The 241127-nt window shown below is 35.4% G+C and overlaps 34 protein-coding genes, 1 long non-coding RNA gene, 1 other non-coding gene and 8 pseudogenes across 56 annotated transcripts; 17 read left to right on the top strand and 27 right to left on the bottom strand.

The window, feature by feature from the left end:
• Positions 1–3623: 3623 nt before the first annotated feature.
• Positions 3624–11345, bottom strand: LOC18606425 (FAM63A-like protein (DUF544)). The gene is made up of 12 exons (XM_018118211.2): positions 10919–11345; positions 10325–10443; positions 10133–10239; positions 9955–10042; positions 7318–8392; positions 6982–7036; positions 6783–6864; positions 6522–6602; positions 5634–5738; positions 5500–5549; positions 5062–5179; positions 3624–4423 (listed from the first exon to the last, which is right to left on the bottom strand). Exons 1-12 carry the CDS (start codon positions 11154–11156, stop codon positions 4340–4342), a joined length of 2202 nt encoding a protein of 733 aa, XP_017973700.2. The 5' UTR covers positions 11157–11345; the 3' UTR covers positions 3624–4339.
• Positions 11346–16639: 5294 nt separating this feature from the next.
• LOC18606424 (agamous-like MADS-box protein AGL19) lies at positions 16640–24140 on the top strand. 2 transcript variants are annotated; one of them, XM_007040020.3, is made up of 8 exons: positions 16640–16774; positions 17267–17465; positions 22305–22389; positions 22951–23012; positions 23128–23227; positions 23325–23366; positions 23483–23524; positions 23650–24140. In XM_007040020.3, the coding sequence occupies exons 2-8, from the start codon at positions 17284–17286 to the stop codon at positions 23782–23784; spliced, it is 648 nt and encodes a 215-aa protein (XP_007040082.1). In that variant the 5' UTR covers positions 16640–16774; positions 17267–17283; the 3' UTR covers positions 23785–24140. The 2 variants fall into 2 exon arrangements, with proteins under 2 accessions (XP_007040082.1, XP_088661183.1); XM_088805057.1 differs by lacking the exon at positions 16640–16774 and having other exon boundaries at positions 16815–17465.
• Positions 24141–29419: 5279 nt separating this feature from the next.
• Positions 29420–31771, top strand: LOC18606423 (protein STAY-GREEN homolog, chloroplastic-like). The gene is made up of 4 exons (XM_007040018.3): positions 29420–30029; positions 30127–30300; positions 30717–30884; positions 30987–31771. Exons 1-4 carry the CDS (start codon positions 29904–29906, stop codon positions 31341–31343), a joined length of 825 nt encoding a protein of 274 aa, XP_007040080.3. The 5' UTR covers positions 29420–29903; the 3' UTR covers positions 31344–31771.
• Positions 31772–32174: 403 nt separating this feature from the next.
• On the bottom strand, positions 32175–36883 carry FZR2 (FIZZY-related 2). Its single transcript, XM_007040016.3, has 9 exons — positions 36245–36883; positions 35920–36147; positions 34329–34508; positions 33978–34040; positions 33683–33877; positions 33200–33301; positions 33049–33111; positions 32821–32889; positions 32175–32615 (listed from the first exon to the last, which is right to left on the bottom strand). Exons 1-9 carry the CDS (start codon positions 36743–36745, stop codon positions 32562–32564), a joined length of 1455 nt encoding a protein of 484 aa, XP_007040078.1. The 5' UTR covers positions 36746–36883; the 3' UTR covers positions 32175–32561.
• Positions 36884–38448: 1565 nt separating this feature from the next.
• Positions 38449–40954, bottom strand: LOC18606421 (transmembrane protein, putative (DUF1191)). Its single transcript, XM_018116959.2, has 2 exons — positions 39620–40954; positions 38449–39120 (listed from the first exon to the last, which is right to left on the bottom strand). The coding sequence occupies exon 1, from the start codon at positions 40544–40546 to the stop codon at positions 39623–39625; it is 924 nt and encodes a 307-aa protein (XP_017972448.2). The 5' UTR covers positions 40547–40954; the 3' UTR covers positions 38449–39120; positions 39620–39622.
• A 1014-nt stretch (positions 40955–41968) lies between these two features.
• EXPA7 (expansin A7) lies at positions 41969–44083 on the bottom strand. The gene is made up of 3 exons (XM_018118240.2): positions 43859–44083; positions 42834–43149; positions 41969–42576 (listed from the first exon to the last, which is right to left on the bottom strand). Exons 1-3 carry the CDS (start codon positions 44031–44033, stop codon positions 42264–42266), a joined length of 804 nt encoding a protein of 267 aa, XP_017973729.2. The 5' UTR covers positions 44034–44083; the 3' UTR covers positions 41969–42263.
• Positions 44084–45849: 1766 nt separating this feature from the next.
• LOC18606419 (PGR5-like protein 1A, chloroplastic) lies at positions 45850–49846 on the bottom strand. Of its 4 annotated transcripts, XR_001927240.2 has the most exons (12): positions 49427–49845; positions 48916–49031; positions 48626–48722; positions 48421–48521; positions 47785–47841; positions 47480–47556; positions 47239–47290; positions 46776–46886; positions 46584–46681; positions 46402–46477; positions 45999–46140; positions 45850–45927 (listed from the first exon to the last, which is right to left on the bottom strand). XR_001927240.2 is itself a non-coding variant. In XM_018118238.2 (11 exons), exons 1-10 carry the CDS (start codon positions 49602–49604, stop codon positions 46408–46410), a joined length of 957 nt encoding a protein of 318 aa, XP_017973727.1. In that variant the 5' UTR covers positions 49605–49846; the 3' UTR covers positions 45850–46178; positions 46402–46407. The 4 variants fall into 4 exon arrangements, 3 of the variants coding, with proteins under 3 accessions (XP_017973727.1, XP_017973728.1, XP_017973725.1); XM_018118238.2 differs by having other exon boundaries at positions 45850–46178; positions 49427–49846; XM_018118239.2 differs by having other exon boundaries at positions 45850–46152; positions 49427–49846.
• Positions 49847–52983: 3137 nt separating this feature from the next.
• On the top strand, positions 52984–54808 carry LDOX (leucoanthocyanidin dioxygenase). The gene is made up of 2 exons (XM_007040006.3): positions 52984–53689; positions 54043–54808. Exons 1-2 carry the CDS (start codon positions 53187–53189, stop codon positions 54602–54604), a joined length of 1065 nt encoding a protein of 354 aa, XP_007040068.3. The 5' UTR covers positions 52984–53186; the 3' UTR covers positions 54605–54808.
• A 1499-nt stretch (positions 54809–56307) lies between these two features.
• LOC18606415 (glyoxylate/hydroxypyruvate reductase HPR3-like) lies at positions 56308–58698 on the bottom strand (annotated as a pseudogene). The gene is made up of 2 exons (XR_016025154.1): positions 58175–58698; positions 56308–57313 (listed from the first exon to the last, which is right to left on the bottom strand). The product of XR_016025154.1 is annotated as a glyoxylate/hydroxypyruvate reductase HPR3-like (transcript).
• Positions 58699–59639: 941 nt separating this feature from the next.
• On the bottom strand, positions 59640–63199 carry LOC18606414 (glyoxylate/hydroxypyruvate reductase HPR3-like). Its single transcript, XM_007040002.3, has 2 exons — positions 62572–63199; positions 59640–60359 (listed from the first exon to the last, which is right to left on the bottom strand). Exons 1-2 carry the CDS (start codon positions 63058–63060, stop codon positions 59835–59837), a joined length of 1014 nt encoding a protein of 337 aa, XP_007040064.3. The 5' UTR covers positions 63061–63199; the 3' UTR covers positions 59640–59834.
• Positions 63200–65373: 2174 nt separating this feature from the next.
• Positions 65374–67003, bottom strand: LOC18606413 (glyoxylate/hydroxypyruvate reductase HPR3-like). Its single transcript, XM_018116896.2, has 2 exons — positions 66378–67003; positions 65374–65980 (listed from the first exon to the last, which is right to left on the bottom strand). Exons 1-2 carry the CDS (start codon positions 66867–66869, stop codon positions 65456–65458), a joined length of 1017 nt encoding a protein of 338 aa, XP_017972385.2. The 5' UTR covers positions 66870–67003; the 3' UTR covers positions 65374–65455.
• Positions 67004–71796: 4793 nt separating this feature from the next.
• LOC18606412 (transcription factor bHLH36-like) lies at positions 71797–73390 on the bottom strand. Its single transcript, XM_007040000.3, has 3 exons — positions 72677–73390; positions 72198–72536; positions 71797–72080 (listed from the first exon to the last, which is right to left on the bottom strand). The coding sequence occupies exons 1-3, from the start codon at positions 73037–73039 to the stop codon at positions 72003–72005; spliced, it is 780 nt and encodes a 259-aa protein (XP_007040062.1). The 5' UTR covers positions 73040–73390; the 3' UTR covers positions 71797–72002.
• Positions 73391–74960: 1570 nt separating this feature from the next.
• Positions 74961–76475, bottom strand: LOC18606411 (transcription factor bHLH118-like). The gene is made up of 3 exons (XM_007039999.3): positions 76007–76475; positions 75544–75882; positions 74961–75432 (listed from the first exon to the last, which is right to left on the bottom strand). Exons 1-3 carry the CDS (start codon positions 76328–76330, stop codon positions 75331–75333), a joined length of 765 nt encoding a protein of 254 aa, XP_007040061.3. The 5' UTR covers positions 76331–76475; the 3' UTR covers positions 74961–75330.
• A 2486-nt stretch (positions 76476–78961) lies between these two features.
• On the top strand, positions 78962–83906 carry LOC18606410 (YTH family protein). 9 transcript variants are annotated; one of them, XR_016025462.1, is made up of 12 exons: positions 78962–79273; positions 79792–79828; positions 80017–80212; positions 81160–81353; positions 81433–81684; positions 81788–81864; positions 81949–82172; positions 82266–82312; positions 82394–82451; positions 82781–82837; positions 83433–83491; positions 83569–83602. XR_016025462.1 is itself a non-coding variant. In XM_088804895.1 (11 exons), the coding sequence occupies exons 3-10, from the start codon at positions 80122–80124 to the stop codon at positions 83471–83473; spliced, it is 987 nt and encodes a 328-aa protein (XP_088661021.1). In that variant the 5' UTR covers positions 78963–79273; positions 79792–79828; positions 80017–80121; the 3' UTR covers positions 83474–83491; positions 83569–83906. The 9 variants fall into 9 exon arrangements, 4 of the variants coding, with proteins under 4 accessions (XP_088661022.1, XP_088661021.1, XP_017973795.2 ...); XR_016025459.1 differs by lacking the exon at positions 82394–82451 and having other exon boundaries at positions 78963–79273; positions 82781–82883; positions 83569–83906; XR_016025460.1 differs by lacking the exon at positions 82394–82451 and having other exon boundaries at positions 78963–79273; positions 83419–83491; positions 83569–83624.
• A 533-nt stretch (positions 83907–84439) lies between these two features.
• On the top strand, positions 84440–87051 carry LOC18606409 (uncharacterized). Its single transcript, XM_088804732.1, has 3 exons — positions 84440–84737; positions 85574–85689; positions 86036–87051. Exons 1-3 carry the CDS (start codon positions 84627–84629, stop codon positions 86541–86543), a joined length of 735 nt encoding a protein of 244 aa, XP_088660858.1. The 5' UTR covers positions 84440–84626; the 3' UTR covers positions 86544–87051.
• A 453-nt stretch (positions 87052–87504) lies between these two features.
• LOC18606408 (subtilisin-like protease 4) lies at positions 87505–89777 on the bottom strand (annotated as a pseudogene).
• Positions 89778–90770: 993 nt separating this feature from the next.
• Positions 90771–93184, bottom strand: LOC108661217 (subtilisin-like protease). The gene has a single exon (XM_018117236.2). It carries the CDS (start codon positions 93182–93184, stop codon positions 90920–90922), a length of 2265 nt encoding a protein of 754 aa, XP_017972725.1. The 3' UTR covers positions 90771–90919.
• A 1532-nt stretch (positions 93185–94716) lies between these two features.
• LOC18606407 (subtilisin-like protease 3 pseudogene) lies at positions 94717–96712 on the bottom strand (annotated as a pseudogene).
• Positions 96713–97577: 865 nt separating this feature from the next.
• LOC18606406 (uncharacterized) lies at positions 97578–99951 on the bottom strand (annotated as a pseudogene).
• Positions 99880–102928, top strand: CCS (copper chaperone for SOD1). The gene is made up of 6 exons (XM_007039991.3): positions 99880–100214; positions 100326–100349; positions 100506–100578; positions 100713–100847; positions 101463–101686; positions 102465–102928. Exons 1-6 carry the CDS (start codon positions 99981–99983, stop codon positions 102726–102728), a joined length of 954 nt encoding a protein of 317 aa, XP_007040053.3. The 5' UTR covers positions 99880–99980; the 3' UTR covers positions 102729–102928.
• Positions 102929–103637: 709 nt separating this feature from the next.
• On the bottom strand, positions 103638–106454 carry NUDX14 (nudix hydrolase homolog 14). 2 transcript variants are annotated; one of them, XM_007039990.3, is made up of 7 exons: positions 106086–106454; positions 105876–105981; positions 105495–105572; positions 105213–105305; positions 104975–105067; positions 104348–104446; positions 103638–104092 (listed from the first exon to the last, which is right to left on the bottom strand). In XM_007039990.3, exons 1-7 carry the CDS (start codon positions 106322–106324, stop codon positions 103859–103861), a joined length of 942 nt encoding a protein of 313 aa, XP_007040052.3. In that variant the 5' UTR covers positions 106325–106454; the 3' UTR covers positions 103638–103858. The 2 variants fall into 2 exon arrangements, with proteins under 2 accessions (XP_007040052.3, XP_088661159.1); XM_088805033.1 differs by having other exon boundaries at positions 103883–104092; positions 104282–104446.
• Positions 106455–106614: 160 nt separating this feature from the next.
• Positions 106615–108218, bottom strand: LOC108661214 (geraniol 8-hydroxylase-like; annotated as a pseudogene). The gene is made up of 2 exons (XR_016025555.1): positions 107326–108218; positions 106615–107239 (listed from the first exon to the last, which is right to left on the bottom strand). The product of XR_016025555.1 is annotated as a geraniol 8-hydroxylase-like (transcript).
• Positions 108219–109561: 1343 nt separating this feature from the next.
• LOC18606403 (geraniol 8-hydroxylase pseudogene) lies at positions 109562–110538 on the bottom strand (annotated as a pseudogene).
• Positions 110539–111846: 1308 nt separating this feature from the next.
• Positions 111847–113738, bottom strand: LOC18606401 (geraniol 8-hydroxylase-like). The gene is made up of 2 exons (XM_007039987.3): positions 112789–113738; positions 111847–112712 (listed from the first exon to the last, which is right to left on the bottom strand). The coding sequence occupies exons 1-2, from the start codon at positions 113683–113685 to the stop codon at positions 112107–112109; spliced, it is 1503 nt and encodes a 500-aa protein (XP_007040049.3). The 5' UTR covers positions 113686–113738; the 3' UTR covers positions 111847–112106.
• Positions 113739–115736: 1998 nt separating this feature from the next.
• LOC18606400 (uncharacterized) lies at positions 115737–118074 on the bottom strand. Its single transcript, XR_016025392.1, has 2 exons — positions 116335–118074; positions 115737–116058 (listed from the first exon to the last, which is right to left on the bottom strand). It is a non-coding gene; the product is annotated as an uncharacterized LOC18606400 (long non-coding RNA).
• On the top strand, positions 117797–117870 carry TRNAV-AAC (transfer RNA valine (anticodon AAC)). The gene has a single exon. It is a non-coding gene; the product is annotated as a tRNA-Val (tRNA).
• A 365-nt stretch (positions 118075–118439) lies between the features above and the next one.
• LOC18606399 (growth-regulating factor 4-like) lies at positions 118440–120266 on the top strand (annotated as a pseudogene). Its single transcript, XR_016025391.1, has 3 exons — positions 118440–118952; positions 119049–119357; positions 119481–120266. The product of XR_016025391.1 is annotated as a growth-regulating factor 4-like (transcript).
• Positions 120267–123091: 2825 nt separating this feature from the next.
• Positions 123092–124853, top strand: LOC18606398 (Nucleotide-sugar transporter family protein). The gene has a single exon (XM_018118476.2). The coding sequence runs from the start codon at positions 123414–123416 to the stop codon at positions 124482–124484; it is 1071 nt and encodes a 356-aa protein (XP_017973965.1). The 5' UTR covers positions 123092–123413; the 3' UTR covers positions 124485–124853.
• Positions 124854–128446: 3593 nt separating this feature from the next.
• On the bottom strand, positions 128447–129143 carry LOC18606396 (blue copper protein 1a-like). Its single transcript, XM_018117139.2, has 2 exons — positions 128952–129143; positions 128447–128845 (listed from the first exon to the last, which is right to left on the bottom strand). The coding sequence occupies exons 1-2, from the start codon at positions 129115–129117 to the stop codon at positions 128511–128513; spliced, it is 501 nt and encodes a 166-aa protein (XP_017972628.2). The 5' UTR covers positions 129118–129143; the 3' UTR covers positions 128447–128510.
• Positions 129144–131888: 2745 nt separating this feature from the next.
• OZS1 (C4-dicarboxylate transporter/malic acid transport protein) lies at positions 131889–134138 on the top strand. The gene is made up of 3 exons (XM_007039978.3): positions 131889–132539; positions 132657–133462; positions 133560–134138. Exons 1-3 carry the CDS (start codon positions 132024–132026, stop codon positions 133972–133974), a joined length of 1737 nt encoding a protein of 578 aa, XP_007040040.3. The 5' UTR covers positions 131889–132023; the 3' UTR covers positions 133975–134138.
• Positions 134139–134283: 145 nt separating this feature from the next.
• Positions 134284–139855, bottom strand: LOC18606394 (protein TPX2-like). 2 transcript variants are annotated; one of them, XR_016025433.1, is made up of 18 exons: positions 139279–139855; positions 138794–138952; positions 138375–138461; positions 137956–138106; positions 137327–137435; positions 136826–136876; positions 136631–136728; positions 136464–136539; positions 136311–136373; positions 136085–136168; positions 135911–135969; positions 135640–135718; positions 135486–135551; positions 135336–135398; positions 135092–135169; positions 134955–134989; positions 134689–134792; positions 134284–134591 (listed from the first exon to the last, which is right to left on the bottom strand). XR_016025433.1 is itself a non-coding variant. In XM_007039976.3 (18 exons), the coding sequence occupies exons 1-18, from the start codon at positions 139460–139462 to the stop codon at positions 134573–134575; spliced, it is 1575 nt and encodes a 524-aa protein (XP_007040038.2). In that variant the 5' UTR covers positions 139463–139847; the 3' UTR covers positions 134284–134572. The 2 variants fall into 2 exon arrangements, 1 of the variants encoding a protein (XP_007040038.2); XM_007039976.3 differs by having other exon boundaries at positions 134955–134999; positions 139279–139847.
• A 7805-nt stretch (positions 139856–147660) lies between these two features.
• ACS10 (ACC synthase 10) lies at positions 147661–151129 on the top strand. Its single transcript, XM_007039974.3, has 4 exons — positions 147661–148429; positions 148520–148651; positions 150011–150171; positions 150259–151129. The coding sequence occupies exons 1-4, from the start codon at positions 147944–147946 to the stop codon at positions 151112–151114; spliced, it is 1635 nt and encodes a 544-aa protein (XP_007040036.3). The 5' UTR covers positions 147661–147943; the 3' UTR covers positions 151115–151129.
• Positions 151130–152056: 927 nt separating this feature from the next.
• On the bottom strand, positions 152057–156009 carry LOC18606390 (Leucine-rich repeat protein kinase family protein). Of its 2 annotated transcripts, XM_018117901.2 has the most exons (3): positions 155089–156009; positions 153884–154990; positions 152057–153794 (listed from the first exon to the last, which is right to left on the bottom strand). In XM_018117901.2, exons 1-3 carry the CDS (start codon positions 155097–155099, stop codon positions 152315–152317), a joined length of 2598 nt encoding a protein of 865 aa, XP_017973390.2. In that variant the 5' UTR covers positions 155100–156009; the 3' UTR covers positions 152057–152314. The 2 variants fall into 2 exon arrangements, with proteins under 2 accessions (XP_017973390.2, XP_017973389.2); XM_018117900.2 differs by having other exon boundaries at positions 153884–156009.
• A 3897-nt stretch (positions 156010–159906) lies between these two features.
• LOC18606389 (SNARE associated Golgi protein family) lies at positions 159907–163195 on the bottom strand. The gene is made up of 4 exons (XM_018118425.2): positions 162669–163195; positions 161209–161445; positions 160859–161076; positions 159907–160459 (listed from the first exon to the last, which is right to left on the bottom strand). Exons 1-4 carry the CDS (start codon positions 162963–162965, stop codon positions 160279–160281), a joined length of 933 nt encoding a protein of 310 aa, XP_017973914.2. The 5' UTR covers positions 162966–163195; the 3' UTR covers positions 159907–160278.
• Positions 163196–168684: 5489 nt separating this feature from the next.
• On the top strand, positions 168685–171910 carry LOC18606387 (Sodium Bile acid symporter family). The gene is made up of 8 exons (XM_007039964.3): positions 168685–168937; positions 169072–169172; positions 169504–169634; positions 169958–170151; positions 170254–170506; positions 170585–170838; positions 170907–170989; positions 171482–171910. Exons 1-8 carry the CDS (start codon positions 168784–168786, stop codon positions 171542–171544), a joined length of 1233 nt encoding a protein of 410 aa, XP_007040026.3. The 5' UTR covers positions 168685–168783; the 3' UTR covers positions 171545–171910.
• LOC18606386 (YCF49-like protein) lies at positions 171562–175968 on the top strand. Of its 3 annotated transcripts, XM_007039963.3 has the most exons (7): positions 171562–171945; positions 172107–172281; positions 172713–173249; positions 173662–173740; positions 174366–174456; positions 174588–174656; positions 175515–175573. In XM_007039963.3, exons 3-6 carry the CDS (start codon positions 172936–172938, stop codon positions 174644–174646), a joined length of 543 nt encoding a protein of 180 aa, XP_007040025.3. In that variant the 5' UTR covers positions 171562–171945; positions 172107–172281; positions 172713–172935; the 3' UTR covers positions 174647–174656; positions 175515–175573. The 3 variants fall into 3 exon arrangements, with proteins under 3 accessions (XP_007040025.3, XP_017973408.2, XP_007040024.3); XM_018117919.2 differs by lacking the exons at positions 171562–171945; positions 172107–172281; positions 174366–174456 and having other exon boundaries at positions 172751–173249; positions 175477–175603; XM_007039962.3 differs by lacking the exons at positions 171562–171945; positions 172107–172281; positions 174366–174456 and having other exon boundaries at positions 172761–173249; positions 175515–175968.
• Positions 175969–177224: 1256 nt separating this feature from the next.
• LOC18606385 (protein LITTLE ZIPPER 1-like) lies at positions 177225–178121 on the bottom strand. The gene is made up of 2 exons (XM_007039961.3): positions 177802–178121; positions 177225–177699 (listed from the first exon to the last, which is right to left on the bottom strand). The coding sequence occupies exons 1-2, from the start codon at positions 178119–178121 to the stop codon at positions 177483–177485; spliced, it is 537 nt and encodes a 178-aa protein (XP_007040023.3). The 3' UTR covers positions 177225–177482.
• A 6115-nt stretch (positions 178122–184236) lies between these two features.
• On the top strand, positions 184237–185942 carry LOC18606384 (A20/AN1-like zinc finger family protein). Its single transcript, XM_007039960.3, has 2 exons — positions 184237–184494; positions 185145–185942. Exon 2 carries the CDS (start codon positions 185182–185184, stop codon positions 185701–185703), a length of 522 nt encoding a protein of 173 aa, XP_007040022.1. The 5' UTR covers positions 184237–184494; positions 185145–185181; the 3' UTR covers positions 185704–185942.
• A 6193-nt stretch (positions 185943–192135) lies between these two features.
• On the top strand, positions 192136–200687 carry ARK3 (armadillo repeat kinesin 3). The gene is made up of 19 exons (XM_007039958.3): positions 192136–192634; positions 193591–193691; positions 194146–194268; positions 194602–194787; positions 194980–195201; positions 195307–195463; positions 195612–195761; positions 195992–196080; positions 196306–196509; positions 197102–197200; positions 197392–197526; positions 197629–197760; positions 198149–198284; positions 198385–198477; positions 198806–198931; positions 199027–199152; positions 199533–199676; positions 199845–199973; positions 200065–200687. The coding sequence occupies exons 1-19, from the start codon at positions 192424–192426 to the stop codon at positions 200223–200225; spliced, it is 2724 nt and encodes a 907-aa protein (XP_007040020.2). The 5' UTR covers positions 192136–192423; the 3' UTR covers positions 200226–200687.
• A 1954-nt stretch (positions 200688–202641) lies between these two features.
• On the bottom strand, positions 202642–204643 carry LOC18606381 (Putative AT-hook DNA-binding family protein). Its single transcript, XM_007039957.3, has one exon. The coding sequence runs from the start codon at positions 204091–204093 to the stop codon at positions 203182–203184; it is 912 nt and encodes a 303-aa protein (XP_007040019.2). The 5' UTR covers positions 204094–204643; the 3' UTR covers positions 202642–203181.
• Positions 204644–211469: 6826 nt separating this feature from the next.
• Positions 211470–212468, bottom strand: LOC18606380 (uncharacterized; annotated as a pseudogene).
• Positions 212469–216102: 3634 nt separating this feature from the next.
• LOC18606379 (MATE efflux family protein) lies at positions 216103–217954 on the top strand. Its single transcript, XM_018118463.2, has one exon. It carries the CDS (start codon positions 216252–216254, stop codon positions 217764–217766), a length of 1515 nt encoding a protein of 504 aa, XP_017973952.1. The 5' UTR covers positions 216103–216251; the 3' UTR covers positions 217767–217954.
• Positions 217955–218188: 234 nt separating this feature from the next.
• LOC18606378 (ATP-dependent Clp protease ATP-binding subunit CLPT2, chloroplastic) lies at positions 218189–221034 on the bottom strand. The gene is made up of 5 exons (XM_007039954.3): positions 220764–221034; positions 220628–220666; positions 220430–220539; positions 218814–218993; positions 218189–218421 (listed from the first exon to the last, which is right to left on the bottom strand). Exons 1-5 carry the CDS (start codon positions 220985–220987, stop codon positions 218273–218275), a joined length of 702 nt encoding a protein of 233 aa, XP_007040016.2. The 5' UTR covers positions 220988–221034; the 3' UTR covers positions 218189–218272.
• A 6936-nt stretch (positions 221035–227970) lies between these two features.
• On the top strand, positions 227971–231278 carry ACR7 (ACT domain repeat 7). Its single transcript, XM_007039953.3, has 7 exons — positions 227971–228395; positions 229005–229050; positions 229206–229320; positions 229441–229508; positions 229611–230177; positions 230267–230371; positions 230476–231278. The coding sequence occupies exons 1-7, from the start codon at positions 228334–228336 to the stop codon at positions 230836–230838; spliced, it is 1326 nt and encodes a 441-aa protein (XP_007040015.2). The 5' UTR covers positions 227971–228333; the 3' UTR covers positions 230839–231278.
• The last annotated feature ends 9849 nt before the right edge of the window (positions 231279–241127 follow it).

Below are 241127 nucleotides of genomic sequence, written 5' to 3'. Positions count from 1 at the left end.
CTTTTATTTATATATACAAATATAACACAATTAAAATTAATTAACAGTTAATATATTACCCTATCTTAGGAGGGGTGAGGTCCAAGAGATTCAAATTTCTCATTCTCCCCTTGACTTTGTAATTTTTTTTTTTTTTTTGAACTTTGTGGATGTTTCTTTGGAAAGCTATGCAATTGGATAATTCTGAGCATGTTTTTATTTTATTTTAAAGTGGACTACCATGGTCGGTACTCGGCATATCTGAAGACAAATCTTGGATGTTTCCTACTGGTGGTGGGGCCACTTTTATGACAATTTCAGGCAGTGGGTCCTACTCCATTTGAGGAAATAAAAAATAAGAAAGAAAAAGATGTAGGAGAGTTGCCATGGAGTTGATTTCAAGCAATAAAAACTATACGACATGGAAATGCTGCGGCTTCCTTGGGTTCGCCCCCCTTGTGCTTTTGGTGGAAATGTTTGCGTTGAAAGCAAGGAAGTGATTTTCATTTTCCCCTTCTTATTATTGGTTTTTATATTCTTATGCAGGTTTCACACTTCACAAGTAATGTCTCGTTTATAGAAACTATGCAGATGTGTGCATACAATTGATTTAATTAGTTATTTTATTTCCATAATTCCCAACTTTCTTGAGAAAAGCTTAAAATCAAAGTACAATCAGTAATGATCAAAGAGTTAGGAGCAACTGTTCTTAAAAATTAGACCTAAATTAAAAAAATTAAAGTAAAATTAGATATGATGAGATGTGATTATATATCTTTCGTGCAGAATCTAACTTCTGGGACCTTTCACATGTGCTTCAAAAAGTGACGAGACAAAATGGTTGTGAATAACTCTAAATATAGAAAAAAAATATACATAGATTTTTGCAAAGGAAGAGAATTAAAAGTTATAAGAAATTTCCAATTTCCCTTTTTTTTTAAAAGCATAAGTTTTTTTTAAAAGAAATAAAAAAAATTAAACTTTATTCTTTTAACAAAAAGATCTTATACTGATTAGTTAATAAATTAAATGTTCAAGTATTTTTAAAAAGTAAAAGTTAATTAAGTTTAAATCAAATATTGTAAAAGTCAAAGTTCTATTGTTATCTTTATTTTGGGGTCAACGATGGACGGCGAGAACTTAAAAACGGAATCTCTAGTCACGTAATATGATTTTTTCACAAAACATGACTTGCGATTTAGTATATGAATTGGAGAATTGATATGATAAGGACTATGACAATATTATCGTGTCAAGCAAAAAAGAAAAAACTTGAGAAGTTCTAAAGCATCTAATGCTCGAAAAATTTGATTCATGAGTGAAACTTTGATATGATAAAAAGACGACAATAAAAATATTTTGAAAATGGTCAATTATTTAATTTAATATAAAATATTATTAAAAATAATATATTTTAAAAAATATTGACAGTTATAGTAAAATTTTATAAATTAATAACTTCTATTAAGTAATATTTTTGATCAGTTATAACTTGAGACCAATGTGATATATTAATCATTTATTAAAAATTTTATAAGATAATAATTAAAAAATATATAACGCTCACTTAACATATAAATTAATAATCTCATTATATATCAAAATTATATATAAAAAGTTTATGTAAAATATAACTCAAATATGATTTTTTTTAAAATGAATGTCTCATTGGATCTCATCTCTAACTTTTTTTAAAAAATTAAGAAATTCTAGTATAGTATTCTCATATTGTAAAAGAAAATCATGCATTGTGATTTTTGCTTTGAATGCATTTATCATATTGAACTTCATCTCATTTTACATTTTTCATGACATTCTCAATAATTTGCTCACCCCGAATAATAATAATAATTAATAATTCGATAATTAGGTAAGGTTTGTATAATCATAACACACCATGCATATATTAAGTTCAATATTAAAAAAAAAGAAAATATCTTAATAAATTATTTTTTTATTAATTAATGTATAAATTAATAAACTATTCATTCATCTATTAATTAATAAATTTTCCTGATCTCAAAAGTATTAATTGATAGAAGTTTTATGAAATCTTTACAATAAAATTTAAGTCTACAAATATCTAATTGGATCAAATTGAATTACTATAAACTTTGTTACCACGAACAAGAAATTAAGGGGAAAGAAAAGAAATAAAGAGAAAAGAAAGAGAAAGAGTTGGAAGGTTAATGACGTAATTCCCAAGAAAAAAGAAAAGAAAAGAAAAGTGCAGCATCGGCGTTGGAGGTGGTGGAAGTAGAAGTGGGGTCAGCGTCACAGCTGTAGCTTTGTCCTATTCCCAAACCTAAGATTGCGACACCCTCAGCCTCAAGGGACCACCCTAATTTTTTTTTTTTGTTTTCCATTAACTCATTTATACCTACTAATAAAACAACTCCCACAAAAACAGTGGTCCCTCCTTCCAACCCTCATCACTAAAATATCCTCAAAACCTTTTGTTTAAAAAAATAAAATAGAATAAACTTAATACATAAATGAATACTATCTAATTACTAATATTACATATACGTATGCAATTTGGATTTTGGATGGATGTGGGTGTTGTCAAAATCATCAACCCCACAATCCATCCTTTCCATCTGTTTTTCCTTTTCTTTTCCTATTTGTTCTTCTTTTCTCGCATTCTTCTCTAACCTCACAAAGTTCACACCTCCTCTCCAAAGTCAATAATCATGATTTTTAGGGTAACCCACAAATTATAAACTTTGATATTATAAAAATTGGTATTATCCAACTAACCAATTAAAAAAGTAATAATACAATTTGGTCTAATGATCTAGTTTTCTGGCATTGTTTAGTGTCTTGAATCGTCTAGGAATAACTAATGCCTATTGTTCTAGAACATTAGATTATTAATTACTATGTATTCATCATATAAAAAAGTTTGACGACCACACCCGATTAGATTACTAGGAACCTTTGCATGGTTTGTTTGTGTAGGTTTTTTTTTTTTGGTAATTTGGAAATAAAGGAAAAATATCAAATCATGGGCAGATGTTGAAGGAAGAAAAGGGGCAGGTTGTAGGTGCTTAGTCGGAATCTGTATGTTACGGTCTCAGCCTATTGCTGTCGGTAATTAGCTTTGTGGGTCCTGAAAGAAATTAGATTGGTTGGTTCTTTTTATTTTTATTTATCTAAAAAATAAATAAATTGGTTGGTTGCATTGTACAATTATATGTTACAAGGTCTATCATTTGGCTTTAATTATTTATTTATAATCGCAGCAATATTAAGCGACGAATCCCCGATTTTCCAACTTCCATGGTACAAATTTCAAAGGGTTTTGGTATTGCGAACCCATGAGAAGAAAGTGTTGTGATTGAAGATGCAACAACATCCCCATCGATAAAAACTTTTGTCGTAGTTTCGGTTGCATTTGGACAAAAGAAAATTGCTTGCTTTTCAGACTGAGAGCACTGCTTTTGCTCTCAAACTATAATGTTCCAAAGTTGAATGTCACGTTTATAATTTATTTGTTAAAGTAAATCTTTGATTTATCCAACTTCCAATATGCAAGTACCACTTGATTAAAGATTTTTATGAATTGATTGATATATTGTGACATGTTTCAACTTCCAAGTGCGAGAAGGTAAAACATTTTAAGGTTTAGTGATGAGAAAGGATTAGAAGAAAAAACGAAGTGAATAAGAAATTGAACACATACATTTTTTACCGGATACCAAGTGGTTATAGAGTCTAGTTACTCCAGTGACAAGTCAATTAAAGATGAGGCCCAGACCTTGGTCGACGCTGACACTACAAGAAGCAATTGATGTTGAAGGCATCGAGAATTGACCAGAGAGAACAAACCCTACGCCATATACAGACTCTTTCAAAAATTGAATCCCCAAATGCTGCTCTTGTCAATTTGTTGTGCTCCATCACCATCACGCCTCTGTCCCAAATGTGCTGCTGCTTTGATAACAATGTTCCCAGCATGACTTTTTCCACTCTGGGCTACTCCTTCATGAACGAGGTGAGGGGAGGCGGGGTGAGGTGAGGTGAGGTATGTTCAAGTTTCCCACGGGTCACGCTGAGCTTGCTTATGATTGGGACCACAAAATTTGCAATTTCCGAGAAACACGGATGCTTAAAATAACATAAAAACTGTTGAAGAGTACGCTGCCAGCATGGAAGAAAGATTGGTTCTAGGCTTTGGATAGAGTGAAGTGCTATTGCGGTATATACTTCCTTCTTTTTCTTTTTTACAGTCAAAACCTTGGATCTAAAATGCCATGCATGGTTAATCAGGGTTTTATTAGTGTCGAAATACAATGGGACCAAGACAGACAAACCATTTACAATAAGACCACCTCCCAAATGCATTGATGGCGAAAACTCACATCACGATACACTTGTCTTTTGATTTTGCATCTTGCTTTGATGATGAAGATGAAGAGTTCCTTCCGCTGTTTCTTGGCACCTGCAAAATGCCACTTCTGCCATTTAGAATTAATGTTCTGCAACACAAGGCATACAGTGTCCATCTATAAATTGAAGTCAAGATGTCTGACAGGAGGAGTGGCAAATAATTATAATTATAGATTACTAATAATTGTTGTTTGTGCTAGAGTGCTAGTCGGATCAGTAATAACAAGCTTATTAAAGTCACACCAACTAATTATCTTTCGGGCAGCCAGTAGATCATCAACACACAGTCTAATTCATGACTGCATTTAGGTACTAATGGAAAGACCAATTTAATCTCAAACATTTGCAGACGGTTTCAGATCTTATCACAAAAATTTCTAATAGAATAGTCTCTTCTTATCATTCCACACTGCTACTGAAGTAATGATAAAAAGTACCTACTTCATAGCCCCATCTTTGCAACGCATGACTCTTCCATCTAAACAGCTCCCTTACTAAACAAAGTATATTTCACAACAATAGTTTATCACTTCGCTTAAAAACCCATGTAAGACCAGCTGTGTTTGGGAAAAGAAAGCCCTTCACACCACAAATAAGTGCACACACCCCGATGTAGGATCCAAGAATCAGTGATCAGACGCTAAGATGACAGTTATTCAGAATGTTTAGATGGAAGAGGGAGTAAAATACCTGGGGACCTGTTACTAATCTTGAAGCACCTACAATGGGTGGCTGCTGGACATTCTGACGCTGTGGCTGTTGTTCAAACTCTTGTTGCTGTAGAGCTATTGCGAGCTGTAAGTCAGAGCTGCGATAATAACACCATACGGTTAATAAAAATTGTCATACCTGAGCATCATGAAGAACCATTAAAAAAAAATAGAAAATTTTAATTCATTCAAGAAAGATTTTAAAAAATATTTTAACATGATCACTTTTCCAAAATTAATTATAAAAAATACAGCAATATTTCAGAAATATTATCTAATGAATGTCTTAAAACCACAGAATAATGGCTTCCAAGAATTAAGCAGTTATTGAGATTCAGTTAAAAACTATTGACATCAAGAGAAATTATTGTATAACAAATTATTATTAATACACATAAACAAGAGCTTGGATAATTACGTTATGTCCAATCCTGCTTGAGCTGCACTATCAATGCTGGCAATGTAGTCCTGTGGCATGTAAATCTTATGTAAGTTTCATTAAAGTCATTCATACCATCAGTCAAAAGTTTCTTGCCAAAAGGAAACACATACAGCAGTACTAGCCATCGCATTTTGTTCATCCCAAGTGCCACTGGCATGACTATCCACCTTGAATTCCTTGAAGTTACCAGTCATAAACAGTGTGTCTCCATTGACCTGAAAGCATGGGGAGTTAAATTTTGGATACCAAACTTCAGAAAAGAATCAATAACAGAAACATCATAGGTTCTCAACAGTTAGAAGGTTCAAATTTAAAATTTTAAGATTTTAGCAACATTTTGCTCTCATTTTTCAATTTTTATTTTATTTTGTTAGGATGCTGGAAGGGACAAAAACAATGAACAAACAAAATAATAGGACAAAACCACATCACCAAATGAAGAACATTTAAAAGGTACTAGTATTATGGATCACATAAGGAAAATATGTCTCAGAAGCCATTTTTTATTTTTTTGCCATTTAAGCACGGTGGTTTAGCTTAAGAACCTCTTTCAAGGCAAAGCATGGAGAAAGATCTAGTTTTCCTTCAAAGCACAATATTTCAGGAGTGATATTCTGCCCCTCATTCATAATCATACTTGCTACATCAACAAACAGGAACACACAACTATAGCTAGAGCCTCCAATACTAAAACCATTGGCAGGCATAGATTTTTGTTTCCTCGGTAAGAGATATTTTCCATCATTTCATAATGCAAGTAAAAAACGCTTGTAACATCCCAGCTAAACATCACAACATACTTCATGATAGCCCCACGATGCAGAGGCCACAGCACTACTGGCTAAAGATCTTTCTTTGTGACTACAATATTCTTTGAGACTATAAATTAAGAACAATGTAAACAATCCACCTAACTAATTTTGACTACAATAATAAATGACACCCAAAACTCAAAAAAGTGATCCTTGGTTAAGAAGATTGGTAGGTAACAATTTTACCTCATTTAGCTTCTCCCAAACCAAATCAGGCTGATTTAGATAGCCTTGGTCAGTAGCTAGTAGATAGAGTTCACCGTCATACTGCAAATAAAATGAGATTCAATAAATCACATGATAACTAAAAGTTGACTAAGCAAAGAAACCTGGTTCACATATCAGCTTATTAATTTAGTCAAGTTCTTCAACTGTTACAAGCATAATTGGCAGTTCATAGACAGCCACAGCAATAATTCACAGAAAGAAGTGGTTCCAGCTCCTAACCTTAAACATGGTGCTGAAATGATTATTACGAAAGAAAACACAAAGCTCACGTTCTTTAAGACCATCTTGTAAGCAAAAAAGCCTGCAAAATATATAAATAGTCACTATACGACAAGCTTCATCATACCATATAAATAAAGATGTAATAGACTCGAGAAGGAATTAGATCTTTAAACATCTAAACAGCTACTCAACATACCCATAAAAGGTCAATTGACTAGCGTTGTTCTTCAAGAAGTTTGCAATCAGTTCCCCTGAAGTGCATTGAGAAGATGAATGGTAAGTTATCTTTGAATAAACACATGAAAATAGTACGACAATAAAATTGCATTTGGTTAAAAAAAGCAAATAACTTTTTTATGAATTAGAAATTAAAAATTAAACTTTAATGGATAAGAAAATAAATTATTTTTACTTTATAGCAATTCTTAAGAAAGCAACAACCAACAAAAAAAGGACCTCAAATTAATTGAAAAAACATTTACACACTCTACGAGGATATAGGTTTACATTTTCTATAAGGTGCACCACTAACCTTGTTGTGGAGTAATTTCATCTTTAGACCTCACATTGCAGCCCTCTACAGCTTTTTTGTCAGCTTGTTCTGCAAGAATCACCTCACCTTCATATATAGGCTCCCGGTCTTCATATGTTGTTGTTACTGAATCTAATATGCATTCTTCTCCTTCATATATAGGTTCACTTCCATCAAGACTAGAAGTAAAAGCTTCTGGCACATCTGCATGATGTATTCTTCCACTAGATGAATCAGAATCGGCATTTTGTATAGACACGGATGATACTTCTGTCATGTCACATCCGTTCACATTATCTGGAATTTTTTGAGCATCAGTTGCAGAAGTGGATTGAGTCTCAATCTTTTCACCCCCTGGTGAAATTTCAGTGTTGTTTCCATCTATACATGCAGTATCCTTTGCCAGTGAAACAGGAACCGCACCTTCAATCTGGCTTAATTCATCAGCACTACTCCACTTAACAACCGTAGTCTCAACACTGCTCTTCTCAACCACATCATTAGAAAGGGTAGGTTCTCCAGATATAACATACGATGATTGATTCTGATTAACCCCATCAGTCTTTGAGAACACTTCCCTTGTGATGGTCTCAAAAAATGTCTTACTACCACTATCATTGCTCAAGGCATTGCAATTATCTGAAAAGGATGGTTCATGCCAATGCAAGTTTTGATCTTCAACACCTTTGTCCCCCTCTGGTGTATCTACAGAGTCTACAGAAACAAGGTTCTTTAAACATGATCTTTCATCTAAAGTGCCAGGATCACCAACTGAGGTTGGCAATTCAGCCTCTGATAATTTCAAGGCTCTCAATAACTCTGCTTCCTCCTCAAGATCTCCTTTTCTTAATCTTTGCTGATCAGATGCAGAACAAGGAGAATCATCAAAAGATCTGGTTTTTGACAGGCTAGGAGACGGAACTCCTAGAGTGGCAGTTGTTGCAGCAGCAAAATCCACACAATCTTCAGAATTATTTTTACGTGAAACCTCCATATTTCGTGTTTCCAATGCAACAAGCTCTCCCATAATTGCATTATATGATTTTGACCCAATGGCACTAGCAGTTTCATAGTCCTGGTAAACGTTCACCGTGAGAATAAACCATCAAATCCTGGCCCAATTCATATGTTTAAGGGATATGTGATTAAACTAATATCATGATGTACAGGATCAAACCTTGTACACCTGAAACATAAAACCATGCAGGAATGGAAGTCTAAGAAAAATAACAGAACCCTCGTAATATAAACACTAACTAGAAATAAAATGTATAGTACAAATCAAATTTAATGTAATAATCTTGGAAAGTAAGCAATATGATCTGATTATAAATGAACATCAAAAAGATTAAAAACCTAGCAGGCATCATCAGATATTGCAGAGATTGACCAACAATCTCCAACAATAAACAAAAAAACAAAAAAAAAATAACCACATTGAGTTCAATTCAAAGTATAAACATAAAATTTGTTTCCTATGAACTTAACATGACTTTCCTGATTTATTGCCTTAAATATTCTACCCAAAAAGTAAGCTGATGTTCCCCATGCAATCATGTTCCAAATAAATTCGTCTCAAAATCTGATATTACTCAAATTCCAAAAATCCTCCCAACCACACTTTCAACCAAACAGCACTGGTTGTTGAAGCCATAATCATTGGGCAATAAACCATAGACATCCTATACAGGGACTAGTTCTATCTCAAACATTAGAGATTTGATACATGACAAAATCTAAAGTCCAATGCAACTTAAATTGTAAAATGAATGTCCAGCCAAACAAGCTACAGAATACAACTTGAATTAATCTGCGGTCATGAACCCTGCATACACCCTTGTTAACCATGAAGCACAAATCAGTCCATTAATGTCACAAGAGCCCAACTACCTTGGTGTGTCATCTCAAGGAGGTAAGCTGCCAAGACAATTGAAAACAAAGTTTTCTTGTCTAAGGGTTAGTTGTGTTTGTCTTGAATGCTGCATCTATGGTTTACTTTGTCAGCCCTTAATCATCTAAAAAGTTGGAAGTTACACACCATGCAACCAGAAAAATAGTCAAGATCATGCAAGAAACTATACACTTCAGCACATTGCTTCAACTATTGTAGCCCCAGTTTTTGAACAGTAGATAGAAATGAATATGCTTTACTGCAAACTAGCAAATGCTCCTTGCCCCAAGCTACATTTTTCTATTCGATCAAATTTAGAGCTGCTAAGTTTCATCAAAAATGCACTTCTAGGGCTGTTACTACAAAGCCTAAAAGATTTTTTTCTTTTTTTTTAATTTTCAGTTCATACTGTGATAAGATCAAAATGCGCAAAAGGCACATAATCTCTTGGTGAGAAAGAAATGATCTTAGTTCATTGCCAGTACTTCAAGGCAAGCAAGCATACTGAGAAACTTATTTAACTGAAATAAGGAAAAAGAGCAGTAGGCACGTAACAGGCTTTTGTGGGTTACTTAAGGAGCTAGACAGGACTAATGAGATGACATGATGTGTACCTCACTGTGCCACAGAAGATGCATATGACAATCATGCAATTGACTAAGGCAATAACAGCATGTAAAATACACAATTTGGATCAGTTCATAAATACTTGCATGTGAGCTATATGTGGCTGAAAAACAACATACCTGAGGATCAACAATCCAACCATGATAAAGGGGAATATCAAGCAGGTCAAATATGGCACACTCAGGAGTGAACTCAAAATCATCTATTCTGCAAGTCAAACACATAATTCAACAAGGATTGCAGAAAGAGGCGATTTGTAGGAGAAAATTAAAGAGAGAAAGAAAGGAAAAAGCCAACCTCCTGAATTTTATATTTACATCAATCCCGGTTGCAAGGCAAGGGAGTAAATCAATTGCATCCGCAATATTCTGCTGTTGATTCTCAACATATCCTGCATCTTTATTCTACATGCCAAAAGGATTCATCAGTATCATCCTACTATACCAGCAACAAGCAAACGACCCAAGCATATAAAAGGAAAGAAATTACATTGACATTACTGTTGGAATCAATGAGGCGCTCGGCCACCAGTGAAAGCAATTTCTCCTGCGAAACTTCGGATATTTCAGGACTCAGGTTCAAATTGTTCCTTAAAAGGAGAATATTACCTGTCACAGCCCCCAAAAAATGTTCAGTGTCAAAACTTAATTATCTGCAACCCTGGTCTCCATATAAACAATGATAAATTGACGAATTAGAAATATGATCATGTTTCTAATTCAATTTATTGACAGAAAATTTCATTTCCAATTTTTTTTCTTCTTTCGTACTCAGCCGAAGGTCTTTCACTAGCAACAGAAAGAACAATAAAGAAATAAAAAAAAAAACCCTAAGCATAATCAAACATTTGAATTGTCCAACGAAATCGATTCTACGTCGCTCCAGAAAACAATCAATCGAAAATTGAATCGAAATCCTCCAACTTCCTTTAACTAACATTAGTAACCTAAGACCTAAACCAGACATTAAATTCAATAAGCTAAAGAATTTTCAATCCGAAATTTTCTGATAAACCACACAAAGATAAATAATAATAAAAAGAAATGGAATTTAAAACCCTAGAAATGGAAAGAGAGGAGTTACAGATGGCGAGGAGAGGGCAAGGTCCATTGTCGTTTTGGAGAATGATAGGCGTGGTACGACCTAAGAACTGGATTGTCTTAGTCTTGTGCATGCACTCTTTAATATCTTCTTGCTTTTCTTGTTCTTGATTCTGTTCATCTTTCACCGCTTCTTCCTTCGATTCAGATACAGAAGAAGGAGAAGGCGAAGAAGAAGAAGCTGCAGGAGCATCAGGATGAGGAGCTGCAGCAGCGGACATTTTCAATCTGCTTTTGCTTCCGAGACGAACTCGATCACGGAAAATATTGTTTACTAAAAATGAAAAGAAGGAAAGGAAACTTTGTTTCTTTTTTGGCACTAAAACGACTAGCTTTGCTAGAGAGTTTTAAACTTACGAAGAGAGATCACAAGAGGCCGTGGAGGAAATGGAAAGTGAACGATTATTAAGGGCCGCCTTTATTTCGACGGCAACACCAATGTTTTTTCCTTTTTCCCCTTTTGTTTATTTTTACATAACGAAACCATAATTTCATTTTATCTTGTAATAAAAATCCATAACTAAAATTTCACAGGCATTATGCATTATTATAATTTTAAAATTAAATTGTTCAAAAATAAAAGACAATATTTATATCATACTTATTTATTATTGAATGTCAGCATTTCCAAAAACTATTAATTACAATGTATATGTAACGGCAAGGAAGAAATCGTCACGTGCTAAAAAAATTGTTTGACTTTGCACTGTAGAGAGGTGATAAATTAGCCTGATTTAACGGATTTGATTTCATTTCTCTTCTTTCTTTCTGTGTTTATATCAAGCTGAAACAGCAGTTACAGCTATTAGCTTAGCTAGATAGCAGATAGTCCAAAAGTTTTTCCGCTAGAGGACACCATCAAAGGATTAGTCTTGCATTCTTAGCAACCAAGAAAAGGAAATAACAGGTAAAGTTGTAGCAGTTAGGAGTATAATTGGGGCCATGATCAGATTAAGTCTTGACGTATGGGGGCTTGACTTTTATTCATTTACAATAATAATTCAGTTTTAAAGAAATGAAAAAAAAAGAAAAGAATGCTTCTAATTCTATCATCAATAGGTTTTATATGTATAGTGAATTTTAGCATGATGATTGATTCCTCTAGTAAACGAGTTTTAGTTTAATCTAATTTTGAATTGACTCTGTGTGTGGTATAATTTGGCTAATTTATTTGATTGAAGTAGGTACTATTGATTTCACTTGGTACTTGTACTGAGTTGGGGTGTGTGTATGGAAAGGTCATTTTTCACGAGTGAATCTGTCCGGGCAGGTGACGGAAAGATTGTCTGCAAGGACTGCAGCCAGCCTATTAGTACGTTTGTGTGGCAGGACTACCGAGTCTAGCAGAGAATGAGCTGGCAATTTACATTGTCGACGACTTTAAGTCTACCAATTCCTGGGAAGCGAATAAATATCAGTTGCCATTCCCGGCTTTCATTCGGTCGTGTTGTGTTGATTTATTTTATTTTATCAGTTGGTTCTCGTTTCAAAGACCCATTATGAGCCTGACCCCAAACAAGTAAGAAGACAAATTGCAATCAACTCTAGCTTGGGTTTTGGTCTTTGATTCAGGCTCCCACAGCTTTTAGAACCCATTTGCCGATTACTACCTGATCCAGGTTCAGCCTAGCCCAGAACTTAGAAGCAAAAACCAACCTAATGCATTATGGGTCAATCTCAACCATCATGGGCTAGCTAAACAGCGGGTGGTGAGGAAATGTGTGGGTGGACCACGAGTTGGTAAAAATTAAATCTGTAGGGCCGAGAGCAGCTGCTGGATGGTCATTTTCACTTTTATTACGTGATCCCCATTTTGTACAATGAAAATCATTCCACGATGGTGGTGGATAGGGGTGACCATTTACCACGTGGTGGGGGGGGGTGGGGGGAGTGTCCCAGAAAACAGTATGATTATTGTACGTGAGAGGTCAGGGACTTAGGTTAAAAAGTAGGGTTGCGCAAATTGTCCAGGCTCATGGACTTCTCAAAAGTAAAGAGGGGCAGAGGCAGGCATAGTCCTTGTTTTTAGGACTTGGCGTATCAGCAAATGCTGACATATCTCTAAGTCTCCAATAAAGAGGCTCTGCTACCACCAACATCCTCTCCACTCTCCTCGTTATCCCAAAAGAAGAAAAATGTTCCATAAAACGAGAAATTGACGATGAGAAATCATTTTATGCACCAAAAAGCAAAACAATTTCCTTAATTTGTTTTCTATAGTATAAGTAAGAAAAAGAGAGAAACACAGTGGGATTGACTATGATGGAAGCTACTTCTCTTATGTCCCCTTTATCTATTGTATTTGCATGGTTAATGTGTATATATATAATTAATGATTATAACATTAACTATATACATGTTATAAGTAAGATTGCCATGTATATTAAATTATTTTTAAATTAAGTTGTTATGTAGTATCTTTAAATGGTTACATTAATTATTAATGAACTTTTTTGAAACAAGTAAGCAAACAAGACGTGGACTAATAGATTTCAAGCATTAAAGTCAAAAACACAATTTTAATTGGTTTGTTAATGTTCCCCCTCTTTTTAATTACCCAATAAATCATCAGTTGTTAGGTTTGATTACACTAGCAATTATTTGATTTGATATTAAGCTTGAAATATCTATACTATATATAAAAGGAGGATCCGGTGGTACTGTTTCAATTCCCTTTAATTATATGCTCAATTGAATGACAATTGTCGTTCAATTTGATGCTTTGTTTTTTTTTTTTTTTTTGGCATCCAAACGGTGACATTTGAGAATGTCAGTTGATGTCTTCTACCTCTTTGTTTGATCAAAACGACGCCGTTTTGCTCATTTGGTGTGGCTAGATTGTTTTTTCCTGTCATTAGCTAAGGACGGTGAAGCATTTTAGGGTTTTTTTTTTCCTTCTATTTAGGTCCAAGGAAAAGGCAACAACAATAGCAAGATAGTCATTTTAAGGTTTTTTGTTTTTGTTCCATTTGTATCCAACGAAAGGAGAAGAAGAACAGGAAGATAGGGATAGTCAGAAGTTATTGACAGAAAAAATAGGGAAGACAAAAAATGTTGAAGAGGAAGGGATGAAGAGTGGCAGTGGTTGAAAGTTTTAAAGGAAGCAAATAAGAGAGGAATACGATTGTTTTTGGTTGGGTAATGGGGAAAGGCAAGACAATCAATTGTTTTGGTTGATTGGGATGAGAGTGGGCGAAGAAGGAACGAACAATTCTTCGATTTCTCGAGGGAAAATTGCTATGAGGCGGGGGTCAATTGCGATGGTCGGGACAACATAGTGAAAAGAGGAAAAAGAAAAAAAACAGCAAAGTGCTCAAAAAAAGGAAATGGAAGAGAAAGTAAAGAGGCGACAGATCGAACAGATTTTTAAACTGGATGATCAGGAGTTACAGAACCAAGAAGTGGAAGGTCTTTCGGAATCATTCGATGGTAATCATGACGAGACGTAACCACTCCAACCATATCATCTTTTTTTTTTGCATCATATGATTCACTGTTTGCCATTGCAATTGCAATTTATTGTCATTTTATCACAGTCTCCTTAATTTTGGTTGGACTGAGGGAGTGGTTTAGGAAATATTAAATTTATTAATATTGCAGACTGAACTTTTTTTGAAGCTGATTTTATTATTTTTTTCTATTTTATTTTTGAACATTTAGTCTTTTAGTGAAAAACAAATGCTACGTTTAATTATTGAACGGTATTTAGTTTGAATTAAAGCATTTTTAAGATTTTGTTGAGTTTGATTGCTACAGTTTGTTATTGATGTCAAACTTTGTTTTTTCATGCTATAGTGGTGTTCCTTGAAATAACAAGTTTACTTGCAATACCGATTTTACTTCCTTACATTCATATCTGAGTGGTAATCATTTTCTCTATTCTACCATTATAAAGATTTTCGTCAGTTTTATGCAAATAGTTTCAGATTGAGTTTTGTCAAATAGATATGGCAGAGGTTGATAATACACGGCACAATTTTGCCTTTTGGGAAGGGAGTGCCATCTTGAACTTGCCATTGTTTTATTTTCAAGGTTTTTACATATTCCATTTATTTTTGGTTCGCATCGCTTGATATAAGTTGTGATTATATGTGTTCATAAATTATGGTTCTAGCAGTATTGGTTCATCATATTCTTATATTGTTGATAGATAAAATCATAAATTTTTAGGAACATTAAATATTTAACTTATTTTGTAGATTTTGATTCATGTGCCATTGTGAGAGGTTGGGTTTGGCTGTTAGAATTTTGTTAGCTTTTGAAACTATGTCGTTTTGATAATTGGAAACAAGAAAAGGATAAAGTATTTGAAGATTTATATCATCTTGCTTGGTCATGTTAATTGTTAGTTTGCTTGATTTTTTGGTTTAACTTTTATGGTAATGCTGGGATTGCTATTGACCGATTATTTGAGTTTGTGTCACTATTTTTCAGTTCTTTGAATTTTTTTGTCTTTTTGTATTATAAATATTATGCTAATTTCTTTTTGTTTGTAAAAGACACGTTTAGCTTCTGGAATACTCTTTGTTTTTCTTGGTTTATCTACATTATGATATTTGATTTTTATCTATTTGTTAGTATATTTTGTATATACATATTACAACAATGTATATGAAAAAAAATGAACAAATAATATCACAATTACAAAATTTTGTATGTTACTATTTTGCCACTACTATCAATATCTTTACAGCATTTTTGTATGCATATTTCAAGAACTACATAAACACCTCTTACTCTACAAATATGTAATACACATTTTCTATTACTTCTATTCTTCGAACACTCTAATTCTCTACAAATATACAAATTTCTTTTCTCTTCTATATGCAATCAACTATTATGTATGAAAACTAATTTACTTCATAAATATCTTTCAATTATTAAAATTTTTTTTATTTAATTAACAACTCACGGCATCGCGCGAGCTGCCTTCCTAATATTAATTAAAGAAGCATTGTTATTTTTTGTGTGGCCATAAGAGAATAGTATATTGCCTATATATCTAAAATTTAGACCCTAATCTTTGTCCTTAACTCTATGAGGTTAAGAGCTAAACCACGAGGCACCATAAATCTGGAGCCATCAAAGGTGCCCACGTCACACCTTAAAGTTAAGGGCTCATATCCCTAGTGTGGTCCCGTAAGACCCACTGTCACAAATTAAAATAAAAAAATGATTAATAACATATAATTGTTTTGAAAAAAAAATCTAGAATCCAATAGTGCGCCACCACTTGACAGAACCCACAAGTTTTTTTTTTTTTTCAAAAGAAAACCTAGAATATGCGAAAAAATGAAAATGGAGAGTAGAGAAAGAAAACAAAGGGGAAGAAAGGAAAATAGGAAAGAAGAACAGATTGGCCAAAAAAGAAGAGGAAAAGGGGGCCCCAAAACCCACCCACCAAACAAGGAAGAGGCACGTGAACCCAGCCTGATTATGATCACTAAAGTGGTGACGTGGAAAACTCCCATAGGCTCTTCCACTATGCCATCGTACGGACGGACGAAGACATGTTTCCAAACGTTGTACGGACCACATTAGAAATCTTTTAATCGTGTCCGGTGAGTGTCCAATTTTTGCATGCAACCGACAGAAATGTTCCATGTCTTTCACCTCAGACGCTGGCTTTGCTTCATTCGGTGGATACCGGGCGTGGAGGTTGTCGGTAAAACCGGACAGGTGTCGTATACTCACACTGTGGGCATACATTTTCGGTGCATCTACGTCTCTCTTCGTTGTGGAATCATATGTTTTGGCATTTATTCTCTGTATTTCTTTTTTTGGGAGGTGGCTCTTTTTTTTGTTCCTGAATTTACCAAAAGAAGAAAGAGATTAGGTTCTTCACTTGCTTAGACTTTGTCTATTTTTATAAATTTTTTGTTTTCTCATTTGCTACTATTGAAGTACTTTCAGTCTAGGGTTTTTGCTTGAGGGAGTGATAGGGAACAAATTGGTCAAGTCATTTTTCCTCTGCAAAATCTAGGGTTTCTATAAGATTTTCCATTTTCAAGAGAAATTTCAAAAAAATTTCCCAATAAAATCTTGTTTTTTCTCTTCACATCAACTTGAGCTTTCACATAACAGGAAAGATCTTTTTCAGGATCCTTGTTGGCAGCAATAAATGTTTTTCCTAATTTGAGTAGATTATTTCAGTTGTTCCCTTTCTATTTTTGGAAACCTTTTCCTCATCTGGGTCTTTGTTGTTTGGTCTGTTGACGATAAAATCAAGTTTGAGTTCAGACAAATATATATATATTTCCTAGGATTCAAGCAGTACTTACTCTTTTCTGGGTTTCTCCTCTAGAATTCATTTTTCTTTTTGTTGTAGGACTACTACTGTGAGAAATGGTGAGAGGGAAAACTCAGATGAAGAGAATAGAAAATGCAACAAGCAGGCAAGTTACCTTTTCAAAGCGAAGAAATGGACTGCTTAAAAAGGCATTTGAGCTATCAGTTCTCTGCGATGCTGAAGTTGCACTCATCATCTTCTCTCCCAGAGGGAAGCTATATGAGTTTTCTAGTTCTAGGTGCGTTTTCTCATCTTCATTTTTCATCTTCATATACATGGAGGCTAGTAATTATACGAGTAAATAAATATGCCAAGCAATTTCTTTTACCAGTACCTCTTTTTTTCTGTGTTAATTGCTTTTGCAAGTCTGCAATTAATTCTGGGAGGATATGAATTAATTTTGGTGATTAGACGTGGATTATACTTAGTTATAGAGAGGCCCCGTTCTCCAACCATTTAGCTAGGCAGGTACTTGGGAGTACAAGATGATCTCAGGCTTTATCTGTCAGAAGGGACTGATCTCTGATCTCTTTCTCTCTTCTATATTTTTCTTTACAATCGAATCTAACATAGTGATTTTGTTCTGTTGGGTTTTCCTTGTTAGTTGATGTTCCAAGTGGTCTTGCAGATTTCTGCCTCTCTTTAACCAGCACGTCCTGAGAGAGAGATACCATAATCATGGTCTTAGGGTTCATTTATTGGGTAAAATATACCTTGATGGTCACTAAAGTCTAGGTGTTTAGCTATATTCAAAGCAGTTTACCCTAGCTAGCAAGCTTTAAAACACTTATTCAAGTTAATGACAATTAATAAGCATGAAGCAACGATATATATGCTTATTTTATGAAAATATTTTTGGTTTGATTCTGTTGGTTTATTATCAACATTTCCTATGGGTGATAAAAATTGTTTTGAGTTTTATTTTGAACCAAAAGTAAAGAAAAAAAAAATAAGTGGGAATCTGTTGACTGTTTAAGGGGGGCCTCTGAGCAAGAGTTGAGTTTGTACTTGGCAACTGGCATTTCTTGTATATATGGTTTTTTTTTTTCCCTTTTTTACATACATATGAATTATGAGAAATAAATTGCTTTTTTCAAGGTACCCCCACTATCTTGTTTTTAGTGTTAGTGTTAATCGTGTTTGTTTTAGGACCTCATGTTTAATTCAAACAAAGATTATAGATAATTACTCAGCCAAAACTCACTCATCTATAATTGAGGTTACACAACTACATGAATCCCTAGCTTGAGAACATCTGATAATCTCAAGGCGCATATGTCTTTTAGGACTGATCTTGCGCATGGCTTCCTAGAGATATAGATATTCTAACAATCACAATAGGATTATCATCTTTGTTGAAGCCTTAATGAGGATGATTCATAGATGGTTCCTGCATTCACCATTTTACATGAAATCATTGCTCTCACAACTTGAAACTTGTCCTTTATAGGCCATTCTTCATTGTTACTTAGTCTCAACTTCGAGTATTAGATGTAGGTCGATGTAAAAGAGGTATAAATTATGTGCTTTCTAAGTTGTTTTCATGTATTGGGAACGAGTTATGCCTTTATTCCATACCCATTTTTTAAGTGTTCAAGGTATACCTGATACAAATTCATTGAGAAAAAATGAAGAGTTTGATTAACATGGCAGCTTCAAAGTGAAACAATGGTCATTAATAGTAGGCTGCAGTTGCAAAAGAATTCAAGATGCTAAGACAATTGTTCATCTGGTAATTAAAGATTTTATATCCTCTCACTCATCCTAGAGAAATTTTACTCAAGTTTTGAACTATTGAATTGAGATTGATGTTTAACTAAATTAAATGAGTTATATACTCTTCCATATCCGAGTTAGTGTGAGACTAGCTAAGATTTAGTTGGCCTACAAGCTTTAGATAGCAGAGAAACTAGTTTCATGCTTCATTTTTCATGTTATTTTTGTGCCTAATATAAATTTATGAAAACGAAAATATATAAGAACTAAGTAGTTTCAATGCATAACACTTGTGATAGGATGCTCTCCATCCACAATCATGGCGACTTTAGCAATTTATAATTCCCATTTTATTTTGTAATTTAATGTATTATTACTCTATATATTGGTAATAGAGTTAAAAAATTTTTATAAATGAATTTATATTTTTACTATGTACTTATTTGATTGAATATGTTATTTTTATAATTGAGTGTTAATCTCATAAAAATTAACGGATACCTCATATGGATATCTATTTGTGATCGTGCAGTTTTTATATTCTATTGAGAGAGACTAGGATGATAATTTCTACTAAGTTATTCTATTGAGAGAGACTAGGATGATAATTCACTTGTCCTTACAATTAATTTTGTCCTTCATATGTTAGAAATGCTTTTCAGTTTCAAATTAACATGAATAGGAACCAGGTTCCATCATCCATTTCTATTCATCTATGTGGAGTACTTCATGAAATTCTTTTAGCATTTGGAAGCAAGATCTTTGGTTCCATTTAGAAAGCTTCAAAATTTCCACATCCTTTGCTAACATTCACTGATTTTTTTTTCTTTTTTTCTTTTTTAAAAAATTCTAGTATTGTTGTATAGGCATACATTCCAGTTTTGAAAATTTTAAGGGCCAGTTAGAGAAATGTCCAATTTCTTCACCTTTTAACATATTTCAAGTCATTTTATTAAACAGTGAGAAAGAGTGCCTTTATGGTTTGCAGTTATTAACATTGCAAAACAGGAAACATATATCTATATTCAGTAACTGATACAAGCTGCATGATTACTCAAACAAATGGCAGGTCTGTTTTGTGATCAAACATCATGATCACATATTGTACAGCATTTAAATTTATATCAGACTGATCTGATTAGTTTAGAAGAAAATTTTCTTTGATATTCTGAATGCTCCAAGTAAATATTTCTGAGTATTCTCTACTTATTTTTATTTTATTCTATTTTGATTATTCAAACTTAAGATTCTACTTTTCCTCATATGGAGAGGGCTAGTTGGAATTAGTTTTGTCTTTGCTTATGGTTTGAAGTTCACCCAATATTAAGTTCAGTTAAGCCTCCACACTCTAGATTTGTGAAAACTACTTTTGGTTCAATAGTTGATGAACACTTTGTCTTCTTGCCTTTCAATACTTTTGGAGTCAAATCCTGAACAATACTGGTCTGAAGAAACAGAAATATACACACATAGAGCAATCATCTGGTTGGAACTAATCTTTTGTTTCTTCTAAGTTCCTAAGTTCAGAGTGGTTCCACAAAACTGTTTTGTCATTCTCATGCTTGGATACTATAGTAACTGTTATAGCTGAAAACTTGGTTAAGACCAGTATTATTACCTCTATTGATGCCTCTGCTAGACCCTAATTCCCATTATCATGTTGTTAAACCTTATTATATCTATATATACTTCATCGTGATCATTTTCTTTTTGTATAAACAGAGAGACAAGATTCCAAAATTGAAGGAAAAGGCTAATTTGCTGATCCTTTCCATGAATGAGGTCTTGTACCCCTCATGGTAAAGAAATAAATTTGGCCAACATTTGCTTAGTTTTCCCCAACTTATGATCTTTGACTCCGCCTCAGGTAGTTTGAATGCAAAAAGCATGCAGGACTTACCTTTTGTGTTCTCTTTATGGCCTTTGGTTGATATAGATTCAAGCCGAAGCATAAATTAGCTCTTTTTAAAGCTTATTCACTACAGTAGATCATCTACCTTGGTCCAGGAGGGAGACAGTCAACTGTGTTAGCACCAAGTCCGAGGTAGATAGTCAGACATCCTTTTCTTTGTTTTTTCTAAACCAAAATATTATAGTAAAATATCGAGAAACGATACAAAAGCTAAAAAGTAAAATCTGATCATGCTATAAAAGATTGCAGGAAGAAAACATCTACAGAAACTAGAACATCACTGGTACAAAAGATCTAACTGCACCAACAAACCAACTAAACATGTATTCAGAATGCAGCCACCCCGAAGTCTTCCGTATCTCTTGTAATTTCAGGAAGTTGTGCTGATGAGCGAAAAGAAAAAATAATGGACCAGGAAGATGCGGTCCAAAAGGAATATTTGAAAAAAAAAAAAAGAGGATCTTAGCTGGAAAGGACAGTTTCGAAGAGAATGCAGTGTGCGTTACTCTAAGCGTGCACGATGCAATCTATATTTCTTTTCTAAATCCAAAGTATTCAGCCCTTTTTTTCATTGTTGTTTTCGATATGGTAGGATAGTAGCAAGATGCTTAATTTCTAGGTAATATATTGACACTAACCTCAATACTGTTTCTTGCTTTGAAAGCTTCTTCTGTTCAGCGACGTGATTCTAGGAAGAAAAATGTGGTTGTTCCACAATTCAACTAGCGTGTGATGGATGTACATCTTTGAAAATTGAGGATTCTTGAGCTTCTGAGAGATTCATGCCACGAATTCTGCCTCACATTTTATTGTAACTTCCAATCTTGAAAAAGGGAGAAGTGCTTTAATCAGCTACGTACTGAACATTCGATCTAATTTTTTGAGCTTGAAACCGAACCAAAGCATTGTTAGAAGTGACAGATCCATGGAATTTGTAATCTAGTTCAGCGAGACTTGTCCATGAAGAATATATAGAGTTAATGAAGTTGAAACAGCGAAGTTTAACAACTCGGGTATGATTTAGTGATTGTAATCTCTCTTTAAAACGGTTAAAATCCAAGGTTCCTATATTCAACTCATCTCCATAGACCTTTTTTCATGTGTAAAAACAAATTGAACGGTCAAGATTTCCATAAGGGAAAGCTAGGTTCGCTAGTCTCATGTCTGATCTTTGGAACTTCATTAATGGGTTAGCAAAAGCTAGGGTGAGATGGATATACAACGACCTGGTTGCTTCGCTGTGAGTGTGGGTGTAGTTGTGAACTGTTATGTGTCAGTGACTGTTTTGCATTCATGTGTTGGCGGCTTTGGAATAGCTTTTCTTGAAATAGCAAAAACTTATGCTTTTTTCAAAAGAAAATGTTATCGTTTCAGGGTGCTTTATCAGTACTAATGGAAATTGGATGTACACTCATTCTTGTTCATTTCTTGTGTTTTGAGATGCCTCAGTATGAACAAGACCATAGAACGGTATCAGAAGAGAGAGAAGGATTATGGAATATGCAGCAAAGCAGCATTAGAGGAAAATATGCCGGTAGTTCCAGCCACCCTTTCTTTTACTGCTTCAGCATTTTCTGGTGTTTTGAGAAATGTTCAGTTGATGTTATGTTGTTTAACTTGTTTATTCTATGTCTTCCAAAGTGAAAATCCTCCTTTCTCTTTGTGTCCAAGTGAAAATAGGATTTTCTTTGCAGGGCTGGAGTAGAACATTTGCAATCACATGTGTGGCTTATCTACATCTAGAACCACTTCCTTCCTGTCACCTAGAATGAACATATATAAAAAGTTTCCTTTTTGCTTCTTTTTTATTCTTATTACCTAGAGGCCATTAATCATCATTGAGATGATCGTATCTGCAATAACTTAGAATTACTTACATCTCTCTTCACTTCTTCTTTACATTTTGATTTCCTTTCTCTTGTCTTTGGAATTTAAGGAAGTGATGAAATATGAAAATGTATATAAGATGTTATACTAACCCTTGTCTTTCATAGCTTCTGTTAGCTAAGACCTATTGAAACAATTTTATTCTCATGATGCACCTATTCATCAATGCTTGTCATTCCATATCTAATGATTGAACTTGAGCATGCAGAATGTAAAGGAAGACGCTCACAGCATGGCAAAGAAGATCGAACTTCTCGAAGACTCTAAACGGTTAAATCCTTAGCTTGAAACTTGTATACAGTTGTGCCTATTGCTGAATTTCCACTTCATATTCGGAGTCTCTTTTCTTCATCTGCATTAAACTTGAATATTTTCAATGTAACAGAAAACTCTTGGGAAATGGATTGGAACCATGTTCTTTCAACGATCTACAACTGTTAGAAAGCCAGTTGGAACGAAGCTTGAGCCGAATCAGGGCGAGAAAGGTACATCTAAATTCGCATGCATGTTCAAAGATACTTCATGTCTGTGTACAAAGAATCTGCTACCGAAAAATTTAAGACTTGATTTTGCTGCGTTCAGAATCAGTTGTTTTGGGAGCAGATTGAGAAGCTAAAGGGCGAGGTGATTATATATCTTTGCATTTCCCAAATGCATGCCTAACATTCCATGGAACTTCCTTTGCAAGAATAATTTTCTGACTGCGGTTACTTATCTCCATTGCCTTGTTAAACATTCAGGAGAGACGCCTTGGGGAAGAAAACGCAAAGCTGCGAGAACAGGTATATTTGTTCAGCTTGTTCTCTAATCTGACGAATGAGTGTTGGTATTAACTAGTTTCCATATTAAGCAAGGATTATTGTTATCATGAAATGATGATTCAGTTCACCATGTTGTTTTACGTCAGTGTGGGATGCAGCCGCGACAATCACCAACAAGCCAAACGGATGAACTCCACCACGTACAGAGCATGGAGGTGGAGACGGAATTGTTTATAGGACCACCGGAGAGAAGAAGTGCCAAAAACCCTAGTGTTAATTAGTTGATGCTTTAATTAATAATAAAGTGATATGAAGCTTCGAAACTTTCGGAAGGTTCAAATCAGGTACCTTTTTCTCCCTTTTCCATCTTGAGTTATGGTGACAAAATAAATTGTTAATATTTATAGTTGTTGTAACAAAAAAAGAAAGAAAAGGGGACCAAATCAAGAAAATTGTGTGATTTATCCTAAAATATCATGTGTGGAAGAGTTGTATGTAACTTACTCAGAGATTATTTTTATTTGTACTATTTTACTCAAAAATTGAAAATTCTCAACAAACAGAAAAAAGTTGGGACTTTTTCAATTTTTTGAGATTAATATTTGTTTCATTTATGTCATATTCTTTCTTTTATTTTTGTTGATTTATATAATCATGACCTGTTTTTAAGTGGTACAAGAATTCATTGATAATAAATAAACCTAGAAACAAGTGAATGGTAAACCAAAACCTTTTTATAAACCCCATCTACTACCTTATAAAACGACCATATATATATATATATATATATTATATAGTTTATTATTCACGTTAGAGTATTATATATATATATATATATATGACTCACCAGATTCACTTTTCAGTGTTGTCAGTATTCACTAGACAAGGACTGTTCAGAGCAGTATAAGGACCACGAAATTTTAGCCTAAACCAAAATTAGTGGACCATGACTGCAAAACCGATCCAATAATCATGGCCAGCCCATTACTCTCAACCAATCTAAGGCCCTTTCGACAACTATCCATTCCCAGTTTCAGCGTTTCAGGTCTGCCTTAACTGGGCCTTAGCCTTTCGGGTTCCGAGATTACGGTGCCATCGTCAATTTATTTCTTCGTCTATAAATATTTGGTTTTTTTTTTTTTCAATTTTTATGAAAATAAATATAAAAATCTTAAATTTATATATTTTATATGAAAACAAAATAGGAATAATAATTTGAAAAATTAAGAAGCATTTAATCATAATTCAAGTGATGTCATGTTCTATATTCTCGTAAACAGTTTTCAAGCAGGACGCAATTATGCATGAAAAAATAGTGCAAGCTATTTACGTAATTCTAATTTTGAGAAAAGAAAATGAAAAATAAAGTCGAAGCCGATTTCAATAATTTAGAAAAATTGCTTGTACTGTTGGGCAACTATTGATACGTGATCAACTTGAAATGCGTAGGTGATAAGTCAAGAAAACTTAGCAGTAGCAGCCAAGCGATGGCCGCAGATATTTTCAAAATTCTAGCAATATATTTTCTCAATTCCTACCAATATTTACCAACCATTATTTTTCGAAGTCAACTCTATTTGCCCTTCTGCTCACTTAAGTCGGTCCAGCTATTCTAGCATCAGGTAATAGCCTTTTGTCTTTTTTAATAATGAAAAAGTTTACTTATTTGCAATGGAATCCCAAATACAAGGGTTTTTTTTTTAGTTTTTAACTTTTGATTTTTTTAAATAATGGAATGAGGGTTTAAATTGGGCTTTAGAAAAAATAAATAAAAAACCTTTTGACCATAAATTAACTTATTTTTATTTTTTTATATACAGTGCTGTATAAGAAAAAATAAATAAAATTATTAAAATTTGAGTATCTAATCTTTATCCGGACATGTCGAACTCATTTTACTTGATATGTGGGCGGTCTTATTGATCAGGCTGCCACGCTACAAAAACAAATTCTATAACATTATAACCTCATTGATCAAGCTGAACCCATACCAATATAATATATGGAGACCTCAACTAAAACTAATTAACGGTGATTTAAGTTGGATTCTGACTCTTGTCGTGACCATAATCATTCCACTTGCATCAGAGCTTAAAATCTAAAAAGATAAAATTAACAATGGTGTTGACGATGAATGTATAGAGCCACACATTGATGCTTAAAAGGCTAAACCCTGAAAAGAGGTTTGGGTACTAATAACAGGGGCCTAAGGTACCCTTCAATCATGCATGTTGCCAATTATGATGAATCTGGCCACAAATCTGTTTGTTTCTCCATACGCATGTGATTAATATGTAGAAAATCGATCTATCCCTCTCAGCTCTCAACAACAGAACAAAAGAAGTAGAATATCTTTGTATCATTCAATTCTCCCTTTCTCAGCTGCGGATCCTGTCCACAATTTAGAACGAGGGTTCTGCCAACAACAAGTAGGACCAATTACTTCTATTTCATTCAGTCTGTTTTGTCCGAAGTATGACTGTTTTTTCTCTTAGGGAAACTCCCTAATCCGTTTTAAGTAGCTCCCTGTCCCAGCTATTTATTCAGTGACTGAGAGATTGCATTCATGCCAGGCCACAAAAAACTACAACTCCGCCATGAACGGTATTTTTCTTAGCTGTTAGCAATCAAAATAAATGATCCTATGAGAAAATCTCTTTTAATAGTTTTAACCATTCGTATTACTACTATTAGTTTTTTAGGAAAAGTGTTAGGGTCTCAACAAGGAGTAATGTGAATTTCACATCAAAGCGATTGTATGTTTTTAGCGAGTTATAAATTTTACATATATTATGATTTTAAAAGAGAGTCATGAATTTCATATTGATTATGGTACTAGAGTAAGACTGAACATTTTAGCATTCACACCATGCTTAACTTGTAAGGTAATTTTTGTGGCAGCAGATGCATGAACAATTATAAGCGAAAAAAATTTCCAAGTATAATTACTAAATTTTACATCACCTTTTCTGGGTTATGATACTTAACACTTATAAATCGGATGAATGGCAAAACAGAAAGTTATTCAACCCGTAAACATGTACATAGAAATCTGTTGCCTGTTTTAATCATTTCTCTTATAGAATGAGGAATGCAGCATCACGATTCAGGAGTAAGAAAGCTGTTTGGCTTTTAATTCGTCTATTTTTACCTAATCGGTGGAAGAAGATGAGGGAGATTCTGAAATTGGGTAGAGTAGGTCTCGTTACTGAATTTGTGGTGTGAATTTTAACTGCTGCTTTATTATTATTATTATTGTTAATTTTACTATGAAACAAAAAAAGTTTGGATGCATATTCAAAAAGTCATTTTCATAATGTAGAATTCAAAATTTTGACTTTTATTGGTAGCAAATGGTATGACTTATGAGTTTATGTGCATTTAGTTTATTTTAACTTTTAAATTAATATTTGTGCATGTTTCCAATTAATATAAATTTATTCATTAATGAATTTGTTTCACCAATAAAAGTCGTATTCAGATAATACATTAAGTATAAATTTAAAAAATTATATAAATAAATCATTTTTATTTCAATTTTATGAAAATTAAAGAACCTTACGCAAATAAAAGAAAATTATTTAAAGCTGTAATTAAGGCGTGAACTACGTCTCTTATCTACCCAAATAAAGACATGTCCTTGGTTCAAAATTTCACTAGTTCAAACTTCATTCTCAAACGCGGTTGATGGAAAAAAAACCCCAAAACAAAAAGGTCGGTGCCGAGCTAGGATTTGAGGTTTGAAGGAAAAAAATAAAAAATTTAATATTTGGGGAGATAAAATTAAAAAAATTGTTAAAATATAAAAGTAAAATATAAATATTTAAAACAAAAACAAGAAAAATATTATAAATGTTTGGAACTTGGGGGCCCTACTAGTCCCCCCTCTCTCCGCGCCTGAAAAAATGTTCTTCCATCCTCCACGTGTTGGTGTTCAATTTGCACGTTTCGCTTAGCTACAGGAAGTCTTTATCGAATGCAAATCTTCTGCCCCGAATTGGTGCCCCATTTCCAGCCCCCTTCATAACATTATGCCATCTGTCCAATAGATGGAAGTTTATTAACGGCACGTTAACTCTCTTTTGTTTTTTCTTTTCCAATGTTTTCAATCGTTACTCTCCAGTTTTTGCTCGTTACTTCTTCTTCCGTCATGGTGGAGGCTTCAGACAGTAGCAAGTTTTAGTTTTTGCCTGGGTTCTTAACTAAGGATGACTTGTTCACGGACAAGAGTAAAGCTAAGAACAATCTTAAGAATCCTGAAGATTTTTTTGGATCAGACCACTTGTGCATGGACAGAAAGAAATCGAAGAACAATCCCAAGAATTCCAAAGTTTTGTTTCTTGAAAAATAATTATTGAGAGAAAGTACATACAGTGTCATTGTTTTGACAAGATGGATCACATTTTTTTTGGATGTTCTCTGTCCTAACAATGTTATTGTGTTCAAATTTGCCAAAATCAATGAAATGGTTGTTTTGCAGAAAAGATTAATGTAATGGTGGAATAGCACAGAGATTAAAGAAGGGGGAAAAAGAAAGGAAAAAGCCGCACTTGATCATCTTCTTCATATCTGGGTCTCGAGCAACTCCATTGGTCACAATATTTGACACAGAAAGAATCAGATTGATGCAAGTAAAAGCCACATAAGCCGTTAATAAACTTCCATTTATTGGACAGATGGCATAATGTTATAAGAGGGGCAGGGATCGGGACACCAATTCGGGGCAGAAGATTTGCATTCCTCTTTATCTTCACTTTTCATTTTCGTTTTTCTATTTTCTCTTTTCCCTTCTTTTTGGGTTTAGAACACGTGAACTGTTCTTATTTTTTATGACAATGAGGACAAAGGACGGCAGGCAAGGGCAACGATAAAAGCTGTTGATGGTAGTACTATTATCAAATGCAGGGATTCAAATACAGGGATGACCGATATTGTCCGAAAACATTTTATTGTAGTGAGACTCCGAAAAAAAACACGTGCAAAAAGTACTTGTAATTCTCATTAGATAGTCCTATTTTCACCTTTTTCATTTTGAAAATTTGAAATGTCAAAAATCATTAAAAAATAAAAAGTAAAATATCTTCATTCTTTTCATTTTTAGTTATAATTTCGGACTAGATAATTCACTCTAAATACATGAGCATTAACGGATAAGCGTAAAATATTAAAATTATTTTTCTCTCTTTTTACTTTTTTTTATTATTCTTTTTAAGCCAGTCGGTGGCCCACTCGACTGGCCACCCTTAAGCCACCCATCCCGTTTTCCTCGAAGGAGCCAAAGCGTGGATCTCGCGCTCTCTTGAGTAGCACAGGGCTGGAGGGGCACTAGGATGGGGGTGGGGGGTTGCAGAGCACGGAGTGCAAGAGGAGGGAGATCCAGTTAGAGTAGGATCTGGCACTCTCCAATCAGAGCTGGATCTGACGCTACAGCTGGAGAAGAGGTAAGGAATAGAGTTTTTTTTTTAATAAAAAAATTAAAAATTAAAAATTATAATTTATATAATATAATAATTTTTAAATTTAATAAAAAATAAAAGTTATTTTTTAATATGATCATATTATTAATTTAATAAAAAATTAATGATAAATTAACCGCTAAATTTATGTGTCAAATAAAAATTTTTTAAAAATGAATTATTTATTTAAAAATTAATAAATTTAAGTAAAATTATAATTAAAAGTAAAAAAAATAAAGATATTTTATCCAAAAATAAATTAAGTTCTAATCTTTACGATCGAACATGTAGATAAATATCCGAACGGGGAAGGGTTGATGGGGTGGTAATCACTAATCAATGATAAAAAGAAGGGTTGATTGCGTGAAGCTGATCCTGTCCTCCCGAGAGTAGAGTTGGTGAGTATCCAAAAGCAATGGGGAGTCAATAAAAGGGTGCCAGCTAAAGGAGTGTGCATGTAGAGACATTGAGTCCAACCTCAAACGTGTTAATAAGATGTTAAACCCAGGTGTCAATGTTAACAGGAAGTCTGGAGCTTCAAGCAACCTCTCTTCTCCCTTTTGCTGCTAACTAAAAAACTGCCGTATCGACACGCATTCCTTCAAACTCTGCCCCAAACGCCATTCCAATTATTCAATATCTTCGGAGCTTTTCCAACTTGTCTCAACATACAAGCAAAGGCAGAAGTTTAAGCTAAGCCACTCCTAAGCAAAAGCAAAAGCAAAAGCCAAAAAGGAAACAAAAGCTCCCAAAGCTTCAAAGTCTCAGTCTCCTCTTCCTCCAAGATTCTCTCTATTGCCTCCCCTCCAAAGTTTCCGCTCTTCATGCTCTTTTTGCTATAATTATCTTGTTGTTATTGTCATAGTCGGTATTTCTCTGTTGAGTAGTTTTTTCTCTTTATTATTTGGGTGCTTCTCTCCATCAAAGTTGGAGCTTGGATAGCTATGGGAACTTTGACTTTTGCTCCCGTTCTACCTACTACAAAGCCAAGACCTTCTGTGTTTGAACAGAACAGATCTTTTTTTGTGTCTAAAAGAAGATCCAAGAAGAAGAACCAAGCTATTGTTCCTGTAATCTTTCTTTCTTTTTTTTCTGTTCTTTTCTTTTATTTCATTACAACCTTTGGAAAGGAAGGTTATATTGATTTCATGGACCGGATTGGATCAGGTAGCAAGGTTGTTCGGGCCGGCTATTTTCGAGGCATCAAAGCTAAAGGTTTTGTTTTTAGGAGTTGATGATGGGAAGCATCCAGGGAAGCTACCTAGGACCTACACCCTTACACATAGTGACATAACCTCTAAACTTACTTTAGCAATCTCACAGACCATAAACAACTCTCAGGTAATCCTTTAATCTCATAACCCTGCTTATTGATTTTTTTATAAAAAAGTTATTTACATTTTTTATTGGAATTCGCATTGTTATTTTTCACTGAGAAGAAAACAGGGGAAAAGGGGGATTTGCATTGAGAAAGGAGGGTAAAATGGATCTTTTTGGTCACCAGAAGAATGATCTGATCGAAGAAAAAAATCAGAGAGTGAATAAAAGGAAAACATGGGAAGATAGAAAAGTTGATATGATGTGGAGTCTGTTGCTAAACAGATATATACATTCTTTTTGTTAAAAAGTTATGTTGTGTTATTTCTGTCGTGAAATGATTAACACTGACCCTAAGCTATTCACTGTTATGTCTCGATCACAATATTTTTCTCATGCAAAACTGAAGGAAAAAGAAAAATTGGGGTTTCTGCTTGCAGTTGCAGGGTTGGTCAAACAAATTATACAGAGACGAAGTGGTGGCAGAATGGAAGAAAGTGAAGGGAAAGATGTCTTTACATGTCCACTGTCACATAAGCGGAGGCCATTTCCTCTTGGACTTGTGTGCTAGACTTAGATACTTCATCTTCTGCAAAGAACTCCCTGTGGTAATTAATCATTTCTTTAATCTCTCTTAACAAATGATTATTTTTTAAATGGTGTTAATATTCCAGATATCAATCTCTTAATAATATTATTAAAATATATAGGTATTGAAGGCGTTTGTTCATGGAGATGGCAATTTGCTCAAAAACTACCCGGAATTACAGGAGGCTTTGGTTTGGGTTTACTTTCACTCAAACATTCCAGAATTCAACAGAGTAGAGTGCTGGGGTCCGCTCGTGGGAGCTGGAGGACCTTGGAGCGGGGATGATGGGACCGAACAAGTAAAAAAGCAAGAAATCTCGCTATGTAATTGGGTGTTGCCCGAGCCCTGCCAAGAGAACTGCAGCTGTTGTTTTCCACCTCTGAGTTCGATCCCATGGTCACAAAAGCTTCCCAGAGAAAATGAACAACATGGGACCCAGCAGGGGATGCCGCTAACAAATCTGAACACTATAGAATGAAATATGGATGATATTTAATTAATTAATGATTGTTAATCATTCATATTTATTCCTGCTCTTCTGTTTGTGATGAAAGATGTAAATACAAAAAGTCAATTTCTTATAACACTTCCCCTCCAAGAAAACTTGCAAGACATGGTTGGGGTTCAAACACCTCTCTGGGACCTTTTTTCCAGGACGTGAATGTGATTAGAGTCGGTGTCTGCATGTGTGTTCAAACATGACCCATTCATCTGATTTATGGACCCAGGAAGCAAGGTATACAGCATTCCTGTACTTCCGTCGTGCGTTCAACATGGAGCAATTGAAGTGGGGTATGGCAAGTGTGATTGTTGTCTGTCAGCTGTCAGTTCTCGTCTAAACGTATTTAACGAGTGTTCTTGTAGTAATTATTATATTATTTTTAGAATGACTTACTATTTCTTCTATTCTTTTAGTTAGAGTTTTTTTTTTTAATTTTATAATTAAAGAGAGATTTAAATTTTACTTTTTACATAAAAAATTATACATTAACCAATGAACTAAATATTTTAATTTTTTTTTAGTCAGAGTTTGAGTAGACTTAAGTATCTTTGTCAAGTTGATCAATTGCAAAGACTGTTAATTCCTATGTGCACGTGCACCATCAGGGAAGAAGAACAACTCGGAAGGAAACTCTCTCTCGAGAAATAGAGCCAATGGCTCGTTTTGGATCCCGTGGGTTTTGACCAGCTTATAATGTTTAGGGTCAGATTTCCTCGACTCGATGATTTTCCAAAAAAAGAAAGATTGCCTATACTCGACATTACAATCTTGTCACTTGGAAACAGCAGAGCTGGAAAACCGAAAATGTGTGTTGAAAAACAAACAAGAATTTATTTACAAACTCAGAAAAGTACCGTGCTACAATAAGTTTCGAGTTCTTCTTCAACAACCTCTCCGACTTGTTTAATTTACAATGCAAGGGAGGAGCTACGAACAATTGATAGCACCTCCCACTATACATCAATCAAATCTATTCAGAAGAAAAGAAAATTGATATTCAAAATCAATGATTTGCAAGAAACTAGAAATAAATTAGTTCTTGCACCTGCTGCAAATTTTTTGACTACTTCGTGGGGTGGTGCCCGCGACAAATTTGATAATTCCAAGCACGAGAAATGCTCACAGCATAATTTTCTTGATGAAGTCTGATACTTCAGGGCACGAAAATGCTTATAGCATATTTTCTTGATGAACTTACCGAATTGTGGTTCTTCCAAAAGATGATGCTCCTATTTCGCTATCAGTGTTCTGGATTAAAGATCATGTACCACAAATAAATGTGTTGTTTTATAGACCTTTGCTTGACAGACAGTTGTATACAAACCAGAAAAAAGAGAATCTTCAAAGAACTTGATGCAGTTAGAGGCAAATAATTAACTGTTAGAGGCAAACCACAGAATGATGCAGCAATCACTTTCCACTGAAAAGTGAGCACATTCAGCGGTGTCATTACCTGAGATTTAGGGGAAGGGAACACATTCCAAAACCTTAGTGTCTCATCTCCAGCCCCAGTAACTATCGTCTGCAAGAAAAAAAGTGTCATAATTTCAGCCACTGGAAGAGCATGCATGTACAAATCAAGAGAAAATAAATTGCATAACTTTTCATATATCTATTTATTTATATCGTAATACAGAAGTAGAAGGCAAGAATAACTATAAAGTGTCGAAAGGTGAGCTACCTGTCCATCAGGCGAGATTGCCAGATAGAGAACTCTATACGTGTGGCCCGTAAGAGTAGCCAGCTGCATTAGTAGAATAAACCTTTAGAGTGGAAAAAATAGATAATGAGAGATTATTATCATTCATACACTGTTCTTAAATTTTGTATACCTTTGACATGGTAGGGTATCTCCAGACAATTATCTGGTTTTGAGAGTATCCATGAGTGCTGACGAGTTCATTGACATTCTTTGACCACACAAGATTGCATACCTGCCATGCGTAAAGGACATTCGAACTTCTAAATTCGTAACTCTAAAATTAAGAAGCACCACTGATCTGTTCATTTCTATAATAAAACTTTACCCTGGAATATAGATATCATATTTCAAGAACTTATAGGAGAACTTGAAATTAAATATATGGAGTAAATTTTATGGTATCTCATTATTATTAACAAGGCTACTGCATTGAAGACTGAGAGGAGAATTACTTTGACCACCATAGAGATGATGGCATGTTCCATCATTTCAAACTAATTGGAGAAAGATCATTATATCAATGCAGTCAAGGAAACAATTTTATGCACCAAAAGTGTTTTTAAGGCCATATTAAAGAAGCATGATATGATAAAAACCAAAAAGGAAAAATCACCTGACTGCCAGTGTCCATGCAGCTCAAGTGTGTGTTAGTGGTTGTATTCCAGAATCGAATACATCGATCAGCCGTACCACCTCCAGATGCAAGAAGCCCGTGAAGATGGGGAGACCATGCAATTGCTTTCACAGCAGCAGTATGCTCACAGTATTTCAATACAGGTTGAGTGGAATGTTGATTCCAAACAAAAAGCTGCATATAGATAAGAGCTTTTCGATTCAATCAGTTAAGAAGTTACACATATACTAAGCATCAGAAAAAGTTACAGGCAAAAGAACCATTATTTACATACTTTGTTGTCATTTCCACCTGATGCTAGTTCACGATTATCATAAGACCACTTCAGTCCACAAACCTAAACAATGACCAATAAATATTCCAGCTCAGAGTTTGGCAACACGTGCATAGAAGTGAATGAACACAAGCATGATTGGTAGCACATGCCTTTTCAAAATAAATAATGACTGGCATTGGACAATGAATTCATGACAAAACAAAAGGGAAAAGTATCATTTATGAATCAAAGGAGATTCATGTTAGAAAATAAATAAATAAATATCCTATTGTGTAAGTCTGTGTGTATATATAGGGAATAAAAAGATCACTGATAAAGTTAATTCAAGCTGAAGATGAAGAGTCTAACCTCTGACTTGTGTCCAGAAAGTTTACTAACAAAATCATCCTGAGCACGTATATCCCTTTGAAGAATGCTCTTGTCACGACTACCAGAAGATAATAAGGAAGAGCTCCAAGCTAAGGCCCCGACACGTAATCGATGCCCCTCCATTGTTCTTACCGTCCGGCAGCGAGATGCATCCCAAATCTAAATACAAAGTAATCGCCATTAGCTAACTACATAATCGTACAAGCGTAATGCCAGAAGTCTAATATAGACAGAGGTTAGAAGACTCGATGCAAAAGGCAATAGTGGAGCAAAAATGTCTCTCAAGAAGAAAATGTCCAATGCTGGGCTGAAAGTTTTCAATTACCATGGTAGCAGTATTGAATTACTAACCTTAGTTACCTGAAATATGGATCGATGTGGTTCTGCTAACCGGAACGTGAATTGCTATTATCTAAATTATGGTTCAATGGGAGTGGTCTTCTTTTATTAATTAAATAGAGGTATATATCTATATATATCTTTTTATGTATGTATATTCAGTTTAGTTTTTCAAATCAGAGTTATTATTAACAACTTAACATTAATCAGGACTATTGAATGCAAAGTCAACACCGGATTGCAAACAATCCACAATAGGGATCATGCAATCCGATTTCTAAATCATAAGGGGACTCAAAATTTCTGGTAACTCTTTATGTCAAAGTTTAATAAAAACCCAAGGATTCAAGCATATAGATGAAGGGTCATACCTAACTTTTCAAAATTTCAAGTAACAAAATTCATGCAAGCGATTAAAGAAAGTATTTTCCTTACATCACGAAGATAAAATGAGGTTCAGAACAAAGTTTAAGTCTTAAATTATCAAAAGTTATCTCACACTACCAAGAATTTCAACCAGTTCATACATAACTGTATAAAAGGTGCCATGCTTGCATTTGATGATACCAGGAAACAATTTTCTTGTTTCTCTATGGCCTGAATCCAAAAATTATGGGTAGAAGCTTTGACTTTAGGGTCAGACCTTAACTGACCAATGAAGCAGATTCCCACCAAATTTAAGACTTTTTCTACCCTCCTATTTCTCCTAAAAATTATCTATAATTCTAAAGTTTTCTAAGCTACATCATAAAAAAAGACAAACTATTACTTTCAGTTGCAACTTGAAACATGATGCAATAGCTTGATAATCCCATAAAGCAAACATCATAAAGAAGCATCAGTAAACTCAAGAAAAATTCATGGAAAATAAATGACAAAAATTGCCAGCTAAATCAAATGAATGAAAATAAATTTTTACTCTTCTTATTATTAAATTTTAGGATTCAGCGATACTTCTCTTTGGGAGACAAAACATTCACACTTTGCAAAGATTCTGCCACCCTGGTTTATAAAACAACTTTGAAAACATTATTTCGTTTGTTAACTACTGCTATCTAGATTCTTTATTAACCTTCTTTGGGGCCACACATTATCGATCACGTAATTATACTATCTGATTGTAAGAGACTACAACTAACACAGCCAAATTCAGAAAGTAAGATAGACACACATACTAACATGATAAGTTGGCAACATGAAGATTTTCACAATCAATAATAATAAATCAAACCTGAACTTTCCCATTGCTAGTTCCAACTGCAAGATGAGTTCCACGTTGAGCCCAACCAACTGAACAAACACTATCATCGATCCCCAAATCACACAACTTCGTAACCTTACTACTACAAGCATTCCACAAATAAACACAATTCCCCAACCCCACGGCCAACACATTGTTTGAAGACCAATCCACCAAATTCAAATAAAAATCATCTTGCAATGCAGGTGCATCCAAAACCTACAATAGAAAAAGCAAACATAAACCAAAGAAGAAAACGAGCAAAAAAAATTCAAATTTCAACCAAATTTACCATAAAACCCCTACAAAACCTCACCTTGTAAGGTGATCTAGGAACCTTCCTGGGAGCTTTAACGGGGCTATGGCTGATCCCGGGGATCGACTCCTCAAGGCCAAAAGGCGAAAGCGAGTGTAATGACCGTTTAGTTTCAGTCTTGTACCGGAAAATGTTCCGGCAAGCTGGAAGGCCCGATGAATCCTTCTTATCGGGCGTTTCGGGTCCAAAAAGCGCGGCGCGTAAAAGACTGTTATAAGTACCGGAACCGTCTTCTTTTCCTTCGGCCGATGTAGGAGAATTTGAGATGTCGAATAGGGCGAAATTGGATCCGGATCTGCTGGGAATGAACCTATCGGAGTAAATTGTGCGCGACGGAGAGCGGTTGTAGTTGGAGTTGATCATACGGTTGATGTGCATTATCCGAGACGGAAGGTTTTCGAGATGGAGGGAAGAGTCGGACATTCTCAACGGAAGGTTGAGACGAGGAGTTGATGATGAAGCTGATTGGCTACGTTGATTGCTTATCGGAGGATCGTCCATAGACGATTATCTTTTGGGGTAGATAATCAGGGGAACCCTAAAAAATGAGAATGATTCAGAGGTTGAAGACGAGTTACTGGAGGAGGTTTTCACTTTTCTTGGTTTTTTAGTTTCCCCTATTGGTGACGGAAAACGTTGGCAGTGTTTTATTATTCTTTTTTTGCGCGAAAAGTTTGAATTCGGTGTGGACGACCCTATACTAATGAATGGATGAAGCTGAGTCGGTTGATCAAATCCTTCCTTACAGGGATCACAAGACCAAGAGAATCTTGATAATAAAGTTACTTGAAAACTTTTATTTGTTGATAAGTAATAAAAAGTTCACATGAGAAAATAATTGATGGGAATTATTTGTAAATAATGGTATTTGAATGTGTTATCTAATTTACCATTTCTCAGTCTAACTTTTTATAATTAAAAGGAAATATTACCATAAATAAAATGGAATTTTATTGAATTGACAAAAATTAATTAATTTCATAATTTAAAGTTGTCCAAACAATTGTATTTAAAAAAAGAAAAGATAAAAGATTTGGGGATTTTGACAGCATTGGTTAATGTGCGTTTCCTTCCCGGGAAATCTAGGTAACGGTAACTCGGTAACAGTCAGTGCTAGAGCGTTATTGCGCGAAAGAAAAAGGATAGGGTGCGGTAAATGTAAAGTTAGGAAAGATTCCAAAGCAAGAACACTGGCCGTTAGATTAGACACTTCGCTCCGTCGTTCAGAATAAGCCGTATATTGTAATTGGGCCAACCGATTGGAAAGAGGCCCAAGTCATTTTTTTCTCTATCTCCCTTTGAGAAGTGCAATGTGCAAACCATTATATTTCAGAATTAATATTTCCTTTGCTAAGATAGTATAAAATCTTCATTAAAAAATAAAATAAAGTATAAAAATTTTAAATTGGGTTTAATTAATGAAGTGAATATATTAAAAAAATTATGATTTTATAAAAATATAATAATTGAACTCTATGTGAATTAGATTCAGTTTACTTAAACTACGATCACTTTCATATGATTGTATTTGAATTTTTTTTATTAAAAGCATAAAATTTTCGATTTGTAGGTTTCTTCATATCATCGATCTATTAGTCGGTTTGAATGTTATTAAGCTCCTATTCCTTGAAAGTGATAAACAAGAGGAAAATTATACTTTTGATCCTACAATTATTACTTCCTTTCTTCCTCTTTTCATACAAGTATTTGTCATTCTTTGTGTTTATTTCATACAAGCAAATACTTTTAGACAATTAAGCAAACTTATTCATCAAAGATCCTCCTAGCTGTTACTAATAACAAAATATAAGCCAACTTCTTGTATCATTTGCAAGGGTTTATGGGTTGATGGTACCATATTGGCTGAATTCATGGAAGGGTCTGTGCAGGCATGGAAGACCATGGCAGATTGGCAGTAACGAGAGGGAAGATGTTGGTGGAGGTATTAAAGCTAAATTATAAGCAATAATTGAAGGTTAATAATCACATCCTTGAATTATAAAGGTCCCCACTTTGGGTGGCATAGTCAAAGAGCCACTTCCACTTCTGACAGAATACAAAGATTGATTTGCTGAGAGAAAGAGTTGCCTACTTTAGTATATTGCATGTGATCTCTTAATTCAGTCTGTAGTGATCTACCATTTGAAGCTATTAAAAGAGCATTACAGGTTGAAAACTCTTTTTATTATTATAATATGGAAAAACCAACCGCATCGTGGCCCATACACCTAAGAAGAGGTGGCCACCAACTCCTTTTACCCTAAAACAAACTTAAACTCCAAGTATCTGCAGCTGATAATAGCCTTTGACCCACAAAAGAAGAAAAGAAATTGTAAAGCATGGAGTCTTTGCGTTCAAGCGTGCGACGGGTTCTTTCTCTGAAGTATGAAGTGTTGATCAAAGTCTATCTTTCCATCATGTTCTTTGCAAAAATTACCAAGGGCATGCACTCCCATGATTTCAGCCAACAACTTCTCTATTAGAACAAACAAATGAGATTGTTCTCATGTACGTTTGGTTTTGTCATGATGGTGAACAAAAGCAGTGCCCAAGATTTCTTCTCACTTTGTTGATCTGATTTTGAAATGCCTAAACTCACCTTGGTTGGGATGAGGGGTAAATGAAGCACTTTGGTTTTTCTTTTAACCATTCTTGTGTTGTTTCTGCTGACCTTAATTGTCAGCGAAAACTAGCAATCATTTTTAGAAAATATTTAAAGCTCACGCACATGGCCTTTTGACTGATGTAGGCCAGAAAGAAAGAACCGACAAGCCCTTTCAATTAATGCTATTTGGGATCCGAGATTTGAGATAAACAAGCACAAATCTGAGATTCTGTGAAGTTTGTTCCAATATGTGCTCAGGGATTATGAAATTCTGAAACGCAGAGAACAAAGTGTTCACGATTCAGTTTGCCCATCTATTTTGACAAATCAGGTTGGTAATAAAAGAATGAAGTAACAAATCATTGAAACCTCAGTAGAAGAAGTAAATAAGTTGCATCGTTTTCGTAAGAGTGGTAAGAGACGAGAATAATAAGGCAAGAGATCCGGGAAACAGAGTTGCCACGTTCCCAGACATGGAACCTGTGAACTTGCCTCTTTGTCTCGGAAGATCCGGTTAGAAATAAAACATTAGCATCAAAACCATAATAGAAAGTGAAAAAACGTAAAGAGTCTCGTCCTTTTCCTGAAAGTTATGGGAAAAGAGAATAAGGATGCAACATATCCTTGAAAAACAGAGTTGTCCTGTTCCAAGATATTGAACCCAAGAATATTTGGTTGGATTTGTTTTTTACGTCAAAAACAAATAGAGCTAATCTTACAAAAAAGAATGATCATACATAAAAAGGGAAAAAGAAAAACACATAACTTACAGTTCAAGAAGGATAAGGTATGTACTCATGTTCGATTGTAGGCGTCGTTCGAGTAATAGATGCTGTCGGAGCCCTGATATGTCCAACCATGGAAACTTGAAGAGCTTCCTCTTCATATGCTCTCCTCTCCAACTCCTCCATTCTTGCTTTCTTCTTCACCTTAACGAACATTGCCACAAAAAGCAACCCCAAGAGGAAAGCACCCAATGCAGCTCCAATTGAGCTGCCAACCACCACTTTCCATCTGCTAATCTTCTTCCTCACAGGCAGTGATGGCGGTGACTCAATGACCAAACCAAAATGGCCATGCCTGGTTGCAAAACAAACATTGGGTGATACTTGGTTTTTCATTGTTACTTTGCCATCTCCTTCAAAACTAGCACACAACAGCCTGATTCCTGTCATGTTGGATGCCTTTGTGAAGTTGCTGAAATCTATTTTAATTGGTTTTTCTCTGGCAAGAATCCCAAGCTGAAAAGGGCTACCAAAACTCACATCGCTGCCAGCATTATAAGCCAGAAGGCCTAATACAGGTGACACAAGCTGGTAACCTGATAGATCATAGTTAGCATAATATATCGATGACCAATTATGACCCAAGTTTTGTCTAACTACCATGACTCTCTCTGCACAAGGCTGTACAGTCGTCCCACTTCCCAGATGAAATTCCTTAACTTGTGCGCCATATCTGTGGAGACTTCCACATCTGAACCTTGCTATGTCGACTTTGATGCCAGAGAAATTTGCAGGTAAATGTACAGTGTGTACAATGCCTGTTCTCAAGTGCCTGTCAAAGGACTTTACTGTGTAGTCCCTAATGAGAAGATCAAGAAGGCGAGCTGATCTGATCCCTTCAGCTTCAGCTTTCATCAATAGTAATGATGCCCATGAAAGAATTATCAATGTGAGAGAGAAGAGAGAGCCCATGAGAGGCGCTTAGGTTGGCTAGAACTGTTTGTTTGGTCTTTTTCTAATTTTCTTGGCTGGTGTATGGAAGGAACTTGATTTGTTTGAAAGCTATATTCTAGATCAGACTCTTGTTTCTCTTGTAGATGTGACAGGTTTGAAGTGGCAAAGAGGAAAGTTTGTACTGTATGGGCAAGTTTAAAGGAGATAGAGGGTTGGAATTGAAGAGAAAGGAAGTAGTAAAAAACAGAAAAGAAAGTTCTTGTTTTCTTTTCATCATATGGTGCCCCAGGTAGAATCTACGTGCAATGGCTGCAATAGTGCAGATAAGAAAGACTGCCTCTTTTGAATGATGTGGGGGCATCAGGCAATCCAAGCAGAGTATATATCATTTTATCTGCAACTTCTCCATTTGTTCAATCCAATAACAATTTGCCACACCGGCAAATTACAATGAGAGTTTTCTCATCTTTGTAACAATGAGATTCGCCTTTTTCTTTGCTTTATCAAGTATCAACCACACATCAGCTACATGGGAAAAACTCTGACTACTATATGATTTTAATTAAGACCATTTTGAAGTTCATAGCAAGCAACAGGCACTACTAGGTAATTTGCTTTTACAATGACTGGCAAATACTAACTCGGTATACATTAATTAATTAATTCCCTTGAATTGCCTAAAAGCTTGTAGAATGAAGCTTTTTCGCTGGTAGCATGGAAAGGAACTTTGGCGAGAGCGAGGCAGCTGGGAGGAGGGGGGAGCAAGGTTGGGAGAAATGATTTGGAGCGTGGCCTGATGATGACCCCTCATATCAAAAAGGAAGCTGGCGTGCTGGAGGATTGAAATGAGGGCCGATTTTCCCCTTTGGGGGCTCAGTACTCAAACTGTGTTTTTAAAATGTTCCCCACTTGAACAAATTTGTGGGACTCATGTTAGCAAGCCATATGGCATCCCATCACATTTCTTTTTATCCCTTTGAGGGGTCCACAAATACACATGGCCTTTGTACAATGAAATCAAAAGAAATAAGTGTATGAGTTTTTTTAACTGGTACCATCTGCCATCTTTATTCTTGTTCAGGTTCTTAGCTAAGATATGAGATAATAATTAACCATCAGTTCTGTATTTCAGTATTCTGATGATATCACCTAAATGTCTTTATAATTTTTAAAAGGGATCTATATTTATATCATTATTACAAATGTTGAGCAAAAATTGAAGATCAAAATCTTTGTTCTCTTCGATTTTTGTTTTTGGATAAGTATTCTTAACGCTTTATTTTAGCTTGAAATCTTCTCTTCCAAACTCACTGTATGACATGTTTTGGATTGTGTGCAAGCCACTAACATTTTAAGTTTGAGAAGCTTTAGACAATACTCTTGCAAAGAGAACCATGTCCATATGTATCTTGGGGATCAGACAAGTAATTAATTGCCAGTAAGGTATTTAGCTTCAATTCCAAAAAGAAAAGATTTCAAGGAATAGGAAAAGCAAAGATCAAAATGAAGCAGAAGGAAAGACAAAATCAGTGAAATAACCAAACGAAGAGCAGGTATAATTATTCTTCTGGCCATTCAAACTCGGTTGAACCAGGGAGCTGCCCAGTTGCCTGTGCTCTAGAAAGTACCAGGAAAATTCTTCAAGAAAAGAAAATCATTAATGATGCTTGGGCCTAGGGCTTTAAAAAGGGAGAACGGAAAAAGGAAAAAAGAAGAGCTATAGTGAACTTGTTGATTAATGGAAGTTCAGATTTGTGCTGTAAGTCAATCCTACATTCCAATTTGCAGGTGCAACATTCCAAGCTATGATGGTCTCCTTGGTTGTGTATGAAGTGAGCTTGAAGGAAAGAGATTGGCCTCCGAGAGTTGCAAATGCCTGGTATGATGCTCCCCAGTTATGGCTCATGCTGATCCACCCTGTTCTGCTTCCTTTAACCCACATGTTTTGAATGTCACCACCTCCTCCTACATTCATCACATACACCAACAACCAGTACCCATTTCCTTGGAAAGAGAACCTAAGCCCGCCTGGCCTTACGCACGGTACCCTGCAAGGATTGGAATACATAGACCATTTAGGAGGGCATATTCTAATACTAGAACTCAGAAACGATTTCAAGAAAACCAAGTTGATTGTAGTTCAAAACTTTCTTGGGGTGTTAAAGAATGGTTTAAACATGGTCCTCCATAAGGAGAATCATGTCGAGTCAGTCAACAAAAATTTAAGCTATTAGGTGATGGTTTTAGAGGGGATTTGGGTATATCCAACGAGTATAAGGTTGAATCTTAAGCACGTTTGTATTACCTTCGGTACATGACAGGGACAATGCCAGCCTTCCACTGAGCAATTTTCATGAAAGCGGGCTTGGACATGTCAAAGTGGGCTCGAGGAGGGTTGCACCAGCCACCATTGTTGGAGTCTTGGGCCCAATTTGGAGGGCAAAGGTTAGTAGCAGTTACTGTGGTGAAAGGAACCCCACTGTAGCACCAAGATGACTGGACACATTTTATCTGGTAGCAAGTCCCGCAAGCAAACCCATTGTTGAACAATGTTGTGCTCAGAGCAGCTGTGTCCGTACCGTAACCATTGGAAAACAAATTCCCATATCCACAAGCTCCTCCTGCAAGCTCAAGTTGAATACAGGGTTAGTAGGGACGAACCTGAACCTAACCCTGAATTCTAGTATATTAAATTAACAAAAACCAGTTCCATGGTCGAATTTGTTTTAAAACATATACTTTGATTTCCTTTCATATGATAAGGCCTGACATTTTTATTGAGAGATTAACAAAATATTTTTGACCCAAATTTAACTTTTCTTCAATGTGTCATTATAACAAAATATCCCTTCGAAACCTTGGTATAAGTTGGGTCTACATATAATTGTAGTTGACACGAGTTGGAGCATTTTATTTGCAAATTTTTTATTACAATTTTATAATTATCTAATCATAATAAAATATGAATTTCATGTAATATTTTGATAAATTTTACACAATTTATAATTATGATTTGTTAATTGTAATTCGAAAATTATAAGAGATATGTTCTCTTTGATTTTTTATCATACATTGAAACTTGAAAATGTATATAACCCATGTTGCTTCATAATTAAACATCGAAACTATTTAACTTAATTCACTTCCATTTGTAGAAGTTAAGATGTAATGATCACTAACAAATGAGCATGCGCTTCAAAGATCAATCTTGATTAGCTATTGACACCAATGACTAATGTTTATGACATCAATATATATGATATAGAAAGCAAAAGTAGAAGAAGAAAACCCCTATAATACACCAATGAAAAGGTTAAAAAAACGACATACCCATTGTCTCGGAGGCGGTTTCATCGCCATAAAAGGTGGCATGGGCAAGGGCCCAAGGGCTTGGCCGGAAAATTGGAGCAGCAACAGAAGGTTTGCTGATGATGGCCAACGTTGTAAGTGTCAACGAAAAGAGCCTAAAGCACCAGGACCATGAATTAGAAGAAGAAGAAGCCATGGCTTATTCTTCCTTGGGGAGACCTTTTAGAGACAAAATTGTACAATATTGTGTAATGTGTATTGACTTGTAAATGTTGCCTTCCCCCATATATAGTTGGCATGCTACCAACCTTTGGGACAAGGAAAAACGAATGCATTCCTTCGTGACACTCACGAAGATAAAACTCTCTCAAGTCAAGCTAAAAATTTGGAAATGGATTTCATTGGATGATTATCATACACCTTTTTTTAATGATTGTCAACGTGCGTGCAGGTTCTATTTGTGCTCTCTATTTAGATTAATTAAAATTAAAGAAGAAAAGAACTTGTTTTATTTGTTGTTGAATGTAACAGTTTAATTAATTAATTGATTAATTTTTTTTACTCTTTAAATAAAAAAATCATACATTAATCAATGAATTAAACGTGAGTGCAATTAATTAACTCTTTACTTATAATAATAATTTGAAAAAGTAATCATTTTTTTCCTTTGAAAGAAAAATGTTAATAATTGTCAATTTTAAGTTAACATCTTTGTTCTATTTTATAGTTATTACTCCATTTGTCCTATTAATATTGTTTAAGTTTAATTTTTAATGGTCAATTTTTTTTTCCAATTTTGATTTCATTTTATTTTAATTTTATTATTAATTAAAATATAAAAAAGATAGGTTCTAAAAACCTTTAATGATGAGGTTTTCAAATATATCTTTATATAAATTAAGTTCATAAAAAATTTAATGTAGTAAGGATCAAAATTTTAAGAAATTTAACTGTAAGATGTCAAATTCAAACATTATTTAGTGACAGAGGGAGTAATTATTTTTTTAATATTGGTAATCAGCGTCATACTTTGCTTGGTAAGTAGATTAAGTATCAACAATCTTTCTTAAAAAAAAAAGAAAAAAAAATCACAGGTATTGACTTGAAATTTTAGTTCTGATAGATTGTACCGACTTATTTGCCGCCCCTTAATTATCTTCATTTGTTTTTTTTTTAGGGTTCAACGAATTTAATTAGTAATATATCTATTCAATGTTTTCTACTGTTTTCCTTTTTTTGGGTACCATACTTGTACTTTTTGCGAGCATGCTGACATATGTCAACTTTTCGTAACACAATTTCAATCAATTAAAAACTTTAAGATGTTATCTCAAACCGACAAAATAATAATTTAGTAATTAAGATATATTAAACCCAAAAAAAAGAGGTGGTTCATTTTTTTTTAATGACATAGTTCCCAAAAATAAATGCATATAATTTCTTATTACAATTTACATCTGTTAAGATGAAAAATTATGAAAATTAAATATTAGATAAAAAAATATAAAATTAGTTCAAATAAGGGTGTATGATTTGCATAATTAATTTAGTAAAATAGAGTATTGATTTATGCAAAAGAAGAAAGGACCCAAATCGCCTGGATCCAGAACGCTCAGATAGACGAATGTGGGCCTTGAGGTCTTCTGGCCCGTTCCATGCAGGACTTGATGGATCGATTGGTTCCATTTTCCATCAGAGCCCAAATCCGAAAAGGAACAAGTAACGCACGGCAGAGAGAGAGAGAGAGAGAGAGAGAGAGAGAGAGAGAACCATAAGCTCGCAACAATCAATCAGCCACTTCCTCCTCCCCTTCCTTATCGTCCTCGTTTGGAAACCAGTGGTAGTGAAAAGGTATAATGTTTTTAATTCCTTGAATTCTTGTTAAAAAATGTAATCTTTTCTATTTTTGGTTGGGTTTATTTGTGTCCCTGATCTTTATGTTTATTTTATTTACTCACTAGTATATTTAAATGACAGTATAACAGTATATGAATTACAGCTGATAAAAGGCATTACATAGAACATGATTTTTATTGATTTAAAGATTTTCACGACAACATTTTGGCTCTCCTCTCTTCCTGTCAACATGCCTGTTACAGTCATAAATATATTACATGTTACTTACAAATAAAGTATTTGACACAACATACAACTGATATACCTTCTGCATTGCAGCACATGTCAAAATTTCCACCTGCGCTGCGAATGATGACCCACCATGTTTACGAACATACGACACACTCTTCACTCCAAGTTTACGAGTTAATGGCAGTCTTACTGTGGATCCTTGGGTATAATTTATCCTGCAGCCATGGCTGTGTCTGTTAACGTGGGAATAACACTGCCCCAGAAAGAGATGCAAAGTAAATTACAGTTATTTGTGTCTGAAGTCTAACGTAACTTATCACTTTCAGCCTAATGAATCCATGAATAATTGTTTGGTCCCTTTGTTTTAGCAAGTACATATGAAGAAGAAAATTCTAACAGATATTAGGTACCATCTGATACGTGAAAGTTATCCAAGAAGGGATTCCAGGGGAAGCATACATAAGCATGGTATATACCTCCAATCAAGCTTCACTTCCTTCTGGCAATGTAATCAATCGCGTATTCGAATCATACACCAATGGTGTTCCACAACTGAAGTAGAAAAAGAGTTAGAAAAAGAAGTTCTGCAGCAATGTGAATAATGAGAGCTCAAAGCTCAATTAATGGATGCAGTCAGTAAACAAATGATCTGACTTACTTTGAACATTTAAGATCGTTGGTGGTTCCACCACTGGAAACCGACAGTATGGTGCCAAAGAAGGAGACATTCTCAGTACCACAGTTCGGGCAAGGGCCCTAGAAGGTAACGACACATATTAATTCCATGGTTTATAGTAAGATTATGGGGCAATTCTATGTAACAATGAAAAGTATGAAACAGAGATTTTACCTTTAAGATCAGAGAGTCTTTCACAACCACTTTTGTAAGGGCTTGAGCTAACCAAACCAATGCGGGCACAGCAGCAAACCACGTAAAAATAAAGCTGAATGGCTCTGGGAGCTGCAAATTCAACAATTCCCAGAAAAGTATAGTTATGTGTAAAAAAAGCTGTCAGCATGGCCATTCCATAATTTCCCTTGACACCATAATTGCTCAAAATGCTATTTTGGATTTGCTTAAGTGGTAATGGAGAGAACATTTGAAGATTTTGACATTGAGCCAAGGTACTAAAAAACCAAATAGGACATTCCTGTCAATCTGAGATTTCTGATTTGGCTAATCAATTCAGCCAATGCAATGATAATTTATTTTCAAAATGCAACCATTAGAAAAGGGCAAAGAACCAGGGTAATATTTCAGCCTTGCATGCATTAGTTTTAGCAGCAAAAAAACATCAGCAATAACAGTTTACCTCCAAAATATATGTGATTTCAAATCCCGTCAGATCATCTAGGAAGAAAAACCTAGGAAGACCAGAACATAGATGAGTTATCTTATAGGGGAAAATCATACGATATTACAGATGGAAAACATAACAAACTAGCATTCAGCATCACAGGCTTAGAATACTGATTTCTATTTGGTAATTGACATCTTGTCATTTTAAGATAAAGACAGTATTAGTGCAAAAAACAGGGGTAAAAAAAACTTACAATCCTAGGGCAACCACAGTGGCTGGGACGTTCAAGAGGAACATCTTCAAATAGTCAACAGATAGGTCACTGTACACCTATAACAAGAAAAATGATCAAAACCACTTCACTAGGCTTAATGCAGAAGACAGTTACGATTTATTGAAGAAGGCAGGAAGATGAGCTGTTTGGGTGGGTGCTGGGGAAGGGAAGTGCAATGAGTTAATTAATGTAAATATGAGGGAATACATGCGGTGCTCATCTATGGCTAATTCAAAATGATGCAGAATAACAGTAGAAACAGAAGAAAACAGAATGGTGTATACCTTTCTAGTACGGAGACTGCATCGTGGACCCTCAACCACAATTTCGCTTCCTTCCATCTAGACAATAGTTATGGAAGAAACAAAAACTATTAGAAGGAAATGCTGCATGAAACAAGTAAAGCTGATGGCCTAAACTCCATTCATACTACAGGCATTTTAGGATTGGAAAAACGGTAACTGACACGGTTGAATAATTTGTAAGGGTAGAATGCTCCTTTTCTCATTAAATTTAATTCATAAATCAGTGACATGTAACTAGATATTTTAGGCATTGAGTAGATGGGAACAGTACTCTATATCGTACGAGGACACAGTTCTCCTTTGCTTACTAAATCAAACCCACAAACCAGAAGCATTCAAAACAATTTATGCGGTGCTGTAGCAACTATACTTTTCCGAGAGTAGACAATCAGCTACCTCGCACAACTTAAGCAGCTAAAACAAATTCCCTATATTTCAGTATTAACACCTATAAAGGAACAGGATACTATATTCAATAGGATGATTACAGACGGATTAAGTCATGATGCAATGAAGAATTCCTCTTCTACTATGTCCAACATCTGGTATCATTTCTGAGATTGAGAGGTGAAGATCATTTTGTGTCATCTAAAAATGAGACAAATGCTGACAAACCTTTAGCCTCTGCTTCAGTTTATCAAATTCTTCATCACTTAAAATTGGTTTCCCCGATACATAAGCCATTGAGGCTTCCAGAAATTTCTGCTCATCAGAACCTGCAAATAGAGTAAACCAAGAAAGTTATAACATCTTCAAGGCTTATGTCATAATTCATGACCATATTGCTTTAACAAAGGTTGATAGGAATTTTGGACTGTACTTAGCATGACAACACTGCTTCCTTCCCACATTAGTTCTTCCTTGAGATTATCAAATTCCTCATTTGACATGATAGCTTTTCCCTCATAGTAAAATGCCTGTAGGAAAAAGAGGAAGAAAATTTGTGTCATGCGTACTTGACAGTCAGGTTGAAGTTATGTGTTCAGTAAAGTTTTCCTAGTTTGATTTTATGCAGAACAAAAGGACTGCTCCATTCTTTGGTAGAATTGCTATGTGTTAAATATCTGCATTGAAGGGAAAACAAATTAATGCAAAAGTGTGCTTCCATACTTGTAGGGCTTGAAGAAACTCTTGCTCCATTTCACCCAAGGACTTCTTCTCTTTCTTGTCTATGCTACAGTATGGCAGAATTTTACTATCAACAACCTCATCTTCTCCGACCTGGCCTGCAAAGAATGCAAGAGTCACCTCAAGGACTCTCTCCACATTGAAATGAGACTAAAAAGGAAAAGAAATACAAATCCTAAGTGGAAGCCTCAAACGCTACGAAAGTGTGTTATATATCCACATTTTAACACTATCTTGTGCAAGTCTTTCTTCCTTTTCTTTGTTTTTCCTCCTGATGCTACGTACATAGATGAATCATGGGTGCACGATTGCCTCTAATTAAGTACCTAATAATTTTAGAAGTACAGAAAGCTTATCCACTTGCCAACTTAGCTAAATGGAAGGACAAGTCTTTCTTGAGTAATATATTTCAATATTTATTGCAAATTTAGCTGTATGCTTATAGAACATGGACAACTTTCTGGTCTCAAAAGGATGATTCTAAGTTTCAAACCTTGTTGATCAGCGGTAGCCTTGGTGGGAAGTAAGAACAATCTGCGTCGAACACATAGCTGCTTTCCATTGGATTGAACCCTGGTAGAAGAAGATGAAGAGAAAGGAACTAAGGGCTTTTGAAAAGGGGCGGTGAACAAACGAGGGGGTGTCAAACTAAAGGTTAATTTGCCAGCCATTGAAATTAATTAAAGGAATAATTAACCAAGAGCTCAATCTGTTAAAGCTATGGAGCTATTGGATTTTATTTACTTATTTATTTATTTATTTTGCTGGTATCAGGTGGTGAGACTCAAGCTGATGATGATGGAGCTTTGTAATTTAATTTGTTTCAATCTTTTTTTTTTTTTTTTTCTTGGAGGGAAAGAGAGGCTGCACAAAGATAAGGCAAGCGAGGAACGTGTGGAGGGAAATGCAACGGTCTTTCCTCTTGTGTCCTGCTGCAAAGGATAACCGATTTTTGATCTTACAAAATCTGCCACGTCATCATCTGCGGTGGTCGTTTTCTTGGGCTTCATTTCTCGGTCTGGGCAAGGCTGAGGCTCATAGAGCCCATGGGTCCCCATCTAGTCTTTTGGAGCCCGGTCTAGCGTCTTTTTTCTTGAAAAGCTAATGGAAATAATTCGTATAATTAATTTGATCAGTAAATATTAAAAAAGGACAGGAAAATAAATAAAATTCAGAACTGGGGATTTGGTGTCTTAATTATTCCTTTCGTTTGCAGACAATTAATCCATTGAATCATATCACCTGAAACTTGGGAAGAAGCTGAAGAATTGATTTTTTTATTTTAATAATTTCGTCTATCTAGTTGCCTTTCAAAATGCACTCTGAACTTGAAGAGTATAAAAGTTATGCTGACATGCATGCCACAGGCATGATTAACTTTTAAATCCATTTCTGATATAAGAACTACATATTAAATTATCTTTCTTTTTTTCTTTTTTCTTTTGCTCAGCATAGTAAATTATTTTTTAACTTTGTTCCATTGCAGATTCTATTGCTTTTCTTAAATAGAGTCACAAAAGAATGATTTTCCAGTTCACCACTACAAGAATTAATGACATTTAAAAGGGGTGAGTTTGTTGGTACAATGAAACTCAATGCTTTTCCCAACAACACTGTTTTAAGCCTTCAGTTCCCTAAAGACTATCGAAGCAATTATGAAACTTTGACAAAGACTTTTCATAATAAAAAAAGAAAAAAGAAAAAGAAACAAACTGTTATGAGAAACCTTTATATGATGTAATTAACATAAACTTTATTTTATATATTTCTTTGTTATCATGGTATTTGAATTCCACAGACATAATCCCTTCAACATACCTAGGTTGGAATAGTTGGGGTCCCCAAAATTATAGGATTGAATGAAAATGGGATTGAATGGGCTTGATGATGATGCAGCAGTACACAAGTACTTGACTCCTGCCCGTGCCACCTTTTATTTAATATTTTGGAGAGGCTGGGCAATGAATGTAAATAGGAATCCTTGGAAAACAGTGTTCCGCAGCCCATAGGTTTTCTCAACCTCCCCCTTAGGCCATAGTTTTGTTTAATCTTACCAGCCAATACGTAAGAGTCAATGCTCTCAAGCGTATCTCCCCTTCAAATCAACCTAATCTCTTATTTTTGTTTTCTTTTTTTTTTTAATTCAGAAAAAAAGAGGGTTTTTGGGTGGGCCATCTCTTTTTCTTTTAATATATAGAACTGAATTAAATCGTTGACATTAACACTATTTGCAAAGAATAATGCTCTCATGTGGATAAAACAATTCTATATGATCCTATAGAATTGAAAGCTATATATTTTTTTATTATAAAAATAAAACACGCCGATTTTTAAAGTATATATCTCACATCAATATATATATATATATATATTGTGTGGAAAAACTAAAAGGCTTTTACTCTTCTGGTCAAGAACAAGAAGAATGGGCAAGCACCAAAAAAGCAAAAAAGTCTTTGTTCCCCTTCTTTTGTTCGACCTGTTTATCCCATAGTTCATATAAAATCACATTTTTGGCCAATTTTTTAGGGACGAAGAAACAAGGAACGGAGGCCAAGGCAAGATAGGGGCCGGTGGTTTTGCTAGCAAATACATACGAAAATTAATTGAACTAGGTAGCAGCAGGCATATATCCTGCTGACTGAAAGCTCGTAGAGATGAAGCACGAGCAACCAACTACCTCATTGTTCTTCCAGAAGCAACTCCTAGTTTCGATCCCATGCAAGATCTTCAATCATATAACGTCTAGAACTTTCTTCTTTCGTACATAATAAGTAATGTTCAAAATCAACCATTTGTTAAAAGCAAAACCATATGGAATAATATTGAATTAAACCTATTTAAATTTCAATTGAAGCTTTTTTCGGAATGAATGGTCCATAAACTAGACTTTCTAATGCTTAGACTAACAAGGTGTATATATATATATATGTTAAGAGTATATAATTTTGATCATTTTTATTCGTTATTAAAAATATATTTTACAAGTTTTATTACTTTATAATATATAATATAAAACGAAAGGAATATTATTATTCATAAAAAAAAGAAATCCAATTCTCATCTCATCTATGCATTGTTGAGTTAAGGCCTTAATGTTTTTTGAGTTCAATCAAACTTTAATGTTTCCAAAAAGAGGGCAGGGGAGGGATTCAATTAACTCCGCTAATGATGATTAGCTGTTGAAATCATTTGAGTCCTCTCTGCCATTTGGGGTTAAATGAATCCAAATTAAGATGGGTTAGATGAAACGTGCAGTCCTGGCTTGGTAGTTGGACTTTCCAAGTAGAAATTTTGGTCGTTATTTATCCGCGCTCTGCTTAATTAATTAGTCAACTCTCCTGTAAAGCAAATCAGCTAATTTGCTTAAACTACCCATTACTACTATGTACATTAGCTCAAGAAATGTGCACTTTAGGCATTGCTCCATTGCCTGGTGTAAATTAAGTTAAAGTACAAAGTGACTTAATAGAAAGAGTGTTTATTATGACATTATTAATACTTTTAATTTCTCTCAAATAACATTATTTAAGACATGGATAATTAACTTTTATGTATGTATAATCTTTTCATTTTATAAAAGTTAAACCATTGATAAACAGGTTATCTAGCATGGTTCAAAAAAACAGTAAGTAATTTAGAATAGTACAATTTAATATTTAAATTAAGAGATATTGAAAACTTATATAGTATTAGATGTATATATTGAACATTAATTACTTGTTGAATGGATGTTTTCATTTTTACATATAATTTTAGGTTCACAAGAATTATATGATGAATGGAAAAGAAACAAAAGCAAAACAAGTTCTACCTCACAGGCGCGTTTGGTTGAGATAGATTAGCAAATTAGAGCAGAGGGTGTTAGGTCCAAGCTTCCAGTCAACTCACCTTGGGACAACCAAAGTTGTATGACCACTGCTCTAACTCAGACCTTGGTGGAGCTCATCACGTGTATGACTTACCAGTTACATCTATTTTTCTTCAGTATTTCTTTCTCTTGATTTGGTAGCTCTACCCCATTTGCATGTTCACTAAGGCAACTGATTTTTTTTTTTTTTTAATATCATAGCTTTCTTGATCTTCCGTGTTAAAATTTTCTCGAACCAGATCATTATAAAAAGGCCACTAAAGATCAGCACTACGGCATATTCCTGAGAGTGAGGTTCACCACAAAAGCAAAAAAAAAAAAAAAAGGGTTGTTGTTACAGAGTGGAAACAAGGAACTTCTAAAACAAGTTTAGAAGATCGCAAGAATGGTGACTTCAATGGCCCCCAGAGTAGAGAGCTTGGCAAGCAGTGGGATTCAGTCCATCCCGAAGGAGTACATTAGACCTCAGGAAGAGCTTACAAGCATTGGTAATGTGTTTGAAGAAGAGAAAAAAGAGGAAGGGCCTCAGGTTCCAACCATTGATTTAAAGGAAATTGACTCAGAGGACAGAGAGGTACGGGAGAGATGTCGCCAGGAGTTGAAGAAAGCTGCCACGGAGTGGGGTGTGATGCACCTTGTTAACCATGGGATCTCGGACGAGCTCATGGAACGTGTCAAGAAAGCTGGACAGAAGTTCTTTGAACTTTCTGTCGAGGAGAAAGAGAAGTATGCCAACGACCAGGCTTTGGGGAAGATTCAGGGGTATGGCAGCAAGCTAGCTAACAATGCTAGTGGTCAGCTTGAGTGGGAGGACTACTTCTTCCATCTTGTGTATCCCGAGGACAAGAGAGACTTGTCCATCTGGCCTCAAACACCAAGCGACTACACGTGAGTTTATGGCTTTTGGTTTATTTTACATACTGCTTTTTGCAATTACTAGATTCTTTGATCGATTAATGATAATGTTTCTTGAGCATCATATCAAACAAGCTGTATATGTCCACCGGGTTCATTGAACACTATCACAATTTTTTTTTTAAAAGTGAAAACTTTCACATTTAATAAAAAGATCTACAAGGTTGGCAATTATCTGTCTGCCTGATTAGATAGAAAATTTTCCTAATATTCAGGATACTTATTACAGTAAGAACAATATTTCTGTGATATGAAATATTAAAGTTAAACGTAAACTATCCGTATGGATTTTAACAATTCACCACTGTTCATTGGTTACTATGCAGTGAAGTCACAAGTGAGTACGCAAGGCAACTCCGAGTCCTTGCGAGCAAAATTCTTTTGGCACTATCACTTTGCTTAGGATTGGAAGAAGGAAGGCTAGAGAAGGAAGTTGGTGGATTGGAAGAGCTCCTTCTTCAAATGAAAATCAATTACTATCCCAAATGCCCTCAACCAGAACTCGCTCTCGGTGTGGAAGCTCACACAGATGTAAGTGCACTTACCTTCATTCTCCACAACATGGTCCCTGGCCTGCAACTTTTCTACGAAGGCAAGTGGATCACCGCAAAATGTGTTCCAAACTCCATCATCATGCACATTGGTGACACCATCGAGATCCTCAGCAATGGTAAGTACAAGAGCATTCTTCACAGGGGTCTGGTTAACAAGGAGAAGGTTAGGATCTCATGGGCAGTTTTCTGTGAGCCGCCAAAGGAGAAGATCATTCTCAAGCCACTGCCAGAGACTGTGTCCGAGACGGAGCCTCCGTTGTTCCCTCCTCGCACCTTTGCTCAGCATATTCACCACAAGCTGTTTAGGAAGACCCAGGATGGCCTGTCTAATTGAGGCTAGTCATTAGTTAAATTAAAAATATCTTCTTGTTTTTAACGTCTTTATAAGCTGTTTACGGGTCTGGTGATGCTATATTATCTTGGGTTAAACCTTTGGTTGTGGTAGGCTGATGCCGGGGTGGTGTCTGTCTTTCACTCCTTGGCTTCTCTTTACCTGCTTTATTGAATAATGGCAGACTGATTTGCTTCCTTGTGTTAAGCAGTTTGTGAATTAATGGTCTTTGTTTACATTTCTTTCCTCAATTTACGTCTCCATAAACAGAACTCTTTCCCCTCCACACTTTCCTTCTTAGTCTAAATTTTTTAATACAATAGCAATCTTTTTCTTAAACAAATCAAGTGAAGTACCTGTAATTATCTAAGTAGTGAATCAAACCCTAAACAGGCAAGTTTTTGCCTCCCTTCCGTTCTTTTTATTCCGAACACCCAGGAAATTAACAAAAGGTAAATTGTCCCCAGTGGCACTCGGTTAATTGTCGTTTAGATTTTGATATGTATAACTTTGTGTTGGGGGCATTTTCTGCCCTGTGAAGGTCAAGCAGCCATGCTAACAGTATAACTATTAAGTAGTCTCAATAATGAAGAAAGAACTAGTACTATTACTTAGGTGCAGATCGCTTCAATAGCAAGTGAATGAGGCGGATGAAATGGTTCTGTGAAGCGTGCCCGTCAACCAGTCAACTTTCGAAATCATACTCTTCAGGGAAAGAAAAACTTTTTCAAGACCTCCCATATCATCAACGTATTTTCTTTCAACAACAGTCAAGGCGAGCGGTACTGTCTTTGACTTGTGCTTCGCGGCTGAATCTGCTAAATTTTTTTGCACAGAACTGTCCAACTTTCAACTTTTCCAGTGTTGAATGTTCAGTATTACCAAACAAAAGCTGTGTAACTAAACTGATAGCTTCTTCTGTGATCCTATTTTACTTCTCCAACTTTTGTTTCTCTCTGTGGAAAAAATCACGAATGCAGTCTTGAATTTGTGGACTGATAGTTGGCAGCTTTAAGTTGCTGGAACAGGACCATTGATGCCGAACAACCGCGATCGGATTTTCTATCATGAGTAGTTTTAATAGATTTTGCATTATAACCACCCAGCTGTGAAAATGGTGCTGGGTTCCCTGGTAAAACATCTTTCAAAGCAGAGATATAAATGCTCAAAATGTAACAAAAAACTTTACCTGAACATTGCACATTTAATTTATTGATTAGTATATAATTTCTTATTTAGAGAGGAAATTTTGAATTTTCCTTCTCTAATTAAAATGAAAAAAGATTGTTACCCGAACATCTTTCAAATGGTAAAATGGTAAGAATTGAACAAAGAGAGATTTAGAAGAACTTGAATTCAATTGCTTCAAAATTTATAATAAATATATAAAAAGAAAAAGAAAAAGAATTGCAGTATTTATCTCGTGCTAGAAGAAAACCAAATACTTCTACCCTTCTCTGCCGAATCGAGCCTACAGGAAAAATAGAAAAAGCTAACCCAGTCGTGGCCACTAACAAGAGTGTTGGCATTGGTTGAATCGAGGGTAAAGGACTGGACCAACTGGTCATGCCCGGATGTTATGGAGAATGCTTCCAAGAACGCATCCTTGTCAATTGTCAAACATAATTTTGGCCCCACAGTACCATGCAAGCTTTTATTTTTCATCAAGAAAAATTTACAGCGTATTGATACAAGACAAACAAACAAGGTCAAAAATCCATAAGGATAGAGATTCATAAGCAATCAATGATCATCAAACTACAAACTGCAAGTTATAAGAAACCTTATCCACCCCAGATCTCCGAACTCAGAAATTCTAATCTGCAATCCATACATCACTTTCATGTTAAAGCCTTAAAGGGCTTCTAGAAACGATGTTCTAAGGTTGCATCAACCGTTAATTGCAAGCAACTTGATTTCTGAAAGTAGAAAATGAACTTTCTAACAATTTTTTTCCTAATTTAACGTATACTACTAGCGGTTGGGATAGCTTTCCAGCTTAACATTATAATCCCTTATCATATAAGTTCACAGCACCGCCATTCCGAGAAGCTGCAGAGACTGTGATACCTTAGACTTGGTATTGTTCCAAAACATATTGATGTGTCAACTTGATGATCTCTACTATACAGACTTTCTTGGTTTAGCGGCCTAAAAATCATAACCAGAAATAAACGAATTGTCCATTCATTCAAATTCAACCAATGACTGCAGAGGTTTGCTCTTAAAGAATGCTTTCAGGTTAGATGGGATCAACTCCTCCAAGGCATCAAAGTATTCTGGAGTTGCAACAGCACAATGTGGAAACAGGACTAAATTATTCAAGGAAAATAGCTCTCCCGGAACATCAGGCTCATTCTCAAACACAGCAAGACCTGCACCAACCAGCTCACCTCTCACCAGAAGCTGCACCAATTCCTCCTCATCAATAAGAGCCCCACGCCCTACATTTATTATCACTCCTTCCTTTCCCAGGGCAGTCATGACATCCTTGTTAATTATGTGATGAGTTTCTTCTGTCAATGCACAACAAACAATCAGAATATCACTGTTAATTGCAAGGTCATAGACATTTTTATACCATGGGAATGGAACAGATGGCCTTTTCCTCCTTGAGTTGTAGGAAAGAGCACAGCCAAATGACTCAAGCTTTTTCACAATTTCAGCACCAATGCCTCCCAAGCCCACTATTCCAACTCGCTTTCCTCCTAACTGCACCATAATGATGTTTAAAAAGAAACTCATAAATTAGTTTCTAACAAAACGTGCATAATGTGATAGAAGGGAAGGGATGGGAGTGCTGGCCTGCTGTGGTGTTGAAGAATGAGGATCACTATATTTTTTGTCATGCCAAAAAAATTCCACAATTCAGATATATCACAATTATAGAAAATTCCAACAATGGAATCTCCCATGCTTCACCCCATTTTAATAATGTTTGGGGCCAATGGCCTTAAAAAGATACAAGCAGAACTGGGAAAACAAGAAAAATGGCAGACAAAAACAACAGCCCTGCTTAGCCTATACGAAACAAACAGTGGTATTAATAACATGGCAGAGTGGGGCGCCATCAAACTTTTCCTGCAAAGCAGTGGCCAACCATCCGTGCTTCTGTTGAACTTGTCAAACTCTACTAGTCCACTCCACCCAACTAGAAATTATCAAATACTGCTTTAAAACGCTCTATGACGCAATTCTAAAGGCCATTGTTGGTAGCTACGAGCATTAACTAGAGTATGATTTGTCATTTTCATTTTTATTAGATAATTGTTATTTTCCTTATCATATTTTAAAATAGTTGCATTCTTTCATAATGCCCCAGAACTGCTGACAAGTCCGACTGCCATGGATCCCACAATGAATGCCAGTTTTACTCAGTTTAAAGAGATCATTCAACGGAACAAAGTAGTTTCGCTAAAGGAACTCTATTTCTTAAATTGTAAGCACCCTTCATTGTAAACTTTACAATAATCAACCAAATTGTTGCAAAACCCCGCCACTCAATCACATGAAAGATTTCTTTTTTTGAAAAAAAATAATACAAATTTTAACCAGCAAAGAACCAAAAATAACCTTGAATCCAAGCGGGAATTCCCCATTCCGAGCCCGCAATCCAGACCGAACGTGCCGGTCTCTGGCGGAGACTTACGGAGAACATCGATAAGGAGGCCTACAGCCAAGTCAGCCACGTCGGAGGAAAAGGCCTTCCCGACGTTGCTGACGGCAATGCTCCGGCGGCCGTACTCTTGTAGGTCAACGTGATCGACTCTGGCGGTGGAGCAGACGATGAACTGGCGGGAATGGAGGAGGGAGGAGAGGTCGCGGGAGATGGGAGTGGGGTCCACGCAGAGGAGGGCCCGTACAGAAGGGGCGTGGCGGGAGATGAAGGAGTGAGTCGACTCGGGAGGTAGCGAGTCGAGCTGGTCGAGGAGATGGAAGTGGGTTTCGAGACGGTGTTTAAATGGGAAATGGAAGTTGGGTGGGCGGCGCACTAGGACCAGTGGCAGCTCTTGTTCTTTGACGGTGGCCATTTGGAGCCTTAGGCCCTGAAGCTGAAGCCTTTGTTTCTCATTTTCTTTGACAGCGCGTTTGGTTTGCCGAACGGCTATTATTCCTTTTCCCTCTATTGCTGAACGGAACGTTTCGAGAAATATCTATTTTGGGAAAATCCAAATAGCTATTATCAATCTCCTTAATAATAGATATTTCAAGCAGACGGAAATAGATCAAAAAATTAATGTTTTAAATTAAAAATTATATTAAAATTTTAAATAATAATTTTTAATATTTTAACATAAAAATTGATAAATTATAATAATTTTTTATACTTTTATCTTTTATTATTTAATCATTTCAAAATTATTTTTATTAACCAAATATTAGAAATTTAGAATAATGTTAACTTCTTATTCATTAATCAAATTACATAATAACTATTATTATCTTATTTCATTTTGATATATTTCTAAAAAAAAATTAATTTATTTATGAAAATTTAAATATATTTTTATTATTTTATTATTTTATTATATTCAATCAAATTCTTGAATTTTTTTTAAATTAAATAAACTCTTATGATAAATAATTAATTAATTAGACATGACGTTAATATGAAAAGTATAAAATATTTTATGGTCATATTATTATGTTAAATTAACATATCACGTTATTATCAATTATGATACATCAATGTGTTATATTTTCATTAATTATAATATATTAACATGTCATATTAGTGCAACGCGATATAAAATAACAAAATTACATTTTGACTAAATCAATAATTAATTATAAAAATTTATTTGACTCAAAATAAAAATATAAAACTTGATTGAACACAATAAAAATATAAAAATTTATTTAAAATTTTTTAAATACTTAGAATACTTTTTTAAAATATTATACTTTTTAATTTTCAAAAAAAAATTATCTCATTTCTCCTTTGGTCTGTTTGGTGAGCTTAACCTATTATCAGATTTTTTGACAAATGAAAAGCCCAAAATTTCAGTTACATTCCCATTCTCTTAGGCCGAAAACATGGCAGGTAGTACTATCATTTTTGACAACTGAACAAAGAAATAAACATGTTTTTGGGTACAACACTCTAGCATTTGACATTTAACCAAATGTTGATCTTTCTTCACGAAGCATTTATTGGAATATTACAGTTTTTACTTACAAAGATGCCAAAGCTGGGAAGCTTGGGAAGCCTTGCAGCTAAAGACTGGATAGTTCATTCATTTGACACTACAGATAACAAAGGTTTGTTTGAAAAGAAAGCTTTTAAGTTAGCAACGGTCAGCTGGAGCAATGCTTCAAAGGATTCGGGGGTCATGACTGCGCGATGTGGAGACAACACAACATTATCAAGTCCTAATAGCTCCTTGGGCACATTAGGCTCATTTTCAAACACATCAAGACCTGCACCCCCAATTTCTCCTCGCAGCAAACACTGCACTAATTCCTTCTCGTCGATAAGATAACCACGCCCAACATTGATTATCACCCCTTGCTTCCCTAGTGCCATCATGACATCCTTATTTACAATGTGGGTAGTTTCCTCTGTCAGTGCACAACAAAGTATGAGAACATCACTGTTTGATGCAAGGTCGCCAACATTAGCATAGAATGGAAATGGAACGGATGGCTTCTTCTTCCTTGAGCTGTAGGCAATGCTGCAGTCGAAGGCCGAAAGCCTCTTTGCAACTTCAGAACCAATGCTTCCCAGGCCTACAATCCCAACTCGCTTTCCCCTTAACTGCAATTGGAAGTTTGGAACTGTTTTTCATAAGGACCAAATAGGATGAATCTAATGCCTTGATGAAATGTAAAGAGTCATGCTCATGAAACACAAAAGCACAAAGATATAGCACTCCCAGCTTAGTTCTAATGCTAGTAAATATTATGAAGAATACCGTATTCGAATCAACATTTTTCAAAAAGATCATAAAGTATCGACTTGGTTAATGGATTTGCATGCAGCAACGTTACGTTATGTTTCAATAATTCTCTGATTTATTGCATTTGTCCTGTATATGCATGCACCTATTGTCAATATCTATTCTTGCAGTCCCAAAGAAAAGCCCATTTATGATCAACAAAACAGAGTTTGCGATTAGATTTGAATCCAATTAAGTTATCAATGTAAATATTGTCCAGTATTTTCAGTTAATTATACACCATCACATGGGCCCATGTGGTCATTGTTCTTCAATAATTTCTGTTGAATTTGGGTTTTTGTTTTGGCTTTTGCTCCCTATAAACCAAAAGAAAAATGAAAAACAAACAAAAAGGCCCCTGACGTTATACATGTCTTGGCATTGACGTGTTGATTCCCCCTTGATTTGTTAAACCCTATACATTAAAAGGTGCTCATACAGCTTCAAACGAATACGTTTGATCCTAAGTTACTGACAAAGTACCGTAACATTTTAAAGGCCAACAGTTTGATTCCTTGGGAGACTCAACTCTAATTTTTGTGATACACAACCAGTGGTTGGACAAAGGAGAACACAGAGAATAATGCATTAACCATCTTGAAGGCATCAAGCAGCTTAGCTACCCGCTCATCATAACCAGAGCAATGGTCCTTCTTGAATTACTATTTCCTAGGGAGACAGAAGATCCCAGTAGCAAAGATTTTCATGGAATTGCTTCTTTTTTTTTCCAATAAATCCAACCACCTGGGTAACTTGATTTCTGTATCAGTAGTAACTGCTTCAGTTGTAACTTACAATATCGGTGGTGAGACCTTGAAACAGAGTTGGCTGGTGGGTAAAGTCACTAAAGCAAGGACTTTAGTCTTAAATTTTAAGAAGTCTCATAATTTTATAATAACAATATAATTAATTATCTTAAAAATTATAAAAATTAAAATAATTAATAAAATATCTACTTATTTTCTCATATGTAATAAATATCCCTTTTTTTTCACTTAACCCTATTAATTCTCAATTATTTATCTCATTTCTCATTAAAATATATAAAAATCAAAATAATTAATAAAATAACATATTTTTTCACTTTCCTATTTAGTAATCTCAATTTTTTATACATTCTCAATTACCACAATGTTATTAATAGGGGAGAGCAAATTTCGGTTAGGTCTGTTTTCGATGCGGTTTTTAATAAAACCGACCAAAAAATTAAGCTCTTTCAACCGACCGAACTGTATTGTGTCCAAAATCGGTTTCGGTTTTAGGGAGTGAAGTGAAGAAATAACCTCCATAAGTTATTCTCTCAAGCTTTCTCTCTCTTGTTATTTTCACAAAATAACTAACAAAAAAAAATCTATAGCTTACCTTGCTAGAATAGATGATTGGCAGTAATTTGGCCTGATAATGAAGCACCAGTTGAAGAATGGAAGAAAACTAATATAGCCGACGAGGCCGATCAGAACAACCGACGGTTGCGGTCGGTTGCCCGGTTGCAACCGATCGCTACTCAGGCCTAGTTATTAATTTTCAACTATTTCTTTTATTTTTAATTAACTAAGGATAATATGTATTTGAATACTTAGCTTTTAAGCTATTGAGCCATTTCTGTCTTGAAATGTCAAAGATTTTATTTAACTAGGTTCAACAAGATCAATATAAGTCCCAACTAAAGATCTTTCCTCAACTGAATTTCTCGACTTATATATGTATTTGGTCTTTGTCCAATATTCTGCATAAGTTTTTACTTTAGCAGACTTCATCAGAGAATTCTGCCGCATAAATTAGCCCTTATATATAGCAATCACTTTTGACAAGCCAATTTTCCAGTTTAGGAAACTCAATCATGCATTCACCCATCAATTATTCGACATCCATTACCCCTAGTAATTATCCTAATTTCATGCCAGGCTTAAAATTTTGGCAACACCAGGCGCCACTGCCACCTTTACAAAATTTACAGAGTGCTAGTAGTAGCTAGTCTGCAAAGAAAAACCAGATAAAAAGATGTAACCTGTAAAGGAAAAGAACATGTACCTTAAAACCAAGAGGATACTCTTTCTTAGCAGGCCACATCCGGCCACGAACAAATCGGTCGGCAGAAGAAATTCTTCTAAGAACATCAATCAACAACCCAACAGCACAATCTGCTACATCCTCGGAGAAGGCAGAGCTAGCATTAGTAACAGCGATGCCTCGACTCCGACAAGCTGGGAGGTCGATATGATCAAGACCGGCACTAGTTCCCACAACAAGCCCCAAACAAGGCAGAAGATTGAGAAACTCGGCGGTAACCGGCGTGGGGCCAACAGTGATGAGAGCCCTGATGGAGCTAGCATGACGGGAAAGGAAGGAGTCGTATGGCTCAGGCGAGTCGTGAGGGTCCAGGAGGTGGAAGTGAGAAAGTAGATCGTCTTCGAAAGGAGGCTTGGAAGGCAACCTGAATGATGGTAGACGATTTACGAGTACTACAGGTAGCTCTTGCGATGAGCGTTGTTGCTGGTTATCAGTTTCTTTGGTAGCCATTGACGGGAATTACAGAGGATTTGGTGTATCAAACAGCAAAAACGTTTCTTTTTTCGGTGGTGGTTGTCTTGCTGACGATGTTGTTGCTTTTGTTATTGTCTTGCCCTAATATTTGGAGCCCTACCGTTGCAAGGCAACTCGATCCGGATTGGAGGCAACCTTTTAAAATAAATACATTCATATAATTGACAAAGAAATTGATGATAATTGAATATAAAATTACATATAAAAATAATACAACTAGAATACTAAGTTGTAAGAAAGCTACTATAGGTCAAATACTATAGGTATCTTTGGGATAACACCCGAATTTGAGTTCCAAACGGGCAAAAAAAGCCCGCATCCGACCCTTTATACCCCAAAGGCCCAAAAAAATGGCCCCATTTTTGGATGGGTCAAAACTCGAAACCCATCTAGGTCGGGTCTTTTACCGCCCTTCGATCGTTTTTTACTGGTGGATAGGTGGGTTAATATTTGAAATAAAAAAACATGGTGTATATTGAAAGTAAAAAAAATTGTTAATATTTATGAATTTCATTTCTAATTTTTATCAAATAAAAAAAATTTAATGATCGTAAAATTTGCTACCTTACCAGTAAATTCAATGCCATTTAAAGCATCCGCTTCTCATTTTTGAAAAAGCTTTATTAGCAATAACTGGTTGGGCTGGAAAGGAATGGATCTAACTTTCCAACTTGTCCAACTCTGGTTACAGGCCACTCAGCCCAGTCCCTGACGAACATGATCATCCATAACCACTATACCATTAATATAATATAGTAAATATAGCTCTTGATAGCTACCTCCATGCGTAACCGCACACCTAAAACGAGCTAAACGATTAAAGGAAAAGAATAGAACTGTCAAAATGGGCATGATTTATTAGGCTGATTTATTGAGTTGGTTAATTTTTTATTGAAAGCAAGGTGAGTTGAAGTTTAAAAATTTAAGTTCATATTAAAATCTGGTCTAAATAAATCAGTTCATCTAATTAGTAGGTTGTCTCGGGTTGATACGAATCAACTCTGCAAGTAAAAAAAAAAATTAAATTAATAATTTTATATATTTAGATATATAAAATTAATAATTTAGTTACAAATAGTATCTTTTATTTTATATATATTTTAATATCTTTAATCTTTATTTGTCAAGTTAATAATTTTAGTTAAAATTTAAACTCATTATTTTTTTTATTACAATAAATATTAGATGATAGTGATTTAAACTTTTAGATATCATTACTATCCAAACAAAATTCAAATGTTTTACATAAGGATTAGAATTAATGAGAATATAAATGAGTTTTGAAGTTTTAATTTATTTGGTTATGTACTTATATTTATGAAATTGTAATTTGTATTAAAGATTGAAATTTTATTTATATTTGATGTAATTTGTTTATTTATTTATATTTTATGTAATTTATTTATTTGTAATATATTTTTATTATTTAATTTATGAGTTAAATTATAAAATAATTTTATTAATAAAAATTTTGTTAAATAAATTTGTAAAAATAATTTTTTTTATTTAAAAAAAAAACCTGGTCCAACTTGATCAATGAGATAACAAGAGCTGAATTAAGTTGAAGTTTTGATGACGCGTATAAAAATTAAGCTAATCTGACCCAACTTATATTTTTTCAACCCCCAATATTTTGGACCGGACAACCATACTGGCATCTCGAGAAAGTAACACGTATACATGGAACCGGTAAAATAGTGTGTCGGTCGCCTGCCTACAAAAACATAGCTAGCCACCTGGTGCAACAATACAATTTACAGCAGTTTCCTTTTTCCTTCCTTTTAAGTTTGGCAGGCTAGCTCCATGGACCATGCGTAGCCCCACAAGTAAAACGACATAAAACAAGTGAAGTATTGTTTGGTTAATTGTTTTTTTTTTTTTGTTAACGTTTGAAAGTAATGAAAGTTAAAAGTGCGTTCGAGATATGCAAGAAATTAGATGCTACTAAAACTTGTTTTTTTTGAAGAATTGGAATATTTAAAATATAATTTTATTTGAATATATAATTATTATATGTAAATTAATATTTTATTTACATACGAATATTTAATTTAATAATTGATGCATAATTTTCCTACTTTAAAAGCAGGTTCATATCCTTTTTTCAATTACAAAAAAAAGAAAAATTAGAATTTAGTGCTGAAAATGGGTTAATTTAGTTTCTCGAGCAGTAGGCAATGCCGCAGGCGAAAGCTATCAGCCTTTCTGCAATTTCGTGCCCAATTCTCCCCAGTCCCACAGTGCCAACTGGCTTCCCACCAATTGCAACATTAGACTGAACCATGCAGGTATAAGAATTTTCTGTATTAGATTAGACTAAACCATGATATCAACATTGTCACAAAAGGGTGCTATCGAAGAGGCAGCCCCTTCATTCAAGTTGAGCAGGTGTAAGCAAAGGCTTATTGGAGAAGAAAGCCTTCAAGTTCCCTACGACCAGCTCCTGCAATGCTGCAAAGGATTCTAGCGTGTAGACAGCAGCATGAGGAGCCAAAACAACATTCTCCATTGCAAACAGCTCTTGCGACACATGGGGCTCATTCTCATACACATCAAGACCCGCACCAAGAATTTGCCCTTGCTGCAAAAACTTCACCAATTCCTTCTCATCGATCAGAGCCCCCCTTCCAATGTTAATTATCACTCCTTCCTTCCCTAATGCTTCCATGACACCTTTGTTGATTATGTGGTGAGTTTCTTTTGTCAAAGAGCAGCAAAGAATGAGAACATCACTGTTTGTCGCAAGTTCACTTACAGTGGAATAGTAAGGGTATGGGACAGATGGCTTCTCCTTTCTCGAGCAGTAGGCAATGCTGCAGCCAAAATCTATCAGCCTTTTTGCAACTTCCGACCCAATTCTTCCAAGTCCCACAATTCCAACTCGATTTCCACCCAGCTGCAACGCAACCATGAATCAGGATTATATATATAAATATATATATCTAGCATTCAACAAAGAAACATGAGAATAGAATGCCCAAACTCACACTATCTTGATTATCATAGTAACTTTGACAAATCTCCAACGTGATATTCCGTGATATACTTTTATGTATTTCTTTAATTTCTTTTAAAATTTCATTATATTTTTGGCGAAACAAGGTTTTCTTCATTATAGAGATAAGAACAAGGCAAGGCACCTCTTTTCAGAAGAAATTTAAGACCACCAATCATCAATTGAATTCGTGATACTAACAAATTAACGGGTCTCATGTTTTTTATAGTACTATCAAGCAATACTTTTGCGGGTATGTTCTCTTTGCAATAATTTGAAAATTGAGAAGAATAATCACCTTTACACCAAGCGGGAATGGTCTCTTTTCGGCCCACAACCGGGCCCGAACACACCCATCACTGGCTGACACTCGTCGGAGAACATCGATGAGAAGCCCGACAGCGAAGTCAGCAACATCCTCTGTGAAGACTTGACCAGCACTGGTGACGGTAATGCCTCGGCGGCGGCACTCTCCTAAGTCGATGTGGTCAAGTCCAGCACTGGAGGCCACGACGAGCTTCAAAGAAGGAAGAAGGGAAAGAGTTTCCGAGGAGACGCGCGTGCTGGCCACGCAGAGAAGGGCAAGCACCGAGGCAGCGTGACGGGAGAGGAAAGAGTGAGTTGGCTCTGGCGAGTCGAGCGGGTCGACGAGATGGAAATGAGCTTGTAAATGGGATTTGGAGAAGAAGAAAGAAGGAACAGAGGGAGAGCGAGGGACAAGAACACGAGGAAGGAGGAGGTCTTGTTCAAGGGTCTTGGAGAGGTACTGCGGTTTTTGATGATAACCCATTTTCCAGTATTGTTTTATTCTTCAGACAACAGAGAAAGACATAAATTTTCCGACCATGTTTGGAAGCTGAGAAAACGATAAAACTGCGTTTTGATGATAAAATGATCACGTCTTGTTTTTAACAGTTAGAGTAACTTATAAGCTAGCAGGTACAATTTCGAACAGACTGGAAAGAATTAACGTTTCTGTGAAGTGGGGTCTTTTCCCGACAGTATCATTGATTAATAATCAATTCCTCCTGATCAAAACATTTTTTATATTCTTTTTTAAGAGAATTGATCATCATGATAAGTTTGATGAACATCCCATTGCGTGGCCAATTCAATTTGGTCATGTGTACCTTTTTTCCTCGTCATGACCAATGACATAAAACAAGGCAGATCATCAACCAGATTTTTTCAAGAAACTTTGTTGGAGAGCATCTGTCAGTTCTACCAAGAAACTGACACTCCCATTCCCATACCTGCTTCTTCTTTTCCTTTTCTTGTCCTTTTTTTTTTTTTTAATACCAGCAAAACAACGAGGATGTTGTAATTTGAAGCTCTCAATAATCAATTTGTCTTTTTAACTATAGATAGTAGAGATTTATCACAGAGAAAAATGATAATTTGAGCATAGAGAGAATCTTAGTACTAGTATTTTACCTTTGTCTTTCATTTAATATCACAAATGCAGTATAGTTTTACCTACTATTAAGAACAACGAGATAGACTTGGGCCCTAGGCTGATGAATTGTTATAATGAAATTATGAAACAATTAAATATTAATGCTAGGCAGAGAGATGTCTGATGGCCGATGGACAAAAGGACTAGATCACATCAGAACAGTTCGCCCATGGAGCTAAAAGATGGAAAACAGTATCGCCGTCTCTGCTCAAGAAGGAAGCAGTAGCTTTAGCATTTAATTATCTCTGCAATGAGCGAACCCATACCCCCGAGCGGATGCATTGATCAGTGATCAAATAAGTCTCAACAAGTCATAACTCATGAATCCAAATTGAACAAATTAGAGGGAAAAAACGAAGCAGAAAGAGACCAAAAATTATATTAGTAAAAGGGAGAGATTTATTAAAGTATATATGTTCTCTTCCGCCCCCCTTTCGGACGTAGGATAATTAGATTTATTTAATATCATTTACATTATAGTGCATGCAGTATTGACGGCATGGGAATGGTGCTGGTTGTGCGGTCAACTGCAAGCTGAAGGAGAGGACCGATCGAGCTAGCTAGCCAACAGCAGCTCGACAATGCCTTCGTTACTTGTTAGGGAGAGCTAGGGTATCAAGTTATGGTATCCGAGAGCACTAGCTAGTGAAGGATATGATCAAAGACTTATAGCAATGCCTATTGCCCATCGTGTCAAAACAGGATTTTGGACAAGGTAATTATCTGGGATAGCTGAAGGAAATTTACCAACAAGTTACATGTTCAAAACCCATCACCCAAAAGCTACTTGAGTAAAATTATTAGGATGTGCCAACTTATTGTTTGAGACTTGACATCCTCGCTAGTATCACATCGTGAAATGAATTATTAGTACCAGAAAACATTAAATAATTACTACCAAACGTGCATGCTATTTGACTAAATGAATATATTAGAAAAATTAATGAAGAACTTTAATGTATTCATACATGACTTTTAAGGGTTTTTTTTTTTCAAATATATATAAGACATGTTTTACAATTCAAACTATGAACAGAATTATATAGGTTTGTGTAGACCAAAGGATGCGTTATGAATTAATTATACTTACTCCTACCCTATGTTCAATAATTATTCACGCTCAATTTAAGATAGACAATTGTGTCTTTGATCATTCATGAATTCAAAACGGAGGAATGCAGTATGAAATAATAAACAGTTAGCTAGCTTAAGCTATGGGCAATTTAATATGGGAGTATTTTTTAAAATAATCCTTATAAATAAGATGTTTTTAAAAATAACTCTTTTTATAATTTTAACTATTCTTAATCAAATTGGACAAAATTACCCTTAATGAAATTACACGTCATGTACAAAAACATGTTACACGTCATGGTTAGGTTGTTACACGTCATATACAAAAACATGTGGCACGTCATGGTTAGGTTGTTACATGTCATAATTAGGTTGTTACATACCATAGTTAGGTTGTTACACGCTATGTACAAAAACATGTGACATGTCATAATTAGGTTGTTATAAGCTATATACAAAATATGTGACACGTCATGATTAGGTTGTTACACGCCATATTAAAAAAAATATTATTGTTACACATCATGTTAAAAAAATATTGTTGTTACACGTTATATTTAAAAACATTTTATTACACTTTAATACCTAAATAGCACGTTTGGTTCGCAGAATAGATAGGAATGGAATGGAATAAAATAGCTATTACGTGGAAATAAAATGAGATGGAAATAGAATATAATAAATATTACGTAATTTGGTATGATAAATGGAATAGAGCAGGAATGATTATTATGACGTATTACAGTGTTTGGTTGGTAAAAATAACTTTGAAACAATAAAAGAATAAAAATAAAAAGATAAAAATACCCTTTATTATATAATGATTATTTAATTTTTATTTTATTTTTTAAATATTAATATTTTATTTATAATATAATCATTAATATTACAAAATACTAATATTTTATTTATAATTTAAATGTTATAATGATTATTTATTTTTAAATTATTTTATTTTTAAACATTAATAATGTATAATTTATTTAAAAATATTAAAAATTGATAGTTTAAATATTAATATTTTATTTATACTTTAATCATTAATATTAAATGTTATTGTGATTATTTATTTTATCTTTTAAATATTAATAATTTATATTTTTAAATATTAATAGTTGATTATTTAAGTATTAATATTTTATTTGTAATTTAATCATTAATATTATAAAATACTACTATTTTATTTATAATTTAAATGTTATTATGATTATTTGTTTTTATTTTATTTTTTAAATATTAATAATTTATAATTGATTGAAAATATTAATAATTGGTAATTTAATTTATAATTTAAATATTATTATGATTAAAATATTAATACTTTTAATTAATTTTTAAATTCAAAATATTTTATAATATATAATTAATAACTTAACCTTTTTATTATAATAAGATTTATTTTTCTCTATTTGCATTTTTCATTTTTTAATTTAAATTTCACTTAATAATTTAAAAATTAATATTTTAAAATACTAATTTTTTATTTATAATTTAAATATGTTATAATTAAAATATAAAAATAATAATATTTTTTAATTTTAATTTAAAATATTAATTTTATAAATTTAAATTTGTAATTTTTAAAAATAAATAATGACATTTTAGTTCAAAATATATAAATTTTATTCCCATAAGTGTGGAATAGCTAATACCATGAGAGATGGTGGTATTAGCTATTCCAAGCTTTTACCTAATTTTAAAGAATAGCCATTCCTTTTGGAGTGGCTATTCCTTCCCCAAGAGCAAACCAAAGAAGGGGATAAAATTTTGTAAGGAATAGAGGGGGAATGGCTTAGCCATTCCACCTACCAAACATGACCAAAATGTTATTGTTACTTACGAATCAAAATTTCAAATCTTCTCAACTCTCTTCATTTTTTTTTTGTTTTTTTGACAATTTGACACCGATTAAAGTGTTTCTAATATATTTTTATAAATCAAAACACAAATTTTCTTATCTAAAACACTAATTTTGACTAAAAATCGAAAAAAAATTTCTTTGAAAATCTAAATTTAAAAATTTAAAAATTTTGAGTTTATTGGTGTTTAGATTTCGAATCGATTCAATTAAAAGCCATTTCTAACATCTATGATCATTTTTACCATTTTAGTTTTATCCAAAATACCTAAAAATTAAATTCCTCAAATAACCATCCACTCAAGTACATCAAAACCATCATTTGGTATATTGAAAGCGCAGGAAAGGGAAATCTGAAAATGCGAAAGAAAGAAATCAGGAGCATAGAAGATGAATGCCGAAGAGAAAAATTGATAAAATTAGAGAGAGTGAGATAATGAGAAATAAATCTGAAGCACAAATGGAGAGAAATTGTGATAAATGATTTAATTTATTTGAAATAATTTCAAGAGTATTTTTGTCAAGTCATGATTAAATATAGCTAAAAACAGTTAAATTTATTTTGATGGTTATTTTTTAAATACCCTTATCAAAAAAGGTTTTTTCTTATAATTTTCTCTTTAATATGTATTAATGTTCAACTACATCAGTACATACTTTAACTAATTTCCACAAAAACAATGCAAGTTGATCCAAATTGATCATTTGATTGGTGTTGAGAGATGTCAGATCTCTATTGATTTATTAAAGTAAAGATCATGCATTTTGATCATAGGTACAGGTACAAATAAAGTTACCAAGAAAAATGATGGCAAATTTTATAGATTGCATTATCAAAATTTATTATGATCAGAAATATATTACATATGGATGATTCTAGTAGGATTTAGTAGATTTCTTCTGAAATTCATCAAGCAGCCATGAGTTCACATGAAGTATTAAAATAAATAAAATTTAAGTTGAAAATGATGAGAAAACAAAAAGAAATATCATGACATGCAAGAGGAGTTAACTTATGCAATTTCTCTCTTAAAAAGGACATGAATTAAACTTGGAGCAACTCGGGGACACATTTTAGCACATTGAAGAGTACTAGCTAGCTGGCTATATATATTTTTTTCCATACAATTACCTTGTATCACTAATCAAGATTATCATATGGAAAAGTGATCATATATATTGCCAACACTTGAAATGTCATCGAAGTGCATGCAGCCGTACTAAGTACTAACTATAGAAACTAACGAGGTAAATGGATATGAATGCGAATTAATGAGAACACATGAACAGATAGTATGTCATGCAGACTAAACATTAACAAGCAATTGATGATCCAACAAATTTGCTTGTGTATTTATTGATGTAGCTGAAAAACAAAGGCTAGCTGATGAAGAAGATTAATCAACCATTTCCACGACCAACCTTAGGTTACAAAATTAGGAACTTCATCCTAGCTACAAAGCATCGAATCTTTCACAACAGGAAGAAATTGCCGCAAGCAAATTAGCCAGTTAACAGCAGGTTTAAAAATCTAATTAACCTGGAGGACGAATTATCAGTTTTGTTAATTTCTGTTGCAGCTCTGACAGCTCTATGCTTCTTCCATCATTCACCTGTGAAACAAATTAAGCGTCAGAAATTAAGAGGGATATTGCTTTCTAATTAATAATTCTCAATTAAAAAGGAACGAAAAGCATGATGAATATTCCCGTGGTTGCAACTCTATTTACCTCCAACACAATAGTGTGCAACAACCTTTCATTTACTTTAGTTGATATGCAGTTAACAACACTTAGGCCCTCTGCAACTATAACGTCAAGCACATTTGAAAGAGGAAGGCCTGGTCTCAAGCCTGTGTTTATGGCAATCTCCACTCCTACCATACAACCTCTAACTACTACACTGTCCTCAGAACAATCTGGTGAGCTTTCCGGCATAGAGCTCGGTGTATGCAAATTGGATGATCTTTTCAGCTCCTCCCTCTTGTCACTTAACTCCGTGATCCTGTTCTGCAAATGTTTGATGTACTTCACAGCCTCGTGCATGTGATCCGATATAGACCTCTTTCCCTAAAACCAGTGACAATTAAGACAGGACTAATTATTTACAAAGGGTATATAAATTTTCAGAAGTCTGAAAAGATCCATAACAATTTTTCTTTTCATGCTATAGTTGCAATTTTAATATAAAGGAAGAGAGAACGGTTAACCTTGAGATATTCAAGAGGAAGCAGCAACCGAAGAGTCGAATACAGAGTAGTCATTTCTTGCCTTCTTTGTCGTTCGATGTCTCTATGAATGATTTTCTTCCCTTTACTATCAGGAGCGTTCCCATCCTCAACACCAAAAGCAGTAGCTGCTTTACGCTTGCCCCGGCTACAATCACTCTTCTTGGAGACAAGGATCAAATTCTGTTCATCTTGCTTAGGGTTGCTGCTGTCTTGCTGGCAGGGAATAGAGAAGAATTGAAACAGCTCAACCGTGCTTTCCTCTGATGGAAACTCTGACGCCGCGCAGTCCATGTTTCTAAGCCCCAAATCTCCTCTGTATCTTTTGCTTTGGCTCCTATCCATAAGCAAAACAAGAAAGGGGATATGTTTGTACAGGTATCAGATCATTGTTAGGCCCAAGAAATTAAGATTTCAAGACTTTGTTTGCTTTCATGGATCAGGTGATATAAGAAGTGACCTCATTTACCGCTTGCAAACCTTACACTGCATACTTCCGCTTCTCTACATATTTAGACAAAGACAACAGCAAAGGCCACTGTACATTTGGAGGGCTGATCAATTCCTCACAACATTCACGTGCCTTGAACTATCACATCCATTAGGAAAAGGAAATCCAAATACCACTGAGGTAAATTAAGTCAAACCTAATGGGAAGATTTTTAAGAGCCCTTGGGGAGGAAGAGAAAATTTCCTTCCTCAAATCAGAAAGCCAGATACTATTGCTTTATTCAAGGAAAGGTAAAGGCAAGCTATTACCCATTATATATTTAAGTTTGCTGCCAACCAAAGAGAGATGCTACGGTTTTTTGTCAGTAATCTTTGAATTCTTGATCATTATTGAGAGGGAACAGGATTAGGAAAATGTGATTAATCCTGCACATGTAGGTCCAGATGTGCATATATCATTAAGATCTGTGGCCTACTTACTGGGCCCTTCTGAGTTTATCTGATCATCAGCATGAGAATCAGCAAATGCCACGTCTAGATATTGAAGGCTCTTAAAATGAGAATTAAAATGCGAGTTATTTTCAACTTGAATTGATCTGCACCAGTTATTGTACAATATTACCGTTTCAACTTCAACAGACATGACGCAACTGCTTTAAGTCTTTCAGAGACTTTGACTAGCTAACATTATATTATCCCTTTTTTATTTGGAGTTTTCTCATTTTCTATTCTTTAACTTGCCACGAGAAAATCGCGCACATATTTATGCTTATATTCATAATTACGGAGTGAAGATTGCGACTCATTTCTTTATTTAAATTAAGATTCATTTGGTATTTTATTGTCGCGGAGGACTCGATTGGCCTTATTTACAAGTTAATTAAGTAGTTGTTTCTATTACACTTGTTAATCAAAATCTCTATGTTCAATATGCTTAATCATACATGTTGACAGGCGCGGTTGGGAAGAACGATTCAACTGTCGATTATATATTTGATAGAATCAAGTTTCGTGGATTTACTTGGTTTTGCTAGCTAGCTTCGTTTGTCAACGTTCCAGAATTGAGACACCAATAACAAAAACCAATATATCTAGAAGGAGCCATTGGCGAGGTTTGAAAAATGCACGAAAAAGAAACAGGGCCATTTAGACTTCGGCCTTCTTTTCAGCTTTGGGCCAGGACTTGGATAAAGTTATAGTCATATGGTGGAGATGTGGTTTGCAGTTGGACCTCGCAAAGCGAGGTAAAAGAGAAAAAACATGGAAAACCTGTTAAAACTTTGGAAGAGCAGGAAAACTCAAGTATGCATGCGGAGACGAAATACAAACTAGGGTTTTGAAAGTTTGACGGCAGAAGAGTTGAAGCCGTGACGGAGGCTAGACCTATAGATGTTTGAAACTCTGGGAATTCTATTTATTTATCTTTATCTTTATCTTGACATACATAAACGTTTCGGATAAGGTCGAGCGGGCATCGAAAATCCAATCAATGCACTATATATTCACCTAGGCCAGAAGCAGCTACGCAGTTTAAACGGGTTTTATCATTGACTCCTAAATTATTTTGCTTTATTTTAGCCCCAGCAAAGCAAGCAAGCATGATTCTTTCATCACAATTTGGTCTGTCTTTTTTTGTTATTTAACTTTATTTCTTTCTGGTGCATTTGAAGATTTTAGTGATGACATTAGGGGGAAGTTTGTGTTAATGTTCAACGTCAGCTATACTTTTTCAAAAGCTAGCGCACTGCAGATTAAATCTTATCTGTTTGGTATTGTGGGAGATGGCTATTTGTGGTTTAGCCAAATCTGGAGCCTGGACACCATTAAAATACTTAACCAATATGGCTAGCTCTAATTAGGGTATGATTGAAGAAAGTATGGCATCCTAATTAATCAACCAACAATAATTCAACATAATTTGCTTGTTACATATATATGTACAACTACGGAGAAAAACAAGGCTGAAGAAAATTTGTCCACCATTTTCAGAACCAACCTTGGAAGGCTTTTTTTTTTTAAAAAAAAAAAGCTTAATTTTATTCATTCATTACCAGTATGTCATATCAAGTCTTTAGCCTTAGAAGACTTTACCTGACATGAAAGACACCGACCTTGGAAGGTTGATAGTAGGAAACCCTGCAAGGATCAAATCTTTCATAACGCAGGAAAAAAATTGCTTCAAGCATTTACTTGGCCAGCATACCGAGATGTAACTCAGATGAGGAAGTTGCTAACATTGTTAATTTCTGTTGCAGCTCAGACGGCGCTATGTTTGTTCCATCATTCACCTGCGTAGAAAGAAAAGAAATCAGAGAGAGGTTTCGCTTCTTCTATACTCCTAGGGAGGAAACCTTGCTTAATATATATGTTCAAGTAATGATTGGCAACATTAATTTTACCTCAGAGACAATAGTGTGCATTAAACTTTCATTTACTTTAGTTGATATGCATGTAACAACACTTAGACCTTCTGCAAGTATGACTTCAAGCACACTTGAAAGATTAAGCCCTTGTCTCAAGCAAGTGCTTATGACAACCTCCACTCCTGCTAAACAAGGTCTAACCATTACACTGTGCTCGGAACTATCTTGTAAGCTTTCCGGAACAGAACGTGAAGCATAGGAATTGGATGAGCTTTTAAGTTCATCTCTCCTGCCACTCAACTTCAAGATCTTTTTCTGCAGATGTTTGATGTAATTCACAGCCTCGTGCATGTGATCAGATATTGATCTTTTTCCCTGAAATTACCAGTGAAAGACAATAAAGTAATTAAACAAATAGTGAACAAAATTGAAAAAGTCTGCCAAATTGCATATATAGATACTTGAAATTTTAATATGTAAGAAGGGAAGAGGAGCTAACTTTGAGATATTCCAAAGGAAGCTGTAATCGAAGAGCCCTGTAAAGAGTAGCCATTTCTTGCCTTCTTTGTCGCTCAATGTCTCTATGTATGATTTTCTTCTTTTTATTGTCAATAGACTTCCCATCGACATCGTTGACAAGAAAAGCTCTAGCTGCTTTACGCCTGCGCTGGCTATAATCACCCCAGTTGGAGAGATCATTGGCTTCTTCAGAAGGGATCAAAATGAGTTCATCTTGTTGGATTGTGTGTCGGCAAGGGATGGGAAAGAATTGAAACTTATCTGCCATTTGGTCAGATCGAAACATTGAATTAACATAATCCATTTTTTCGAAGCCTGAAATCTCTTATGATCCTATCTATCTTGTCTTTGGCTTCTAGACAAGAATTGGAAGTGTATCATGGGACATACATTTATTTAAGCATGAGATCTTTGATGGGCCAAAGATTCCAAGATTTTGTTTTCTTTCAAGGGCAAGGTGATATAAGAGGTGACCTCACCTTCCAAGTTTATATTACTTGGAAGGGTATTGCTACATATATAAGATAGTCCAACAACGTATATGAAGGTAATAAATAAATTATTACTATTATTATTATTATTATTTTGAATAATAGGATTCACTTTCATATTTATCACATTTGAATGACTAAACATTGTGAGAGCTGAAAATTGGTTCACTTACTTCACATGTACAAATTCTCGTTATCATATCCATGGTGATGTAGAGAGACCCAATTTGAAGTTAAGCATCGGATTCTTAATTTGAAGCCAAAGGTCATATATATAACATATGGCAATATGCAATTAATTGCCATCACAATGATCAGGGTTTATGGTTTTCTTATTCATTAATAATCATTGAAGCAAAAAGGCACATAGGACAAAGGAAAAGGGAAAGTATACTTATTAGTATCAAGAAGATCCTAATTATAGACAATTTAATTAATCATTTCCGTAAGCATCCCACCTGAAAGAAGAAAGTGGGTTATTTTTTTTATTGAAAGCTTATTCAAGGAAAACAGAAACTAATTATTGTTTTAAGCTTCTTGTCAACTAAATTATTAAAGAGGCACTGGCATGGATTTTGGCACTGTTTAACTTTGAATGATGTTGCCCATTTTTGTGATGGAACAGGATTAGGTGGAGTGATTTGACCATTAAAGATGTAGGTCCAGATGCATATATATATATATATATATATATATATATATATATATAATTTGTAGTTTAATTTTATCCCATATATTGTTCTGCATGTAAATGCAACTTGCACATCATATCAAGGCCAAAGATTTTAATGATGATTAAAGAATTTAATGAGGGTTTAGTGCTTGTTTGGTCTGATTTTTTTTCAGTTTATCTACTTCTTAAAAGTAAAAGTCAGGTCAAACATAAATTTTGAGAAGCTCTTAAAAAAAGTAACTTTTTTTTAAAGAATAAAATTAAAAAAAAAAACTTTAGAAAAAGTTCTTATGAGGAGCTTTTTTTTTTTCTTTTTTTAAAAATACAAGAGAATTTTTATTTTTGTTTCAAAAATATCCTCATCTGTTAAAAATAATTACAATATTACTCTATAAAAAAATACCTTCTATGATAATTTTAACAAAAATTATAACGTATAAAAAAAATTTACCAAACAGCTTTAGTTTAATTTTAAAAGCTATTATTTTTTATAAGAGCTTTATAATAATTTTTAAATTATAAAAAAGTCAAGCAAAACAAACTCTTAATTTCCTTTTACTTTAGTTTTGTCTTGGATGATGAAATTATGTGAATCCAACTAGGAAAAGTACAAATGAATTCTTAATTTTTCTAAATACATGGAATGGATTGCTGTGCTCAAATATAATATAGGATATGTGCATGCAAATTGGGAAGTACTAACTTTTAGCAACTTGTAGTAATTTAATTAAAGGCTTGGCTAGCTATATATAGAATAGAAAGTAAATCAAGGACATTAGCCAGCGGTAATGATGATCATATAAAATATTTAATCACTCCTTTTCAATGATCATCCAATCTTTAATTAATATATTTAAAGGTGAGAATATAGAAGTGTCACATGCAAGGCTTAATTACCAACAATGCGATTATAGGTGTGTTATAAAATCCTCTATGAAGTTGAGAATGGAATTAGTTTACCATTTGTGTACTCATTTTTTTTCTCTTAAAAATTATAGGTGGATATATTTTAGAGTAAGAGAAATTCAAATAACACATTTATTTTCTTTTATTAAAATGTATACATGAGGAAAAAAGAAGCAAACATTAATCTTTTTAATATTAAATTTGTGGAAGGGACGTTTTCCTTTTCACAATATATAAAACACAAATATTATTTTTTTAATTTCTTGGCTTTAAATTCATATTTTTGAAAAACGATATGAGATTTACAAAAATGAACTCGAATTGTGCAACTCAATAATAAATTTTTTTTTATGTGTAACAATAATATAAGATTATTATTAGATTATGATTTAAAATCACATCTAATCTTGAAAAAAAATGTTAGCATGATCAATAGCTTATAAACTTAAAAACTTTGCTTTTCCTCTTTTGCATAAGATTTGGAAAAATTAAAAACCTTCAATCCCCGAATTAGCCCAACCTCTCCCTCATTTAGAAACTTAACACAGTACTATTATTAATATATGATTATAAAAATATCACATGATCATATTATTTTAATATCATATATGATGTCATTTGTCACTTTATATTATAATGTCATTAACTAGTTAATTTATTTTTTAATTAAAAACTGAATAAAAATGCATGGCAACTTCAGTCATTTTGGTCTAAGCCCAAAGATTTTCAAGACATTTTTGCAAGGCTCGTTGTCATCCTGTCAGGGCAAAGGTGGCCCATATAGTATCTGGGCCTGTGCTGAGCTGCCCCTGCCCCAGTGTTTTAAACGCGCAATCTCTCCTGCACAGACGCACGCATCACCGTCCGAGTTGTTTAAATTCAACACAGCCAAACCAATCTAAAACCGCTCGATCGCCAATCTCAAGACCCGCAAATGGGAAAAAAAAATAAAAAAATAGAAATAAAAAAGAACCCATACCGAACCCAAACCAGTGTCTAATTTGGCAGGTTCAATTCAACTGAAAGGAAAGGAAAATTGAAAAAAAAGAAAAAAAAATTAGGGCTCATTACTACAAGCAAGACAACACAAAGCCAAGTACTTGGTACTGTCACTTCAACACACTCCCGAGTCTTGCCTTGCCATCCTCTTTGGTTTTTTCCTCTCTCTCTGAAGCAGGTACACGGTACACTTTCACTTCGTTATTTCTACTTCAAATTTTCTTTTTCGTTCTATGTTTTGTTTGGTTGCTGAGAAACAAAAGTAGAAGGAAAATGGGAGGAATTCCTTGGGATAATTAGTTTTCAATTGTTTTGTGAAACTTTCGTTTAATTGTATGCTAACTTTACCAAATGTCATTTCGCCTATAAATTATTGTTGTTTCAAGTAAGGAATTGGCCGTAATTTATCTTAATATTAGTTAATATATTTATTTACGGGAATTCATTTTTTATGGAGTTGTCCCAAATGGTATGCTAAATGGACTATGCTAGGATATGGAATTATGGGCAAAATATATTCATTTGAAAATTCAGGAAATAGAATCAACTGAAGATTATATATTTACTTATTCTTGTTACTCTAACATGCAGTATCCTACTTTTGTTACTACTTTGTTCTTCTGTTTGATATATGATTTTCCAATTGCGCTGTTATCTGGTCCGATAATTTACTAATGCCACTGTTTTTGTAATCAGATAGGAACTTCCGAATTATATCCCATTTTGCTATAAGGTAACTTGAAGTTATAGTACATACTTGGCCTCAAAGAGTTAGGTTTTCTTTTACTTTAATGCTTCTTTCTTTCTACCCCTAATTTATCTCTGGTTACAGCTGCTGATGCTACAGATTTCTGTTACTCAAGCTTTGTCCATTTTGAATGAGATTGCTAAATATTACTGTATTTTTTTTTCCAACTGCAGTTGCATTGTCCTGCAGGAGAGTCTGGCTTGGATCTTTATACTGCAGCAGAGTCTGGCTTGAATCTCTTACTATATCTGCTTTCTGATAGGAGAGCCAATAAGGACATGTCTTCTGATACTGCAAAAGAAAATGCATCCGTAGTTGATTCATCAGCGACTGAATGGAAAAATGATGTGGGAAATTCAGATGATCCAGGTAAAAATATGGTGTATGTTCCCTGTTTTTAACACATCATTACATGTTTCTTGTATTTTAATTACCTTGATGAGAAATTTGTCTTCTGCACGTAAATGCTTGCACCATATCTTGAGCATGATTGTGCTTGTAGCTAGAATTATTTTAAAAGAAAAGAATAAAAAAAGAACAGAGTCTGTTCATTGACTAAGTTTTGTGATCTCCCTCTTCTTTTCCTTGCTCAGAACAAACTTATGGTTCTTTCGGACACATATAATTTGGAAGTGATATTGTGCTATTAATAGGAATATCCATCTACAGTACATGTTTCTGCAAGAAACATGTACTAAAACCATGCTTTTTTTGACATCGATAATTGCAGCAGTTAATGTTTAACAGGTATGTGGAAGTGTAAAAGTTGTAACTATCTAATGCATGAAATGGATTAAAATAAAACTTGATGTTCCTTGTGCTCTGTTTGCATTATGAGTTGCATCATAGCTATGTGATCGTAACTATTTTTTCCTGCAAGTGAATTTGAATTGGCTGATGGTTGTGTAAAGATAAGACATTAAACAGGACACTAGCAGGGAGAGATCCAATGTTATTGAAACTCGGTCACTTGATTTTGTGATACAGTATCTCAGATATCATTCCTGTCAATGGAGTGAGAAACTATTAAATCTTTTTTTCTTTTGGAAATCGATTCTGATGAGCAAAGTGCTGTTATAATCAATCTAAATTTATGGAGACATTGGCATTGAGTTCTTTTTCTATATACTTTTGTACTATGATTGATGAAGCATGTTAACATTTATGTATTAAAGTGCAGTTATTTTTATTTTACTACTTTCCATGTAGTTGTAGTGTATATAGATTACCAGTTATGTGGCAACTGCCTTTTCTAATTTTTTTTTTCGAGTGTTATTCATTATCATCAAGCCATTTTTCCTACTATTTTATGTCAGAGAATGAGGATGGCTATCCCTTTAGGGCACAAGAACCACAGCATTCCCACATGGTGGACAAAAGGGGCAGATTGTATAATACAAGATATTTCATCATTAAGAGTTTGAATCACCAAAATATTCAATTATCGATTGACAAAGGAATTTGGGCGACTCAACTGATGAATGAACCAATTCTGGAAGAAGCTTTTCATGTAAAAGCCATCTTATTTTGATCTTATTTAGTTTTTCAAGTCTATATGTTTTATACAGGAGCATTTTCTTGTCTTGCAGAATTCTGGTATAGTTATTTTAGTATTTAGTGTCAACATGAGTGGTTTCTTCCAAGGGTATGCCCAAATGATGTCTTCTGTTGGATGGAGGCGAGATAACGTTTGGAGCAAAGGAAGTGGTAAAGGTAATCCTTGGGGCCGGAGTTTTAAGGTCAAATGGCTTTGCTTAAATCACTTGCCTTTCCAAAAGACTCTACACCTTAAGAACCCATTGAATGACTACAAACCTGTCAAAATCAGCAGAGACTGCCAGGTGTCCTTAATATGAATTGCTATTGTTTCTCTGCTTATTTTGGATAAAAAATTAAGTATCCACCACTTGCAGACTAAGATCTTGATTCATGTTTCTTTTGTAGGAATTACCTCAAGATATAGGGGAAGCTCTATGTGAGCTCCTTGATGGGAGTAATGATGTGGATGGCTCACTTAAAAGGTATCTTCAAATTATGTGTTCTATTAAAATCGAGCTTATGAGCCTTGTTGGTTTTCGTGAATTTACTTGGAATAGTTTTACCAGGGATGAGCTACCTTCAAAGAGGCCTTGCATAGAACCACCATATTCTTTAGGAGATGAAGATTATAATGTGCCTCCACTGCATATGTCTTGGGCTGGTACACCCATGCCTTATCATCCCTTCCTCTATCGACATCAAGCTGACGTGAGTAGATTTCATTTAACACATCCGCATACTTTGGCTACTGAATACTTTCCTACCACCACGGGAGCATCAAAAGTTGCAAGTATGAAAAATTCTCGCACCAAAAGATATCTCACCAGTCTATAATTAAACAATGATATGTCTACTCAATTTGATGTTTGGGGTTTATCTGCAGAAAGTCCTCATGCTAGTACCTTGACCGAAGATGATTTTCTTGAAATGGTATGGAACCCTATCTAAGATTTATATTCTGATGGAGTTTAATTTATTTGATGTGTTTAATTTATATGTTTTTATCCTAAGCGGATACTTTCCTTGTGGTCATATAAATGTGACTCATCAGAGAAGCTAGATTTATCAGGTTAGTATTTCGACTAAGAGCCCCTAAGGCCTAAACCATAACTTCTAACTTCTCTTTGTGAACTAGGAAGAATTCACCATAATGAATCCCGCAATGTTTTTAATGTGCTCCATGTGCTGTTTATCCTTAATTAACTGTAGAGACAAAGAATACCACACTTTATTCAAATCTTGCTGCTGCATGATCAGTCTGTAGACAAAGCTCTGTGCTTTCTGCTGTTTTACCACCAAAACAAATAATAGGAACATCCTTCTCTCTCAGAATTGTCCTTCTGGCTTATGTCTGAATCGTTCTTCTTGTTAATGTTTTACTTCTGATTTTTGTTGTAGACGTATGAAGAATACCTTGAAGCCCATGGCCGAACCAGCAAACAATTATGCCGTTCTGTCAGTATGCTTGTCTATCAATAATTCTCTGATCCTGGTTATTTGTGTATTTTTCTATCTGTACCTCTATCTGTCAATGCATTACTGCATAAGTTAATAATGGTTAGTTGACCTGGGCGATAACTAAAATGTGTCAACAATCCAATAACATGTTGCTTATGAATATCATCATGCTACCACGGTCTGATTGCACCTAGCAAGATTTCTGGGTTCCTATTGATTGGACAGTTGAATGATTGTATTAGAGTTGTGAAGCACTACTACGTAGATAACATGCTCATCTCTGTATGAAGACTTTGTTTCATACTATGAGATCTGGCCTGTGACCTGTACCCTCCATTGCCTAATCGAACTTTTAAGTTTTTTGATTCTGAACTTATTCCTGAGACCGCACAAAAAGAAAAAAAGGGAAAATAAAATTGAAGATGTGTGGATGAATTGAGTTTTATCAGCCTTACAGTTGAGTTGGGACTTTGCCTTGTCATACACCATAGCTTGGCCTTGCACCATGGCATATGTGTGTGTGTGTTTGTGTGTATGTACAATAAATTGAACCTTATATTATGTTTTTAATGTAGTAGTGCTTGCTTCACAGGTGACTGCACCATCTCGGACAATGCAGGAGTCAACAAGTAGAAAGCATGCTGATGATTCGTGAGTAATTCAGATTTATTATTAAATGCTTGAATTTGATTTTATGCATCTTTACTCAGCTTGATGACATTCTGCAGAAGCTCAAGTTTGGTAACAGACCGGCACCACTCTCGCAAGAGGACACATAACTCATCCTAGATTGTTTCCAGCTCCAGCGCTGAGAGATGCATGGTTTTTTCTCTTGCTCACTTTCCTCTGGTGGAGCTCCAATTCACTGAGTGTGGTCATTGAGTGAAGTAAATTTGTTCTAATCCGATAGTTAAGATACAATTCAGACACATAATGTTGTCATGTTGTACACATTTATGTACTCTATTCTATGAACTGAATAACGTATTTTTACGAGGGGCGGTTGCAAACTTGTACAGAAATCAATTGGCAATGTCATGCCTCAACTCTCTTTGTAGCTCGTTAACATCATTTTGCCCCTATTTTTTTTTTCATCTTTTTGATAAGAGAGAAAAAGAAGAGATGGTTTAGATAGTTATACTTCCTGGTTAGGTAGTCAATGATTTGACTTTTGTTATAGTATCTAATGTTTTTGAATCCCCCAAAGGTTTTTCCTGTAACTTATAAATTGAATTGTGGCAATTTTTGTGTTCTAATGTTCTGTTCATGAATTAATTGAACATTCTTCCCATTATTGTTTTTGAATATCTCAAGTCCTTTTTTTTAACATTATTTTAATTTTCCTGAATTATTAGAGCCATCGAATTTTAATAATTATAAGAAAATCTTAAAATTTTATGACTAAAGTTAAAATTTTCAATTTAAAACACAGAAAATAATGTTGTAATATGTAATTAATTTTATCAAAGATTTTCAGAAGGAACACAATTTGATGCTTAAACAAAAGAAAAGAAAAGATTGTATTATTACTCAAACTAAATTTACTGAGAAGAAATCTTTTTATTAAAGCTTTTGGTTAGAATTTTTTAAGTACTAATTCCACGATGGGACTTGACTTCCTATAATCCTAACCCGGAACGGATTTGACCTCCTTGTTTCGTATAGATTTTAGTACTCCTACGTTGTCTCTGTTGGCTGATTGAAAGACATTATAGTTTACAGAAACAGAAAAGAAAAAAAAACCCAGGTTTTTTCTTTTTCCAACAGATTGAATGCAAAGCAGCCAATGGGAGAAGAAAACAAGAAGATCAACAAAGAAGAGGTAATTGCAAAACTCAAGGACGATGGTGACTTCGACAAGCTCCGTCTCAAAATCATTCGCAAGCTCAAGGATAACGTATGTTAATTTTTATCGCTACTTTTTTTTTTTTCTTTTCCAAAGGTCGAAACTATCTTGTTAGTTTATGGGAATCAAGGTGAAAAATTTTAGAATGCTGAGCTTTTGAGTACCCTGGAAAACATGGGTGCGTGTTGTTTGTGATTGTTCGCTTGGTGGGTTTTGTCTTGATTTTGAGTTTTGGGTGTTTTGGAAATTTATATGATGATTATATATGGGTATAATTCGTTAATTTCAAATCAAATGCCATGGTTTTGGGTTGATGCATAACAATTCCCTGATATTGAATGGAAGGTTGACTGAAAATTCGTTTTTTTTTTTTTTAAATTTGTACTATTACATAAGCTGTTATGACTGTAAATCTTGATTTTAGTAGGTTCTACGTTGGTCCAAACAGCTTGTCATGTAAAAAGAGCTTAGAATGATTTATTATCTGTACTAAACATCGCAATGGCACTGTCAAAGTTGATTAAGTTGCTATGCTGCTGCTGCAGGTTGTTGGCAAATCTGATTCATTAATATGTTTCAATCAGCCTTTTCTTTTTAAAAACAGTGCTTTTTGGTTTTAAAGGATCTTGTGTGGTTGAGTTTTATTTGATTTTATAGCAAAAAGTTTGGCTGGTTAAATTTTTAAAAAAAAAATTTTGGGGGAAGGGGTATTTGAACGTGCTTCTTGAACAGGAGAATGCATGCGTCGACCACTGAACCAAATGTTCAGGTGTGCCTGGTTAAATGTTTTAAAAGCTTTATCAACTTGATCGATAGTGAGTGGTGCTGTTTCTTATTGCTTGCTATGTGCATTTATAAGTATTTATGAATAAGGCAACAAATTGCAGGATGAGTTACGCAACAACATCATTGCAGCTGTGAAGCAATCAGCAGCACTTAACCGTCCAGGTGCCGAAAATATGAAACCAAGACAACTATCAGATGCCATACACGAGGAGGTTGGGTAAGTGGAAATATGAAATCATTAATGATTTTCTTAGCGGAAAGCATGTGTATTCCCGGATAAAATGTTTGCATTTTTCTTAATGGTACATTTGGTATGAGAAATTGGTTGCTAAAATCTTTGGTCTCGGGAATAAGATATGGATATCATGACAAATTGTGAGTACTTCGGGAGGAAAATATCAACTCAGAAAGAGTAGGTTAACTTTGTTCTCTATTCAAAACTATGTTCGAATGTTCACTTCATCTTCAAATTTAATTCACCAACTTTTTATAAGTTCTTCTGTTTTCTTTTATTCTTTAATACTGATGTTGATTTGATAATTCTAATGTTTTATAACCATTAGGAACAAAGTAATGGGCCAAATTTCTGATAGTCTGTGGGAAGTAATCAGATCAGAAGGTGGCATGAGAAGTGAAATTACAGAAACAGTACAATCTGTGTACAATAAATTAGTTAATCCTCGAGGGAAAGAAGAGGGCGAATCATCTATTCATGATAAGATGCCTGTTAAAAAGGAAGCTGAAAATAATGGTTTCATTAAGGGCTCAGCTGGTCGAGTTGATGATACATTATCTGATGGTGATCCAAAAGAACCACCAGGTTTCTCTCTGTCCAATATTCATCACAGCAACCACCATCAGCAGCAGAATGAGGCAGAGCAGCAGCTTCCTAGGCCTTATGAAAATGGACCTATCGAAAACTGGAAGGAAGAGCCTGGCCACCCACAGAATGGGCAGGAACAGGATGATGTTGATGTTGGTGTGCCACCTGGCTTTTCTGAAGATATTGACCAGAAGCAGTCATGTGATGTTAGTGATGAGGACCCGGATGTGCCTCCTGGATTTGGTTGATGAGAATCAACTTGCAAGTCATTTTTCACTACCATCATGCAGCTGTAAATGTGGTAGAGACTATACGGTGAATGAGTCAGTAATGAACTACAGAGACGGTATACCTTTTTTCTGCTCTAAAAGGCTCTTCTTTTCGTGGTAGTGAGGGAGGGAACTGTATCTGCTATGTTTGACAACCAGATGCTATATTCTTATCTTGATTTGATCTTGAATAACTTATCATAGCATTCTTGAGAATCTGCAAGGGATTTACTAATATTATAAGAGGGTTTTTATAAACGTAACCATGCTTATTGTCAGTTGTTTCACTACTGCCTAGCTCCAGTTGCTGGTAGTTTCCATTGTATCTAATCACCGATTTTGCACTTTTTGAAAATTCATGGGGCAGGAATTTGAAAAGTGAAGCCATCTGCACTTCCTTTTTAGTATGACTGTCTAAAACTCTGTCCACGCTTGTGATGCTTACAAGTAGTGCAATGCAGTTCTTATCATTTATCTTTTTGAGAAATTTACCTTAATTTAAGCACCAAACAAGCTTATTTTCAATATTACTATTTTATATATGCATTTTGTATGGACTTCTTTGGCAGATGGAATTACTTTATTCTATATGGTTTTATTAGACTACTTTTCATTTTTGTTCATTTTGGTCTTCTATTGGACATTATTATTATTATTATTATTTTTCCTGAACCTCATCATCAAGTGTTGTTATATTTAAATGAAACCAACAAAGGTATTTAATGTCTATGCCCGGTATACTTTCCCGCATGCTTCTTCCCCCTTCCATTGGGTTGAGTTTGAATTTTCCGGTCATAAGTTTGAAACAATTTGCAATGTTAGTCTAGAAAACATAGATAAAATATGATATTAGAAGTCTGCAATAGCATTCAGTAATAGTTTTTGATTTCTATGACAATTCATTTGATTGCTTTCTCTTATGTCTTTGTGCACTTGGTTCTTACTCAAAGCTTACTGCAATTGGACTCCTAACAAAGTATTTAGTAGAGACCCATTTGATATACCCTTGAGTGAATTCACCTATTTTATAAGCTGATTCAACTCAAGTAAATGTTATTGAGTAAGTTGCCTTCTGATTTAGCTCCGAGAAGTATAGTGTGCTGGGCTTCACAATCACATCAACCCCTTTTGGAGCTATAACCAAAACTTCATAAGATGATATTCCTCACCGACATTTGTCACAGTCCTTGTGTATGTCTGAGATGGTCCTAGTTTGATGGAAAATGAAGGGTAGTTCAGCTATCCTTCTGGTATACTGGGCTTTTCTGAGCACTTGACTGATCTATGTGCGAGTATCTCAACTTCCTCATCTTTGTAGCCTAAACCACAGAGATGTGGAATATAGTCATCAGGTCATCAGGTTGGATATCATATATTAATCCTGGGTTATCTGCCCTAGATGGATTAATGTGGCCAGCGCCAATAGCAAAGACATCAGCAGGTTGTAGTGTGTCATCAACAGTGGGTTTGCCTCCAATATTGAATAGGTTGGTAGAAGTCATCATAGCAGATTTAGTGGCAGCTGGTGACCAGGCAGGATGAGAGCTCTTGAGCAGGGCTGCAATGCCACTGAGATGAGGCCATGACATTGATGTGCCTGATATTAAATTGAAAGTAGATGTTGAATTAGTATTATTGCTAAGAGAGAATGGCCATGCCACTAGAATGTTCACACCAGGGCCAATAATGTCTGGTTTCAGTATTCCTGGGCTTGCCAAGCTGGGGCCTCTTGATGAAAAGGAAGCAGCAGAAGGAGATGATGGTTCTCCTATGATAGTTCCTCTAAATAAGATTGTCGCTTTAGGTGATGCTGTTGAATTTATGTAAGCTTTGATCTTCAGCCCAGCGGCATAGTTTACATTGGTTGCTGGAAGAACATGAACATCAGCTGAAGTACTGAAGCCATCAGCTTGTTCATTTATGAGAATCATAGCAGCAGCACCACCAGTATTTTTTACTTCCTGTCCTTTAGCAATTCTTGCTATTCCACCTCCTCGTTCACATAGAACCACCTTGCCTTTGACATCTATACCTTTCAATGATACCTCACCACAGAGTGCAGACTCTGGTTACCATTCATGCCGGCATAAACAAGTGGTAACAGCATGGAAGAAAAGTCATTGGGTTGGAAAACGGATTCTCCATCAAATTCTTCTCCATTTCCAAGCTTTGCTGTGGCTACAATTTTTCGATCAATGGTGCTTACTCCAACTGTGAGAAGCCATGGAGCTTCATTGGATAATGTGGTGTTGGAAGGGCCAGAATTTCCAGCTGGACAACCAACAAATGTTCCATTCTTCATTGCTGCAAATGCACCTATAGCTATGTTGTCCTGGAAGAATGGAACTGCATCTACTCCAAGAGAGAGTGAGAGCACATCGACATCATCCTCAATAGCAGCATCAAGTGCAGCTAGTATGTTGCTATCTCCACAGTCTTCTCCAAAGCATACTTTATAAATTGCTAGGTGAGCAAGCGTGGCCATCCCTACAGCAGTACCTTTGGCATTTCCCAGCACATCAGCATAGTTTACAAACTGACCTGCAGCCGTGATAGCTGTGTGTGAGTTCCATGTCCATCTTCATCAATAGGTGGTTCAACCCCCATTCCCTTGGTCATTTTTCCATCAATATTGAAGGACCTTGCACCAATTAGTTTGTTATTACAGGCTGTAAAATCACATCTTGCTTTCCATTTTGGTGGGGGAGGTGGCATTCCTTCATCACTGAATGAAGGATGGCTAGGCAAAACTCCTGTGTCCAGCACACCAATTATCACTCCTTTTCCAAAGTTTGATTGTTTCCAAATTCCCAGTTCCTGCTGCAGCCCCAAGAAGTTGGGTGTGTGTGTTGTCTGTGTACGTAGCATCCTTTGAGGACGTGCAGAGATAAACCCCTTTTTCATTCTCATGGCTTGTACTTCCTCCTCTGTCAATCTTGCTGCAAAACCACTGATGCCATTTTTGTATGAATAAAACATATGTGGTCGCATGTCTGAGCTTGCAGTACTAAATGGCAGAAAAGATTTGTGCCAGCTCTCTACATCTCAATTTTCTGGACCAAGAACTCCTACTTCTGGCTGCTCAACATGGACAATGTAAGTCTGCAATTTTTTCTTTTCAGTTTCAACTGCAGATGAAAATTCACTTCCCTGAACGATCAGAGGATGGAAGTTGAGCAAGAGAGTGAGACAGAGGAAGTGAGTGATATCCATCTTTGATGGGGAATGGCTCCTCTGCAGTAAGTTGGAGGACTGTTATTTAGTTTGTTGTGTTTCCACCACTTGTTACTGCCTATATATACAAGTGAGAGGGAGAAAGATGGCCAGTTTCTTTCTGTGAGTCTCATTGTAGGTTATGATCCTCTGTTGGATTATTGTACTTAGCCCATCCATTTGTTTTCGTTCAGTAATACCTTCTCTCATTTTAAATGGCAACAAAGATGCAGTTTGTGAGTGATTATTTAGGGTATGATGAAGCATACTTGTCACTGTATGCTTGTCCTTCTACAATTTTTAATTGACTTTCCACTAGTACAACTGAGTCCTCGCATAGACTTCCTTTGTTTTATTTTTGAGCCTGCTGCTGATAATATTCCTGAATATAGTTGTGAACTAATGTGGCATGGCAATCCTAGATGTATGATTCGAGCTTCTTTCCTGCATCGCCTACCACATTTAGAATCTGTATAGTAACTAACATACCTTCATATGAGCAGATTCTGAGCAAAACTACAATAGTCTCAGACAATCCATTGTGTTTTGATTTGGTCATAGGTTGAATAATTCAGCACTTTATTGATATTTAATCACGAGTTTTTCTGCAAGCATAAGTATCATTAGTATCTATTGGGTTTTTTGCTAGATCAAATTACAGTCTTTCTTCTTTGTTTTAACCCTTTAAGAAGCCAGATTGGAGCCGTAGGCAATGGTTTTGCTTCTCTTTTTCTGGTACGTATCTTTTGGTTCTAAAAATGTCTTGTTGTCTAGATATGTAACCTCACCCTTTTATAGTTTCTTCTTGATCAATTCAGACAGCAACCCACCCAAAACTTAAGTACCCACCAGCATGTAGTGTACTTAGCCTAAGAACTTAAAAAGGCAGCAGTGCTTCAGACTTCTGGGTTTATCGTGTAAATAGGAGTTCGTAAAATCTATAATGAATAAACTTCGATTAAAAAAGAAATATAAAAAAAAAACAGATGATTTTCAAATAAACAGCTTTTGTTTCACTTGGCATTTATTGAAGAAAAACGCCTTAAACAGATAAGACAATAGCAGGACCAGGAATAACAAGCTATGCATGGGATTAACTCTGTGATTCCTTTGCTATAAGCAAGGGCAGCTCAACTTATTCCTTATGCAAATATGGCGACAATTGGGGTTGTAACATTATGCTGAGCAGAAATCCACGTGAGAAGTCCTTGGGAAAATTGCAAGCTGACGTCCTTTTGTCTGCTAAATGTCACTGAGTAAGTTGCCTTCTGGTTCACCGCCGAAAAAGCAATGTGATCCGGTTGTACACTAATGTCTACTCCTGTTGGCGCAACAACTTCATAGGTGTAGGATGAGCTTGCTGGGCCAACGTTTGTTACAGTTCTCGTGTATGTCTGAGAACCAGATTCTGGCAATATTATAGAAAACGAAGGATAGTTTAGCTCTGCTTCAGCTATTATTGATTCACTGGAGCATTCCACCGTTCTTTGCACAATAGTTCCTACCTCTTCGTCAGTGTAATTCAAGCCACATAAATAAGCGATATAATCATCTGGTTGGATATCATAGATTAGGCCAGGATCGTTTGCTTTTGATGGGTTAACATGGCCTGCACCAGTAGCAAAGATATCAGCAGGAGCTTTTGTTTGGTCAACAATGGGCTTCCCTCCAAGGTTTACCAAAGTAGCTGTAGTCATGATAGCAGATTTTATAGCAGCTGGAGACCAGTCAGGATGTGAGCTTTTGAGCAAAGCAGCTATCCCACTGAGATGAGGGCAAGACATGGAAGTGCCAGAAATCATGTTGAATGTTGACTTTGTATTTGTTTTGTTTTCCACAGAAACTGGCCATGCAGCTAGAATGCTCACACCAGGGCCAATAATATCTGGTTTCAAGATCCCAAAGCTTTGCCTATTGGGGCCTCTTGAGGAGAAAGAAGTGACTTCAGGAGCAGATGGATTTCCTATCACTGTACCTTTGAACAAGATTGTAGCTGTTGGTTCTGATGTTGAGTTAATATACTCTTGAATCTTCAAACCAGCCAAGAAACTCACATGGGTTGCCGGAAGTACGTGAGGATCAGCTATTGTACTGAAGCCATTAAGCTTGTCATTCATGAGGATCATGGCAGCTCCACCATTGTCCTTCACTTCTTGGCCTTTGTCAATTCTTCCGATATCCCCACCTCTTTCACACAATACCACTTTTCCTTTGACATCAACATCTCTCAATGATCTAGGGGCACAAAATGCGGATGATGCCTTACCATTTGCCCCTGCATAGACAAGAGGCAGTAATGTTGAAGGGAAATCTTTAGGCTGAAAAAGGGATTCACCATCAATTGTCAACCCATTTCCTAGCTTCGCTGTTGCTGCTATGCTCCTATCAATGGTGCTTGCTCCGACTGTAAAAATCCACGGGGCCTCATTCGATAAAGTACCATAGAGAGGACCCTCATTTCCAGCTGAACAGCTCACAAATATACCCTTTTGAATAGCTGTAAATGCACCCACTGCAATTGAGTCTTCAAAGAAGGGAACTGAACCACCGCCTAATGAAAGTGAGAGGACGTCCACTCCATCCTCAACAGCAGCATCCATTGCAGCCAATATTGCACTTTCTGAGCAGCCCTCTCCACATACTTTGTACATTGCCAAGTGAGCTAAAGGTGCCATGCCTACAGCTGTGCCATTGGCATTGCCAAACACATTGGCACCCTTCACATAATTTCCACCGGCCGTGCTAGCTGTGTGAGTTCCGTGACCTTCCTCATCAGTTGGTGGCCCTGCCACATCTTCTGCAAAATTTCTTGCACCAATCAGCTTGTTATTGCATCCTGTAGCGAATTCACATTTCCCCTTCCATTTCGCTGGTGGTGGAGGCATTCCTTCATCACTGAATGAAGGATGACCTGGGGTTATTCCAGTGTCTAAAAGCCCAATTATGACTCCCTTGCCATAATTTGATTGGTTCCAAACTCCAGAATTTTGGTGCAACCCCAAAAAGTTAGGACTGTGTGTTGTATGTAGAGAATATACTTTTTCAGGACGAGCAGATATGATCCCTTCCTTTCTTTTCATTGCTTCTGCTTCCTCTGCTGTTAATTTTGCAGCAAATCCTGTTATCACATTTCGATAGGAATAAACTATCCGTCTGTGCTGGCTGGAGCTGGTGAACGAGAGGAATGATTGATACCAACCATCTAAGTCTACTACTTGTGTAAAGACTCCCTCAGGTTTCTTAAGGTGAACAATGTAAGTTGATAAGCTGCTTTTCTCATGTTCTTTGCTCTTGGGCAAATCTTCCACTTCCTGAGCAACTGCTAGAAGAATATTAAACATGAAAACAAGAGAAACTAGAAAAATGGCTTCCATTTTTGGCAGCGGTTGAGTACTTTTGCTCTTCATATTGGTTAAAGGAATGGAGAATTAATCCTAATGTTTAGATTACTACTACTCCCTTCACAGATATCCATATATAGATGGTACAGGACAGATAAAGGGAATGTTGGTATAAGTGTTGGCTGTCGTCTTTACTACAGATGACAATTATCATTGGGGCTACAAGAATAGGCTTGTTAGGACTAGTTTGTCAGATTGTCGATTGGGAACATCAACCAGAACTTGAGGTACATATTTTTTGGATTGGAACTTGGTATTGCCCGCTGCTCTATGCAGTTGAAAACAAAGTAGCGATGTGCCTTATGCATAACAGATTTATTTGACTTTGGGAACTTCTCCAGCAAACCCAACTGGTATTTACTTCTTGTTTACTTAATTTTTTATTTTGTAAATAGACTCACATTTATACTTGTTTAGTAATTTCTTGCTAAGTCTCTTCCATTAAGAACCGGCATTTAGCATAAATTTGTTGGGAATGAATGCTTAGATGTAAGATGTTGACTTGCAACAAGGAGCATGATGACAGTTAGTAAGGTGATTGGTTACATTTACCAGGATCTTTGTCCGTATACTATCACAAATATTAAATTAGGTTCTGACTTCTGAGATACAAACTACAATTATGAAAATTTTTCTAAATGTTTGTGGGCATAAGATATGCTGTGAACAGGCAAAGGAAGCTTTATTGCAGAACCTAGGAAAAATGAGGATAATCACAGAAAAAATTGAGAGTTCTCTTGATTGTTTTTTTATTGGATAAGTAAGAGTATTCTTTATTATATTTTCACATTTCTTTGAGTATCCTGCTCTAAGATAGCAATTAATAGAATATCAGTTGTGTTGTTCACCCATACAGATTTTTTCACCTATTTCATAAATAGCTTCATCAATATGAACCTTAGCATCTTCGTAGTAATTTTGCTAGAATAATTTTTCTTACTTCAGCTTTGCCCATGATATCTGGACTTCAGCTAGGGGCAAACCCCTTGCATTCCTTGAGCTCATTTTGTTTTCTAGCAGCTTGTACCAAGGATAATCACAATTTCTTGCATTTTTTTTTTCCATTTCATGAGCATAATCTTTGAATTCAATTAATGATGCAGCAGTAGCATAGTTGAACCAATAGCTTCCATGTAAGAACCACAATTCTTGGTAACTAATTCGTACACCTAAGACTATACTTGATTATTGCAAGTCCTGAACAGAAGTTAATATCCTCCAGAAAGGAAGCACCAACTTCTCGAATTTGTAGAAACAAGGTTTTTTTTTTTGGTCACTTTAAGTCCCTTCTGATTTGGAAATTCTGAAGTTAGTTCCTGCTTAAGCCAAGGAAATTTCTTTTGTTTGCCACAGTTATTTCTTTATTATTTTTTAAAGAAAATTAGGTACTCTATAGGAATGAGAGAATTTATTTGAACTGACTACAGTATTAGAAAGTACATTAGCCTAAGAGAAGGCAACTCTGCACTGCATTCCATACTTGCTTTGAATAATTAGATTCCCAACGCAATGCTGATCAGAATGAGAGTACTTAGTGCTTATTCATATATAACAACAATTGGAGACCTAACAGAATGCAGAGCAGAATTCCAATAGAGATAACCTTGAACAAAGAGTGCAGAAGTTTTCCAAGCTTAGCCTAAATGTCACTGAGAATGTTGCTTTTTGCTTCACCTCAGTGAACTCAATTATGTTGGTCGTTACACTAATGTCTACCCCTGGTGGTGCAGCAATGTTTATAGTGTGAGAGGAATTAGCAGGGCCAACGTTTGTCACTGTCCAAGTGTATGTGCGGTTGGTAGACCCTAATACAATCGAAAATGAAGGATAATTTAGCTCTGCTTCAGCAATATTGGTATCATTTGAGCATCTCACTGATTTCTGCACTATGACTCTAACCTGATCATCTGTGTAACCTAAGCTACATAGATAAGGAATGTAATCATCAGGTTGCATGTCATAAACAAGTCCTGGATCGTTTGCCTTTGACGGGTTAACATGGCCTGCACCAATCGCAAATACGTTGGACGGAGACCATGTTTCATCTAGAATTGGCAGACCATCTAGCGTCACTATATCAGCGGTAGTTATGATTGCAGATTTCATGGCAGGAGCTGACTAGTCAGAATGTAAATTTTTTAGCAGAGCAGTGATATCGCTAAGATGAGGGCATGATATTTAAGTGCCTGAAATAACATTAAAATTTGAAACTGTGTTTGTCTTGTTCTCAACAGAAACTGGCCACGCAGCTAGGATGCTCACACCCGGCCCAATAATGTCTGGTTACAAGATTCCAGGGCTAGCCGAACTAGGGCCTCTTGAGGATAAAGAAGTAACTTGAGGATTATCTTTCAAACCAGAAAAAGTTCCTTCAAACAAGATAGTGGCAGTTGGTTTTGCTGTCGAATTGATGTAGTTTAGGATGTTCATTCCTGCCGTGTAACTCACATGTGTTGCAGGAAGTACGTGAGGATCAGCTAGTGTACTAAATTTATTGAGGTCATCATTCATGAGAATCATGGCAGCACCTCCAGCATCCTTCACTTCTTGCCCTTTGCCGATTCTTGGTATCTCACCAATCTCGCAATACTATCCTCCCCTTGACATCAATATCTCTCAATGATCCTGGGGCACATAATCTTGATGATGCATTACCATTGGCACCTGCGTAAACAATTGGCAGCAAAGTTTAAGGAAAATCTTTAGGCTGGAATAGAGATTCTCCAAAGAGCAGATAACCGTTTCCTAGCTTTACTGCAGCTATTATCTTTCTATCCAATGGTGCTTGCTACCACAGTGAGAATCCAAGGAGCTTCATTTGATAGGGTACTATTAGATGGGCCTCCATTCCCTGCTGAGCAGCTTACAAAATAGCCCCAAATGCACCCACTGCAATCACATCTTCATAGAAAGGTGTAGAAGCACCACCAATGGAGATTGAAATCACATCAACACCGTCCTCTACAGCAGCATCCATTGCCGGCAGTACGTCACTATCAACACACACATCACCACAAACTTTGTATATGGCTAAGTGAGCTCAAGGTGCCATGCCAACTGCGGTTACATTGACTTTACCAAACACACTGGCACCTTGCACAAAATTTCCAGCAGTTGTGCTAGCCGTGTGAGTGCTGTGCCCATCCTGATCTAATGGGGCCTGACCTTGCTCATCATTTCGGAAATTTCTTGCACCAATTAACTTGTTATTACATTCCACCAACTCACATCTACCTTTCCATTTTTCTGGAGGAGGCACTCCTTCATCACTAAAGGAAGGGTGACTAGGGGTTATTCCCGTGTCTTGAACTCCAATAATCACTCCTTTCCGGAAATTTGATTGCTTCCAAAATCCCATATTTTGATGCAGCCCTAAGAAATCAGTACTATGAGTTGTGTGCAAAGGCAGTACTCTTTGAGGATGGACTTTTATTACTCCTTTTCCATGGCTTTTGCTTCCTCTGCGGCCAGTTTCGCAGCAAAACCAGTTACCACATTCTGATGGGAATACACAATGTGTTCTTGATGGTCCATGGTTGACCTGGTAACTGATAAATATGTCTGGTGCCAGTTACAAACGTCCTCTGACTACTTCAATATTTTGCCTTTTGGTTTCTGGACATAAACTATGTAAGTCTTTAGGTTGATCTCCTCTTTCAACGTGGCCTCACTTAACTGTATGCTAACTATCCCCTCACTGCTTGCATGAGAGAAAGAAAGCATGGAGATCAGGCTAAATAGAAAAATAGTTAAAAGAGTTGGCAAAATTTTGCAGCTGCACCTCTTGTTCTCCATAGTGGCTAGAAAGTGCTAATTGCTCTGAGTTATTGTAAACTGTATATCCATGCACATAGTCACAGTATCACATTTTCAGACAGAAAGACGGGGACAGACAGAGATTACAGTGTTTTGTATATGTAGGATTTTGGCCTCTCTAGGATTGAAGGCTCGATTGGAACTTGACAAATATGCTTTTGTTGGGACTGAAGATGGCAAAGTTTTACCATGTAGAGGGTTGGCCTTGGACTTGGAAATTCCGCTGGTGGCTGGCCAATGCAGTTGAGAGCTACTTGGCGATAGACCTTATGGAATACTAAGTATTGATGACAAAATAATCCAATTCCATTGGCACAAGCAAAAAAGAAACAATCAAAAGATCACATCCCATCTGGCAAGGAATAGAACAGACCTGCTACATACACTGCATCCTTACATAATCCAGATGGCCGACAAAAGACAACAAAAGAAATCCACCAGACTAAGGCATATAATTTTGAAGCTTATACCTATATTGCTTTCCAGGGATTCACTTCAAAATTACAGCATACAGAGCTGATATCCCAGAAGAAGAAACAAAATAACCCCTGTACAGATTTTTTCACAGTTTAACACCCAACTATCATGAGAAGAAATACTTTGAGATGAGATTGTCATAACCATATCCATTGAGCTTGTCAATAGCTCTCTGAGCATCCTCCGTGTTTACAAAGTTGACAAAACCAAATCCTCTACTTGTGCCTGTCTTATTATCCATAGCAACATAGACGCGAGTCACAGGACCAAATATGTAGAAAAGCTCAAGCAAGTCAGGCTCCCGGGTATCCTCAGATAAATTCGTCATTCCTAGGTCTCATGTCAGATCCACCGGTTCATATGCACCTGCTCTCATGCTTGGCGGGACTTAGGCGCCGTTTCCAGCTCCAGAAGAGCCATAGAAAGGTCTCGGATGCCGCAGGTTAATCAACAAAGGTTTCAACAGGAGCAGCAAGATCCTGTAAGGACATTTTGGAAGTCCAGTGATCACCTTTCTTACCACATGTCCTGCACACCATGAGAACAACACCTCCTTTGCTAAGCTGAGCCAAGCTGTCCCCTGCAACCTTTATTTCGTTCGGTTTGGTACCAGGTCGTTTAAGAAGGATCTCTTCAGTGGAAACTAAAGTGAGCCTACTCCCAACATTTTTATGCACCGTGTTACGGTTTTCACGTGTACGTCAAATTTATATTATTGAAATAATATTTTAAAAGGGTAGGGTCACAAAATTTCACATTGAGAAAAAACTTCAAGCAAAAAGTAAGAGTGAATGTCATTATCTTAAAGATAAAAGTTATAAATCTCATATTGGCTATGTACTAGAGTGATACTATACATATAAGGATTTATATCAGCTTTAACGTGTGAGATATCTTTTGTGAGATAAAATTATGAGGCTAGTGAGTTATAGCAAAAAATACATTACAAGGGTTAGTGTGGACTATAACAATTGATATCAAAGCAGATTCTGAGTATTAACAATGTGCCATTGAGGGCAATGGACCCTTGTTGAAAAGAAAAAAAATGTCACGGTCCTCACGTGAACGTAAATCTTAAATCATTAAAATAATACTCCTAGTAAGTAAAGCCACAAAGTTCCATATCGAAGAAAAACTCTCAATCGGGAGTAAATGTGAATGTCATGTTCTTAGAAAGGGAAGCCATGAATTTCACATTAGTTATGTACTAGAGTGATACTGAGCGTTATGATTTACACTAACCCTTGTAAGATATTGTTCACTTTGGTCTACTAGCTTTACGATTTTACTCTACAAAAGGTGCCTCCCCGTTGGGAGTTTCTCTTCGATGTAGGATTTTGTGGCTTTACTCCGCTGGGAGCATTATTTCAACAATGTGAGATTCACGTCCACGTAAGGACCGTGACATCCACCCCATTCAACAAGAATCCATTATTCTCAGTGACACATTATTAATACTCAGAGTTGAAGTGGATTCACTATCCTCAGTGGCACATTGCTACCATGACATCCACCCTATTCAACAAAGGTCTATTATCGTCCGTGGCACATTACTAGTATTCAGAGTTGAAGTGGATCCACTCTCTTTAGTGGCACATTGCTAGTCTACATTAACCCCAGTGAGGTATTATCCGCTTTGACTTACTAACCTTACGATTTTATCCCACAAAAAACGTATCATAAGTTAAAGGTGATGTGAACCTTTATATGCTTAGTATTACTTTAGTACATAGCTAATATAAGATTCATAACTCTCCTCTTTAGGACCATGGCATCCATTCTTAGTCTCCACTAAGAGTTTCTCTTCGATGTAAGATTTTGTAGCTTTATCCGCTTAAAGTATTATCTTAACGATGTGAGATTCACATTCACGCGAAAATCGTAATACTGAACATATAAAGATTCATATCACTTTTAACTTGTGATACGTTTTTTGTAAAATAAAATCGTAAAACTAACGAACCAAAACGAACAATACCTTATGACGAGAGTTGGTGTGAACTGTAACACATCTCATCACTAAACTTATCCCATTTCTTTCTCTCCAAATCTCATTTATTCAACCGAGCGTTTGACCAGCTTTCAAACTCAAGTGCCTGCACAATCCTACATCGAGGTATTGGAAAGTTATAAATAATTTAAAAAATATAATATAAAAAACATTAATAAAGGATAATATATTTAAAAATAGTAGTAGTATTTATTCGATGTATTTAAAAATAATAGTAGCAATAATTATACAAACATGATAACCTAATAACATCATATTTGAATTTTCATTATCATATTTTATATTTACATGAACATATAAATATTATCTCCCATAAAATTTAGAAATTTCGCATAATACGCCAAATAAAATAAGTAAAAATAGATCTTTCACAATTTCATTTTAAAAGAAAATATTTTTCCCGAAAAAACAGTTTGAGGCATCTAGAAAGCGAGCAAAGTCGCGACCAACCGCGTCTTCACCGAACCATCTCAGTAAAACAATACCCAAACAAAAAGAATGGCATTTTTGAGGTCGCTAACCACAGCAACTGCCATAGCTGCTGCCTCTGCTCTGCCTACAGCTTTTGCTTTTTCTTCTTCTTCTTCTTTCAAATCTTCTAATTTCTCAAATACCCAAAGTCTATCTTTCCTCTCTTCGCCAACAAATCGCTTAAGCCTTACAAGAACCTTCGCCAGTTCTCCTACTGCTCTTCACATGGACTCACCCACATCTGATTACAACCCATCTCAGGTTTGTTATCAAAGTTCCAATTTTGAGCATTGCCCATTTCCGTTCACATCAAATCTTGCTCTTCTTTACTATCGTTAATAAAGTCTGACTCTTTCTATCTCGAATTTGCAGGATGGTTCCTTGCCTGACCTCCTTGTAAGTTAATCATCTTGATTATTCTAATTCAGTTATCAAAGCTTATTCTAGTTGTAAATTAAGATTTTTTTCTTCAACATGATTGGATAGTTATTGTTGATTAATCCTTTAAATTTTATTGAGATGTTGAAAAGTTTGTCTGGATTGTGGTATCAGACGGAGTACATGGTGGATATGAAGTGTGAAGGTTGTGCTAATGCGGTCAAGAATAAGTTACAAACAGTTAATGGTAAGGCAATAGCAATTATTTTGTGCATGACCAATCTTTAATGGCTTTGAATGGATATATCTTGCAATTTTTATTTCATGTTAATTTCTGCTTTAATTTCGTAATTATGGTATGTTTTGTATTTATATGCAAAGGAGTCAAGAGTGTGGAAGTGGACTTGAGCAATCAAGTGGTGAGAATACTTGGTTCCTCGACTGTGAAAACCATGACTGAGGCATTGGAGCAGACTGGTCGAAAAGCTAGATTAATAGGCCAAGGAGTGCTAGAAGGTTTGTCAATCTAACTTTTAATTGTGTTGGGTATATTAAGTGCTAAACTATATAATTTTATGCTTGCCTCATTTATCCATGCTGATAATAGACAGAATGAAAAGTCTTATTTGTTCTTAGTATTTCATGACTTAGATAGCATCCAACGTTTTACATCATTCCAAAAGAAGGAAAGAATAGATATGCTGATTATGATACCTGTTTTGGGTCATTATTATGACTTTGCCAATAATGCCAACCAGTGCTAAAAAATTTGTGATTGAATAAAATTTATGCTCGCTTTAGCTAGTTAATGAAAGTACTTGAAATTTCTGAAATGTTTTGTTAATTGCTACTAGTATTGATATGGTTTACTTAAATGTTTCCATTTCCTATGTAAATTAACCAAGGCTGCTAGCTATCTCTTCCTTGGCAATCAGTTCACTGGGAGCTTCGAATGAATAAATAAGGAAACATGCAATACCCACTTCCTAGAACCTTAAAGCTTTAAAAGTAGTCTTTATGAAGCACATTTTTGGGCATGCGATTCATAGGATGGAGTAGATTATACCGCTCATGTCAGCAAACGACAACTACAATTTTCTTAAACTATTACCCTTGCCCTTCCTTTTGCAGACTTTTTAGTTTCTGCTGCTGTTGCTGAGTTCAAAGGTCCAGAAATTTTTGGTGTAGTTAGATTGGCTCAAGTGAGTATGGAATTGGCTAGGATTGAAGCCAATTTTAGTGGTTTGTCACCTGGAAAACACGGTTGGTCTATTAATGAATTCGGTGATCTGACAAGAGGTGCAGCAAGTACAGGGAAAGTGTTTAATCCTTCAAATGAAGGAACTGATAAAGAGGTTTTTTTTCCAACTTCTGCCATCACTGTATTTCATATTTCTCTCTTTTTTTTTTTTTTTCATAAATCATCAATGGACCTCACATACACTGCCTTTTCCTGTCATTTTAATTATTTCTGTGTGTGTGTCGTTGTAATTTCATTTTAGTAATCATCAAAGTGCAAGTATCAAGACTCTAAGTACCACTTACCTGTTAAAGATGGTGCTTACTGTTTGATGGACCTGTCAATGCTATCTAAAGGGTACAACTAAAAAGGAAGGGCATTGTGCTGGCTTAACGTGATTTTCAAATGGTTTGTTGCAAATTTATGTTGTAATAAATTTTTTAATTTCCCTAATGAATGAAATTATGTTAAAAAAATCCTCCCAAAATATTCTTTTAATCTGTCCTGCCAGCACTCTTTATTGATTAATCGGAATGTATATGAACTCAAATTGTCCAAGATGATTCCATGCTGTAATATAGTTGTTGATACTCATATGTAATCATGTGTACATGGACAGCTTGATTAGATCCCTTTCAAACTCGTTTTTTAACCTTGAAAGATTTTTCCATTATATTTGGCATATGATCTCTTTTATGGACTACATATTTGTTTAATTTTAAGCCATCATCTTGTTATCTATTCTTTCACACAATCATGACGGCATGTTTCATTCTTTAACCTTGTCTTTGCTTTATGGGTAGTTTTTGTATTTATCTCCTTCTTCCAATGAAATCATTATACATGCCTTTGATTAAAAAAAAAAAAAAAAACCTTGTCTTTGCTTTATACAGCCACTTGGCGACCTGGGAACTCTTGATGTGGATAAGAATGGTGAGGCCTTTTACACCGGTGTCAAACAGCAGCTCAGAGTTGCTGATCTCATTGGGCGGTCAATAGCGGTATATGAGACTGAAGATAAATCAGATCAAGGTCGGACAGCTGCAGTGATTGCCCGAAGTGCTGGGGTTGGCGAAAACTACAAGAAGATATGTGCATGTGATGGCACCACCATCTGGGAAGCAAGTGACAAAGATTTTGTCACTAGTAAGGTCTGAGGATTTTTTCAAAGTCAGTGTATTTACTTGTAGGTACCTGTATCCTTGGTATAAGGATTCTTGTTTACATAATCTCTTGTTGTCTTTATGAGCTCTAGGCATGATCTCAGAAGCGATGATGAAATTCCACCCAATAAAACGTGTCAGCTCTATGCTTCAATTACAATGGAAAAAGTTGCTCAAACCTTATAACTAGAAAATGTGGCAGTGATGTTTTGGTTGTTGAGGAAATGAACCGGATTGTTTTAAGTTAAAATGTTAGTATTAGCTGCAACCAATGACAAATCTAGCACTAACGCAAAATTATAGTGACTCACAAAGGTTCCAGGAAAATGATAGGAGTACGATTTTTCATGCAGGTCATAGAAGATGATTATAAACAATCTACGGTAACCAACAGTGTCTCCTTGACTATGAATTAAATATATTATTGGATATAATCAGGTGTACAAGGATTTTCCCTTCGTCCCCCACAAAACGAATTTCCTCGGGCTTCAGTTTCATATCCTCGTCATTTAGGGGAAAAAGACATACAAAAACAAGCTAAAACTCTCACAAAGGTGTCGAGGACACAACTTTCCAACAAATGGAGCCCCCAATGCCCGTTACTCAGGCATTAACCAACACTCCTAAGTGGGATGAAAATAAAATCTGATGCTGGAATGAGGATTCCAAGGATATTAGCAGGCAAGCACTTGATACACTACTCATAAAAGGCCGAACAATGGGTAAAAGGGTGAAAACACAGAAGGATTCGAAAAACCTGAATTGCTTTTAAGGTTGTCTACCTGTGTGGCTTAAGGGTCATGTAATAGTGGCTTAATAAGCATGCAAATATCCATCTTATTCTACTGCAAGGATAAAATACTTCAACACACAGTCGCCATCACCATACACAATAACTGAAAATAGGCACCAATTATTGTAAAATTTATTTTCCAGTGAGAGAAGTAAATTCGTCTACCTGTGAAACCAAACCTATGCTGCATCAGACAGTTTTACACGTCTTAATACAGGCTATAAGAAATAACTTGATTTCTAAGACAACTGTTGGCCATGGTTCCATGACCTCAAAATGACTGATCAAACCATACAACAAAAAGGAGCCAACAATGACAGATATTCGCAGGTTAGGATTTATGAGGTAATAATCCTTCTTTTTTGGCCATTTCATAGATAGCAATTGCCATCAGAGTCTTTGCATCAGGTGTCATGCGCCAGAGTTTCTCATAAGGAACGACACAAACCTTGATAAGCTCACCATGTTCAAGAAGACCTGTTTCTTTTCCTTGCAGCTGTGTAATAATGTTTTTATCAACACGCCCTCTGTACAGAAAAAGGCCAATTTCTTCATCACACCCTCCCTATCATGGAAAGACAAGAAATAATTATCTTACTACTAAGTTGAATCAAGTCACAACATGAAATGTGCCCAAAAAATGACATAGTATTCTCAAGAAAAAATATCGGAACCTTTGAGGCTCTGGAAATGTAATGCAAAAATTCTAAGCAAATAGTACCACATCATAAATTCACAAGATAATGAAAATTACTTGTAGTTAATAATCCTGTTACAAAGTCATTCTTGTTGGACTTTTAACATGGTAGATGCCACATACCGGAGAAGGAAAAACTTTGAATCCAGTAGATGGCTCAAGGAAGGCTGTGAGGTCAACCATGTCTTCGAGGTTCAATTGAATACCAATCTCCTCCTCAACCTGTCAGTTTCAACTCATTAAAAAATCATTTGAATAACAAAAGTGGTGTAAAAAAAAGTCTACCCTAGGGAATTTTAAACAAAAAAATATATCCTGTAAAAAATTGTATGTTGTCTCAACAGAATGGCAGATGTTGAACATCAGCATATCCATAAAAATAATATAGGCCGGAACATAATCTATAAGAACAACCCATAAAGGAGGAAAATGGTCTCACAACAGAGACCCAGATATGGAAGAGTAATGCGTTAAGAGGAAAAGGAAAAAGAGAAGGCTGGAAAAGTATGTTCCTCCAGTGCTCTACAATATGACCCTTGACCTAATAATGGCATATTTTTAAGAACCATCACCCAAAGTGGATTGTTTGATGAACTTCATGTTTGGTAAAATCACTAACATAGAGATGCCCAGAGAAAACTAGAGAAAAATTGCTGATATACAGATGTAAACAAATGTATAATACATGTTTGTGTCTATGCACATCCTGCCACAAGAGAGAGAGAGAGAGAGAGAGAGAGAGAGAGATACCTCACGAACTGCAGTGCCAACAAAATCACCCTTATCATCATCTAACATTCCAGCAGGCAGTTCCAGAACAAGCCTCCCTGTGGGGACCCTAGCCTTAGAGAAGCATTAAGATTCATTAAGTTTGGATGTAATAGAAATAGTAAAGTACTTAAGTGGTAGGTACTGAACTCAATCTAGGCTCAATTGTATCATAATTGACAAACTACTAAGAAAAAATTCAATGGAAACATCACCCTACCTGTTGAGTGAGAACAGCATAAGTCTCACCGTCTGACTCCAAAAGAATTAACACAGCTACAGCAGGTCCTCGTGCAAATACTATACCTGGAACCTAAGAATGTTTTAGTTTATAACGAAACAGAGCAATAGCATGAATGAAATATGTAGACTGCTCAAATAGTTGTAATATATACTCCCAAAAAAATCCCATAATGAATTTCAACATTCAATCAATTACATAAAGAATCATACTCTGATATGAATCAGTACTGAAAAGCTATGCATGAAGATGATCAAATACCTTCTTTCCAGTTCCTTTATCAATAATATCTGCTTTAAATTTGAGAAAGCCAATGCGCTTCCCAAACATATCAACTCCCTGTTATCAAAGCAAGCCATTAAGCAGCAGTAACAAAAGCGAAGAAAAGGAAGTCCTTTTGGCTACATTTATCATTTCTTTTACACAATACACATGAAAAGGCAAAAAGTTTATACTTTAGAGCCCAAATGCTTAGCAAGTTCAAATTTTGCACAAAATCCACCAGACATGGTCTCTTATAATCAATATAAGCAACAATTCTTCCAAAATTCTCAATACAACAACGATAGAACCAAGAAAAGTAAAAAATACTCAAAAAAACAAATTCAAAAGACCCAAGCTGGATAATTAAAGGAAAGAAACCTGAATAAGAACTTGAGTTAAAGTCATGTCCCCATTAGCCAAAATCCCACTTTCACTCTCCAGATTCTTTAACCATTGTTTAAATAAAGATGACTCAATAGCACTCCTGTAAGGTCATATTTATGATTAATAAAAAACAGAAACGGTAGCTATAAATTCAAAAAAAAAATTCAAAGACTTAAACTGAGAAAAGAAAAAAGGGCAATTCACCTGAACCCGGAATCGGATAGGCCAGGAGCGGCAACAATTTGGACGGGTTGGCCGAGTTGACTCTGCAAGGAGATGGAGTGAGTCAGGGGAGTTGATGACGTGGCCGACATTCTGGAGCAGAAGGGCCTCTTTGATCTTGTGCAACGGTCAAGAAGGAAAGTGAGAGAGTAGGAAACGACAAGTCGTTTCGGGAGAGTGAGCGCAGACATGGGCAAGAGAGATTGGGGAAGATGAGCCATGTTTTTTCGCAATCTATGTTGGATGTCTCCCCACGTGCGAGGTCCATCTAGGCTTCTACACTATTACGTGGGTAAAAATACCAAAAGAAAAAAAATTCTCTTTTTGAGTAATGTTTTTTCTTTCAAAATAAGCCTAACCGAATAGCTATAGTTCGGAGAATCCATTGTCGAAAAAAAGCGATTGTCAAAAGAGAGGCCATATATAGTTCTAGATGATATCATGGTTCTAACTTGACTGATGAAAGCTGTTACTCAAAATTATTGAAACAGATGGTATATATAGATAATTAAAATAACAAACACAATATCGTTAAATTGAAATTGGGATAGCTCTTAACGGTTGAGCTTTATATACAACAAGACCAAACTTATCCTCCATGTCTAATGTCTCGGGTGTAACTCCATCTTCAAGTTTCCAATCAAATGAATGAATAAGTGCACCCAACATTAGGTGCACCATTCTTATCGCCAATGGCAATCCAGGGCAACTTCGTCGTCCTGCACCGAACGGAATGAATCCAAAATCCCTACCTCTGACGTCACTTCTGACCCTAGAAACCTCTTTGGGAGAAATAAGTCAGGCTCCTCCCAGATGGTAGGATCTCTACCTATAGCCCATGCATTGACCAGCATTTGTGCACCCTTTGGAACAATAAAGTTATGGATTTCAACATCTTCTCCAGCTTTTCGAGGGAGTAACAGAGGAACTGGTGGATGCAACCTCAAAGTTTGTTTCACAATTGCTTGAAAATAAGGTAAACAAGCAACGTCAGATTCCTCCACCAGAGTCCTTTCGTCAATACTTTGCTTAAGTTCTCGTTGAACTTCTAGCAATGCTTTTGGATTATGAAGTAGCTCCGCCATTGCCCATTCCAATGTACTGGCAGTTGTCTCAGTTCCCGCTGTAAACAAATCCTGTTTCACAATTGAAAAATGAAGTTAATAATTTAACTATAATAAAAAGTAAAATGAATGGAATGAAAATGAGATAAAGTTGCAACCAGAAGCAAATGTTCGATGAGATCTCTATCAAGCTCTGCGCTGTTATCTTCTTTAAAATTGAGAAGATTATCAAGGAAATCATTGGTCGATATATAACCATTCCTTGTTCTTAGCTGCAACCGCTTATCGATTATTCTATCAAAAAGATCCATCAACTTCCCAAAATGAATCGTCATGCCACGCCTTATACCCTACAGGTCAAGATTTCCAAAAAGACTAGGAAAATAATCACCAAGGTTGGGTTTTCCTAACTCTTCCTTGATACACTGCACAAGCTCTCTAAACTCTAGAGCAGTATCAGAAGTCGAATCAGCCAAATCGATAGAAAAAACAGTATTGGACATCAAATTAAGCGTAGTTTTAAAAGCAGCTTGACCAATATCTATTGCTCCGCCAATGCGACTGCTATCGTGAACCTCAGCAAGGAGTTCTTGTACTTTCCTGTGTCGCAAGTATTGATTCGCGTCAACTTTCTGACTAGCGAAAATATGCAAGTTACAGATTTTCCGAAGGTTTCTCCATGTGGTTGAAACGGGCATCCAGGGCATTCCAGCTTCGTGGTGTTGAAGGGCTCGGACGGCATCAGGAATGGTTCGGTTACAGAAGGCCAGGTCATGCTTTTGGAGGATCTCTTTGGCCAAGGTTGCTGAGGAAAAAACCACAGTAGTTGTTTGGCCGAGTTTCAAAGTCATTATGGGGCCATGAGTCTTGGCAAGCTTAGTAAGGGATTTATGGGGATTGTTCCCAAGCTGGAAGAGGTTCCCGAAGTCGGAATTGGGGCTGGACCTGGGGGACGCTTGTCAGTCCTTCCCTTTCTTCTTGTGATTAAAAGGAAAGCTTGAGCCAAGACCAACAAGAACAGAAAGCACAGTAACCAGCTCAAGGAATCCATCTTGCCTGTTCTTATCAGTTTGAACTCTTTTCTTTTATAAGCTCTTTTTGAGTCTTGAATCTCTGGAGACTGGTATGTATTTCAATGACAAGACAGGTTCCCGCCAAACTACTATCTGAAAGGAAGAAAAAATTTCAAGAAGATGCCACATGTATGACTTTGTTTCTTTGATCAGCCACCTATTTTGAATGTATATTATTCTGAGTTGAAAATTATATTCTTTTTTTTGAGGATATTGAGTTGAAACTTGACTAACTGCTCATTTTTTACTACTCTTACTCTCTAAGTAAACTGCTACTAGCACTAGCAAATTACACAGATATGCGACATTTACCACAGCCTGGGATTCTTGAAGTTATTCTTGGGCCTTTTACTAAGCAGCCCCAACAAAAAACTGCTCATAATTCATGAGTTGCTAACTTTCAAATTAATCTCTCTATAAGCCAGGCAGCCCAAGTGAAATCTGCTTGGGCTTAAGACTGGATTTTTTAGCCCGGCTAAGTGTAGTTATTTCAATATGTGTTATTTTCAAAAATAAATTTAAACATGTTAAATAAAAATACATTAATAAAATATTAAAAGATCAAGCGCAGTGGATCCACGTAAGTTCTTTTTCACTTTTAGATCTAAATCATGTCCGGCTCTAAATTTTTCCAATTAATTCTTAATAGCACAGAATGGGTAAAGAGATTTCAGGTCCGGCTCTAAATTTACCAGGTTTTGCCTGGATTCAATCGTGTCACAGTTTTAATTTGATCAACGAAAGGAACATTAGTATAATGACTTTTTTAAATATAATTAATTTAAATTGAGTAATAATGTAAATGATAATATTCATACAAAGAAAATGACATAATACTTTAAAAAAAATTTCAATTATATAAAAAAATAAATAAATTTTAATTGTTTTATTGTATTCAATCAGTTTTTATATTTTTATTATCAACTATATAAACTTTTATAATTAATTATTAATTTAATTAAAATACTATTTATTATTCTGACACTTAATACTGATGTGGTATAATGACATATTATAAATGATTAAAACGTGATATATTAATATATCATAATTGATAATTATGTGACATGTTAATGTGGTGTGGTGACATGATCATGCGATATTTTTACTTTATACATCAACATTATGTTAGTGTCATAATTAGTTAATCATTAATTATAAAAATTTATATGATTCAAAATAAAAATATAAAGATTTAATTGAACATAATAAAATAATAATAATTTATTTAAAATTTTTTAAATAGTTTAGAGATTTTTTTTAATATTATGTCAAAAAAATCAAATAGGCATTAACATTAATTTTTGAGATTAACACCACCTTAAAACAGAATTAAGTTTCTTTATTTATCATCAGTACACGGATTACAATAACAAACACATTAACACAAAATTATCAAAGTGAAATTGCGATAGCTTTTAATGGTTGGGCTTTGTGTAGAACTAGACCATACTTATCCTCCATGTTTAAGCTTTCAGGTGTAACTCCGTCTTCAAGTTCCCAATCAAATGAATGTAGAAGTCTACCCAACATTAAGTGCAGCATTTTCAAGGCCAATGGCAAGCCAGGACAAATTCGTCGCCCACCACCGAATGGAATGAGTCCAAAGTCCCTACCTCTAACATCCATTTCTGATCCTATGAACCTCTCTGGAAGAAACAAGTCAGGCTCCTCCCAGAAGTTGGGATCTCTGCTTACAGCCCATGTGTTTACCAATAGTTGTGCACCCTTTGGAAGGATGAAGTTATGAATTTCATAATCTGCTTCAGTTTTTCGGGGAAGTAACAAAGGAACAGGCGGATGCAACCTCAAGGTTTCCTTGACAAATGCCTGCAAGTAAGGTAAGCAAGCAATGCCAGATTCCTCCACTGAGTTCCCTGCGCCAATAATTTGCTTAAGTTCCCTTTGTGCTTCTTGTAAAACTTTTGGGTTATGAGGTAATTCCGCCATTACCCATTCGAATGTACTTGAGGTTGTCTCAGTTCCCGCTGTAAACAAATCCTGTTTCACAATTCTTAACAAGTTAAGAACCTAACTTCAATAATGAGTAAAAAATATTAAGAGATTAATGGAAGGAGGCAAAGTTGCAACCAGAAGCAAATGTTTGATAAGATTTCTATCAAGCTCTTCGTTCTTATCTTCACTAATGTTGAGAAGAGTATCCAAGAAATCATTAGTTGATATATAATCATTCGTCTTTCTCAACTGCAACCGCTTATCGATCACCCTATCAAAAAGATTCATCAACTTCCCAAAATGAACTGTCATCCGACGCCTCATACCCTGCAAGTCTAAGCTTTGGATTTATGTGAACGATTAATTGCCTTTTGGATGTTTCTGGCATGTTTTTCTGTCCTGAGTTTTTCTTTTTCTTTTCTACTGTTATATGTACGTCTGGCCGTGAGTTCATCCCTCCTTTCTCTCGACTTGTGCTCGGATGTATGTTGGATACGCCTCTTTCTACAGGATTTTTTTTGTTTCTCTTTTGCCCAGCTGGCCATAGAGCAGGACTGGTAATGTTTATTGGGAGTAAAGTGGCATCCGTTTTGTTGACCACTACTCCCCTTCTTTTTGACCCATTTTTATCTCATCTTTAATGAATATATATATTTCACTATTTACACTTTTAAAGTTCATACTTTAAGCACCGCCACTTGTGTCATGTATAATTTGGAGAATAATTAAAGCAATTTTTTACTCATAGCACATGCCTACCGAAATCAAGAAGCTTCTAGAGGTATGGTTCAAAGCTATCCGTTGCATTTTGAATGATTAAATGCTCAATTTGTGACAAAATCTTTGAATTTTTATCAATTTAAGATTAAATGTTTCAATTGTAACAATCAATGGTTAAATGTTTTTAATTTTTTATAATTAAGGTTAAGGTGAGAGGTATCTGACGCGTATAGGATATGCATATGACATGAACATTGATTTGAAAAGGTAAGAAATGGGAGGGTAGTTTTGTCAAAAAAAAATTTATAAAGTCAAAACAGATCAAATTATGACGTAATGTGTAATAACTTTTTTATTATAATGAGTAATAACTAAATTTTTTAACATAAAGTATAACAATTAAATCTTCAACATAACATGTAATAATTATATTTTTCAATATAATGTGCAATAACTAAATTTTTGACATGATGTATAATAATTATATTTTTTAATATAGTGTGTAACAATTAAATTTTCAACATAATATGTAACAATTATATTTTTTAACATGACGTGTAATAACTAAATTTTTATCACAACATGTAACAATTACATTATCAAAGTAATTTTTTACTACATGTGATACACGTTCCATTCACCTTTCAACTTAACCTTATTCGTAAAAAATCAAAAACATTTATCCCTTAATTATTATAATTGAAACATTTGACCTTTAATTAAAAAAGTGCGCTAACCTTTAATTCTAATTCGAGCATTTAACCCATTTTGAATCAATTCTACTTTCAGCTAAAATTTCACATTAAAGTTTAGAGTTTTATTTGAAAAAAGAAACATAAAAATATATTGTTCTTTCAAATCCGATAAATAAATGGAGCAGCACACAGCTCAATCCCATTGAGCAATCCCAAGAGATAAACACTGTTCAAATTCACAACTTAGAAGCATGATTTCATATACTCTGCGAACAGAACAGAACAGAACAATCAAGTCTTTCACGTTAGTTTCTTCACCAAACTCGATGTTGCTGTCGAAGAGATTTACCAGGATATCAGCAACGCTGTAAGTAAGATTATAGCAATAGAGAAGTAAAGATTCGATCATTTGACTGCAAATGACAGAAAGAGATAACCAAGTCAGCAAATGCATTACAAACTAGGTTTCTCCTTATTTTACTTTAAACAGTATTATCACACTGGAGTAGGGATAGCCCGCAAGGGTTCAGCCAGCTGCAATGTGAGGCCAAACTTTTCTTCCATGTTCATGTCCTCTGGAGAGATTCCACCTTCAAGCTTCCAATCAAAGGAGTGAATAAGAGAACCCAACATCAAATGCAGCATTCTATTTGCCAAAGCCAATCCGGGACATATTCGTCGTCCCGCACCGAATGGAATGAGCCCAAAGTCCCTGCCTTTGACATCAATATCTGACCCCAAGAACCTCTCTGGCATAAAAGCACTAGGCTTCTCCCAAATGCTTGGATCTCTACCTATAGCCCATACATTGACCAACACCTGTGCACCCTTTGGAACTGTTAAGCCACAAATTTCTGCATCTGCTCCAGCTTTGCGAGGGAGTAACAAAGGCACAGTCGCGTGCATTCTGAAGGTTTCTTTGATAATTGCCTGCAAGTAAGGTAAACGATTTATGTCCGATTCCTCGACCGGATTTCCTTTGCCAATAACTTGCTCTAGTTCTTTTTTAGCTTTAAGTAAAACTTGTGGATTACGTAGTAATTCTGCCATTGCCCACTCTAACGTGCTTGATGTTGTTTCAGTTCCGGCAACAAATAAAACCTGCCATGTTACATGGTTAAATACTTTGTAGTTCCAAATGATGGTACCAACAGATCAAAGACAGAGAAAATATTACCAGAAGCAAATGTGTAACATGCGTTTTATTAAGCTCCTCTATGTTGCCTTCAATAATGTCAAGCACAGTATCTAAAACATCATTTGATGCAGTAGAGCCCTGTGCTTTTCTTGACTGCAATCGCTCATCAAACATTTTGCCGAAAAGATCAAGTAACTTCTCAAAATGAATAGTCATTCTGCGCCTTACACCTTGCGGGTCAATCTTTCTAAGAATAGGGAAATAATCCGCCAAATTAGGCTTTCCTGCCTCTTCCATTATACCCCACACAGTTTTCTTGAACTCTTGCGCAGTAGGTGAATTTGGATCAACCAAATCCATAGAAAAAATAGTGTTAGACAGCAAATTGATTGTAGTATTGAAAGCGGCTTGGCCTATGTTAATTACCTCACCTGCGTGGCAACTTTTCTGAACAATCGCGATGAGTTCTTGGATCTTCTTACGACGCAGGTATTGATTGGCATCGAGTTTCTGACTGGTAAAAAGATGAGTATTACACACTTTTCGAAGGGTTCTCCAAAGTGGCGAAACAGGTATCCAAGGCAACCCGACTTCATCGTGTTGGCTGGCTCGGACAGCATCGACGATAGTTCGGTTAGAGAATGTGAGGTCGTGCTTTTGCAGGACTTGTTTTGCCATGTTTTCTGAGGAAATAACTACAGTGATTAAGCTGCCTATTTTTAGACTCATTAGAGGACCATGAATCTTGGCAAGCTCAGCCAAGGACTTGTGGGGTTTGTCCCCAAGATCGAACAGATTTCCGAATATTGGAATCCGCCGTGGACCAGGTGGAAGCTTGCTGAGACTTGCTTTGCTTCCCCTTCTAATTGAATGGAAAGCTTGAACCAGGACCCAGGTCGACAAAAGACATAGAAAGGAACTCGTCCAGAAGTCCATCTCTCTCTCTCTCTCTCTCTCTCAAACACAGAGTAAAAGTCAGATCTGTGCTGGGCCTGGTTTCTAAAAAGTTTATCGTAAACAAATTAGAACCATGTGAATAGAGCGTGATCCACAGCAAGGTTACCCGAGTGTGCCCCGCTTCGCATGGGTGTTGATTTTTTTATTAAAAATAATTTTTAATTATATAATATTATAAATAATAATAATAATAATAAAAGAGAAATAATTTTAAATTTTAAAGCATTACAAATAATAGTAATAATAATAAATTAAAGATAATTATTTAAAAAAAATCCATATTTTAAAATATTTTTTGATGTAAGATAAATTTTTTATTTAAATAATTTTTAAAAAATATTTGATTTTTTATATCTTAATATATGTTAATGTTGATATAATCATATTTTGTTAATTACATTATTCTATGAGATAAATTTCTTTAAAAATATTTGATTTTTTATATCTTAATACACGCTAATGTTGGTATAATCATATTTTGTTAATTACATTATTCTAATAGCAAAGTAAAATTCATATTAGAAAAATATAATATTTTAAAAGTAAAACTAACACAATGCCATTGAGTCCTTATATCAATAAAAGTTTAAAAATTTTATATTTTATTAATAAATGAATAATTATTAATAATAATAAACTTTAATATCTTTATATTAAACTTTAGTATATAATGAATAATTATTAATAATAATATCTTTAGATATTCATAATATATTAGACATTAATATATAATATAATATATTTAATATTATTAAATTTTTAACAAAATCGATATTTATTTTGTTCTTTATATATAATATATTATTTATTAATTATTAACTAAAGTTATTATTTTGTAAAATACTAATTAGTATAAGTAATATGTTAATTTTATATAGTATATATTTATATGTATTACTTTATTATATATATATATATGAAATTAATAACACAACTTATATTTTATAATGTTTTATATCAAAATTTGTATAAATAATAACTAATTATAAATAATATGTTATAAAAATTAAAATGATAACTAATAAATATATTAAGTGTAATCATATAAATAAAGTTTATTATGAGTTATAGTAATATTTATGTATAAATTAAATATATGTATATATATAATATATTAAATTATTATATGTATAAAATTATAATTATTTTTTTCTAACTTTTTTTTTTAAATGTCGAGCGAGCAAATGAACGGCCATGTTAACAAATCCTTTAATATGTTATCCTCAGTTGTGCTCTGGAATACTTTATGCTATAATCTGTTTCCAAATCTCCATTACTCCTTTTCGCTATCAGAATAAAACATTAAAAAAAAAGGATTTGATACGTGAAAATGAAATTATTAGACATTGAAGACTTTTTGGTGTTGTTAAAGTCTTCATCATGTCCAATTTTAAAGGAGCCGACCAGAACTTACGGTTAAACAGCTAAAGTACAACTACTATACAATATTAAATTGAATGCTTATGAAATCAAATGTCTAAACAATTAGAAACACCTTTGTCTTCATTTTCATCAAAATCTTTTTAAAAATGCTGGATCTTACTGAACCAAACCTCTTTTTTTTTTTATTAAAAAAAATTAACATTGATCTTCAATAAATATAAGTCTTTGATGTTACGATTCATATCAATTCTTGTGAGATATTGTCTGTTTTGATCTGCTAGCCTCACAATTTTATTCTACAAAACATGCCTCACAAATTGAAAGTGGTGTGAACTTTTATATTTTCAGTATTACTCTAATACATAATCGATGTGTAATTCATGATTCTTCTCTCTAAAATCATAACATTCTCCCTTATTCTCTGTTGGGAGTTTTTCTTCAGTATAACTCTACTTGTTAGGAGTATTATCTCGATAAGGTGGGATCCACGTCCACGCTAGAACTGTGACATCCTTCTACAATTCAATAAGAGTCCATTGTCCTCAGTGAGACAACACTAATACTCAGAGTATGCTCTAATACTAATTGTCACGAACTACACTCATTTACTTAAGTATACGATAGTTTGTACGACGCTTGAATAGACGTTTTCACGCAAACCAACCAATAACTCATTTATATCTAAATAAACATTAACAATAGTCACAAATTAAATTAAGATAATGCAAATCAAATTCACGAGGCATATCGAATATCATAACCCATGCTAAGTTGGCTCATGACTTCTGACACGGTTGAATTTGTATCAGTTCCTGCAGCAAAATGGGTCCTGGGACATGCTTTTCAGATGAGATCCTAGCAATTTCAGCGTACACTGCCTCAAAAGTAAAGATTCAGTGCTACAAACTCTGCAGATGCTGTATTTCCAGAGATGCCTTTGCTAAGGAGGAGATTACTGAAGCCTTTAATCTAAAACCATTTGGGCACACAAATCAAATTCCTATCAACACACTGGCTGTCTTTTATAAATGTTCAGTTCGGTTGATAAAGTGGCAATATTCATCTTCAAAAATAATCTGTCAAGCCTTTTAAAGCTTGAGAAACTATAACGCAAGGATGACAACTTAATCAATAGGAAGATAAACATGCAGATCTTCAAAGTTTTTATGCCTTTAAGACACAGTTTTCTGACTAATGATAGCAGAAAAAGTAGAAAATAGTGGGAATAAATGATAAGGTACTAACCAATTTGAAGAATCTTCGTATTGTACTTCACTGATATTCAGAAAGTACATCTAAAACATCATTGCATTGTAGAGAATCAAGCTCAATCATGTTGCAAGAAGGTAGTCATCTTCCACAAATAGACTATCCATGAATGCATGTTTGAGTTCTATTTCCAGTTAATTTATGGATTATGAAGCAATATGGTTTCCAAATGGCAGAACCTGTTGGCTCTTTTCAAGGAGTGGATAGGAATGCATTCCAATTGCAAGATCAACAAAACAAGAAAGCGACTCAGAAGTGATCAAATGTCCCATTTTGAGACATATGCCATAGTTCCAATCTCTACCAATTTGTTCATTTTCACGAGAGAAGGCAAAATCAATACCGAATCCTTCAACCTCAAATAGGGGCAGCAAGTGTATTGGCCCAGTAGTTGTAACAGAGAACATGCTGCTCTACGGTCACTCTCTCACATCCTGATACTGCATGATAATCCACAGAGAAATAAAAGATCCCAGATACAAAATCAAGACCCTAGATCATGCTCTATAGTTTGAGCAATAATTGCAAAGCCTTGTACACTCCGTAGTATTACAATGAAAAAGGGGGAAATAAGAATGTCATTATAAGTATCTTTCATAAAAAAAGAAAAAAAGAATGACATTATAAGCAATTGGCCTACTCACCAAATAACTCAATGACTTTTTCTCGGCAATCAGTAAACATGTAAGGAGGATTCAATTTAGACTTTCTCGTTGAATGCCCATCTTCTGTAATTAATAAAGTATACAGAATTCCCAAATTCTAAGCTTTTAGAAGTTCATCCACATATGATATAAAAGCACAAGCCTTTGTTTTAATAGCACTGTGGGAAATAGCTCTTAGATCTCAAGTCCTCAAATATATCAAACACCTTAAAGAAGGACCAACAAGCATTCAGAATAGTTTTAAGTTTTTCTATATGTGTAAATTAAGCAAGAACGGAATATAAACATAAAAATTGGCAAGCAAATTTTTGTATAAAAACAATGGAATAATCAGCTACATATTGCAAAGAATATCTGCAAAACGAAAGGAACATAATCCAAATGTTACACTTCAAAATTTCATGAAGAAAAAAAGTCCAATTAACCTTTTGCAGGGTAATGGGTCTTTGCAGTCAGCTCCATGCAAAAAGAACCAACGTTGTATCCAATTCCTTCAAAATTGCTTGAAATTTGCGAAAGAATGCCACGTCCAGCAGACGTTTTAGCAGCAATTCACCATAAGAATCAAAACAAAAACTGATGAAATTTGTGGGTCACCTGTCACCGCCATTGCTTGTGGTTGTGGATCTTCCACTTGGTCCAAAGGAATATACTTGAGAATACTAAAATTAACGTTTTACTTCCTGTCTCGTTGTAGCTTTCTCGTAGTGAACAAACCAAAGTTGCTTTGGATTTATGTCAAATATTAAAGGTTAAAAGATCCGCCCAGCGAAGGTGTCGTGGTGTAGTTGGTTATCACGTCAGTCTAACACACTGAAGGTCTCCGGTTCGAGTCCGGGCGACGCCATTTTTTGCGGTAGTAATAATACTTTTCTTGAGTGGCTTTTTCGTGTTGGATACTCAAACTGAAAATAATGGTCATTGATCAAATCAAACAATGGCCAACTGCCACAGGTGTCGCAAGATAAGATTTTTTTTTTGTGTAGCAAGATAAGATTGAAAGTACAAGTTAAGTACAAATACATGTCTTTATATTTGATTGATGATAATATCAATTCGTACCTATTGTTGCTTGCTTAACAAAAACTGAAAAATCAATAATGCCGCACTGCAAGCAAATCAGAAATTTTGAAGGGTACGATTCGTTGTATCCGGTTGGCTTCTCTCTGTACGAGAAATGGGTTAAAAGGTAACCGAGGTAGTCAAAGTGAAACGGTAACTAATTGACCAAACCCATGACATCACTCTCTTTCCGGGCACTTCCCCCAGTTCATGTGCAAGACTGCCAGTGCGGAGTGAATCATTTCAAAATTTAAGGTGTTGCTCACGCGTTCTGATGGGTATCTGGTTATGATGAAACTGTTGCTCGTAAGTGGTAGGAAGAGGAAGCCAAAAGGCTGTCCTCGTTGTCCTATTGCGGGTCCCAGGTTCTTCTGTCATGACTGATGGCCTGACAAACGCGTTTGTTTCTGCAAACACCTGCAGAGTTTCCTGACATGTCAGAAGACTTTCAGTCTCACTTTAATGTCTGCTATCTCTCTCTTTGTTGGATAGGAACAAGTATTCGTAGACAGACAACTGGGGCGTGCTTGGTGTCGTTGTTGCATTTGTCTTTTTTATAAACAAAGGCTTATTTTTTTCTTTTGTTATAGAAACACATTTAAAAAGATACCCATTAGCCCATCCCATCCATCCCATTTCCTCTGCCATGAACTAAAATTTTCTGACTTGAAAAATCTATTCTTACTGCTGCACCTTTCAGAGAGGATTTATCTTTAACCTTTACTGTTAATTCAGTGTATTTTGCAGGCCATACTGCATCTGTTCTCTTCGGTTCTTTGAACCTTTTTTTTTCTCTGATTTATGCCCATACGCAAGAAATGGAGCCCCAAGACTCACCCCTCAAGATTGCCCGTTTTGCAGACTTTGGTACTCTTTCTTCTTCTCTCTCATTCTCAGGCACACATTACTCCATTTCTCAAATATTTTGGCTATCATGTGTTAATTAGTAATTTTTTTTTACAGGGATTGGGCTTACAAATTTGGGTGATTCTTGGAACATGGAGAGTAATAGGTTGAGTGGAGGAGAAGGGTCACCTCCAATTGGGCTAGGTCTTGAGCTTGGATGTGGGTCTGGTCATAGACCAACTGGGTTCACCAAATCATGTGGGTTCACAGTTTTTCAGCTGCAGGAACTGCAGCTTCAATCTCTCATCTACAAGTACATGGAAGCTGGACTTCCTGTGCCCCACCATCTTCTTCTGCCTATATGGAAAAGTTTCGCTGGTTCTGTTGGCGGCCTCCATGGCAATCCTTATCAACTCTATTCTGGCTGTAAGTACCCAAAATCAGCTCCCTACAAAATTTTCTACTCCTACAGTTTTCTATATATTCTGGGTTAACTGGTCAGAATTAATAAAGAAGTTTTTTTTGTGTTTTCCTTCGGTCTTGGTCCAGTTTTGGGTTGCGGACCCTTGCACTTGGAATATAAGAATGGGCTGGATCCAGAGCCGGGAAGATGTAGAAGAACAGATGGGAAGAAATGGAGGTGTAGCAAAGAAGCAGTCCCAGATCACAAGTACTGTGAGAGGCACATGCACAGAGGGCGGCAGCGTTCAAGAAAGCTTGTGGAAGCTTCTCAAGCTACTACTTCAAGTACTGGAATTAGCCGTACTAATGCTGATACCAACCTCTCCATATCTCTCCAAGTGGATAGCAGTAGCAGTAGTGGCAGCCATCTCTCTTCTAGCTTCATCGGTTTCTCTCCAAAAAGTGTTCTGCGAGGGGGTAATTAAATCCAAAAGCTGAACGTTCTCTACAGTGTCAAGACTTGTAGACGATTACAGGATTTAAAGATGACAGATTGTGGTAGACTTCGTTAATTAGTAGCTCAAAGCTTAGGAAGGTTTAGAGAGACTTTGATTTTGTTTTGATGTAATGTTTCAAACGTCAGAGACATTAATGGTGTTTGTTGGGTTGCCTGGTGAAAAGAATGAGCAGCATGGGCTTCATCATCTGATCTAATGCTAAGCTAGCTTCGAAGCGTGACATTAGTTGTCTTGGCACTTGCACCCATTTTTGGTCACTTTGGCCTTTTCTAATTCTGTAGTTGGAATAAAGGGTAGGGCAGTCAGCAGTGTTGTATGCCAATATGTAGGCGTTGAGATTTGTAACGGGGACAAAACTCTAATGCTCCAAACACCTATGTCATCTACATCTAGTGTCTACGTTTTCATCCTCTCAGTCTCAAACTTTCTCTCTTACTTCTTGTTTTCAGTACATAATGCAGTAACAGAAGTATAACCAAAGGAGTGCAGCCAGGACTCTTACAGTTTCAGGGTCCAAGAAAATGGTACCCAATTGGAAAAGTTTTGCATCCAAATGCTACATTTTGGGCTCCCAAATTCAACATTGATCACTGGTACCAAACAAAGCCCAACACATCTAAATCTAATATGGGGTTATCTGTTTGTTTTCTCGATTATTTATTTTATTAATTAATGCCCTCCGTGACTTAATTCCTGCGCTATTTGGTTTACCAAGTTTGAAAATTAACAAATTTTTATGAAAAAAGGTCTATATTTATTACTATTTATATGCTTTCAAAGCAACCTTTAAATGGAATACTAGAATTTCAACAGGTGCCTGGAAGGATAAAGAGCAAGAATGATTTGCCCCATTAAAATGCTTGGACGTGAAGGTTTAACATCAATCTTATGATTAGACCACCTACGGCAAAAAGCATGGGCCTTGCCTTATATCAGCCTACGCACATGGACTATTGATCAACTCCTACTTTTTTTCTTTTTTCTTTTTCTTTTTTTGTACCATGTTTTTTACAAACGTAGACCATGAGAAGTTATGAAAAGTTGCTTTAGGCTGCTTAATTGTCTTTCGGTGAAGTTTTTATACGATGCGTACGCGCGGAGCGTAACAAAAATCTTTACTTTTTTATATGTTTTTTCTTTTAATGTTCTTCAAAATAATTTTTTATTTAATAATTAATATAAAATAATTTTTATTTATTATATATATTTTTTATTTTTATTTTTATTATTTTTATTCTATTTACTCATATGTTCATAGTTTCTATATTTTTTTTTTAATTTTAACGAATCATCAACTATGTTCTTCTTCTTTCTTTTTTATTATATATGTTATATCTTTTGCTTATCATGTTTTTTTTTATTATGTGAATTTTATTTTTTATAATTTTAATCTATAAAAATTAAAAATTATTATGTAATTCTCAAATATAAGTTATTGCATTGTACTATTAATTGTTATTTAAAATTTCATCAATATATTATTTTTTATTAATTTTGCTTGATAGATTAATTCGTATTGTTTTGACACTTTTTGTTTCTGTAACAATTATAAAGAGAATCTTTTTAGTAATGAAAATTATGAAAATAAGATTTTGAAATAAAATGGATAATGAGATTCTTATAAATAATTTAGTTGTTTATATTGAAAAATATGTTACTAGTTTTTTCAGTATATAATTAATAATAGATGATTTTAAATTCAATAAATATCCTTAAATATAACTTTTCCTAAAACATTATTATAAACCTTTCTTTTTTTAATTTTTTATTTACTTGTTATGTAAAATTATTATTTATTATAAATCTTTTAATTGTTGATTAAGTTCAACATATTAATTTTTATTTTTTTTTTCATCTTTGACTTTCTCAATAATAATTAGTTAGTTCCACCCCTGCTATTATGCACACACTAAGTTGTTTGTTGTTTAAGTCACTCGAATAACATGGTTACGAGAAAATGATCTATGATTTCTAGTGGCTAGTCATACTTATGATAATGTGATAATAATCATTTTTATCTGTTACTAAAAAATTTCAAAACCTTTATTTTTCAAATCATAATTAAGCATCAAAATAGAGGTGAATTGCCCATTTTATTTTCTTAGTAAGATAACCACCACTTTACAAAGACATATTTTCTAACAATATACCTAATATTTATAAAGTAACTTTTTTTTTGTGATTTTAATTTTTCGCACATAATATTATGTGATTTTTTTTCAATGATCACATTTTAGATATATATTTTCTCAATAACACTTTATGATAATTTTACTAATTCTGTCACTAGAAAATATGAGGCTCTTAAGTTTGTTTAATAAAATTACAAAAACATCTTTAAATGTGAATAAATAAGTTAAGTTTGAATTGAGGTTATTTGAGTAATTTTATTAAATAAAATAATAGTTTAATCTCCATAGAAACAAAAGTTATCCCTAAAGTACTAATTGAGGAAAAAAAATATATTCACAATGTGCTAATTGGGGAAAAATGATAAAATATCATATGAGAAATTGAAATTATAATAAATGTGCGTGAAATTTATCCATATTTATTTAAAATAATCAATTTTTTAAAATAAAAAAATCTCAAATCTATAAAAATAGTTATAGATTTTCAGGTAACCCAAAAAACTAATTCTGCCTGCTCTGATTCCTGAATTACTTTTATATGTTTTTTTACCGCAATGATCTAAAAATGCGGTTTACATCAAATGCTCTTGCCATCATTGGCCGTTTAATAATCCTAACTAATATTATACTCAATCTAATTAAAAATTACATACTTGGTGCTAATATTAGATACCAAGAATTCATCAATTTATATTTATTGACTTTATATATTACTAAGTTACGAGTTTCTTTATAATGTCACTAATGAAATCGATATTTTATATTCCTTGTAATGTTACTGCCACTTGTTTTTTTTTATTGACACGGTACCCTTAATTAACTTCCCAAGGTAAAACCGTGGATCAAAAATTATAGTGAAGCCAACAATCACACGTGTAACATCGTTACATACGTTGTGCATTTTGTCACTTTACCATAAAGGACACACGGTAATAAACTCGTCATACTGTAAAAGTAAAGCTTAAATACTAGTAATAAATTGTAGTAGTGAATAAAATTAAAAAGGAAATTTGGTCAGATTCAGACCAGAGTCTTGCTGGCGAATCCATTACCGACACTCCCCAAACATCTAAGCTCCTTTCACGAGGAAATCCAATTAATACTTTTATGTTTTATTTTATTCCCTCCGTTGCCCTTTCTTCCAATCCTACGATTCCCATTTCTCCATTTTCCCAAATCTAAATCCCCACCCTTTGATCAGATCACCTCGCTGAACATAACCTCCTCTCTTCACTCCTCCAGATCTAACCAGCCCCACAAACACAAGGAAAGAAAAAAGAAAAAAAAAAAAAACTTTCTTTTCTTTCTCTCTCTGTTTCTCATGTCCTGATTCTTGGGGAGAGGGAAGAGAAAACCCAAAGAAAAAAAAAAAAAAAGGTTTGAGTCTGAGCTCAAAGTTACTATCTTCACTGTCATCCCAAAAAACCCAAATGGTGGAAGCGCAAACATGGACGACAAGGAGGATGAGCAACCCAAGATTGGACTCAACCGCCACTGCCGACCACCAGGTGTTGGACATTCCGGCAACCCCAACTGGTGATGATAGAAATAGCTTTTACAGCGTTGGATCTCATCTCTCTCCTAACCTTTTAACTGCCCTGATCATTGCTTCATGGTTCATGTCCAACATTGGGGTCCTTTTACTTAACAAGTATCTCCTCAGCTTTTATGGCTACCGTTATCCAATCTTTCTCACTATGCTTCACATGATCTCATGCGCTTGTTACAGTTACGTAGCCATTAACTTCCTTGAAATAGTTCCAAGGCAACACATTTTGTCAAGAAAGCAGTTTTTCAAGATCTTTGCTTTGAGTTGTATTTTTTGTTTCTCTGTGGTGTGTGGGAACACTTCGTTAAGGTACATTCCGGTGTCGTTTAACCAAGCTATTGGTGCGACGACCCCTTTTTTCACTGCCATTTTCGCTTTCTTAATCACTTGCAAGAAGGAATCTGCTGAGGTTTATTTTGCGCTTTTGCCTGTGGTTTTTGGGATTGTTTTGGCTAGCAATAGTGAGCCTTTGTTTAACCTGTTTGGCTTCTTGGTTTGCATTGGTTCTACTGCTGGTCGTGCTTTGAAATCTGTGGTTCAAGGGATCTTGTTGACTAGTGAAGCTGAGAAGCTACATTCCATGAACTTGTTGTTGTATATGGCGCCTATGGCAGCAATGATTTTGTTACCATTTACCCTATATATTGAAGGGAATGTTGCAAGAGTCACACTCGAGAAAGCTAGGAGTGATTCTTTTATTATTTTCTTGTTGCTAGGGAATGCTACGGTGGCTTATTTGGTGAATTTGACAAATTTTTTGGTTACCAAGCATACAAGTGCCCTTACTTTGCAGGTTTTGGGCAATGCCAAAGCTGCAGTGGCAGCGTTTGTGTCGGTTATGATCTTCAGGAATCCGGTGACCGTGATGGGGATGACTGGATTCGCTGTTACAGTTATGGGAGTTGTGCTTTACAGTGAGGCAAAGAAGAGATCTAAAGTCACAACACACTGAGAATAAGTTCAAAAGAAAGGATGGGATTCATTTTGATTGCCACAAACACGGGTGCGGCTCTTTTTTTTTATTATTATTATTCACTATAATTTCTTGCTTTTTATTTTTGATTAGATTTTAATGGAGGGAAAGAATCAAAGAAGAGAATTTGGATTAAAGAAAATTGTGATTGGATTGTATAGGACGATGGAGGAAAAGGAAAAGGGTCAGATGCTCTTTTTTCTTTTGTTATTGGGGTGGTTTAAGAGAATAAAATTCTCTCTTTCACTTTTCCCCTGCTTGTAATCTTATATATTGTTTTGCTGCTTTACGGACAGCTAGAAGGCTCAATTCAAATATTCATTCTCTGTGCTATAGTTGGGAGAAAAAGTTCTTCCGCTTCTATATGTTGGACATATCTCCTGCTGTTGCATTCTTGACTTTAGTCTTCTGTTCATGAAATTTGTTATTGTTTTGCAGCTTAAATCTATGCATGGTTTACATTCCTTGGTCCTGTTTTTGGGTTTGAAAGAATTCGATTTTTTGGTATTCTGTTTTTGGAATTAATCCTTTGAATTGGGTTTTTAGAAGAAAACAAGTTTGTTCTATGATGCAACTGCCTGAGAATGAAATTTTGGTGCATTTTCCAGGTGTCCTGAGAATCTGAATAGAATTTTTTTGTATATTCCATTTGAAAGTTCATCTTGTGATCTACAATGTGGATTTTTTCCATCCAATGTTAATTTGTCAATTCCTCACATTCATTTCTCATCAAGCTTGTCTTTTTCCGTATTAAATTTGATGTTGAAAACAAAAGGGATAACTTCAAATCAAATTGATGAATGATGAAATCTGCCTAGCGCCTATTTCTTGATAAGCTTGAGGTCATTGACCATTCACTTTTGTTGCTACTTTCAATAAAACTGTGAATAACTTTAGAATCTTTTTAACAACCACTCCAGTGTCAAAGGTTTGGCGAGATTCCATATTTCCCTTCCAGGAAACTAGCAGCAAGCGAGTAAAATGCAGCTTTTTGCTGAGCTGTTGAAGAATGCACGATGCTGAAAGCCTGGTTTTATCCTTCTGCACAAGTACTTTTTCTGTCATGAATTTATATGTTCTATCAACTGGCAATCTGGCATTTGGCAATTAGAGAGTTCTAGCTCAATAAAGGTCTAATTAAGTAACAAAACTGAATGAACTTTTGGAGGTATGCGCAAACTGTTATATGATTAGTGGCTTCAGCTTATACTCTTGAAGTTGCACGGGAAAAAGAACGAAATAACCGTATGACATAACTCTTATACTTCTAATGTCCGGAAATTGGAGTAGTCCTATTATTCTTTACCATGCGGATGCCTTTCCTTTGTGAAATAATTAAGGAGCCTCCTGACTTTGATGTGAATGTGAGCTTTTATAACAACAGGCTGAAAATTTTCAGCTTATCTGCTGTTGGCTGGTAAGTTTGAACGATACAGCTATCCCATTTGCAGTATTACTAGCCGAACGTTTTGAAAGGCAAATCAACGTCAATCCATTCACGAATCCCTGTCTTATTTAGGAAACTCCGTGGAATGGGGCTGTGAATGTCTGAATGGTTGATCAGCTGAACAATCATATAAAATATGAACCAGGTGCGTGTTCATCTGCTTCAGCTTGAAAACGACAAAATAGCCCTGAAAGGCAATGTATTCCCTGTCCTGTTTAATGCTGAGGCATCTATTCAGCTGCCTTGGTGTAGCTTGCTACGTATCCATATAGCGGTCTAAGTTTTACAGATATCCCATTGCTGTGTTGGCTTGATTGGGATTCTCCAATCAGCAAGTTGCATCAGGGAAGGACGACATAGGTTTGCTCATAACTTTTGGTGGTTGTTGGAACATTATTCTCGGGGTCGCTAGCTTTAAATTTATTGTGTTGGTTGAAAGGCAAGATCTAGAAAATAAGAGTTCAACTGCTGTAGTATATGCAACATATGGCTTGTCTCGGTCAAGTTGGGTATCTGTTGAGGCTTTGGACAAGGCAATTCCAACAACACAGGGCTCTGCCTAGCAATCATATACATATTATTTTTAGTATTCTCTTAAGAGGCTAATTAGCTGACGTTTGTCATCTAATGTCAGACAATTAGACCCTTAAGCATCATTAATAAAAAAGGGGAAAATATGGCATTAACCAGCCAATTAGACCCTTGGGCATTAGGTAAAAGGGGAAAAAAAAGAGAGAGAAATAAAACGGAATGAATCAGCCAATTAGACACTTGAGCATTATTTTAAAAGAAGGAAAAAAAATAAAATGGCATTAAAAAAAATATTCTTATTAAATAAAAAACTGTAATTGGGGTTGTTAAATGGATTTCTTTGTTCCCTTGTTCCGTATGATCAAAGGCTTTGCATAAAATACAATATAATGCTGACGACTTGCGAGCCAAGTACATGCAAAGATGACATGTTGCTTTTAATCAACTATTCATAAGAAAAAATGGAAAGGCCAAATGCTGCAATTATACTCCATTTGGCATTGGTTTGCTGCTGCTGTCTGGGTTAAATTCTGAATCACCTGTCTATCTTGGAGACTAAATAAAAATGTTGGTGATCTCAGCCATTTGGATTTATTCAGCTGATTGTGGGGGTGGGTGGAGGAGACTTACATTTGGCCAAAAGTCCTTGGACCTTGGTTCCACTTTCACCTAGCCATAGTGCTTTTTATGTATAACAAAAGCTTCGATTGAGGAGACCGACCAGGCAATTGCTAGCTTCTGGCATCCGCACTTTCAGAAGTCTGTCAGCACCGCAAATTTTCTTATTCTGGTGTTGTAAGGGTGATCATGTTCGCGTCACTACTGGCTGTTGGAGAAGCCTTGGTTACAGCATGTGCAACACGTACTGTAAAAGAGTCGATTGCACCCACTCCGTAAAACATTGTGGGCTCCTTTTCTAGACTGCAGAGCATGTGACTAACTGTCCTGAACAATTCCAGTCACGTCTCCATGACTCTGATATAATCATGACGTTAGGTCTTATAATTTTATTTGGAGGGAGGGTGTAAACGCTTTTGATGCTTGTGAGTAAATGCAGCTTGACGAACGTTGGAACAAAAAGGCCAAAAAAGACAATACATTTTCCATGTTTAGCAACCTGGCCGGCTGAGTGGATTTGGTGCGTGCAAATTTCTAGCCATATTTAAATTGGAGATTTCGGGGCCTCCTTAACGTGTTACTGCAGCAGTTTGGAATTTTCTCTTGGGTTTATACTCTATTCTGAAAATGGGATTCCATTTTCATCTGTCATAATCAGAGTTTTAAATAATTGAGACTTCATCAAATATTTAAATTGCTGAACTTGTCTAAGTTTATGATCATAGCTAGATTTGACAAATTCACGAGGTATACCTGAGGTGCTGATTTGAGGAATTAACTGCATATCTGATGTCAGTCAGTAGAATTGGCGATGGCGACTCCCTTTCCATGTTTGGTGTCCTCATAAATTGGTGATAATTCATTGTCAAAGGCATGTTCCATTGATCTCGGCTTGACCTTAACCTTCAAAATGGGCTGAACTATCACAAATTCTCGACATGCACATCAGTTTAAAAAACTTTTGTGGGTTGGGCTGCGTTTTCGTTGGATCTTTTTATCCAAGGCGTTCACAATTTTCTCTGCTTAAGAAGCCCAAGAGAATATCATCCTATTTAAAAGAAAAACTGGTCTCCACTTTTGGCTTAATGAGAAATGAGGAATGCCTGAGCAACTCCGTCTGAAGTGTAATCCAGTAGTATTTAGTTCCTGAGAAAGCTTTGGTTTTACGTTGTCCTCTAAAGAACTAGCCAGAGAATCACTTAAGAATAAATTTTTTTTATCTGTAAATTAAGAGATGGAAGCTGGAAGAAGTAGTAAAGGTCTATTGATAGAAGAAGATAATGACTTAATATAATTATAACAAACCAATTCTCACAAACTGATAACAAATTGAAAAAATAGCAAACTCAAGAATCCAACATTCGAAACAGTTTAACCGCTAGGAATTAATCTAGAACATCATTACAACGTTAAAAAAGGACCATCCCAACAAAGCCAACCATGACCACGATCCCTCCATAAAAGCTAGATGCAGCATTTCCTCTCGCGGCAGATGTTGGTGAACTGAGAGTGGGAGCAGAAGCAGGAGAGTCTCCTTGAGCAAGCACAGTTATGTTAAGCTTCATGTTCCTGGCTGCGCAGTGCCTGGCTACACCGCAAATGTACCATTTTCTTCCTGGGGTGGCAAGTGTAATCACATCATTTCCAGTTGTAAGGGGAACAGTATTGCCTGCTGCTTCACATTGTTGGAATTCAGTTCCATTAACTCTAAGCACATTGTGAACTCCCGAAGCATACTTGAAAACTGCACCAAGAAACTCGTTTAGTTTATTGGTAGTCACATAATTGAAAAAATATTTAAACCATCTGAATCAAGAAATAATTGCAAGTTTACACGTAAATTTGTTTACCAAGTTTATCTCCAACTCGAAATTCCTTTCCTGCTGCCCAACCTTGGTAATCAAAGTCAAGGGTCCATCCACTCTCATCACCAACCAAAAACTCAGTGGCCAAACTTGAATGAATTACAGAGAAAGCAACAACAGCAATGATGAAGAAGATCTTGGAAAAGGCCATTACTGCATAATTTAGTAAGCAGCCGTGTTTTAGTTTCCTGTTGATGTACGTGTTCTTCGGATGAACTTGTGGAAATGCTTGCGGCAAAGCGTTCAAAGTGCAGCTTATTTATAAGGTTTCTGATGCACGTGTGGTTAATTCAGCATAAGTGATCCGGCTGAAGTCGGCACAGTCAAATGACACGGAAACATATGGAAGAGCGTACAAAAGCTTCAAGAATCAAACAGGTTTAGAATATTAATATTCTTGGAGCTGTTCATACAGGATTTTTTGTAGGACAGTTTCAAATGGTAATTGCAATTTTATGCTTTTTCATTCGACAAAAAGCACCAATGGCCTGCCATGTGTGTGAATATTATACGAGGATTTTGTCACGTTGTTGCCGGCCCACACCCCCCCTAACCCCCCCCCAAAATAGAAAGTATAATCAATAGAATTTAGATTTAGAATTGATTTCTTCTTTGCAGTAAATGGGGTTGGGCCGCATTTCCCATTTCTTCCTCCCTATTTGATCAAACTCAATCATCCCCTTTCAGTTTGCTTTTGTAACAGTCATAACTATAATATAAGCTTTGGGCAATTCTAGCAGGCTATGGACCATCGACAACACCGTGACCCGGGCAATAATTGGGCTTTAAAGAGTACTGAACCAATTTCTCAAGACCTTTTTCCACCGTGGACAACTGTTTCTCTCAATATTGTACGTTTGATTCGTCCAAAAGGAATGAAGCTTAATGCTAAGCAATTTGTTTTGTGCAATGTACACACAAAGAAGTTCCTTGAATCTATCTTCAATTTCAAATAAATAAATATAAGAAAAAATTATGAGAAATAACCTTCCTCGTAAATTCAATTCAAAAATATCAGTTTTATAATTTTAATTATTTTTAGTCAATTTTTGGTATGACTTGACAATAATACTCTTTAAACAATTTCAAACAAATTAAAATGGTTTCAGTTTTCTCTCTCCCGCCATCTAGATAAAAATTTTAAAATTAAATCTCGATTTCTCTCTCTGCTCAAATATGTCTATCTCGTCATCCAATTCGCTGATATAACATCAAGCTCTTTTTTATTTTATTTTATTTTTTTGGATGGTGGATGTTGGGATTCTTAAGGGTGATGAACAACGATTTTGCTCTTTGCAAACAGTGATTTTGCTCAGGGAGAAAGAACAGCTAAAGCATGTTTGATTATGGTGGTTCACGATTTTGTTGTGTCTGAGATTTAGATGATTGTTAAGCATATTTGCTAGGGATTTTGAGTTAAAATTGTTTAAGGAATATTTTGTAAATAGGGTATATTTTGTTTTTGTATAAGGAGAGTGAGCAAGACCTCTCGATAAGAATATATTTTCTCTTACTTTGGAGGGTTATGGAGTTTTGTAACCTATCTTTTATGAAATGCACAATTTCATGGCTTAGCAAAAAAAATTGTGTTCTAGATTCTTGCGTTTATTGATTTATTCATAGAACCCAAAAATTGAGTTTACTGATTTTTAGATATTGCGTGACTTAATCACCATGTGACTAGTTTTTAGTGATTCGTACTTAGTTTTAGGCATTACATGACTAGTTTTTATACATTGCGTGATTGATTTTTAAGCAATACCTAAGTCACGCAATACCTATCAACTAGTCATGCAATGCTTTATCAAAAACTAATCACGCAATGTCTTATCAAAAACTAGTCACACAATGCCTTATCAAAAATCAGTCACGTAATGTCCAAATTCAGTCACGTAATATCCAAAATCAGTCACGCAATGTCTAAAAACTAGTCACATAATTATCAAAAATCACCAAAACTACCGAATTCCATTTAACAAGATCAACAACTTCAAACGATACACCATATTCCATTTAACAACATAATTAACAAATATGAATGTTCAAAATATTCGAAAGTTTTTCTTCATATATCAAAAATCACTCTAAAATGTTTAAAAATGCTCAAAATGCTCACAGGTTTTCTTCGTATATCAAAAACTACACCAAAATGCTTAAACATTTTTCTTTCTGGTAAGGAATACTCCAAAGATGAATAGTCTGGTGAGAAAAGCTCAAAAAATGAGTCAGTTTGAGACACAAACCTAAACATACTTGATCAGTTAATAGGTTTCGGGTTGAGACGCAGAGCCTAACGAATGGGTTGGTTTTATTAAGGATAATTTTGTCCAATTTTTTTTTTCTTGGCTAAAAATAGTTAAAATTATAGGAATGATCATTCTTAAAAACGTCTTATGTCTCAGCCTCATTTATGAAAAGCACTCTAAATATAAACTATGATCACACATTTTCTGTAATACTTTTTGTTTTTTAAATAAAAAGTATTTCTAAAGTTTTAACAAAAGATATTTCTATCGATTCCTATGATTATCAGCAACAAAAAAAGAGTGTCAAAAGTTCCTCGTATGTATTAAATTTTCTTGACAACCAAATGGCAATGGTTCAATGTTACAGCAACATATAGCAGTTGACATTCAATCGTTCATTGTTACTCATTCAAAGATATCAAATCCCGTTATCTCTTTTCCTCTTGAGCCCCCGTGAGGAGTTGGCAAACTCTCTCTTTCTCACTGTGTGGAACAGTCCTCTCTTTTCTTTTCATCCAAGTTATTTGGGTTCAATAATTTTACCACTTGCAAAACCGAGCCACAAAAAATTTTTCACGATTTCACGAGAAATCTCCCCATGCAACCGAACTTTTTCCATAAGAAAGCATTGGTTCCCATTTCATCAACCAAACATCAATCCAACCATCTAGAGAAGCTGCACCTTTCTTCCACTTTTTCGTGATGCCTTGAAAAGGAAACAATATGAAAACTATAACTTGCATGATTCTACAAGAATTACAAACTTCGAGTTGCTTGTTTTTTTTGGTTGAATCTTGGAGGAAGAAACAAAATGGACAAGGGAGCAACTTCTAGTAAATCCTTTCAAACTCATTTTGTTGATATCCATGAAGTTTTACCAGAGGAAGAAGAAGAAGACGAAGGAGTGAGCAAAATGGAAGATAGAGTGGTGAAAAAGGGTTTGCACAAGCCTGTTAAACTTCGAGAATTGAAGAGGCCACAAAGGAGTTTTAGTAGGCAAGTGTCATTAGAGACAGGGTTTTCCGTGTTGGATAGGGAGGCTAAGGCCAAAGACGAGAGAAAGGTTCTCCAGAGAAGTGGTCGTAGTTTCGGAGGTTTTGATTCCGCTACTAGGGTTGGTGGAGAAGCAAGGAAAGGAGACTTTGACATCTTCAGGACCAAGTCGACTCTCAGTAAGCAGAATTCTCTGTTGCCTGCAAGAAAAGAGAGAGAGACAGAGTCCCAAAGAACTGAAGGTGCTAATGGTCTTGATGAGTCTGTTAACAATAGTGTTCCAGCTGGAAGATACTTCGCTGCTCTCAGAGGACCTGAATTAGATCAAGTGAAGGTAACATGCTAAAGTTAATATGTATGTATGCCATGAATTTGATCTGCTCAAGTAGATTTTTTCCATTCATGGTCTAGGGTTTCTTCACTTTCATTTTTGTGCTCTTATTTGCTGCAGGACTACGAGGACATTCTCCTCCCAAAAGATGAGATATGGCCCTTTCTCCTTCGTTTCCCAATTGGTTGCTTTGGTATTTGTCTTGGACTTAGCAGCCAAGCTGTTCTATGGCGTGCCCTGTCAACTAGCCCAGCTACCAAGTTTCTCCACGTTACACCATTCATCAACCTTTTCCTTTGGATATTAGCCCTGGCGGTGCTAGTCTCAGTTTCCATCACCTACTTGCTCAAATGTATTTACTACTTTGAAGCTGTCAAAAGAGAATACTTCCATCCTGTCAGAGTCAATTTCTTTTTTGCCCCCTGGGTTGTGTGCATGTTCCTTGCCATTGGTGTACCGCCGATGCTAGCACCTGCAAAACTGCACCCTGCCATTTGGTGTGCTTTCATGGGACCTTATTTCTTTCTCGAGCTCAAAATTTATGGTCAATGGCTTTCAGGGGGTAAGAGGCGTCTTTGCAAGGTAGCAAATCCATCTTCCCATCTTTCTGTAGTCGGAAATTTTGTTGGGGCAATCTTAGCATCAAAGGTGGGATGGACGGAAGCTGCAAAGTTTTTGTGGTCTGTTGGCTTTGCACATTATCTTGTGGTGTTTGTAACACTGTATCAGAGATTGCCAACAAGTGAAGCATTGCCTAAAGAGCTGCACCCCGTCTACTCCATGTTTATTGCAGCTCCATCTGCTGCAAGTATTGCTTGGGGAAGTATTTATGGTGAGTTTGATGGTTGCTCAAGGACATGCTTTTTCATTGCATTGTTCCTCTATGTTTCACTAGTCGTGCGGATCAACTTCTTTACAGGATTCAGGTAAGCGAATTCTTGATCACTATCAGTGTCATAGGTTCTCCTCGATCAGAGGATATATTTTAATTTACTCTTAATCTGTAATTCAATGACTTTGCAGGTTCTCTGTGGCATGGTGGTCGTACACCTTCCCAATGACAACCGCATCAGTGGCGACAATCAAGTATGCGGAACAGGTTCCTTCTCTTTTAAGCAAGGGGCTTGCTCTCTCTCTTTCTTTCATGTCATCGGCCATGGTGTCTGTATTATTGGTGTCCACCCTTCTTCACGCCTTTGTTTGGCAGACATTGTTTCCAAATGATCTCGCCATAGCAATAACAAAGATAAGACATGTAAAGGGGAAGAAGCCCTTCAAGAAGGCTTATGATATAAAGCGCTGGACAAAACAGGCTTTAACAAAGAACAACTCTGTGGACAAAGAATACAATGGGGAGAATGAAAGAGCATACGAGCTGCAATCTGGACACATGCAGAGAGTAGATGCAATCTGGACACATGCAGAAAGTAGAAGCTGACTTAATATATAGTTAAAAGCATGAGACTGGCACAGCAGTCAAGATGCTAGGATTTCATGATTGTAGCTGAAAATCTATCTTTTCCTGGACCTTGGTTTAAAGGACACATTCAATATATGAAATGTAAACAGTCAATGAATCCATGGATTATATATTTTAGATTAGTACTACAAAGATTACGTCAATTCATAAATAGTTATAGCTCTGAAATCCTAGCGGCCTAGCCATCCAACTAGATTGAATTTGACTTGAGCACTGGCCATTAAATTAGTGGTAATGCTACAAAAATGAAGTCCTAAAGAAATGGTATGAGGGCTTGATCGGCTATACAACATGTGTAACATTTTTATTGTATTATGGACTTGTGACCCAAAAGTATTGGAGCACGAAAGTTCATTTAACATGTCAGTTTCTTTGAAGGTAAAGATTGATTCTTAGTAAAGTGGATATCCACAGATTCCATATACAGCAAAACCCTACGTTTGTTGATGAAATTTGTGCAATTGTTGAGTGTTGATCTGTCAAAATTCCAGAACAACAGCAGAATCTTGAGTTGGATGTCCATGAGGTAAACCATCTGGGACTGCTGCTTTTACTTTCAGCGAATGCCCAAGCTCCTGACGGTTCCATGTAAGGTTATTCTTCTCGAAAACTTACAATTAAGAAGGACAAGAAAAAACGATATTGCATTAACAATCGTCTTTGCTGACATACCTCGTGCTCAATTGATTACCAACTTCAGTGATGCAACCATCGTTCCCACACTGAATGTTCTTTCCGCCAAACACATGAGGTTTCTCCTTTGTCAAATTCCTCATCTACAACATAATGGAAAGCATTACTTCATAGGAAGAATTAAAAAGCCTATATTAGAATTTCAAAGAATTGGTAACATGACCCAGCAAAAGAGGAAGGGGGAGGGAGGGAGAGAAGGAATAAGGTGCCAGAAGATGCTAATCAAACTTAATTCTGAAGCTTACCTCATGTTCTGGTTGGAAAGAAGTCCATCTATTTTCTTTTGAGCCCTTATACCAAAGAACAATTACATCAAGAGCATACTAAAAAAATTCAAAATTCAAAAGTATCTGATATAATAAAGTTAAAAAACTAGGAGAACCTTGGTAGATGTAAAGGTAGGACGGGGCAACTTGATCTGAGATCCATTGCTTGGTTGTAGTTCAGATGTCAGAGACAGCTGGCATAAAAATAGAGCATTAACAAAAATATGCCATGCAAACAGTAAGACCTAAAAAAGATCAAACACTGCAATTGCATTATTAGATGCCATATAATGTTAATTGGAAATAGAAAAGGTGGAATATGGATTACAGCAGAATTGGGACATATTTATTAAGGTTTACCTTACTAAAAAGTTCTACAGGTGGGGTTTGCTGAACCCTCTTCTCCGCATGGAAATTAAACTCCTGTTTGGTAGACAAAGCACAATATCATCTCAAAGAATTCAGGCCAACAATCAATTTATAATAGACTCAGATCTTCCATACTCTTACCATTGGCACTGTGGTTTCCCTCTTGATATTTCGGAAAACACCGATATCCCCCTTATGGGAAAATATCTGCATCCAGATACTCATTAGGAATGGTTGATATCTAGCACAAGATTTTCAGCAAATGATATGTGCATGTTATTTGTTATTTGCTTACCTTCTTATTCAAAGGACGAGCTTTGAAGTTGTACTTTATGTCACACACATCCTGCCCAGTGGCAACCATGGCACTTGCTCTAAGCAAAGTAGGGACAATTCCAAAGTCATTCCTTTTCTCAGATTTAATTCAAATTTCATATTAACAAAGACAAAGGGTTCCATACAAAAGAATTAGCACAAGAAAAAATGCATACTTGCATAGATGCATATATAGTATATATTCTGCACAAAACTACATTTTCTAGATATTTAACATACAAAATATTTACCTTCTGGCTTCTCTAGTTCCATTGCCAGTAGCAAAAATTGTACCAGGTTTCTCAGACCCCTGCATCAACATCAATTTTACGATAAGGAACAAGGCGGATTGATGACAAAGCTCAAAGTAAGATGATACATAAAAATATTCTAATGCTAAATATTCAATAAAACCAACAGCTAACCTTGTCAGCATCATTGCTTTGGAATGAGGATGGTACAGCTGATGAGAGTTGCACAGCCCTTTCCGATGTCTTCAGGCGAAATTCCTGAGGAGCAATGAAACAGAAATCTGAACTTACATATGGAATGCAAGAATCCTCAATTTTGCTAAAATCATTGCTTGTTATGATGCTTCCACAAAATGCTTTTAGTCCAGGAACAAGCAAGAAACTACAGTCCATGACTTACTTGAAACTGTGGCAACTTTGGAATGCTCTTCTTTGGAAGGGGCAATGAAGGGGCCTCAAGAATCTGCAAATGATAAACATATGCTTGAGAGGTGGGAAGCACAACAAAATCAACTTTACAAAAAGTATCTTTCGTCACATCATAAGTACCAACTTTTCTATTCAATGGGCGTGCTTTGAATCTGTGTGTGACAGATGTAACATGCTCTTGTTCTGTACCATTCTTAGGCCTGAAATGAAGACATCATTCCACCAACGGCTTGTTAACAATACTTTTACTCTACACCTCAACATGTAAAGAAATAGGGACCTGAAACTAACCGTATTCTTTGAGCCCTGTGCGCTGTTTCAAGCTCAGGTTCCTTTGGAATGGTAAGCTTCAGCCTGGTATGGATGGAGTTTCTATCTACAGTTCCCTCCTGCATAACCACAAAGAAAAGCGCAGCTAGTTAACGACTCAAGACAGGTTAAGATCCAAACGCACTTCAAAAATCTAAACATACTTCAAGGGTGTACCTTTTTAGGTGCCTTATGAATCAAATTAGTTTGCTGCTTCACATCAGCAACCTGCCATGCAGAACAAATGTTGAGCCCAAACCAGAAGCTTATTTGATAAATAATGCAACTCAACCATTGTAGTAACAGACTTAAATCTTAAGTCTAAAGTGGAGATGGAAGAGTGAAGACAGAAGCCAAAAAGGTGAGCTGGTATATTCAACCTCTAGTTTGTCCCTACTCTAAGTTTTAACAGGTTCATATAAGAAAAGACACTGCTTTTCAAAAAAAATATAAGAAAAGACAACCCATTAGAGCACTTTGTGTTCACCCATGTAGTTATTAGTTGCCAGCTTGTGAACATTAAAAAGAAAAGGTTCTTTCATCAACATAAAAACCACTTTCAGATTGTACTTGAAAAACCTAACATCCACTTTCAGATTGTACTTGAAAAACTGAAGATGTTCAATACATATGAGCCAAGCATAGTGGGAGTACAGGAAATTTTACAAACTCATGTACCTTTCGCGAGAGACCTCCCTCTAGCTTCTGCCTCTTGGCAGCTTGACTTTCAACCACAGAAGAATTACCTAGGCTTCTGTCACTGTTTAGCAGCTGTTGCTTCTGAAATCTACATTTAAAGAAATGAAGTAATAGAAAACTGAATAGAAAGATTGTAATCATTGTGATATACCATCCCACATTGAGTGTGAATGCAAATGTTAAAACCTATATAAGGATTTAAGTCATTCACTGCTAACAACTTGAACTTAAGCTTTAGAGGCCACATGATTTAAGCTCAAAATGTTGTTGGACTAATGGTGCTTGAACCGGAGCCATTACAATTAGTAATAGAGTATGTATGAGCCTGGTATAGACTTTCACATTGTGCTGGTGAGATCTTAATCTTGTCAAGTGGACCTTGATTGATATATGTGGCTTTGATGAAAACATCAAGTATTGAGACATTTTAGTTTAGCATCCCTTATCTAAACTAGGATGCTTTTACATTACTTTGTGCAAGAAACTTAAAGACATGTGAAACTGAAAGTAGTCATTTCAAAGAGGTAAGATTTTCTTTGTATCTATGAGAACACTAGATTGTGAAATTACAATGAAAAAGAAATTGATAGAGCATTTCCAAGGATTACCTAGATGCAGCAACTTGAGGGGGCCGATTTTGTTTTGCCAACTGACAGGCAGTAGGTTTCATAAGAGTTGAGCTCCGTGGAATTACGGATTTCACGCTCTTAGATTTATCTTTTAATTTATTGCTGGACGTGTAATTGTAAGTTGTAAAGCCTGAGGGAGCGAAAGAAAAAATTTCTGAGCAAACACATAGGAAGAAACATTGAAATTAATGATTAGAGACATGTTAAAGCTATAACAGATGACAAATTACTATATAGAGATTATTAAGTTCAAGCAACTAGGTGGGTACTATATAGAAAGCACGCATGCTTCAAACAATGTTTGTGGTTAAATAGAACATACTGGAAAGAAGGAATATTATAACAATAAGAAAGCTATACGTCACTAAAGGGAGAAAAAAGTAATAAAAAAGCTTCACCTGCAGTTAATTGAAATGGTTGATTCAAAGCTTTTTGTAAAACTTTCTGTATATCGGTGAAGATCCCTCTGTTAGTTCCTTCAATGCCTAAAAACAATAATATCAGTTCAGCACAACCTTTAGACTTCCCAAAGAAATCATCTTCTTTTTCTTATTCATTGTTTTGGGTGATCCATCCATCCTTTTAATCAAAGGTCTAACCAACAACTCTAAAACAGACCACACTAAAGCCCAATCTTCGTATAATTGCCTGCAGAAGCACAGGTTTGTCTCAAAGATTCTGTCTCAATTTCAGAAGCAAGCTCCACGGCTCTTTAACATCAGCTAAATTACTGCATTTGGCCTTAAAAATTACATAGAGAGAAGATTCAATGAAATAAAAGCACCACAAATAAGGTGCTAAACAAGGCTAACTGTACCTCTGTTATTAGGACCCATAGCTGAAAATTCCAACGCCATAACATTACCGGAATCATTTTCAAGTAATGTACTAGTATCTTCCACTTCTTTACATTTTGGAGACGTATTCACATTTTCCAGGAGACTCTCTTCCCTTAAAACTAACTTCGCCACAAAAGCTACAACCAAAAGAAAAAAAGGGGTTAATAGATAGAAATATATTTCCCAAGAAAGATTAGAGGGAAAAAGGATTTTTAAAAGACAGATAATAAAAGGAACTTTCTTTTTTTTTACAATAATGTCTCCGAAATTTTGAAACAAAGGAAAGAAAAGAATAGGCAGTCATTGATATATAACTCTTAAGAAAGAGAGTAAACCCATCTTTGCGGCTTATTTTTCTTCCATCAAACGAGAAGAAAAGATAATAAACCAAAAAACAAAATAAAATTAATGGAAAAACAATTCTTGCTTGAAGCAAACATTATTAGGATACAGAGAAACTGACGAGAGGGAGGATAACTCGGCGCCGACTCAAGCCAGAGTTCAGCTTCTCTGGCCTCCGCTGGCGACTCCTCGCGCGTGAAGTCAAAGAACCGAGCCGCATCAAACTCGTATTCAAGATCGACCTCTCTAACCTCGAACACTGGCTCTATCTCCATCTCCGTATCCATCTCCATCTCCTCTTCCATCTATATCTCTCTCTAAAACTCTCTCTCTCTCTCTCTCTCTCTCTCTCTCTCTAAAATGCCGCTCTAACTTCACCTGAACCAAACAGAACTAAACACCGCCGTCATTTGCACCGATAACCTGAAACTGATTGTCGCTTTAGACCCTAGAAATCTTGGAACGGCAAGGTTGAGTTGACGACGGCAATGATCAGCCTCACTGCAGCATTCAAAGCAAAATTAATTCTATCTCAAGAAAGCGGAAAAAATAAAAACGAAGAACAAAGGACAACATCCATAGCGTTAGGTACAAGCCACCGAAGCTGGACTCTGGGCCTGGGGTTTATTTGTTTTTGTTTTTGCTTTTGTTTTATAGAGCCGAGGTTTTGTAACGATCCGAATTTTGAATTTATGGGCTCCTGAAAATTATTAGTAAAACAAAAAACATATTAAGGCCAGTCTCTAAAATTTATTGACGATACAATCCCTCTTCTTTAATGGAAATTTTGGGGCTGGAGTCTACAGTTGGGTGATGTGGGTAGAGGGTAAAAGAGTCAATTGGGTTTGAATTTTTGTCTTTGTAGTGAGGAGCAGTGATATCGGAGTTCGAGCACAGGGTTTCGGGTGACGAGATCATGTCGAAGGAACCTCTGAAATTTCGGCGCGGGTTGCATTTGCCACTGGTATTTGATTGTAATTGCGAGATTGCCCCTAACGGTTTTATTCGTTTGTCAGGTAGAGGAAAGTGTGGGGAAGAGTGGCCCCCTCTCAGATACGAATTCAAATCCGGAGGAAAAGGGTAAAAAGGGCATTTAGAGATATATGTACGAAACATAATTAGTCAGCATTTCTTTTTTTTTGGTAAGCTGAAAAGTTTTAAAGGCCTCGATTCCAAAGGAAAATCCTTTTGATTTGATTGTTAAAATCTGGAGTTGAATAGTAAATACAGCTAAGACATCGCATCAAATAATCCTTTTACACAAAATTGACTCAATTTTGTGTTTGAATGATGGTTGGGCTCAAAGAAAAAAAGAATAAAAAGGAAAATATGAGTTCGAATTAAGAGGATACAAAATTTGTCAAATTTTTTAGTTCTGAATTTCGTGGAAGCAAACTAAACCATGTATTATCTAAGCTTTAATAGCATTGGCTAATTATCACTAATTACATTATCCAAACTAAATTTACAACAGTGACAATACTTAACCGCAAAGTTGCTTAAAATAATCAATACCACCACAAAGTATAATAAAATATGAAATCATTACTTATATAAGCGACAATACTTACGGAGAGAGCCCTAAAGGGACGGCATGAGGCATTGGACCAAATAATTAGAGATGATAATACTATTGGAGCATTGGATACTCCGTAGTATCAAATTTTTCAAAATAATGAAAGGGAAAGGAAAGGAGTAGGGGGGTATGTGGAACTGTCAATGCCTATCCAAAAAATAGCATATGGTTTTGACTTTTTTGTTAAATGCGATCAATTGCGTACTTCTTTTTGTCTCCTTGTGTGAAGGATTATGAAATCTATGCCTTCCTCTCTACATGTATCACTTAAAGGAGTAAAAAGGATGAGGAAAGCTAAGAAAACAATATAAATTTGACTGTTTGACGAAAACGACGTTGATTTTTCACGTGGACCCTTTTTTGAAGGAAATTTGAGACCTTTGCTTGTTTAGAGTATTTGGCTTTTGAATGTGATAATTGCTGGGTGGTTGAATTATTTCAGAGCTTTTTCTCTATTTTTTTCTGAAGCATGCGTCCCATAACTTATTAAATGTTGTTACTTGACTTCAGCTGGCACATTCAATGCAGTCACAGGGTTTGCATGGGATTCCTTTGTATATTCCCCCAACCGTATGTTGAACACTGTAATGTTGTTGTTCCTTTCTTATCATTTGATCTTATTCCAACTTAAGGAACCACTTCTACGGTTGTGTTTGAATTGAGAGGATAATCATTTGATCAAAGTTAAGCATTAAGCCAATAACAATGGTGAACACTACAATAAGTCTAATCTTACTGTAAAGTCAATAAATAAAATTTTTAAAAAATAATAAAAATTTGTTTAACAGGTTAACAGATAAATAATATATGTAATTTTTAAATTTATTCATTTTAAGATAACAACATAGATAATTTTTAAATTTATTTAATTTATTTTTAAAGTTATTTAACTTTTAATTTTATTTTATTTGTTAGTTTAAACTATAAGAATATTATTCTTTTTAATATTAAAATTATATTTATTTAATTAATTTAATAAAAAATATTATTATCATTTATTACGATAACTCTCATATATTTACATTAAGATTTTAAATTTATTTATTTTATTTTTATAAGATTTTACATCAATTCTTACAACTTTACGCCAAACCTTTTCAATAGCAACTTTTAACTATAATTATATTTTTCTTTGTTATTTTTTATTTAAAATAAAAATTTGAATATCATTACATACTTTTATCCCAATAATATAAATATAAATACTTATTTTTCAGTAAAATTATATTTTTTTACTTAATTAATTTATTTTGTTAACTCTCACATATTTACGTTAAGATTTAAAATTTAGTTATTCCACTTTTATAAGTTTTTATGTCAATTGTTACAATTTTACGTCAAGATTTATCTATACCAATTTTGAACTATAATTATTATTTATTTAAAAATTAAAATTTATATATCGTTAAATACTTTTAATAAGAGAATATATTTTTAAATATTTATTTTTCATTAAAATTAGATTTTTTTTACTTAATTGACTTGTTACGTTAACTTTTACACATTTATGTTAAGAGTTAAAATTTAGTTATTCCACCTTTATAAATTTTTATGACAACTGTTATAGTTTTACGTTAAGATTTATCTATGTTAATTTTAAACTATAATTATTTTTATTAATATTATTCGTTATTTAAAAATTAAAATTTATATATCGTTAAACACTTTTAGCTCAAAAATATAAATTTGAATATTTCTTTTTCACTAAAATTAGATTTTTTTACTTCATTGACTTGTTACGTTAACTCTCACACATTTACATTATAATTTAAAATTTAATTATTTAACTTTTATAAGTGTTTACGTCAATTATTACAGTTTTACGTCAAGACTTATCTATGTCAATTTTGAACTATAATTATTTTTATCTTTATTATTTTTTATTTAAAAATTAAAATTTGTATATCATTAAACACTTTTAATCAAAAAATATAAATTTAAATATTTAGTTTTCACTAAAATTAGATTTTTTTACTTAATTGGTTTGTTACGTTAACTTTCACACATTTACGTTAAGATTTAAAATTTAGTTATTCAATCTTTATAAGTTTTTACGTCAATTCTTACAATTTTATGTCAAGACATATCTATGTCAATTTTAAACTATAATTATTTGTATTCTTATTATTTTTATTTAAAAATTAAAATTTGTATATCGTTACATGCTTTTAACCCAATAATATAAATATAAATGTTTATTTTTCATTAAAATTAGATTTTTTTACTTAATTAACTTTTACATTAATTCTCACACATTTACGTTAAGATTTAAAATTTAGTTATTTCACATTTTTAAGTTTTTACGTCAATTGTTACAATTTTACGTCAATATTTTTTTATGTCAATTTTGAACTATAATTATTTTTTTCTTATTATTCTTTATTTAAAAGCAAAAATTTGAATATCATTACATACTTTTAGCCTAATAATATATATAAATGTTCATTTTTATTAAATTTAAAATTTTTTATTTAATTAACTTATTACGTTAACTTTCAAATATTTACGTTAAGATTTAAAATTTAGTTATTCCATTTTTATAAATTTTTACGTTAATTATTGTAGTTTTAGGTCAAGGCTTATTTATATTAATTTTGAACTATAAACTTTTTCATTATTATTTTTTATTTAAAAATTAAAATTTATATATCGTTAACCACTTTTAGCCCAAAAATATAAATTTAAATAATTTTTCACTAAAATTAAATTTTTTATTTAATTGACTTGTTACGTTAACTTTCACACATTTACGTTAAGATTTAAAATTTAGTTATTTTGTCATTATAAGTTTTTACGTCAAATGTTATAGTTTTACGTTAAAACTTAAAAATTAAAATTTATATATGGTTAAACACTTTTAATCCGAGAATATAAATTTAAATAATATTTTTCACTAAAATTAGATTTTTTTTATTTAATTGACTTGTAACGTTAACTTTCACACGTTTACGTTAAGATTAAAAATTTAGTTATCAACTTTTATAAGTTTTTACGTCAATTTTCACAGTTTAACGTCAAGGTTTTTCTATGTCAATTTTGAATTATAATTATTTTTATCTTTATTATTGTTTATTTAAAAATTAAAATTTGTATATTGTTAAACACTTTTAATCCGAAAATATAAATATAAATGTTTATTTTTTACTAAAATTAGATTTTTTTTACTTGATTGACTTGCTATGTTAACTTTCACACATTTACATTAAGATTTAAAATTTAGTTATTCCACCTTTATAAGTTTTTATGGCAATTGTTAAAGTTTTACGTCAAGGCTTATCTATGTCAATTTTGAATATTGTTATTATTATTATTATTATTATTATTATTATTATTATTATTATTTATTTATTTAAAAATTAAAATTTGTATATCGTTAAACAATTGTAGTCCGATAATATAAATTTAAATATTTATTTTTCGTTAAAATTAATTTTTTTCTTTAATTGACTTGTTACGTTAACTTTTACACATTTACATTAAGATTTTAAATTTAGTTATTCTACCTTTACGAGTTTTTTTGTCAATTCTTATTGCTTCACATTAAGGATTTTTAATCATAACTTTTAAAAACTTTATGTCTAGGTTTTTTTATGACAAATTTAAATTACATGTGTTTTTATTTTTATTATTATATATTTTTAATTTTGACTTTTTGATTTATTATAGTTATAATCCTACTTATAATATGAAATTTCAGCAATTAAATAAAAAAATGAAAATAAATGGTTTCTATTAATAAGGCATAAAAAGAGTCCATCAAAATGAGGATTTTTTGTTTACCAGTTAAATTGGTTTACCAGTTTCTTTATAGATTTTAAATCAATTACTGTAATTTGATATCATCTATCATAAATTAGATGATATTTATTAATTGATCTTACAGTAAGGTTAAAAATGTTGACCTTACTGCAGAATTTGTCCAATAACAGAACACAATGCACTGTATTCTGGTCAGCCTATCTTATAATAGCAACCTTGGGCCAAAATGTCCCAAGTCACAACCACTCTCGCATCCATTGGCATTTTAGCAATGAGATGTTGGGCTTTGCTTCTGTTACGCAGACCCGCCAAACTCATGGGCTTAACAATTTCGGAAAAGAGGAAAGAAACTTTAACCTTCTTTTTTTGCGAAGGCATCAGATAATAAGCGGAGGAAAGAAACTTTAACCTGAGAATATATAATTTAAAATCATAGTTTTAATTATAGTCTGATAATATATTCTGAAATTTATGTTTTATTTTTTCAGCCAATCCACATTTATTTTGATGTAAATATCATTGTATTTTATGTAATATGTATGCATTCAAATATACATGGATGTCCACCTCAAAAACATTTGAATATATAGATACATCCTCCTTCTTTAGTCAAGGGAGATGCAGAGGGAGGCTTGCGGGCTCACACAGTGACAAAAAACAGAGCAGACAGCTACTATAAATCGGGTGCTGGACTAATGCACATGTAAAGCCAATTCCAGGTCCAGTCACTCTAGGAACACACAGCAACCCCCAAGTTGTCAAGATTCTGACCCATTCTAACGCGATGGCTCTTGCTCTTTGTTATGAGCACGCAATCAACTCTCCATCAGAGCCTCATGCATCCCCATCCCTATTTCGCTCATCTTCAACTTTCTGCCTTATCTTCAAAACAAGGTTTATTTAATTTTTTTGAGGTTTTTGCTGTCATTGTTTTATAAAATTGTGACTCTGAATTTCAGTAAATGACAACAATAAACTACCCTAGGAATAGCAGATTCAGTATTCACTAAAAGAGAGCTTACCCCATTTTAATCAGTCCAGGTCCTCCAGGATTAATTGCTTAGAGGTCAGCCAACATTTTCCTTCCCCACAATCAAAAAAAGTTAGGTTTGAACAATAACCTCTCACACCTTCCAGTTAGGCTGATTAGGAATACTCCCTGCACATTAAATATTTGCTTGGCACCTAAATTCAAATAAGAAATTCCTAATCAATGCTAGTCCAACTAGTTTACTTCCCTTCACAACCTGCTGGGGGTATTGAGTGGCCAATATTGGATACAGTTTGCTTCATTACTGGGTAACAAAAGCAGAAAACACCCGCAAGATTTCGTGGATGTAGCATGATCCGGAGTCTTTCATGATAAAATACTTTTTCTGATATTTCTTTGGTTTCAAAACAGTATATTTTTCTATAGATTTGTTTCCCCAATTAACAAACTTTACTATTTAGCTTTATTGTTCAACTAACCTTATTACGTGCAAGCCTCAAAAACCTGCTTGAACTCAGAATACTTAAGGTTTCCTGAATCTTGTAGCCTAGATTTAGACTATTAATAATATCTATAGCTTGATGCTTGAACGAGGCAAGAGTCAAACTATACCAGTAATTCTCTTTTAAAACAATTCTTTTCTTTCAGGTTTCCCAAATCCCAACTAGCGGAATTTATCTATACGTTATCTTAAACCATTGTTTTCATTTCTTTTCCCCTTTGATTCTTTAAGAAAAAAACCCCTAATCAATGTGAGTATGCACATCACACAGACAACTACAAGTGAAACTTGGTGATTAATTACTCATCATGTCAAAGTTTTAAGGATAGAAACAAGTAAGAATTACAAACCGGTCCCTTTCCTTGATCTATTTATATCTTCAAAATGCATTATTTAGTATTCAGAAAAGCAAAAACACACACAATACATTGACCCCAAAATCAAGAATTTGAGATTAGGTGAATCAAGTGTGTGGCTCAAATAAACATCCCTGTTTTGAAGTAGACAATGGTCCTGAAAAAAGGCTTGGAAAAGTAACTACAGAAGTTTTGTAGGAAAACTTCGGATCTTGGACGAGTGATCACAAAGGTTGCTACGAGAGAAAAACAAAGGAAGTGAAAGTCCACAATAATGCTACTAGGTTCCTGTGTTGCCTATGCTTTCTTCGGGATATCTGGTGACTTGCCTTGGTTAAGTTGTTCTGTGGTGGACAAAGGAGGGGACAAAATTGGGGTTTTGTCTTCGAGTGCAAAGGAGGACTTTGAGGGCAAATTGTGGGTAGATTCTATCCTTTGGTCTCTTGTTTTTATAGAGATTCCAAGGGGTTTCTAATTAAGGTTAGATTAGAACAATGTTTTTATTTGGCATAAATTATTATAAGTTTAACATGACTGAAATTATTATAAAACCGAAATTAAATCGGTTTTTTTTTCTTTCAACAGAAATCGAAATTATTAATATATTTATACATTTATATGAATTATACCGTAAAATTATGGTAAAATTTTTCTCATGACACCATTGCTCATCAACGGAAAAAATAAAAGAGATCAATCATACCATCTTTTGGCTTCACCATTGGAGCAAGGTTAGTACGTGGCTTTGATTGCATCAAGGGGATCTTTTTGTCTGCTTCATCATATGACCATCATAGCTAAGATCAGATTAAATGCAATAACTTTAATCTATTTCCAAGCAATGGTAGATCCAAAACAAGTTTAAAAAGGGTTTTTAGAATACTCCAAAACATGTGCAAGGCATAATATGACCTTGAGCTTGTAATTGCTGGAGCAAATTTGCGTTGGATCTCTCTTTTTACATAAAACTCCCACCAAAGAGTCAAAAAAGAAAACGAATGCCTTGACATTGTCTTATGCTCAGTTTAGTCAAAAAAACACTACCATTAACAATTAAATAACAAGCAAATAATTTGATCTGACAAAGAAAGTGAGGGGATGAAGAAAAATCCTAGTGGTAAACTGTTAGCTTATTTTGGCAGCACACTGAAATTCAAATAATTTGCCCAAAATTCCCACCTAAAACGACACCAAAAGTTGTCACCCATCACCTGAAAATTACTGAACGCAAAACAAAAGGTTCAACTTGCAAAATCCATAATGGACAAACAAAGTGCAAGGCCATTTCAGTAAACTCACAGATTTTCCCTCCTAAAAATCTCCATTCTCAACAGCTAAATCCCAAAATCTAAAAATCCCCCCCTTCAAGCAAGGGACGGCTCAGAAAGAATCTATATCCCATAATTCCCCCCAAAAAATAAAATAAAAAAGAAAACCTCAAAACTCAGAAAACCAGAAAAAAAAAAAAAAAGGGAAAGAGACCACAAAGCTATTATTTTTATTCATCCGTTGAACATTAATCAGAAAACCCAGAAAAACCCATATTTTCAATTCCCATTTTTCATCTTCATTTTGAGTTTTAGTGGCCATGACTTCACTGCAATGACGCAAACCCGATTTTCCCGGACTCGGACCCCCGAACCCGAAAAGGAACAAGCCAGAGGGGGAGGAGGAGCCGCCATGAGAGTGATAGTTCCTCTACAAGGTGTTGTTCAAGGAAGAGGAGGCTTAATCTTAGGCTCCATAATTCCTTGCGCGCTCTTTTACTTTCTGCAATTCTATTTGAAGCGACACCGTAATGACCAGGATGACCAGAACGAATCGAATTCCCCGGGTCAAAACCAGGCGACACGGTCGCCGTCGTCGGGGCAGTTGACTGAGCTTCCTGGGTTGACACGTAATCTGTCTCGGGCTTTGCTATCGCCAAGAAGTCCGAGTGAACCCGTTTCAGTCTCAGGTCGAGTTAGTGGGATTGTGAAGGCTGCCGATTCTCCTTATTATGCCGGCTTAAGGCGGGTCAAGGAGGACCCGTATGATGAATTGGGTAATCCGAATGGGGTCATCCAGCTGGGTTTAGCGGAAAACAAGGTGAGTCTTTGTAGTTTTAGTTTTTTTTTTAATTGTTAATATGCATTATTTTTTGGTTTTTTATTGCTTTTTTTTCCTTTGTTCTTTTAGTTGTCGTTGGATTTGGTTAAGAACTGGCTAGCAGAGAATGCGAGGGAAGCGATCTTGGGAAATGGAAAGGAGCTGAGCATTAGCGGGATTGCAACTTACCAGCCTTTTGATGGATTGATGGAGTTCAAAGTGGTAATTGTTTTGTATTTATATTAATACTATCATGATCAGTTTATTGAGCCAATTCTCTTGTTATGTCTGTTTTATCATTTGAAGTTATGTTCAAAATGGTATGTGTGATGCAAGTGAGGAAAAGTAAAAGTTTTCACTTTGGGTGACTTTATGATGTCATATTATAATCTAGCTGTTTGAGATTCAGATTGATTGAGCAATAATAAGGTTACTCTGTGCTCTAGGGGCTGGTTCTGTATGGCTATGGCTTATGGTAGTGGTTCATGATCTTTTATAATAATGGTGGCCACCAAAAATTTAGTGGGATCTTTTATTTTTAATTGTTTGGAACTCCTTAAGGAGGATACAAATCTTTGCCGTGTATGAGTGCCTAGAAAAGATGTCTAATAGAGTATAATGCTTGTTTTCTGAAGAATCAAGTAAGAGTCAGGTCGCAAAGGCCAAATACATGAAATGTTATATTGGAGGTGCTGAGAAGATTGCAGGTGCCAGGTGGTAGACACAGAGCAAGCCAAGCTAGTTTCTTAAAGAAGAGGATATAAGTGATCAAAAAGATTCATTAAGAGAAAATAATAAATCGAAATTATTTCCTTCTGGTTAAGAGTTACATGTTCACTTAAAGGGGGATAAAATAAAACAAAACAATAAATCGAACTTCATCAGCTCTTATTCAGTGGATATATATCATTGGTAGTTACAAGAACCATTCATTAGGGCATGTACATGCACTGAAATCCTCTTGTAATTTCCAGTTTAATTCACCTCTTAGTGTTTTTCTTGTATTACATACTTTGATGACTTGTTCTGCAGGAAGATTTTGAAATGAAAATTAAGATTCTTCTTGCCACTGACTTTGCTTAAACGCATTTATACCAGTGATTCTAAGTGACCTTTTTGTTGGAAGAAAGAAAAGGAAGAAAAAAGAGAAGGGAAACAGATATTAACAATTAATTTGACAAGTCTTCTTAACTTGTGTACTAGTTGTGTGTGTGTATTTTAATTTTCAGGTGATATATGGAAAAATACCTTTAAGGTCATAATTTTTTTTTTTTTTTTTTTATAATTGGGGGAAGAGGGATTCGAATTCTACTCTTTAGATAAGGGGATCATGCACCAACCAATGAGCCAAATACTCGGATGCCTTTAAGGTCATAAATTATTTATAAAATTGTTAACTTAAACTCATGCATAAGATGTCTGATATAGGTATCTTGGGTCATTAGTATCAAGAGTCAATCTCAACCTACCCTGGAAGCTCCTTCTCATCTAATGATCCTTTCCTTTGGGAAATGTTCAGCTTTTGTGAATTAACAGTCTCTACTTGAAACATTAGTGACTTGACATGTGGTTACTTTGCAGGCTGTGGCAGGATTCATGGCTCAAGTCATGGAGAAAGCTGTTTTCTTTAATCCTTCACAGATAGTGCTGACTGCTGGTGCGACCCCTGCAATCGAGATTCTTAGCTTCTGCTTAGCAGATGCTGGAAATGCATTTCTTGTTCCAACACCATATTACCCTGGGTAATCTTTTTTCCATCATTTTGACAGTTTTCGTTCTGGTAACCAGCTATCCTGTGAGGGAACTGAGGTTTTGAACACAATATGCAGTTTTGACAGGGATGTAAAATGGAGAACTGGGGTGGAGATAATACATGTTCCTTGCCGAAGTGCTGACAACTTCAATTTGAGTATAACTGCTCTCGATATAGCATTCAACCAGGCAAAGAAACGTGGGCTGAAAGTGCGTGGGATCATAATATCAAATCCATCAAATCCTGTTGGGAATCTTCTAAGTCGGGAAACACTTTATAACCTTTTAGACTTTGCCAGAGAGAAGAACATCCATATTGTCTCTAATGAAATATTGGCTGGATGTACTCATGGAAATGAAGAATTTGTGAGCATGGCTGAAATTGTTGACCTGGAAGATGTTGACCGGAAAAGAGTCCATCTAGTATACGGTTTGTCAAAAGATCTTTCTCTGCCAGGCTTTAGGGTTGGTGTTATTTACTCTTTCAATGAGGAGGTTCTGGCTGCTGCGAAAAAGTTGACGAGGTTCTCATCTATTTCAGCTCCAACCCAGCGTCTGCTCATCTCTATGCTATCCGATACAAAATTTGTTCAAACATTTATTACCATTAACAGGGAGAGGCTTCATAGAATGTATGTTCAGTTCGTGGAAGGGTTGAAAAATTTGGGCATAGAGTGCATAAAGAGTAGTGGGGGTTTCTACTGTTGGGCTGATATGAGCGGGTTAATCAGCTCTTATAGTGAGAAAGGGGAACTTGAGCTTTGGGATAAGTTGTTGAATATAGCCAAGGTCAATGTAACTCCAGGGTCTTGTTGTCATTGTATTGAACCTGGATGGTTCCGCTTCTGTTTTGCCACATTGACAGAGAAAGATATCCCTGTGGTTATGGAACGGATTCAGAAAGTTTCTGAAACCTGTAAATTGAATAGATGAAATGTTGTTTGTTTATTCTATGGTTTTAGACAACCCGATATTTTTTGATTGAAAGCTCTTTTCAGTTGACACTAAAGCAGACAGTAGTAGTCCCTGGCCTGGTTCAAGAACCAATCAATGCCATTAAGACCTTAATTTTCATATGTAGGGATCGGTGCAAATCACAAGCTATTGCATAGGGTTAAACTGTTTTAGGGATCTGTACGCACAAAAAGCTTGGAAATCTGATTGTCTCACGTTGAGCAATTGGATCAGAAGCTTGATTAGTATAAAGATACTGGATCTTGTGAAACTGAATAAAATAGAAAAGGTGTGTTGAATTTGGTGCATCAGTGTGTTTCTGTATCATTGATGGAGAGAGAGAGAGGGACGGAGGGAGGGCAGGTATTTAAAGTTTTTCAAGTAAATTTTGAAGGAGACGGTCAAAAATACATGCCATTGTCACAAATTAAGGACCAAAACCTGAAGAACAGTAAAGTTGACAGACAGACGCAAATGTCGAAATGCAAATTGCAGTTAAAGACACCCTAAAAAGGGCAAAATTCGAAGGTCCATCCGCCCTTGTATCAAAAGAACCAAAAACAAATGAAAAAAGTTACCACCTCAAGGCTCAAGCAACGTTTTCTTTCAACAAATGAGTATGGAGACCATGCCAAGTTTTCAAAGGCTTGGCAAACTCAATAAAGAACGGCACTGTTAAAGAGTTCTGAGAACTTTATATCGACATGTTGTATCAATTCAGCGGCTTTTTGAGCAAAATTTGCAGTATTGTTGAATGAACAATGCTTTAAGAGGCTTTACAGTATTGGTAAAAGAAATTGTCTGCATGCTCCTGCTGCCATTGCTGTTTAACCTAAATGGGAAGGCTTGCTAGAGGTTTGGTCAGCAATTGTTTGAATTTCTTGAACGTACTCGCCCAGTCCAAAGAAGTGAGCAGATGGATACATGTAAATGAATACTTTTTATTGCACAAAATTACAAATATAGGAACAAATCAATGATGGTAATCGCAAAATGAATACAAAAGAATGATCTTTTTGTTTTTCTGGTCTATTCTTTTTTACCCTAATCAGCAACTCTGCTTCCTTTGAACAATTAATCACATCCCCTTCCAGCTAGACTACCATTTCTTTGAACTTTGCTCCAAAAATATATCTTGACTCTCTACATGGTCCAGCAAACCCATTGCAACTTTTATCACTATGATTCCATACCAGTTCTGATGGACTCCAGAACTTGAACAACCTCAGCCATGCTGGGTCTCCTTGAAGGAATCTCTGATGTACAGATCAACCCCAGCTTCATAACCTGTATTAATTCATTTTCTGCGAAACCATGCAATCTTCTATCAAAGCAATCTGAAGCAGAGCCCCTCTCCAACAATCCTCTAACATATTCACACAAAATCACCACCTCATTCAGTGTTGGACTCTCTACTGGTTTCCTCCCAGTTACCAGTTCTAAAAGAATTACTCCAAAGCTGTACACATCACATTTCTCACTAAGTCTCAAACTTTGAGCCAACTCTGGTGCAACATATCCAACTGCATTATGGAATTTAGTTAAACCATAGTTATCCAAAATCGGAAGCAGTTTTCCCAATCCATAATCAGATAATTTGGCCTCGTACTTCTCATCTAAGAGTATGTTAGTCGATTTGATGTTGAGATGGAGAATTGGAGGTCTACAATCATGGTGAAGGTAAGAAAGTGCTCTTGCAGTTCCAAGGGCAATATGAAACCTTCTAGACCAATTTAGTTCAGTATTACCAACACCTGTACTAGTACCAGGGTAATTTAGTCCATGAAGGTTATCATAGAGATTTCCACATGGAATAAATTCAGACAGAATCAACTGCATTGTTGAGGACCAGTAGTAACCTTGAAAAGCAACCAAATTGGGATGATGGAGGTTACCTAGGCGTCCAATTTCTTGCTCAAATTCATCTTGGTTTCTAATTCTACCTAGAGTCTCAAGCTTCTTTACTGCAATGGAGATGCCACCTTCAAAGCTAGTTCTGTAGACTGTTCCAATCGACCCACCACCTATTAGACACTCCTTGTCAAGCAAAGCTTTGGTGCCAGCTTCCCAATCTTCATATTTAGAAGGCAAACTTTTGCTAAAGAGGACCAACTTCCCAATTATAAGATTTGAATCTGATGAACCTGGTGGTGTGCTCTCAACAACCACTGTCACTTCCTCCTTTTTACTGCTGCGTGCCCTGATGTTCATGATGGTTACCACACAAACCCCTGTAAGGATCACAGCTGCAGCAACAATTGCAACAATTGCAGAAACACTAAGGACCTTCGTTTTACCAGATGTGGAGGGCGTGCCACTTCCTGAACAGGATGTCAAGGGGGAACCACAGAGCCCAGGATTGTTAGAAAATGCTGATGCACCAAAGGACTGGATGGTTTGAACATTAGGAATGATACCAGAGAGATTGTTGTAGGAAAGATTAAAATGTGTTAACATATTCAAATTCCCAAGTGAAGGGGGGATTGACCCAGAAAGTAAATTCTGTGAGAGATCAAGAAATTGGATTTTCGACAAGTTCCCCAGACTAGAGGGGATACTTCCATTAAGCTGGTTGTGATGCAAGTCAAGGATTTCTAGGTTTGACATGTTGTAAAGGGTATCAGGAATTTGTCCCTCCATAGTATTTCCAGAAACATCCCTGCAGCAACACAATTGAAGTTTCTTAGAATTCATTCAAAGCAATGGTGATGCAAATCTATAATAAATCGAGATAGTGTTTATACTCACAGTTCACGAAGAAACCTGCAATTGCTTATCTCATCAGGAATTCCACCGGAAAGGTCGAGATTGTGCAAATCCAAGACCTGTAGCAACTCAATGCTCCCAAATCCAGTGGGGATTGTCCCACTCAGTGAATTATTAGCCAAACTAATTGCCAAAATCCTACCCAAATCCCCAATATTAACTGGTATGGTCCCATTAAGCCTGTTGAACCCCAAGTCTAATACTTTGAGGCTTTTACAGTTTGAAATGCTTGTTGGGATCTCCCCCTCCAAACTATTCCATGAAGCATCAATAAATTCCATTGACTGACTACAGGTTCCAATCTCAGGAATCTCACCAAAAAACCCGTTATGTGAGACATTGAAGTAAGAAGTATTCTTAAATTCAAGAACCCCTAGTGGTGCCAACCCTGTGAATAAATTTCTGCTAAGATCCAAATACAGCAAGCTTTGGCATTTTGACATCTCTTCGAGCACAGTACCACTTAATGCATTGCTACCAACAGATACATACCTCAATACTGAGATTTCGCAAATTCGAGAAGGTAATTCACCAGTAAGATTATTGAACGAGAAATCAAACCCTTCAAGCTTACTACAATTCACAATGGACTCCGGAATGGAACCCGAAAGACTGTTATGGGAAAAAGAAACATACTTTGTTTTGTAACAATTCCTAAACAAAGCAAATGGAATCTCTCCAGTATAACCATTGTTAGAAAAATCAAGAAATCTAATGTTACGTAAATCACCAATGAAATCTGGTATGGAACCAGATAATGCATTTGAACTCACATTGATCTTCCATAATGTTTGTAACAGCGAATATTCTTGCGGGATATTGCCTGAAAACCTGTTGCCAAACAATGTCAAGACTCTGAGAGAGCTTAAACCTGACAAGGCAGCTGGCAGTTGTCCACTGAGGCTAGTGTTCCACAAAACAATCTTGTCCACAAATCCCTCTGGATTACAGAACACACCACTGAAATCTACACAAGGGTTACCACTTGAGACCCAGGAAGCCAAGCTTTTGTAAGGATCAACAGTGATGTTCCCTTTAAATTGGAGCAAGATTTCCTTTTCAGTTGCTGCTAGAGAAATGGTGAGGATTCTGATTCCAAAAGAAGCAAGAATCAGGAAGAGCAAAGCATGGGAAACAATAAATTGATGGATCCTTCTCATGCTCGAAACACAGAAAATTGAGTCTACCCGTTTGGCATTATTGAATCAGATTCAAAGAAGATCTGCTCCTCTTCTTCCAATTGCAAAGCTCGTTGTTTGCACTCGTAAAAATCTTGAGTACCAAAGACAAAACATCACGATCATGGCAGAACAGCAACATTTTTCACTTCCTTTCTCTCACAAACACTCAACAAGCTCTCAAATTTTACATACATTTGCTCATAAAAAACAACAAAGCTACCCCCTTTTAACACACTCTCCCCTCAATGAACCAAAGACTCGGAAGTCAGAACCAAAGATCTCACCTTTTTCTTCTTTCTGGGTTTGAGCTAAAATTCTCTTCCAGGTCTAGACAAAAGAAAGAGAGTTGAAAAAGGGCTAGCAGCAAAGCATGGGAGAAAAATGCAATGAAAATGGAGACAAGTGAGAACAAATACGGAGAAGGTGCCTTTGCTGGAAAGGAAAACAGGTGAGCCAATTTAATAACGATATGCAAATATTTATATCTATACGGTTGCCACCAACAGAAGCTGAACCACGTGCATGTGCATTTCTTTCTACCTCGAGGCTCTGCTCTTTTCATTACAACTATCTCTCTCTTCTCTCCCCTCCCATTTTTCTTTTGTTTTAAGCGTTAAACTCTGATATAAAGAAAAAGAAGAGAACTTGAAAACTCCCCCACTGTAGTCTTGGTTCACTCACCACCATGTAAGGGTAGGGCCTTGGCTTTGTCTGTGAACTACAAGCATTTATTCTCTCTCACCAACCCATGCTACCCATACTTTTCATCACCACCAAATTATTGGCACAGAGATAACAGAAGAACAAAATATATTCATAAAAGCAAAAAAAAAAAAAATTTCAAGTAAACCCAAAAGAGAAGCAACAGAAAGGAAGACGAGGGGAAGTCTAAAAGTAGGAGAAATGGTGGGTTTTTTGGGCTTGGCTCTTTGGATTTATTTTTGGTCTTTTGTTGACTGAGTTGTGCTTTTCTCCCCCTTTTATTGCATTGAAGTTTCTTTGTATCCGTTCTGATTGAGACCTTAGGAGGACGCTCGTTTTGATTTCTTTTCTATTAAGTTGGATGGGGTGTCATATTTATTTCCATTTCCTTTTCTTTTTTTCTTTATTAAGCAGAAATTATAGAAGGAAAAATTAAATGTGTTTACACTGTATTTCCAGCTGGACAATGGGAATCTTCTCCTGTCTCCATGTTCCACCCCTGAAAGCTTCAGCAACCCTTCTCAGATCTTGCCATGTGTCTCCCTGGGCTTCTGCAAAATCCCTTTGGTTTTCCTTAATTTTTAACAGTTTAACGTTAATGGGTTTTTATAGTTTAATAAACTAGAGGCTTTTGTCCTGTTGCATTTGACTGAGTACAAAGGTATTGGTTAGAAAATGAGAAGAATCAGTCAAAGGTGAAGAAAAGTACAGAAAGAGAAGCTAGAAACTAAAGTCTCTCAACACTATTTATTAACCGTTGATATGAATACATCGGGCTGATTAGGTTAACGTATCTGGAGGACTTACTAGAATGGACCTTAGCAACATTCTGAAACTGGAAGGGTCCATCAGAATTTTAAGAGAAATAAAAAAGAGAAAAACTGGGTGGGTTACTCCCTTTGGTTTAGCTTTGCCTTGTGATATATGGCATTTTTCTTTTGGGAGGGTCCCCCACAATGGTGTATCACAGCCTTTTGATATATCTTTTTCATGCCCATGTGGCCATATCAACATCATTCAACACTTTAAGCATATGCCCCAATGGAATGCCAGCAGCCTAGCACCATACTCCCCTCATTCTCCTTCATTCACTCATTCATTGCCCTGGTAGTTGTTTGTAGGTAGAGATGTCAATTCTTTACCCCCCACCCCCTCTCTCTTCTTTTCTAGAATCATTTTGTCCTTCAAAACCTTCTAGGAATCAGCCCAAAAATCATAATCTTTCAATTTCAATCCTACTTGTCACATATATATATATATATATATTAGATTAAACACGAAAAATTTTAATTTTAATTTTTAAGTAGAGAAATAATACACCAATTAGTGAGTCAAATATTCAAATACTACTTGTAATACATAAATTGATCAAATCTCTCGATAATATTCATTTTCAATTTTTTTTATAATCTCATAAGAGCAAAGCATGTACTATTTTGTTACTAGTGCACATATGATCTAGAATTGATAATTTGGTATCTATCTTTCTTGAACAAAGACAATAACTTAGGAACAAGTTTAAAAACTTAAAATGTTATTAATGCTTTCAACGGGTATTTATTAACTTTGATGTTTAAAGAGGATGCTTTAACACAAAGGCTTCTTTGAATGCAGATTCTTAGTTTCTGTACACAACCCCACCAACTAGGCATTAATAGTTTAATTTAACACCAACCCAGAGCCTCAAACGAGCTGATAGAATGACCGACTACCGATTTCATGAGTGCTGAACAGACAAACAGCCTTTTTCTCAATCCCTATATTCCTTTCAGTTTTACAGTACAATCCCAAGCAGGGATGGTTGAAGGGACAAACAATTGAAGATAATATAAAGTAATTTAGATGAAAAAAAATTTATATAAAAATTATTTAAAGAATCAATTTTAATAATTTTCTTTAAAGTATTAACTAGTATAATCATAAATAATTTAATAATGATAATAATCTCAATTTTTAGATAAACGTAACAACAATTAAACAAAAATTAACAAATATAATAACAAAAATATTAATGAAAAGCAATCTCTTAAAAAATATTAAGAATTATCAATAAATAATTCAATAAAAGTAATTCCTTAAAATTGATTAAAAAAATTAAATATAATATTAATAAGCAATTCAATGAAGAAGTAATCTCGAATAAAAAACTTAATTGTTCACAAGAATCAAAGCAAATAAAAAAACATAAATAATTTGTAAAAAGGTAATTAAACAATCCCTAAATAAATAAATAATAACTAACCTTACGTCCTTAATCAAATCCTTATTTTATTGCTTTCAACAAAAAATGTCTAAGATAGTAAATCTTAAATCAAAATCACAAAGTATAAATTATTAAATAAAGAAAATATTAAAAGTTGAAAATAAGTAAATAAATCAAATTTATCAATTATCATGGCATAAAAATTGAGTTACTAAATAGAAGTTTTCTACCTAGAGAATATTGGAAGTAAATAAAAATAAAAAAGAAGATTTTTTTTTGTTTTTATAGTATTTGGTAAAAAGAAAAGAGAACAAAAGGAGTGATAGTGAGATTTTAAAAAAGTAAGGTATGAGAATAATTTTATTACAATAGGTTTTATTTTAATCGTATTAAAACTAATATTGACTAATTGTTGCGAAGCATCTCACTAAATAAAAGATTATTATAGAAACAAAATTTTAAAATTATAAAAAAAATCAAACTATGTTAAAAAAATTTTAAAATTTTTATAGCGGTGAAATTAATAAATTTTTAAAAAATAAAGATAAATTTTAAAATTTTTGCAATTGTTAGGGGCGGGGGCACCCACTAGCCCCCTTCCCCTCCGCCTCTGATCCCAAGTATAATGTGCGACATATTGACAAGGGTCGACTTGCAAAATTTGAGGTGAGCTCCATATTATTATTATACTTTTGAATGTATTTAGATGAAGCAGAAATGTTTTTATCCATGTTCTGCTGTAGGCAACACAATAATGGTTAGATTTCTAAAGTTACAAGTAACAAAATCATCATAATCATAGTGTTGAAAAGATTTCCCATCTTCCAAATGAGCAACATAATAATGCGTATCACAAAGACACTGATATTCCCAAAGCCAAAAACCAAAAAAGGGTTTGAACATTAAGGATTATGACTGTGTAAGTGATAGAATTGAGAGAATTCACTTTAGTTCTTTGGAGCAAAGAAACAAACTCCACCCGTTATCAGGTTTGTATGTTTCTTAGATAACGTAAAATATGGGCTATGCTATGTCACGGGGAATTCCTTGCTGTAGTGTAGTACATTGGTGAGGCGATTTTACCACTTCCATTTGAAGTTTTTTTTTTTTTTTTTTTTTTTTTTTCTGGGTATTATTTTGTTTAATGTTTTCTCTAATCATCATTATTTAGGATCTGTTAAAGTGCTTGGTAAATTTCACTGGCTATACATGGTATGCCAGCAAAGATGGCGGAAGATGTACTGAGAAACAGACTACAAACATCTGCCACAAATTGCACTATATGCACTCTCTGAAGGCAATTATGCCGACAAAATCTTTTCTGGTCTTTGTAATTGTTTCTTGCTTTATGATAGCAAGGCTTCACTGAAAGATTTGAGTACTTAGTGGAGGCCAAGTGCTTGAACTTTAGTTTGTACAAAAGTAAAAGAGGAGAGATGCTTAGGGCACTGCAGCTCTCAAAACTTCAGTCCCATGAACTTTCTGGAGAAGAATTTGAAAGAAAAAGGGCCAGTGGCTCACATTCCTAGTTCAACAGAGGCAGAGTTGAGTTTGAAGATATCAGGTCATATTATTGAGATCTTGAAGGTTTAGCAGACATGTGAGAACATCATTGTTCCACCTTAGATACTTTGACAAAGATTGAAGGTTAAGCAAACAGGCGAGAGCATCATTGTCCCACCATTTCAGGTTGAAACAGGATTGCTAAACCAGAGAATGCGCCTCCGCTTTGATATATGAACATTTCTTTATTTGGACAAGGGCTAGCACCCAAGGTTAAAAAATAGAAAAGGAAGAAAGAAGGACCATGTTCATGTGGAGTTCAATACAATAATAGAGGCTAATGAACTGTTGAACACCAACGACTGCACCTCGCTGTCATAAAAGCAAGGATTCTGCAGATTATCATATACAGCAAGTCAACAACAAAATGGCACTGATTTATGTACATAATGTCAAGAATTTTGCCTTGGTCCACTTTAACTTTCATAAGACAGATGTTTCATTCATATACAAATCTCAATTATGAGAGAGAAAGAGGGAGCAAAGAATAAAATTCTTTAAATAAAAGGAAGAAGAAAGAAACTGCCTTTGTGTATGATGTTAGATTTTTGTCTTTTAACTCCCGTGTCACTCCTTCACAATGTTTCATAGGACCATGTTGTGTCACATTCACTTCAATGGATGAAGTTGTTCAATAAATAAAACCTCATCCAGCCGTACACTGTATCTCAACATGAGATAGGCACCTAAATTGGTTACAGACGGTTTCTCTCTAAATTGGTTACAGCTTACTGCAATGGTAATTCTTCTTCTTTCTGCCATATTTTTAGCTGCCTTTTTGCATAAACTGTGAAAACAATTGTTGTCACCACTGTTACAAGGAAACCGCCAACATTTAACAAAATCTGTGGAGCTGATAGTGCATGTCTGTCATGAGAAGCATCTGCCAAAGTCTGTATGAGGATCCCACTGTGATAAACAATATGTTCTTAAGTTTAAGGAGGTATAGAAGTTGTATTCATTAACTAAGCATGTGTGCCACCATGCAACATCTACGATAGCAAGCATACACATACGCATCGATAGCAAAACAACCTAAAATTAGGAATTTGTAACTACCCAAAAATACAGCTCATACACTTTGTGTGCATTATTGTTTGGGTTCATATACATCTGATTGACTCAACTTGTATGCACATATATGTCAGGCACTATAAGGAGCATTTAAGAGACATAGACATGTGCACATGCACATTGGTCGCAATGATTAGAGATCATAAGAAAAATGTTTATGCAAAATGTGTAGACACAAGCTCAAAATTAAATAAGAGAGAGAGAGAGAGAGAGAGAGAGAGAGAGAGATCTTACGTATATATTGCAACAAAAATTTCTGGCACCATTCCTACCAAAGATCCCAAGATGTAAGGACCATACTTAACATTTGTTGCTACTGCACAGTAATTATATATGATATATGGAAATGGAGAGATCCTGATTAATGTTACAGCTTTAGACTGATGAAACCAATTTCCTTCACCAGCTGCTCTCAGAATGGCAGCTTTCTTAGGATATTTTTCTAACCAGCCCTGCATAAAAACAAAAAATGTTGAATATTATCGCAAAACACAGTAATATACCAACATGCCTATGCACATATGGACAGAGTCAGGAAGGGAGAATAAAGGGTGAACACTAAAATCTTGGGATAAGAAACGCACTTGAATTCTGTGAAGGAAAAGAGAGCCAATAAAGTATGGAAGTGATACACCCACAGCGGCTGCAGATATGATTAGTAGAAATCCAAAACCATAACCAAATGTCATCCCTGCAACCCACATAGAAGGTGTGGATGGCAGAAGTACTGTGGGGAATAATGCCACAGAAGCAAAGACTAGAACTGCCAGCATCGGAGTACTAAAGGTTGCCATCTCCCAATTTATTATAGGCATTAGCTCCTGCAATCATCATGCCAGTTAGAAAGCGCAAAAATACCCTGCAAGAGATAAATGAACAAACTCCAGTAATCTCTGGAAGGAAATCATGATTTAAAACTTAAGTTTGCATGAGGATCATGGAAAAGAAATATAAAATATCACTACCATCAACAATTTTGGGTAAACACCACACCTCAAAAAAGAATCAAACCTAATGGACCATTAGATACATTTCATACCTTGGTTGGAAGAATAGAGATGCCCCGTTGGTGGTTAGACAAGTTAGACACATATCCCAGGAAGTAAAAATGAACATTTATCATGGTAAAGATTACTTGCCCAACAGTGCCAGTTTTGGACTACAAACATAAACTACATATCAATTATTCTCAAAGCATAGACTATCCCCATTTAAATTATCACTGGGGTGCATGTTGACATTTTAAAGCTAAAGAAGAAAATGAACATACAAAGTATTTTCTTGTGGCAAGGATGACTGTTGGGACGAAATATATATAGACATAGAATCAAAAGATAATACAGCTCTTTGTCAGCAAGCAGTGGAAGATATAACATGAAAAATTCAGAGATAATAACAGAAGCTGGATCAAGAACATGCTGTTGAGAAAAGAGTTCCCTCCTTATAATCATCACGTAGACTGATGATTTTTCTAACCCAAAAGATAAAGGCAAGATCATCCAACCTTGACAATCCACACATTCTGACTAAAGAGAGTGCTTAGTCAACAATAACATCAACTGCACCAATGGAGAAGGTTTCAGTCCATTTTAGGAACAAACCAGCAATGACCTCCTAAACTTATTATATTGGACCATATGCAGAGATCACAGAACAATATCATAACCAACAAATGTACAAGAACCACTAACCCCATACCATTCCTTTAAAGTCAAAGACATTGCAATCAGCAAATTGAACAAGGCGCAAAACAACAAGTTGGGAAAAGGGAAAGAAACTCATCCTTCAATTGACAGTTTAAAACCACGAGATCAGTAAAACCCACGGAAGAAAATCCAAAATTCAACAAAAAAAAAACCTATTTTTATCCTTTTGAGAGAAAAAAATAAAAGAAACCGCAAATAAACATAATTCAATATTAAAATCTACATAGATCAGAAGAAACTCCAAATTAATAATGAAAAAACATAACTAATTAAACAAGGCAATGTAAATTGTAAGCATTAAAAAAATCCAAATCAAATCGAGGTGGAAAATAACCGACCTTATCCATGAAAAATGGGCCAACCCATTTGAGGAAAACAGCAGCCAATAACCCTAAAAAGGCAATTAAAATTCCCAACTTCATCCAGTACCAAATAGACCTTCTCCATCGAGAAGGAAGAGGAGGCTCACTTAACAACATATTTCTCTCTTCTGCTTCACATTCTTCTAATAATCTCTGTCTCAAATTTACCATTTTGCTATTAACACCATCATCATCATCACCCCCAATTCTTAGCTTCAGCTCTGGCACCACCTCTCCTCCCTTATCAGGTTTATCATCATCATAGAAAGTCATTGAATTTCAGAACAAGAACCCTAATTTCCTTTTCGCTTCCTGAGAAAATCAGAGAAGGAAAATGTGTGAGGGGAGGTGGTGAACACGTGACGAGAAGGTGAAGAAGAAGACTGGTAGATGAAGGCAAAGAAGAGAATCAATTTAGCAAAGCAGGCAAACCTAAAAGCAAAAACGTTTGATTTTTGGTTTTTGATTAAAACCCATATTTATTTTATTTCTCATTTGTCAATTTGGGAATTTCTGCTACCGTTGCAAGTAATGTAATTTACGATCCGCCATTGCAAGAAACGGTGTCGTTTAAGGGTTTTAAAGGACACGTGGCGAAATGGGTATTGCTTGGAGTGACAGGTTTGATACAGGTAAGCACACTGGGGACTGAGTTTTCAGCGAGTTGAGACTTGGAGATGTCGACACGGAGTTGACTCGCTCCCGTTTTCCTTTCCTTTAAAATGTGGATAAATGCTAGACACCAAAAATAATTGGAGGAAAAAGGGACATGATCTGACGGTGAGATGGTGGTGTGCTAGATTTTGAGGACAGTGCAATCAGAATTGGACGCGTGTGACAGAACATGCTGGCTGCCACAATCGGGAGAGGTAGAACGCGCGCTGTGTTCTGCTATCCTTTTCCTTGACGTTTACATATTTTTGTTTATGGAAGTATAGTCAAGTAGGCGCCATGGTTACAGCTCCAAGCACAGGAATCAAAGCTGGAATGTTTTGGCAAGAATATACTCCAAACCAAAGATATTAAAGCTGTAGGTGTGCCTTCGAAGCTTAAAATATGTACCAATCAATCAAGTTTATCAGATTAAGTAACATAACCCTCAAACTCAAAGTAACAAGTTAAGAATAATCCTTACATTGTTTATATATATAAACAATTGTAAACTTCACATTGTAGCAGGATGTCTAATTTAGATTTAGATTTTAACCTGTTTTAAGCTTGTCAAGTGAAAATTTATAGGAAGTAATGATCAGGTTTTATTTTTGTACTGTCATCATTGGACTTATGCGCTCAAAGTCAATGATGTTTTGAGCAAAAAATAATACTAATATAATAATAGAGGAAGAGTAGCTAATAATGTGCACTGCATGGTCTTCTCATCATGTATGTAGTGATAGAAGAATAATTCAACTCAATTATGAGCTAAAAGATGAATCCCCAACCAAAAGATAAAGGGGAAAGAGAATCGATAATTTTAAACAAACTCCAGCCCATCATCATGTTATCCCAACCAGTGTTGTTAGCATATTTTATTTTAAGCCCCAGCTAATCTATCTTAAGATATTAGCAAAGTTAATGTCACTTAAATTGATGGTTTTTGTCTAAACTGTGGTGCAGCCGTGTGTTTCCCACTGCCAACAAGTTTATCCGGACCCAATGGGAATACAAGGCATATAGTCACGTGAATGTGTCTATAAATTTGGATCCATTTAACCCAACCCATATACTCAACAGTCACATGAATTCTCTTTGCTAGTGCACTCTTGCATCTGGAGTATTTGGTGAATACAGTCTCTACTAATAATTTGAAGGTCTCTTTTGGCAACTACTGGAGAAAAGCATTTCTGAGGATGTCAAGAGATGAAGATTTGTAATCTGTAAAAAATTTTGTTGATTTTCCAAAGTAAGCAGACAAATTCTTGCAAGTTGAAAGGGACTTCTTGATGTTCATACAGATATTGTTGATGAGGGTTTAGATGGTGGTTTTGCGATGTAGCTGGTGAATGCCTGTTACTCTAGAATGTGCTTGTTCCAAAAATGCAGCTAGTTTGAAAGCTGTTCATGCTATTCCTGGAAGAATTAAGCTGTTGCCTGTTGGCTCTGTTTGTTTTTACTCCTCCCTGGAAACCAAGTTTTTTGGAGAGTGCTTGGGGAAGGTTTATCTGTTGTGATTTTCTCTTGATCGTCTTGAAAGGAAAATTTATAAATCTTTTTCTTATTGTATTCTCATAATAATGGTACGAAAAGTGAAAACAATGGATTCAACTTCAATCAATCCCTTCAATGCATATACACCAATAAGTAAACATACCAAAAGGTACAGAGATCATATTCTTGTTTGCTTAAGATGATTCTTCGCTTATGATTGAATCATTTGTACTCTGTAGACAAAGTACAATCGTAATTTAGCATAGTTTGAGAGCTTGGCTTCAAAACAAGCTATTGAAATGAGCCTCCTAAAAGAGGCAAGAGGTTAGGGGCAATAAAAAAAAACCCACTTGGAAACCGGGTCATGTCTGGGCAAAGTCCTTTTAGATCTAATCAGTTTCTTTCCAGTAAGTTTAAGCCCTTCAATTATCTTGGCCTGCTACAAAGCCCTAATGCCAAACTTTGCAGGCTTTCGAGTCAATTCAAAGTGAGGGGGATCTCACCGAACTTTGCAAAAGTTCAAATGTAGTTGATGAAGTTGAATTCCTTATATCAGAAATATGAATATCTGATAAAGGAAAATGAGAAAAGAAGAACATCAAAATTTAGATATTCACTGCTATGTAAATCAAACCTCAAAAAAGGAATTAACAAGTTGGTTAAACCAAACTTAATATGAAACAAATTATCATCATAATCCAAAGAACTTGTTGCCATATTTAACAATGCAATGTTCCTGGAACTGGTGGGAGTGAGGCACACGATTGACGTCTGCATATACCCCAGGCGCTCACTTAGGCTTTGTGACACAGCGTGCGTGTCCAACCCGACCATCATTGAGCTAGCTCGACAGTAATGGGGTTTCCTGGCACACAACACACCCCGAGGCTATGATGGGTGCTTAGCTCGCCAAGGAACCGAGGGAGTGGGCTGCGATGGGTGCATCGCTCGCCAAGCAGCCCTGTGAGTTCGTGGGCTAACCAGGCTTGCTCGCCACACTGACATGCTAAGCCCAATATCACGTAGGCCATGGGCGGATCCTTCGAGCATTGGCGATGTGCACGCCCCATTGTGCCGCATAGGCAGCGTGTGATATTCTTGTGCATTAGCAGGCCGCGACATTCGAGGCCACACGCATGTGCAGCACATGCCACGCATCCCAACCGCTCGAGATACTTGACACCCATTATCTGGGCACTGTGCTGAAAACCTCATAGCGAGGAAAGTGCGTCCAGGGCGTGCGCACGCTATGTGTGCCTTGTGCCCCACACACCCTACGAGCCCAACAGGCTTTGTGCTTTGTGAGCCACACGTCTCGATGAGACGCACGTGTCACGGAGGTTTCTATCTCAGCACCTGTGCGGTGCTCAACCACGTCCCTTCTTAGGTCACTGCGGTGGCTAAGCCAGCCTTACTCGGTCAAGGATGGTCTCACTTAATAAGAACACTGATGCGAAAGCAAAATCTTTAGTGCACCGACACATTCAATCAGTCGAGGCCTCGCTCGCTAAGCCTCTGACTTGCACGCTCAGAACAATGCTCGTGTCAAGCCCTTACCTGGAGAACACACCCTCTAACAGCCCCTCGTCTGGCCATACGATACTCTCAGGCACCTTATTCGGCCTGCACACTCACACAATCAAAGCAACCGGCACTCAGTGAGAAAGGCGCACAAGCATAAAAAAGCAAGTGTAAAAAGGAATATATGTATTTACAGTTGAATATACAAATGTACAAGGGTGGCCTAAGCCAGCTATACAATGTGCCTTAGCACTCCAACCTAGCAGCCTTGGCTGACACTCATGTAGCCCTTCACAATGGCCCTAAGTGCCCAACCACTTAGCCCCAAGGTTCCCTCTATTTTCCCAACTCTCCAATCTCTTCCCCAAGGTCCTCCAAGGCCTTTTTTTATAGTGGGAAGCCTCCCCCAACGGCCCCAAGGGGTTCTTAATGGTCTTGGTGGCTTTTAGGGTTTGTTTAGGCCCTCTGATGCGCTCCTGGTCCATTGCCCAACGGCTAGGCAACGGTTAGCCTGCCTGTCGGGCTGGTCAGTCTTTCCTGCACGCCCTGTGCATCCTGTGCGCCAAGCCGACCCCTGTGCCTGTGCACCTTACTTTGCATACCTTGCGCATCCCACTGCTTGGGCCTCCTGCACGCTAAGTTTGCTAGCCACAGCCATATGTGCGCCAAAACATTATTTGATGGTGGGAGATCTGCCCCATCTGCGAGTCATGTTGCCCACCATCAAGCCAACCCGCCTAGTGAAACAAAATGGGTGTGACACATGCAGGGTGCCACATAACAAGAAGCCACCCCAATGAGGTGCCGCATAGAAGTTGATGGATGAGGAACCAATCCAAGGTTGGAACACTTTTACTTATTTAGGAGTTCTAACGTATTTAAGATTTCCTAGTTATTTATTTTACTTACACTAAGATTTTAGGTTGGTGAGTGTTTTAATAAGATTAGATACTTATTTTATTTAAATTTCTTGTTAACTACTCTAATTGTATTAGACAATAGAAATAAAGTTTAATTAGGATTCCAGGACCTATAATCTTTATAAATAGGCACCTTCGACTTAGAGTCTGTTTAGTTTGATTTTTTTTTATCTTAAAAATTATTATGAAACTCTTATAAAAAATAATAACTTTTAAAATTAAACTAAAACTGTTTAGTAAATTCACTTTTATAAGTTTTAATTTTGGTTAAAATTAACATAAAGGATATTTTTTTAGAGGGTAATATTGTGATTATTTTTAATAGATGAAGATATTTTTGGAACAAAAATAAAAATTTTCCTGTGTTTCTAAAAGAAGGGAAGCTTTTTTTTTCTAATTTTGTTCTTAAAAAAATTTGTTTTTAAGAGTTTCTCAAAATTTCTATTTGACTTGATTTTTGCTTTTAAAAAATAGATAAGTTGAAGAAAATCAGGCCAAACAGATACTTAGATAGCATCTTAGGATATTTGCTTAGAATTAATGTATTTATTTTTTTCTTGAGAATAATATCCTAAAATCTTTTTTTCAAGTTTTATTTATATTGCTTCCGTATTATTACGTGATATTCTGAATTAGTCTTGTTTAGATTTTTTTTTATATCCCACAGTCAAGTTTCTTTTGCTAGTTTATACTTTATACAGTCAATTTGACTAATTTCATGTAATTTTTAGGTGAGCTCGGAAGTATTTTTTGATTGGTTTACTTGAAAAAAAAAATGTTCAAAACATAACATCAAATACTTCAACAAGATGTATTAACATTTTGAATGTGACATGTAATAATAATATTTTTTCAATATGATGTGCAATAAATTTTTTTTAATATGGTATGTAATAATTTTTTTTCAACATGCCGTATAATAAAATTTCGAACATGACATATAATAATTTTTTTTTTAACATTATGTGTAATAATATATTTTTTCACGTGTACTTGAATATGAGAAACTTTCATTAAAGATAATTTTGTTCAAAAATCTTTTTTTTTTATTAAAAATAATTAAAATTTTTTTTTCTTTGACGGTTAAAAAAAATGTTCCTTAATAATGAAACGCTCATTCAAAATTGACTAAATCACAATAAGATAATTTGATTTCCGCATGGAGACACAGAATTCTATGTAAACAGAATCACTACCTATTTTAATATTCTTTTCCTTAGTTTGAAAGGCAGTTAGTTAAGCTCTGCCGACCCTACCCCTATTTAAAAAATCTAACAAAAATAGAGACAAAACCAAAGAATAAGATTTTCTCCATAATTAAAAATAATAATAATAAAAAAGAAACTAACCAATCCCAGTGATTAATAGTATAATACTAATTGCGATTAAAGAAGTTGTGAATTATTAATTGTTCCATGTTAAATGTTTTGTACGTCACTTTCGAGAAGAGTTTCAAGAGCAGAGGAAAGGCCTGAAAAACATTTTCATTGTTGAAAGCAAAAATGAGTTCAACCATCGGTCAGTTGTCGATCCAACGCCCACGATTCAATCATGTTTACTTGCAAAACATTAGCTTTCATTTACCAAAGCAAGTTCGGTTCCCAGTTTTGCCACTAAATTCCCATGTTCCTGTCCCTGTCAGTTCCATTTCTCCGTGTAAGTTTTCTTCTTGTTTGGCCTTTAATTTTTGTGTATTTAATCATTTAATTCTCTGGGTTTTCTGGGTTATGCTTTCAAAGCCCTTTCTTTTTATTCCTTGTGTGTGTGCGCGTGCGTGTTCTATCTTGCAGTTGGGAGCTCTAGACTTTTGGTGTGTAAATGTGCATCAGAGAAGTTTTCAGGTTCTTTTGAAAGGGATCCGGGTCAGGAATATGGACTTGACTCAAATCAGGTGCTCATGTTTTTGCTATATAGTAGTGTTGAAAATTGAGCTAAACTGAACTTCAATGCAATCACTGTAGTTGGATGGTTATACTTGCTTTTCTATTTGCTATAATATTATTTAAGTTACCTAATACTCGAAGGTCAAACTTTATGGACGGAGTTTGATGCCCAAATCCTAAATTTGATAACTTTTATTCTGTTAAATGAAGTATGGGTCTTCTTAGCAATGATGCTCGAAGTTGTAAATTTATGGTCATTGATATACTTGTAGACATTTGGCATTCTCAATTACTTTTGAGCAAAAATTGATAGTAGTTCTTGTGTATGTGTTGGTTCAGACGGTTAAACAAAAGAAGGCTTCTATAGTGGAGATTTTGAAGCAATCCAATTCCATTCTGCCTCATGTTGTCCTTGCTAGTACAGTTTTGGCTCTTGTCTATCCGCCTTCTTTCACATGGTTTACCAGCAGGTCATTAGCTGATTCTTTGTATGGATTTGTTGTCTACACTATGCATTTTCACGCATTTGCTTTTGATAGGCAATAAATGTGTAAGGTTTGAATTTTCATGCTCAGTTTCCACCTATGTTTGCTTAAGCTATCCCTTTCAATTCATTTCTGTTCGTTCATTCCTTTTCTCTTAGTTATGTATAAGATACGGTACAACTATTTGAGGCCAGAACCTAAAGCAAGTGATAAATCAGCAAAGTTTATGCAACAAAAAGTTCCACCGTCCAACATTCAACTTTGGGACTGATCTTAGCTTATGCTTTTGTTATTTGATCTCTTTCCAGGTATTATGCCCCTGCATTAGGGTTTTTGATGTTTGCAGTGGGGGTTAATTCCAGCGAGAAGGATTTTATTGAAGCATTCAAAAGGCCATATGCTATTTTTGCTGGTTATGTTGGCCAATTTGTTGTGAAGCCTCTACTTGGATATATTTTTGGAATGATTGCTGTGACAGTGTTTTGTCTTCCTACTCCCTTAGGTGGGTTTATGCCTACCGTTATGGTCAATTCTATAAGAAATTAGTTCTGTCTATCTTACCTTCAAATCTGGAGAGTTTATAGAATGTGGATCTGCGAATCAGGTGCAGGGATTATGTTGGTATCCTGTGTCAGTGGTGCCCAGCTCTCAAATTATGCTACCTTTCTGACAGATCCACCACTGGCTCCCTTAAGTATTGTTATGACATCATTATCTACTGCTACTGCGGTTTTTGTTACACCAATGTTGTCTCTCCTGCTTATTGGAAAAAGACTGCCAGTTGATGTCATGGGAATGGTCTCTAGCATTTTGCAGATTGTTATTGCACCTATTGCGGCAGGGTTGCTTCTGAATCGGTGATGCTCTAACCCCGGTTAAATATGTGAAGTGATGATATCTTTTAGGAAGTTCTTATCTGTCTTATTTTTCTGCAGTTTGTTCCCTCGTCTTTGTGAAGCCATCAGGCCTTTTTTGCCTCCACTTTCTGTACTTGATACAGCTTTCTGTGTTGGAGCACCACTTGCTATTAACATTAATTCGGTTTTGTCCCCTTTTGGTTTAACTGTTTCATTGCTCATTGTTGCATTCCATTTATCAGCATTTATTGCTGGTTTTTTCCTTAGTGGTTTTGTTTTTCATAAGGCACCTGATGTGAAAGCATTGCAAAGGACTCTATCCTTTGAGACAGGTGAGAACTCTTTTTCCTTTCCCTGTTGTTGTTAGTTTGCAATATTGCTAATTTGTTTCCTTTTGCAGGAATGCAAAGCAGTCTTCTGGCACTTGCACTTGCTAATAGATTCTTCCAAGATCCACTTGTGGGTGTGCCTCCAGCTATCTCTGTAAGTCAATTTGTTATCTTTTCCCCTTATTGCCCCTTTAAAAAGGAACCGAATGCAAATCATGTTACCTTTTTGTCTAAAAGATTAGGAAACCTATCTTACAGTGTCAGTTTGAAGATGGATACTTTCATAAGAGACTGTTAAGAAGGGGTTCCCTTTTTGCATTGAGTTCCTATTTGCCTGTTGTATCTTGAACAATCTGAAGATGGAATATTTGCTTACCAGGGTGGTTCCTTATATGAATGGATGCCTTATTCATAATGGTGAACAAACTTGTTTCATTGCTCTACATTCCATACCCCCATCTTCTCAACTGTTTTCTGCTTACTTTGAAGTTCCAAATAGTTAGTTCTGTTGAAGACGAATTGCTCATAGCTTAATCTTTAACTGTCCCTTTTCTGGCTTTATATATTAATTAGCATTTTGTATGTCGCGTGTAAGACTATTACAAATGTCAAGTTGTTGTTTTTTCGTGTCTCCCTGGATTTGCAGACTGTAATCATGTCTCTGATGGGCTTCTCTCTGGTCATGCTTTGGGCAAAGAAAAAGGAATAACCGGACAATGAAGAGTTCATTGAGTTGGCGAGTTTGTCAATCCTTTATACGATGCATAATATTTGCTGCGAAACAGAGTTGAAAAATGGTATCATTGTAGGACAGATGGAGTGCACCCTCAGATCATCTCCTGAGAATAGAATGGAAGTCTCTTGTCCTTTAGTGTAGGGTTCATTCATGAGGAGTCGGGAAGTAGAATTTTTCTTTCTTTTCGTTAGTATTGTGCTGAATCAAGTTCTTATTATTTGGTGATTTGGAGTACCATGCTCCTTGCTTAGGTCAATGTAAAATGTAAGCAACATGGTTCTCCATAGCAGGTTACATGAATGGAAGCCACCTGAAGAAAAAGTGGGTTATACTTTGGAAGCTTTACTTGCCCAAGATTTCAGATAAATTTTAGGGTGAAATATTCAAACGCTCTCTAAATTTTGATTAAAATTATACGAAAGTCTTTTGTTTGAAAAATAGATACTCCACTCCAAAAACTTTAATACTATTAATGAAAAAAATAAAAAAACTAAAATACCTTTTTCTCTTTCTTTCAACTTTTCTCTTTTTTCAGACATTAACAGGTCGACGGTGCTCCCTTACGTCGACTGGTCATCCCGTGATCAGATTTGACACTTTTTGATGCTGAGGAGCATCAGATCTGGCCCCCTCCGAGGGGAGCTCAGCACTCCCTTGAGAGAGCACGAGAGCTCCCTCAAGGAGTGCGTTAGATCCGGTCGGAGAAGAAGGTAAGATTATCTTTAAAGAAAAAAATTAAAAATAAAAAATAATTTTTTTTATAATGTTGTAATTTTTTACATGTTCAAAAGTAAAATTTTTTAAAAAATATTATCATGCAGCAAATTAACGAAAATTTTGTTTTAAAAAGTAAACTAACGAAAATTTTAACAACTATTTATATGCTTAGTAATAAATATTTTTTTAAAACGAAGTGTCTATTTTTTAAATTAAAAGTATTTGGATTTAGGAACTCTTTTCTTTGATATTTTGTTTCTTGTTGCAAAGCATACTTTCTTTTCTTGTTCTAAACTTTATTTCCTAAAATCGAATTGTATACCAATATAAATAAATTTTCCATCATAAAACCTTAGTCATTCTGTTTTGTCTATTTCTAATAAAATTTTTAAATTATTTAACAATTTTTTTTACTATATACTAGATACATTGAATTCACCGTTTTGGAGGTTAGAAATTCCATTGTGACTATTTCACTAGTTTCACAAATTTCAAATCACAGCCTCATCCAAACCTTATCTCCAAAACAGCCCCAACCATTTAATAAACTTCTCAAATGAGTCATTATTAACGACTAAAACTAACAAGCCTTCCAAAAAAAAAAAGAATCCGACCAACTAGAATACTCACCGCCAAAATCTCCAGCAATGGCGACAACTACCTTACTCTGCTACCCAAAACCCATTTTCGAACAAAATCATTCCACTCCAACTCTTCATAAACCCAAAATTCCTCAAAAAACCAGGCATCTGACCAGAAAGGTTTCAAGTCGCCGCTTAATTTGGAACCAGGAAACCGTTGTTGGTCTAGTCGGTTCGGGTCTGGTTTTGGCGCTTGTGGATCCCGCTTTGGCCTCCGAGTTGCGACCGTTGTTGCTGGGTTCTTCTTTGCAGCTTAGTGAACCCGCTAATGCCTTGTCTCTGCCCACATGGGCCATACATGTCTCCAGCGTTGTCGAATGGTGAGGATGTTTGCTTCAGTATTTCGTAAGATTTTTTTTAATGTGATGGGTCTTTGCGAATTTGGTCTATTTTTCTTTTTCACGGGTAGTTTGCTAAAAACTGGTTTTTTTTTGTTTTTATGGTTTTTAATGGGATTATCCAAGCTTAGTTTAGTTGCCTAGAAAGGAAGGGTAATTCTGCGAAACAAACTAAGATGTGAGATATCACTAAAAATTATCACCTCAACTGCATTCATCCATGTAAAATTCACATGGTTGGAAGGGCTATGTAATAATTCCTCCTAAGGATGTGCATTAGGCCGCAACTTGATACAACAGTATTGATAGTTGTGATTCCTTTTGAACTTTGAACTGATATCATGGTTCAGTCTGCGTCTTGGTTACTATGTTAATGAGGTTACCTTGTCAAAAGGATTACAGCAATGGCTTTGGTTTGGCAATATGGAGAGAAATCTGGGTTTGAATCATGGAAGGGTCTCTCCTGGGGTATGGTGAGTTGTTCTTCTTAGCCTTGTAAGTTCTGGTATTTTTGTTTAGTCTATCATTGTTTAGATCAGTTTTGTAGTGATGCATATGCAATGAAGTTCTTTGTCATGGAACCAGTTTTGTTAATCTGCGGTAAAGTGGTTCACTATGACAACGTGTTCATACTATCATTAAGACTGTTGTGGATCAGAAACCAGAATGTTCCGGGTTTTTGCAGATAGATCTATTTTCTGATTCATTAAGCTTACAGTTTAACTCAAAAGCAAGGATTTTGCTTGCATGAGCTCCTTTCTCTTTTGGTAGTTAGGTTTGTGCAGTGATTCTGTTCTATAGCTTCTTTGTTGCATATGGGCTAGTCTAATCCTCTCAGCTGAATTTTTCATTTTAGTCAGCATTCATTCTTTGAATAGAGGTTTCTGATAAGAATTCTCAACCAATCAAAGTGTAGCCTTTATTACGACTTATTTGATGCATTCAACATGATGTACTTGTTTACAGAAAACATTATTTCTTAGGTGTGATTGCACTTTAAGAATCTCTCTTGGAATTTGTATACCACACAATGCACTGCCTTCTGATTGAGCATGTGCATCGATGTCTTTCTTTCTGACTTCCTCTTGGTTGAATTAGATCAAAACGGTAGAGGATCTACGTTGCCCCTTACTCTTGTTGAGAAATCCTTCCACTAGATCCGTTTACCCATTATGGAGGATGGCCTCATGTCCGTTTTCTAAACTCAATATCATTAATTTGAGTGATATGCTTTTGCTGGTTTCTGAATTCTGATTAGTTTCTTATCAAGCATCTATGGGTTAAGTTCCTGTTTTCTCCTGATATAATCGTTTGTTTAAGGTACCTCTACTCGGTGGAGCATTTTGTGCATGCACATGGCATTTCTTTTACAATTCTGAATCTCTTGAGGTAAGAAGGTTCTCTGCTTTCTTTTTCCTTTTGATGGAAACATGCATAGACTAGTTTGAATTAATTGAGATACAGGGAAGTGTTGGTAAGGAAACACTCAGATGATACATTTGGCTTACATTGATGCATGGGCAAGTGTCTAATTCTGTGGTTTTAACTCCTGTACAACCTGAATACCTATCATGAAGAAAGTATTATGTTATGATTACAAATAGACAAATTTCAGAAAAATTTGTATTGAAAATTGTGAATGTTACAATAGAGAAACCAGAAATTTAAGAATTTCACACATACCCAAAGACAAATATATTACTACTGCAACCAAAACATGGCAAATAAATACAGCGAGCTCATCTTTGCCTAAATTTTTGTGAATATAACGTTTGATAAAAAAAATCACTTGGAAATAACCAAGTTTACCTATTTTATACTTCTTGAAGGGTGGAATTCTGTTATTACCTAGTAGTGTTGGACCCGCATCACACAGGATAAATATAGTGCCTGAACTTTGGGGTTAATGAATTTGGAATCTACCAGGAAATATGACCTAGAAATATGCATCATGGTATCAGATAAATTGCTGTTATGAATAGTCTTATCAGTCACCATAAATTAGTATCATTATTCATAAAATCCATAATAAAAAAAATACCTTCTGACCCTCTACCCATTTCATTCAGGTTATGACTTTTGCTATGCATTCTTATATGTTCTGCCTAATTCAGTGTACACATCAGAAGATCATAGCCTGACTAGCAAATAGGCTGCTTTGCAGATGACTAATATTTCTATCTTGTGAGCTTGTGTGCTTGATTTGCAGCATGAGTCTTGATCCATTCTGCCAATATTGAGTTGTAGGTATTGGTGGCTCTTCAGGCTGCCCTGACAGTCATCGGTAATGCCACAATGTGTTTTGCTGCATTTCGTATCTGCAATTTATCAGACAAACGTTCCCAGAAGCTATGAAGTTCCCACAACTATAATCCACTGAATGTGCCTGAAGGAATATCGCCCACTGCTATCCTTTCATTGGATAGCTAAATTAGGGCAGCTGCTATCTTTACAACAATAGCCATAATTGTTTACCTTTAGCAGAAAGGAAAGGACTTGGCAGGCTGGAAGCTTACTGATTAGCGACAAACTAGTTTTTCACCAGGGAAAAACGTTGTATTACCTACCCTTTAAATAAATGGAAAACATTTTTCTCTCATGCTTGTTTAAGAATGGCTGGAAGGAGCCTGAGAGTCAAATGTTATCATGTTTTGAGCTGTGTCTATAATAATGAAAGCCTCTCCCTTGTTGTGCCTGCTCAGTTTCTCAACCCACCGGTTTGACTTAAGCCTCTCTCTGGTTGGATTTAAATTACGAACTTTTCTTTTAAAAAAAGATTTAGTTAACACCTATTGCACTTTTCAGTATCTTATTTCTTGTTTTCTGAGTAGCTTATTATGTAATGTCATTTTCTTGTCCAACTATAATTTCTTATTTGACTGATATGCTACATTAACTTGAAGATTTCTTTGAAGAATGTTAAATCGCAATCATGAGCTGTTGACATATGAAGGAAAATACATGGACAATAAGGGGAGACAAAGATGCCAGATTGGACGCTAAATAAAACAAAGGGGTTTGAGCAAAACAAGGAAGCTGCAAGGGCTTAGGGCTTAGGTTTAAAAGCGGTGTCCCCGAAGTTTTAAGCTAAAGAATCTATGAACGTTGGTAGAGTGGTGAGCCTTTGTTGGTTGGAGGTCTTCATCTTTTATCCTTAATTTCTCTTGACAGGGATAAACTGAACTTCGTTATTCGAGAAAACCAAAACTAATGCATAAACAAAACAGGGTTTATAGATTGATTTTGTCTCTCATTTACTCGGTGAACCCTCATTCCAAGATCAGCAACCCAAACGACTCCTCCAATGTTGAGCAGACTCATTCACACCAAAGCCCTACCAGAGTAAGCTTAATCTCCATGGCAAAGAAACCGTGATTGCGGTCAAAGCATATTCAGATGCTAATATTCATAACAAAAGTTTCATGGCAAAAGAATAGGTAACATACTTACATGCAAGTTTTCTCCAATGGTGATTACCAAATGAATCGATCATCACATAAGGAATATCGTGCTTTAGGATGGTTGATGGTCTTTAATTAACCATATATATGCTATAGATTTTCACAAAAACTAACGCGTTTGTCAGGCAAACTATATGGCGAGCGTTGACTCCATGCCAAATGCCAAATACAACATGGCAAGTTGCAACCACGATACTACTCGGAGAACCGCAAGGATACTTAGTCTACATGGTAAGTACTCTTGACTCTAAAGAACCATGAATCTGCCATCGGAATACGATTACCACCAGGAAAATTCTTTAAACCACCAAGTTAAAAATGATCATCATACGATAATACTGATAGAGAGCAGAATTTACTCCTTTATCCATCCCATGCGCGGAAACATTTATGGAAGAACTGCATTACTCGTTTCATTTGCTGAATCAACCTACCCTTTTGGAAACAGATAAAAATTTGTGACCTTAATATCTGACGTGACCCTTCTATTCTAACCTTATATTTCTGCCTTTAATTCCTCTTTTCCTTGCTGAAAACGCCAAAATAGTAGTACAAAACTCATCAATATTTTTGGTGAAACTTTGAAATTACATCATTTATCTTAATAATTACCGAGTTAAAAGTAAAATATCATGCTACTCCATATTGCTAACATACATCATCAAAGAAAAGGAAGGGGAAAGCTTTAGAAAGACTAGAAAGAGAATATGTAGGGAGAAGGGAAGGGTTGCAGATAATTCGTTCATAAACTCCATCAGTGATTTCGCAGAAGAAGCAAAAGGGTGGTGGAAAAACGATCCAAATGAGGAAACTTCTTCTGAAAATCAGACATTAAGGCTAAGTTTTCTTGATGGAGAAGATTGGCTTTCTTTCTTAACTTCTCATTCTCTTCAATAATACTTTGGTTCTCCAAGTAGAGCTTCAAGTTCAGTCGTTCCATGTCTTTCTCCACATTTTCTTCGCATCTTTTCCTGCATAAAAAAAAAGGTGTTTGTGTTAGAACCATATGTAACATATATGCATGCATATGCACACAACTCTGAAAAAAAGTAGGTGTTGAAACATTTATATACCTGGAAAGCCTGTAAATTTGAACTTTAGATTGTTTTGATCTATGCCTTCTCTTTGAAGAAGCAGAGATGGTTGGGCTCCAATCCATGTTGTTACACATCCTTCTATGATTTCTTTCTATTGAAGGAGAAGATAAAGAAGATGGAAAAGTAAGGTTATACTGAAAATGATGAGGGGAAATTGAGAGAAAGGAAGGGATATAAGCTCCTATAAATAGAGTTGGTTTATGTTGTTTTATGACACTTGCATCATGTGGTGGGCTGGTGGCTATGGAAATGAGAGAAAGAGAGAAAAGAGCGAGGGATTCCTCTTCGGCTGTCATGATGGCAGGTGGACTCATGATTGCAAAGGCAAGCAACCAAATGTTGATCAATGAGCAAGAAAAAGCCCAATAGAAGATGGAAGGTTCTATGCCTCCACGTCCCTCTCCACCCTCAACTCCTCAATTAATAACTTTCTTATGTTGGATAACAAAGTTAATACTCCCAATTAAATGGCCAATAGAAAACAAGTATTAAGTTAAACATATTGTTAATTAATCCCTAGTCTTGTTTTTAGTTTCCTCTCATATTTGGCATGCATCAAGGTATCACATGAGAAAATATCTGCCAAATGGAGAGAACCCCACAGCGTACTGACATGGCTCCATGCAACTTGAGATTCAGAGCAATTAATCTTGCATTTCCCATGTGCCATCAAAATAGTGTCCCCAAGTCCGAACTGTCCTTGTTTAAAACTATGATCTTTTACCTAATCCTTTTTTCCTTTAGATTGAATTATTTTTATTCCTTCTCATTCTTTTTCATACTTTCCATTCACATGTTCTACACACGGACCTAAATACTTTTTGAGAAGAAGATATCCTCAAATTACATGATCATTATTGAATTTCTTTATCACCTTTTTCTGGCAATGAGATGGGTGTGTGTGTATATATATATAGCCTTTATGGAAGGATCCTCTCAATGAGCTAGATGAGATTAATGGGGGGTAGATCGCCAACTTAAGCAGTAGTATAATAATTGATGGACAACTAAGAACCCCAGATTGTAAATTTTCTTTTCTTCTTTTATTTTCTAGCTGTCTGTCACTCTTTCCTTGTGCGACGGATTATTTGGTCTTTTGTTATTTATCTGTTTCTCAGGCAAACCAGATGACATGTCCTCTCATATTGTTAGATGAAGCTGTCAAACTGTCATCATTTTAGAGCATTAATGATTTATTTTGTGTTCATCAGTAATTCTACACATGTTGAGTTCGATGGTGGACACTGGACAGAGACATTAGCTAGTTATCTGGTACAACTTCAATTTCCACACCAGAAAAACTGCATCATTTGGCAATTGCAAGTAGGTTTGTATCTGGGGATATCTCGACTGTAATGATGGAGGTGTTAATATATATTAACATTTTTTCTTGGGATCGCAATTTGCAGTGAAAGTCATCAGCATGGATATGGTGCAGATGATTAGGCTGATTACAAGTGGCTTCATGGCATCACCTTGCCTTAAGGACCCAGCTTTGGGAATTGTAGCACTGGCTAGTTAAAGCTAATGGGTTAGAGGCTTGTGGACCATTAGAATGGGGGAAGGTGGCATGGCATCTTCAAATTCATGCCTTCTCTCCCACTTTTTTTTCTCTCTCATGATACTTGGTTTGAACACAGATATCTAAGAGTCAAACCTCATATTGAAGGCCTGAGAAAAGAAAACCCCATCAACTTTTAATTTTCTCAACGTTTTCATGACAGAATATAATGATGATAATATGTTTGTGTATGCATTTGGGTATTCATACAAATTAACAAACAGACACGGCTAGTAATGTGTTTTTCATTTTTTGCCTTTTTTTGTCATAGTTCAGGGAATTGCACTTACCAAGTAGTCCTATTGGGCACAAATTCTTGATTTTTTTTTCTTATTTATTAAGCTGCAAAATGAGAAGTAATTGTCTTAATTTGTCCAATTATCCCTATACCTACCATCTTTGCAAGGCTTAAACCAGAAAATAACCTTGACCTTCCTTGTAAAACGAGGTACCACCCATATTGTCAAAACTTTTATCTTCCTTTTAATTTTCTTGTCCACCCTTTTACAAAAAGGTAAGGTAGAACTCTAAGCATAGTGATTGATGTAGTTGAGTTAGGTTATAAATATATACTTATAAAATGCTTTGGTGGACTTTCTGCACGGTTCACAGCTTTCTGCTATTAGGCAATTATCACATTAACCGACTCTTGAAGATTTATGAAGATGGACACCTTGGTTCTTTTGACTTGTGCTGCTGCTCAATCATAGTTGATGAATTTGGCTATCAATTATCAATCTTCACATGTGTGCTCATTTGCAACTCATGAACAGATAATCAAAAGAACCAGAGTAATCAATGGATCTCACCAGCAATTTTCATTTGGTGAAAACCCCAAGGAGATGGCATCATTCCAATCTTGTTATCTTTAGGTAGGGATGGACTTAAAATTTTGGTTACATGAACTTAATTATTCTGGCTTCCCTTTATCTCTTTCTTCATCAACACACTTAAATGATACTATGAATCAAACTGTTATTATTGGCAATGGAAGATGTAGATAAAAAATTCAACCATGAAAAACATGAATCATTTGAAGTTTATGCACAGCTAAGATATGCATGTGACTATATAGTACATATATATATATATATATATATATATATATATATATATATAATGGAAAATGGAAATGGAAGTATAAGATTATGAGAGTACATTATTCAGAAAGAGTCATAATGATTCCATTTTGAACTAAGAAAGTTGGGCCAACTGAGAGAGAGTACTAGACATACTCAAAGATTCACTTATTTCTTCTTTTACTACAACTACTAAACTTGGTGATGAATGTGAGGCAATAGATATCAGATACAATAGTCAACAATAGAATGAATATATATGTATAGATATATATGTCTTCCCTTGTTTCTTCTTTTCTTTTCTTATTCTTGTTCCTCTTCAAGTGTCCTGAAAGATTGTACACTCCATTGTTTTTGACGTATTAGCTCTCACAACATGAATCAATCATGGTGGCTGCTTATTAATCCCACGTATATGGGTCCACCTCTCCCTCCACATTGATCATCCATTCTCATCAATTGCCGTGTCAAATCCATCCAGAAAAAAACAAAATCCAACTCTCTCTCTCTCAGCTGTTGCACTGCAATCGATTGCTCTCTTTCGTATTGGTGTATGCACATTCATCATCAACATCATCATCTCCCTCTTGCTAGCTAAGGCACATTACCATCTAACATCATAGTCAAGACATCATGGCCATTTTGATACTAGAAGTTTTTGGTGTGTCTTATTTGTCAACATGTATATTATGATCTATTCTTGTGCAAGGTTATGTAATGCATACCCTACGCATTGTCAGACTTTGCTTTGATATATTTATATATATATATTTTCCTGACATACTACCATTAATGCAAAGAGATATTTAAGGAAACTATTTTTTTGATAGTTAAAAATCTTCCTACCCAAAAATCATTTGAAAAACCTGTGCTGTATCAGCATATATATAAATAGTAATTCAGTTATTGTATGCAACCAATTTGAAAGGGGATAATAGGTTAAGTTCGGAGATAGGAACAGGGGAAGAGAAGGAAGAGGGATATAATGATTGCCTCTGCCCACGTAATCTCCATTATCAGAGCTCTCTCCTGCTTAAGGGTCTGGAACAATAGAGATTGCCATTTACAAAGCACAAAGCAACTGCCAAAATTGATGGCAAATTATGGGGTTGCTGAAACTAAAATGTTGTTGCCAAAATTATTGCTCTCTGCTTTTATAATTGCATCTGCTTCAGTCAAACAAAAACTGGATTGCTCTTATTATTGCTTCCCCCTACCTTTTTAAATATGCATGTTTAATTCTACAATTCAATTGGGGAGATAACTCTTAAGAGCAGACAACTTGACTTTGAGACTGCTTTCTTCGTTTCTCTTTTTTTTCTTTTTTCCTCTTTGAGTATTGTAATAGAGATCACCATACCATACAGTATAATTACAAGATGGTTTGAAGATGGGTTTTTTTCACTTTTTACAAGTTACTTGATGTAGTAAAAGTAAAATTATAAGATGGCTTTTTTAACCTTTTTTATTAATGAAGGATCTTCCAATTTTGAATTTTCTATACATCTGGGCCGCCCATATAACATTGGATCTTGTGAGTGGGCTTCCTATGTAGGCTTTTCTTTTCCCCCAACATTTCTCTGTTGCCCCATTTCTGATTTCGGTTTTTTCCGGGCCCGAAGCCCCTTTCCGAATCCAATCCCTGCGGATCTTGCCAAACCCGAAAATGCAAATAAATTAACTCATTTTAAATTAAAATATTCTAATATTTTAAATAAAATTAATAATTTAATTTTTAAAAATTAAAACTTATTCACAAATTATTAATTTTAAAAAAATTAATATAGTCATTTGAAATCTGACATAATAATGGAGTCACTGATTTGGAAAGGAAAAATTTAATTAATTTTTTTTTAAAAAGTCACGAATATTATCCTTGACATAATAATAGAAGTATTATTGTTTTTTTTAATGAATGAAAAATCGTCGCTTCATATAAAAAAAATAATAGAGTAATGTTTTTTCCCATAAAAAATGTACAACCACCTTAGGAGTTACTAATTAGGGTAGGCGCAAAGTATCTATCAAGGTGGCTAAAGAACTTGAAAAATCATAACTTTAAATTAACATGTTGAGAAAAAATCCAAAGTGGATAGTTTTCTGACTCCATTATAAATGTCCGACAATTTTAGATCAATTTCTTTTATAATACTAATAATAATAATCTCAACAAATTTTCTCCTTCTCTTAACTCCACGACCAAACATGATGGAACGGTTTTCTGACTTATTAAAATTTAATAATAGTTACGTGACTTTTTATAATAATTTAAGTGTATTTTTCTTCAAAATTGTAAATTTAATATATAAAGATATGGTTTAAATTTATTAGAGTCTTAATATCATGTTAAATGTTTCAAAATAAATAAATAAAATATTTTAATCTCATGTCAAACAAGTAAAAAAAATTGAAAACTTTATAAATATGAATGCTGCATATTTTATCAAATTAATTTTTTAAAGAGATAGCAGGGATTTCGTGATACAAAAAAAAAAATCTATTTATCTTAAGTTTTCTTATATTCTTTCTCTTATTTTCATTGTTTTTTGTTGCTTTAAGACCTTTTTTGTTTATTAACTGATTTTAGTGTTTTAATATTGACGCGAACTTAATGAAGGATGTATTTCAAAGTTCAAAATCATACAAAATAAAATAAAAATCTTGAAATATGAAATAAACACCTTCAACAACTATATAATGAATTAAATCATGGTAAAATGTTTGATCTCAACTATGACATCATTAAATAAAAACAAGGTTTCAATTGCACCAAAAGGAAGTTTCAAATGTAAACATAGATTTCAAATTATTTGAATTTTTATATATTTACCAAGTTTAATACAATAGAGGGAGGGGAGAATGTTGAGCTTGAATTGACAAATGAGTAATCATTTCAATAAAATATCCATAACGTTATGCATATTCATTGGCTTAAGTTTTTTATTATGTTGTTACTAATTAAATATATTTTTATATATATTCAAACATTTAATTTAATAATTAACGTTGCTCTCATATTTAAAATCATTTTCTAAATCAAAAAAGAAAATGTTGATATGGAAAGAAATTAAGAGGATAGATAGCCACTACCATAAGTCATAATTAATTTATAGTTACCAGAACAATAATTAACTAATGTGGAAAGTGGCAGAGATAATTAGAGAATGAATAGAAAGCAATGAGTGAATGTATAGTTATTTTATATTCTTTAGCCCACTCTATAAAAAAAAAAAAAGGCGAAGTAGTGGGTGAAAAGTGAAAACAATTCGAAAAAAACAATTGCTCGACTTCTTCAATTAAATAGTAAAGATAATAAAAAATCAAATGAGAAAAAATGATTATCATTCAATTTCAATTGGATCTCACTTGGTCCGGTTCTGTACCCCACAATTGGACCGGGTTGGCCGTAAACGTTGCATCGGGAAGAGGCGTGTCAATGAAGGGAGCGTAAATAGCAGAGTCGCTTTTCTGAAAGCAACTCTTATTAATTAAAAAAACAATTCTACATCAACAACTTCTATAATAATTTCCTAAACGCGCGACCTGAAAAGATGGGGTGTCCCACTGCCACATCACTGACCGTCAGATGATCGAATTTTTGACGTCACCACAATATCAGGATTAGATCAGGCCGCTCAGATATAGACTCCCATCAAAATACCGTGTACCCTTGCCACGCCGACATAAAACCGTGGGTGCCGTAGAAACAAAACCAAACCAAAAAAAAAAAATTTAAGTTAAAAACCAAACCAAAGGCTCTGTTTTCGGTTTGGTTTTTAGTTTTTTCGAGTTTCAGTTTCGTTTTCGTTTTCGTTTCCCCGTCTGTTCTCTTCTGTTTCTGTTCCTGTTGTTTCCACCTTAAAAAAAAAAAAGATCAGGATTTTCTGCTGTTTCTATAATTTTTTTTCCTATTAAATTCAGGACTTGAAAATAATCTCATCATCGTCTGCAATTTTTTCACATCGATCGACGCCGACCGGAGAAAAATAAAACGAGAAACAAATAACCTCCGGTTATCGAATTAACGAGGTATGTTTTACAGTTTTCATTTTCCGATTTGAGTGTTGATTTTTTTGTTCTGGGTTTTCATGTTCATCGATTGAAGAAATTTAGGTGATTTTTTTTGTCGATTTTATTGGACTTGTAATCAACGGTGGCTGTTCCAATTTTTCTGATGGATGGCTGAGATTAAATAGTGATTTTTATGTATTAATTTAGGAGATGGAAAAATTTTTCAGGATTCTTCAGGGATGCTCCTGATTATCGGTGGAGTTTGGGTTGAAGCGGTCTTCTAAAGACGAAATTACCCTTCTTTTTTGTTTACTACCTCAGTGTTTTGTTTGTACTTATAATTTTCTTTTTCTCCAATTTCCGTTCTAATTTGATTTTGTCTCCCCCTTGTTTGAGAAGGCTACGCAATTTATTAACTTGACGATTATACCCTTTAGAGGCCGGTATAGCCAGCTTTAAAGAACATTTAGGTGAAGGGGATTTTCGTCAAATAAAAATTAAAATCGCATTATTATTAGGATTAGGAAAATAATCAAAATCTATATATATTCTGATTGCGAAGCTTGTTGGGTTATCCAACTGTAACCCGTGCTGATTTTCCGTGAAAATCAAGAAGAGAAAAAACCCTTCATTTAAACCCTAATCCTATTTTCTTATCTTGATCGTAGGAACCAAAGCAAAGCAGACAGAAAAAGAAACGAAACCATGGGTTCTGAACAGAATGAAGGAACCAGCTTTCCACCATCCGAGCCCAAACTTTGCGCCAACGGCTGCGGGTTTTTTGGCACGGCGGCGAATATGAACCTCTGCTCCAAGTGTTACCGAGACCTCCGGGCCGGGGAGGAGCAAGCTGCCAAGGCAAAAGCTGCCATGGAGAAATCCCTCAGTGTCAAAACGAAGCAGGAAGATGTGGTTGTGGAGACGATATTGGATGTTAAGCCTGTCGAGGAGCTGCCTCATGTGGGTTCCTCATCGACGGCGGTTGAGCAACCGGCTGTTGTTGCTGCTGGTAACGAACAGGCGGAGCCAAAGGTGTCCAACAGGTGCTTTATATGCAGAAAGAAGGTTAGGTTGACTGGGTTTAAGTGCAGGTGCGGGAGTACATTCTGTGGCGAGCACCGGTACCCGGAAAAACACGAGTGCTTGTTTGATTTCAAGGGTGCTGGACGGGATGCCATTGCCAAGGCAAATCCTGTTGTTAAAGCTGACAAGGTGGAGAGGTTCTGAAAAGGGACTTGGGAGTCTTGGAGGCAGTTTGCGTGAGTCGGTGTTCTTGAATGGATTTGCCTTTTCTTTCTTGCCCTTTTGGCTTTTGGAGGGTTCTATTAGATTTAGGGTTAGTGGAAAAATTGCGGGGTGTTTTAATGTTCTTGCTAGTGTTTGTGGGGGTGGGGATGGTTGGACGGTATTGGGGCGGCTTAGGATGATTCCATAATAAAAATGGATCAATGAATGTTTAGCTTTCATTTTGCTTTTTAATGTTTCTGGCTTGATCTTCATCATATATATCTATATTTATTAGGTATAATTATATATAATAATTTTTATGCTATCTACTTTAGATGTTTGTTAGATTAAAATTTTATCAAATTTCCTAATAATTGATTGAAAGGTTGTGGATCTCATGGAAATTCTAAGCACCATATTCTGGTTTTTACCATGCTTTATATCAGAATGTGCCTTGTGAAATACCAGTTCTATTTTCGTTGTCTACCATTCTTCAAACACAGAAAGGTCTGTTCTCTCTGTGGATGTTGCTTTTGCATTTTAAAACCCCCGGTTTTACCTCATTTATAATTCTTTAGTCCTTTACTTCCAATGTCCTTTTCACGTACCCGCAAAATCTGGTTATTGCATCAAGAGGCTGTACAAAGGGCATCAACCCTTTCTCTTTTATTGCTCCATGATCCTCTACCAGACCTGCCTTTTGATTTATGTCTATAGCTACCGCCTAATTGATTAAAGTTTCTGAAATTTTTAGCCAGGTAATGTAGTATATAATTCTTGGAATGGAATCTCTGACCCTGTTGTTGAATTAGGCAAGCCTGGATGGCAAGAATCACCTTCTGTTCGTTGTTATATCTTGCAGGAAGGCTGTTTAACTGCATCAGTCCCCTACTACTCCTTTAAAGACTGTCCTTGGTCCAATAAGCCATGCGGCTACATGTAAAACTGTCCTTTCTCCTAACCATACTTTCCCCATCGTACCCTTAACCCAATGCTGTGGTATGTAGGACTTGTTTCTCTAGTATCACCCGTCAGTCCCCTATTCATCCCTTAAGACTGTACCTGGTCTAAAAAGCCATGCGGCTACATGTAAACTGTCCTTTCTCCTTACCATCCTGCCCCCACCGTAACCTCAGCCCATTTCATCACGACTCTGAAGCTTAGCTTTGTTAGAACTTTATTCTCTACTATCACCCATTTTTAGGAGGAGCAGATCTAAAATCATTAGGGATGAACAAATGTAAACTGAATTGAACAATTGAACCCAATTGAAATGAGTTTAGTTTTTTCGATTCGGTTAGTTCAGTTCTCAAGATAGTTTGGTTATTAAAATTAATTCGGTTCAATTTCGATTGAAATTTTTTTTAATCAAATTAATCGAACTTAAGGGTATTATGAGGATTTTGCATGAAAAATAAATACTAAACCTAATTTCTTCTCTTCTTTATTTTCTCTTTAATTATATGAGTATCTATCTTATTTATTATATTTTTTATTATCATTTTTAATGTTTTTATAATATTAATTTATTAAAAAAATAACATAAATAAATATATACAAACAAAAAAAAATTTATCAAGTTCGGTTTTTAGAAACCGAATTGAACTAAATGAATTATCTCAATTTCGATTAGTTCGGTTATTTGTATAATTCGATTCGATTTTTATTATTTTTAAATATGAGTTCAGTTAGTTCGATTATTAAAGATCCAAAACTGAACGAACCGAAATAATTGTTTGCACGCTCCTAAAAATCATAGCTTGAGAATCTTCTGTTTAACTTAGTTTAGAATTCTTAGAATGTGAGTCGATTAAGTCAGAGATAATCTTTCTCTCCTTGTCTTTTGTGGGAAAAATTACCACAATTAACATTCTTATAACAGCTCAATTTTGCCTAAGATGAGTTTTTCATTCTCAACATTCACCTCTTTTTTTGAATAGCTTCTCAACATTCAACTTAACCAACAGGTTCTGGCGGGTAAACCTCATCTAACTAAAAGTTTCTTTACATTTTCCACTTTTAACTTTTAATCTCAACTTCGAGTGGTAGGTATGGGCGTGGTCGGGTGGAGGGAGCAATTACCATTGCATAGAAAGAACTTCTGTAGTGCATATGACATTATCTCCCTAGAATCTTACACTTTCAAAATCTAGGGCCACATTCCAGGAATCGGTAACTGTTGTTGACTGTACTAAAGCAGTTTTAGAGTTGGATTAGGATTTCCCCATTAAAACATTTTCACTTATTGGGTCAATGACCTTGTTGAGTATATATCATACCGTGATACTCGCAAGTAATGGTTCCTATATCCTCCATAATTTGATGGATGATGAGCAAAGCAGAGAACCTCCATTAATAAGGTTGTAACTTTTAAATGCGACAAACAATTAACAACTACAATACTTCGCCATCCAAAATTATACACAAAGAAAGAGAATATCCTGGAATGGTCAGAGTCATAAAAATTTAGTACGAACTATATACTGTTAGGTGGTGAGATATGGGGATACGATCTGTATGCAGTAAGCGGTGGAACAAAGAAAAGTTGTGGAGTATTCTGTTATGATTTTAATAGATTTCATGCAGTCCCCACCGAGAAATTCCATTTTATTTGGCTAATCAACTTCAATGACAACCCTGAAAAAAGGGAACAACCACACGCGCATGCTCTCGCCCACAAACACAACCCAACTCCAAAGCTTTTAAGGCCTGAACTGGAAACCGTCTGAACCCAACTGGACGACTAGGAACATGTGCCTGAAACTCATGGCACATCATGTGCTCCCAGCAAAGAATTCGTGCAAGTTGATCGAGGATGCAACCAATCTTGTCACTGGCCACTCACTTTTAGTTGTTTAAACCAAGTAGCAGATATTTGGAGGAATGGGAGGGGTGAAAAAAGAGTTGCTCAGCAGAAGAAAGATAATTGATACTTGATAAGAATAGTCGGGGTGTATACTGATTTCAACATATCCTTTTGAATATATACGAGGAAGGAAATGAATGATAGGCACCAGTAGAATAACTATACCTTGAACAAGGGCGGTCGCTTTTGTTTCTAAATGTGCAAAATCATCATAATATTATTGTATCACTTGCTGGTAATCCTGTCTAGGACTTTTCTGCTAAAATACTGCAACATATCATGTGGCAGGTACCACTCTCACAATGTTTGCACTGGGCCTTCGTCTCTTTTTGACCCATTATTTCATTAAATATTGATGAATAGTTTTCCGAGCACTGCCACTTGATTATACAGTGATTTTGGCTGTTGCACCAATGCCAATTCATTTGCTTAGATGTTCCTGTTCAATGCAGTGCAGAACATCTAATTTCAAGTATACCCTTTTGAGGCGTTTCAGGAATCAGGACCACCATCTCTGAGCTTTTGATTGAAGAGTCCTAATCAGGGCAAAGGTGAAGTAGTAGTAAAAAATAAATAAAAAGTTGTTCATAAGGCCTGCAGGGTGGTGGTGGATCAGGCCACCATAAGGCCTGCGGTGGTGGAGCAGAACTTGCTCATTCTCTCTTTCCTTCCCTGAATTTTAAAAAAAAAAAAAAACGAACCTGGGTAGGATGACTTGTAATGACATTCGATAGTGAAGGACATCTCTCTATCAAATTGAGGGGATTCCTTTCTCTCCTTTTTTTTTTCCTTTTCCGACTTTCCATTAGGCTTTTAGATAAAGATCATTTCACTTTCCGTAATTTCATTGAAATTCATGATGTAAGATATTTCACTGACAAATTGTGTCCATGGGGCCGTGCCCACCTTCTCGGACCATGTTGATGTTGCAAGGGAAGAAAACCTGGCTTCCATTACTGTTTATGCACATCTTCATCATTAATATAATGCCCATTTTATGCTTGTGCATTTATGTATATCCTTATTCCTTACTGATCAAAAAGGTCTAAGTTCATAATCTTCAAAAATCGTGATTTGGTTTGGAAATAGTTCTAGATGGATTAGGAACTTTTAAACTTAAAAATGATTGATTTCGGATTTTAAATCATCTTTTTAACTGTTAACCAAACAAATATAGCTTCTACATTAATAAACCATTAAGCAGAGACGGATTATTTCTAATTGCCTCCTTTTGTGTTTTTTTTTTATTTGTAAAAAAAAAAGAAAGAGATCTTAATATTTATACGGTCTTACATATTTCTAGGCTTTTGCTTGGCTCATGTGTAGCAAAAGTTTTAATTAGATGTTGACTTAGGATTGTTTGATTGATCACAAAACACAAAGTCCCATCTGTTTTAAGCATAATGCAGTCCCCTATGGTGTACAATCTTTGTCAAGTGTCATTCAAAAAGGCGCAAAATGTTGTTCTGAAATGATATTTTCCCTTTAGGTTGCTCAAACTCACCCTGCTGAATGACGGGTCAATTCGACATTTTAACCACTGGAAGGGGTGGAGAGCAAGTTCAAGTGTTGAAATCTTACATATTCTTCGAAGACACACTAAATTTGGTTAGGTAAGCATCTGCTGGAACCTCCGACCATGGCAACTGCACATCACCATCTCTTGAAAGGTGATTTTGGCTTCACACAACCACAAGTTAAGTCCATACAAATTGAATGTGCAATAGGGTTACCTGACCCACAATCAGAAAATAATTAGGAGCAAAGGATTAATTATTGGCTACACGTAAATTTATTTTTAAAATCAATTATGAATTGGAAGAATCTACTCATTTTCCAGCAAGTTAAAAACCAAGGAAAGAAGGATAGTTACTGCTTAGTCATTGAACAAGAAAACAAGTAAACTCAAAGCAGCCTACTTTGTTGTACCTTACGGTGAGGTGGGTCAGGGTTTACCCAAGACCTAAGCAAACTATACTTTCTTCTTGCCCCTTTAGTATTATTATTTTTTTCACCTTTTTTAAAGTCAAAGACACTCTACGAAGGACTCTTGAGTGGGATCCAATTGCCCTTCGTGGAGTCCGTAGACATTCAACAAAGTGACAACAAAAAAGGAAAGAAAATTATGATGAAGGAAGGGATTGCAATCGGCTTTTCAGATTAAAAAGGGTGTGGCGTTTGAGAACAGATAATACTTCAAATTTGAAACGAGGTTTTCTCATGCTCTTTTTGGCTCTTCGAAATTTGAATGTTTCCATGTTAGTAATGAATGCTGGTAGCTAGCTAGATTTCGAGGGTCCATCTTCCCCCACTTTTGCTTTTCTTTTATGCAGAAGCTTTACCCTCTCTCTGTGTCTGCATCTCCTTTTTCTCATAATTTCCGAACCAGCCTTTTCTTTCAAAACTCTCTCCTTTATTGGGGTTTGCTCTTCTCTTCTCCAGGTGCCATATCTCCTTGTTGCCCTTGGCTTTAAGTTCCACCCAGGAGGGCCAACGGTAGTCATTGCAGTGAATGACAGATGATAAATGCAACCACTCTGGTTGCATGTTCGATTTGTTGGTGTTTTGCGATTCCGGGAAAATCACGTATTCACAATACATATATGACTTTATTTATTTCCTTGCTTACTAATCCCCACATGGCTGCAAAACAAGCTTTGTGCTTCGAAGCTTGAGCTTGATTTGCAGCAAAATCTTAATTTGAAACAGTCTAATCCAATTTGTTTAACAAATAAACTTAAATTCAGTACCCTTCCTTTTCCTTCCCTGATGTGAGTAAGCAAACTCTTTAAATAATTTTACTTACTGAAATTAATCTTCCAAAGAATAGTTATCGAAATTTTACATTTCATGATCAGGCTCAGCCAACATAATTGCCTCTTGATTAAAAAAACTGAATAAAAAAAAAGGCAAATAGGTATGTATGAAATCCAGTATCATTATCGAGAAGATAAAATCTTAACCTTAATACAAACAAAAATGCTGGTCATATAATTAGATTAAAATATAGAACTAATGATGCTTCTATACGTTTCTCTATGATCTATGTAATTCTTCTCTACATTTTTTTTAATATTTAGCTAACAATTTAAAATCAATGCTAGCTCCTTTACAATATAAAATGCAAAATCCCACGTTGTAATTTCATGATAAGGTTATTAGATCTAAAGAAATCTTCCTTATTTTCTTTTCATATGGTTTAATATTTGCAATTAACGCTTCAAAAAGAAGTACTGTCATACCATACTGTATAATGCACTGTTATTGTTACATTTTCATTTAATATCACAATACCAATATTAATAACTTAGTATTATTAATTTTCTAAATTTAAAAATACTAATATTTTCATTGGTAAATATTAAATAGTCCATCTTATTAATAACAGATAACAAACTGAAATAAACAGTTAGGGGGAGGGGGGGGGGACAGTTTGGATCTGAGGGGTAGAACAGTAATTTAAAAGTTCCCGCACTATTACACGACACACTTCATTGGCGCATTTAAACACCGTCACGAGGCGCACGTAGAAGTAAAGTAACAACTTATGTTTCAAAAGGGTAGTTTAGTAAATCCCACACCAGCCTCCTCCCCCACCCTTTTTATCTAAAATAAAGTCACGTGCCCTGGTCCACTCTAAAACTCAAAAAACACTCAAAAAAAAAAAAAAAAAAAAACTCTCATTGATTTCTCAGAGTCCTTCTGGTAACTTGCTCAACGCTCAAAAAAGGAAAACATTTTCTTAGTAACCAAACATAGGATAAGCAAAGAAACAAGAGTTCAAGGGAGAAGTGGGCATGTTAAAGATTGAATCTTCTTGAGGTTTTTGGTGTTGGGTTTTTGTTTTTCACGAAATGGCTAGTGGTGGTGGGAATTATAGGAATGGAACTCATAGGAGCTCTCTTAAAGGAACAACAACAACATCAATAGATAGGCCACTGTCCGTGAACTCCAACCCTTCGAAGCCTGCGCTCAAAACCAAGTCTTTGTCTTCGGTTGGTGCCTCTTCTGGGCTAAGGAAGAGTAGCCCCGGGTCACTTGGAGCCGCCAAAGATGATGCTGGAGGTTAGTTTTGGGGTTTCGTTTGGGATCTTCAAGATGATGCATTTTCTTGGTTTTGTTATTTGTTTGCGTTTTCTTGTAAAGGTTGTTTCTTGTTGAGTGTTTCTGTTTTCAGATTGTCGGATGTCTGAATTTTCACTTGAGGTTGATGGGTAGCTTTTTTGGATTGTCGATGATTATAACATACATTATGTGATTTTGCATTTTGTAAGTGGTTTTCCGTGTGTTTTTGGAAGGCCAAATGTGTGATTATCTTAGCTTTTATCAGGGATAGGAGAGAATTTCTTAAGTTCTTTCCAATGAAAGCAATTTAAACTCTTGTTAAATAGTAATCAATCTTTTTTACGGTTAGATAAGTTTTTAAGTATTCCGGGGTTGAATTGGTCATAAACAGTATTACGGTCGTTCAAATGTGGGATCGGATTATTTATTGATGTACTCGTTTTACTAACCAAAAAAAAAACCTCCTAAAATGTGTTTTTCCTGGAATGGCAGCCTGTATATTTAGTTTATTTGGTAATGCAACGTTGCAATGATATGGCTTTAGGGAGAATGCTTTCCATCAGACCGCTAAAGCAGATACCTTGGGGTTGAAACTGGGCATGGTTTGGGGGCCACAAATAAGCAGGCACCTCAAACCAGCAGGATTCAGTGCGGCTTTACTCAATCTTCACTTTGAAAATTGGATTTTTTTTTTTTTTTTCTGATTGTTAGCATGTTAAAAATATTGAAAGTTTATCTAGCATAAAATTTGTTTATCTTTTATAGATCTTTCAGTGCCCTTATTTAGGGCTGCCTAATGTTAGATTCTTAGAAAGTTCAGTCTTTGCGAAGAAGAAGGGATTAGACTAAAGATTGTAACTTGTCTGGTATTGAGCTCTTCTTGACAAGTATGATCAGTATGCTATTCTTTTGCCTGTGCTTATTTTTTAGTTTGACATTTCTATGTTTCTCTTCAGTTCCTGGAAGAGTTCGAGTGGCTGTAAGATTGCGTCCACGTAATGCAGAAGAGTCGGCGGCAGATGCTGATTTTGCTGATTGTGTAGAACTTCAACCTGAGGTATTTGATGCAACTTTACCAGTTATATGTGTGGGTTAATTATGTTCTCAGTTACTATTTTTTTTTTCTTGAATGGCTTTCTCTGCTCTCTGTTGTCTGTTTGATATTGAAGTAGCACACTGATTGAGGAAAAGTTAAGAGATGGACATCTCAGTTTTATTTTGCCTGGATATGACATCTTGATGGATGCATCAACCTGAAAGTGAGTTTATTCAAATGAAAAGGGAGACAAAGAGTAAAGGTTGACTAATATCACTTCATTTGAATATGTCAAGAAGGATTTAGTTGCTAACCACCTTAAAAATGAGAAGGCTGGTGGGCTTTTGCTTGTACATGTTGTAGCTGACCTAACTAGTTTTCAAATTACTTTACTTTAGCTCTCATCCAGTTTCTGCAAGTGATTTTCTTATTTTGTTCCTTATAAAGGCACTAATGCTTTTTTCATTTATTTCAGCTTAAAAGGTTAAAGCTTCGGAAAAACAATTGGGACACAGATACCTATGCGTTTGATGAAGTGCTCACAGAGTTTGCATCACAAAAGCGTGTGTATGAAGTTGTTGCAAAGCCAGTTGTGGAGGTTTGTCCACATGACATATTCACTTCTACCACAATTTGATAGAAATTCACTTGCATTTTGTTTTTTTGCGTTGCAACAACAAAGGTAGCGCATTTAAATATTTCATCTAGCAAGATATTTGGTTTTTATTGTGCTAAATAAAAATTATTTTCAGATGTTACTGACTGTACCCATTTTCCTGCAATGGTCTGAAAGAAGTAGTTTCAGGCTATCATTGTTCCCAACTCAATTGTTTTGTGCTCATTTAAATAACTGGAGTGTTTGGTCATAGCTCATGAAGGATCTCTATGCCTGGTTCATTTAACAAGATCTTTGTGCAATTTGTGTTTATAGAGTGTTTTGGATGGTTACAACGGGACAGTCATGGCTTATGGTCAGACTGGTACTGGCAAAACATATACTCTTGGCCGACTTGGAGAGGAAGATACAGCTGATCGTGGAATAATGGTCCGTGCTATGGAGGATATTTTAGCAGATGTTTCACCGGAAAGTGATTCTGTTTCTGTCTCCTATTTGCAGGTTGTTGCATCATACTGCTGATCGTGGTGTTTGATTTCTGATATTGTCATAGTTTTTATGAATTGTGGTACAACAATTTTTACCGGCTAATCAGTCTAAGCTTATTTTCTCTTAGAAACTTTTTATCATTTTCTCCAAAGTTACAACCTTTATAATGTGCCTGATAGTTTCGATCATTGAAAATTTGTGCAGCTCTACATGGAGTCATTACAGGATCTTCTTGATCCTACTAATGACAATATTTCCATTGTGGAAGACCCTAAATCTGGAGACGTTTCACTACCTGGGGCTACCGTAGTAGAAATAAGAGATCAGCAAAGTTTCTTGGAATTACTACACTTAGGAGAAGCTCACCGCTATGCTGCAAACACAAAATTGAATACTGAATCTTCTCGTAGTCATGCTATTTTGATGGTGAATCAATTGAATTAAGTTATTCTTGTTCTAATGGATTTGTTGACTATCCTGATTGCGTTGCATTTATCCTATAATGCAATTAATTCATCTCTTGTGCCTTAGGTACATGTCAAGAGGTCTGTAAAAGGAAGAGAACCTGCTCATTCAAGTGAAAATGGTAACAGTACTAACATGGCTAAATCTCTTAGGCCTCCACTTGTTCGAAAGGGCAAGTTAATTGTTGTAGATCTTGCTGGTTCAGAGCGAATTGATAAGTCAGGTAGTGAAATAGAATGCACAAAGCTCCCTCCCCTCAGTTTAACTGTTTAATTTATGACGGTCCTACTATCTACCTTTTAACTTGTGTCAAGCATCTTCTCTTATTTTTCCTGCATGCTGATCTTTGTTTCTTTGCTGTTACTTTGCAGGGAGTGAAGGCCACACCCTTGAAGAAGCCAAATCTATCAATCTTTCTCTGAGTGCACTGGGGAAGTGCATTAATGCACTGGCAGAGAACAGCGCTCACATTCCAGTTCGTGATTCAAAGCTTACTAGATTGCTTCGAGATTCATTTGGAGGTATATTGGATGGAATAACTTTTGTCTTATGTGTGATTGCTATTTTACTAAGTTATTCATCTACATATCTCACTAATGTACTTGTAGAATGTTTTGACATAGAGCTATATCTAGTAATTATACAATATTGTTTCGAAGACTATGGCACCTTAAGTCCCATTTGAACAATGAAAGACCAGCTTCTTCCACATTGCAAGTTGTTTTGCCTGACATTTTGATTTTTTTAACAGGAACAGCAAGAACATCATTGGTTATAACTATAGGTCCATCCCCACGTCATCGCGGAGAAACTGCTAGTACTATAATGTTTGGACAGAGGGTGGGTTACAACACAACTTCCCTTTTTTTTTTAGTTTAACTAATTCATCTTATTTTATGGTTTTAAGATGCATCTGTAGACTAGTTGCTGGGATTGTCATTTTTTCAATTCTATTATTTTCTAGTGACATATAAATGGAATCAAAATTTGACCTAGAGTGTAAGTGGTTTATTTATAATGCCATTTGATTGCTCAACATATGCACTTTATTTTTGCTTTTTATAGGCTATGAAAGTTGAGAATATGTTGAAGCTCAAGGAAGAATTTGATTACAAAAGTTTGGCCAGAAGGCTAGACATACAATTAGACAAACTCATTATGGAGCATGAAAGGAAGCAGAAAGCATTTGAAGATGAGATTGAAAGAATTACCACAGATGCGCAAGTTCGAATTACTGAGGCTGAAAGAAATTTTGCAGATGCAATGGAGGTATAGTTTTTTACCAGTGTAGAAGTTGACTGGAATGTTGGCTTCTTTTTTATGTCTTTTGGGTTGTTGGTGTGCCCATGCATCTATGTGTGTGAAGTTAGTGAGTGTGTGTGTGTGAGAGAGAGAGAGAGAGAGAGAGAAAGAGAGAGAGAGGTATCTTTCTTTTTACTTTATACATAATCCAAAATTTAATTGGAAAGAAGGGTTGACTGCACCGTTATGTTAAACACTATAAAGCTTATCACTGTCATAATTTTGCCAGTTTTTCTACCTGAAACGAGGGTATATTATCATTGTAATTGCTGCATGGTTTCTAATAACATGAATGTATTAAATGTGTAACACTTGATCTTGTGCGTGATTATAAAAAGATTGGTTTTCTTAATAGTCATATACTTCTTAAGTTCAGTGTAGGGATAGGATGGTATGAAGGGAAGTGAAAGGGGGTTTGTGTGGGGTGGAAGGAACTAAGTGAACAATTACCTGCTGAGCTTGTTGAACTTTTTGATGATAGATCATGTTTTTGTCCAGTGCCTAGAGTTAACCATTTACTTGAATGCATACTGAATTCAATCTCTTCTTCTTCTTGCAGAAGGAAAGATTGAAGTATCAGAAGGACTATATGGAATCAATAAAGAAGCTTGAGGAGAAATGGATGATGAATCAGCAAAAGCAGGGTGGTGAAAGAAAGGTGGAAATATAATCCTGTATAGAACTATCTCGTTATATGATATTGATTGCTCATACAATGCTAAATTTAATTGAGCGGGCATATTTTGTCTTTTGCTTCGTTCCCTTTGTTAATGTTTTCTCTAGTTTTTGTCACTTAAAGCTAATTTGAAACTTGCTTAGCATGTCTGTGCCTCTTTTTATCCTACACAGGAGCAGATGGTATCCACTGCTGAGGAAGTTGCTGAGGTAAAAAAGTTACTTAGTAAAGAAACTTCATTAAGGAAAGCTGCTGAAGAGGAAGTCAATAATCTTAAAAGTCAACTAGCTCAACTGAAAATATCAGAGGTATATGTGTATCTCTATTTCATTTCATCGTTACCTCTGCTTTTCTGCTACTTCTTTGGCATATAGACTGCTGTCCCACACTGCCATACTTTTAATGTCTAGGCATCTACAAATTCTGAGATCTTGAAACTGCAAAAGATGCTGGAAGATGAGGCATATCAAAAGGAGAAACTTGAAGGGGAAATATCAATGCTGCAAAGTCAGTTATTGCAGCTAAGTTTTGAAGCCGACGAGGTATGCTATCAATGGAAACTACAAGTTTGTGAGTTGTTGCATTGTCCATTTATGTAACTGATCCTGTGATGCGATACTTCCAAACTTCTTCACTTTTGCTGTATTGTATCTCATCTTTCATTCACTGATTAAATTCCTCTCAGGGGGAAATCTTATATATAAAGTAGGTGGTAAATGTTAAAATTTTCAAACTTTGTCCATGTCCATTGTAATTAAACTGCAAATTAAACATTTGTGTTTTTTATGAGATTAAATGGACTCCTAACAACCTGAGAATTTAAAGTTATCTGGTAGGTCGAGGCTTGTCTTGATATGTTCTGCCACCTGATGATCAATTGCTTTAATTGTACATTTTAAATTTTAACTGGGCATGCATTTTTTGTTTTAGACCAGAAGAAGGCTTGACAGAGGTGGGCCTGGGAAAGTCCCTGGTGGTCTAGATTCTCTCATTGCTCAAGTTAGACCACAGCTAAAAGATTCAGGAAATGGAGAGAAGGCGTCGATAGCAAAACTCTTCGAACAAGGTAACAGTAATTCCCGAACTGATATTTATCAAAAAAAAAGCTATACTAAAATAATAAAGAATAATGTATTTATAGTTTATCTAATTGCTTTCTCTTATAGTGGGATTGCAGAAGATCTTATCATTGCTTGAAGCAGAAGATGCTGATGTGCGGATTCATGCTGTGAAAGTGGTAGCAAATTTAGCTGCTGAGGGTATCTTTTCTGCCTGTCTGCTCCTTGTTTACTTTTTTGTTGTAGCAATACTTCACTCTAAATTTGACGTGATTAAAGTAGAGCACTGCCTTTTTAAGTAGTTACACGTCTTCTGGTTTTTCTCATTCCTGCATTTTCATATAATACTTCCGAATCATTTAGAAACCAATTTCAGGACTTAAATTGTTAATTCTAGATAATTGAGGACTTTTGCGTGGATGTATCTGCTATTTCATCCATCACTTCTATCCAGATAATAATTACTTTGATAGTGCTGTTTCTTATTAGATATGTCAATGACAGTGTAAACTTGACCTCCACTGTGCAGAAACAAATCAGCAGAAGATTGTAGAAGCTGGAGGTCTAACGTCCTTGCTGAGGCTGCTTGGAAGCTCTGAGGATGAGACTGTCCATAGAGTGGCAGCTGGTGCAATTGCCAATCTTGCGATGAATGGTAAAATTTAAATTGCAATATGATGCTTCTTTCTATGAAGTCTTTATGCTTTCAATTGATGTTACTTTTACATATTACTCCTTTTATGTTGTTAGAAACCAACCAGGAACTAATAATGTCTCAAGGGGGCATTAGCTTGTTATCAATGACAGCAGCTAATGCTGAGGATCCTCAAACACTTAGAATGGTTGCTGGGGCCGTCGCCAATCTGTGTGGCAATGGTAAATTGCTTGACCTCTTTGACTTTTATCTGCTGCAATTTCCTAATTTACTTGCATGGTTAAGTTTATGAGAAGTTTCTGCATGTTGGCTCAACAACTATTTATTTCCATAACTTCAATCAGTAATGTGTTTATGGAATCAGAGATTTAAAACTTCTAATAGTGAAAACGTGAAATGTTAAGCTTGTCTTATTAGTTTCATCTGAGGTTGTTACCATGGAGCTCTTTACTATGCATGTGCAATTTTTTAGGAGTCAAAATGATACATTCATGTGAGAGAACTTAGAGTAGTGTAGGGCTCAATATCTTTGTTAAAGATTCATTAAGTCGATCAGTTTGTTTACCTCTTCAATTGAGTACTTCTCTATTACTTTCTCTAGATAAGCTGCAGAATAAGCTAAGAGGTGAAGGTGGTATCAAGGCTTTGTTAGGTATGGTCAAATGTGGACATCCAGATGTTCTTGCTCAAGTTGCTCGTGGAATAGCAAACTTTGCTAAATGCGAGTCAAGAGCATCAACTCAAGGTACAATTTCTTGGAGGATGACTTGAAGTCTGCTGATCTCATAGCTGGTCATGTAGTAATTTTGAACTTGTTGATGCCTTGTTAACATAGTTTAGGGTGCATGTTCAGAAGAATATATATATATGGTTTCTTTGTCTTCTGGGGTAATTTGGTTCTCAAATGGTACAGGAAGTAAAACTGGAAGGTCTCTTCTGATTGAGGATGGAGCACTTCCATGGATTGTACAGAATGCTAACAATGATGCCTCGCCAATCAGGCGCCATATTGAGCTTGCACTCTGCCACTTAGCACAACATGGTCAGTTTGTTTTTTCTTTGGAAACTTTCGTATGGTTTCTCTCTTTGAAAATCTTTCTAATGAGGCTCCGATCCAATTCACTACACTGCAGAAGTGAATGCTAAAGACATGATAAGCGGAGGTGCCTTGTGGGAACTGGTCCGCATCTTGCAAGAGTGTTCACGGGAAGACATAAGAACTCTTGCACATCGGACGCTTACTTCTAGCCCGACCTTCTTAGCTGAATTGAGGCGGCTACGAATAGACTTTTAATGAAATTATGGAAAACTTGAAGTGTACTTGAGGTGCAGAAACCGATTCAGCTTAAACTAATTAAGACTAGAGGATTGATACACCCCACATCTAAACAAGCAGGAGTGCTTACAGCTGTGCTCCTGTTGAAGTTTTGCCATGAAATAGAGTGCGCTTGGCTTCATAGTCAAAATATGTTGTTGACTACACACGGAACCTCTGATTTATTAATCAAATTGTTGTCTTGTGATCTCATGTGTTTTTATCTGAGACCTTCCTGTGTAGTTGGCTAATTATAGTAAACAAATGATTTGTATATGAAAATGGATAGTGAGGGTAACTAACATCCAGTTGTTCTTGTATATAAGTAACTTCTCATTACTTGTTCTGTAAGGATGGATTTGTTGTGGAAAGCTTTTTAGTTTGTTCTAGCAGAAACCCCTGAATGCCCATATATATATGTCAATTCTGTAATCTTTTTTCTTAGGTGCTGGCTAATTCCATTGTTCCAAAATTGGTGATGTATACCCACACCTCTTTGTATAAGGGATTAAAGGGTTTAATATCCTTGTGATAATCACTACTATTTTTTTATTTATTCCTCTTTCTTTAACCCAAATTTCACTGTTCAACAGTTAGGCCTTTTCCTTTATCCTGCTTTCCTGATTCCTCTCATCAACAGCAAGTTATTTTTGTTCCCATCCATATATATTTTATTAATACATGGATAAAGGAAAATCTTAGTTGAGTTTGTTGTATGATAATACTGAGAAAGAAAGGGTCCCATGTTGGAGATTGATCTGTATAATTAGAATACTCTCTCTTTTTCTGTTTCTTCATTCATTCTTATGCCAATGCTAGCTGTTGCTGTGTAAACTGTAGAGTGTTATTTCTTTAAGTTCTTTTCATTGTACAAAGGTAAATAATAATAATAATAATAATGAAAGGAGTTCTTTTCGAAGTACATTGCGACAGAACAATGTCAAATAATAATTAGACGTGCAATTGAAGAAGCTTCATATTCTTCTTCATCTTCATTGGAGAAAAGCGACATTGTGCAGCTCGTTTATTACCATGAACTACACTTATGCTTTTCTTTGTAGAGATTATATGGAAGAAGGAAAGGGTCAAGAGAGATCATTTTCAAAGCAATTCTGGATTACATACATTACTGTAAAAATAGATGTTGAAAGGTTTGGAAAAGGAACAAGGTTCTGAGTTACGTACATCTTGTTCAAGATTTTCTGAACATACATAGGTGAAATAATGGGTGCAAAGACGAAATTGAGTTACCTATTTTAAGTTATTTAAACATAATTAATCATCCAAAGAAATAATTTAACGTTATTTTATCCTACATTTTTATGAGTAAATTTCTTCAACTAGTGGATATCATATGACTAATTGTTTTCTTCAAATACCAAGTTCCGTGAGTTGGAATACCTACCCTCCCTTCAATGCCTTAATTTCTCGTTTTGTCACCTCATTGTGAAAAAATGTGAGGAAATGTAGAAATCAAACTAATTCAAAACCTCTCAGATAATTTGACACAGAACCAGGTAATGATCATATTAGCAAAAGAATTGGAATAGACAAAAAGAAATGAACATAAAAAGGCCATACCCCAAAGTAACTGATGTGTCGAATTTTATTTTTGGTACCAATGTTGATCCATTTCTCATACTAATTTCATTAAGAAGAGATTAGTTACGAGCTTAGGGTGTAGTTGACATGGTTCTCTAGATTTATTAACGTGGGTTAAGAGCCCACGTTTTAACTGTCAAATCATGAGTTAGTCAACAAAGAAGAAAGAGCAGACGAGAGTGAGGGGAAGGGGGTTACAGAAAAAGGACAGGAAAAGCTGCTATTCAAGAATTCAATGAAGAAATAGTAGAAGAATGAATGGATAAGTCTTAAAAGCTTAGCTATGAAGGGAAAAAAGCAGCCAGCTGTGAGTTTTAAGATGGAGAGTTGGAGTGCACAGAATCTGAACTGGATTTTGGCTTGAATCTTGAACAGCCGCCCAATCCCCAGTTCTCTGAATCCGGAAGACAGATAGAGAGAGAGAAAGAGGCTAAATTTAGAGCCCACTTTGTTTGGGTCGCTGCCCTTTTATGCACGTGTTTTGTGGTATTGCCTCGAAAAGGAACTTGTTCAGAGCAGTGCACGTGTAAACCAGTACCCAAATATTTTCATGTCTCCATATCTAAAAAAAAGGGAAAAAAAAAACCCTAAGACTCTCTCTAGAAACAAATACCTGGAAACTGTAATGCCCACACCTCTTTGCCTGCTTCTCGTAAATAGTTTGCCACCCCACTGAAGCCGTCTCTATAGCCAGGTTTAATTGAACCCTTTCCCTTGACCTTGTCTGCTAGTTTACATAATAACAATTGTAACTGTCTTCCTAGAAGAAATGTTCAGAAGAAAAAAGGTTAAATTTTGTGTTTATATAGGGAGAATATTGAATTAGGGGATCTTCCTTTTCCGAAGGAGAGTTGTGTGCATAAATATATGGGTAAGTAATCAATTGTGATAGCACATAACCAAATGAAAATGGCTAATAGCAGCTTGGTCCAATGGGTGAAAAATTATGAGAGAATTTCTCGGAGCTGCAACAAGAGAAATATAGTGAAAAGAAGTGCAAGTCCTAAGCTTCTTTCCCTTTCTTCTTGTTAATCTTCTTCCATTGAAACATACTGGAGACGCTTATTCTCATAAAATCAAATGCACCAAGAATCCATGAATTTACAGTCATTCAATCAACATGCTTGCATACGATCTACTCATCAAATTCAAAAGAAGGGGAAAAAAGAAGGAAAAAAACTAACAGTAAAAGAAACAAAACCTGAAATGCTGCTCAACAAACCCAAATTCCCTAAGCTACAAAGTTTTTTGTGATCCTCTTGCTATAGCTGAAGTTGAAGCTGAAAACTGAATTAACCAAACAATAGTATCATTCAGTACTGGAAACTGTTAGCTAGAATGGAGGGCGACCAGTAGCCCAAAAAGCCTCAGTTGGTAATTGAATAGAATTGAGAAGATTAGGTGGTAGTCCATGAAAAAGAGGCGCGTTTGACTCAGCCAATACTTGTTGTTGCTGCTGCTGCTGCTGCTGTTGCCCTCCAATTGCACCCGGTGACCCAATTGCACCCCCTTGCATTGGTAGCTGCTCTTCTTCTTCCAACGGAAGCCGCTCATATGCGGCGTTACTAAAAGAAGCTGCCATAATCACAACCGGGCCTGAACAGATAAGTGTCCCGACAACACTGCCACCTACCACCTGGCCTTGTCCACCAGCCAAATATATTGTTAACCCCGTAGCTGCAGGCGGTGCTGGTGGAGGCAAGAATGATCCTGCCAAGGATAATATCTCAAATCGGCCGTGTAAGGTCACAATTGCACCAGCCGAGGCTGGTTGCCTAAGGGTTACGTTTGTGACGGTCCCAGTTCCACTCATTATGCAAACGCCTCTCTGGCGTCTTCTAGCAAACGTTGCGACGCTTTCAACAATGTCACATCCATCTCCTATTTCCATAACATGAGTGCGTAAAGCGTTGGCACTGTCCCGGGTGATGATGATTGGTGGCTTAGGCTTGTTCTTGGATCCAGCTGGCCTGCCTCGTGGTCTTCTAGTGATCTCTCCTTCACCGGAGCCTGGAAAACTGAGCTCGTTGCCTTCATTATTGTTGGCGCTGCTGCTGTTGTTGATGTTGTTGCTGTCGTCGCGATCCCTTTTCCTTAGGCCACTGCTGCTGCCACTTTGTTCATCTTCTGAATTTTGGTGATGGAATTGATGTTCTTGCTGTTGCTGCTGCTGATGGTGAAGATTGAAATCTCTTATATTAAATGGAGGAGGAAGAGAAAGACCATGTGATGTAACTGGATCCATGCTTTTTTCCTTTATATATATATTTTTTCTTGCTTTGTTTACAGTCTCGAAGCTCTCACTTCCTCACATATACGAACAGGAACCCCCAGGCAATGATATAAACACAAAGGAGTAAAGCTTGTACTGCTTCGAAAAGAATTTAAAGGAGGATAGTGGAAGCGAAAAAAGAGGCCATAAAAATAGAAAAACAACACTCTTTCTTTTCCTTGCTTTCTGGCTTGTTTCTTTTAACTTGTTTAATGAACTAGCAGGCACACCACATCCCTAAACCAGAACCCAGAAACTGACTTGATCTTTGGTTCCACCAAAAGAATTATCAGCTGAATTCACCATCTTTGACCTTCTCTAAGAACTCTTTAGTGAATCTTTTCTCTTTGATATGAAAGTTTTGGGATAAAGAGAAGAAAGAAGGGGGAGAGGTTTGGTGGGGGTTTTCTCTCATACAGGGGCCTCAAAGAGGATGGGGGAGGGGGGCCTAGGGTTAGATATTGAGAGAAAAATAGATCAGAGATTGGGGTTTGGTTTCGCAAAGTCTGCGTACTGATGGGCGGTGGATGAGGTCCCCACTTCTCCTCTTTCTCCCTCTCTTAATTTGTCTACTCCTGCACTCCACGTTCTCTCTCTCTTTCTCAATGTTAAAGACTATTTGGTTATTTTAAGTTACCTTAACTCTATTGCACAGCCCTCAAGCCCTTATCGCCAAAGAAATTCAACCTCCCTCCTTTAACTCTCGTGAACCCGATCTTCTCCTTCTTTTTGTTGTTACTGCACCCCAGGTATCAAAGCTTGAAGCATATCCAAGCTTTCAGGCTTCTGCTGAGTTATACAGTTTATTAGATACAAATTTTTCCAATGTTGTATATGGCTGAATCTATCAAAGATTCTGGGAACATATGTAGAAGCACTAGTCTGCATTGGTTGATTAAATATACTATACTAATATATCATTCAATTTGCAACAATCTACTAGAACGATGTGATCCTCGTTCTGTGAACTGTGAAAACTGTAGCTGCAAGACAGCTGATACTTAGGACCATCTCCTCGAGCTGGACTATATTCTTATCTCATCATTTCGTAAAAAAAAAAGAAAAACAACGGAGTCAAAGGTTCGAAGACGTAAGAGTATTTTAACATTAGATTTATTAATTTGTGTATCAACCTGCATGAAAGGAGAAATAAATTAATCTGTTTATAGTAATTTTTAACTTTATAAGTTTCTTATTCAATTGAATGATTTAAATCAAATGTGTCAATTTAAAATTATACCATAAAAGATAGTTATCTTATATTATATAAATTTCACTCCTTGCTCTCGATTTAAGATAACGAAAGAAAAACTTCATCAAATGCTTTCATCGTATAAATAACTTAACACTTATTTGAATTGTACCTTAAGAAAAAAAATTAACGAAATTTTGATCCAAAATCAACAACATGACCTAATAAGTCAGGTTGCATTATTTGCTTCTCTTGCTTTTATTAGAACAAACCTTCAAAACTATAGGAGTAACACAGTACTATTCGGGGGATTTGGATGCAAAAAATATAAAAACACAGCTAGCAGAATTAAATTGGAACAGAAAGAGAGACGTTTTGCTTCAATTTTTCCATGACCCCCCATGTGCATCTAGCTTCTGCAGAATTCTATCTTTTACCTGTCTCTCTCAATATACTAACGTTATTAGGGGTCCACATCCATTATAAACTCACCACGTGTCTCTTCCCCATCTCTTTAAGGGTCCATTCTTTTGTGAGTCATATTTACGTTTCCTGCATTACCCTATTGACTATTAATTAATTAATACTATTAAGATGAGCTTATGGGTTTAAATGAGTTTAATTGATATGATTAGGGTTTTATATTAGATATGTGGATACGATAATGATGCACACAAGGAGAAAATGAGTTAACTTATTATGTCTTGATTAACTTTAATATATCTAGTTATACGATTTAATTAATAATTCATTTAAACGAAAATTTAAAAAACTTTACCTAGTTATATCCTTATTGTTACTACCCAATGTAACAGATTGAGAGTAATAATAGTAACTTTACCTAATTTAGGAATTAATTTAAACTAATAAGTAAATGCTCAAACAACAAAGTCTGATTAATATCTACCTCAAAGAGGATCAAGATTAGAAAAAAAGAATTTCACATTCAATCACATGCAAATTATATAGAGCAAGAAACTCGGAAGATAATAATATTAAAAATGCTATCATCGCGGGCTATAACCCATGTTCAATCTTGTCGCATTCATCCAATGTTTATCGAGAAAGAAAGAGGGAGGTGAGACTCATAACAGACTAGAATCCTATAAGATTTAGATAACACATATGGAAATGTTCCTCACCCCATCCGAGACGTTTATTCAAAACTTCCGCAATTAAATTTTATTTGAATGAACGGTTGTGATTGTAATGAGTACATTATTTTAAATGTTATTGTAAGTATGTGAATCGGACTCGTCCGATATATATATATATATATATATATATATATATATATATATATATAAAAGTAGAGGTTTGACCGCATAATCCAGAGTGTTGGGGCCATGAGAGAGTAAGAACACACGCGTGGGAGGCGCTGACAGACAGAAGGTGAAGGCAAAGGCACTGTTGCATTGCACGAACAAAGCCCGAAGAAAGAGAGGCTGCTGAATGCTAATGCCAACAGCTGAAATGAAGGAAGCTCCCAAGCCTTACTTTCCATCATCTTCCCACTTCTCGCGAGGGGGCGCAAAAACCCATGTATTAAAAGATGCCCTTTGTCGGGGCTTTCTCTCTTTCCTCATGGACATAGATGGAGGGGTCCACTTTCATTTCCCCCTTGCCACTTACCAAGTCTTAGATTAGATCCTCTCTCTCTCTCTCTCTCTCTCTACCTACAGCCCATACAGCCTACCACCCTATACCTCCGAAACTTCAAACTCTCGTTTGGGTCTTATTCCCATTAGTTTGCAAGAAAACTAGCTCCATGGAAATGGGATTGTAGCAGAGTTGATAGGAAGCCATTATTTTTTATTTAATTGCTTGCCTTTCCTGAAAGTCTGTAGTAGCTGTTACACAGCTTAAATATAAACTCATGGATTAAATAAATATCGAATTATTGTCAACTGTTTGGGTTAAAATGTAATTACCCGAAATAAGGATCTTTGAGGTATTTAAGGTTTGAAGCTGAATTAGCAAATGAAAATTTGATACCATTAATAAAGAATTTCTCAACCTTAAGGTATCCAAGAAGAATTTTCATTTTAAATTACTTGAAACATAGGACTCACAAAAGCTGTTCCTTTTATTATCATCATGATCATGTTATGATAGTATTTATTTCTTGGTTCCTTTTGAGATGACACCAAAACAAGGGTTTGATTGTTTTTTTTTTTCCTTTCTCTCTCATTTTACTAATTATTTCAATTTCTTAAAGTTGTTGTTGGCTCTTGGCTTATCAAAGATTCTCGGTGTGAATTTCTAACCCACATTAAGCCCTGTAGTTGATGTCTTATAAATTTTATATTCCTTGATATCTCAAAAGTTTGATAATAGAAAATTGTCATTCTACAATGGATTAGGTTGAAAGTTAATCATTTCAAGCAAAGCACAGTTAAACTAGATCCCCCAACCATATGTAGAACCTTGTATATTCCCATTTCGAGGCTTTACTAAAGTTGACTGCCCTTAAAACATATAGTTGTATATCCATCAACTAGTAATTTAATTAGAGATAATTAATTAAGTAATCAATCTTGACTTCAATTAATTTGATAATTAGCTATATAAGCTATGGCAAGAATAATGAGGCCATGATTTAACCGTCTTATATGGACAATGATGCATGTATATACTAATTAAGATAGAAAGATTCGATATAATTAACTCAATTATATTAGTTGGAAAAGGAGAATTAGCCGCCAGGGCTGAGGTATATATGAGTTGAAATTGTAGAGTAGAGATGCAAGTTGAAAAGAGTACAAAGCTAGTATTATTATTATTATTTTTTTATGCTAACAAATTTCAGGATGTTTTATGATGTGAAAGAAACACAATTTGTAAATTTGCAACTTGATTATGCCGGTCTCCTTTGCTGCTAACCACTTCTTTGTCATGGTTGATAGAAATAGATTAAGTATGAAATGCCTTTATCCGCCAAGAAAAGGAAAGAAAAGAATATGAATTTAATACTACAATATTGTTTTTTTTTTTCAGAAGACTTTGCAACAAATTCCACATTAGTATTCTATGTTCCCTCTTTTATTTTTTTTTTTCCCATTCATTTAAAATATATCTAATACCTATATGTATGGAAAGGCTCAGGGAACCTAATCTTTAATGGTAGACAAATTCATTTAGGAAGTTGGCAAAAGGAGCTTCCCAACAAAGAAAGAAAGAAAAAACCCTTTTCTTCTTTTGTGATGGATAGAGATGTTCGATGATTAATTAGACTACTAAGCGTGTATTTAGGAGTGAGCGTGTCGAGAGAATTAAAATAAATAGTTAAACAGTTTTGGACATATGTCATTACCTGACCTTACTTAGAAACAATTTTAATATATAAGTATAGATGTCATGTAGACAACGAATTGGCTTATTTAAATCATTTTTAATTTCCCTTCTGTCTTCTTGATTAGCACTGGCCGGCTTCATTGGAATTTATGTAATTTGTTTTTAGAAAAGAAACAAACCGAGAAACAGAACCATGTTTAGGGTCAGTCAACGCAGCACCCACCAGGTTGCCATTATTATTATTTTTTTTAATTTAATTTGCCGTGGTGTTTAGAATTTGATCTGATGGTTGTCATTCTTCTTTTGTGTATATAAATACGTTGAAAGATAAATACCAAATTTTTAATCTCAAAGAACATCCTGAATGATATATTGAGATTCTTGGCGAAATTTTTCTAGTATGAAGACTTTTAATTTGAATTTTTCACATAATTAAAAATGGATTAGTATGGTTTATGGATATGGTTTAATTTGTCGGCTTGCAATTAGTACAAATTAAGAGAAGCCATTGTTTCAAAGTTGCCGCGGCAACGTTCAGTTCACGGGCTCATCCAACAAATATATATAAATGGTATCTGTCTTTTTGCCTGAATTAAAGGGTCTATGGTGATGTTCGTTAATTTGTCAGTCAGCTGTGGATTGAATTTGGTGTACGCTATTAATATTTTGCAGCTTGGAAATTCTTAATTTGAATTTACAAGCATGATGCCATACTATACTAAGGTCGCAAGGAATTACCTTATTGCTATCTTCCTCTTCTCTTTTTATATAATGAAATTACGTTAATTAATATATTAACAAGTTGACACACGTCATAAAAAATATAAACCAATCAAGTTCGAATTTCACTCTTTTTTCTAAATGAAATATAAAAAACATATAGGCAAATCTCATGCTTGCCTTACGATCACCCTAAAATGAAAAAGGAAAACAAAGAACCCAATTTGAAAGCAAAAGGAAGGAAACAAAACCCTCTGATCACTCAAAGGCATGAGTCTCCTTGACATGGGAAGTTGGGGTCTTCAAGATAGGCATGCAGAGAAATCTTCTTAACTAGAGAGAGAAGTTGTGCAAGTTGATGGTGAAACAAGATAAAAAAGCTTAGAAACTATCACAACTTTGAATGCTAGTGACTCAAACTATATTTTAATCAAGTCCATTTCATTAAACAAATCACCCAATCACCATCTTATTATTTTAAAATTAAAAAAAAAATAAAAAGCTTATCTCTGTATTTGAAACCAATTAAAGTCCATGGAGGGCTAACAAAGTTAAAGAAAAGATAGGAACAAGATTAAGAAATAAATTAAAGACCATGTGAAAGGCACCCATTGCCTCGAATCTGGCATATTGTTGCCGTGTTTCTGCTTTTCTCACAAGTCCATCCATCTCTTACCAGTTCAAGGCTGTTGCATCCCCATCTGCATCTTCTCCAGGGAGACCAACACAAAGCTTTCACATGTTGGAGGGAGGGGGGGTTTAATTAATTAATTCAAAGGTCAATAGAGTATTGGACTTTGGGTTAGACACTAAGTAAACGACAAATCGAGGCGCCCACGTGATCGTTGGCAATCGATGTGGAATCTTGTTTATCATAATTAAAACTTAAATCATATGGTCAGCTTCATTTTCTTAATCAAGATGCTAATTATAATTTAAACATATTACCGTTCAACGGAATTTGTGGTGGAGAAGTCGATTGTTTCACACTAAAATTTCCTTTGATGTTGAGTTCTTCATGTATGAACATGACTAGCTTATTGCTGGCCACCCATTTTGGAATCCTTCTAAAGTCACAGGCATGGTAGAATTGTTAAAGGAAATCCTAAAAAGTATTTTCCCAATCAAGAAGCAACTTAATTAGGATGAAATTAGGACCTTAAAATCCCAGAATTCAGTTATAATTAAAAGTTTGACAAACCGTCAACGTGCATAAAGAGCAGCCTAAAGCACTATAGTAGTATGCACTTTAGCTTGGAAAAAAAACTTAAAGAAAAGAAAGACATATAGCTGAAAGATTGCTTCAGTAATCAGTACTATATTGACTTAAAATATGTAAAAAGAAATTACATTCATGATTGTACGGAAAAATCTAAATATTGAAAGACAAAATTGATGACTTTGAGACGATATGCACCATAACTTGTTTTATTTTTTTTTCAGATTTTTTAAATTTGTTAGTTTATTATGTTTGAAAATATAAATGATCCAATAGATCACAGGCTTAAAAGGTCATAGACCCTAAATAACATATAGTAGTAATATTTTAACTAGAAAGCAATCGACAGCGAAAAATGAGATATTAATGTGAATCTATATGTAGTTAATATTTTATATATATGTATATTGGTGTCACAAATTTTGGGATATGATTTTAGTCGGAAGCTTTCCAGTCTCCATGGAGTTCTTACATGCAGCAAAATTCATCAGCTGGCTGAGGAAATTGTTGATTTTTTGTGAGTAAGTGGACCAACATTGAGCCTGGCCCAATTAACCAATCCGAATTTCGAGACCAGGCGAAGGCCCATTTGATATTTTCTTTTGTTTTCTTCTTTTAGAAAAAAACTCTTAAAGATTTTTTTTTTTTGAGATAATTGTCATTATCATCACCATCATTACATTGTGTCGAGCTTTTCTTTACAATTATTTGGCTATGAAGAATGCTCAATCCATAATTAAAAGACAATAAAATGCAGAGAGAGTAGTGATTCCGTGACCCTTTTGGGAACTTGGTGCATGCTAAGGACCATGTCAATGTTCCAACCAATCGAATCAAAGGATAATCAATTGGCACCGGTTTGTGCAATTATCAAATATTTTAGTGGGGGACTTGAAAATGAGAGGCCTTGAATGCAACAAAATAGCTTTTATTTTGTGTGCTACGTCCTTTTTTTCTTTTTCAAGTCTTTTTTAGCTTGACTCAATTGGAAAGTTAGTGATCGACTCTCTTGTCACCATGCACCCATCATTTATGGACTGCGACAAAGTTTGGAGGTACAACTCTGATCCCACTACCAAATACTATAATAACTTCATGATTGGAACCAGTTGCAAACTTCTCCATCTTTGGTTGTTTTATTTTTTTTTTATAATAAAAATATGCATAAATATGTTTGTTATGATGAAATTTCAAACCAATGTTAGCATGCTCAACTCAGTCTGAATGATTAATGACACAAGCATTTTGTTTCTTAGATATTTTTGAGGATTTGTCCACTCTAGTTGATGCATTTGCAAGCTGAAAGTCTTGGTATCTTGTTCTCTATTCTCAAGCAGTGTATGCTGTCATCATGAGTTTGAACTCTTCAAAATTTATGAGTCCATCTCCATCTTTGTCAACTCCTTTGATCATGAGGAAGCATTCACTGAGACTGCACCTTTCATAACCAAGACCAGCCAGTATATTCTGCAGCTCCTTGGCTGATATGAATCCATTTTTGTCAGAATCAAATATGGCAAATGCATCCATCAACTCATCTTCTTTGTCACTGAATTGGACTGTATTGACTCCAACAGCATCCATGAATTCCTTAAAGTCGATGTATCCATCACCATTTCGATCCAATTCCCTCACCATTGCATCGGCTTCCTTCTTTGCTGCAGACCTTTTCCGCCCCAAAGACGATAACACTTCACTGAGCTCAAGCGATGATATTTTTTCGTCTCCATTTGTGTCAATGAGCTTGAACACTTGCTTCAGCTGACTAGAAACTTCCATGGAAGCAAATGAAGATGAGCTGCAATCAAAACCAGCAAGTAAAACCTTGGGGTCTCTTTTCTTGTATCCCTTTTCAATGCTCAAGACTTTGAGCTTTAGCAAAAATTTTCTAGCTTGCTTGCTTAAAAAGATAAGGCAAGACATTGTAAAACTAACAGAGTATGTATAAAAAATAGAGGATAGCAATGGCCTAATGGGGCTAATGGCAGATATGTTATGGGGAGTTGATCAAGGAGGTAATGGTAGTTATAGTAAGAACTCCATCGTGGAAAAACCAAATGTCTGCACGAAAAGAAAGCCGAAATGGTGGATACTCTGAATGTGAATTTAACTTATGGTGGAAAAGCATGTTCCATGGTTCTCCTGATCTTGATGATAAATTAATAGCATGCAACAGTTGTTCTGATTTCTTGGTTTGATATCCTCTTCATGCCCCTCTGTTATATAACTGAATAATGTATTTGAAAAGTCAAGGAAGCATCCTCTTCTCTTCCGTGGTTGTTGTGTCTGGTAGCTTATTAGAACACTAGTCAAGGAGGAAGATGAGGCAATTGTCGGAGATTTCTTCTGTTCATTCTGATTATTAAGATATAAAATATATCTTAGAAAGTAATGGTGAATTGGACTGATCTTTTGGCCCGTGGCTGTGTGGCTTGCACATAACTCATAATCTTCAAAGCTTAATTATTATACGTACCATATAATTGCGTTCAGAACTTATCTGCTGGACCTAAGATAGCGATGATGCTTAATTAGATGAGGAAAACAAAAGGAGTTGGAAGGTGAGGTGGCTCTCCAGCCAGAAAATGCTCAATCATTTTCTACCATTCATCTTGATCAGTTAAGGCCTTCCCTTTGATGAAAACTAAGTGTTATAATCCTATCAATCATTTCAAGAATGCATCTTAAGATATAATAAATTGACTGTTTTTGAACCTTTTCCTCTCCAGTTTACTTGCAGCTGCAGAGTAATAATTACTACCATGGTGCATGGTATTGCATTGAACAGAAGAACTTCTGCATATTTTTCTTCTGAATTAGCAAATAAATGCACAAGGTTTGGCCTAACCTGTTACTGGTTTGGATGTGGCTTTCAATCTTATTTAATTTCCTTAGATTTTGACCTGTCTTATATCTTTTAAAACCTTTTGAGGGCATTCTCTTTACAACTGTATAAAAGAATATGGTTGATTTTTCTATCGTTGTCTGTAGTGAAGGGAAAGTTTTAAAAACATCCTCATCAAAAAATTAAGTCTTGAAATTGAAAGGACTAAGCAATATAGATTCATCTATATGCAAACCGACAACATGGTTACTTTGGTGAAAGAAAAGTAAGGATGCAGACTGAAAACTTAAAAGTTTCTTTACAGCCAAGCTTCCTGCTTGTGAATTGTATACAATCAACAATAGAGGACTAATGATAGTTCATAATTTGTTAGATAAAGCTATTCTGCCGTCCAACCTAACCTTATCACTGAATGCAACTTCTACATCAAACAAAAGAGCGGTGCCTGTTCTATCTTTTCTTTTCGATATCAGAAAGTAAAAATGAAGAAAAAACCGGGTGCCTTCTTCCTTTTAGGAAAAGATAATATAGAACCCTTTTTATTTATTTATTTTGTGATGCGGTGCATAGTTCTTTGAGATCCATTAAGATACAGCTAACTGGCTTGTTTATCCCTCTCAGGCCTGTGAACTAGGGCTATCACGTAAGCAGTTTGTATCAAAGCATTTCTTTCCACTATTCTTCCGTTGAAGTAGCACTACTCACATTCCTTCTTGCTATGATTCACTGCTTTCGGTTTTCACAGCACATTCATTCCTAAGAAAGTTGCAAATAGAATATTATTGATTCCATTGAACAGATACTAATTCCTCCCTTTAAACATATAATTACTCGTTTAAAAGACTATACAGCCTTTTTTTTGTTCTTATCTGCTAATCCATCAGTTTTTATCACTTGCATAAAGTATTCAGTCTAGAATCTAATCGATCTCCATCGCACACAAGTAACTAATTTTATCCACACCATCATAAGTAGATGCGCACTAGAGCTAGCTTGATTCTTCAAGCTCATATTCTCGTGCCTAACTGCACCAGGCGTGGGCTATGTGTCTCGGGTCTGATGTCACATCCCTCTCTCTCTCTCTCTCTCTCTCTCTCAGAAATGGTACATGCAGATGTAATCAATCATGGAGAGGCAGAGACATGGGAAATGTACAGCAATCAACTAGAGTTAAGGTACAGAGATATGCATGCTTTATGAATGGGAAACAAGTGGAAAGCAAAGTGCTTAAAGATAAAGAAGAAAAGAGAGACTGAATGATGATAGATACGAGTGACTGCCTGTGTCCTTAAAATATTGATCTTGGAGTATTCATAAATCATAACTTTATGAGTCCTAAAGGCGAAGAAAGATTGTTGTGAAACAAGGTTTGGTTGATTTGTGTATTTTTAGTATCAATCATCAAACTAAACATGTAGATAGGTAAAATCAGCTGCATTTTGCTATGCTTTTGTATGTCATATTCAAGACCAAAGCAAACCAGTGTATTATCAAATCATATTATGTGTTGCAGACTCCACCCCAAAACAAAGCAGGGTGTTTAATTAGATATCTTCAAGGGCTTTCCACTCACTAGTGTTTTTCCCATTTGAAGGCAGGACAAGAATGATAACCATAATTTGCTTTATTTTTCCCTTTCTTTTCTCCAAAGAGAAACGTTAAGTAAAAAGGTTTGATTGCCGATTATATTTACAATAAGGACAGAAAAATGAAAAGAAATCATATTACTCCAAACTTAGCTCCTATCTGGTAATGAAGGCATATGTCCCAAACCAAGAATTTTTACCTTGTTTTTCTTTTTTCCTTTGAAGAAAAGTTATTACTAAAGTGCTGTGTATACTGACAAAATATGAGATGATAAGAATATAAAATAAACTATTAGTGACTTTAGAGAATGAAAGAAAAAGCTTAGGTATGGTGGCCCAGCTAGTCCCCTTTGATTCCTTATAGCATGGAATTTGAGCAACGCATTCATCCTGAAAGGCCAATCAGCCAGCAGGAAACCACAACATTAGTGCTCCCACCTTTTATACCAAATCTCCCACCCTGAATATTTTACACTTTTCCGCATTCAAGTATTAGATATAATCACAATGGTAAATGAAACCACATCAGAAATAATATGGTTGTCTCTTCTATGTGATATTCTAGACTACCACTTTTTTACTGCATTGATTGACAGCACCAATTCTCCTACTCTGTAAGGGAAAATGTTATAGAGTAGACCCTTGGATATAAAATAAATGCAAGCAAATCTTTTGACTATAACAATCACTTGACCTATTGCTGCTCCTAGTTAAGAATCTTGTTTAGTGGAGATAGGAGTAGCCGATATTCAGGTCAGGTTTTTTTCCAGCATCTCACATGGCGGTGATTTTTCAACTATCCTGGTGTCAAAGTTATATTCGTCCTTCAAGAACAATTCAAAGCATGCAAAGCATCTGGTTACAGGACATATTACTCTTAAGTAATGAATCAGGCGGGAGAAAGGTTCTGGAATTTCAAGTTTCACAGGCAGCCTGTTTAATCAGTTAGGAAATCTAGTGCAAAAGTAATATATTCTTAGGCAGAAAACAACTGACAGGAATATCTGACGAGATTTGAAGAGGATATGTAAGCATGGATGGCGTTTGCACTATCATCACGCACTATAATTCCACCACCCCAGCTCTCTCTTCCTTTATTGGCCGTTACAAAAAGCCACCACGCTTGCACCTTCAGAAACTAATTACCCTCACGAAACTCATGCATTCGCAATAAGCCATCAATCTTATCTAAAGAAACCCTGATTGCCCATCTTTCTCCTAAGCAAAATATATATTTGGATTTTTGGAAAAACCCCACCAATCTTTGTTCAAGAAATGATGTCTACAACATCAAGATTGGAAGAGAACCCTACTGAAAAAACATCTCAGTCACCTTCAGTTTCAAATCCCACCCAGAGATGGCCAGCGAACCTCATGCAGATAATGCTTTCAGAGCTGAAAACACAGAGAAGAATAGCAGTTCCTTTGGTGGCGATGAACTTAACATGGTTTTCAAAGATAGCGGTAACCACAGCATTTTTAGGTCGGCTAGGAGAGCTCCAGTTAGCCGGTGGCACACTCGGGTTCACCTTTGCTAATGTCACTGGTTTCTCTGTCCTTAACGGACTTTGTGGTGCCATGGAACCTGTTTGTGGTCAAGCCTTTGGAGCTAAAAACTTTAGGCTACTTCACAGGACACTTCTCATGGCCATTGCTTTATTAGTGTTTGCTACACTGCCTATTTCTTTCCTGTGGCTTAATGTTGACAAAATTTTAGTCCATTTTGGCCAAAAAGAAGACATTTCTGCTGTTGCAAAGACATATCTTTTCTATCTTCTCCCTGATTTGGTTGTCACTTCGTTGCTATGTCCTCTCAAAGCCTATTTGAGCTCACAAAGCATAACTATTCCCATAATGTTTAGTTCAGCTTTAGCGCTTGCTTTTCACATCCCTATCAACATCTTTCTTGCAAAAGCTAAGGGTCTCGAGGGAGTTTCAATGGCTATCTGGATAAGTGATCTCATAGCTGCAATCCTTTTAGTCTTGTATGTACTGGTAGCGGAAAATAGAAAGGGAGGAAAGTGGAAGGAAGGAGGATGGTGGGATCAAGGTGTTCAGGACTGGCTTAGGCTGCTCAAGCTCAGCGGGCCATGCTGTCTCACAACCTGCCTTGAATGGTGGTGCTATGAGATTTTGGTCTTGCTTACGGGGAGGTTACCAAATGCCAAGCAGGCAGTAGGAGTGATGGCTATCGTCCTGAACTTTGACTACTTGCTCTACTCTGTAATGCTGTCGCTGGCCACATGTGCATCCACTCGCGTCTCCAATGAGCTTGGAGCAAACCAGCCTGTCTCCGCATGCCAGTCAGCATATGTATCATTGGCAGTGAGCACACTTTCAGGTTGCATTGGTGCCATGGTGATGGTAGGAGCGAGAGGTGTTTGGGGCTCACTCTTTAGCCATGATAAGGGAATCTTAAGAGGTGTAAAAAATATGATGTTGCTAATGGCACTGGTTGAAGTAGTGAATTTCCCGTTAGCTGTTTGTGGAGGAATCGTCCGTGGAACAGCTAGGCCATGGTTGGCAATGTATGCTAATCTTGGTGGGTTTTACCTCTTAGCTTTACCGATGGCTGTCGTTTTAGCCTTCAAGACTGCACTTGGACTAAATGGATTGTTGCTAGGATTTTTAGTTGGGATGGTAACATGTTTGGCGTTGTTGTTGGTCATGGTTGTGAGAATAAAGTGGCATGAAGAAGCTGGTAAGGCACAAATACTTGCCTCTAATGTGGCAGTTGTTGAAGATGGAAATCTCAAAACTGTTGACACAGTAAACCCTACTGAAGTATGAAAAAAACAGAAAACCCAACAAGCTTGTTAGTGCTTCAAAGCCATGCTCCATATACATAAACTGATAAAAACACTGACCTCTTTATCTCTTATCTGTTTTCGTCCTTTAAGTGTAATATAGAGGAATCTTTTAATCCTCATGAATCATCAGTTCACAGCCTCTTGATTCAATTGAGAAAGCCTATTTATGATGAGGTAACTTGTACATAGCAAGAGCTTTATATGATCTAGAAGAATGTATTAAAGAAGTATTGCAGAATTCAGCATCTCCCTTCGGATGCTGAATTCAATGGTCTTGTTTATAAATGATCCATTCACGATATAGCTAGAGCAAAAAGGCAAAACAGGAAAGTAAATGCCAGGTTTGTTTTACGCATGCAAAAGTTTCATGAACACATGGATGGGCAATAACAAGCAATATCATGACTAAAAGGATGCATAGATTGATCATTCACTAATTAAAAGAATTACATCTCACAATGAGTGCCAAAGGCAAGTATTACCCATCTAAGATTCAGGTTCAGAACTTAAAGAAGCAAGTTCCTTGGCCTTCTCGTCTATGAAGCCAAGAGCTGTCATTATCTTGTGACCAGGTGATTCCACTTCAGACCAAATGCCAAGAAGCAGATGAGTTGTTGTAACTTCCCCATCATCACCTGCAATTTGCAGATTGACTTTCAGCGTTCCCTCAACAGTTTTATATGCCATGTACAAAGCCATCACAAGCTCCATGAAGAAGAATTTTACCAAACAGACAATGCACACTAATAACAGCAGCCATGCAGAATCTTCATGACGTAGGGGATTAGTAAAACTCTATGAGGCATCCAGATTACCACTGTTTCTTGGCTAAATCCTATGTACTCGACGTAGTTAAAATAAGGAGCGAATAGAATCATATATCCCCTTTATCACAACATGTAACGGTCCAATTAATTCACTCAAATCATCTTACTTTGTTTACAAGACATACAACATAATAATCAATGCATAAAGAAATCATAAAATCAGCCACAAAAGCAACTAACAATAAATACTGGAAACTAACCAGATTTTAGTTTCTGATCAACAGCCCAATCAAGGGCCCTTTGAGCAGCTTCTGTTAAAGGAGGATGCTCAGGACTGAAATAGTACATGTCAGCCTTTCCTAGTACTTTGACAGTTTCTTCACGCACCTTGAAAAGTGTGATTCCATTTGCACGCAAAAACTTTGCAGCCAGACTAGTCCCTGCAGAACAAATGAACTTTAATATAGCATAATATAACACTAACAGAGTTACGAGTTATTAGGTAATGCATCTGATGAGCATTTTCCTAATGCAAAGATAAAATGGATTTCAAGCGAACCCAATGTGTAACTTGAAAGAAATGCATGCACCATAAACATGTACACTATGCAATCCTCAATATAGCAGACAAATTCAAAATTAACTATTATCCTTTCACTTTCACAACGTTCTCCCCAATATTCCTGGTTTTTCTACAATCACTTTTTTATAGATACAAATATTGGTGAAGCACAGAGACAATCCAACATATGAAAGCAATAACGAAGTTGACAACAATATGAATTTCAGCACTTTCTTTTTCTCTCTTTCAGAATTTCTATTCTATTTCCGCAAAAGTGATAACTAGAAACATTAATTTTTTACTAGAAAAGGGGCCATTCTAATAAAAGTAACCCTTTCATATCACTAATACCTAAAAACCTGAAAACTATACAGGCATTACTAACAATAAGGGTATGGATTTTGCTTACGACTGTACCAAGGACACTTTTTAAGGTAAGTTAAGATACTATTTATAACAATATTCTTGTATTAAATGCACTAGTTGACAATTAATATGATGATTTTTAATGCATTAGTAGAATGAACTAATTAATATGGTAATCTTAAAGAGTGCACCTAGGGCACTCATTAGCAAGCAAAACCCTAAGACTATACCCGGAAAATTTAACTATACTATCTGTATTAGCCCCGCTCTGTCTATTTAATGCCACAGTTGAACAAAATTTTTCCCCTTTTGACAATGGAAAGATTATGATATGACTTCTAACATGTTATTCACCATCAAGAAAGGGAAATTAATGAAAATATTAGAAAACAAGGACGTTAACGATAAGAAAACTATTGATATGACCCCCACAAAAAAGAGTAATAGTGCTGTTGCAGTGCATTACAGGGAAATACCATTCTTGTAACTAAATTAATGTGGCAGCTTTGAGCTGTAAAGAGAAAAGGGTTTCTTATTTAATTGAGCAACCAGAAGACAAGGATGTCGCCAAATTTTGGCTCAGAGGCACTTGCTTATCATGCAAGGATGCTACCTACCAACTAAGGCAGCACTGAAAAGTAACAAAGTGAATGTTTTGCTTGATGAAAGTAATCATGCTAATTCCAAACTTCCGTATCCCATTGACCCATGGTAGCTCACTTCTCAATAATGCTGATTCTCATTTTCAATAATGACCAACATTATCATTGATCACACATTGTTTTCAACTTAGTTTGATTTAAAATGCATGTTGATGTTTCTCATTGTCCCATACCTATTGCAAGTGCTAAAACATTAGGATGACAATGAAGCACATAAATTACTAACACCGGAAAAGTGAACTAAAAGAACTTCAAATGGGTAGTGGAAAATGTGATTAGTGATTACCTTCAATCAAAATGCCCATGAGAAAAGCCTCAGTTCCAGTAGTAGGATACTTGAGCTTCCTCGCTTCCAACTCAGCCATAACAAATGACTTTATTGCCCTCCTTGACCATCTGTATTTCCATTCACTCAATATCTCAATAAAAACCCGAAAAGGAATGAAAATTTTATCTTTTTAAAATCCAAACAAACTGAACTTACTTGGGAACTTTCTCAGTGGAAGCAACCCTGTCTGGCTTCCTGCAACCACAATAAAATTACATTAAAAAAACCAACAAAATAAAACTGAAATTAAAGTTTAACCTAATGAAGAAAAGTAGGATATGAGAAATTTTACGCAGTGGGGAGGCTAAAGGAGACAGTGGCAGTGATGGGGCGGTGGTTGGGCAAGTGGGGTCTAGGTTTTGATGATCGAAGAGAAAGTTTGATGCCAAGCCATGGACTTTGTAGACCGTGGGGCTTTAGAAATGAAGAAGATGAACTGGGTTTTGATTTGTTTTCGGATTGGGTGATAACTGGAGTGACCGTTGCTGGTTTTGAGAGACAGTGGGTAGCTGCCATTTTTTTTTTTTTGGCTAGAAACTAGAATAAAGGGTTTGGATATGAGGAAAATTGCGGATAGGCGAAAAAATATAATAAACGAGAACGACACCGTATTCAAGCCTGATAGTGTTATACTTGTATTTTCCAAACTCACTTCCTCAACAAAATTGGGCAAAAAATAAATCAACTACATAATTCTATTTATTGATCACTTGTTTAATGCCAACTAAATTACTTTTATCATATAAAATATTTATTGAACGAATAGCATACTTCAACTAATGATTTGTCAATATTATCTATCTTGATTAAGTTACTGTTATTTTTGAGTGGGTATCCAGCAGGAGGCACTCTCCAGTCTCTGGCCCAAGAAAGAAAAAGAGAGGAGCAATATCGATATTGGGTTTGAGCTGAGCCTAAACCTTAGCCTGGACCGAACGTTTATTTTCCGGCCCACCAACCATTTTTGTGGGTTTATCTGAACAAAGCTCATACTCTTGGGCAAGCTTCCCTCCTTAATGCCACTTTTAATTGTACCCGACATTGCTCGTGATCAGAAGAATCTCCCCAGCGACAGAAGTAAAAGCGGAAAGAAAACCAAACCCCCTCTTAACACATCCATCATTTTCAGGTTTCAAATCACATGTAGTGCTTACTACCCATTGGGGGGAATCCAAAGTTGAGTTCCTTCCCCTGTACCCAACCAAATTTAACATTCTTATGCCGCCAATTACGTTGGAGCCGCAACGTAGATTAAGGGTTCAAAAAACGAACATCTTCCCCCCCCTTCCCTCCCATGTTGTCTAAAAAGATAGTGTGTTATCTTCTTTAAGACATGAATTCATTGATAAACAATGTGAGATGCTACGTGATTAGGCAGCAGGTGGGGAGGAGACCTAATCAAAGATCTTAAGGGAACCACTCAAGCTTAATCAAGGTTCAATTTTGTGTGCCGAAAAAACACACCCTTTCTGTTGTCATGATTTTGTCAATCTACCCACCTGATCTTATACAGTTGAGAAAAAAAAAAAAAAACCTTTGAAGGGCAAGCCGCAAGTGCCAACAGCCTTTCCCTGTGGGACTGTGGGCTCCTTCTCAGCTTCAGGCCTGCCTGTACCGCACCAATTGAAGAAAAACTGTGAGCAATCTAGTGGTTCCCACTTGGGATATTCAGGCCTGTTAACTGTTTAGAGGGAGCTCCACAGGCTTCAAAAGTAGCAGGGAATGTTTAGGCCGGTTGGTCAAACTGGAACTAGAAAGAAGGCTATGTTTTCTTCCTTTCGCTCTAAACTAAGAAGATCTTGGAGCTGGGTAGGACAGCAAAAATCTGCTGCATGTGCAGCACCTACCAGATCTCGTGAATGGGGCCCTCTTCACCTTTGGACGTGTAATTTCTGCTTGTCATACATACATATAATTATCGAATTTCATGTTCTTTTTTCTTTCGTATGTGGGATTCGGGATGACCTCAAAATGCCCTTACTTAATACAAGTTTAGGTAGATAGAAAATCAGGGGATATCTTCCTCTTCAAGTAGAATTGCTACTTTCAACAATTACAGACAATATTGTCTTCATCACACATCAAAAAGAACATCTGGCACAAGTGTTACTTACAAAGTGAGTTATCCTAGTAAATGCAATTAGTTGCACCTGTCTGCCAACCTGTTTCCCTGACGGCTATAAACACCATATATAACAAAGCCACGTAGCAACAATGCATTCCAGATTAAGATAATAACTAGATTAATTAAATTGACCCAAATATGTTATCATTCCAGTATTTCAATTTTTTTTATATATTGATTAAAGTATAATACCTCCATGAGCTAAGCAAAAAAAAAAAAAGAAGTAAAATACAAACTTGGTTAAAAAGCAACTTTACCTAATAACGAACCTTCTCTTAATTATAGTGTGAAATTACGTATTTTTATGTGATTATACCAACTCAATAAATATAAGTCATCGATTTTAAATGAAGGGTTATATCAGAAGACATTTTTCACTAGTTTTGCAATCAAAATTATGTAATGAGGGAATATCCTTGTTATTCAAATTAAACTAAAATACAAAAATGTCAGCCTTGAGGCGGTGGGAAATTTAGTTGCATCCGTAGGCGGGGGCGTGAAAGCATGACCAAAGGGAAATGAGGATCGTCTTAGGTCATTCTCATGTCACTGCATGTAAAACATTATTAATGATTGCGCCTATCAATCAAGACATATGAACACATAGCTAACCACTCATTGCTTCACTTTCACTCCTTGGAAAAATTTTACAAATTAAGTATGGTTTTTACCCCCTTTTTTTTCACATTTTACTATAATGATATGGTGTATTGTCTATTTTTACTTTGATTCAATTCCTTAGTATTACATAAACAAAAGATAACATCAAATCAAGCAATTCAAAAGAAAAATTCTAGTGGGAACAAAAAAAGGTATCTTTGCTACAAATCTTTTTTTACAACGAACAATGAAGAAACTTGTCACTTTCATATCACCCTATTATAATTACTTAGTTAAAAAAATGGTGGGACTTGTTGAAAACTTCATGCCTAATCATTAAAAAGGAAAAAAATATATATCAAGATTTGCTATTGGATGGATTGCCCAAATATTGATCAAACTTTGTTGTTGGTTTTTTTTTTTTTTTTTCATTTTGAACTTTTCTCCTAAGGGGTACATCATGAGTAGGCTATTGGATTCGATGCCTTGTGAAAGGGAGCCAAAAGGCCCACATCCCTCAAACCCCTTAGGACAGGGCAAAAGTCCCCATCCTAAATTGACTTGAATTTGCAGCATTTTCTTTATGGGTTCTGCCTCTGCCTCTGGCTTTGACAAATCAGTTTTCCTCCCCTCAACAACCAGATCTTTCTTCTTTTTTCCAGCTGGCCCGACTTGATGTAATAACTGCCAGCATCTATCGACTATCAATGAATGAACTGTTCTACACTATGGGATGCAAAAGAAATGAAAACATGTTAATAACCCCTTCATAAACATGAAAGTGCCCATTTATTTGCATTTATTTTTTCTTTGTTGTAAAGCTGTATGCATCTTGATGATGAGAAGCTAACTTATTCACAAGCTTCACCAAGAGGCAAGAAAAAAAAACAAACATGTCGAAAAAGTGTGGTGTTAAATGTTAATGACATTAATTTCATTAGGGTTCATAATAAAGAGTTAGATTCATTGTTGAGAAATTAGTAAACATTTGCATTTATTTTGGAAAAGAAAGTAGAAACTAGCGTTAATGAAAAATAAAATAAAATAAGAAGGAAAATAAATTGATTTTTATGCCTTCTTGTGTCTTCCATTTAGAGTATGTGACAAAAATAAATCAAAAGAAAATTGTTATTACATTGCTATAATCATGCAATTCACCTTTTCCCTCTTTTTTTTTTTTCCCAATATAATGTCTATTTAGGTGTTGGTAACACAAGATAACATAAACTAACATTATACATAATTAATCACATTTGAAATAAAAGAAAAATGATTCAAAAGAAAAAACCCTTTCTTATCAAGTTATAATCAATGTAACAAAAGCTTCTCTGGATGATGATAAGTGATAGCCAACCGATTAATAATTTTAAACACACAGTCAAAACGTGGAAGTCACCATCCAAGGAGGCTTAAATAATGTTGTAAAAATTAAACCATTTCAAATCCCCCCCAATGCCCTAAAGTGCTTCAACCTCAAGAAATCAAAAGAGCTTGGTCCTAATCAATTTAAAAAAAAAAAAAAAAGTGGGTCAGTTGAGTCATCAAGTCAATTGACTCAATTCCATAGATTTTTTCCATTTCTAAAATGTTTTTTTCAAATAGGTCAGTTATATATATTACAAACCAAGACTTGCAAGGCAAGCCAGATCCTGTAAAAACTTTGTTTGCTTTCTGTTTAAGTTTTCTTGGGTCTCTGCTGTCGTTCCAGTGCTTGCTCCGAAGTGGAAATATTTGCCCCCCGATTCAGATCAGACGGTGATATAAGCAATCAGTTGTTGTCCGAAATTGTAGTGGCCTTATCAAGCAAACCCTCCGTCATCATGGGGAATCTTTTTCAAGAGCATAAGAATATACGCCAGCGTGTTTAATTTTTTAATCAAATGGTCAACATTTTTTTTAATTCACAGGTAGCCATCAGGATTACATAAATACCCATGTGCTCCATTTTAGATTTTTTATAAAAAAAAAAAGATTGTTCTTTGATTCAGAATTTACGGGCTTTTTAATTAGAATTTGTCTCAAACTCAAAAAACACGTTTGATAGTAACCATAAGTGTTAAAAGTGATTGAAACGACCTAGTTTCAGAAGAACAATAAATGAATGTTGCTGTCTTTTGCTTTCCATTCAAGTAAAAACCGAACCAAATAAAATCCACGTGTTCTGAAATTTCTTTGTCATACCTTAAAACATGATTTTTGGGAAAGTGAAAATATTATTAATGGATACTACTGCGATCCATCTTGTGTGAAGGATAGAAACGTGCAACTTAATCTGCTGGATGATTAATAGTACTATTTACTTACTAAATCAGATTATGTGATGTTAAATATTTATTTTTATATATTCTATTGATTTTGTAAATTTTATATCTTTAAAGAAAGAAAGACAATGAAGCCATCAGCCCAGGCCATTGCTTAAAAATAATGGCCGAAGCATGAACTGAGACTAGTACTGGAGCATCACATGCACAATGTTTGACCAAATCATTTTTTTCTTAAAACAGGAACCTAATTTGACGGCCAAGATCTTTTGGTTGAGAGAATTTAGAAGCCTTTGACTATGGAACGTGAAGAAGCATGCAATGTCCCAAAATGAGTAAGAACCATTCCAAATTCAATGCTCAATCAAATTAAAGATTTGGGCAAATAAATAAAATAAAATAACTATGATTTGTTTCACAAATATCGATTTTTTTTACTTGGAACTAGTTTAGTCCTACATGTTTAATCACGTCACAAGAAAACATGCTTGGAGTGTCTCACGGAGAGATCTGCGGCGCCGCTGTATCTAATCCTAACCCACGTCCCACTTAACTCCCGCCTCCAATGTGTGAATCCCATTTCGAATTTAGCGCCAAAAAGGTTCCATAACGGTCAAAAAGGCCAGGCCGTCCCCGACCACCACAAAAAAGAAGAAAAGCCCGAATTTCCTTAAAAGATTGAATTTAAATTTAAAAAAAAAATTAAGAAAGGACCCAGCTACCGACGTGCTGAGCTGTCATCCACGTGTCTCTTCACTTTCTCCTCGTACCAGACCCTTCGTTGCTTCAAAAGGCCACCAACTGTAGCCAATTTATGCTTAGAGTTATTCGCCCTTCCTAATCCTACGTACTTTTCCACGTCAGGCCACGTTGGGCCCCTTTTGCTTTTTTTTCTTTTCTTCCACTAATAAAATAGTTTTTCTTCCTTTATCGATGTGGATATCTCCGCGATGACGTGGCCCCCACTGCCGTCCCCAGTTTGGCGGGAACGTCACCGGTTTCCCGCCAAACCCGAACCCGAAGCTGGTCCCCTTTGGTTTTGGGGATAGACTTTTAATTCAAGTTTTAACCGCCAACAACTGTCACTTTTAACTGACGCGTCGTTTAGTACATTAACAGCTGTCGGTTTTCGGTTAGTGCAACGCACGTTTGGAGGGAAGAGACTCGAAAGTATTCAATGCCCTACTTGCCACGTGGCAGCGTCGTGAGGCAAACGTGGTTCAATGATCGTGAGGCGTTAAACCTTCAACGGAGAGTTTGATTTAAAAATGACGGTATTATTTTTTTTGTTTTTGGTGTGGCCAACGCTTCACTGTGGAGACGGCCACGTTGGAAGCGGTGCGAGACACGGTCTAGCTAAACCGGAGAACATGTTTTCTGACAACCATGCACGTGATTTGCAGACAGTGGGCCCTATGTGCGGGATGGGGGTGTTGGTTATGACAGCATGTCGTAGGACATCACTTGTATGATCGACAAGTGTCAATTCAACAATTCAAAAAATCAGTTTTTTATTAAAAAAGAAAGAAAAATAAAAAACCCTCAGTTTAAGGAGCAAGACATAATAAATCCGAAAGCGTGCCTCCACGACTATCTCTAAACTCATGCGCGCAGTTTTTGTGCCTTCCGACCAATTAAATGCGACCACGTGAGATTTACCTTTATATTTTTCTTATTGGACTAATTTGCCCTCTCAGAGATCGTGACCGTACTAAAAGTTCTTAAAAGGAATATGAATATGCTTAGTGCTTACGGTCGCCTAATACGATTTGTTCCAGCGTATGGGGTCGGAATCTTCGATTTCATAGCTTCCTTCTTGGAAAAGTACGATCGATCCAAACATTTTCTTAACGAATCAGAACAGTGAAAAAGACGGATGTACCCATTCAAAAATGAGCAAAACAGGAAAAAGTAGGGGTAAAAAGGGGAATCGAGTGGAATTATAAGCCAAGGTAAAGATCAAAGATTACATTACACCGAGAAGTACAAGAAAACCGGCCCAAAAAAGTGACAGAGAAAAAGCCGATTCGAGCGGGGTGTTGTCACGTGCGGACGTCATAATTTCCGTCGGTAAATTAAAAACTTAATTATCAAGCTAAGAAGGGTCCCATGTTACTAACGTGGATAGATCCATCACCGTTTATCAAAGAATTCCCTCCTCCTTTCATTCTTGAGTCGAAGACACGCAAAAGGGCAGTGGCCTCAGTACAGGTGGCATCCGAGCTGGACTTATGAACTACCCCGATTGGGGATCAAGCGACACGTGGCAGTAATTAAAGGTAACCAGCGGGAGTGTGTAGAAGTAGAACGTATTTGGATGTAAGAAAACCTGGTCAGCGCGGGCAGACTCATCGGGCAGGCGTTACTCACGCCATGCGACCCTCCCCTCTTTCATTTTTTATATTTTCCCCTCTCTCTTTGCGTATAATAGATGCGTGGTTTCGGTATTATATAAAATTAAAAAAAACAAAAAATAAAGAATATTAATTAATCTAAAATATATATATGTATATAAAGAGGAGCATAGAGAAGGAGAGGGTAAAGAACAAGGCGTGCTTTGCGCTTGGTAACTCGTTCTTTTTCTAGAGGAAACAAAAACAAGGAAAAACAGAAAGGAGAGAAGGAAGAGTTTGGTAGGGGTTGTTAATAGCGATTTAGTCGAAGGTATACAAAGTGGAAGAGTTTTTAGAGTATCTGGCATTTGGCTTTGTTTGATTCAGCCAAGAGCGTTGTTGGTTTCCTAGGTCTTTCGTGACATATAAAGGGTTGTTTTTTGAAGCTGTTTCTTTAGTGAAGTTTTCAATCGTTTTTGGGTTCTTCAAGAGACAGCAAGCCAAGCAGTAGAAGAACAAGAAAGAAAGAAAGAGTAGAGAAAAATGGAGTGGCATGCTTGTCTTGATGAATATGAGAAGCTTGTTAGAAGGATGAGCACTCCCAGGTTTGTAGTCTTCGTTTCTTCTTTTCAAATCAAACAAAATTTCACAACTTATTTTTTTCTTGTGAGTCAGTGATTTTGCAACAAAAGGAAACAGTCGTGGGTTTTCCCGTTGGTTTTGCCTTATAACTTGTGCTTCCTGGGAGTCTGGGTTTGAGCTCTTTTTGGTTTCTGGATTTTCACCATGATCATATGTTCTAAAAGCCAACAATTTCTTTTCATTTGTTTCCTCTTGCTTTCAGTGTTCTCCTCAGTTCTGGATTCAAGGTCTCTGTTTTCTTCTGGTTTTTGAGGTTTCTCTTTCCTCCTAATTTGGAACAATATCTCTCCAAACTTACCGAAATTAGTTAGCAAACTTTAATTTCTAAACCTTAACTGATAGTCACAAATTTTAATTTACAAATTTACAAATATTATCATTTCACAAAATTTCATAATAATTCTTTGACATTTTTTCCTTAATATTTTCCGGAAACTTTCAAAATCTTCCTTCCTTAAACTTTTCGAAGATCTCTTTCATTAAACTTTCTTGCTTCTAAAATTTGAGAAAACCTTACTAAGGAAATGAATTTCCGTGACTTGACCTTTCCTTGCTTTTTATTGTTTTTACAGGGTCGTGATCGACAATACCGTCTGCCCCACTGCGACTCTTGTCAAGGTTAGCTTCCACGAAACCCTTCAAATATGAACGCACCGAAAAAATTGTCGTCTTTTCTTTATTATTGCCCAAAATTTTGACTTATGGGTCTCTTTTTTTCCCTTTGATTTTTCAAAGCCTTCGACTCATTCTTTCCTCTTGCTTTGATTTCTCAGGTTGATAGTGCTAGAAGACACGGAATTTTGTTAGACGCTGTTCAGGTTTTAACAGATCTGAATCTTTCAATTAAGAAGGCTTACATTTCATCTGATGGCCAGTGGTTCATGGATGGTAAGCTAACTTTACTAAAAAAATTGATTTTTGAAATCAAGTTTGTTCTTTTAGCATGTTACTATTTCTGGGTCTTACTTGAAATTTCTGTTACTAACATTTTCCTTTTGGGGTTTGCAGTTTTCCATGTGACTGATTTAAACGGAAACAAATTAACGGATGAGAGTGTTATTAGCTACATTGAGCAGGTAGTTATTACACTTAAATTTTATTTTATTATTAATAATGGGATGCCCTTTATAGTAGATTAATCTGCCATAAAACTGATTTTATTTTTGTCTGCTTTGCAGTCCCTTGAGACCACTCAGCCCGATAGAGGCCAAGGGTTTAATGGCTTAACGGCGTTGGAATTGACGGGAACGGATAGAGTTGGTCTTTTATCAGAAGTATTTGCAGTTTTAGCTGACTTGCAATGCAATGTGGTAGAAGCTAAAGTGTGGACTCATAATGGTCGAATCGCCTCTTTAATTTATGTAAAAGACTGCAATTCAGGGTCCCCTATTGAGGACTCGCAGCAAATTGACAGAATCGAAGCACGATTAAGGAATGTTTTGAAAGGAGATAATGATATTCGTAGCGCGAAAACTTCAGTTTCTATGGCGGTAACACACACTGAGAGAAGGTTACATCAAATGATGTTTGCAGATCGTGACTATGAAAGAAAGCCTATTTTGCAACATAGGGCAGATTCTCCTGTGGTCACTGTACAAAATTGGGTGGAAAGGGGTTATTCAGTTGTGAATGTTCAGTCCAAGGATCGAACCAACCTTTTGTTTGATGTAGTTTGCACATTGACAGATATGCAATATGTTGTGTTTCATGCCACTATCAACACAGCTGGGGATAATGCATATCTGGTACTTAATTGTTTCATTATTTATCTTCTTTAAGACTTTGGATACATGACTTCAGTTTATTGACTTCAATTTGTTTAATCTTGTTGCAGGAATTCTATATTAGGCACACAGATGGAACCCCAATTAGTTCAGAACCTGAAAGACATCGTGTGATCCAATGCTTGCAAGCTGCAGTTGAAAGGAGAGCATCTGAGGTATATTTCTATTCCAAGTCATTTCCCCATTTGACTGTTGAATCTTTAATTTTTAATGTTTGTCCAATATTCCAAAGACTGATGCATTAGTTGTGTGATTTCAGGGTGTAAGGCTGGAGTTATGCACTGATGATAGGCAGGGTCTATTAGCAGATGTGACCCGAACGTTTAGAGAAAACGGTCTTAACGTGACAAGAGCCGAGATATCAACCACGAGGGACATGGCTAAGAACGTTTTTTTTGTAACAGACGCAATTGGAAACCTAGCAGATCCCAAAATCATTGAAGCAGTGAGACAAAAGATTGGTTTAGGGAAGTTAAAAATAAAGGAATTGCCATTGATTTATCATCAAAAGGCAGAAAGGGAGGAGCAGGCAGTAGGGGTTGGTGGGACAGTGTTGTTATCACTTGGGAGCCTAGTGAGAAGGAATCTGTACAATTTGGGTTTGATTAAATCCTATTCTTGAAGTGGAAACTCCAAGGCAGCAAATTGGTAGGAGATTTGTTCACTGCGCTTTGGTTGGCAAGTGGCATATTCTTTGCTTCAGGTTTGGGCTTTGGCCTTTGTGTACATATGAAAAAGGTGGAATTTGGTGATAGTTGTTGCTATAGTTGGGTTTGGTTGGCTGAATAGACAGAACCACACAGAGAAGATTGGGAGGCAGCTCCACCAATTTTTTTGTTACCCCCAATGCTTGGTTTAGGGGAAGGGAAGATTTGAATGGGAAGAGGGAAAACACAGGAAAAGTTAAAAGGATATTGGTGGGGTTTGTGAATTGTGCTATAGATTTGTTGCTGTCAGAGAGAAAAGAAGATTAGGTAGAAGAAAAATATGGTTTATTATACACAACATTTGTACATAACGACTTTTAAGTATTAATTATAATGGTTGACTTGATTTTTTCTATATACTTCTGTCTACTATTTTCTGCTTGGGTCCATTTGTTTGAAGGGAGAATCTAGTGTTTCCTTTGATTAATATTATGCAGACATAAGGTCCTACCCTTGTAGATTAAAAGGAATCCTTTGCCCAAAGGGTAATCCATCCAGATGCTTCTTCTTTAATCACCACATCTAGAAGTAACACCTAAGCAAGTTGGAACCAATCAAAGCAAAAAAACACTCGGAACAAATGGTTGATTTTCAAATGGACAAAAGCATATTTTTATCTCAACTGGTTTTTACTCATGATGAAGGTAATTACACCTCTCCCACCCAAAAATTGTAAAAATATTAGTGTAGTGGGGGAGTACAACCAGCACCTGTCCACCCAAGCAACTACTAAGAACCAATCCAAGTGGCCTAAAATCCCAAGTTCGAACGACAAATGTAACTAGGGTCGAGCTGGTTCTTTCATGCAATTGGCCAGCCATTCAAACAGGTTGGGGAAGGTTAGGTCTAGTGTGCCTAACTTTTTAGATGTGGTAGAGTTACTACAAAGCCTTCAACAATTTAATAGCTGCATAGAATAGCAGTTATGGAAAGAAATTTATTGGTGGATGGTCTTTAATTATGAAATCCTAACGGTTTGTACCCGCTGCCGCCCCTATTACCTCATAAAGTCTGGTTAAATCTTTACATCTTTCCCGCTACCAAGTTAAAGAGTTTGCCCACCATAAAATTCATATCAATTGCCTTCAATATTTAACCACCATAAAATTTTAGTGTTACTGCTGTCCTTATCATGGTAAACTTGTACTTGTTGTATTCTAAAATGTACTATTAACATAGATATAAGCCATTAAGATGATTAACTTCTTTTTGTTGTGTTGCTAAAAAATCTAAAGAAAATTTAGTTACAATCCCATTTTAATAAAGGAGGTTGACAGGCAGGGCAACCAATGGTTGAGTCGATTAGAGGTTCCCCATATGACACTTTAGATGATATTTATCTGATAACGTCTGAAAAAAAATTCGATCCTAAACTTCGGAGCCTATGGCTACTATCTAGCCCCCTGCATCATTTTTGCTTTAGAAAATTAGTAGTATTAATTAAAAATGAATCAAATTGGCAGTCAAGGAAGGCAAAAGTGCAAGGGGGAAAGACGGCTGGTTGTCTTTCCCATGTTTTTATCTGTCCAATGAAAACAACACCGTTCCCGACACTCAGTCGATCCCCTAAAGTGGAAGGTTTCTTGGTTGTAGCTTTGGATTCAACTCCTTTTTTTTTTTTTCCTTTGTTTTTAATTTAATATTCCAAGATATTCCCTACAATATAAGATGTTAAATTCTGTTTAAAGATGTCATCTAGCTAATTAATTGGACAGCTTATCTTGGTTTGATTAGCAAATAGGAAGAGGCTATCCTAGCTTCTTGTAGTTTGGCCAGAATCTTATTATCCCATAACTAAACCACAAAATGTTGTTTTGTCAAAACTAGAAAATTCACTCAACACATGCAAAGAAACGAGCGCCTCAAACAGCTGTAAAGAATTTGGCAGTTTCAGAATTACAGAAGAAAATCAAATCTTGTCTTTGACCCGTTAATGTACAGGGTGTGAGTTGTCCCTCTCCTTTCCCATATAGAGAAAAATTTTTCTTCCTTTTTGTTTGTCAAACAGAGTACAAGAGACAATTTCTTTCTTCATCCCAACCCCAAAGCTTACGTCCTTTGGTTCAGATCCCTTTGTGGTCCACAATGGGAATTTGAAGAAAGAAATGGAAGTTTTGTCAATTTTAAGAGTGAAGTTGGTGGTGAACAACTAAGACACTTTGACCTTCCAAAACAAAGATACATGTTCTTAGCACATAGAAACTCGGGGTTAACAGTTAACCGCGTGAGCTTCGGGGTTAGAACTTAGAACCCCCCAAACTGGCTCACATGCCGGCAAGTGCGCCGGTTAATGTGGGTAGCTTAGCTGGCCCCTTTTGGCTCAGGGAAGAAATAAAGAGACACTGACACTGTTGGAGTCACATGCCCTCAGTGTGGTGCCCTGCCTGCTGACTACCTTCGACCTTTCATCGCCTTTTTTAGTCTTATAGGCTCTGCTTTTTATAGACCTGTTTTTCTGTTTGGTCTCTCTTTCAAATTCTGTGGCTTGGTCTCTCGTAATTTGATGAAATTTGCGCATGAAATGAGGATCATTCTTTTGGTTCGTTTTAGGGCTCAAAAAGTAAGATAGTCAAACATTTAAGCTATTGCTTTTCATAATGTGAAGGGCTCTTTCTTCTTTCGTCTTCCTAGTTTTTGATTAAGTTATACTGGTCATTAGCTACCTATCACATTAGGGAATGATTTGAAGTTTGGTCGACTCCTACTTTCCAAATTCCAATGGAAATGCATTAAAGGTTGAGGATAGAGGGAGGGAAATATATTGACATTGTATTTAGAAGGTTCTTCTTGGGCTAAAATCAAACGAAAATGCTCTAATTTAAGTGAGGTAATTAACATGTATAATGATAGCATATAGTGACATTTTGGTATAATCAATAAATAGTTCCTAAATCTTTTACAAACATTCCCTAATTATTCTTGTTACTTCCTATAAGGTCGGGAATTAGAACTGAACATAAAAAATCCAACTTAGTTAGAGCTTTTTTTTGAGCTTGTGTTTTAATGGAATAAAAATAAATAAAAGAAGCCAAGCCTTGTTTATGAAGTGATTGTAAATCTTGCTTAAACATGATGCATGAATATATGATTGCTTTAATTTGTCCATTCCCTTAAGATATGTATATCCATAATTTACGGATGGAGAATTTTGCTCAGGAAAGGAAGTCTAGTCCATCCATCTCATAGAATTTTATCATCCAATGTCCTCTTATAAGCCAAGCCAAGATCTTATATTATTGCCTGAAAAACACACCGATCAATGCATATAGAATTTTCAATCGAGCAGCTTGCATGGTGAGTTAGCATCAATTCATATGGTTTCCAATAGAATCAACTGTACATAGTTGTGGCCAGCTAGCATCAATTCATCCTCCATGGCTCCTTCCTTTATGGAATTTCTTAACACTGTTCGTTAGAACTTTTCAATTAGCATCTTTACACATGCTTGTGAATTACTTGTTATTTGAAAATACTAACATTAAGTATTCGGGAAAAAGATTCTCCCACGTGTAAAGTATTAATTTCAAATTAACTCATTGTGTAAAGTATCAATCTATTGGCTTTGTGTAAAGTATCCAATAGATTTATAGATACTACCTATAACATAACTGAGATTGATAGTGAATTGCATTGCATTGCATGAAACTTTATGCTAGGTTGAGTTTTTTTTTTGGCCCAAACGTGGCATAGAACCATCCTCGAATCTCATCTTTTGTAGTCCATTTTACACAAAAGGACCGCCATAATTCAATCTTTTAAGATGTCAAAATGCTTCTCGAACCATTATATTCCAGTCAATCAAAAAGCAAATATTAATTTCAAATTAACTCATTAGATTTAAAGGTCGTACGGACGGAATGATTATTAGAATAAAAGTGTATGAAAAATTTGCAATCATGATATAAGATTAATAACTCTTTTACAGATGATAAGGAAAATTAATGGTTAGTATATCCTTTAGCTAGTATTGGAGAAGTTTAAAAACTTTTCACAAGCATATTTATACTTCTATCACCCATTTAATTATTATTTAAGTAATAATAAAAGAGATGTCGACTTTTTCTGAATGTAAAGAAGAATCTAATTTCACATCCCGACAAGATAATTTCAAATAAAAAACAAGACAGTTTTGAAATAAAAATTCAGGAAACGGAAATTCTCCATCCCTTATAGATCCTCGGGAGGGCAAGGTTGGGGAGAAAATTCCTTCCTAAGACAGGGACGAGAATAGGGAATTCACTTCTTGCTCCAACCCAACCTTGTTGACATCCCTGTCGGTAAATAAATGGGTTAGGTTTAGCATAAACAAGTCGGAGGGGGAAAGAAAATTTGAAGTTGGCAAGCATTGATTAGATGCTAAGTTAACAAATCATGACATATATGAGGACAATTCAAACCATAATCAAGTACATATATATATATATATATATAATTGAAAAAAGAGACATTCAAACTCTACTTTTTAAATAAAAAGATCATGCACTAATTAATAAATTAAATATTTAAATATATATATATATATATATATATATTTAAGAACTATTTATATAATTAAAGAGATTCTTCTACGTTCGACCTGCCAAAACATATTTAGTGACTAGTAATGCAGCAACTACGTGCCTCAATTGTAGCCACTGCATGGTGCAATTACACATATTAAGTTTCCTTTATTTGATATTTTTATTTTTTTCATAAAAATATAAAAATATCAACCAATTGAAAAATATTCCCGAACCCCTCCTGCCAGCATTTGTTCCAAAACGTATTGCGATTTTAAGTGTACCAAAAAAAAACCAACTACCCATGTGAAGTTGGACAGCAAAAAAGGGATGCCTCATGATCCCATTTCTCAAAGGACACTATGTATTCTGTTGGTTCTGTGAATGCGCTAGGAAAACTTAGGCAGCCCTGTCTAGTACCATTGCAAGAAAAAAAAATGGTTTTGGTTTCATGAATTTTCCCTTTCATTGCACTACTTGAATTATAAAGGTAATGTGTTTTTGAGGCTAGCTTTATGCTATTCGCATATATGTTTTCAAAGTTTTCAAAGCTTTACGCCTCAAACATTTCCTATTATGTATAAGCCTTGCACATGGGGATTGAAATTGCTTTATTTCTGCAGCATATCCCTTTGTCAATAGAATTTACATAGACCCCATTTTTGTACCCTAAAAAAAAAAAATCAAGCCAAAAATATATTATTGAATGCTAAGAAATTTACATGGTTGGTTTGTATTGTTCTTTTCATCATTTATTACAACGAAAAGGATCCAGCTAATCCCACCCATGTCTCTTTTGAGTTGGTGTCTACTTCGAACAATATTTGCGGTTATATATCCTATTACCTACCTAGAAAAGACAGGAAAAAATCCAAAAGAGTAGAGTGTACGAACGGTACCAAAGACAACCTAATTTGTTTTAATGCAATTTACGTTGTTTTTTTTTTTTTTTGGTGTTGTTGTTCTTTTTTAAATCTTTGTATTATCCACTTCAAATTGCAGAGTCTTTTATCCAGGTTTCTTTTATTGTGGTGGGGGGTTATAGATGTTTAATATATCAACAAAGCGAATGCTTTGTAGGCAGACTTGTTTGGATATGATTAGCCCTTTTCTTTCGTAATAAGATTCTTCTTTAATTTTATGCTTTAATTCGTCCATGGCTTTTCCTCAGATCCTGTTCACATAGTTTTGAATTTCTTTGTTTTATCCCACATGTCTGAAAGAAAGCATTTTACGTAAAAGGAGGTTCTTGGCCTCATCGACTTTGTTAATTAACTAACTGAAAATACTACTAATACAATAATGCCACATCTCCAAGAACATTTAGCAAAACCATATTCCAATTTTGTTGGAGACTTCTCTCTCTCCCTCTCTTCGATTTTTTTAATTTTTTATTTCAAAATTTTTTTTTAAAAAAATGACATTATCTTGTTACAGTAATTTTTTTTAAACATTTTAAAATAAATATTCTTCTGATGGGGCATAGTCAAGTGATCAGATAGGTAGGATGCGGGCGTAAATTTATTAACCAGCCTGCATTAATTTCGTCATGAAAATTAGGTGCCCCTCAAAGTTTTGAGTCTGCGGGATATGTACTTTGAATATGGTAGTAGCTTGTTTTTGTTAATATCACATTTATAGTGGCAAGGTGGCGTTTGGTTCCCTTGCCTGCTTCGTGTAAAGTTGTAAATGCTCTTCATGCTTTTATGCCCTGCTGTGATTTACTAGTAACATTTATTGCCACCAGGTAGATAGGAATCTCAACACTCACTACCCCAATTGTCTACCTTCCAAACCCTCCTAATTTTAACCGACTGGGACAGTTCCTTGCCATTGATTAGAACTATCCAATAGAGCCTACAATTCTACCTACTTCAATGGCAGACCTCTTCTGCAGATATCATTTGGTATTACTGATATATGTAAATGAATTGAGTATTTAATGTCTTAAAATGTTAGTTCCAGTGGCAGTTCTTAAAGTATATATGCTACTAGTACTTTATAGGCAGGGGGTTCTCTATGTTAAACTATTGAAAAGGAAAGACTTTTCATCATTTGGTAATGAACTGCAACTACCATCTGATTAAGACCGACATATCTTACCACTTCTATTTAACAAAACAAGTTTTATTATTGTGGAAATAAGCTAACTTGAGATGAGATATAGGCCTGCAAATGCGAATTAGTCTAGTGGTGTGGATTCAATTAGGACCTATGAATTGCAAGTGGTGCAAGGTTTAAAAATTTTAGCCACTGGGATTTCTTGTGTCAGGAAAGAAGATAACAAAGGGTCCGGCTATCAATTACCAGATACATTGGTGTGCATTAGAAAAATAATTTTGGAAGTCAAATGGCATAGTTAATTATCTGTTAAAGTGCATGAACGCTACGAGGATAACTACTCAATAGTCTGGGCCGGGTGCAGGTTACCATTGCAAATAAAGTTAATTAGCATTTACCCTAATTAATTATGCATCCAAATATGAACAAAACAACATGCCAAAAGGACAAGACATTTGGGGTTAAGGGCAATGTTACTGTCTAAAGGAGCAAAGTTGTTCTACTCATTAATTCGTTAATTGTTATTTCAAATCATATGGAGAAGACGACTGTATTTGTACTTTTCCAATTTCATCGGATGTCCCAATATAACTACATACATGACTATAAAACTAATATAGTTGTTTGTTAATTTTTATAATATGTAGTTGCCGGATTTTGACCAAATAATGGAACTAGCTAGGAGGACTCAAAGGAGCCTTGTTTCTGAGGGGAATCTTTGCTGTTAACAGTAAAGCTTGTTAGTTGTTTTCTGTTTGTAAGCAGAATCTGTAAGATGCTTGTGTTTGGCATTATCTAGTTGTAATAATTCAGGCATAGTTGAATTTTTTTTTTCAGCTGATGCAAACTTCATGACAGCAGGATTCAATTAATCGAATGTTGCCAACGAGATGCTTGATCAGATAAGTAGACTTTGGGGAAAGAAGATTCGGATCGAGCCATATTGTTGTCTAAAGCTTTGGACTATCCTATTAAAATTTACTACTTGTCTGATGGAATGTCATTACTCTTATGTCAAGTAGGGTCTTGACATGTCTTTTACATAAAAACAGGACTCATGAGAATGATCGGACTAGTTGATCCCCCAATGTCACAATTTCTTGTCTAATCTAATCACAATTTGAACTACCTGTCCTTTAAAATATCAATGTAACATGATCCATGTCTTTGAGCCAGAACCAAACTATGGGTTCTTAGTGAGGTTGCTTGTGGGGCAATTGGGCTAAAACTTGCAACAAACCAACCCATTCGAACTGCTGTAGATTGGTCTGAGATTGGGCCTCAAAGTTCAATATGAATATAGCAGATTAAAGCAGCAGTGTTGAGAGACGAAAAGACCCATCGTCATGATCAACAAGCCTATAGTCCGATTTTGCAATCTGGGTATCCCTCCAAGGCCTTTAAGAATAGATTTGGAATGGCATAGCTCAGCTGGTTAGGCCAGTGGCCAAGCACTTGGGCTTAGTGGATTGGCTAATATCAGGGCCTTTGGAATTGATAACATGACGGATTGTCATATACAGGACCTGCCCTGATACATGTTCTTGGGTTTTTGCTGGATGATGGACGTGATGCCGGGCCATACCTAACTGGCTGTCAATCCCTTGCGGCTGTTATGCCGCAACCAAATCTTAATTCTGAGTATCTTATCTTGTAAACCAGTACACTACTATTATCTTTTGCTTGAGTGAACTCTAAAAACATTCTTGTTTCTTTAGCAAATTTGGCATTCTTTCACTCTACACAATCAGGACTAATTTATAATATCTTAAGATATTTTCATTTGATCATGTGCTGTTCAGATGTTAGACTCATGTAATGTAACTCCTTCAAGCGATGAACGTCTCAAAAATTTCAGTATCGGCCAAGCTTTGAGCCAAGTTTAACAGTTTCCATGATCAAGGAAGTGAAAAAAAAATACAAGGGGGACGAAGGAACCCCAGGGAGTCACTCCGATGTTTGACCCTTACTGATTTTGACTCGCACAAGAAAGACCAACGCCTAGATTCGGTGTTTGTGTTGATAGGTGAGAATGGATTCCTTACTCATTTATAAACTGGGGTCAGACGACATGAAACTCCGAAACCAATTAAGAATCTCATGGCAAGGGGACAAGGACCCATCTGATCATCTGCCACTTTTGACTGATATTCCACTCCTCTTGACCGCCAAACAGAACTGCTGTTTCATTTCCTTTGGAACCTGCTTTCAAACTAAGATTCATGCACCATTCCATACGCAAGATCTTTGTGTTATACCAATATTTTAATGAATTTCTTCTTTTTTCTTAAAATTTCAAACTCATTTTTTAAAATAATAATATACATATATTTACTATTAAGTCAAATTAAATGATGATATAAATCTTTTTTAATTTAAAATTTTACAAATTAATTATATGTCTACAATATTCTATATTTTATTGGTTAAATTATTTAAAAAGTCCCTCTATTCAAAATACTAAGTATTTTCTTTAATTTAACTCATCTACTTAAAATCGAAATATTTTAATCTCTTAATTTTAAAAATTATTTTAATTAAATTTTTTAAATATTTTTTGTTTAAATAAATCGATGATAACATGACACTACCACGTCACCTTAAAACGTTGACATGGCACTGTAGGTCACACTTTGGATCCAAGATGTCATGTGGCACGCCAAAAAGCTGCCACATGGCACTCTTATTCTTCAAAACAAGATGTGTTCTTGCTAAAGTTCAACTTAAGACCTTTAACAAATATGTCAAAGGCATTACCACCGCACCCAAGATTTCTCTAATGATTATAACTTGCTTGTGTTTTATTTCTTTTCTGCTATCTTTTTATTTTTTATTTTTTTCTTTTTTTTCTCAAAATTACATCGTTTTGAAATATTTGTACACTTTTAAAAACTCTAGCTATTAAAATTGTTTGAAGCCTTATTCTCAAAAAAAGAAAATTCTAAAACGATGTAGTTTTGAGAAAAAAAAAAGAAAAAAATAAGAAATAAAACACAAGCAAGTTATAACAATTAATAAGGGCTTGGATGTGGTGGTAAAAGCTTTGACATACTTGCTAGAGGTTTTAGATTTAAATTTCAGCAAGAGCATATCTTATTTTGAAGAATAATAGCATCATTGCCACCGTAACAGTTAATTCAAACGAAAAATAATTGCCATAGGTTGGAGTCTAAACCCTAAATCCTAAATTTAATTTAAACAAAAAATATTAGAAGGGTTAACTTGAAGTAATTATCAAAATTAATGTAACAGTTAATTTAAACAGAAAATAATTGTCATGTGACTTTTTTTTGATGACATGGTAGTGCCACAGTAACGATAAATTTAAACATAAAATATTAGAGGGATTAAATTAAAGTAATTCTCAAAATCAAAATAACGGTTAATTTTAAAAATATTAGAAGATTAAATTAAATTTAAATGAATTATATTAGAGGGATTAAATTGAAATAATTCTCAAAATCAAGGTAATGATTAATTTAAACAAAAAATAATTGTCATATGACTTTTTTGATGATGTGGCAGTGCCACTGTAATGATTAATTTAAGCAAAAAATATTAGAGGGATTAAATTGAAGTAATTTTTAAAATTAAGAGATTAAAATGTTGATTAATTTAAATGAAAAATATTAGAAGGATTAAAT

This window comes from Theobroma cacao, chromosome 3, assembly GCF_053813885.1.
Source record: "Theobroma cacao isolate CCN51 chromosome 3, ASM5381388v1, whole genome shotgun sequence".
In the NCBI taxonomy this organism is placed as follows: domain Eukaryota; kingdom Viridiplantae; phylum Streptophyta; class Magnoliopsida; order Malvales; family Malvaceae; genus Theobroma; species Theobroma cacao.
Note: the sequence above shows the minus strand (reverse complement) of the source record. Positions and strands in the feature narration are given on the sequence as shown.

What these genes read in the sequence shown, in the direction of transcription:
- LOC18606411 (XM_007039999.3), bottom strand. Translation starts at nt 76,330, where the DNA reads ATGGATTATGTTAATTCAATGTTTCGATCTGACCAAATGGCAGATAAG. An exon ending in TTCCTTTGGAATATCTCAAA is followed by an intron (nt 75,883 to 76,006) that starts GTTAGCTCCTCT and finishes TGGTAATTTCAG; the next exon opens with GGAAAAAGATCAATATCTGA. An exon ending in TGCACACTATTGTCTCTGAG is followed by an intron (nt 75,433 to 75,543) that starts GTAAAATTAATG and finishes CTTTCTACGCAG; the next exon opens with GTGAATGATGGAACAAACAT.
- LOC18606414 (XM_007040002.3), bottom strand. Translation starts at nt 63,060, where the DNA reads ATGGCTACCAAAGAAACTGATAACCAGCAACAACGCTCATCGCAAGAG. An exon ending in AGTATCCTCTTGGTTTTAAG is followed by an intron (nt 60,360 to 62,571) that starts GTACATGTTCTT and finishes TTCCAATTGCAG; the next exon opens with TTAAGGGGAAAGCGAGTTGG.
- LOC18606409 (XM_088804732.1), top strand. Translation starts at nt 84,627, where the DNA reads ATGGGAGAAGAAAACAAGAAGATCAACAAAGAAGAGGTAATTGCAAAA. An exon ending in TTCGCAAGCTCAAGGATAAC is followed by an intron (nt 84,738 to 85,573) that starts GTATGTTAATTT and finishes AACAAATTGCAG; the next exon opens with GATGAGTTACGCAACAACAT. An exon ending in GCCATACACGAGGAGGTTGG is followed by an intron (nt 85,690 to 86,035) that starts GTAAGTGGAAAT and finishes TATAACCATTAG; the next exon opens with GAACAAAGTAATGGGCCAAA.
- LOC18606410 (XM_007039997.3), top strand. Translation starts at nt 80,122, where the DNA reads ATGTCTTCTGATACTGCAAAAGAAAATGCATCCGTAGTTGATTCATCA. An exon ending in GGGAAATTCAGATGATCCAG is followed by an intron (nt 80,213 to 81,159) that starts GTAAAAATATGG and finishes ATTTTATGTCAG; the next exon opens with AGAATGAGGATGGCTATCCC. An exon ending in TTCTGGAAGAAGCTTTTCAT is followed by an intron (nt 81,354 to 81,432) that starts GTAAAAGCCATC and finishes CTTGTCTTGCAG; the next exon opens with AATTCTGGTATAGTTATTTT.
- LOC18606389 (XM_018118425.2), bottom strand. Translation starts at nt 162,965, where the DNA reads ATGACTTTCTATGATGATGATAAACCTGATAAGGGAGGAGAGGTGGTG. An exon ending in TTTTCCTTCACAGAATTCAA is followed by an intron (nt 161,077 to 161,208) that starts GTGCGTTTCTTA and finishes GTTTTTATGCAG; the next exon opens with GGCTGGTTAGAAAAATATCC. An exon ending in ATTTTTGTTGCAATATATAC is followed by an intron (nt 160,460 to 160,858) that starts GTAAGATCTCTC and finishes TGTTTATCACAG; the next exon opens with TGGGATCCTCATACAGACTT.
- LOC18606390 (XM_018117900.2), bottom strand. Translation starts at nt 155,061, where the DNA reads ATGAGAAGGATCCATCAATTTATTGTTTCCCATGCTTTGCTCTTCCTG. An exon ending in TGCAGGTTTCTTCGTGAACT is followed by an intron (nt 153,795 to 153,883) that starts GTGAGTATAAAC and finishes GTGTTGCTGCAG; the next exon opens with GGATGTTTCTGGAAATACTA.
- LOC18606424 (XM_007040020.3), top strand. Translation starts at nt 17,284, where the DNA reads ATGGTGAGAGGGAAAACTCAGATGAAGAGAATAGAAAATGCAACAAGC. An exon ending in TATGAGTTTTCTAGTTCTAG is followed by an intron (nt 17,466 to 22,304) that starts GTGCGTTTTCTC and finishes GAGATGCCTCAG; the next exon opens with TATGAACAAGACCATAGAAC. An exon ending in ACGCAAAGCTGCGAGAACAG is followed by an intron (nt 23,525 to 23,649) that starts GTATATTTGTTC and finishes GTTTTACGTCAG; the next exon opens with TGTGGGATGCAGCCGCGACA.
- CCS (XM_007039991.3), top strand. Translation starts at nt 99,981, where the DNA reads ATGGCATTTTTGAGGTCGCTAACCACAGCAACTGCCATAGCTGCTGCC. An exon ending in AGGCCAAGGAGTGCTAGAAG is followed by an intron (nt 100,848 to 101,462) that starts GTTTGTCAATCT and finishes TTCCTTTTGCAG; the next exon opens with ACTTTTTAGTTTCTGCTGCT. An exon ending in ATGAAGGAACTGATAAAGAG is followed by an intron (nt 101,687 to 102,464) that starts GTTTTTTTTCCA and finishes TGCTTTATACAG; the next exon opens with CCACTTGGCGACCTGGGAAC.
- LOC18606386 (XM_007039962.3), top strand. Translation starts at nt 172,936, where the DNA reads ATGGCGACAACTACCTTACTCTGCTACCCAAAACCCATTTTCGAACAA. An exon ending in AGGGTCTCTCCTGGGGTATG is followed by an intron (nt 173,741 to 174,587) that starts GTGAGTTGTTCT and finishes CGTTTGTTTAAG; the next exon opens with GTACCTCTACTCGGTGGAGC. An exon ending in ACAATTCTGAATCTCTTGAG is followed by an intron (nt 174,657 to 175,514) that starts GTAAGAAGGTTC and finishes ATTGAGTTGTAG; the next exon opens with GTATTGGTGGCTCTTCAGGC.
- LOC18606398 (XM_018118476.2), top strand. Translation starts at nt 123,414, where the DNA reads ATGGTGGAAGCGCAAACATGGACGACAAGGAGGATGAGCAACCCAAGA.
- LOC18606401 (XM_007039987.3), bottom strand. Translation starts at nt 113,685, where the DNA reads ATGGACTTCTGGACGAGTTCCTTTCTATGTCTTTTGTCGACCTGGGTC. An exon ending in ATGTTACACATTTGCTTCTG is followed by an intron (nt 112,713 to 112,788) that starts GTAATATTTTCT and finishes GTAACATGGCAG; the next exon opens with GTTTTATTTGTTGCCGGAAC.
- LOC18606385 (XM_007039961.3), bottom strand. Translation starts at nt 178,121, where the DNA reads ATGACAGCCGAAGAGGAATCCCTCGCTCTTTTCTCTCTTTCTCTCATT. An exon ending in CAAATTTACAGGCTTTCCAG is followed by an intron (nt 177,700 to 177,801) that starts GTATATAAATGT and finishes TTTTTTATGCAG; the next exon opens with GAAAAGATGCGAAGAAAATG.
- LOC18606387 (XM_007039964.3), top strand. Translation starts at nt 168,784, where the DNA reads ATGAGTTCAACCATCGGTCAGTTGTCGATCCAACGCCCACGATTCAAT. An exon ending in TTCACATGGTTTACCAGCAG is followed by an intron (nt 169,635 to 169,957) that starts GTCATTAGCTGA and finishes ATCTCTTTCCAG; the next exon opens with GTATTATGCCCCTGCATTAG. An exon ending in GTGTGCCTCCAGCTATCTCT is followed by an intron (nt 170,990 to 171,481) that starts GTAAGTCAATTT and finishes CTGGATTTGCAG; the next exon opens with ACTGTAATCATGTCTCTGAT.
- LOC18606423 (XM_007040018.3), top strand. Translation starts at nt 29,904, where the DNA reads ATGGGAACTTTGACTTTTGCTCCCGTTCTACCTACTACAAAGCCAAGA. An exon ending in AGAACCAAGCTATTGTTCCT is followed by an intron (nt 30,030 to 30,126) that starts GTAATCTTTCTT and finishes GGATTGGATCAG; the next exon opens with GTAGCAAGGTTGTTCGGGCC. An exon ending in TCTGCAAAGAACTCCCTGTG is followed by an intron (nt 30,885 to 30,986) that starts GTAATTAATCAT and finishes TAAAATATATAG; the next exon opens with GTATTGAAGGCGTTTGTTCA.
- ACR7 (XM_007039953.3), top strand. Translation starts at nt 228,334, where the DNA reads ATGGAGTGGCATGCTTGTCTTGATGAATATGAGAAGCTTGTTAGAAGG. An exon ending in CCACTGCGACTCTTGTCAAG is followed by an intron (nt 229,051 to 229,205) that starts GTTAGCTTCCAC and finishes TTGATTTCTCAG; the next exon opens with GTTGATAGTGCTAGAAGACA. An exon ending in TTATTAGCTACATTGAGCAG is followed by an intron (nt 229,509 to 229,610) that starts GTAGTTATTACA and finishes TCTGCTTTGCAG; the next exon opens with TCCCTTGAGACCACTCAGCC.
- LOC18606421 (XM_018116959.2), bottom strand. Translation starts at nt 40,546, where the DNA reads ATGGGCTCTCTCTTCTCTCTCACATTGATAATTCTTTCATGGGCATCA.
- LOC18606396 (XM_018117139.2), bottom strand. Translation starts at nt 129,117, where the DNA reads ATGGCCTTTTCCAAGATCTTCTTCATCATTGCTGTTGTTGCTTTCTCT. An exon ending in TCGAGTTGGAGATAAACTTG is followed by an intron (nt 128,846 to 128,951) that starts GTAAACAAATTT and finishes TTCTTGGTGCAG; the next exon opens with TTTTCAAGTATGCTTCGGGA.
- LOC18606412 (XM_007040000.3), bottom strand. Translation starts at nt 73,039, where the DNA reads ATGGATAGGAGCCAAAGCAAAAGATACAGAGGAGATTTGGGGCTTAGA. An exon ending in TTCCTCTTGAATATCTCAAG is followed by an intron (nt 72,537 to 72,676) that starts GTTAACCGTTCT and finishes CACTGGTTTTAG; the next exon opens with GGAAAGAGGTCTATATCGGA. An exon ending in TGCACACTATTGTGTTGGAG is followed by an intron (nt 72,081 to 72,197) that starts GTAAATAGAGTT and finishes TTTGTTTCACAG; the next exon opens with GTGAATGATGGAAGAAGCAT.
- LOC18606381 (XM_007039957.3), bottom strand. Translation starts at nt 204,093, where the DNA reads ATGGATCCAGTTACATCACATGGTCTTTCTCTTCCTCCTCCATTTAAT.
- NUDX14 (XM_007039990.3), bottom strand. Translation starts at nt 106,324, where the DNA reads ATGGCTCATCTTCCCCAATCTCTCTTGCCCATGTCTGCGCTCACTCTC. An exon ending in CTATCCGATTCCGGGTTCAG is followed by an intron (nt 105,982 to 106,085) that starts GTGAATTGCCCT and finishes ATGACCTTACAG; the next exon opens with GAGTGCTATTGAGTCATCTT. An exon ending in TAACTCAAGTTCTTATTCAG is followed by an intron (nt 105,573 to 105,875) that starts GTTTCTTTCCTT and finishes CTTTGATAACAG; the next exon opens with GGAGTTGATATGTTTGGGAA.
- ARK3 (XM_007039958.3), top strand. Translation starts at nt 192,424, where the DNA reads ATGGCTAGTGGTGGTGGGAATTATAGGAATGGAACTCATAGGAGCTCT. An exon ending in GTGTAGAACTTCAACCTGAG is followed by an intron (nt 193,692 to 194,145) that starts GTATTTGATGCA and finishes CATTTATTTCAG; the next exon opens with CTTAAAAGGTTAAAGCTTCG. An exon ending in CTGCCACTTAGCACAACATG is followed by an intron (nt 199,974 to 200,064) that starts GTCAGTTTGTTT and finishes ACTACACTGCAG; the next exon opens with AAGTGAATGCTAAAGACATG.
- ACS10 (XM_007039974.3), top strand. Translation starts at nt 147,944, where the DNA reads ATGACGCAAACCCGATTTTCCCGGACTCGGACCCCCGAACCCGAAAAG. An exon ending in TGGGTTTAGCGGAAAACAAG is followed by an intron (nt 148,430 to 148,519) that starts GTGAGTCTTTGT and finishes TTGTTCTTTTAG; the next exon opens with TTGTCGTTGGATTTGGTTAA. An exon ending in CCAACACCATATTACCCTGG is followed by an intron (nt 150,172 to 150,258) that starts GTAATCTTTTTT and finishes CACAATATGCAG; the next exon opens with TTTTGACAGGGATGTAAAAT.
- LDOX (XM_007040006.3), top strand. Translation starts at nt 53,187, where the DNA reads ATGGTGACTTCAATGGCCCCCAGAGTAGAGAGCTTGGCAAGCAGTGGG. An exon ending in CAAACACCAAGCGACTACAC is followed by an intron (nt 53,690 to 54,042) that starts GTGAGTTTATGG and finishes GTTACTATGCAG; the next exon opens with TGAAGTCACAAGTGAGTACG.
- LOC18606413 (XM_018116896.2), bottom strand. Translation starts at nt 66,869, where the DNA reads ATGGGTTATCATCAAAAACCGCAGTACCTCTCCAAGACCCTTGAACAA. An exon ending in CATTCCCGCTTGGTGTAAAG is followed by an intron (nt 65,981 to 66,377) that starts GTGATTATTCTT and finishes GTTGCGTTGCAG; the next exon opens with CTGGGTGGAAATCGAGTTGG.
- EXPA7 (XM_018118240.2), bottom strand. Translation starts at nt 44,033, where the DNA reads ATGGCTTCTTCTTCTTCTAATTCATGGTCCTGGTGCTTTAGGCTCTTT. An exon ending in AACCGCCTCCGAGACAATGG is followed by an intron (nt 43,150 to 43,858) that starts GTATGTCGTTTT and finishes TTGAGCTTGCAG; the next exon opens with GAGGAGCTTGTGGATATGGG. An exon ending in GTCCCTGTCATGTACCGAAG is followed by an intron (nt 42,577 to 42,833) that starts GTAATACAAACG and finishes CAATCCTTGCAG; the next exon opens with GGTACCGTGCGTAAGGCCAG.
- LOC18606378 (XM_007039954.3), bottom strand. Translation starts at nt 220,987, where the DNA reads ATGGCAGCTACCCACTGTCTCTCAAAACCAGCAACGGTCACTCCAGTT. An exon ending in CATGGGCATTTTGATTGAAG is followed by an intron (nt 218,994 to 220,429) that starts GTAATCACTAAT and finishes TTTGTTCTGCAG; the next exon opens with GGACTAGTCTGGCTGCAAAG. An exon ending in TGATCAGAAACTAAAATCTG is followed by an intron (nt 218,422 to 218,813) that starts GTTAGTTTCCAG and finishes TGCAAATTGCAG; the next exon opens with GTGATGATGGGGAAGTTACA.
- LOC18606425 (XM_018118211.2), bottom strand. Translation starts at nt 11,156, where the DNA reads ATGTCCGCTGCTGCAGCTCCTCATCCTGATGCTCCTGCAGCTTCTTCT. An exon ending in AGTCAATTGACCTTTTATGG is followed by an intron (nt 6,865 to 6,981) that starts GTATGTTGAGTA and finishes TATATTTTGCAG; the next exon opens with GCTTTTTTGCTTACAAGATG. An exon ending in CAAGCAGGATTGGACATAAC is followed by an intron (nt 5,180 to 5,499) that starts GTAATTATCCAA and finishes TTATTATCGCAG; the next exon opens with CTCTGACTTACAGCTCGCAA.
- OZS1 (XM_007039978.3), top strand. Translation starts at nt 132,024, where the DNA reads ATGGACAAGGGAGCAACTTCTAGTAAATCCTTTCAAACTCATTTTGTT. An exon ending in CTGAATTAGATCAAGTGAAG is followed by an intron (nt 132,540 to 132,656) that starts GTAACATGCTAA and finishes TATTTGCTGCAG; the next exon opens with GACTACGAGGACATTCTCCT. An exon ending in AACTTCTTTACAGGATTCAG is followed by an intron (nt 133,463 to 133,559) that starts GTAAGCGAATTC and finishes ATGACTTTGCAG; the next exon opens with GTTCTCTGTGGCATGGTGGT.
- LOC18606384 (XM_007039960.3), top strand. Translation starts at nt 185,182, where the DNA reads ATGGGTTCTGAACAGAATGAAGGAACCAGCTTTCCACCATCCGAGCCC.
- LOC108661217 (XM_018117236.2), bottom strand. Translation starts at nt 93,184, where the DNA reads ATGAAGAGCAAAAGTACTCAACCGCTGCCAAAAATGGAAGCCATTTTT.
- LOC18606379 (XM_018118463.2), top strand. Translation starts at nt 216,252, where the DNA reads ATGATGTCTACAACATCAAGATTGGAAGAGAACCCTACTGAAAAAACA.
- LOC18606394 (XM_007039976.3), bottom strand. Translation starts at nt 139,462, where the DNA reads ATGGAAGAGGAGATGGAGATGGATACGGAGATGGAGATAGAGCCAGTG. An exon ending in AGGGAGGTCTCTCGCGAAAG is followed by an intron (nt 136,877 to 137,326) that starts GTACATGAGTTT and finishes TCTGCATGGCAG; the next exon opens with GTTGCTGATGTGAAGCAGCA. An exon ending in CAAAGTTGCCACAGTTTCAA is followed by an intron (nt 136,169 to 136,310) that starts GTAAGTCATGGA and finishes ATTGCTCCTCAG; the next exon opens with GAATTTCGCCTGAAGACATC.
- LOC18606419 (XM_018118238.2), bottom strand. Translation starts at nt 49,604, where the DNA reads ATGGCTGGCAAATTAACCTTTAGTTTGACACCCCCTCGTTTGTTCACC. An exon ending in GGCTACCGCTGATCAACAAG is followed by an intron (nt 49,032 to 49,426) that starts GTTTGAAACTTA and finishes CATTCTTTGCAG; the next exon opens with GCCAGGTCGGAGAAGATGAG. An exon ending in AGTTTCTTCAAGCCCTACAA is followed by an intron (nt 48,723 to 48,915) that starts GTATGGAAGCAC and finishes TTTTTCCTACAG; the next exon opens with GCATTTTACTATGAGGGAAA.
- FZR2 (XM_007040016.3), bottom strand. Translation starts at nt 36,745, where the DNA reads ATGGACGATCCTCCGATAAGCAATCAACGTAGCCAATCAGCTTCATCA. An exon ending in TTTCTGGACACAAGTCAGAG is followed by an intron (nt 34,041 to 34,328) that starts GTTAGACTCTTC and finishes GTCATTGTTTAG; the next exon opens with GTTTGTGGACTGAAGTGGTC. An exon ending in CAGGTGGAAATGACAACAAA is followed by an intron (nt 33,878 to 33,977) that starts GTATGTAAATAA and finishes ATCTATATGCAG; the next exon opens with CTTTTTGTTTGGAATCAACA.